This window comes from Crotalus tigris, unplaced genomic scaffold, assembly GCF_016545835.1.
Source record: "Crotalus tigris isolate CLP2741 ecotype Arizona unplaced genomic scaffold, ASM1654583v1 scf7180000017690.20705106771:4171800, whole genome shotgun sequence".
Lineage (NCBI taxonomy): Eukaryota > Metazoa > Chordata > Lepidosauria > Squamata > Viperidae > Crotalus > Crotalus tigris.
In genome coordinates, this window is record NW_024096569.1 from 780,041 (window position 1) to 1,059,163 (window position 279,123).

Here is a 279,123-nt window from a genome sequence, read left to right on the forward strand (position 1 = left end):
TCCCCCGACAGGAGTTTCTGGAACCCAGTTAGGCCTGGACCCTACTGCTCTGTGGCTGTGGCTCTCAAAGGGGCTTGGACTACAAAACCCATGCTCCCCGGCTGAAGGCGTGCATTAGGGTGCTGGGAGTCGGGGGGACCACCCCCCCGTGCCCTCCAATGGGATCAGCAGCCTGAGTAGCATCCTGGCTGGGAGAAGCCAAAGCTTTTGGAGGCCAGGAGGGGAGTGGGGAGGCTAATAATAATAATAAAGATGGAAGGGACCTTGGAGGTCATCTAGTCCGACCCCCTGCTCAGGCAGGAAACCCTACACCATTTCGGACAAATGGCTGTCCAGTCTCTTCTTAAAAACTTCCAGTGTTGGAGAAGGGAGGGAGGGAGGAAGGAAGGATGGAAGGAAGGAAAAAAGAATAACAGAATAACAGACTCGGAAGGCACCTTGGAGGTCATCTAGTCCAACCTCCTGCTCAGGCAGGAAACCCTATACCATTTCAGACAAAATCGCTTTTGGGGGGGGCAAATATTGCCCCCCAAGTCATACTTGTTACCCTCAAGATGGGCAGGGGTCTCTCCCTTGCCCCATGCCCCTCCTCTTTTCCCCCCTCCCCCCCAAAAAATCGAGCTTCATTTAGGCCATGTTCTCCCAGCCCTGCTCGCCTCGCAGGGTTGTTGTGGGGAAAATAGCAGGAGTGAGGAAGATGACTCAATCATTTTATTTGATTGATTGTTGTCCCCAGGGAGTGTGGGGGCGTTACTTTTTATTTTTATTTATTTTTTACTGTTTGTCTATTGGGCTTTTTACTTTTGGCAAACCCCCCCATATTCAGAGAGCACGGGGGCTTCCCTAAAAATTCTCTAAATAAATATTTATTTATATTCTCTAAATAAATACTTATTTATTTATCGTATGGCACACTGGCGTTGTGTTTCAGTAAAAAAAAGGAACACGGGCAACAATGCAGAAGGCAGAAAGCCAAATCTGAAGTCTTAAATCTAAGCTGCAAACACGTATATTTTTTATTTCATTTTGTTACGGCCAAATCCTGGTAGTTTTTCACCTAACATGACCCCGGGACACTGCAACCATCATAAATACAAGTCAGTTGCCAATCATCCAAATTTTGATCTCACTATGGGGGTGCTGCAATGGTCATAAGTGTGAAAAATAGTAGTAAGTCCCTTTTTTCAACGCCGTTGTAACTTCGAACAGTCCTTAAACAAACTTGTAAGTTGAGGGCTACCTATAATAACAATAAATCTAAATAAATAAAAAATTAGATATGCTCGCCCCTCTGAGTTACTTTATAAAAATGCAATAAATGAAATTGTCTTTGGCACCAGGAACATGTTGCTTCTATACCAAGACACTCCGTGGTGCCACAGTTCAGGCCGTGTCTTCATTCTCACCCTGTTGCCCCTCTAAATAATGGAGCATGTCTAAAGTGCAGGCGGAAAACCAGGACCAGCCTAGAGTGTGCAGAGTATCTGGACAGCAGAGGGCAGAATGTGCCAGCCAGCCCCGTACAAAGTACAAGCCACCAGTCATGTTCTGCCAACACACTTTGTGCGTGTGTGCCCTTCAGTATACGTTGTGTGTGTGGCCAGCAGAATTGGGATAATTGAATAAACCACAGTTTGCCATGCAAACTAGAATTGAGAAGAGAAGAGAATAATGATTAGAATAGAATAACAAATAGAGTAGAATAGAATAGAATAATGATAAGAATAGAATAGAAATAGAATGATTAGAATAGAATAATAAATAGAACAGAAATAGAATAATAACAGAATAGAATAGAATAATGACAATAGAACAGAATAGAGTAGAATAGAATAGAATAGTAATGATAAGAATAGAATAGAAATAAAATAGAATAATGATTGGAATAGAATAGAAAAATAGAACAGAAATATAATAATAAGAGAATAGAATAGAAGAATGAGAATGAGAATAGAATAGAATAATGATTAGAATAGAATAGAAAAATAGAACAGAAATATAATAATGATAATAGAATAGAAGAATGAGAATAGAATAGAATAGAATAGAGTAGAATAATGATTAGAATAGAATAGAAAAATAGAACAGAAATATAATAATGATAAGAGAATAGAATAAAAGAATGAGAATAGAATAGAATAATGATTAGAATAGAATAGAAAAATAGAACAGAAATATAATAATGATAATAGAATAGAAGAATGAGAATAGAATAGAATAATGATTAGAATAGAATAGAAAAATAGAACAGAAATAGAATAATGATAAGAGAATAGAATAGAAGAATGAGAATGAGAATAGAAATAAAATAGAATAATGATTAGAATAGAATAGAAAAATAGAACAGAAATAGAATAATTAGAATAGAATAGAATAGAATAGAATAGAATAGAATAGAATAGAATAGAATAGAATAGAAGAATGAGAATAAAATAGAATAATGATTAGAATAGAATAGAAGAATAGAACAGAAATAGAATAATGAGAATAGAATAGAATAGAAATTCTTTATTGGCCAAGTGTAATTTGTCTCCAGTGCAGAAGCTCTCAGCTCTGGCTGAGGAATTCTGGGAGTTGAAGTCCACAAGTTATCAAAGGGCCAAGTTTGAAGACCCCTGCTCTAAGTCGCTGGTTCTCAAGGGCAGCCACTTAAAGATGAATGGACCTCAATTTCAACTGCCCAGCCAGCACTGAATTATGGGAGTTGAAATCCACCCGTCTTCAAGTGGCCATGGCTGAGACACACGGCTGCTACACATCCTATTCACCTGGTGGGAGGGGTCTTTAGGGATCCACCTGGAGGGGGGGTTCTTTCACTTTTAATTTACCCATAAGTTCTCTCCTCTTTCAGTCTGCAACTCCCATTAGAGCAGCGGTTCTCAACCTGTGGGTCGGGACCCCATTTGGGGTCGAATGACCATTTCACGGGGGTCGCCAAACCATGCTGTCCGCCATTTTTTTTCCCTTTTCCCTAGCTGTCCTACTCCCTCTTATTGGTGGCCACACCCACTTGGGGGTCACCACAACATGGGGAAATGTATTATGGGGTCACGGCATTAGAAAGGTTGAGAACCACTGCATTAAAGCATGCTGGACGTCTCCACCTGAACCTCAGCCGGGAAGGGACTTTGTGGGGATTTAAGTAAAGAGAATATTGGCAGCTCAAGGTGGAGTTGAGTTGAACTGTGGGGTCCTGGGTGGTCCCTGAGCCGGATGGTTTCCTTGCAGATGTTTCTTGACCCAACTAGGGAACATCATCAGTGCTAGAAGGGAGTGGAGCTGGCGAGGAGGGAGGAGGACCATGGAGTCCTTTGGTGCTCTCTGAGCTTGGCAGTTTTCTTGTAGACATTTCCTGACCAAGCTAGGTAACAACATCAGGACTAGAAAGGAGTGGGGTTTGTGGAGAAGAGAAAGGAGGAGGGAGGGAGGGAGGGAGGGAGGAGGGAGGAGATTAACCAGTGGAACAGCTTGCCACCAGAAATCGTGGGCGCTCCATCACTGGAAGTTTTTAAGAAGAGGCTAGGCAGTCGCTTGTCTGAGATGGTACAGGGGGATGGACTAGAAGAACTCCAAGGTCCCTTCCAGCTTCTATTCTATTCTATTCTATTCTATTCTATTCTATTCTATTCTATTCTATTCTATTCTATTCTATTCTATTTTCATCCATTCTCTATTCTATTCTATTATTTCTTTATTCCTATTCTATTCTATTCTATTCTATATTCTATTCTATATTCTACTCTATATTCTATATTCTATTCCCGTGGTGGCGAACCTATGGCAGGGGTGCCAGAGGGGTCACTCAGAGCCCTTTCTGTGGGCACCCGCACCGTCGCCCCAGTTCTAGGCCTTCAGCTGGTTTTATGAAACCTTTTCGCTTTAGGCCTCCGCCACCATGTACAAAAAAAAAAAAAAGCTTCAATCAGTCAATTTCAACTTCTCGCGGGGGAAAAAAAAGATCTTGCAAAGTTGGAATTGATTAGTTGAACTTTTTAGTCCCACCCAGTCTGCCGTTACCACCGCAGCCACGCCCACCCAATGGGCCACACCCACCCAATGGGCCACACCCACCCGGCACCCGCCGATGCATGTGGGTTTTGGGTTGCAGTTTGGGCACTCGGTCTCTAAAAGGTTTGCCATCGCTGGTATAGGGTTTCCTGCCTGAGCAGGGGGTTGGATTAGATGACCTCCAAGGTCCCTTCCAACTTTATTTTATTGTTGTTGTTGTTATTATTATGAAATGGTGTAGGGTTTCCTGCCTGAGCAGGGGGTTGGACTAGATGACCTCCAAGGTCCCTTCCAACTTTATTTTATTATTGTTGTTGTTATTATTATGAAATGGTGTAGGGTTTCCTGCCTGAGCAGGGGGTTGGACTAGATGACCTCCAAGGTCCCTTCCAACTTTATTTTATTATTATTACTGTTGTTGTTGTTATTATTATTATGAAATGGTGTAGGGTTTCCTGCCTGAGCAGGGGGTTGGACTAGATGACCTCCAAGGTCCCTTCCAACTTTATTTTATTATTATTACTGTTGTTGTTATTATTATTATTATGAAATGGTGTAGGGTTTCCTGCCTGAGCAGGGGGTTGGACTAGATGACCTCCAAGGTCCCTTCCAACTTTATTTTATTATTATTACTGTTGTTGTTGTTATTATTATTATGAAATGGTGTAGGGTTTCCTGCCTGAGTAGGGGGTTGGACTAGATGACCTCCAAGGTCCCTTCCAACTTTATTTTATTATTATTACTGTTGTTGTTATTATTATTATTATTATGAAATGGTGTAGGGTTTCCTGCCTGAGCAGGGGGTTGGACTAGATGACCTCCAAGGTCCCTTCCAACTTTATTTTATTATTGTTGTTGTTATTATTATGAAATGGTGTAGGGTTTCCTGCCTGAGCAGGGGGTTGGACTAGATGACCTCCAAGGTCCCTTCCAACTTTATTTTATTATTATTACTGTTGTTGTTGTTATTATTATTATGAAATGGTGTAGGGTTTCCTGCCTGAGTAGGGGGTTGGACTAGATGACCTCCAAGGTCCCTTTCAACTTTTTTATGATGATAATGATGATGATGATGATGATGATGATGAAATGGTGTAGGATTTCCTGTCTGAGCAGGAGTTGGACTAGATGATCTCCAAGGTCCCTTTCAACATTATTATAATTATCATTATTATTAAGTTGAATGTATGAATGGGACACGCAACACAAGCAACTTTATATATATATATAAAATCTTGTATTAATTTTCCAATTTTACATTTGAGTATTTAAAAAGCAGCGTGGTGACCAGGTTAGTCAATAGTTCAAGAACAAAATCCTTAGTGCAAATCTCAGGTTACAACATCAGATATTTCTTCTCTTTTTCCCTTCACATTCACTATCTGGTATTCAAGCGAGTATATTTCTAATTACATCCACTCCATAAAAATGCCATTATTGCATTTACTGATAGATTTTTGGCTTATACCTGTCTTAATTGCATTCAATCTTCACAAACGATCCCTATCCTGTTATTAATTTTACATCATTTTTAGCTTCTCATCCATATTCCAATTTAACCTTTAATGTCCATACTTTTCAGACTCCGGGTCACCCAGATTTTTCCCTTATCTCACTTCATAACAAACTATAATATCCAAAACACACATTTTATCTATTGGAACACGATCTTGTTCTACTTGCTAAGAGTTATCTATTTCCCACCATTTTAAATCATCGACTTAATAATACAATATCAGCTACACAAGCCACTTTGGACTCCCAGCGTCCAGAGGCAAGGAAATGGCGTGTCCCCAACTGACCAAGCTGCTTTTCTAATTTTTTTCCCTACTCAGGGAACACCACACCCTCCTGGGTTAATGGTTATCCAGACAAACAAGCTGGCTGGACTTTTACCTGGCCAAAATCACCCCAAAGGAGATTACGATACACAGTGGGGGAGGAAGCAAATAAATAAATTAAAAAATAAATACATTTTAAACCTTCATTTCCCCCCCCCCCTCTTTTAATGCTCTCCTCCTAACCCTGTTACATTAGCCTTAATTTATGTTGGCTCTGCTGGGGAGAAAAATCAGGTTGTATTTAGAAGTGCAAATATCTTGGTTTACAGCAGGCCTGGGAGAGGAAGACTCATGGACTGCAACTCCCAGAATTCCCCAGCCAGCCCCATGCTGGCTGGGGCATTCTGGGAGCTGAAGTCTACAAGTCTTCAAAGCTGTCAAGCTTTGCAATCAGCTACATGTCTGAAAAAGAATGAAGAATGAAGGCAGGCATCTGGCTCAGAGACGGTCGAAGTTCATTTTCCACTCCAGCTAGTCCTCATTTAGTGACCGATGTTAGAACAGCCCTGAAACAAGCAACTGACGGCCGTTTTTCACCCTTACAACTGTCACAGCGTCCCTGTGCTCACCTGGTCAACTACTCAGACATTTGGCATTTATAAAGTTGGAAGGGACCTTGGAGGTCATCTAGTCCAACCCCCTGCTCAGGCAGGAAACCCTATACCATTTCATATTTATGACAGTAGCAGCGTTCCTGGGGGTCACATGACCCCCCCTTTGGTGACCTCCTGACAAGCAAGGGGAAGCTGGATTCACTTAACGACCATGCTCCTAACTTAACAACTGCAGTGTTTCACTTAACAAGACAGGTCATAAAGCAGGGCCAAAACTCTCTTTGCAACTGTCTTGTTTAGCAACCTACGGCTCACCTGTAGGTCACAAGCCGAGGTCAGCCCTAAAGCCGTCCAACGCACGAAGGCTCTATTTTGTCAGCAATTCGCAGGCATTTTGGCTGGGGTCTCATCCAGCCCGAAACTTGCAAAAGTTGAGAAAAAAGAGAATTTCACGCCAGGGCGACTGGGGGAGTTCCACGCGAGGCCGAATCAAGCCCAGTTTTGGCGGGGTGGCGCATTCCGACGACCCCAGGTCCCGAAACGGGACGGATCCGAGGAAGCGTGTTCGTGTGAACGCAGCACATTCGAAGCGCTTCACGGGACCCGGAGGCGCCGCCCCGCTTCAACCGGGGTCTCTACTCGGAAGTAAGCCCCGCCCCCGTCCACGCCCGCTCTTCCCCCGCCCCTTCGCAGGCCACCCCCGACCCAACTTTTTTGAGGGGAAAAGCGGCACGGCGAGGCCATCCGATCGAGCCCAGCTCCGGCCCACGGGGGGGGGGAGGGGGCGTGGCCGTGCCAATGCACGTAAATCGATGCAAACGCGAGGAAAGACACGCGAATGCACGCGTACGCAGGCAAACACGAGGAAATGCACGCGAAGAGGAAAGAGGATTTGTAGATCCGGATTTCTGGGCTGGGGGTACTCGGCTGCTTTCTCGCAGGCTTTGGGGCGCTGAGGGTCGCGGACGCCCCACCCGCGGGAAAAAACTCTGGGGTAGTGGGGATGGGGGTGCCTAGCTGGGTCATGGAACGTCTGAGAGGGAACCACCAGGTTCAGACAACACCAGGGACCCCAAAGCCTTCTTCCTCCTCCTCCTCCTCCCCCCAAACCTCCCTCCCTTTTAGCACTGATGATGTTCCCTAGGTGGGCCCCGAAAAGTCTGCCAGAAGACCCCCCCCCATGCCAAGCTCAGAGAGCACCCAGGACCCCACAAGTCCTCCTCCTCTTCCTCTTCCTCTTCCTGCCCCCTCCTCCTGCAAACCCCCGCCCCTTCCACCATTCATGATGTTCCCTAGTCAGGTGCTGAAACGTCTGCCTGAAGACCCCCGCTCAAAGCTCAGAAAGCACGGAAGACCCCCACAGTCCTCCTCCCCCTCTTCCCCCCCCAAACCTCCCTCCCTTCTAGCCGTGATGATGTTCCCTAGTCAGGTGCTGAAACGTCGACCTGAAGACCCCCCCACCCCCAAGCTCAGAGAGCCCCCAGTCCCCAGAGTCCACCTGCTCCCTCTCCCACTACTCCTCCTCCTCTCTCCTCCCCCTCTCTGAAGACCCCCCCCCCAAAGCTCAGAGAGCAGCCAGGACACCACAGCCCCCCCCCATCTCCTCCTCCTCCACAACCCCCTTCTGGCACTGATGATGTGCCCTAGTTGGGTCATGAAACGTCTGCAAGAAACCCACCCATCTCAGAGAGCACCCAGGACCCCCCAATTCTCCTCCTCCCCCTCCCCTTCGTCCTCCTCCTCCTCTCCACACATCCCACTCCTGTCAAACGTTGATGATGTTCCCTAGTTGGGTCATGAAACGTCTGCAAGGGAAAAAAAACCCAGCTCAGAGAGCACCCAGGACCTCACAGTCCTCCTCTTTCTCCTCCTCCTCCTCCTCCTCTTGCACATCCCACTCCCGTCAAACATTGATGATGTTCCCTAGTTGGGTCATGAAACGTCTGCAAGGAAAAACTCCCAGCTCAGAGAGCACCCAGGACCCCACAGTCCTCCTCCTCCCCCTCCCCTCCCCCTCCCCCTCCTCTCCGCACATCCCACTCCCGTCTAGAACTGATGATGTTCCCTAGTTGGGTCATGAAACGTCTGCAAGAACAACCCCCCCCCGCAGCTCAGAGAGCACCAAGGACCCCCCACAGTCGTCGTCATCGTCGTCCTCCTCCTCCTCGCAAACCCCCCTCCCTTCCATCATTCATGATGTTCCCTAGTCGGCTCCCGAAACGTCTGCCTGAAGACCCCCCCCCCGTCTAAAGCTCAGAAAGCAGCGAAGCCCCTACAGTCCTCCTGCCAACCTCCCTCCCGCCAACCCGGATGACGTTCCCTAGTCGGGCCCCGAGACGTCTGCCAGAAGAAAGACCCCCCCACCCCCACCCCAAAGCTCAGAGAGCCCCCCTTCCCCTCCCCTCTCTTCCCCCCTCCCTCCCTCCCGCCGTCCGGGCTCCGCTCGGGCAGGCAGCCCCACCTGCAGCTGCCCCCCCCACGTGGGGGGCGCCCCACACCTGGTCGGGGCGGGGCGGGCGGGCGGCCAATGGGGCGGCGCGGGGGGCGTGTCCGGGCGGGGCATAAAAGGCCAGGTAGCGGCCGGTGGTGGTGGGCGGCGGCGGCAGGCGATTGGCGGGCGCGCGCGTGGGCGAGGGGCCGGCGGGAGCGGCCGTTGCTGATTGGGCGGGGGCGGCGCGAGGAGCGAGGGTGTGTCCCCGGGCACGAGGCGCGGGTTCGGCGGCCGGAGCAGCGGCGGCGGCGGCGGAGGCACCAACGGGCGGCGGCGGCAGCAGCACCGGCGCGGGGATGCTGAGCGAGGCGGAGAGCGGCGGGGCCCTTCCCGCCACCGGCGAGATTCCCGCGGGGGAGCCCGCGGCCGGCGTGGCCAAAGCGGCGGCGCCCACCGGGGGCGTCCCGGCTCGGAGCCAGGCGGCCAAGCGCGTCCTAGGTGAGGGGGCGGGGCCGCGGGAGGAGCCGTTGCCGGGGGGGGGGAGAGAAGGAAGGACGCGGGGCGGGGCGGGCGGAGACCCTCGCGTGGGCGGCCGCCCGGCGTCGCCCGGACTACAGGTCCCATCGTCCGGAGTGACGGCAGGCGAGCTGGCTGGCCGTCCGCTGCGGCTGGGCGTGATGGGTTTTTCCCGGGTGGGGGAGGACTACAGGTCCCATCGTCCGGAGGGACGGCAGGCCAACTTTCTGGCCACCGCTGCGGCTGGGCACGATGGGCTTTTCCCGGGTGGGGGAGGACTACAGGTCCCATCGTCCGGAGGGACGGCAGGCGAGCTGGCTGGCCACCGCTGCGGCTGGGCACGATGGGCTTTTCCCGGGTGGGGGAGGACTACAGGTCCCATCGTCCGGAGGGACGGCAGGCCAGCTTTCCTGGCCACCACTGCGGCTGGGCACGATGGGCTTTTCCCGGGTGGGGGAGGACTACAGGTCCCATCGTCCGGAAGGACGGCAGGCCAGCTTTTCCGGCCACCGTTGCGGCTGGGCGTGATGGGTTTTTCCCGGGTGGGGGAGGACTACAGGTCCCATCGTCCCGCGGGACGGCAGGCCAGCTTTTCTGGCCACCGCTGCGGCTGGGCGTGATGGGTTTTTCCCGGATGGGAGAGGACTACAGGTCCCATCGTCCGGAGTGGCGGCAGGCGAGCTGGCTGGCCGTCCGCTGCGGCTGGGCGTGATGGGTTTTTCCCGGCGCTTGTCCGGACTGGCGGGTATGGGCTGGCGCAGGAGTCCAGCTTTTCTGGCCACCGCTGCGGCTGGGCGTGATGGGTTTTTCCCGGATGGGAGAGGACTACAGGTCCCGTCGTCCGGAGGCGTGGGAGGTGAGCTTTCTGGCCACGCTGCGGCTGGGCATGATGGTTTTTTTCCCGGCGCTTGTCCGGACTGGCGGGTGGGAAGTGGGGGCGCCGCAGGAGTCCCATCATCCGGAGTCGCCGCAGGTGGGCTCTCTGGCGGCCGGCTGGGCATGATGGGTTTTCACGCCGCTTGTCCGGACTGGCGGGTGGTGGCGCAGGACTATAGGTCCCATCAGCCGGAGTCGTGGGAGGTGAACTTTCTGGCGGCCGGCTGGCCATGATGAGTTTTTCAGGGCGCTTTTCCCAACTGGACGGTTTGGACGGGGGGGGGGTCACAGGACTCCAGTTCCCATTTCCAGCCACGCGGAAGGTGGGCTTCGGAGCAGCCAGAGCACGCCTCTATCCTCGGGACTGCGCGGCTGGGCATGATGGGTCGCGGGGCAGCCGCGGGAGTTTTCTCAAACTGGAGGAGGAGGAGGAGGGGGGGCGGCGCGGCGCAGGACTACAGTTCCCATTTCCAGCCGCGCGGAGGGTGGACTTTCTCGAGAAACCGTGCTGACTTCGGGACTGCGCGGCTGGGCATGATGGGCGGCGGGGTAAGCCGCGGCGGCTGCTTTCCCGGACTGGCGAAGGGGAGGCGGGGAGGAACAGTCCGGGGAGGGGGGAGGGGGAGGGAGGCCGGGGGTCCCGCTGAAAACTGGAACTTGCGCTGCGCTTGGGGGGGGTCTTTCTTGCTCCGAATTGCACCGATTCGCTTGCTTTTTGGAGCAAGCCTTAGTCCCCCGAGCCCCCTCCCCTAATTCCCCAGCGTGGGGTCCGCAATGAGCGGGTGGCAGGTGCTCTCACGTGTCTGGGAGTTCCAGAGGCTGCTAAGACTCCCCCAGCTACCAAGAGGCCAGGATATCAACAGCCAGCCGGGTGTCCTTGACCAGGATGATGGGCTCCAGCTGGCCTTGGGGGGGGGGCAGGGGGAGGAAAATGGCTCCAAAACTAGCAGCTCTTTTTTTCGGGGGGGGGGGCACAGAAAGGTCCTTTGGCCAGTGTCACCAGTCTTCTCTCTTTCTTCCCTGATCCCCCCCCCCTCGGCTTCCAGCCACCCAGGTACAGGGCACTGTGAAGTGGTTCAACGTCCGCAATGGCTATGGATTTATAAACAGGTGAGTTTTCCCCCTCCTGGAAGGTGTAAAAAAAGCAAAAACCTTTTAACTGGGAGGGGTTTTATTTTATTTTATTTTATTTTATTTTATTATTTTATTTTATTTTATTATTTTATTATTTTATTTTATTTTATTATTTTATTTTATTTTATTTTATTTTATTTTATTTTATTTTATTTACAAAGCCTCCAGGTCAGGGGGTCTTCTAACTCAGCCACTCCCACCATTCTGGGAGTTGAAGTCCACCAGTCTTAAAAGTGGCCACGTTTGAAGACACCCCCCCCCACACACACCTGGTCTGGATGGACATTATCTTTGCTTGTCTTGCAATGGGGAGGGGAAGGTTTAAAGAAAAAAAAAACAACCACAAAATTCATCATGGTTTAATCATGGTTAATTAAGCCACTTGTTGGCCGTGTTCAGCTGTTAACTTTGGGGGTCCAATGAAGAACCCAACCAGGAGATTCTCTCCATTGGGGTGGTTCTTTGTAACAAGCTGGCCTTCCTTAGTGGGGGAGGGTGTGTGTGTGTGTGTGTGTGTGTGTGTGTGTGTGTGTGTTATAATTCAAGATGGGGCCCGATCCCCCCGGGGGTTTTGGCATTTCTACCCCTACTGTGGTCACGGCGTGGGTCAAGCCTAAATTAACTCCCAAAGGCGGCTTGTCTGAAGCCTAAATTAACTCCCAAAGGTGGCTTGTCTGGAGAAGCTCAGAGCTCCTACTTCGTGTCAACTTCCTTCTCCTGGGGAGAAAAGCAACTGAGTCAGGAGACCAAAGTTTACCTGGCAAAGGTGACGGCTGGTCAGATGACCTGCTATCGTTGTTGTCGTTTTTTCCCACCCCCAGTTTGTGTGGTTTGTGAAAGCTGGCTTGCTGGGCTGCCCTGCCAGAGAGACCAATGTTTGTCGGAGGTGGCCTTAAGCAAACAGCTAGCCGGGCCAAGTTGGAATAGCCGGCAGGCCTTATCTCTGGGGTCTGTCCTTGTACCAAGATGCCCCCTTGGGCTGCTCTGCTTATGCTTTAGGGAAGGGGCGAAGCGCCCCAGGCCCCTGTGCCCTGCTTTTGGGACCAGGCTGATGGGGCAAGGCTTCCAGCAAAGTCACAAAGTTCTCTTTCCCTGGGGTCCTTGGTGCTCTCTGAGCTTGCTGGTTTTCTGGCAGACGTTTTAGGACCCAGCTAGGGAACATCATCAGTGCTAGAAGGGGGTGGGTGGGTTTGCAAAATGGAAGGAGGAGGAGGAGGAGGAGGAGGAAGGCAAAGGGGAGGGGGAGGGGGACTGTGGGGTCCTTGGTGCTCTCTGAGCTTGCTGGTTTTCTGGCAGACGTTTTAGGACCCAGCTAGGGAACATCATCAGTGCTAGAAGGGGGTGGGTGGGTTTGCAGCATGGAGGGAGAAGGAGAAGGAGGTGGAGGAGGACTGTGGGGTCCTTGGTGCTCTCTGAGCTTGCTGGTTTTCTGGCAGACGTTTTAGGACCCAGCTAGGGAACATCATCAGTGCTAGAAGGGGGTGGGTGGGTTTGCAAAATGGAAGGAGGAGGAGGAGGAGGAGGAGGAGGAGGAGGAGGAGGAGGAGGAGGAGGAGGAGGAGGAGGAGGAGGAAGGCAAAGGGGAGGGGGAGGGGGACTGTGGGGTCCTTGGTGCTCTCTGAGCTTGCTGGTTTTCTGGCAGACGTTTTAGGACCCAGCTAGGGAACATCATCAGTGCTAGAAGGGGGTGGGTGGGTTTGCAGCATGGAGGGAGGAGGAGGAGGAGGAGGAGGAAGGCAAAGGGGAGGGGGAGGGGGACTGTAGGGTCCATGGTGCTCTCTGAGCTTGCTGCTTTTCTGGCAGACATTTTAGGACCCAGCTAGGGAACTTCATCAGTGCTAGAAGGGGGTGGGTGGGTTTGCAGAATGGAGGGAGAAGGAGAAGGAGGTGGAGGAGGACTGTGGGATCCTTGGTGCTCTCTGAACTTGGTGATTTTCTTGCAGACATTTCATGACCCAACTAAGTAACATCATCGGGGCCAGAAAGGAGTGGGTGGGGGGAGGAGAAAGGGGAGAAGGAGGAGGAGGAGGACTATGGAGTCCATGGTGCTCTCTGAACTGGATGGTTTTCTTGCAGACATTTCATAACCCAACTAGGTAACGTCACCAGCGCTAGAAGGGAAGAGGATGTGCTCTCTGTTTGTATACAGCCCCTTCTAGCACTGATGAGGTTACCTAGCTGGGTCATGAGACGTCTGCAAGAAAACCACCCAGCTCAGAGAGCGCTGAGGAGCCCCACAGTCCAATTCCTGAGCTACGAATATTCCGTGTATCTTTCTGTTGGCTTGCTTCTTTTATTTGGGCGGAGCCAGTACTCCTTCCTGGTAGAATTCCACTGGAAACGGAGGGACTTTTTTTCCCCCTCCTGTGGCTTGGAAGATTTAAAACTTTCACGCTGGGCCTCTCTGTGCAGAAGAGGCATCAAGTTGCAAAAAAAAAAAAAAAACAACAACCCGAAAACAAATTTATAATCAATTTGGGGACAAAGGCTAATTGGATGCCGTCCCCTTTGAAGAGAGATAAACCAGGCTTATCGGTGACCTTCATTCCTTTAATTAGTCGGCATAAGCTTTGATCAAGCTGACATCTTTTGGATGTTGGTTTCTAGCTAGACCAGGTTCCCGGGTTTTCCAGTGCTTTGGCCAAGCATAAATGGAGTAGAATTTGGAGACGGGGCTGGTAGGTCTCCTTAAAGCTCCCAATTTCCCTCGTAATTTTAGTCCTGGTTCGATGCAAACAAAGCTCAGCCCGATTAAGGATTTCAAAGTTTCTATTTTTTCCCCTTTCTCTCTCTCTCTCCCCCCCTCCTTTGCAGGAATGATACCAAAGAGGATGTGTTTGTGCACCAGGTAAGAACTAAGCATCGTGTAATGTAATTTCCTTTTTAATTTCCTTTTTTTTCCCCCCATGTCACTGCTCCCTTTAAGCCTTCACCTTGGTCAAAGCGAGGAAATTTTGAGAAATGTTGGTGTTAAAATTGATCCTTGCTTAGATCAACAGTTAACCTTTCCTTTAGATTCGGGGATGTCCAAGGATGTCCAATTCTGGGAGTTGAAGCCCACAGATCTGAAAGTTGCCAAAGTTACCAACACAGATGCAAAATAATGCCCAGCATTAAAAACAGAGAAGAGCAACAAAGATGATTAGGGGACTGGAGGCTAAAACATACAAGGAACGGTTGCTAGAATTGGGTATGTCTAGTTTAACGAAGAGAAGGACAAGGGGGGACATGATAGCAGTATTCCAATATCTCAGGGGCTGCCATAAAGAAGAGGGAATTAAGCTATTTTCCAAAGCGCCTGAAGGCAGGACAAGAAACAACGGGTGGGAACCAATCAAGGAGAGAAGCAACCTAGAACTAAGGAGAAACCTCCTGACAGTGAGAACAATTAACCAGTGGAACCACCTGCCTCCAGAAGCAGTAAATGCTCCAACACTGGAAGTTTTTAAGAAGAGACTGGACAGCCATTTGTCTGAAATGGTGTAGGATTTCCTGCCCGAGCAGGGGCTTGGACTAGATGACCTCCAAGGTCCCTTCCAACTTTACTACTACTACTATTATAAAATTTATCCGTCAACTCGGTTTCGCTTTTCGGCTTACTGTTTTTTTCAGTTTAAAAAGCCCACCTTTCAGGGGCTCTCCTAATAATTCCTGCCAACCCAATAATTCCTCTCTCAGCCAGCAACAGCACCAATTCAGCACAATTTAGCGGTCCCCCCTGGGACTCGCTGATATCCTTATCTCCCTCCCTCGGATAGTAACGAACTCCCTCGTTTAATTGCACGTCTGTCCTTCGCCCGGCTTGCCAGTTCTTAATTGCCTGCCTTGCAAAAAAAAAAAAAAAAATGGGCGGTCTCCCATTTTTTGTGCAGTTGGCTAACTGACTTGTCCAAGTCTTAATTGTCAAAGCCCACAACCAGGGATACACGTCCCGATCCCGCTGGCCTTCTCACAACTTTTTAAAACTTCTCTGTTGTGCCCCAAAGTCCGGTACAGCTCGTTATTCAACTTTACTCTTAGTTAGGTTTAAATTATCTTGCATTTATTTTTCCAGATGCTTTAAACGATATATATATATATATATATATATATATATATATATATATATATATATATATATTTAGCCAGTCCTCAATTATCTTGTTTGTAACGATAATTTGCGTTAATTGATTTTGCAGCCTTAGCTTTGTAACCCGCCCAGGATCACTTGGTTTATTTAATTGGTTTTGTAAATGGTGATTTGCCTTGGCTGTTTTCCAGTTTTAGAATTTGTAGCATGCCCACAATCCCTTGGTTTATTTAATTGGTTTAGATAAACAGAACGGGTGCCAGGTTTTTGGCTTTTCGCTAGACATGTGCACACCTGCAGGCTTGGGAACTTAGCACCATGTACATCAGGGATGTCCAACCCTGGCCACTTTTAACCGCTGTGGATTTCAACTCCCAGAATCCAGCAGTCATCTCGCCAACCTTTCAATCTGAATTGACCTTGTCCTGGGTTATTTTATTTACTTACTGTTGCACTTTGCTGAAGTCCAGGTCTGTTATGTCCTACTGCGTTCCCCTCGTCTAATTAAGAAAGTTAAATTAATTAAAATTAATTAATTTAAATTTAATTAATTTAAAAATTATTTATTTAATTAATTAAATTAATTAAAAAAGATGTTGAGACTCTAGAAAGAGTACAGAGAAGAGCAACAAAGAGGATCAGGGGACTGGAGGCTAAAACATATAAGGAACGGTTGCTGGAATTGGGGATGTCTAGTTTAATGAAGCGAAGGACGAGGGGGGACATGATAGCAGTCTTCCAGTAACTCAGGGGCTGCCCCAAAGAAGAGGGAGTCAAGCTATTCTCCAAAGCGCCTGAAGGCAGGATAAGAAGCAATGGGTGGAAACTAATCAAGGAGAGAAGCAACCTAGAACTAAGGAAAAACTTCCTGACAGTGAGAACAATTAACCGGTGGAACAACCTGCCTCCAGAAGCAGTGAGTGCTCCAACACTGAAAGTTTTTAAGAAGAGGCTGGACAGCCATTTGTCTGAAATGGTATGGGGTTTCCTGCCTGAGCAGGGGGTTGGACTAGGTGACCTCCAAGGTCCCTTCCGAGTCTGTTATTCTTCCTTCCTTCCTTCCTTCCTTCCTTCCTTCCTTCCTTCCTTCCTTCCTTCCTTCCTTCCTTCCTCCCTCCCTCCCTCCCTCCCTTCTCCAACACTGGAAGTTTTAAAGAAGAGACTGGACAGCCATTTGTCTGAAATGGTGTAGGGTTTCCTGCCTGAGCAGGGGGTTGGACTAGATGACCTCCAAGGTCCCTTCCAACTTTACTACTACTACTACTACTACTACTACTATTATTGTTGTTGTTATTATTGTTATTATTATTAAGTTGCCCTCTCAAAACTGCTGAACTGGGGAATTCTGGGATTGTTTGCCAAGTGGCCAAGGTTGGACCCTTGGATGCCCGTACGCCAAAGGTCATTCTGCTTTTTCATGTGGTTTTTTTCCCCCCTAGACGGCGATCAAGAGAAACAATCCTCGCAAATTCCTGCGAAGTGTTGGAGATGGGGAAACGGTGGAGTTTGATGTGGTGGAAGGCGAGAAGGTGCGGGCCGTGCGGTGGGTGGGTGGCTTCACCGGCTACCGAGCAGAGTTGACGGGGTGGGGGGGGGTCTCCCAACTGACCCTCTCCTCTTTTTCTTTTTTTTTAAAAATCTTTCGCAGGGGGCCGAAGCAGCCAACGTCACCGGCCCCGGCGGGGTCCCCGTGAAAGGCAGCCGCTACGCCCCCAACCGCCGTCGCTTCCGCCGGTTTGTCCCCCGTCCCCGGCAGACCCAGATGCCCCCAGATGGTGCCCGGACCGAGGGGGGTGCCGAGACGGTCAGCGAGGGGGAGAGAGCGGACGAGGCGGTACAGCAGCGCCCACGCCGGAGGCGCCCCCCGCCTTTTTTCTTCCGCCGGAGATTTGTGAGGGGGCCCCGGCCTCAGGCCCAGCAGGCCCAGATGGTGGAAGTGAGTCTGGGGGCTACAGAGCCGGTCCCGGGGGGGGGGGTCAAAAAAGAGACCCTCTTTCGTCCTTTGGACTTTTTGTGCCACATCATTCCCTCCTCTCCCCTCTTCCAGTCCTGCTCTGGTAAGAATGAACCCAGTTGGACCCCCCCACACACAAACACACACACACCCAAAAAGGGGAAGGGGCTTTTGCAGCTCCAGCAAAAGCAAAGGCTGAGAGTCTATGCCAGCGTTTCCCAAACTTGACCATTTTAAGGCATGTGGACTTCAACTCCCAGAATTCCACAGCCAGCAATGCTGGCTGTGGAATTCTGGGAGTTGAAGTCCACATGCCTTAAAATTGTCCAGGTTGAGAAACACTGGTCTATGCCAAAGTCTCTTCCCCAGCCGGTGTCTTTGGTTTTGAGGGTGATCTGTGTGGGGGTTTCCCCTGGTTTTGGGGTGCAGTGGGAGGAGGGGTCTGGGTGGGGAAGGGTCTTTGCTGGCTTCTTGCACTGTTGATGGAAGAAACCTTTTGGGACGAGGGGCAGATTTGGCCCTGGAGAACGGGCCATCCTGCCCCTGTCGCCGTTTCATGGCTCCGTTGTTTCTCTTCCTGCTTGGCTGATGTGTCTTTTGGATGTTTTTTTGGGGGGGGGCTTTGATGAGATTTCCCCCCCCCCACTTCCCAGCCCTCCCAGAATTCCAGATGTGCCAGAGGCTGGACATCTCTCTCAGCTCGGACCCCATCTGGAACGGCGTAGGGTTGAGCAGGGGCTGGACTAGAAGACCTCCAAGGTCCCTTTTAGCTCTGTTCTGGTTACTTTATATATTTGTGTCTGAAATGGTACAGCGTTTCCTACTTGAGCAGGGGGTTCGACTAGAAGACCTCCCAGATCCCTCCCAGCTCTGTTTTTCTGTTGTTACGCTGTGTGGAACAGACTAGGGGCTCCCCCTTGAGCAGCGGGCTGGACTAGATGACCTCCGAGGTCCCTTCCTGCTCGGTTGTACTATGATTCTGTAAGGGGCTCCCGCTTGAGCAGGGGGCTGGACTAGATGACCTCCGAGGTCCCTTCCAGCTCTGTTATTCCATGATTCTGTAAGGGGCTCCCGCTTGAGCAGGGGGCTGGACTAGATGACCTCCGAGGTCCCTTCCAGCTCGGTTGTACTATGACTCTGTAAGGGTCTCCCGCTTGAGCAGGGGGCTGGACTAGATGACCTCCGAGGTCCCTTCCAGCTCTGTTATTCCATGATTCTGTAAGGGGCTCCCGCTTGAGCAGGGGGCTGGACTAGATGACCTCCAAGGTCCCTTCCAGCTCTGTTATTCCATGATTCTGTAAGGGTCTCCCGCTTGAGCAGGGGGCTGGACTAGATGACCTCCGAGGTCCCTTCCAGCTCTGTTATTCCATGATTCTGTAAGGGGCTCCCGCTTGAGCAGGGGGCTGGACTAGATGACCTCCAAGGTCCCTTCCAGCTCTGTTATTCCATGATTCTGTAAGGGGCTCCCGCTTGAGCAGGGGGCTGGACTTGATGACCTCCGAGGTCCCTTCCAGCTCTGTTATTCCATGATTCTGTAAGGGGCTCCCGCTTGAGCAGGGGGCTGGACTAGATGACCTCCCAGCCCTGTTCTTCTCCTCTTCTGATCCTGCTCTCCCTTCCCAGGGCTCTGACGGCGCAGATCCCAAAGATGCCACCCAGCCTGAAGGAGACCAGCCTCAGCAGATCCAGGCGGGCGAGAGAGCCGCGGCACCTCGGTTCCGCCCCAGATACCGCAGGCAAGACTTTGTCCACACACATACACACACACACACACAGGGAAACTAACCAGGATCCAAGCTTGCCTTCCCCTGGTTAAGATGGGGCTGTCTTGGCACGGCGCATTTGTCCTCACGGGTTTGGGGGGAAGAGGGCAGAATTGTGGGCCACAGGGCTGGTTTAGGAAAGAAAAAGTGGCTAGTTTGCCAGCCAGGCAGGTGGGTCAGTGGGACAAGCCAGGATTCCCAGCCCCAGGATTCCCAGCCCCAGGTTGGGCATGGTGCCACTCAAACAATGGGCACAAACGGAATTTGGGAGGTTTTTCTGCCCTTGTAACGCAGCAACATTCAGCAGAATAACTCCATCCTAAGTCAGCAATTTGCTAAATCTCAGCCTGGGCAGCTGGAAGGCGGATGGGCTTCAACCCCCAGAATTCCCCATCCAGCATTATCCGTTTCCCTTCTAATTGTCATGCCAGCTAGCTTACCTTTAACCTATTTATTAATGGTAGCTTGTCACGTTTTTCCCCCCCCCCCACTTTGCTGAAGTGAAGGTATATTGCGTCTGCCGCGTTCCCGCCATCTATTAAGAAAGTTACCCGGATCAAAACATGCGATAAAAGGAATCCCATTTGTTCTCGTCCTGGCCGTGCTGAATTTTGGTAAACTCTTGATGGCTGGGGACTTCTGGGAGTCGAAGTCCATCCGTCTTCTGGTGGCCCAGGTTAAGAGAGGCACTAGTAAGCTTTTAGATTAGGCCTGCCGCTCCAAAGTTTTGCAAACGGCAGTGCTTTCTTACCTCTCTCCAGCCACCATGTCTTTATTTAAGGTTATATTTAGTGGTCTGTCTTATGATTTATGATGGTATTTTATGATTGCGATTATGATTTATCGCTTGTTGCTTGTATGTACACTGAGAGCTTCCGCACCAGAGACCAATTACACTTGGCCAATAAAGAATTCCTATTCTATTTTCTATTTTCTATTTTCTATTTTCTATTTTCTATTCTCTATTCTCTATTCTCTATTCTATTCTATTCTATTCTATTCTATTCTATTCTATTCTATTCTATTCTATTCTATTCTATTCTATTCTAATCTAATTCTATTCTATTATCATTATTCTATTATCATTCTATTCTATTCTATTTCTATTTCTATTATTCTATTCTATTCTCTATTAATTTTCTATTCTAGTTTCTATTCTCTATTCTATTCTATTCTCTATTAATTTTCTATTCTAGTTTCTATTCTATTCTATTCTCCATTCTCTATTAATTTTCTATTCTATTTTCTATTCTATTATTTTCTATTCTCTATTCTATTCTATTTAATTTTCTATTCTAGTTTCTATTCTGTTCTCTATTCTATTCTCTATTAATTTTCTATTCTATATTCTATTCTATTCTCTATTAATTTTCTATTCTATTTTCTATTCTATTTTCTATTCTATTCTATTTTCTATTCTCTATTCTATTCTATTCTCTATTCCCTATTAATTTTCTATTCTATATTCTATTCTATTCTCTATTAATTTTTTATTCTATAGTCTATTCTATTCTATTCTATTCTATTCTATTCTCTATTTTCTATTAATTTTCTATTCTATTCTATTCTATTCTATTCTATTCTATTCTATTCTATTCTATTCTATTTTATTCTATTCTATTCTATTCTATTCTAGAGATTATGGAATTGCGATGGGCAATTCCTGGAGGGAATTTCCTATGCAGAAAGCTTATTCTGCTCTAGGGCACCCCCAGTTCTTTGCCTCCCCGTCTTTTCCTCCACGGGGGAAGAAGGCTGCCAGTTAATTCACACCCACCCCCCCTCTCTGTGTCCTGCCCAGACCTTTTCGCCCCCGTCCTCCGCAGCAGCCCACCCCGGAGGGAGGAGACGGCGAGACAAAAGCCGCCCAGGCCCCAGCGGACGGGATCCGTCCGGAGCCTCAACGGCAACGTAACCGGCCTTACTTCCAGCGTCGACGCCAGCAGCCATCTGTGGCTCGCCAGACGGCCACTGAGGTGAGGGGCAGGGACGTTGGGGAGGGGGGTGACGGGTGGGGTGCAGGAGGACGAGGCCTTGCCCCAAAGGCCTCAGAGACCCGGCCCAGCCGACTTCTGATTTTGACACCCTTGTTCTGAGTTCAAGTGAGGACCGCAAGGCCGAGTTAAAATTTTGCCGTCTTTGCGATGGTCTTTTTATTTTATTTTTTCCAGAACGGCTCTGGACCCCACAAATTTTGGGGGGATGGGTTCTCCTAAGGGATCCCTGATTTCCATTCTGGAGAATCCACAGGCACCCCCCCAGGCAGGCAGGACGGAGGCAAAGCCTTTTTGAAAGTCTGGCCTCCCACCCCAAATTTTGCTTTTTCTCTTTAACGGATTTAAATTCTCTTCGCTTCTGGTGATGCTTCAGGTCGTCCTTGCTTAACGACAAGGCTAATTGGGACCAGCAACTGTCATTAAACAATAGTGTAAATCAGTGGTTCTCAACCTTTTTAATGCCGCGACCCCCAACCGGTCAAGTCGAGGACTACTCAACCGGTCGTAAGTCGAGGACTACTCAACTGGTGCAGCACCGTTTGCAGAATGGGACTTTTGGCAGGCTCAGCAGGACAGAGACAGCCTGGACAATTCCTATTGGCTTTCGAAAGCCAATAGAATAAAAGGGAGGAGCACAGCTAAGGAAAAGGGGGGAAAAAATGGCGGACTGCGTTGTTTGGCGACCCCCGTGAAATGGCCGTTCCACCCCAAATGGGGTCCCGACCCACAGGTGGAGAACCACTGGTGTAAATGGAGAAAAAAAAACAAACACCCAGGCTATTTAGGGATGGCAGTTCCAGCAAACCTTCAAATGTTAATTTTGGAATTGAGGAATTCCTGGCCGTCTGCTTCCCTTGGTGTTTGCGATCCGCAGATCTCCTTCGACTCATTTACCCTTCTCCTTTTCTTCTCAGCTTTTCTTCTTCTGGAACTTGCAAACTTTGGATCGCTGCATAAACGTCCCCCCCAGTCGCCTTCGCTCGCATCAGCCAGGAAGGAGGAGGGATGGGGGGGGGAATCTCCCTGGCCCTGCGGGGGCCAGAAACTGACCGATCGTGTTCAGTGCAGGTTTTATGGACCCAATCGTCTTCTGTGCAGGGTCTCTCCGCGCCTCCCCTTCCCACAAAATCCAAGCCCTGTCCTCTTTTGCTCTAGGCAACTGCCAATGCAAAGGAGCCGCCGGCCCCCAGCTCCGCAGCGGCCGGGGGGGACACCCCAGCTGCCAGCACTCCTGTGATGGCTCAAGACACTGTGGTCGAAGCCAGCAAGCCTGCTTCCCCAGCCCAGGAAGGGGGTGCTCAGCCCCTGCTGGAAATCCAGCAACAGCTTGTGGATGTAAGCAACAGGATGGGGGGGCCTTGAATCCCGGGTTAACCCCCCCCCCTCTGCTCTCAAGGAGAGTCCCCATCTCCAGCTTCTCCCCACGGCCTGCAAAAGGGCCCTGCAAGGCCTCAACAGGCCACCAGGGGTCGCCCTTGAGCCACATCTGGGCCAGCAGGGCAATTTTTTTCCCCCATTTGGGTCGGAATCTGAACCCACGGCTTTGCCTTGGCAGATTTCAACACCCGAGCCAGGGGGAGAGCTCGCCCCCGCTTTACTGGCATGAAGAGCCTGCACACACCGAGGGGATGCCGAGAGCTGTGATCTGGTAAGGGGCTTCCATTGGTCTGAAACGGGGTAGGGTTTCCTGCCTGAGCAGGCGAGGGGGGGGGTTGGACTGGATGACCTCCCAGGTCCCTTCCGACTTTGTTGTGGTGCTTATTTTTTACGGCTTGTTGGTTGGGTTGATGGGTAAGGGGCTTTCATTTGTCTGACGTGGGATAGGGTTTCCTGCCTGAGCGGGAGGGGGGGGGTTGGACTGGATGACCTCCCAGGTCCCTTCCCACTTTATTGTGGTTGTTGTTTTTTATGGCTTGTTGGTTGGGTTGATGGGTAAGGGGCTTTCATTTGTCTAACGTGGGATAGGGTTTCCTGCCTGAGCGGGAGGGGGGGTTGGACTGGATGACCTCCCAGGTCCCTTCCCACTTTATTGGTGGTGGTGTTGTTGTTGTTTACAGCTTGTTTGGGTGGTGGCTTCCTTAAACTCCAGTTTATTTGTCACGCCGGGCTGGGTGAAAAGAGAGGGAGGGATTTGCCATCAAATCTCTGCTTAGTCGGGACCCTCCGAGCAGCAGGAATTTTAACTTTTTAGAACCCATCTTTTTGTTTTGACAAATTGTTTTGATAAATTGAGGAGGGTGTGTGTGGGTGTGTGTGTCTGAAAGCTGCCAGACATCAGGAATGCAAAGGAGAAGGGGGTTAAATTGATAAGACGTGTGTTCTGAATAATAGATTTTGTGAGGAATGGTGATAGAGCAATCGGGAGTATTTGAAATCCTGGGAATGATAAATACCAAACATTAAACTTAAATATTAGTGGAAATTTAAAAATGGAAAAAGGGAGTCCAGCTATTCTCCAAAGCACCTGAAGGCAGGACAAGAAGCAACGGGTGGAAACTAATCAAGGAGAGAAGCAACCTAGAACTAAGGAGAAACTTCCTGACAGTTAGAACAATTCATCAGTGGAACCACCTGCCTCCAGAAGCGGTGAATGCTTCAACACTGGAAGTTTTTAAGAAGAGACTGGACAGCCATTTGTCCGAAATGATACTATAGGATTTCCTGCCTGAGCAGGGGGTTGGACTAGATGACCTCCAAAGTCCCTTCCAACTTTATTATTATTATTATTATTAGTAGTAGTAGTAGTAGTATCATAATCATCATCATTAGGTCATTGATTGTCTAAAAGATTATGTATGTTAAAATAATTAGTATACACATACATACATACATACATACAAACTAAAAACTATTGATATATATAAGAAAACGATGTTTTGTGTGATTGACAGATTAAGAATTGTGTTAATTTACATCTGGACAGTATTAAGGTAAAGAGAGGAAATGTTTATGGTAGTAATTTGAAATCAGCACTAGTGATATCTGTATGTAATAATAATAATAATAATAATAATAATAAAGTTGGAAGGGACCTTGGAGGTCATCTAGTCCTGCTCAGGCAGGAAACCCTATATACCATTTCAGGCAGATAATCATAATGATAAAGTTGGAAGGGACCTTGGAGGTCATCTAGTCCAACCCCTTGCTCAGGCAGGAAACCCCATACCATTTCGGACAAACTGAATTATTATAACTCAGCCGCCACGTTGCTTTTCTAATACGTGAATGTTGTATTAGAAAAATCAATAAAATTTGTAGGGAAAAAAAAGGAATGCAAAGGAAGGGGGTTAAATGTTTTTTTTAAAAAACAGAGCCGATTTCTTTCTCCTGATGCTTCCTTGGCTGGGCGTTTCTCAAATGCACCAAGATTATTTTTGGGGTGTGTGTGTGTGTGTGGAAAACAATAATAAACCTGGTTTTTTTTTCAGCTTCCTACAAACCTCCTCCATCGTTGTCTGATTTTTACCTTTCCTTCCTTTGGCAGGTATCCAGAATGTGCCTCCAAACCCAAGTTACCTCATCCTGCACTTGAAGAGACCCCAGACTTCACCAATTAAACCCTCTTTGCTGCTGTTCAAGCCCTAAAATGTTAAAAAAAGAAAGAAAGAAAGAAAAAAGGATAAACCTGACCGGGGTGGGGGGAAAAAACTTTGCTTTAAAAAAAAAACAACACTTCAGAGGGGTTTGTCTGTTTCCTCCCCACAGTTTTGCCAGTTTAAAAGGGAAAAAAAAAGAGAGAAAATGAAAAACTGGCTGTTAAATCTTGAGTTAATTTTTTTTTCTCCTCCCCCCACCCCACATTGTTTGAAGAACACCCCCCCCGTGTGAACCGTTGTGTGCAGTTTGGGCGTCAGTAAAAAGACAAAAAAAAAAAAAAAAACTTTGCACAGAGCTTGCGTACGTCCCCCGTTTTTCTGTCGGCCATTAAAAAGGTCTTTTTAAACTTGGAGGCAGGGTTTCTTCCGTCGCCATCTTTGCTCTGAAAAGCTGTCCCCAAAATCTTCCTGGTGACGGTCACGGGGAGGGGTGTGCGGGCAAGACTCGGTTTGGCAAGACTTAAAACCAAGGGAAACGGCGGGGGGGCGTCGTGCGGTTGAAGCTTTGGACTAGAAACTTGGGAGGCTCTGAGTTCCAGTCCTGCCTTACCCACAGATGCTCCAACACTGGAAGTTTTTAAGAAGAGACTGGACAGCCATTTGTCTGAAATGGGATAGGGTTTTCTGCCTGAGCAGGGGGTTGGACTAGATGACCTCTGAGGTCCCTTCCAAGTCTGTTATTCTGTTATTCTGTTATTCTTTTCCTTCCTTCCTTCCTTCCTTCCTTCCTCCCTCCCTCCCTGCTCCAACACTGGAAGATTTTAAGAAGAGACTGGACAGCCATTTGTTTGAAATGGTATAGGGTTTCCTGCCTGAACGGGGTTGGACTAGATGACCTCCAAGGTCCCTTCCAACTTTATTATTATTATTATTATTATGGATCATCGCACAGTCAGCCAGATGTTCAGACTGGATTTGGCATTTTGTCTACCTATCGAGTCCTTACCCAGGACCTGGGATAGGCAGATGTGGATGTTTGATGGTATTACAGGTATCGTCGCAGGATGGAAGCAGTTCCTAGTAAGGCCGCCTTTTGCAATTGACTAATAGCGAATTTGTCAATGCCAATGGTGTTCAAGTGGTGCTCCAGTTGTTTTGGGATTGCACCCAAGGAGCCTATGACTATTGGTACTACCCTTGCTTGCTTTTGCCACAGTCTTTCTATTTCTATTTGTAGGTCTTTGTATTTTGTTATCTTCTCCAGTTCTTTCTCTTCTATTCTGCTATCTCCAGGCACTGCCACGTCCACTATCCAGACTTTTTTGTCTTTCTTATCGACAATTGTTAAGTCTGGGGTGTTATGTTGCAGGTGCTTGTCTGTTTGAATTCTGAAGTCCCAGAGCAGTTTAATTTTATCATTTTCTATGACTTTCTCTATTTTATGATCCCACCAGTTTTTGCTTACAGGCAAATGATATTTTTTGCAGATCTTCCAATGCACCATTGTTGCTACTTTGTCATGCCGCTGCTTGTAATCAGTCTGTGCAATCTTCTTGCAACAGCTTACCAAGTGGTCCACTGTTTCTTCAGCTTCTTTGCATAGGCGGCACTTACTATCTGTTGCTGTCTTCTCAATTTTGACTTTGTATGCATTTGTCCTTAAGGCTTGGTCTTGTGCAGCCAGAATTAGTCCCTCGGTCTCTTTCTTCAATTTTCCTGCTCTTAGCCATTGCCAGGTCTTCTTGTTGTTGTTGTTATTATTATTATTATTATTACTACTACTACTACTACTACTATTATTTTCTCTCCGCCCTGGGAAGGAGACAAGGAGAGGAGGCAGAGGGCAAACCATTCTGGCAGAGAGTTGTCAGGGCGCTTTCTTGAAAATTAGACTTGAGAAGAACGAAAGAGTTGGAAGGGACCTTGTAGGTCATCTAGACCAACCCCACCCGCCCTGGCCCAGAAGAGAAACAAACACGGAAGGGAAAACAAACTTCGCACAGAAGGGAAACACACTTTTACCGGGTGGAGCACGAAAAGGGTTGTGAGTTGGTTTTCTGGGTTCCAGTTGTGGTGTTAAGGAAAGGAAGTCGACAATCTTGGCCACCTTTTTGCCTTGAAGGAATTGCAGCCAATGCTTGACGGGCAGGCCGAGGGTGAAGAAGGATGCCAGGGCTTTGTAGTCCCTTCTGGAAAGACAGATGTGGCCGGCAAAAGTGGCCCTGTTTGAAAGGGGCTGCTGAGTGGTTAGAGCAGGGGTCTTCAAACTTGGCAACTTTTAAGACTTGCGGACTTCAACTCCCAGAATTCCTCAGGGCTGGCTGAGGAATTCTGGGAGTTGAAGTCCGCAAGTCTTAAAAGTTGCCAAGTTTGAAGACCCTTGGGTCAGAGCAGTGATTCTCCACCTGTGGGTCGGGACCCCATTTGGGGTCGAACGACCATTTCACGGGGGTCGCCAAACAAGGCTGTCTGCCATTTTTCCCCCTTTTCCTTAGCTGTGCTCCTCCCTTTTATTCTATTGGCTTTTGAAAGCCAATAGAATAGACTCTCTTGAATAGAGTCTCATTCTATTGGCTTTCAAAAGCCAATAGGAATTGTCCAGGCGGTCTCTGCCCTGCTGAGCCCGCCAAAAGTCCCCTTCTGCAAACGGTGCTGCACCAGTGGAGTAGTCCTCGACTTACAACCGGTTGAGTAGTCCTCGACTTACGACCGGTTGGGGGGGTCGCGGCATTAAAAAGGTTGAAAACCACTGGGTTAAAGCTTTGCTCCACCATTCCTGAGCCTGACAATGAGGACAATTAGCCAGTGGAACGATGTGCCACCAGAACTTGCAGGTGCTCCACCACTAGAAGACATTGGACAGCTATTTGTCTGGTATGGTCCGGGGTCTCCTGCTTGAGCAGGGGGCTGGATTAGATGACCTCTGTTAGGAAGGGACTCTGTTTAAGTTGGGGGTGTCTGCAGCCTTGCCCCGCCTCAAGGGTCGAGCCTCGCTGGCTTTCCCAAATTTGCCTCCTTTTCCAGTGCCCAAGAGTGGGAGCATCTGCCTGCCCAGGAAATGCCATGTTGACACAGGTAGCAGTATAGGGTTTCCTGCCTCAGCAGGGGGTTGGACTAATGACCTCCAAGGACCCTTCCCTCTTTATTTTTATTACTATTATTAGTGCTTGGCGCTGGTCTGCCCAGGAGAAGCTGTGCCCCTGGGTGGGACTGTTTGCCTCCCACCCCAAATGTCAGACAGGTAGTTCCTACCCACATTTCCTGCAGCACAATACAAAAAAGATGCTAAGAGTCTTGAAAGTGTGCAGAGAAGAGCAACAAAGAGGATCAGGGGGCTGGAGGCTAAAACATATAAGGAACGGTTGCGGGAATTGGGGATGTCTAGTTTAATCAAAGGAAGGAATAGGGGAGACATGGTAGCAATCTTCCAATATTTGAGGGGCTGCTCCAAAGAAGGGGGGGTGTCCACCTATTATCCAGGCAGGAGAAGAAGCAACGGATGGAAACTCATCAAGGAGAGAAGCAACCTGGAATTAAAGGAGAAACTTCCTGACAGTGAGAACAATTAACCAGTGGAACCACCTGCCTCCAAAAACTGTGACTGCTCCAATATTGGAAGTTTTTAAGAAGAGACTGGACAGCCATTTGTCTGAAATGGTATAGGGTTTCCTGCCTGAGCAAGGGGTTGGACTAGATGACCTCCAAGGTCCGTTCCAGCTTCTATTCTATTCCATTCCATTTCATTCTTCATATTTCTATTCTATTCTAATTTCTATTTTATTCTATTCTTCATATTTCTATTCTATATTCTATTGTATTCTATTCATATTTCTATTCTATTCTATTCATATTTCTATCCTATCCTATTCTATCCCATTCCATTCTTCATATTTCTTTTCTATTCTATTCTTCTTATTTCTATTCTATTCATATTTCTATTCTATTCTATTCTATTCTACTCTATTCTTCATATTTCTATTCTATTCTTCATATTTCTATTCTATTCATATTTCTGTTCTATTCTACTCTATTCTATTCTACTCTATTCTTCATATTTCTATTCTATTCTTTATATTTCTATTCTATTCATATTTCTATTCTATTCTACTCTATTCTATTCTACTCTATTCTTCATATTTCTATTCTATTCTTCATATTTCTATTCTATTCATATTTCTATTCTATTCATATTTCTATTCTATTCTACTCTATTCTTCATATTTCTATTCTATTCTTCATATTTCTATTCTATTCATATTTCTATTGTATTCTATTCTATTCTATTCTTCATATTTCTATTCTATTCGTATTTCTATCCTATCCTATCCTATTCTAAATCTCCAAGGTCCCTTCCTTAGAATTTATGTTCTAAGAGCCAATGTGGGAGGGGGGGAGAAAATCTGAGTCCTTGGCCGGGAGGAGAAAGACCAGGCTGCAAGACACACACACACACACACACACACACACACACACACACACACACACACACACACACACACACACATCACAATGGGCCAAGTCTTTGCAGCCCATCAAATGTTGCTGGCTGGGGAGCTGATTCAGCTACTTCGCCTAAAGATGCCAGAAATATGTCTCTTTTTTTTTTTTTCTTTCTCCCCCCTTCCCTGTTCTGGGAAAATGGAAGCCATGGGGGTGGGGGAGGATGTGGGGGGATTGGGATAAAAAGCCACATTCTCCCTGTCAGAGAGGTCAGACGTTTCTCAAAAAGGAAGCCTTGTGAATATCAGCCAAAAGGAAGTTCCAGGATTGTTCCAATGCTCTTCAGGAATAACTCTTTGCACGGACCAAAGACGCATTTGGGAGAAAAAATTCTCCTGGTTGGTCTTAAAAGAGATTAACCGAGATTTGGCGTGGCATCTTAACATTCCCAAGGCCTTCACTGTCTCGCCTTTTTAGGAAAGAGCCGAGCATCCAAATAGGGTTTAGCCATCTATTCTTAATATACAAATATCCTTTTTTTCTTCTTCTAGAAATACAAAATTAAACATGCACACACGCGCACGCAAAAGCCCACCGGCCCTGTTAAGACATTTTTCTCTCTTGACACAAAGCCCCCAAAGTAACTCCGTTGGGCAATTATGCAAATTTGGAGGGGAAAAAAATCCTTTTTTAAAAGAATGTTTAGAGTCTCGCATCTTTTCATTTTTCCCTTCTGACTTTCCCCGCACCGGGTGGTCAAATTTTCCAAAAAGTGACGCAGTCTGTCCGGCTTCTGTTTCTAAAATTCCACGATCTCATAGGGAAATAAAAAATAAAATAAAATAAAAATAAATAAAATAAAATAATAAAATATAAAATAAAATAAAATAAAATAATAAAATAAAATAATAAAACGAAATAATAAAATAAAATAAAATAATGTAAAATAAATAAAATAAAAATAAATGAAATAATAAAATAAAATAATAAAATGAAATAAAATAATATACTGTAAAATAAAATAAAAATAAAATAAAAATAATAAAATAATAAAATGAAATAAATAATAAAATAAAATAATAAAATGAAATAAAATAATTAAATTAAATTAAATTAAATTAAAAATAACCAAATTCTAGGCACTCTGTGTAGATGCAAAAAGGTTCTTGAAAATTGCAGGGGTTTAAAAGTGCAGAGGAATCAAAGGAGGAATTGAAACCTAAGGCAATTTTAGAAAGTCTGAGACAATCACCGACCTTTGCTCCAAAATTAATTCCATTAATTAATGTTCCCATATTTGAAAAACTGGGAGTTCCTGAGCTGGGGATGGGGGAGAATTAAACCAGGTTCAAACCAGCTTAGACCTGAACAAACCCCACTCCTAATTAGCACTGATGGTGTTCCCTAGTTGGGTCATGAGACGTCTGCAAGGAAACACCCAATTTCAGAGAGCCCCAAGGACCTATAGTTCTCCTCCTCCTCCTCCTCCTCCTCCTCCTCCCTTCTAACACTGATGATGTTCCCTAGTTGGGTCACGAGACGTCTGCCAGAAAACCACCCAGCTCAGAGAGCACCAGGGACCCCCCCCCTCATTTCAACCCTGAGCTATAAATATTCTCCTTTATTGGTATGTGCTCAGCAAAATAAATCCTTTTTTGCAAAACCATCCTTTTTGCAATTTGCAGCTTTCTTTTTTTTTTAATCCTAACGGCTCCAGTATAAGGTTTTTTCCCCCCTTTTAATCTCAGGGCAAACATCTGTAGTGGTTTTGGGGCAGGGGGAGGGGGGCGCCAGTGGCCTCATAATCACGGGGAGGCTGAAGAAGGCCGGGTGGGGGGGGGTTGAGCTGTGCCCCCAAATCAGCCGCCCAGTTGGCACCAGGCACGGGCCGTGCGGTGTGAGGCTTTCATTGCAAGAGGTCCCTTCAGCTCTCTGGGAGTTAGTTGAAGCCCAAAAACTCTATCCAGGGAATTCTGGGAGTTAGTTGAAGCCTACAAACGCTGGTCAGGGAATTCTGGGAGTTAGTGGAAGCTGCAAGTGCTGGCTGCGGAATTCTGGGAGTTGAAGTCCAGCCTTCTTAAAGTTGCTGAGGCTGAAAACACTGGCTCATAGAAAGCGGCCTCCCTCTCAATCGTGCAGGCCTTGGCATGGGTCTTGTAGTCCTTTCTCCGTGCAGAACCAGAGAAGGCCTATATCAGTGGTTCTCAACCTTTTTAATGCCACGACCCCCCAACTGGTCGTAAGTCGAGGACTACTCAACCGGTCGTAAGTCGAGGACTGCTCAACCGGTCGTAAGTCGAGGACTACTCAACTGGTGCAGCACCGTTTGCAGAAGGGGACTTTTGGTGGGCTCAGCAGGGGGAAGACAGCCTGGACAATTCCTATTGGCTTTTGAAAGCCAATAGAATTAGACTCTATTCAAGAGAGTCTATTCTATTGGCTTTCAAAAGCCAATAGAATAAAAGGGAGTAGCACAGCTAAACAAAAGGGGGGGGAAATGGCGGACTGCGTTGTTTGGCGACCCCCGTGAAATGGTCGTTCGACCCCAAATGGGGTCCCGACCCCCAGGTTGAGAACCACTGGTCTAAAGTCATCCCAAGCTGTCACTCTTTCACCTCTCCAATCACCCTCTTCTTGTTTGGCCTCAGCCTTAATCACACATTCAGGGTTTGATGTCTAGACTGAGGTTGTCCTATCTTGGCCACTTTAAGACTTCTGGACTTCAACTCCCAGAATTCCTCTGCCGGCAACCTTTTACCAGAATTCAGTGCGGATAGGACAGACCGGACTACTCTATTTTTTTTGATCGGGTAACTTTCTTCATAGATGGTGGGAATGCGGTTGGCGTAATCTATCTTGACTTCAGCAAAAAAAAAAAATTTTTAAAAATGGCTGGGGAATTCTGGGAGTTGAAGTCCACAGGTCTTAAAGGGGCCACGTTTGGACACCCCTGGTCTGGAAGGTGTCCAACATTTACTGGAAAAAAACGGATGTTCTGGATCAGGGGAAAGAGTAAGCCTGCCTGTGGAACCTCCTGAAGGGTGAGCAAGGAACTCTGCCCATGCTCTGGGGTGCTCTTGGGCGACACACACTCAGGACTTAGCATGATCCCAAGTCAGCCAGGTACAAAAGAAGAAAAGTCTTTGGAAGATGGTTAGTTGGCAGCCAGGATGTCTCTCTCTTTCCTGGGGGGCGGGAGGGGGGGGACTGGTTCCTGCTTCCGAAAGTGCTCTGGGAAAATGGGGGGAAATCTAGGCCAATCAGGGCTACCCAGAGGGCATCTTTCCACCCCAAAGCCTTATTTACAGCGGTGACCGTGACCCCTGCGCTCCCGGACCGTCCGGTTTAAAAACAATCGATTGCTTTTCTCTTAAAAACGAACAATTAAAAAATAATAATAATAAACGCAACCGGACCCAAGAAACCGTTTGGCCGAGACCCTGAGATCTTCCAGCCAGGCCTCCCGGCCGTAAAGTGCTCAGCAAACCCTGCTCTTTCTGCCACCGTCCCTAATTCCATGCCTTGTGGTCTCCTTTCCCTCTCCGCAACTCCCATCCCGGCCACAACCCCCGTCTTCATTCGTGACCGTCCGGGCTCAGCTCGTCCAGCTCCGTGTAGGGCTTGATCTCCCGGTCCAGCAACGACGGGGTGCGTCGGAATGTGGCGGCGATGTCATCAAAGGTGCGCCCCCTAGTCTCGGGCACCTTGAGGTAGGTGAAGGCGGAGAAGATGAAGAGGAGGATGGCGAAGAGGAGGAAGACGTAAGGGCCGATCGCCTCCTGCCAGGGGTAAGAGAAGGACAGGGTTGGGAGGGACCTTGGAGGTCTTCTAGTCCAACCCCCCTGCATGATGGTCATAGAAAACGAAGGCCTAGAAGGGACCTTGGAGGTCTTCCAGTCCAACCCCCTGCCCAAGATCATAGAAACACAGGGCTAGAAGGGACTTTGGAGGTCTTCTAGTCTAACTTCCTGCCCAAAATCATAGAAAACATAGGGCTGGAATGCAATAGACTAGACTAGACTAGACTATACTAGAACAGAACAGAACAGAATAGAATTATAGGATAGGATAGGATAGGATAGGATAGGATAGGATAGGATAGGATAGGATAGGATAGAAGTAGGAATGGAAGAATAGAGTAGAGTAGAGTAGAGTAGAGTAGAGTAGAGTAGAGTAGAGTAGAGTAGAGTAGAAATAGAATAGAAATAGGAATGGAAGAATAGGATAGGATAGGATAGGATAGGATAGGATAGGATAGGATAGGATACAATAGAAATAGGAATGGAAGAATAGGATAGGATAGGATAGGATAGGATAGGATAGGATAGGATAGGATAGGATAGGATAGGATAGGATAGGATGAAATAGAAATAGAAATGGAAAAATAGAATAGAATAGAACAGAACAGAACAGAATAGAATAGAAATAAGGAATAGAATAGAATAGAATAAAAATAAGGAATAGAATAGAATAGAACAGAATAGAATAGAAATAAGGAATAGAATAGAATAAAAATAAGGAATAGAATAGAATAGAATAGAATAGAATAGAATAGAATAGAATAGAAATACAGAATAGGATAGGATAGGATAGGATAGGATAGGATAGGATAGGATAGGATGAAATAGAAATAGAAATGGAAAAATAGAATAGAATAGAACAGAACAGAATAGAATAGAAATAAGGAATAGAATAGAATAGAATAAAAATAAGGAATATTTATTTATTTATTTATGAGACTTATATACCGCTTTAAGTGCAAGCACTCTCTAAGCGGTGTACACCAGTAAGCAATGTATATATATATATATTTACATTGCCCCCAACAATCTGGGTCCTCATTTTACCTACCCCGGAAGGATGGAAGGCTGAGTCAACCTTGAGCCGGTGAGATTTGAACCGCTGACCTGCTGAACACAGTCAGCTAAAGTGGCCTGCAGTACTGCACTCTAACTGCTGCGCCACCTCAGATATAGAATAGAATAGAATAGAATAAAAATAAGGAATAGAATAGAATAGAATAGAATAGAATAGAATACAATACAATAGAATAGAATAGAAATAAGGAATAGAATAGAATAGAATAGAATAGAATAGAATAGAATAGAATAGAATAGAATAGAATAGAATAGAATAGAAATAAGGAATAGAATAGAATAAAAATAAGGAATAGAATAGAATAAAAATAAGGAATAGAATAGAATAGAATAAAAATAAGGAATAGAATAGAATAGAATAGAATAGAATAGAATAGAATAGAATAGAAGCTGGAAGGGACCTTGGAGGTCTTCTAGTCCAGCCCCCTATACCATCTCAGACCTAAGCTTAAGGGTTGACCTCCGAGATTTTCGTTTTCCTCCTCCCTCACCTCCCTCTCTCCTTTCGTGCTATGCCATTCGGATAATCGGCTGAAAGCTTTTTTACGCGCCCTCCTTCGACCCCAGAGATCAGGGACTAAAAACATGGCCTTACTGCGGCCTCAGACTCACCTGGATGGAGGGGAAACTCATGCCCACGATGAAGTTGCTAGTCCAGTTGGCAAAGCCGGCCACCGCCATGGCGGCCGGCCGGGGCCCCTGGCTGAACAGCTCGGCCACGATGAACCACGGGATGGGGCCCGGCCCGATCTCAAAGAAGGCCACGAAGGCAAAAATAGCCACCATGCTCAGGTAACCCATCCAGGCAACACTTTTCTGCCAAGAGAGGGAGACGAAATTTTTCTGAGCGGATTTTTCGGGCTGGCAAAAGTCCCGAACACGCCGGTCCTCAATTTACAACCGTTCGTTTAGTGACCGAGCTTACCAACGGCGCTGAAAAAAAAAGGGACCTGCGACCGTTTTTCACGCTCAACAACCGTCGCAGCGTCCCCGCGGTCAGGCGATCCAAATGCGGGCCGCTCGGCAAGCGACTCGTATTTACGACGGCCGTATTCACGCGATCCCCCTTTTGCGACCGTCCGACCAGCCACGTCCGCGGGGGGAGAACCCGGGTTCGCTTAACGACCGGGTGACTAGCGAAACGACGGCAGGGACTTCGTTCGGAAAGGTCGCACAACGGGGCAAAACCCACTTCACGACGTGTCTTGCTGAGTGACAGAAAAGTGGGGGTGGGTGGGGAGCGTCTTTTAAGGTCCCTGCGGTGAAAAAGGGTCCTTTCGGGGACCGGCTGGAGTGGATTTTTCCCGCCTCGCAAAAGGAAATGGGATCCCTGTTGGTTCGGATTAAGGGACGGTGGAACTCACCGCCACCAGATGTGGCTGATCGGTTTGGGAGTTGCTTTGCAGCGAATTCCAGCTCTCAAGTGGGACACCCTTGGTCCAGTTACTCACCAAGAGGAGGAGCGAAGTCATCATCAAAAGGGCACAGATGCCCATCCCGAATAAGCCCACCAGGTGTAGCGTCCGTCTTCCCGCCCGCTCGACCAGGAACACCTGGAAGGGAGCAAACAGGTGGGCGATCCTAAGAGCTGTTTTATTTCGGTTGCAAGTTATGGATAGCAAATTGAGTAGGGGGTTGGACTAGAAGACCTCCAAGTTCCCTTCTGACTCTGTTATTCTTTTATTCTGTTATTTTAATTTCTGGAGCAAATTATGGATAGCAGAGTTTATGACTGGTGGACTTGCAACTCCCAGAATCCTCCAGCCATATTCTCTTTTTTCCCCCACTTTGCTGAAGTCAAGTTATATTATGTTCACTTCCTACCCATCATCTATTAAGAAAGTCACCCTATCCCCCCCAAAAAATAAAACGCAATAAAGGAGCTTAACCACATTTGCTCTTATCCACCAGCCATGCTTAATCATCATCATCATCGTCTTAAGAACAATGATGAAGACGCACTGAAATTAGTATATCAGGAAGGCTTACTGATACTGGAGAGACCAAACTGGTCTACAAGAAAGACCAAATGAAGAACAGAATAGAGGCATGGGAAGACAAAGCACTACATGGCCAATACATTAAAAAAATAGCTGGGAAAGCAGATATTAACAAGACCTGGCAATGGCTAAGTGCAGGAAAATTGAAGAAAGAGACCGAGGGACTAATTCTGGCTGCACAAGACCAAGCCTTAAGGACAAATGCATATAAAGTCAAAATTGAGAAGACAGCAACAGACGGTAAGTGCCGCCTATGCAAAGAAGCTGAAGAAACAGTGGACCACTTGGTAAGCTGCTGCAAAAAGATCGCACAGACTGACTACAAGCAGCGGCGCGACAAAGTAGCAACAATGGTGCGTTGGAAGATCTGCAAGAAATATCATTTGCCTGCCAGCCAGAACTGGTGGGACCATAAAATAGAGAAAGTCATAAAAAATGATAAAATTAAACTGCTCTGGGACTTCAGAATTCAAACAGACAAGCACCTGCAACATAACACTCCAGACTTAACAATTGTCGATAAGAAAGACAAAAAAGTCTGGATAGTGGACGTGGCAGTGCCTGGAGATAGCAGAATAGATGAGAAAGAACTGGAGAAGATCACAAAATACAAAGACCTACAAATAGAAATAGAAAGACTGTGGCAAAAGCAAGCAAGGGTAGTACCAATAGTCATAGGCTCCTTGGGTGCAATCCCAAAACAACTGGAGCACCACTTGAACACCATTGGCATTGACAAATTCGCTATTAGTCAATTGCAAAAGGCGGCCTTACTAGGAACTGCTTCCATCCTGCGACAATACCTGTAATACCATCAAACACCCACATCTGCCTATCCCAGGAAGGACTCGATAGGTAGACAAAATGCCAAGTCCAGTCTGAACATCTGGCTGACTGTGCGATGATCCATAATAATAATAAAGTTGGAAGGGACCTTGAGGGTCATCTAATCCAACCCCCTGCTCAGGCAGGAAACCCTACAGCATTTCAGACAAACAGCTGTCCAGTCTCTTCTTAAAAACTTCCAGTGTTGGAGCCTTCACCGCTTCCGGGGGCAGGTAGTTCCACTGGCTAATGGTGGGGGAATTCTGGGATTTGAATTCCACCGCTCTTAACGTTATCTGGTTTGTAGACTCCTGTTCTTGGGGGGACCCCCCCCCGAGGGTCGGGGTGAGGCAGGAGCTCTTACCGAAATGATGGTGAAGATGGTGTTCACCACGCCCGTTCCGATGGTGGCGTAGATGGGCTGTTCCAAACCGGCTTTGGTCAAGATGTCAGTTGAGTAGTAGAAGACCTAAAGAGGAATGGCGAAAGTTCTTCCTGGTTCTTTGGGGGGGGGGTCCCCTGGCCCCGCTCCCCTTTTGCCCTCCCTCCCTTCCTCACCGCGTTGCCCCCACTCACCGCGTTGATGCCCGACAGCTGCTGGGACAGCTGGAGGACCACGGCGATCAAGAGCGGCTGGCGGTAAATGCGGGAACGGAACAGCTGGAGGATGGAGACCTTGTGTTCCATGTCCATCCGCCGCTTCTCCTCCTTCATCTCTGTCAACGCGGCACTGACGTCCTGACAGCCGGTTAGCCGCTTGAGACCTAGTGAGGGGGGACCCGTGGACGTGAGCAAGGGTGGTAAGGATAAATAGGGAACCCCAGAAACAGTTTTCCCAGTGGCAATGCAGGGCTGTGAAAGTTGGACCGTAAGAAAGGCTGAGCGCCAAAGAATGGAGGCCTTTGGACTCTGGTGCTGGAGAAGACTCCTGCGAGTCCCCTGGACTGCAAGGTGGTCCAACTGGTCAGTCCAAGAGGAGATCAACCCCGACTGCTCTTTAGAAGGCCAGATCCTGAAGTGGAAACTCAAGGACTTTGGCCACCTAATGAGAAGGAAAGACTCACTGGAGAAGAGCCTGATGCTGGGAAAGATGGAGGGCAAGAGAAGAAGGGGACGACAGAGAATGAGATGGCTGGATGGAGTCCCTGAAGCAGCAGGTGGGAGCTTAAATGGACTCCAGAAGATGGTGGAGGACAGGAAGACCTGGAGGAACGTTGTCCATGGGGTCGCGATGGGTTGGACATGACTTCACAACTAACTCTCTCTCTCTCTCTCTCCCCCTCCCTCTCTCTCTCCCCCTCCCTCTCTCTCTCTCTCTCTCTCTCTCTCTCTCTCTCTCTCTCTCTCTCTCTCTCTCTCTTTATCTATCTATGTGTCTATCTATCTATCTATCTATGGGTCGGACATGACTTCACAACTAACAACAACTCTCTCTCTCTCTCTCTCTCTCTCTCTAGCTAGCTAGCTGTTGAGGCCTTTGGACTATGGTGCTGGAGAAGACTCCTGCGAGTCCCCTGGATTGCAAGGCGATCCAACCGGTCGGTCCTAGAGGAGATCAACCCCAATTGCTCTTTAGAAGGCCAGATCCTGAAGTGGAAACTCAAGGACTTTGGCCACCTAATGAGAAGGAAGGACTCACTGGAGAAGAGCCTAATGCTGGGAAAGATGGAGGGCAAGAGAAGAAGGGGACGGCGGAGAATGAGGTGGCTGGATGGAGTCCCTGAAGCAGGAGGCGTGAGCTTCAATGGACTCCAGAAGATGGTGGAGGACAGGAAGGCCTGGAGGAATGTTGTCCATGGGTCGCGATGGGTCGGACACGACTTCACAACAACTCTCTCTCTCTCTCTCTCTCTCTCTCTCTCTCTCTCTCTCTCTCTCTCTCTATCTATCTATCTATCTATGGGTCGGACATGACTTCGCAACTAACAACAACACTCTCTCTCTCTCTCTCTCTGTATCTACCTACCTACCTACCTACCTACCTATCTGTTGAGGCCTTTGAACTCTGGTGCTGGAGAAGACTCCTGCGAGTCCCCTGGACTGCGAGGCAATCCAACTGGTCAGTCCTAGAGGCTCTGTAGAAGGCCAGATCCTGAAGTTGAAACTCAAATACTTTGGCCACCTAATGAGAAGTAAGGACTCACTGGAGAAGGGCCTAATGCTGGGAAAGATGGAGGGCAATAGAAGAAGGGGACGACAGAGAATGAGGTGGCTGGATGGAGTCCCTGAAGCAGGAGGCGTGAGCTTCAATGGACTCCAGAAGATGGTGGAGGACAGGAAGGCCTGGAGGAACGTGGTCCATGGGTCGCGATGGGTCGGACACGACTTTGCAATTAACAACAAAATCCCACCTGGCTGGCTGTCATCCCATAAGGACCAAAATGCTTCATTTGGTGAATTTTCATGATTGCTTCAGTGGCTAAAAGTTCTCTTTTATTAGGGGATAAGGGTGTTATTCCAAGCCAGAAAACTGAATAATTTATCCACTCACAGGAAAATCCCAAGTGTGCTCCAGTTATTATTAGTAATAATAATTGAACACCCCTTGCATTAAGAAAACTAGCCTGGCGGTTTATTCCCTGACAAGCTAACTTTTTAGAGGTAGGACGGTTTTTTTGAGTTTCAGAGAAATTGTTTTATGCTGAATTATAATCCATCCAATTTAAATATCCTGTCCTGTGAAACGCCAGCTAACAGTTTAATCCCAAATAAGTGAAATCCATCTTAAATTTTCCAGCTTGGGTGGGGTTTCAGAGAGTGTGAACATCCAAACAGGAAAAACAGCCCTTGGTCAACACAGTTTATTTCACTTTTCTTTCTAAAAACACCAAGTACCTACCGAATTTGGACTGCAGAGAAAAATAATCACACGCTATTACGGTAATCTGCAAGGAAGCCAAGGCTGAAACAGTGCTAAAATAAAATCAACATCCCCAAAAGCTGAAAAAAGGAAGAAATGAATCTATTTTTTTTTTCAGGCATTGTGGCAGGCAGATTGGAAAAGTATTAAGCTGGGCGATCACAATGGGATTGTGCGCCCACAACGCACAACTTCAAGAAAGAATCAAAAGTAAAACATGGCAAAGGATTAAAAACTTAACATTTCTGGATGCAAAACAGACAATTATATGATAAGGGAAGGAGTCAATAACATCCATCGGCACAAAACAATAAAATCCATCGGACATGATAGCAGCCTTCCAATCTCTCAGGGGCTGCCCCAAAGAAGAGGGAGTCAAGCTATTCTCCAAAGCCCCTGAAGGCAGGACAAGAAGCAACGGATGGAAACTCATCAAGGAGAGAAGCAACCTAGAACTAAGGAGAAACTTCCTGAGAGTTAGAACAATTAGCCAGTGGAACCACCTGCCTCCAGAAGCGGTGAATGCTCCAACACTGGAAGTTTTTAAGAAGAGACTGGATAGCCATTTGTCCGAAATGGTCTAGGGTTTCCTGCCTGAGCAGGGGGTTGGACTAGATGACCTTCAAGGTCCCTTCCAAGTCTGTTATTCTGTTATTCATTTTCCTTTTCCTTCCTTCCTTCCTTCCTTCCTTCCTTCCTTCCTTCCTTCCTTCCTTCCTTCCTTCCTTCCTTCCTTCTGTTCTTCCTTCTTCCCTCCCTCCCTCCCTCCCTCCCTTCTCCAACACTGGAAGTTTTTAAGAAGAGACTGGATAGCCACTTGTCCGAAATGGTGTAGGGTTTCCTGCCTGAGCAGGGGGTTGGACTAGATGACCTCCAAGGTCCCTTCCAACTTTTACTAAAAACCACAAAGGTTCAAGTGGAGAGGCTGGCTGGAGTCCCCTGAAGCAGGAGGCCAAAAAAAAGTTGTAAAACGGGGCAAAGCTCGCGTCGTCAGAACGGTCTCACTTTGCGACGGAGGTTTTGGCCTCGTCCGTGTGGAGGGCAATCGGTACTCACTCTCTTTGGCCTTGGATTCCTTGTTTCGGATGATGTACAGGTAGCGCGGGCTCTCCGGACAGAAAGGGAAGAGCAGCAGCTGCAGGATGGAGGGCACCACGGTGATGCCCATCAAGAGCGGCCAGTAGGTCTCATTGCCCAGTAGGGTGTCCAGGCCGCACACCTGTGGCGAGGGGGGGGAAGAGGCTGGTTCAAGACCGACGCGCAATCAACGGGAAGACGCCAGGCTAAATATCGGTGCCCAATGGAGAACATTTGTAGCTCACGGTTGGAAGGAGGGGTCCTTGGCGCTCTGGGTTGTTTCATGACCCAACTAGGTAACATCATCAGTACTAGAAGGGGGGAGGAGGAGGAGGAGGAGGAGGAGGAGGAGGAGGAGGAGGAGGAGGAGGAGGAGGAGGAGGAGGAGGACAACGACGATGACTGTGGGGCCCCTGGTGCTCTCTGAGCTGGGTGGTTTCCTTGCAGACATTTCATGACCCAACTAGGGAACAGCATCAGTGCTAGAAGGGAGGAGAAGGAGGAGGAGGAAGAGGAGAAGGAGGAAGAGGAGGAGGAGGAGGAGGAGGAGGAGGACAACAACAACAACAACGACTGTGGGGCCCTTGGTGCTCTCTGAGCTTGGTGGTTTTTTTACAGACGTTTCATGACCCAACTAGGGAACAGCATCAGTGCTAGAAGGGAGGAGGAGGAGCAGGAGCAGGAGGAGGAATGAGGGGTCCTTGGTGCTTCCTGAGCTTCAAGGCACTGCCTGGCTGAGGAATGCTGGGAGTTGAAGTCCACAAGTCATCAAAGGACCCAGTTGGAAGACCCCTGCCCTTATCACGCAAGGGGGAACCCCACATTTTTGTCCCAAGTCAGGGCAAGTCAAGGCCAGCTTCCCCCTCCCTCCCATCGGTGCCGAGCCCTCTCTGACCTGACCCCCTCCATGCAACCCAACCCCCCCCCCAAAAAATCTCAAACATAGGCTGCTTACCTGGGCAAATAGGATCCCGATGACAATGGCCAGCTGGTTCAGGGTCCCCAAAGCCCCCCGAAGCTTGGTGGGGGCGATCTCCCCCACATACATGGGAACAAGTCCAGAGGCAAATCCTGGCAACACAGAGAGGGAGAAAGTGTGTGTTTGTGTGTGTGTGTGTGTGTGTGTGTGACCGCTACATTGCGTCTACCCACAGGAGGAATCCACAGAAGGGCTTCCTCTCCGACAAAAAAAAAAAAAAAACGATCTTGAGAAACCATCACTGGCCCAGCATAGAGGCACGCTGCTCCTGAACATGGAGGTTCGACAGGAAGGACTTGCCAAATTGAGGGTCATCCTGGGTTGTCTCAACCCCCCCCCCAGCTCCTTTTGACCTTAGGGTATTTTTTTTCCCACTTTCTCATAGCGTAGATAAGTAGGCAAGTGGCTTGGCTGATTGGAAAGTTGGTTCGTTGGGATGATATTCACTCGTGCGTTCGCTCATTCATTTGTTTATTCGTTCGTTCATTCATTCGTTCCTTGACTGCACTCAGATGTCATTTTAATCAAGGCTGATTCGGTGCCACTGAAATAGTGAATTCTAGTCCTATTTAAAAGCCGGCTGGGTGACTTTGGGCCAGTCACCAGGAGACGGTGAGTTCTAGTCCCACCTTAAGCGTGAAAGCTGACTGGGTGACTTTAGCTCAATCACCAGGAGATGGGGAGTTCTAGTCCCATTTTAGCCATGATAGCCAACTTGGACCAATCGCCAGGAGACGGTGAGTTCTAGTCCCGTCTTAGGCACAAAAGCTGGGTGCCTTTGGGCCAATTGCCAGGAGATGGTGAGTTCTAGTCTCACCTTAGGCATGAAAGCCAGTTGGGTGCCTTTGGGCCAATCGCCAGGAGACGGGGAGTTCTAGTCCTGCCTTAGGCACGAAAGCCAACCGGGTGACTTTAGCCTAATCATCAGGAGACGGTGAGTTCTAGTCTCACCTTAAGCATGAAAGCTGCCTGGGTGACTTTAGCTCAATCACCAGGAGATGGGGAGTTCTAGTCCCATTTTAGCGCTGATAACCAACTTGGTGATTTTGGACTAAGCACCAGGAGGCGGTGAGTTCTAGTCCCACCTTAGGCACAAAAGCCAGCTGGGTGACTTGGGGCCAATCACCAGGAGACTGGGAGTTCTAGTCCCGCCTTAGGCATGAAAGAGGCTGGGTGACTTTGAGCCAATCAGCAGGCGACTGGGAGTTCTAGTCCCGCCTTAGGCACAAAAGCCAGCTGGGTGACTTGGGGCCAATCACCAGGAGACGGTGAGTTATAGTCCCGCCTTAGGCACGAAAGCCAACCGGGTGACTTTTGCCTAATCACCAGGAGATGGTGAGTTCTAGTCCCGCCTTAGGCATAAAAGCCATCTGGTGACTGAGCCAATCGCTAGGAGACGGTGAGTTCTAGTCCCCCCCCCCTAAAATCTCCTCCTGTGGGCTCCCTTTCGCCTGCAGGACCCACGGTCCGACGGGAGGAAAGGCCGCCTCCCCCTTCATCTTCCCCCCCCCCCCCGTGAGCCTGTCCCCCCCCTCCACCCCGTACCTGAGAAAGCCCCGATCACAAACCGGCCGAAGATCATCATCTCGTACGATTTGCCCAGCTTGGCCAGCCCCATCAAGCCACCGCCGAGGAAGGCCAGGCCATTGTTGACGATCATGGCTCTCTTCCTGGAAGGAGAAGAGAAGAGACCCCCCTGTATGGACAAAGAAGCTCTCTCGGGGTGGGGGGGGCACAGAGCCTCTAACGCAGTGGTTCTCAACCTTTTTAATGCCGCGACCCCCCCCAACCGGTCGTAAGTCGAGGACTACTCCACCGGTCGTAAGTCGAGGACTACCCAACTGGTGCAGCACCGTTTGCAGAATGGGACTTTTGGCGGGCTCAGCAGGGCAGAGACAGCCTGGACAATTCCTATGGGCTTTTGAAAGCCAATAGAATGAGACTCTATTCAAGAGAGTCTATTCTACTGGCTTTCAAAAGCCAATAGAATAAAAGGGATTAGCACAGCTAAGGAAAAGGGGGAAAAAATGGCGGACTGCGTTGTTTGGCGACCTCCGTGAAATGGTCGTTCGACCCCAAATGGGGTCCCGACCCCCAGGTTGAGAACCACTGCTCTAAAGGCCAGCCTGCACCCAACTGGGGTGGGGGTCCCTGCTCCCTTTCCAAAACAAACCCTGATCAGACCGTGTTGCGACCACCCATTTATCTGGGATTAAACCCAGCTCAGGTCTGGTTCCCCCCCCCCCCACAGCTGCAGAGCCGTAGGAAATATTTCCCGACAGGCAGTCCTCCACTTACAACGCTTCATTTAGTGACTGTTCGAGGTTGGAACCGCACGGAAAGAGATAACAGCTGTTTTTCACACTTTACGACTTCCTGGCAGTCCAAATTTGGACGCTCAGCAACTGACTCACGTTTACGACGGTCGCAACGTCCCGGGATCACGGGACCCTGTTTTTGTGACTTTCTGAAGAGCAAAGTCAAGCAGGGGGGAGACCAGGTTCGCTTAACGACCGTGAGACTCGCTTAACGACTGCCGCGATTTGCTTAACGACCGTAGCCAGAAAGGTCACCAAACGGGGTGAAAGTTACTTAACAGCTGCCTGGCTTGGCCACAGAAATTTTGGACTCACTGGTCGTCGTACGTTGAGGACCACCCGTCACGTGTGAAATGAGCCCCTTTCAAAGGAAGTTTTGCACAGGGCTGCAATTATAGATAGTCCTCAGCTTATGACCAGTCACACCCCCCCGAAGGTACTTACCACCCCCTTCTGAATTACCCTGTGGTCACAGGCCTGCATTTGGGGCATCCAGCGTGTAACCGTAAGTTGAGGACTACCAGCTTGTAGCCATAAACTGAGGACTAACAGCATGTAACTGTAAGTTGAGGACTACCAGCTTGTAGCCATAAACTGAGGACTACCAGCATGTAGTTGTAAATCAAGGACTATTTGTAAAGTTGCCAACTTCTGCCATCCGTGCAGGGCTCCGGTTGCTTAGGCCTGATCTCTTCCCCGTTGCAGTGCACTCTGCCCATGCTCAGAGGGAGGGAAGGAGGGAGGGGGGTCTCACCTGCCCAGCCATTCGGAGACCACGCCCACCAGGAAGGAGGTGAGCATCCCCCCCAAGGAGAAGATGGAGACCGAGAGGGACCACAGGATGTTGAGCACAGCCGGGTCGATGGAGGAGCCGTTGGCCACGCCCTGCCGGTGCATCCAGGTGGCGTTGTAGCTCTGCTCGATGATCTGGGATATAATAATAATAATAATAATAATAATAATAATAATAATAATAATAATAATAATAATAATATCCAGTCTGAACATCTGGCTGACTGTGCGATTAATAATAATAATAATAATAATAATAATAATAATAATAGACGTAGCAGTGCCTGGAGATAGCAGAATAGACGAGAAAGAACTGGAGAAGATAACAAAATACAAAGACCTACAAATAGAAATAGAAAGACTGTGGCAAAAGCAAGCAAGGGTGGTACCAATAGTCATAGGCTCCTTGGGTGCAATCCCAAAACAACTGGAGCACCACTTGAACACCATCATCGGCATTGACAAATTCACCATTAATCAATTGCAAAAGGCGGCCTTACTAGGAACTGCTTCCATCCTGCGACGATACCTGTAATACCATCAAACATCCACATCTGCCTATCCCAGGTCCTGGGTAAGGACTCGATAGGTAGACAAAATGCCAAATCCAGTCTGAACATCTGGCTGACTGTGTGATGATTCATAATAATAATAAAGTTGGATGGGACCTTGGAGGTCATCTAGTCCAACCCCCTGCTCAGGCAGGAAACCCTATACTACTTCAGATAAATGGCTGTCCAGTCTCTTCTTAAAAACTTCCAGTATTGAAGGAGGGAGGGAGGGAGGGAGGGAGGGAGGGAGGGAGGAAGGAAGGAAGGAAGGAAGGAAGGAAGGAAGGAAGGAAGGAAGGAAGGAAGGAAGGGAAGGAAAAAAAGAATAACAGAATAACAGACTCGAACGGACCTTGGAGGTCATCTAGTCCATGTATGTATAGACCTACACCCTTACATATAAGTAACATCTAAATATTAATCTCTGTCCATCTTGAAAGATTAGATTAGATTAGATTAGAGTAGAGTAGATTACCCTTATTGTCATTTTTTTTTCCTGTGTTCATAATGGCACACATTAAAAATGAAATTTAGTTGCTCGCTCTCAAAGCGTACACATACAAAACACACATTTAAACATACTTTATACAACATATATATAGACCTACACCCTTACATATAAGTAACATCTAAATATTAATCCCTGTCCATCTTGAATATATAGATTAGATTAGATTAGGATTAGGATTAGGATTAAATAACCTTTCTTGTCATTTTTTTTTCCTGTGGACACAACGGCACACATTAAAAATGAAATTTAGTTGCTCGCTCTCAAGGGTTACTTACATAATATACATTCTCCCCTGTGGAATTTACAGAATTTTACTTAACATAAATTTTGGGGACCCCCGTTGTGTTCATAAGCCGAGAACAACCTGTGCGGAAATAGAACGGAGTAGAAAATGGTAGAAAATTATTGAAATAAACACCCTCTTCAGCCCCTAACTAAGACATTTTTCCTGTTGCAAAGACTGCAACGGCTCTTTTTTGGTTTTTAGGAGATTTACAACTGCCACAAAACATGGCCTGTTGCGCCTTTGGGAACAAAATCACAACAATAAGGGTTTCCTGCAGCTTTCCGTTCCTTTCCAGGAGCAGCCAAGGAGCTCGAGTGTCTGATATTTCCTTTGTCACACACTGTGGGATTTGCACGGTTGCGTACAAGAGGGGAAGTTCTCCAGACAAAGAGTTTACGGAGGGAGGGGTCCTCGACTTATGACCACAACTGAGAACAGAACAGGAACAGAACAGAACAGAATAGAATAAAAAATATGGAATGGAATGGAATGGAATGGAATAGAATAGAATAGAGCTGGAAGGGACCTTGGAGGTCATCTAGTCCAGCCCCCTGCTCAAGCAGGAGAACCTATACCATCTCAGACAAGTGACTGTCTGGCCACTTCTTAAAAACCTCTGGCGATGGAGCGCCCACGATTTCTGAAGTCTTCCTGGAGAAGATTCAACTAAATCAAGTGTTTTCAACTATGGACCCTACTGACTTTGCCAACCCCCCTAGCCCCAGCCCCAGGACCCCCCCCCGGGGTACCTTTTGGGGTGCATTGATCACCCCGATGTTGTATCCGAATTGCAAGGATCCCAAGATGGCCGTGAGAACAGACAGGAGTAAAACGGGGGTCATTCCATTTCCAGCTGCCTCGCCGCCCTGGAAAACAGAATTCCCTGGTTAATTTCGCAGCACGGAGAAATGGGGGACCCCGGCACATTTGGGGCGAATTGTCCCCCCCCAAAAAAGCAATAAAATAATAAAATAATATAAAACATTCCCTTCAATAAAACGGGTGTTTTGTTTTTCTTCGTTTCGAACCTTATCCGGTTTAAAACAGGGGGACTTCAACTCCCAGAAGTCCCCAGGCACCAGTACCAGCTGGGGGATTCTGGGAGTTGAAGTCCAGCCATCATTAAATGGTTACGGCAGGGGGTCTTCAAACTTGGCCCTTTGATGACTTGTGGACTTCAACTCCCAGAATTCCTCAGCCAGTGTGAGGGAAATAGGATCCTTTTATCACTTGTGGACTTCAACTCCCAGAATTCCTCAGCCAATGTGCCTGGTTGAGGAATTCTGGGAGTTGAAGTCCACAAGTCATACAAGGGCCAAGTTTGAAGACCCCTGGGTTAGGGTGTGGATGGGTGGACTTCAACTCCCAGAATTCCTCAGGCAGCAACGCCAGCTGGGGAATTCTGGGAGTTGAAGTCCAGTTATCTTCAAATGGTGGGGGGGGCAGGATGGACTTCAACTCCCAGAATACTCTAGGCAGCACTGCTGACTGAGGGATTCTGGGAGTTGAAGTCCACCGATTTTAAAATAGCTTCAACTCTCAGAACTCCCTGGAATTTTCCCAGAATCCTCCAGCCAGCTGCTTATGACAGCCCCTGAAATCAAATCGCTTAGTGGTGGCCTTTTGGCACCACCGATTAACATGTTTTTCCAACTTGGCACTTTGAAGATGGGTGGATTACAAGGCCCAGAATTCCCCAGGCCTCAAATCTGGCTGGGGGCCTTCTGGGAGTTGAAGCCCACCCTTCTTAAAACGGCTCAGGTTTTGTACCTGCCGCTCCTACCCGTTGCTCCACCGGATTGCAAAACAAGAGGCGAAAGGGCAGGCCGATTCGGAAACATGCAGCCACAGGCCCATAATCCACAGCCCCTAAGGCAACGTCCCTCTGCGCAAGACAGGGCACGCACTCGGGCACAGAAGATGCCCTATTTTTCTTCCCAATCCTTCAACCCTCCCCGTTTTGGAATTCCTGGCGAATAAAACACCTTGGAGGGAGGCCAGATCCAGCCTTAAGGAGTCCAAAAAATCATCTATTTCCTGCTGCAATTATTTTTTTTTTCATTTTTTGCTACACCCTGCACAAACACACACACACACACACCCCAAAAAAGATCAATTCACAGGGCAGAAGCAACGCCAATTGTCCAAACAATGGAAGGAGGAGAATTATGAATAATTCTGTAATTAATTCTGTAATTGCTATCCTCCGGGAATCGGCCAGGAACCCAGCTTGCTCAGAATTTTGGGCAAAAAAGAAATCAATATTTTTATTTAAGTATTCGACTGGAACCACCCTGTGGCGGCCCTCGTGTGGCCCACACCTTGCGCGACAAGGAAGAGAGAGAAAGGACGGCAAACAGCACACAACCACACAGGAAGAAAGTTGGCAAGGAGGGGCTTGCACTGTCAGAAATGGAACGCTCTTGTGTTGTGTTTGTGTGTTGCAGTGGAAGCTCTAAAACAACTCAAGCAACAACCTGCCTCTACCGGTTAAATCCTGGAGAGATTTAGCCACGGAAATTTGGGGCTCATAAATTGAGGACTACCTGTAATAATAAGCGGTAGTGACAGATTTTATCTTCCTGGGCTCAAAGATCACCTCAGATGGGGACTGCAGCCAAGAAATTAAAAGACGCTTGCTCCTGGGGAGGAAAGCTATGGCAAATCTAGACAGCATACTAAAAAGCAGAGACATCACCCTGCCAACAAAAGTGCGTATAGTCCAGGCCATGGTTTTCCCAGTTGCAATGTATGGCTGTGAAAGTTGGACCATAAGAAAGGCTGAGCGCAAAGAATTGAGGCCTTTGAACTATGGTGCTGGAGAAGACTCCTGCGAGTCCCTTGGACTGCAAGGCGTTCAAACCGGTCAGTCCTAGAAGAGATCAACCCCGACTGCTCTTTAGAAGGCCAGATCCTGAAGTTGAAACTCAAATACTTTGGCCACCTAATGAGAAGGAAGGACTCACTGGAGAAGGGCCTAATGCTGGGAAAGATTGAGGGCAACAGAAGAAGGGGACGACAGAGAATGAGATGGCTGGATGGAGTCACTGAAGCAGTAGGTGTGAACTTAAATGGACTCCAGAAGATGGTAGAGGACAGGAAGACCTGGAGGAACGTTGTCCATGGGGTCGCGATGGGTCGGACACGACCTCGCAATTAACAACAACAAAAAATAATAAGCACCACTTCAACACCATTGACAGATTCACCATCAGTCAATTGCAAAAGGCAGCTTTGCTTGGAAGAGCTTAAATCTTCAGCCCCACCAAACATCCACATCTGCCTCTCCCAGGACCCCGGAAAGGGCTGGAGAGATGGATAAAAAGGCCAAATCCAGTCTGAACCTCTGGCCGATGGTGTGACCGACCATAATAATCCCAAAACATCTGGAGCATCCCTTGAACACTGTCGGCATTGACGAAATCCCCGTCGGTCAATTGCAAAAGGCAGCTTTGCTCAGAAGAGCTTAAATCCTACCAGAGAAAATCTTCAACCTCATCAAACATCCACATCTGCCGAACCAGTGGAACAACTTGCCTCCAGAAGTTGTGAATGCTCCAACACTGGAAGTTTTTAAGAAGAAATTGGACAACCAGGTATAGGGGGTTGGACTAGATGACCTCCAAGGTCCCTTCCAACTCTGTTATTCTATTCTATTCTATTCTATTCTATTCTATTCTATTCTATTCTATTCTGTAATTCTATTCTCTTCTTCTTTCTTCTGTAATTCTGTAATTCTATTTTATTCTATTCTGTTCCGTTCTGTTCTCTTCTGTAATTCTGTAATGCTGTAATTCTCTTCTCTTCTGTAATTCTGTAATTCTGTAATTAATTCTGTAATTCTATTCTATTCTTTCTATTCTATTCTATGATTCTATTCTATTCTGTAATTCTATTCTATTCTATTCTATTCTGTGATTCTATTCTATTCTGTAATTCTATTCTATCCTGTAATTCTGTTCTCTTCTCTTCTCCTTTCTTCTGTAATTCTGTAATTCTATTCTATTCTACTCTGTTCCGTTCTGTTCTCTTCTGTAATGCTCTAATTCTCTTCTCTTCTGTAATTCTGTAATTAATTCTGTAATTCTATTCTATTCTATTCTGTGATCTATTCTATTCTATTCTTTATCCATCTATAAAGTCCTGGGGAAGATGGACAAAAATGCCCAATCCACTGTACACATCTGGCTGATTGCAACGAACCACGTAATAAGGATGCAAAATCTGGATTAAAAACGTCGAATCCGGTCCAAACCTCTGGCTGACTCTTGTCCCCAACCCTAATCATCACGGATGGCACCAGCTTCAAGGCCAAAGTGCAATGGACACCCAGCCCCATGTTCTCCAGCCCTTTCCATAACCCTTCTCCCCAATGACCCCAGGTAACCTCGGCCCAGCGCTGGCTGTCGTCCTGAAAGCACACACTGGCTGCCAGTCCCTGGGGTCCCACTGATCCTTTATTTTATTTATTCTTATTTATTAAATATATTTGCTGCCCTGGTTTCAGAATGACTCTAGGCACCATGGAAACACATTCGCATCCCAAATCAGTCAATTATACAGGCAGTCCTCAACTTACGACCACATTTCCGTCGCTCAATGAGACAGCTGCTAAATGAACTTTGCCCCATTTTATGACCTATCTTGCCACAGCAGTGAATCCCTGCAGTTAGTAAGTCGGTAATACGGTCGTTAAGCGAATCAGGCTTTCCCCCCCCCCCATTGACTTTGCGTGTCAGAAGGTCACAAAAGGGGTTCACATGACCCCCCCCCGGGACGCTGCAACCGTCGTAAATACGAGCCAGTTGCTGAGTGTCCGAATTTGGCTCACGCGACCGTGGGGATGTTGCGACGGTCGTTAAATGTGAAAAACAGCCCCCGGTTCCCTTTTTTTTCAGCGCCGTCGTAACCGTCACTCAGTGAACTTTGTGGCAAGCCGGGGACTTAACCGGTAATGCAACTAAGCTCTACCCGCGATCGGAAAGAAATCATAAACTTTTATTCCCACCCAATCGTTCGCGTCAGAGACGCCAAAAATACACAATGGCCGATTTATGGCAGAAGGTCATAAATATGTGACGCCATTTGCAGAAGAGATGTTTGAATTTGAGAGGCGGGATTATTAAGGGATCTTACTGGGAGGGCTTTCCTTAAACTACAACATTCATTCATTCATTCATTCAAAAATTCATTTCTTTTACATTTCCTGTTTCTATTTATTTAAAAATTCGTTTATTTTACCTTTCCTGTTTCTGTTTGGTTTTTTATTCAAAAATTCATTTATTTTACATTTCCTGTTTCTGTCTGTCCATCTGTCTGTCTGTCTATCTATATCTCTCATTTATAAATTCATTCATAAATCCATTTATTTTACATTTCCTGTTTGTTTATTTAAAAATTTATTTATTTTACATTCTATCTATCTATCTATCTATCTATCTATCTGTCTGTCTATTTATAAATTCATTCATATTTATTTTACATTTCCTGTTTGTTTATTTAAAAATTCATTTCTTTTACATTTCATCTATCTATCTATCAATTCATTCATAAATTCATTTATTTTACATTTCCTGTTTGTTTTTTATTTAAAAATTCATTTCTTTTACATTTCCTGTATCTATTTATAAATTCATTCTTATTCATTTTACATTTCCTGTTTGTTTATTTAAAAATTCATTTCTTTTACATTTCCTCTATCTATCTATTTATCTATCTATCTATCTATCTATCTATCTATCCACTACCATCCATTTATAAACATTCATAAATTCATTTCTTTTACATTTCCTGTTTGTTTATTTAAAAATCCATTTCTTTTACATTTCATCTATCTATCTATCTATCTATCTATCTATCTATCATCCATCTATTTATAAATTCATTCATAAATTCATTTATTTTACATTTCCTGTTTGTTTATTTAAAAATTCATTTCTTTTACATTTCCTCTATCTATCTATCTATCTATCTATCTATCTATCTATCTATCTATCTATCTATCTATCTATCTATCTATCTATCCACTACCATCCATCTATCTATCTATTTATAAATTCATTCATACATTCATTTCTTTTACCTTTCCTGTTTCTGAAGCCGCCCCCTCTTCGCCCGAGACGGAGGGAGGGAGGGAGGAATCAAATTCTCACGCAAACTTTTCTTGCCTGATTTTTTTTGGGGGGGGGGGGAGACCCGTTTTGCAATCCGGGGTGCTGAAAAACTCCAGCCGCCAACCCGCAGGTTTCACACGACTAACTCGCGGGCCCTCTGTTTGCTTACGAGCAAAAGATGGATGGACTCGCATTGCCCCGTTGAATTGCTCCAGGAAAGCTTCCCACTCGCGGGCTGCGCTGCGCTCGGCTGGGTCCAGAGCCGCACCTGGAGAATCCAGGTGAGAGTGCCAACCTGCCCAGGTGAGGCAGGCGGGAGATTGGACGAGCTCGCCTTTATGACAAGGCCCCAGGGAAGGAACCTCGCGCGTCTGAACGTGCCCAGCGGCTCCCGGGCTCGCTTCCCTTGGGCTTCCCCCCTCGGACCGTTACGCCGCCGACTCCCTTCTCTACACGCATCCTAAGCGGCGTCTCTTTCCTTGCGTCCTCCTCCGCCCTCCAAGGTCATTCTGCACGTTCCACCAAAGCCCCCGCTTGCCCTTGGCTCTGCCCCCCCCAAAGGCCGGGACCCCCGACCCAACGCCGAGCCCGTTCACACGTGCACAACGCCCCGAGTCAGCCCGACTTGGCACCGTCGGCGCGCAAAACCCCCCACCCACCCACCCAGCCAGCCAGCCAACCGGGGAACAGAAGCAGGGTTTTTTTGTGGTGGGGGGGCACCACCCTCGAAAGGGGGGGGCTCCGAAGCAGTGGCACCTACCCTCCTCCTTCTGCCCAGCCCCATCCTCAGCAGCGGCCGGCCGGCGACAGTCGCCCACTCTTAGCAACTGGCGCTGGCAACTACACAAAAAGCGTTTGCGAGCGACACACCCCGTGTCCGCCCTTTCCCCTCCCTACTTTTCGTAGGGAAGGGTTGAGTTCACAGGGAGGAGCGCCGGCCAGGATAAGCGCGGAGTCGGCGGGGCAGGGGGGGATAAGGGAGAGGAAGCCGCCAGGAAGAGACACGCAATAGCAAAAGTATCTGCGGATTGTGGGTCATAGAATCATACAATAGAATAGAGCTGGAAGGGACCTTGGAGGTCTTCTAGTCCAGCCCACCCGCCCTGCTGCTCGACCAGGAGAACCTAGGCCGTCTCAGACCAGTGACTGTCCAGTCTCTTCTTAAAAACCTCCAGTGATGGAGCGCCCACGATTTCTGGTGGCAAGCAGTTCCACTGGTTCATTGTCCTTAAGTTTCTCCTTAATTCCAGGTGGCTTCTCTCTTTGGTCAGTTCCCAACCACTGTTTCCCGTCCTGCCCTCTGCTGCTTTGGAGAATAACGTGACTCCCCTCCTCTTTGGGGCAGCCCCCCAAATACTGGAATACCGCTATCATGTCTCCCGTTTTTTCTTTTCTTTAGACTGGCCAGACCCGAGTCCCGCAGCTGTTCTTCACATGTTTTAGTCTCCAGGCCTTGGATCATCTTAGTAAGTTGCTGTTCTCTGGATCACGTCCTTTAGGTCAGAAGCCCCACCCCCACTTTTTTTTATTTCCTCCTGGCCCCAGATTCTGGGTGAGACCTGGGAATAGAATAGAATAAGATATAAGAATAGAATAGAATAGAATAGAATAGAATAGAATAGAATAGAATAGAATAGAATAGAATAGAATAGAATAGAATAGAATAAGAAATAAGAATAGAATAGAATAGAATAGAATAGAATAGAATAGAATAGAATAGAATAGAATAGAATAAGAAATAAGAATAGAATAGAATAGAATAGAATAGAATAGAATAGAATAGAATAGAATAAGAAATAAGAATAGAATAGAATAGAATAGAATAGAATAAGAAATAAGAATAGAATAAGAAATAAGAATAGAATAGAATAGAATAGAATAGAATAGAATAGAATAGAATAGAATAATAATATAGAGTAGAATAGAATAGAGGAATATAGAAATAGAATAGGATAGGATAGGATAGGATAGGATAGACCAGTGGTTCTCAACCTTTTTAATGCCGCGACCCCCAATCGGTCGTAAGTCGAGGACTACTCAACCGGTCGTAAGTCGAGGACTACTCAACTGGTGCAGCACCGTTTGCAGAATGGGACTTTGGCGGGCTCAGCAGGGCAGAGACAGCCTGGACAATTCCTATTGGCTTTTGAAAGCCAATAGAATTAGACTCTATTCAAGAGAGTCTATTCTATTGGCTTTCAAAGCCAATAGAATAAAAGGGAGTAGCACAGCTAAGGAAAAGGGGGAAAAAATGGTGGACTGTGTTGTTTGGCGACCCCCGTGAAATGGTCGCTCGACCCCAAATGGGGTCCCGACCCACAGGTGGAGAACCACTGGAATAGAAGAATAGAATAGAATAGAATAAGAAATAAGAATAGAATAGAATAGAATAGAATAGAATAATATAGAGTAGAATAGAATAGAGGAATATAGAAATAGAATAGAATAACAATATAGAATAGAATATAGGCATATAGAATAGAACAGAACAGAATAGAATAGGAATAACAGAGCTGGAAGGGACCTTGGAGGTCATCTAGTCCAGCCCCCTGCTCAAGCAGGAAACCCTACACCATTTCCAGCCTCTTCTTAAAAACTTCCAGTGTTGGAGCATTCACAACTTCTGGAGGCAAGTTATTAACAGGCGGGGTTCGTTTCCATGGCATTTTCATTCATTTATTTATTTTTTAACTGTAATTGGAGAAACGAGCCCCTCAAAGCAAGACTCCCCACGGAAGGAACTGGACTGAAACAAACAGATATTTTGCACGAATGGGTGCGTGTGTCATACAGGAAGAACTGTGCTGCCAGCCTCCCACATTTGCACAAACGTAGTTTGTGCGTGCGTGCGTTTGTGAACGTGTGTGAGTGACGGGGGGGGGGGGAATGGGAGTATTCTGCTGTCAGCCTCGCTTATTGACCTCAACGTAGTTCGTGTGTTATATGTGCGTTTGTGTCTTTTTGTGCCGTCAGAGTCCCTCTGGTTTAGGGTTTCCTGGCTGAAAGTATTGTGTGTCCGTGTGTGTATGTTTGTCTCTTTTTGTGCGCCTCTGAAATATTTGAGCCTGTCTGCTTGAAACAGGAAATTCGCCTCTTTGCATAAATGTACTGCGTCCGTTCGTGTGTGTGTGTGTGTGTGTGTGTGTGTGTGTGTGTTTTTCTGGGTTTGTTGTGTGCGCGTGTGTCTTTTCCCGCTGCCCAACGTCTCCGCCTGCTTCGGCACTAAGCAAGGAAATTCGCTGGGGAAGACCTCTTTTTTTTTTTTTTTTCCCTCCGTCCCTGTTGCATTTCTGCCTGGGTCCAGGCTCCTGGGAGCAACTCAAGAGAGTTTAAATACGGGGGGGGAGAGATGGGGGGGAGAGAGACCCCGGAAATGGGGCGAGGGAGGGATGGCGTGCGCCCCCCTCCCCAGGAAACTTCGCAAGACTTCTCGCAATAGAAAAAGGGAGCTGGCCAGCAAAGCGCTGCAAACGGCCAATTTTGACTTTTTCCCCCTCCTTTTTAAAGACTTTCCTCGCAAGCCTCAGGCGTGGGAAGGCTTGAGTATTTGGGGGGGGGTCAGCGGGTGGGGGGGGGTGAGGAGGCGGAGTCTCCTTCCCAAATTCAGCGCTGCCCACCCCTCCACCCCCGCATTTTCCCGGACTTGCAGCCCCCAAGTCCTTATTAGGGAATAAACTCAAAAGCCAGGAAGCTTTACTCGGAAACAGCTATCTTAGGAATGAAGAGCTGTCCCTTTAAGGCATGGCCTTCTGGGTAATGTAGTTTTGAAGTGACCTGGTCTCACATCTGGGTTTCGGATTGGCCACTGGAGGGAGGGGCTTCGGATTAATTGCGGGAGTTCCTGGCTACGTGCCAGCCAGCGAGGGTCTTTGTGGATTCCAGCCACGAGGACTTTTTGTTCCGTTCGCACGGAAGAAACTCGGTTCTTTTCAACTACGTGTTGGGTCCAGATTGTGCAAGCAACGCCAGGAGAATCTCTTCAGTAGCTGTGAGTTGATGTTTAGAGAACGCCTGACGAATTGAACTAACCTGCGTGAAACTTTTCCGTGGAGTTTCTCTGCCTGTTATCAAGCGATAGCCAGCAACAACCCCCCCCCCTTGCTTGATACAGGATAGTAAAAAGAGATAAGGTCTGAATCCTATCTACCTGGCTAAAATAATAATAATAATAATTAATAATAATAAATAATAATAAATAATAATAATAATATCATTTGCCTGTAAGCAAAAACTAGTGGGATCATAAAATAGAGAAAGTCATAGAACAGTGGTTCTCAACCTTTCTAATGCCGCGACCCCATAATACAGTTCCCCATGTTGTGGTGACCCCCAACCACTTATACATCACCGGGTGCCAGGGGCATGGCCAAAGAAAAGGGGGAAAAAATGGTGGACAGCCTTGTTTGGCGACCCCCATGAAATGGTCGTCCCGACCCACAGGTTGAGAACCACTGTCATAGAAAATGATAAAATTAAACTGCTCTGGGACTTCAGAAGTCAAACAGACAAGCACTTGCAACATAACACCCCAGACTTAACAATTGTCGATAAGAAAGACAAAAAGTCTGGATAGTGGACGTGGCAGTGCCTGGAGATAGCAGAATAGAAGAGAAAGAACTGGAGAAGATAACAAAATACAAAGACCTACAAATAGAATTAGAAAGACTGTGGCAAAAGCAAGCAAGGGTAGTACCAATAGTCATAGGCTCCTTGGGTGAAATCCCAAAACAACTGGAGCACCACTTGAACACCATTGGCATTGACAATTTCGCTATTAGTCAATTGCAAAAGGCGGCCTTACTAGGAACTGCTTCCATCCTGCGACGATATCTGTAATACCATCAAACATCCACATCTGCCTATCCCAGGTCCTGGGTAAGGACTCGATAGGTAGACAAAATGCTAAATCCAGTCTGAACATCTGGCTGACTGTGCGACGATCCATAATAATAATAATAATAATAAAATTGGATGGGACCTTGGAGGTCATCTAGTCCAATCCCCTGCTCAAGCAGGAAACCCTACACCATTTCGGACAAACTGCTATCCAGTCTCTTCTTAAAAACTTCCAGTGATGGAGAAGGGAGGGAGGGAGGAAGGAGGAAGGAAGGAAGGAAAAAAAGAATAACAATAACAGAGGGAGGGACCTTGGAGGTCATCTAGTCCAATCCCCTGCTCAGGCAGGAAACCCTACACCATTTCAGACAAATGGCTGTCCAGTCTCTTCTTAAAAACTTCCAGTGATGGAGGAGGGAGGGAAGGAGGAAGGAAGGAAGGAAGGAAGGAAGGAAGGAAGGAAGGAAGGAAGGAAAAAAGAATAACATAGTAACAGATGGAAGGGACCCTGCAGGTCATCTAGTCCAACCCCCTGCTCAGGCTGGAAACCCTATACCAGAGGTAGGCAACCTTGGCTCCTTTGTGACTTGTGAACCTCAATTCATAAAAGCCAAGGTTGCCTACACCTGCCCTATAACATTTCAGACAAATGGCTGTCCAGTCTCTTCTTAAAAACCTCCAGTGTTGGAGCATTCACCGCTTCTGGAGGCAAGGAGTTCCACAGGTTAATTGTTCTAACTGTCAGAAATTTTCTCCTTAGTTCCAGGTTGCTTCTCTCTTTGATGAGTTTCCATCCGTTGCTTCTTGTCCTGCCTTCAGCTGCTTTGGAGAATAGCTTGACTCCCTCTTCTTTGGGGCAGCCCCTGAGATATTGGAACGCGGCTATCATGTCCCCCCTCATCCTTCTTTTCATTAAACTGGACATACCCAATTCCAGCAACCGTTCCTTATATGTTTTAGCCCCCAGTCCCCTAATCATCTTTGTTGCTCTTCTCTGTACTCTTTCTAGAATCTCAACCTCTTTTTTACATCGTGGTGTCCAAAACTGGATGCAGTATTCCAAGTGTGGCCTTACCAAGTCCTTGTAAAGTGGTATTAACCCTTCATGTGATCTTGATTCTGTCCCTCTGTTAATGCAGCCTAACACTGTGTTGGCTTTTTTGGCAGCTGCAGCACGCGGCCGGCTCCTATTGAAGTGACTGTCTACTAAGACTCCGAGATCCCTCTCACAGTTGCTACCATTGAGCAAGGTCCCACCTTGTAAAGAGACAATTTAAAAACGGAGAAAAGATGCAGATGCGTGTTCGAATCCTGTGGCCTGCCTAAAGAAAGGAAAAGACTCTTTTGCTAAGACACGGCGGATAAAGCCAGCTAGTCAGCTCACTCTGAATGTGAAAAGTTCAGAGCCCCTGCAGATGTTTCTTCCCGCAAGATAAAATAATAACCAGCCTACATTGATCCACAACCACCATTCAGCCCCCCTCTTGATTCTTGCTTAAAGGAACTAACGAAGCCAACCCCCCCCCTTTAGAATTGCAAACGCCCACAGTCCAAGTTGGGATCTTAATTTCGGGTGATCAAACCCTTAAAGAGATTCCAGAATCGGACGGCCAGCCTTGCAACTCTCATCAAAGGGAAGTCAGCAGCCAGTTTATCCTAGTGGTCTAGGCGCAGCGCCCTCTGGTGATCAATCTCCAAACAACAGGCCTGTGTTCCTGTGTACAGCGCACCCTAGTGGTTTATACGCAGCGCCCTCTGGTGGCCAATCTCCAAACAACAGGCCTGTGTTCAAGCTATCTGTGTACAGCGCACCTTAGTGGTCTAGGCGCAGTGCCCTCTGGTGGCCAATCAGCAAACAACAGGCCTGTGTTCAAGCTATCTGTACAGTGCACTCTAGTGGTCTAGGTGCAGCGCCCTCTGGTGGCCAATCTTCAAACAACAGGCCTGTGTTCAAGCTGTGTACAGCGCACCCTAGTGGTCTGGGCGCAGTGCCCTTTGGTGGCCAATCAGCAAACACCAGGCCTGTGTTCAAGCTATCTGTGTACAGCGCACTCTACAATATCTACACAGCATCTATGGATCCCCCAACACCCTTGAGCAGAAGGAGAGACGGGTCACCTTGGAGAGGAAATTTAGATTTGGCATCCAGGTGTGTGCACCAATTCTCTGACAAGCTGGGGAAGGAATATATATTATGGAAGCGATTTTTCGGGAATGCCATTCGCAACGAAGGGTTGGAGCCCGCCGAAGAGCTCGGGCTTATGATAGCATGGCTGGGACTAGAATCTGCAGAAGTAGTAAAGGACATCTACTCGTCCCACCTGGGTAACCCAGACACCGCCCTCAAGGAAGCGTGGGATATGCTGGATCGACACTATGGGGCACCTATGTTGATGGAGTCGTCCTTCTTGGATCCTATCTACGAATTCCCTGACATCCGTCTCAGAGAACCTCGCAAACTGCTATCATTCGAAAGCTACCGCGGAAGTTAGCTGAAGAATGGATCCACTTATCTCAAGATTACGAGACAAAGAATCAAGATGGGGTTCCCCCCTTTGCTGTCCTTGAAGAATTTGTGGCCCGCCAGGCCGAGCTGTACAATAACCCTGAATACATCAACATCAGAGAAGGAGAGTTCCCTGCAGCCAAAAAGGCCAGTCAGAACTCCGGCGCGAGCAAGGGTCTGTTCCAAAGTGCAAAGGGGAAAACCCTTGCATCCGTGCGGAAGACAGTGGCTGCTCCTTTGCCCACGAAGAATTCAGACGAGCGATTGTGGAAGAAAGCTCCAGCTAAACCTCTGCCAATAAAGGAAGGCCCAGTCTGTCCGTTCCACAAGTCCTCACATTCCCTGAACAAGTGCCGAGCGTTCGGAAAGAAGCCCCTGGACGAACGCAAGGCTTTGCTCAAGGAGTACAAGGTCTGCTACAAGTGCGGTGAGTCTACGCAACACGTGGCCAAAGCTTGCGCGGCTCAGGTGAAGTGTCCCCTATGCAAGAGCGACAAGCACCCGGGAGCCCTGCATCCAGACTCTGAGCAGCTACAACCAGCGACTTCTACTCCTCCTTCCAGCGAGGAGCCTCAGCGTGGCTCCAAAGGGCACCCAGAGTTGATCGCGATGGTCAATTGCACGTCAATATGTGATGACTCACCACCCCGTCGTTCATGCACCCACATACCAGTTAAACGCAGTCAGATCGCAACGCCGGACTGTCCCAGCGACTTCCAGCTACAACCAGCGACTTCTACTCCTCCTTCGACCGAGGAACCTCAGCGTGGCTCCAAAGGGCACCCAGAGTTGATTGCGAGAATCAATTGCCTGGTAGCATATGGTGCCTCAATACCTCCTCCTTCATTCAGCCCGACCTGCTTAGCTAAAGTCTACCCCGCCGGGCGCCCAGAAGAAGCCGTGAAGGTGTACGTATCGGTGGCTCCACTAAGCACTCATTCAATAGCCAGGTCAGCGGTCTTCGACCTCTTTGATGTCCCAAGTGAAGAGATGCCTTACACATTATTAACGTACACTGGGTCCCTGCGCACGGTGGGGAGGGTCATCGCTGGACTCTGCATCGAGTCATTGGATGGCAGTTCGCGGTTCCCACTGCCGCCATTGCTCGAATGGGACAACATACCAATTGATCACAGTCAGATTGGAACGCGAGAAACAGCAAGGGCCATACCTCACCTGAGGCACATGGCGGATCTCTTTCCTCCCCTGGATCCTGAAGCCGAAATCCTACTTCTGTTGGGACAAGACGCCCCTCTGCTCCTTGGTTGTGAGAGAAGGATCAGAGGCCCACCAGACACCCCAGTTGCCCTCAAGACGGAACTCGGATGGGTCCTCGTAGGAACGGTCAGTGTCCCATCGGCTGCAAGCTCCGACCAGGCGAACGTCCCAGCAACTTCCATTCTTCGTAATGGGAGAGCGTCCCCCTTGAAACCATGCCAAAGAACACTTTACGCTTTCGAACATTAAGCCTCAACTAAAAGAGCCCCAAACATCAAGCACCCTGTCATCCTTCCCGCTCGTCAACATGTCACGAGCCTGCTGGTCCAACACTACCACGAAACCGCCCACCATCAAGGTCGGCACTTCGCAGAAGGTACCATCAGAAGCTGCAGGACTCTGGATCGTGGGAGGCCAAAGGTGCGTCGCTACTGTCTTGTACAGGTGCCTGTGTTGTCGCAAACAACGGGGCGCGACACAACACCAGTTGATGGTTGACCTGCCACCCAAGTGCCTTAGTCCCAGACCGCTATTTACCAACATGGGCCTAGACGTCTTTGGCCCGTGGTCCGTGACTGTTCATCAGACCAGAGGTGGTCAAGTCAACAGCAAACGCTGGACCGTCCTCTTCACACGTCTTAGCATCTGATCCGTTCACATCGAAGTCATCAAATCCATGGACACTTCTTACTTCATCAATGCCCTAAGGAGGTTCCAAACCTACAGAGGTCCAGTTAAGGCTTTTAGATAAGTGGTTCTCCACCTGTGGGTCAGGACCCCATTTGGGGTCGAACGACCATTTCACGGGGGTCGCCAAACAACGCAGTCCCCACCATTTTTTCCCCCCTTTTCCTCAGCTGCGCTACTCCCTTTTATTCTATTGGCTTTTGAAAGCCAATAGAAGAGACTCTCTTGAATAGAGTCTAATTCTATTGGCTTTCCAAAGCCAATAGGAATTGTCCAGGCTGTCTCTGCCCTGCTGAGCCCGCCAAAAGTCCCATTCTGCAAACGGTGCTGCACCAGTTGAGTAGTCCTTGACTTACGACCAGTTGGGGGTCGCGGCATTAAAAAGGTTGAGAACCACTGTTTTAGATCTAGCCGCGGGACTAACTTTGTCGCAGCCTGCAAGGAACTACAAATTGACAAAGGCACTCGCCACGATTCACCAAATGACGAATACCTAAAGGCCCGAACTGTGTATGGACATTTAATCCTCCCCACGCATCCCACATGGGAGGAGCGTGGGAATGCATGATTGGCGTAGCCCGCAAAATCCTGGACTCCATATTGACAAAGACACCCACGCTGACGCAGGAGATCCTCACCATCCTCGTGGCAGAAGTGGCAGCTATCATCAACGCTCGACTTTTGATTCCAGTTTCCACGGATCCTGAAAATCCAGCTATCCTCATTGCGGCCGCCTTGCTGACCCAGAAGACAGGCAACTGGCCGGCACCACTAGGGAACTTTGTTCCCAAAGACACGTACAAACAACAATGGAGACAAATTCAACTGCTGGCCAACGCTTTCTGGAAGCGCTGGAAGCAAGAATACTTGTCTACCCTACAAGATCGCCGCAGATGGAAGATCTACCCTTGAAGGAGACGTTGTCTTGTTGAGAGACAAGGACGCCCACACCAGAACACTTGGCCTATAGGGCTTGTGCACCAAGTTCTACCCAGCTCCGATGGACTTCTTCGCCAAGTTGAAGTCCAGACCGCGAAGCCACTAGAGTCATGTCGTGACTCACAGACTCTCGTTTACACCAGGCCAATCACCGACCTGGTACTGCTGCGGAAGAAGACCGAACACGAAGATTGAACCTCGAGTTATGCATGTTTTGTATTTACCTCATAATCGCATTGTGTTGATGCTATGTTTTTGCTTATTTTAGTTAGTAGTTAGTTAATAGTGGAAATTTTATAAGTCCAGGCAGGGAGTGTGCTGGTCTGAGTAAATAGCTATCTTAGGAATTAAGAACTGTCCCCTTAAGGCTTCTGGGTAATGTAGTTTTAAGTTACCTGGACATATCTGTGTTTCTGATTGGCCACTGGGGGGGGGACTTCTGATTAGTTACGGGATTTCCTGGCTACGTGCCAGCCAGCAAGGTCTTTGTGAATTCCAGCCATGAGGATTTTTTGTTCCGTTCACATGGAAGAAACTCAACTCTTTTTATCTACGTGTTGGGTCCAGATTATGCAATCAACGCCAGAAGAATCTCTCCAGTAAATGATGTGAGTTGATGTTTAGAGAATGCCTGATGAATTAAAGTAATCTTCATAAAACCCTTTCCGTGGAGTTTATCTGCCTGTATCAAGCGATAGCCAGCAACAGCCTTGCTTGATACAGAGGCTCTGTTAATAATAATAATAATAATAATAATAATAATAATAATAATAATAATAATAATAGTGCAAAGAAGCTGAAGAAACAGTGGACCACTTGGTAAGCTGTTGCAAGAAGATTGCATAGACTGACTACAAGCAGCGGCATGACAAAGTAGCAACAATGGTGCATTGGAAGATCTGCAAGAAATATCATTTGCCTGCCAGCCAGAACTGGTGGGACCATAAAATAGAGAAAGTCATAGAAAATGATAAAATTAAACTGCTCTGGGACTTCAGAATTCAAACAGACAAGCACCTGCAACATAACACCCCAGACTTGACAATTGTCGATAAGAAAGACAAAAAAGTCTGGATAGTGGACGTGGCAGTGCCTGGAGACAGCAGAATAGAAGAGAAAGAACTGGAGAAGATAACAAAATACAAAGACCTACAAATAGAAATAGAAAGCCTGTGGCAAAAGCAAGCAAGGGTAGTACCAATAGTCATAGGCTCCTTGGGTGCAATCCCAAAACAACTGGAGCACCACTTGAACACCATCATCGGCATTGACAAATTCGCTATTAGTCAATTGCAAAAGGCAGCCTTGCTAGGAACTGCTTCCATCCTGCGACGATATCTGTAATACCCTCAAACATCCACATCTGCCTATCCCAGGTCCTGGGTAAGGACTCGATAGGGAGACAAAATGCCAAATCCAGTCTGAACATCTGGCTGACTGTGCGATGATCCATAATAATAATAATAATGATGATGATGATGATGATGTTGGAAGTGACCTTGGAGGTCATCTAGTCCAGGGCTTTTCACCCATTGCACCACTTTTAGGATATGGCAACATCCAAGGACTACCAGTCGCCTAGCAAGGTGTCAAAAACTTGATGACCAAAAAAAGGAAAAAAGTGATGAAGTACAGGTAGTCCCCGACTTACAACAGTGCGCTTAGTGACGGTTCGAAGTTACAATGGCACTGAAAAAAGTTCCCCCCAAGCCACAGCCGAGCAAGACACCTGCCTGCCCACCTGGCCATGCTCTTCCTCCTGTCCGAGGTTTTCATTGTTGTGAGCATTTCTGTTGAGGATTGGCAGCGGGGGGAGGGTGTGTCTGGTGTTTATCCCCTCCCCCGTCTGCTGGGTGGTTGCAGCAGGTTTTGCTCACTTCACATGACCCTGGGACACTGTGACCGTCATAAATATGAATCAGTTGCCAAGCATCTGAATGTAAATCACAAGACCCTGGAGAGGCTGCAACATTCCAGCTGATTGGCGCTTCTTCTGGGCTCAGCGGAACCGCCAGGATCAGTGCTGCTTTCCAGCTGATTGGTGCTTCTTCAGGGCTCAGCAGAAGCACCAGGATCAGCGCCGGGCTCCAGCTGGAGCCTGGCGCTGATCCTGGCGCCTCCGCTGAGCCCTGACAGCCCTGCAGCTCCAGTCGTCTCTCGCTCAGGCTTGTGCGGTGCTGCCACCAGTTCAGCTCATTCCCTTCCCTTGCTACCATTTTTCTAGGATGGTTGTGTACCACCTGCCAGGTGCCAATGGACCACAGGTGGTACCCGTAGCACTGGTTGAAAAGCCCTGATCTAGTCCAACCCCCTGCTCAGGCAGGAAACCCTGTACCATTTCAGACAAATGGCTGTCCAGTCTCTTCTTAAAAAGGAGGAGGAGGAATAACAGACTCGGAAGGGACCTTGGAGGTCATCTAGTCCAACCCCCAACTCAGGCAGGAAACCCTATGTACCATTTCAGACAAAGGGCTGTCCAGTCTCTTCTTCAAAACCTCCAGCGTTGCAGCATTGACAGCTTCTGGAGGCAAGGAGTTCCGCTGGTTAATTGCGCCAACTATCGTTACCTCGCGTGGCAATTCATTCCCCTTCAACCCAGGTTAACAGAAACACAATCACAACGTCACACAAGTTGACCGGACAAACGAAACCCCTTATGAGCCTGGTTCACACAACCTTCCGCTCTTCTCTGTCAAATTTCCCAGGTTTATTTTGCAAGTCCAGAAAATCTGGGGGAACTGCAGGTTGTCCTCAACGTACGACCGCCACAGAGCCCAACAATTCTGTTGTTCAGTGAGACATTTGTTGAGTGAGTTTGGCCCCAGTTTAAGACCTTCCTTGCCGCAGTGAATCCTCACAGTGGAATCGGATGGTCGCAAAACAGAGTTGTGTGACCCCCCTGGGGACAGTGTGACCGTCGTAAATACGAGTCAGTCGCCGAGCATCTGAATTTTGATCCCTTGACCGTGTGGAGGCTGCAACAGTGCAAAAATGTGTCCTAGGTCACTTTTTCCAGTGCCGTCGTACCTTGGAACGGTCACGAAATGAACTCTGTAAACTGAGGACTAGCTGCATGACTCTAATGCAGGAGCGGTGGTCAGCTAGGCCCAGCCGGCACAGGAATTCTGGGAGTTGAAGTCCACAAGTCCTAAAAGTTGGCGTGTTCTCTCGGGAACCACAGCTGTTCCTATTTCAGCAGTCTGGTTTGGGGTGCGGGCTGGGGAAGGCCCTCTGAGCATGCTCAGAGGGCGGTGCCTTTTCGTGACTCATTCTGCATTTTAGTCTATTTGAGGCAAGATCTCTAAGACGGCCTTTGCAGACCGGCCTGATCCCTCCCAAAGCGTGCCCAGGCAGAGATTAAAAAGTGTTTTTTACACACACCCCCCAAAGTATTCCAAATATGTTTGTTTCTCCTGGACAGCGATGACACATAAACACACACAGCTCCCACTGGGACCGCAAAGCAACCTCTCTCTCAAGGTCAGCCAAGGACACGGGAGGACTCTCTCGGTGTGTGTTTGTGTGTGTGCTCACGCGCGTGCGCTAGTGTGTATGCTAGGGACAACCCAGCTAAGTTGTGGGCAGATGCAGTTGTCGTGCTCAGATAAACACACACGCACACACACACACCCCCTCCGGAAAAAGAAATTTGAAACTCTGTCCCACCCAAATGGCAGTTCCTGGGAACCCGTGCTCCTTCCCAAGAAAAATAAACTGGCTTTTTGTTTGGTTTGTTTGATTTCTGGAAAAGAGATCCAGGTGGAGTTCGTTGGCCAGGATGGAGGAGATGTGGTGGTGGGCCAAGGGGCTGGGATGGGGGGTCTCTAGGAGCGCCCCTGTTCCTCCCCCCCCCCAGCCCTTTGTTCCAAAGCAGAAGCTTTTGCGGGCTCCCAAGAAAGGAAATAGACGGTGGGGAGGGAGGGAGGAAGGAAGGAAGGGAGGGAGGGAGGGAGGAAGGAAGGAAGGAAGGAAAAGAGACGGAGGGAGAAATGAAGGGAAGGGAAAATTGAAAAAAGAAAGAAAAAGTATGAGAAAAAGGGAGGGAGGGAGGGAGGAAGGAAGGAAGGAAAAGACGGAGGGAGGGAGAAATGAAGGGAAGGGAAGATTGAAAAAAGAAAAAGTATAAAAAGGGAGGGAGGGAGGAAGGAAGGAAAAGAGACGGAGGGAGGGAGAAATGAAGGGAAGGGAAGACTGAAAAAAGAAAGAAAAAGTATAAGAAAGAGGGAGGGAGGAATAAAGGAAGGAAAAGAGACGTAGGGAGGGAGAAATGAAGGGAAAGGAAGATTGAAAAAAGAAAGAAAAAGTAAGAAAAATGGAGGGAGGGAAGAAGAAAGGAAGGAAGGAAAAGAGATGGAGGGAGGGAGAAATGAAGGGAAGGGAAGATTGAAGAAAGATAGAAAAAGTATAAAAAGGGAGGGAGGGAGGCAAGAAAAGAGATGGAGGGAGGGAGAAATGGAAGATTGAAAAAAGAAAGAAAAAGTATAAGAAAAATGGAGGGAGGGAGGAAGGAAGGAAAAGAGACAGGGAGGGAGGGAGAAATGAAGGAAAGGAAAGAATGAAAAAAGAAAAAGTATAAGAAAAAGGGAGAGAGGGAGGGAGGAAGAAAGGAAAAGAGAGGGAGGCAGAAATGAAGGGAAGATTGAAAAGAAGAAAGAAAAAGGAGAAAAGGGGAGGGAGGGAGGAAGGAAGGGAAGAAAGAAAACATGAGTGGGAGAGGGAAGGAAGACCCACCCACCCACCCCAGTCAGGCAACCTCAGATTCCCTGGCCAGTGTTCCCAAGGGGGGGGAGGCCTGAAACCGCCAAGACCCATTTTTAGAAACCGACTTCAGTCCGACCTCAAGGAACGATCTCCGAAGGTGACATGAGCACGTGGCCCTGAGCACGGAGAGTCACATGGGGGGGACCCATTAAAATGCAAGACACTTTTACACACAACACACACACACACACACACACACACACACACACACACACACACACACACGGAAAAGCTGCCCATCAACCTTGCTTTCATTGGGGACCCCTCTGCACTGGCCACCAAATCTATTGCTTATTGTATGTATGTATGTATGTATGTGTGTGTGTATGTATGTATGTATTTAGGCCAAAGCAATTCAAAATTAAAAGAGTTCAAAAGGAAAATGCTGCTAAAAACTGGGAAATAAAAACAATCTTTTCCATTTTTACAGATTTCGTTCGACCTGCCGTGTTTATTTGATCATTGAGGATTTCAAATGTTTTTTTTTAAAAAAAATATTTTTATGCCACTTTAAAGACTCGTCGACTTCAACTCCCAGAATTCCTCAGTCAGCCCTGCTTCAAACTTGGCCACTTTAAAGACTCGTGGATTTCAACTCCCAGAATTCCTCAGTCAGCCCTGCTTCAAACTTGGCCACTTTAAAGACTCGTGGATTTCAACTCCCAGAATTCCTCAGCCAGCCCTGCTTCAAACTTGGCCACTTTAAACACTCGTGGACTTCAATTCCCAGAATTCCTCAGCCAGCCCTGCTTCAAACTTGGCCACTTTAAACACTCGTGGACTTCAATTCCCAGAATTCCTCAGCCAGCCCTGAGGGCTGGCTGAGGAATTCTGGGAGTTGAAGTCCACAAGTCAAAGGGGCGAAGTTTGAAGACCCCCTACTTTTACCTAATCAAAATTTAACAGTATTTCTGAAGGTTGATGCCTTTCAGCCGTGTGGACTACAACCCCCAGAATTCCCCAGCCAGCAAAGCCAGCCAATGGGGCAAAACTCACTTAGCGACCGAAATCTGGGCCTCCATTTTGGCTGTAAATCAAGAACTACCTTTACCAGCAAGCAAAGTTGAATATTTCAGGTTTTTTTTTTTTAAAGGATGGACACACAGAAAAAGAAGATATAAGGTGGATACCTGTCGGCTGGGGAATTCTGGGAGTTGAAGTCCAGACGACTTCAACTTCCCAAGGTCTAGCCACATTGATTGGCTAGCTATTTCAGAAGCCCTTGGCACTCATGGGGCAAAATCTCAGTATCACCACAACAAGGCAGTCCTCGGCTTACGGCCACAATGGAGCCCAACATTTACGTGGCAGAGTGAAACTTTGTTTTGTCCCGCTTTACGACTTTTCTTGCCACCGTTCTTAAGCGAATCATTGCAGGGTTAAAAGTGAGTAACCCGGCCGTTAAGTGGATCTGGCTTCCCCCCATTGACTTTGCTTGACAGAAGGTCGCAAAAGGGGATCTCGTGACCCCCCCGGGGACAGTGCGACCGTCATAAATGTGAGTCAGGTTCTCCTGCTTGAGCAGGGGGCTGGACTAGAAGACCTCTAAGGTCCCTTCCAGCTTTCTATTCTATTCTATTCTATTCTATTCTATTCTATTCTATTCTATTCTATTTCTATATTTATTTCTACTCTATTTCTTATTCTATTCTATTCTATTCTATTCTATTCTATTTCTATATTTATTTCTACTCTATTTCTTATTCTATTCTATTCTATTCTACTCTATTCTATTCTATTCCATTCTATATTTTGTTATTCTATTCTATTCTATTCTATTTTTTCTATTCTATTGTATTGTATTCCATCCTCTATTCTATTCTATTCTATTCTATTCTATTTTATTCTATTCTATTCTATTCTATTCTATATTTTCTATTCTATTCTATTCTATATTTTCTATTCTATTCTATTCTATATTTTGTATTGTATTGTATTGTATTGTATTCTATTCTGCGATGCCAAGTGTCCAGATACTGATCACGTGACCATAGGGGAGACGCTGCAAGTGTGAAAAACGGTCCAAAATCACCTTTTCCAGCCCGGTTGTAACTTTGAACGTCACTAAACGAACTTTCTGTAAGAAAACGCTCCTTTACACACCGCTCCGCCATTACCAACCAGCGACGCCACAACAAATCAAACCATAAATGGATAAAAATGCCCTCTTTAACGGAGGGCAGCGTCGTCCCCGAATTCCATGAGATCTAGAAACACGCTGGATCGGATTTATCGATTCCCAGATATAAAGCTACTTTACGAGATTTCTCCCGGACGCCGGACCTCCCTTCCCCCCCCCCCCCCCCGCCTCCGACCAGCCAGCCTGGTTCCTCCCCACCCGCTCGTCCACTGTCAATCAAATCACATCAAAACCGTGACAGCCCATAAAACCTCGGATTAGAACAGGAGCTACGAAACTCGCCGTGCCGGATTTCTTGGGGAAAACGTCTCGCTGCTCAGTTTTATTTTATTTTATTTTAGTTTTCAACTGTCGGGCGGGGGGGGGGTTCACGTGCCCAGAGCATGCACGCATGCATGCACACGACCGGTTCTGGAAGGCTGACCTGTGTGTTTAAGGTGTGTGTGGGGGGGATGGGAGTCCAGCAAAGCCCTTTGCACGTGCTCAGGGGCACAGAAAACACCCCGAGAGACCCTTGGCGGGCCCCGCCCCTTGCCCGCAGCGCAAGGAAGCCGGAAGCCATTTGCAACAGAGCGCCCGCGGGCGCCGAAGCTTTCCCGAGGAAAACTGGGGTGGGGGATCGATGCAAGAGGCTGGGGAGATTAGACGACCCCCCTCCCGGCCTGGCAGAGTCTTCCTCTCGCCCTCCCCCGCCACAAATCACCTTCACCGCCTCTTCCTCCTCCTCCTCCTCTTCCTCCCTTCGGATCTGCTGGAAGCCGGCTGGCATCTTCCCTGCAAGGGGGGGGGGTCTTTTGAGGCTGGGGTCGCGGCCGTCGAGGAGTTTAGTCCCAAGGCTGGCGGGGGAAGTCCCAAGGAGTCCGGGCGAGGGGGCTGCCCGCGAGGCCAGGAGGCGCTTGGAAAGCAGCGAGCGGGGGGTCCCGCGCCCGGCTGGCGAGTCCCGGGCTGCGGCCAGGGCAGGGCAGGGCACCCTGGTGCCCCCGCCCTCGCTCGCTCATTGGGCCCGCCCCCCCGGGGGGGAGGGGGCAGAGGTTGAACTTGAGGGGGGCGAGCTCAGAGGGAGGCGGGGTGGCCGAGAGACACCCCTCCCCCCAATTAGTCCCGCGCGGGTCTCCTTGCGCTGGCCAACGGAGCGATCCTAAGCAAGAATTAGGATAATAAGTACTGTTGCGTTGCTGTCGATTTCGCGACCCCACACCTCGTCCACCAGGGAGCGGGGTCGCTCGAGCATCCCCCCCCCCACATTCCTGAGCCTTATTTATTTATTTATTTATGAGACTTATATACCACTTTAAGTGCAAGCACTCTCTAAGCGGTGTACACAGTAAGCAATGTATAGATAGATAGATAGATAGATAGATAGATAGATAGATAGATAGATAGATAGATAGATAGATAGATAGATAGATAGATGGATAGATAGATAGGTAGGTAGGTAGGTAGGTAGGTAGGTAGGTAGGTAGGTAGGTAGATAGATAGATAGATAGATAGATAGATAGATAGATAGATAGATAGATAGATAGATAGATAGATAGATAGATAGATAGATAGATAGATAGATAGATATTTACATTGCCCCCAACAATCTGGGTCCTCATTTTACCTACCCCGGAAGGATGGAAGGCTGAGTCAACCTTGAGCCGGTGAGATTTGAACCGCTGACCTGCTGAACACAGTCAGCTAAACTGGCCTGCAGTACTGCACCCTAAATGCTGCGCCACCTCGGCTCCTTTTTCCCCCCTTCACAGCAACCCCGCCAGGTAGGCCAGGCTTCCATCCGTGGCTCGGACTGCCAATGAGGATCGAGTCTGTGGGGGGGGGTGCGGGGAGGGATAGTATGGGATACCGACTTCCAAGGTCTTTACCCACGGGACCCCTCCCCATGCTTGCTCTGCTCTATAGAAGCAGCGCCCCCCCCCTTTAATCGCCCCGTGAGAGAGAGAGAGAGAGAGAGAGAGAGAGAGATATGGACAGACGGACAGACAGAGATAGATATGGATACATGGATGGATAGAGATAGATAGATAGATAGATAGATAGATAGATAGATAGATAGATAGATAGATAGATAGACAGACAGACAGACAGACAGACAGACAGACAGACATAGATATTGATGGATGGATGGATAGAGATAGATAGACAGACAGACAGACAGACAGATATAGATATTGATACATGGATGGATGGAGAGATAGATAGATAGATAGATGATAGATAGACAGACAGACAGATAGACAGATAGACATAGATATTGATACATGGATGGATGAATGGATGGATGGACAGACAGACAGAGATAAATGATAGATGGAGACAGACAAACACATAAAATAAATCATGTACGAACAAGTAAATAATAAGCAATAACTAAACAACAAACGGAATAAACAGATTAAAGAATAAATGTAATGAATAAACTTGATAAAGAACAAATGAATGAAGAAGAAATAAATAAAAGAACTGAGTAAGTAAACAAATAAGTAGACAATGTCTACACAATCGAATAGTAAGTGAATAAACAAACTGCACAAATAAACAAAAAATAAAGAAAGAACGAATAAAAGAACAAGGAAGAAATAAATGACAAAGAACGGACAAAGGGACCATTAAGAAAAACAAAGAAGAGAACAACGAATAAGCAAACGATAAACAGACAAGCAACAAATGGGAGATATAATTGTGCTGGTTAAGGTAGCCTTGTTTGGGGGGGGGGGAAATCTATCTGGTTCTTAAGGAGACCAAACCAGGTAGGCTTTACTGGTTCCCCCCCCCCACTTCAAAAGTTAACCCTTCACCCCAAAAGCAGCTAGGAACAACCAGGCGGAAAAAAGCTCCATTTTAATTTAATTAATTTTAATTTAATTTTCTATCTCTCTCTCACCCCCTTCTCCCCCCTTGAAACCCAGCCTATCGACTCACGGGGGGGGGGTCCAGTTCAGACAACCCCCTCCCCCTAACCCGGGTCAAGAAAACACCCCCACCCTTCGCGCAACAGCTGAAGCCTGATGACTGAGCAGCCCAGGGCAAGGCAAGGCAAGCAGGTGGATGGTGGGAAGGCAGCCAGTCTGACTTTTTTGGGGTGGGGGGGGCTGTCAAGGCGTGCCAACCCACGCACTACGGTCACGGGATGGCACAGCTGCCCGCAGGCCATGGGGAGGGGGGACAGGGGGGGGTCCGTAACTTGAGCCCCAGGACAAAAAAAGAGGAAGGGAACAGGTCCCAGGTCTTGTGCTTGCTCCTTCTTCAGTGGCCTTTAGAGAAAGACCCCCCCCCCATGCATGTGCCCTTCGGATATGCCACCCCCCCCCCTCCCCAAGGACCCTCCGGCCACATGAGGGCGTCTAGGCCGGGTCCCAAAATAACCTGCAAGGACAGCCTGGCAGAATCAAGTGGAGCCGAGTGCGAGAGTCCTGGCTTAGCCTAAATTGAGTGTGGGGGGGGGGCAGAGGCTGAGCAGGTGCTAAAGGGGGCCAGGGGGGAGGGTTCGTCTGGAGGGGAAGAAAAAGCCCCCTCCCCAAATCCTTGCCCGCTCGGACTGTCCGTCTCCAAGCAGTTCTTGGCTTTGTCAGCGAATTTAAGAATTCCTTTTGCGCCCGTCATCTGAGAAACTGGAGAGATAAGTCTTGCTTTGGGCTTCAGAGGTCATCCAGTCCAACCCCCTCTTCCGATCGGTCACAAGCATCCGGGAGAGGTGAAAACGCAGGCCTTCGAGGGGCGAGCTCGCTTTTTAAGGAGTCAAACGGTCGGTCGGCCCGTTCGGACGCTTGGCGGCCGACTCATATTTACGATGGTGGCAGCATCCGGGGGGGGGGATCACGTGATCCCCCCTTTTGCGACCAAAGCCGGATTTGCTTAACGGCCGTGTGACTCATTTAACATCTGCAGCGATCCGTTTAACAACGGCGGCAAGAAAGGCCGTAACAAGGGAGCAAAGCTCCCTGTTAAGTTACTGTCTCGCTTAGCGACGGAAATTTTGCACATCAATTCGAAGACGGCCGGTATAGTTTTCTTCCTATCTGCGGCCTCAGTGGTCTCTTCTGCAGGCTAAACCCTTTCGGGTCTCCCAAACCTCCCCGGTGGGGCTGGGTCTCCCGACCATCTTGAAATCCCCTCTCTGACCTCCCAGTTCAGTCCTCGGCTTACGACGACAACCGGGACCAGAACTTTGTCGTTAAGTGAGGCCCGCCCGATTTTACCATCTTTTTTGGCCATCGCTGTTAAGCAAATCGCCACCGTCCTTAAGTGAAGCACGTGGTCGTTAAGCGAATCGGGCTGCCCCCCCCCTCCTTTGGAATTCGCCCGCCGGGACGGTCACGTGACCCCGGGACGCTGCAACCGTCGCAAACCCGCACGCCCAAATTTTGATCGCGTGACCCAGGCTGCGACGGTCGTAAGGGCGAGGACCGGCTGCTAAGTCGCTTCTCTCAGTGCTCTCGTCGCTCGGAACGGTCGCGGGAAGAACGGACGTAAGTTGGGGACTGCCTGGATTTATTTCTCTCTCCCCCTTTCGAAGCGGGGGGGCTGTGTAGAGGCGAGAGGGGAAGGGTCTCTTGCCCCCCCCCGGGGTTTTAGGCCGCTGTTCTTGCCCCCCCCCAAATAGCGCTGGCCTTCCCAGTGGCCTCTGCGTCTTGCGCTGGGCTCACGTTCTGCCTGGGCTGGCCGGGTCAGGACAGAGAGACCCTCTGCACGTGTCCAGAGGCCGTGCCAGACCCCCCCCCTCCTGGATCTGCTCTTTCGCTTGTTTTGGGGGGGGGGAGAACGTCATTTCGGCCTCTGCTTTAATCCCAGTGGGAGCCTTTGGCCTCTCCAGCTTCTCAGCTGTCGGTCATGTCCAGTGCCTGCTTTTGGGGGGGGGGTCATCTGCAGCTTTGGTCAGCCCCACCACCCCCAGCATCTTTGGCCATATGGATGGATGGATTGATCTCTCTCTCTCTCTATCCTTTCTCTCTCTTTCTATCTATCCTCTCCCCATCTTTCCTCTCTCTATTCCCCCCTCCTCCCTCTATCTTCCCCCCCTCTCTCTATATATATATATCCTCTCTCTCCATCCATCCATCATCTCTCTCTCTCTCTATCTCTTTTTCTCTCTCTACCCTCTCTCTTTCCCCTCTATCTATCTATGCTCTCTATCCTCTCTCTATCTTCTCTCTCTCTATCCCTGTCTATCATCTATCTTTATCATCTCTCTCTCTCTATCGTCTGTCTGTCTGTCTATCATCTATCTATCTCTATCTATCTATCTATCTATCTATCTATCTATCTCATATCTATCTATCTATCTATCTATCTATCCCTGTCTAACATCTCTCTATATCTCTATTTCTATCTATCTATCTATCTATCTATCTATCTATCTATCTATCTATCTATCTATCTATTCCTTTCTATCATCTCTCTATCTAATATCTATCTATCTAATATCTATCTATCTATCTATATCTATCTATCTATCTCATTATCTATCTATCTATCTATCTATTCCTATCATCTATCTAATATCTATCTATCTATCTTATCTATCTCATATTTATCTATCTCATTATCTATCTCATATCTATCTATCTCATATCTATCTCACTATCTATCTATTCCTGTCTATCATCTATCTATCTAATATCTATCTATCTATCTCATATCTATCTATCTCATATCTATCTATGTATCTATTCCTATCATCTATCTAATATCTATCTATCTATCTATCTCATATCTATCTATCTCATTATCTATCTATCTCATATCTATCTATCTCATTATCTATCTATCCATCTATCTCATATCTATCTATCTCATATCTATCTATCTCATTATCTATCTATCCATCTGTCTATCTATCTCATATCTATCTATCTCATATCTATCTATCTCATTATCTATCTATCTATCTATCTATCTATCTATCTATCTATCTCATATCTATCTCATATCTATCTATCTCATATCTATTTATCTATCTATCTCATATCTATCTCATATTTATCTATCTATGATCTATATTAGATTTTTCTCCCACCTTCATTACTTTATAAGTAACCCCAGCAAACATATCAAATGCTCCTTCTGCCTCCTACTTTCCCTACGACAGTCCTGTGAGGTGGGCCGGGCAGAGAGAGAGACAGAGGGACCGGCCCAAAGTCACCAAGCCGGCCTCTCCTGCCTAAGGCAGGACTAGAACTCACCATCACCTGACTGTCTAGCCTGGCGCCTTAACAGCTTCAGATGCCACATCTGGATAGATGGATGCCTGCAGAGCCTCCTGGCCAGGGGCAGTTTATCTGGGCAGTTCTTGGCTCAGGAGAGAGCAAAATGAATTCCCATCCTTTTCCTCCTGTGTCGGGGAGGACAAGCGTGGTTGGAAAGGCCACTTTTGGTTACCAAAAAGCTGCCAATCGGCAGGTGCACCACGTATGCACACTCCAGTATTCCCGGAACCCCGAGTGCGAGAATCTCCACCGTGCCAGCGCAGGAAAGCTGATCTTAAGCACGTGGGGCCGTTGGGAGCCCAGTGCCGTATTTTTAGATGGAGTCTTCTCCAGCAAATGTCAAGCCATTCAGCTGCTGGGTTAAAGGGGGCGGGGGCCGCGGGAATCCAGGCAGCCCCCCCACCCCACCCCCTTGGTTATTCACCTGAGGAGCAGCACGGCCAGGTGAGGGAGGGGCTCCACTCTCCCCCGCTGCGCCCCCCCCAAAATCTGGAAAGCACAGGAGGTCCTCGACGTACGACCACAACGGAGCCCGACATTTCCATTGCTAAGCGAGACGGCTGTTAGGTGGGTTTTGCCCCATTTTAGGACCATTCGTGCGGCCGTCGTTAAGAGAGCCACAGGGCTGTTAAGCGAATCTTGACCTCCATTGGCTTGTCAAAAGGTCGCAAAAGCAGGTCATCGACACCCCCCGGGAACGCTGCGACCGTCGTAAATATGAGTCAGTTGTCAAGCATTTGAATTTTGATCACGGGACTGGGGGGGATTAGCTGCAGTGTGAAAAAATAGTCATGTCCCTTTTTTCAGTGCTGTTGTAAATCGAAGACTCTATGCAGCCTCTAATCTCAGTATAGTAGTAGTAGTAGTAGTAGTAGTAGAAGTAGTAGTAGTAGTAGTAGTAATAAAAATAAAGTTGGAAGGGATCTTGGAGGTCATCTAGTCCAACCCCCTGCTGGCTGGGGAATTCTGGGAGTTGAAGTCCCCATGTCTTAAAATTGCCCAGTTTGAGAAATACTACCTTATAGTAAAAATATTGGATTTTCTGTCTAATGAAATACCAGTTTATTCCAGTAATTGGCTAGGTCCTCACAGGGATACTACAAAACCAGTGGATATTTGCAATCCAGCTATTAATTATTATTCTCATTAATGTTAGAAAAAAGTTCGGGAAAGTTTTGATAAGTACAAAAGCAAAGTTGCGGCAAGTCTGACACCTAGAGGCCAATGGGCAAAAGTGCAGGTCTAAATCCAGAGTTGGGTTAGCCAGAATCCATCCTGGGTTTTCTCAAAAGCTAGCTCACTCTTTTCTAGCTAGGACCTCTAAGCCAGTGGTTCTCAACCTTTCTAATGCCGCGACCCGATAATACAGTTCCCCATGTTGTGGTGACTCCCAACCACTTATACATCACCGGGTGCCAGGGGTGTGGCCAAAGAAAAGGGGGAAAAAATGGCGGACAGCCTTGTTTGGCGACCCCCGTGAAATGGTCGTTCGACCCCAAATGGGGTCCCGACCCACAGGTTGAGAACCACTGCTCTAAGCTCTTGTCATGAGTAGTTCAACAGGAAAACCTGGACTGGATTTTCCTGCAGGCCTGACACTGCCATCCCTTTACGGATTGGAAGCAGAAGCATATATTTATAAAAATAGAATAAATATAAACATAAGATAAATAAATATTTACCAAATATTAAGGTGTATGTTAAAAATCAATAATATGTTTGTGTGTGTGTGTGTGTGTGTGTGTGTGTGTGTATAGGTCTTTGGTTATTCGGGTTTTCTCCCGCAAAAACCTCAGAAAACATACGTATGTATGTATGTATGTATATATGTGTTTTCTGAGGTTTTCGTGGGTGTTTGTATGTAGGTCTTTGGTTATTTGGGTTTTCTCCCACGTAAAATTGGAAGTGTCTTGGCGACGTTTTGACAAAGTCCCATTCCTCATCTTCAGGCTGGTGTTTTCGGCTTTGTGCTTCTAGGAGCAATGTGTGGTCGTAGCTGTTTCTTCCTTTTAACTGCCAGTGGGGGTATGAACTGATTGGATGGGAGCTTGGCTATGTTCTGATTGGGTGGAGGTGTGTTCTGATTGGCTAGGAGCACAACCAAGCCCTTAGCCAATCAGAGCACACCTCCACCCAATCAGAACACAGCCAAGCTCCTATCCAATCAGTTCATACCCCCACTGGCAGTTAAAAGGAAGAAACAGCTACGATCACACATTGCTCCTAGAAGCACAAAGCCGAAAACACCAGCCTGAAGATGAGGAATGGGACTTCGTCGAAACGTCGCCAAGACACTTCCAATTTTACGTGGGAGAAAACCCGAATAACCAAAGACCTACATACAAACACCCGTGAAAACCTCAGAATATATATATATATATATATATATATATATATATATATATATATATATATATACACACACACACACACACACACACACACACACACACACACACGTAGTCCTTGACTTACAACCATATTGGATCCCTGTTGTGATGGTCATAAAGTGGGTCACCCAGGTGACAGACTCAATTTAAAAAAAATGTTTTATTGATTTTCTAATTTTACATTTAAGTATTTGAAAAGCCGCGTGGTGGCTGGGTTAATTGATAATACAATGACATACAAGTATCTTTAGTACAAGACTCAAGCTGCTATATTAGATTTTTCTTCTTTTTTCCCCTTAGTATTTACTGTCTTCTGTTCAAATGTACACTATTCTTATTAAATCAATTAAATAAAAATGACATTTTTACATCTATTAGTATTTTTTGCCTTACACATATTCTTATTATTTAAATATTCACTTTATAGACCATCAACGTTCTAATTAGTTTCCCCCCGTTTTTAATTCCCCATTAATATTGAACTTAACAATTAATATTTCTAGTTTCCAGGTTTTCAGTAACCAAAGTTCCCATTATCACAACACATCACCAAATCTAATATTCAGACTACACATCTTATCCATTTAAATGTATTCTATTTCTCACCATCTTGCATCAACTAATTAATAACACGATGTATGACAATCTTATTTTCTATTAATTTCCAAACGTCTTAAATTTAGTAACAGGCTCAATTTTTGGGGGGTGATTGTGGTTCAGTGGCCACAAGGAGAGTTCATCCAGGGGCATTTTGGCCAAACAAAGGAAATAAAAAGTGGTGTTGGACAAAAATAGAAAATCATAACGATGTAAACCAGGAGGTGCTGCATGCGGTCGTAAATACAGGACGGTCGCTGGGGGTCCAAAATGCAAGCAGGGTTGGGGCAGCTACTGGAATGCAGAAGTGAGTGGGAAGTACCTCCCAATCACCACTAGGTGGTGTGAATTGTTTGGTGGGGGGGAGGTCTGTGTATCTCTGAGCAGACACCAAGAGTTTGGTCGTAAGACGAGGACCGCCTATAAACTTTCTTTTAAAAAGGCTGACTTCGCCTCACAGGCTGTCCTCAACTTACGTCCCAAATTTGCATCACCCAGCGAGACAGTTGTTAAGTAACTTTCGCCCCGTTTTGTGACCCTTCTGGCACCGGTTAAATGAATCGCGGCGGTTGTTAATTGAGAAACGGTCGTTAAGGGAGTCTGGCTTCCCCATTGGTTGTCCGAAGGTCGTAAAAGGGGATCCCGTGACCCCCCTGGACGCTGCAACCCTCATAAATATGGGTCAGTTGCCGAGCGTCTGAATTTTGATCACGTGACCACGAGGATGCTGCCACGGTCGTTAAGTGTGAAAAGCGGTGATAAGTCACTTTTTTAGGTGCTGTTGTAACTTCGAACACTCACTAAACAAACTGTTGTTACCTGTCTCTAACTCTCCTGCGCTTTGTGTATTTCTCACATCTCGCCTGCAAGTCTCCCTGTCTCCACTAGGGGGCAGGAGCGAGCGACAGGCAAAGCCAAACTTTAGTCGCCACCTAGTGGCGATTGGGAAGTTTACAGCCCAGATCTGGTCACTGGATTGGTAGGACAACTATCTAACTCTCTTGGGGTTTTTGTGTATTTCTCACACAAATCTTCCCGTCTCCACTAGGGGGCAGGAAAGAGAGAGGGGGCCAAACCCAAACTATTGACACCACCTAGTGGCAATTGAGAGTTTTACAGCCAAGATTGGGTCATTCCAAATATCTAATTCTTTTAGGTTTTGTGTATTTCTCACACCCAGCCTGCAACTCTTCCCATCTCCACTAGGGGGCAGTAAAGAAAGGGGCAAACCCAAACTCTTCACGCCACCTATTGGCGATCTGGATTTTTGCAGCCAAGATCCGGTCATTCCAAATATGTAACTCTTTTGGGTTTTGTGTATCTCTCACACCCAGCCTGCAGCTCTCCCCATCTCCACTAGGGGGCAGTAAAGAGAGAGGGCCAAACCCAAACTCTTGCTGCCACCTAGTGGCGATCTGGATGTTTTCAGCCCAAATCTGATCACCCCCAGCTGCCTAACTCTCTTGCTCTTTGTGTCTCTCTCACACCCAAGGTGTGAGTATTTTTGTCCCGACTTTCTACTGACCATCAATCACGGGGAATTGGCTCACCGGGGTATGTCATCTTCTCGGTTTCACATTGGGAGGGAGCCTCGGGTGCCATAAAAGTGAGTTTTGATTAGGGCCAGGCTCTTGCGACAGCAGCGCCCGCCCGAAGGAGCGGGGATGAGGACAGCCTTGCCTCGATCTGCGACGACGACCCAAGCGACACTGGGTGGAGCAGGAAGACAGGCCCATATTTGGTCTTCCCCAAGGCTGGGCTCCGTGGAGAGGAGAGACAAAGCGAAACTGAGCGGAAACTGGGGAGGGTGACCTGGCTGAGTCTCTCTCTCTCCCCCCCCCCTCTGTCTGTCTCTCTCTCTCTTCTCTCTCTCCCCCATCTTTCTCTCTCCCCCGTCTCCTCTCTCTCCTCTTTCTCTGTCTCTCGTGTCTGTCTCCCTTTCTCTCTCCCCAGATCTTTTTCTCTCCCACTCTCTCCCTCCTCTTTTTCTGTCTCTTCTCTCTGTCTCTCCTCTCCTCCTCTCCTCCCTCTCTCTGCTCTCTCTCCTCTCTTTCTCTCCTCTCTCTCCTCTCCCTCTCTTCCTGTCTCTCCTCTCTTTCTGTCTCTCCTTTTTCTTTCTCTCCTCTCTCTCTCCTCTCCCTCTCTTCCCTCTCTGCTCTCTCTCTTCTCTCTTTCTGTCTCTATCTCTCTTCCCTCTCTCTGCTCTCTCCCCTCTCTTCCTGTCTCTCCTCTCTCTTTCTCTCTCCTTTCTTTCTCTACTCTCTCCTCTCCCTCTCTTCCCTCTCTGCTCTCTCTCCTCTCTTCCTGTCTCTCTCTCTTCCCTCTCTCTGCTCTCTCCCCTCTCTTCCTGTCTCTCCTCTCTTTCTCTTTCTCTCCTCTCCCCCCTCTCTCTGCTCTCTCTCTCCTCTCTTCCTGTCTGTCCTCCTTCTCTCTCCCTCCCTCCCTCTCTCTCTCTTTCTCTCTCTCTCTCCCCCCCCTCTTTCTCTGTCTCTCCTCTCTCACTCTGTCTCTCTCTCTCCCCCCTCTCTTTCTCTCTTTCTCTCTCTCTCTTTCTCTCTCTCTCTCCCCCCCCCCTCTTTCTCTGTCTCTCCTCTCTCACTCTGTCTCTGTCTTAAAGTGGCCAAGTTGGAAGACCCCTGTTTCAAGCGTTTCACGTTAATATCAAAATCGAGGGGTTCACGTGGTTTGCAAAACAGGGATCGTTGCAAAACTCAAGACCCACATCTCTCCCCTTGAAAATATGCAACCACAAAGAATCCCCCCCCAAAACCTCTTTTTTTCTAAGCAAAACAGCTGTGAAGTGGCTTTGTGCCTCCATTTTGTGACCTTTCTTGACACAGTTCTCACGTTATTAAGTCAGCAATACGGTCGTTAAGTGGAATCCGGCTTCCCCATTGAATTTGCTCGTCAGAAGGACGCCAAAGGGGATCACGTCACGTCCTGGGATGCGGCAACCGTCGTAAATACAAACCAGTTGGCTGAGCGTCCGAATTTCGATCACGTGATGCTGCAACGGTCGTTAAGTGTGAAAAACGGTCGCGAGTCCCTTTTTTCAATAACTTTGGTCACTAAAGAAGTATTGCGTGTCAAGGACTTAGCTGTACGGAGAATATTTGTGGTTTTCACGCTATACAGGGCAAAGTTTAGCCCTGTATTTGAAAGTAAAAAATCTTGTCCGAAATGGTGTAGGGTTTCCTGCCCGAGCAGGGGGTTGGACTAGATGACCTCCAAGGTCCCTTCCAACTTTACTACTATTATTACTATTATAAATAATAGCAGGGTTTTGGTTTGTTGTTGTTTTTTTTAAATGAGGACAATTCGTTTCTATGGATCTGGATAATAACCTTCCTGCTTGAGCTGTCTGGGAAAGCATTCCCGAGAAATGGACAGCCCAGCGGAATTGCATCTCAGCATGTGGGAAGCGCACCCGGCTTCTTCGGGGTTACAGAGTTCAGCTTTTGAAGAACAAATGAATCATTTGCTTCGGAGACTTTTTTTTTTTTTTTTTTTTGCAGAAGACCTGGGAAGAAGGTGTGACAACCTGTTTTTCCGCCAAAGGGCTTTCCGAGGGGATTAATCGAGGCTCATTGGCAGCTGTTTTTAAAGCCAAACGGATCCTCCATAATCCAGAGCAGTCTATATGTCAATTGGCACGGGGTCACCCTTGTTGCTAAAACAGACAGGTGTGATGGAGTTTCCTGCCTGAGCGGGGGGTTGGACTAGATGACCTCCCAGGTCCCTTCCAACTTTAATAATAATAATAATAATAATAATAATAATAATAATAATAATAATAATAATAATAATAATAATAATTTGAAATGGAATAGGGTTTCCTGCCTGAGCAGGGGGTTGGACTAGATGACCTCCAAGGCCCCTTCCAACTTTTTATTACTATTATTATTATTATTATTATTATTATTATTATTATTATTATTAATTTGAAATGGAATAGGGTTTCCTGCCTGAGCAAGGGGTTGGACTAGATGACCTCCAAGGTCCCTTCCAACTTTATTCTTATTATAATATTATTAATAATAATAATAATGATAATTTGAAATGGAATAGGGTTTCCTGCCTGAGCAGGGGGTTGGACTAGATGACCTCCAAGGTCCCTTCCAACTTTACTATTATTATTATTATCATCATCATCATTATCACCATCACCATTATTCTGAAATGGAATAGGGTTTCCTGCCTGAGCAGGGGGTTGGACTAGATGACCTCCAAGGTCCCTTCCAACTTTATGATTATTATAATATTAATAATAATAATAATAATAATTTGAAATGGAATAGGGTTTCCTGCCTGAGCAGGGGGTTGGACTAGATGACCTCCAAGGTCCCTTCCAACTTTATGATGATGATGATGATGATGATTATTATTAAGGGAGCTTTGTCCCATTTTACGACCTTTCTCGCCACAGGTGTGAAAAATGAATCATTGCAGTTGTTTAAGTAAGTCACACGGTCGTTAAGCAAATCTGGCTTTCCCAGCGACTTTGCTTGTCAAAAAGTCGCAAGAGGGAATCAGTCACGTGACCCCAGGAGACGGCAACCATCGTAAATATGAGCACTTATTTATTTATTTATTTTTAAAATTTATAGGCCGCCCAACCCCTAGGGACTCAGGGCGGCGTACAAAATTAAAACAATAAATATAACAATAAAAACAAGTGCATTCATACAGCATGTCCCAATCGTATCCCGCCCCCCCCCCGGGGACATCAGCCCCAGGCCTGCCAGAACAGGAGAGTTTTAATGGCTTTCTTAAAGGCCGGCAAGATGGGAGTAGTTCAGATCTCAGGGGGAAGTTGATTCCACCAGGTCGGAGCCACCACAGAAAAGGCCCTCCCCTGAGGGCCCGCCGGCTGACATTGTCTGGCCAACGGGACCTGAAGGAGGCCCAATCTATGGGACCTCACCGGTCTCTGGGAACTGTGCGGCACTATGCGGTCCTGTAAGTAACCTGGTCCTAAGCATCTGAATTTGGATCACCTGACCAGGGCTGCAAAGGTCATTAAGTGTGAAAAATGGTCCTAAGTTGCTTCTTTCACTGCTGTTGTGACTTTGACCGGTCACTAAACAAATGGTTGGAAGTCGACGATCGCCTGTAGTCCCCCCACCCGGAGAAGGGGTTCACTTCACTCTGTGCATGCTCAGAGTTGCCCTCACTTTGGGGGGTGGTCCTCCAGGGGAGTGTAGGACTGCAGGAGGTGACCTCTGAGTTTTCAGGGTTGCTCTACGCGTGCCTTATGGGCTTTGTGAATTGTGATTGGCTTTGTCGTTTTTCAGAGTGGTGGCTGCAGAAAGCTGGTGTGTGTGTGTGTGTTGTGAGAGACAGACAAACAGAGAGAGAGAAGAGAGAGAGAGGAAAGAGGAGAGACAAGAGATAGAGAGAGAAAAGAGAGAGAGGAGAGACAAGAGAGAGAGAAAAGAGAGAGAGAAAAGAGAGAGAAGAGAGAGAGAAAAGAGAGAGAGAGAAAAGAGAGAGAAAAGAGAGAGAGAAAAGAGAGACAAGAGATAAAGAGAGAAAAGAGAGAGAGGAGAGACAAGAGAGAGAGAAAAGAGAGAGAAGAGAGAGAGAAAAGAGAGAGAGAGAAAAGAGAGAGAAAAGAGAGAGAGAAAAGAGAGACAAGAGATAAAGAGAGAAAAGAGAGAGAGGAGAGAGGAGAGACAAGAGAGAGAGAAAAGAGAGAGAAGAGAGAGAGAAAAGAGAGAGAGAGAAAAGAGAGAGAAAAGAGAGAGAGAAAAGAGAGACAAGAGATAAAGAGAGAAAAGAGAGAGAGGAGAGAGGAGAGACAAGAGAGAGAGAAAAGAGAGAGAGAAAAGAGAGAGGAGAGAGAGGGATGAGAGAGAGAGAAAAGAGAGAGGAGAGAGAGAAAAGAGAGAGAGAGGAAAGACAAGAGATAGAGAGAGAAAAGAGAGAGAGAAAAGAGAGAGGAGAGACAAGAGAGAGAGAAAAGAGAGAAAAGAAAGAGGAGAGAGAGAAAAGAGAGAAAAGAGAGAGAGGAGAGAGAGAGAGGGACGAGAGAGAGAGAGAGAGAGAGAGAAAAGAGAGAGAAGAGAGGGCTGGCTGAGGAATTCTGGGAGTTGAAGTCCACAAGTCTTAAAGTGGCCAAGTTGGAATACCGCTGACTCAGAAGGTTGAAAGCCTTTGGGAAAGGACGACACCATCTCTGCCTGCCCAAATTTGCTTCACCATCAGATGGCAGCAAAGGGCCAATATTTCCCGTGTGGCTTTGCTGCCCTCTTGTGGAGGTCGCCATTTTTGCAGCCCAAAAATCTCGCAGCCCTAAGCTGAAATGTGATTGGTTCATTTGTGGTTTCAAGCGGTTGAACTGCGGATCAGCCAACCGCATCTTACTTTTGCCCTCCCGTCTACTCCCTGCCGGGCATCCCATCCCCATGCTGGCTAGGGAACCCTGGGAGTTGAAGTTTAGTTACCTAGCAAGCGCCTGGACTGGGAAAGGCCGTCCTGCGTGTTGTGAGAATCCAGGCAGTGTGGTTGGTTTACGGCAGTGTTTCCCAAACTTGACAATTTTAAGGCATGAGGACTTCAACTCCCAGAATTCCACAGCCAGCAACGCTGGCTGTGGAATTCTGGGAGTTGAAGTCCACATGCCTTAAAATTGTCAAGTTTGGGAAACACTGGTTTACGGTAAGAAAGGGGTGTACGGTGTGAGCCCCCTAAAATTAGCTCGTTCGGGGCAAAGCAGAGGGAGGTTAACCCTGGGATGGCCAGAGCGCCTTGTGGCTGGTTCAGAGACCAGGACCTTTGGCGATTCCCACGCTGGGCTACAGTTAGGAGCACCCAGTAAACCATGGTTGAGACTAACCAGGTTGATTATTTATTGATGATCTGCCATCAAGTCGTTTTTGACTCTAAGTAACTACACAGATTGACTTCTGCTACCAGAAGCTGTGCCTAATCTGTTATCCAGCCATTGTAACTGAGGAAGGAAGGAAGGAAGGAAGGAAGGAAGGAAGGAAGGAAGGAAGGAAGGGAAAGAAGATGAAGGAAGGAAGGAAGATAGGAAGGAAGGGGGAAGAGAGTAAGGGAAAGAAGACAAAAGAAGGAAGGAAGGAAGGAAGGAAGGAAGGAGGGAAGGGAAAGGGAAAGAAGATGAAGGAAGAAAGGAAGATAGGAAGGAAGGAAGGGGAAGAGAGTAAGGGAAAGAAGACAAAAGAAGGAAGGAAGGAAAGGAAGGAAGGAAGGAAGGGGGAAGAGAGGAAGGGAAAGAAGGGAAAGGAAAAGAAAGGAAAGAAAGAAAAGAGAAAGAAAAAGAAGGAAAGAAAGAAAAAGGGAAGGGGAAGGGAAAGAAGACAAAGGAGGGAAGGAAAGAAGGGAAAAAGGAAAGAAGGAAAAAAGAAAAGAAAAATGGGATAGAAGGGGAAAAAAGGAAAGAGGAAGGAAGGAAAGAAAGAAAAAGAAAGAAAAGAAAGGAGAGGCGGGGAAGGGAAGGAAGGGAAAGAAGGCAGAGGAAGGAAGGAAGGAAAGAAAGGAGAAAGAAAAAGAAGGAAAGAAAGAAAAAGGGAAGGGAAAGAAGACAAAGGAGGGAAGAAGGGAAAAAGGAAAAAAGGAAAAATGTGATAGAAGGGGAAAGAAGGAAAGAGGAAGGAAGGAAGGAAAGAAAAAGAAAGAAAGAAAAGAAGAAAGGAGAGGCGGGGAAGGGAAGGAAGGGAAAGAAGGCAGAGGAAGGAAGGAAAGAAAGAAAGGAGAAAGAAAAAGAAGGAAAGAAAGAAAAAGGGAAGGGAAAGAAGACAAAGGAGGGAAGAAGGGAAAAAGGAAAAAAGGAAAAATGTGATAGAAGGGGAAAGAAGGAAAGAGGAAGGAAGGAAGGAAAGAAAAAGAAAGAAAGAAAAGAAGAAAGGAGAGGCGGGGAAGGGAAGGAAGGGAAAGAAGGCAGAGGAAGGAAGGAAAGAAAGAAAGGAGAAAGAAAAAGAAGGAAAGAAAGAAAAAGGGAAGGGAAAGAAGACAAAGGAGGGAAGAAGGGAAAAAGGAAAAAAGGAAAAATGTGATAGAAGGGGAAAGAAGGAAAGAGGAAGGAAGGAAGGAAAGAAAAAGAAAGAAAGAAAAGAAGAAAGGAGAGGCGGGGAAGGGAAGGGAGGAAGGGACAGAAGGCGAAGGAGGGAAGGAAAAAGACAGAGAGGAAGGAAGGAAAGAAAAACGGGAAAGAAAAGAGACCAGGAAGGAAAGAGAAAAGAGGGAAGGAAAAAAAAAACCAAAAAAAGAGAAGAAAAAGGAAAGAAAGGAAACCAGAAACCCAAGCCAAGGAAAGAAGGAAGGAAGGAAGGCCGAAAAAAGAGGAAGCGAGGAAGGGAGAGCAGCGGCCGGCCCCTTCCAGGAAGCCGCCTGGCTGCTCCGGAGCCTCCCCCTCGGGCCCTGATGTCAGCCGCCCTCCCCCGACGCCCAGGGCATAAAGCCAGGTGCGCTCACCTGGCGCGCAGGTAAAGGCAGCAGCAGCAGCAGCAGCAGCAGCAGCAGCAGCGCCCTCCGTCCGTCCCTCCGCCATGGCCAACTCCGGCTTGCAGCTGCTGGGCTTCGTGCTGGCCCTGCTGGGCCTCATCGCCCACCTGACGGCCACCATCCTGCCCCAGTGGCGGGTCTCCTCCTTCGCCGACGGGAGCATCATCACGGCCCAGTCCTTCTACATGGGGCTGTGGATGGACTGCGTCTGGCAGAGCACCGGCCAGCTCCAGTGCAAGGTCTACGACTCCATGCTCTCCCTGGGCGGTGAGTGGGGACCGGGTCCCGCGGGGGGGGGGGCGCCCACGCGGGGAGAGGGGGGGGCGAGAGGGGAGCCACACCTGTCGGGCTACCTGTCGAGCTACCTGCCTGCCGGCCGCGCCTTCGCCGCTTCCCGCCGCCGCCCACGCGTGGGAGCCAGGAAAGGCTCGCCCGCGGGCGCCTGCCTCGCCTCTCCCCGCGGGGCCCGATCGCCCGACACGCGTGGGCCAGGGGAGGAAGAGAGACCCGCGAGGGGGGGAGGCGGAAGGGACCCCCCCCTTTTTTTACACCGGTGGGGGGAAAAAAACACGCGCGGCCAGGGCAAAAGAGAAGGAAGGAAGGAAGGAAAAGAGGGAGAGAGAGGGAGAGAGGAGGGAGGAAGAAAGAAAAGAAAAAGAGAAAGAAAGAAAGAAAGAAAGAAAGAAAGAAAGAAAGAAAGAAAGAAAGAAAGAAAGAAAGAAAGAAAGAAAGAAAGAAAGAAAGAAAGGCGAAAAGGAGCCCCCTTCTTTTTTTTACACCGGTGTGGGGAAAAACATGCGCGGCCAGGGCAAAAGAGACAGAGAAGGAAGGGAGGGAGGGAGGGAGGGAGGAAGAAAGAAAGAAAGAAAGAAAGAAAGAAAGAAAGAAAGAAAGAAAGAAAGAAAAAGAGGCGGAAAGGACCCCCCCTTGTTTTTTTACACCGGTGTGGGGGGGAAACACGCGGGAAAAGGGGGGCTTCGGATCGGGCTGCACGGCGCGGTCCAGGAGGGTCTGGGGGAGGAAATGGGGGGGTTGCGGGTCGTGGGGGACGGGGGGGGAGAGAGAGCGCTCTGTGCGTGCCCCGGAGCCCTTTGCCCTCCTTTTTCCAGCCTCCCCTTCAAAATGGCCCCCGTCCTCCCCTCCAGTGGAGGGCAGTTTCCTTTCTTCCCGAGTCACCCGTTTTGGCCAAGGTGGGCGGGCGGGCGAGAAGGATACACGCAACTTTTAAGCCAACCCTTGATTGTTCGGTCGTGCGAAGCGGGAGGAGACGGCGCCCCTCCGGGAAGCGAGCCCCCTTCCTTCTTGGACGCCCTCTTTTTAATCTCACCCCCCAAAAAATATTTCAACAGGATCCCCTTCTCTCCAAGCCGGCTAAAATCCTGGAGGCTTTTAAAAAAAAGCCTTAAACTAAGATTTGAGGTTTTTCCAGCTAGGCGCGGCTCCGGTGGGATTTCCAGGTGTTTTTTTTTTTTTTAAAACTAATTCCTGGTTTAAAACAGATTAGCTTTGCAAAAAAAAAAAAAAAGCAAAAAAAAAAGAGCAAAAACTTGGCCCTTCCTTTCCCAAACAGTCGCCCCCCCCCTCCGCCCTCGCCCCCAGCATCTCCCAACTTTTGGAACTTTTCCAGGCACCTGTTCCCGGATTATTCTGCTTTTTATCCAATTTTTTTTTTTCTGGAAAGAAAAAAAAAAGACAATTTTTTGGGTGGCTTTCTCTCTTTCTAATTTTCTTTTTCTCTTTCTAATTTTCTTTCTTTTTTCTTTCTTTCTTTCTTTCTCTCTTTCTTTCTCTCTTTCTTTCTCTCTTTCTTTCTCTCTCTCTTATATTTTCTTTCTTCTCTTTTCAAAAACTGCCTGGCTTTCTCTCTCTTTCTAATTTTCTTTCTTTCTCTCTCTTTCTCTCTCTTATATTTTCTTTCTTCTCTTTTCAAAAACTGCCTGGCTTTCTCTCTCTTTCTAATTTTCTCTCTCTCTCTCTCTCTTTCTCTCTAATTTTCTTTCTTTCTTTCTTTCTTTCTTTCTTTCTTTCTTTCTTTCTTTCTTTCTTTCTTTCTTTCTTTCTTTCTCTCTCTCTCTCTCTCTCTCTCTCTCTCTCTCTCCTTATATTTTCTTTCTCCTCTTTTCAAAAACTGCCTGGTCTGGTTAGGTCAGTTCCTTGGGCCTTCTCCCCTCCCTCCCCTTTTCCCTCCCCCCCCCCAGCCAGCCACACCTTCAAAGGCCGCTTGCTACAAAAGGTGCAGGATGACTTTCCCCCCTTCACCCCCCCAGAGATATTTGAAGGAGGTGGGGCAGAAAGGAAGGAGGGGGGAGAGAAAAGAGGAATTGCTTCCGCTCTCAAAAAAGGCTGTGAGGCTGGAATTTGCTTTTCCCAGGCCGGGCACCCTCCGTGTAACACACCTGGCTGGGGTAGATGGGGGGGAATCACAGGTGAGGCTGGTGAAAAACCCAGGTGACCCCGTTGCCAAATTCAAGCCGAGTCCAGGCAGCAAATTTGACCTGAAAGAAGCCTATTTGAGCTGTTGTTTTTTTTTTAACCTGGCCAACTTTACGGACAAGTGGACTTCCAACAGCTGGGCAATTCTGGGAGTTGAAGTCCCGCCCATCTTAAAATGGCCAAGTTTGAGAAACGCTGCTTGGTAGACCCAAACTGTTAAAAAAAAAAAAAAACAATAATAATACCAATTTATTCCAGTAACTGGCCAGGTTTTTCACGTGGCTACTACAAAGAGTTTGCCAAAATTGAGAATATTCTGTGTATAAAATGAATATAAACTGTTGGGATTCTGAATGGGTGAATCCTGCTAGGTTGAATTTTGTTTATGGATGTGCTTATTAAATTTATATGCTGCCCATCTTGCAATGGAGCGGCTCGGGGCGATATTAAAGTTGTTAAAATAATAAAAGTCTGGGAAATATGGACAGGGGTTCTGCCAAAGCTCAAATTGGTTCTCCCCTCAATTGGATGATTGGGTGATTTTTCTCCTGGATGAAAAATAGACCATCATCCTCAGCAACTCCCAGTCCAGACTCCTTTACAAGCATGGTTTTTCTCAATATGGTATCATGTAAAGTGCTATTGGGAGGATCCCGTCTGCCCGGCGCAGTTCTGTCCTCAGTCCAGCTCCGCCTTTTATGTGGGTGTTTCTTTGCCAAAGAATTTTAAGATTTTATTTGCACTTTGTTGTTTTTAACTTGAGAATGGAATGCAGTGGGACAGAATTGGGTGCCAACTCCAAAATCAGATTTATTTATATATTTTTTGCCCCTGCTCAGTTTGGCATTGTGCTGTAACTTTGTTGGCCTGTTAAAATAAAATAATAAAAGGAAAATAGAAATAAATATAACAAAATGAAATCAAAGTAAAAAGAATAAAGTAAAATAAAAGTAAAATAGAAGTAGAAAGAATAAAGTGAAATAAAAACAAAATTGAAATAAAAAGAATAAAGTGAAATAAAAACAAAATAGAAATAAAAAGAATAAAGCGAAATAAAAGTAAAATAGAAGTCAAAAGAATAAAATGAGATAAAAACAAAATAGAAATAAAAAGAATAAAATGAAATAAAAGTAAAATAGAAATAAAAAGAATAAAATGAAATAAAAGTAAAGTAAAAGTAAAAAACAATAAAATGAGAAAAAACAAAATAGAAATAAAAGAATAAAATGAAATAAAAGTAAAAAAGAAGTCAAAAGAATAAAATGAGATAAAAACAAAATAGAAATAAAAAGAATAAAATGAAACAAAAACAAAATAGAAATAAAAAGAATAAAATAAAATAAAAGTAAAAAATAAAATGAGATAAAAACAAAATAGAAATAAAAAGAATAAAATGAAATGAAATAAAATCTGTAAAACCATCAAACATCCACACCTGCCTCTCCCAGGTCCTTGGGAAGGACTTGATAGGTAGACAAAAATACCAAATCTAGTCTGAACACCTGGCTGACTACGACGAATCATAAAATGAAATAAAACTAATGAAATGAAAGAAAAACCATCAAATCCAATCAAAAGAGTCAAATCAAATAAAAATAGATGAATGAGTTAAAAATAATCAAATCCAATCAAAATAGTCAGATCAAATAAAATAACAGTCAAATCCAATCAAAATAGAAAAGCGAACTAAAAACAATCAAATCCAATCAAAATAGTCAAATCCAATAAAACTAGAAGAGTGAGTTAAAAATAATCAAATCCAATCAAAATAGTCAGATCAAATAAAATAACAGTCAAATCCAATCAATGTAGAAAAGTGAATTAAAAACGATCAAATCCAATCAAATTAGTCCAATCCAATAAAAAACAGAAGTGAGTTAAAAATAATCAAATCCGAATAGTCAGATCAAATAAAATAACAGTCAAATCCAATCAATATAGAAAAGTGAAGTAAAAACAATCAAATCCAATCAAAATAGTCAGATCAAATAAAATAACAGTCAAATCCAATCAAAGTAGAAAAGTCAATTAAAAACAATCAAACCCAATCAAAATAGTCCAATCCAATAAAAAAACAGAAGAGTGAGTTCAAAATAGTCAATCCCAATCAAAATGGTCAAATCCAATCCAATCAAAACAGTCATCTCCAATGAAAATACTCAAACCCAATCAAAAAATAGAAAAGTGAATCCAAAACCATCCCATCCCATCCAAACAGCCAAAATAAAATAAAGTAAAATAAAAGCAACTAAAAAATAATCAGTGAATTAAAACAGGAAACCAAAACAGGCAGACCGAAAACTGCTCTCTTTGCGGGGTGTGTGTGTGTGTGTGTTTTTTTTCTACGTTGTTTCCCCCTTGGCTTGGAAAAAAAGGGGCTTAGATTTTGCAGAACCGCTTCAATAGTTTTGCAAAGCAGGAGACAGACCTCAACGAGTTTCTGGTTTGCTTGCAAAGACAACGTCTGGCCCAGAATGAGGAAATTTGGACTGCAGATTTTCCAGAATGGAGCAATTGTTTGAATATGCATGTCGGGAACAGGGGAGGGGGTGTGAACCAGGTGTGTAAAGTCTCCGGGACTTCCCGATGAGCAGGAGAGGAAGTGGGGGTAGGTGGGGGAGAAATTGGGAAGAGCTGAGCCATTAGCTCCTGGGCATAGTGGGGTGCCAGGATGCCCGTCGCCCGCTTGGTTAACCCTAATTTTTTTCTCCAGCCTGAAATTTCTCATCTCTGTTTATAAAACCAAAGTGTGTACCTGATAGCTTATCGCTTTCATGACTTGAGGAAACAAACCAAGTTTACCTTCTGGGATAAGGGGAACTTTGGGGTCAGCTAGCCAGATTAGGGCAGGGACAGGGAAGGGGTGGGAAGCTGGGGAGTCACTGAGTTTGAGGAGGGGGCACAATCTTGGGCCCATTTCACAGAAGTGGTCCACTACGGCTGGAAATCTGGACTCTTGGCCAGGAGGGCGTTTTGGGAACCAGGCGCAGAGAACGTGTTGGTTACACTGGCAGGGACTCTTCCCCCAAACTCACAAAACTGGGTGTGTTGGAAAAATGGTGTTTTGGTGGTGGTGTTTTTTTTGGGGGGGGGGGCAAAAGGGTGGTGAAAAAGAAAAGAAGAACCAGTTTTTTTGAGCTGAAAAACGTGGATGAAACGAACATTGTTCTCTTTTGAGTTGCGTGTAAGAAGAAAGCGGAGGGATTGGGGGACCCCTCCTTAAAGCCAGCAATCCTAGTTCCACACAGCCCCTCCTTCGACCTTTACACACACACACACACACACACACACACACACACACACGCACACCTATACTCAGACACACACACATACACCAAGGCTGTCCTTTCTATTTTCTGCTCCTCCAACGGTTTCATCGAAACGAAACGACACGCTTGCTTCTCTTTTTTCAGGTAACCGTTGCTTGGCTCTGTGTGTGTGTGTGTGTGTGTGTGTGTGTGTGTGTGTGTGTGTGATGACCTTGTGCCAGAATGCAATTGCTGGCACACCTGCCCCAGGGGAGGGGTGATGTCACCTTGCCACCGGGCCCTCGTGGGGTTGAACCATCTTTGGAAGGAAGAAACTAGCAAAGGTCGTTTTGAAAACACTTGGGGGGGGGAGGAAAGGGGGGGGTGGAAAGGTCCCTGGATTGGGTTAGGGGTGAAAACCTCTGGCTTGGGGGGGTCGCCTTTCCTCCCCCCCTGCTCCACAAGGCCAGGTTTTCTGATGGATTATTGCCAGGAATTGCTACGTTCAGGACTTGGGGGGTGTGTGTGTTTAAAAACAGACAGGTGATAGGGAACAGATAAAAAACAAAAGGGTGGATAAATAGATGGGTAATAGATAGATTGGATGGATAGATAGATTTGGTAGATGATAGGAAGATAGAGATGATATTGATAGATGGAAGATGATAGACAAATGATTGATAGATGATAGTTGGTAGGTAGATACATATATAGATATATAAAATGGGTGGAAGATAAATGGATAGATACACAGATAGACAGACATAGATACATATAGATAGATGATAGGTCGATACATATATAGATACATAAAATGGGTGGAAGAGGGATGGATAGATAGATAGATAAACAGATAGATAGATAGAGGTAGATACATATATAGATACATAAAATGGGTGGAAGAGGGGATGGATAGATAGATAGATAGATAGATAGATAGATAGATAGATAGATAGATAGAGGTAGATACATATATAGATACATAAAATGGGTGGAAGAGGAATTGATAGATAGACAGGCAGACAGACAGACATAGATGATAGGTCGATACACATATAGATACATAAAATGGGTGGAAGAGGGATGGATAGATAGATAGATAAACAGATAGATAGATAGAGGTAGATACATATATAGATACATAAAATGGGTGGAAGAGGGGATGGATAGATAGATAGATAGATAGATAGATAGATAGATAGAGGTAGATACATATATAGATACATAAAATGGGTGGAAGAGGAATTGATAGATAGACAGGCAGACAGACAGACATAGATGATAGGTAGATACACAAATAGATACATAAAATGGGTGGAAGAGGGATGGATGGTGGATGGATGGATGGATAGATGATAGACAGACAGACATAGATGATAGGTAGATACATATATAAATACTGTACATAAAATGGGTAGAAGATGGATGGATGGATAGGTAGACAGAGATAGACAGACAGAGACAGACAGGATGGATTGATGGATTGATACAGTGAATGGATATGAAATGGATGGATGGATAGATAGATAGATAGATAGATAGATAGATAGATAGAATAACAGAGTTGGAAGGGACCCTTGAAGGTCTTCTAGTCCAACCCCCCCCCTCCTATGGCAGGAGATCCTATACCATTCCGGATTTCCTTTGGGCTTGGCGGGATGGAAGCATGTGACCATAGAAAGAACAACAGAACACAATAATAGAGTCGGAAGGGAACCCAGAGGTCCTCCAGTCCAACCTTAAACCCACCCAAGCAGGAGAGAGATGATAAACAGATGCCCTTGTCCCCCCCCCCAAAATAAGGCAAGACTTCAGTCTTAGATACGTATTTAAGGTTATGACATACAAACCCTTTGTCTATCATTATAGTTTACAACATCCTAAAACTTATTGGCCGGAGGGGCTTCAACTCTCATTGGGAGGGGGCTTTGTGCTACAACACCCCCCCCCCCATAATTATTATGGCTGATTTAACGAGGAAGGGATTAAATCCAGGGATTTTTTTTTAAAAAAAAAACCTGTTTTATTTCACTTGGACCGTTGATGAATTAATTCAAGGTTGTTTATAGGATCCCGCTTGGCTCCCGTTTCTTCTCTGACCTGCAATTTGGCCACACAACCCATGGAGGGGCTTCCCCACAAGGTTTGAGTGTGGGAGGGGGGGCACGCTTTGCCCCCCGTCCCTTTTTTTTGCACCCCACATCTGACGCATGTGCGGCCGCGAGTTCGAATCCTGGATGTTTTGTGTTCCTCGGATTGATTCTTACGCATTGGACAGAGAAATAAAAAAAAATTGCTTCCTGGGGAGATATTCCGAGGCCCCCCCCTACACACACACACACACACACACACACACACACACACACACACACACTGGGTTTTTCAAGGCTCCTTCCTGCTTCCCATGAAGTTGTTAAGGCAAGGTGTGGCTTTATAGTTGTGGCGTGTACTCCCGTAGACTTTGCCACCTGGATCCGTTGCGGAGAGAGCAAAGGTGAAACTAAATAATGACACCTTCGTCATCTTGCGTTTGTCTCTGGGTGTGTGTCTTTGTGTGTGAGTGTGTGAGTGAGCGACAACGCCATTATGCTGAGCAATGCCAGGCTGGCGACTCACAGCAGCGAGACGGGGAGGCTCCCCCCCCTTTTTAAAATTTTTTTAGGAAACAAGGATGGGTCAACCCATCCATCGTGGCCTATTTCTGGCTTAAGTGTGCGACCGAGCCAAGATTGTGGCGTGAGGCGAATCTCAAAGATGAATCCGGATTCTTCCAGAAAGATTGCAAAATGGTGCCGAGGGAGGGTGGGAGGCGGAACAAGTGAAAGGATCCGTGGCTGTGATTAGAAAGGAGAATGACAGAATAACAGGGTGGGAAGGGGACCTCGGAGGTCATCTAGTCCAACCCCCCTGCTCCGGCAGGAGACCCTATATCATTTCAGACAAATGGCTATCCAGTTTCTTCTTAAAAAGGAGAAGGAGGAAGAAGAGGAAGAGGAGAATAATAGAGCTGGAAGGGGACCTTGGAGGTGATCTAGTCCAACCTCCCTGCTCCAGCAGGAGACCCTATTCCATTTCAGACAAATGGCTATCCAGTTTCTTCTTAAAGAGGAGGAGAAGGAGGAGGAGGAAGAGGAGGATAATAGAGCTGGAAGGGAACCTTGGAGGTCATCTAGTCCAACCCCCTGCTCAAGCAAATGGTTTAAAAAAAAAACAAAAAACAACAGGCAAAATTGCACAAGGTTGCGTCTGTGCAAAGGAACGTAATTTACTTTGTCAGGGGAAGGATCAGATTGTTCTTAGGAAAGAGTACAAGACTTTCTTTGCTTTGGGAATTAACTTATTTGTTTTGGCTCGGCGGAGTCCAATACGGAAGGAGGCAGACGAACTGAAGCCCCCCCCCCTTTTTTTTTTTTTTTTAATCCGTGCCATTTTCCCAGCCACAATTTCTTTCTTTTTATTTTCATTTTACTTTGCTTTACGTTTCGGGCAGTCCTCGCCTCTCACGACCGCAACGCAGCACCCAGATTTCCGTTGCTAAGCGAGACATTGGCTAAGTCGAGTTTGTGCCCCGTTTTTAATGACCCTTTCTGGCCCCCGTTGTTAACTGAGTCACCCAGCTGTTAAGTGAATCCGGCTTCCCCTCGGACGGTCGCAAAAAGGGGATCGCCTGACCCGCAGCCGTCATAAACGTGAGTCAGTCGCCGGGCGTCCGAATTTTTGGGGACGCCGTAACGGTCGTTAAGTGTGAAAAACGGGCGTTTCAATTCTCTCTCTTCCCCCCCCCCAAGCCCCGTGCCGTTGGAACTTGGAATAGTGGCTAAACGAACGGTTGTAACGCGAGGACCGCCTGAACTTTTCACTTTAATGTTTAGTTTGGAGTTTATTTTTTGCCTGTTTACTTTTGACTTTGCTCCCATTTAGTTTGCTTTTTCAGTTTGCAGAGCTGCCCAACTCAAGCTGCTGACTCAGCCCGTCTGTCCGTTGGCCTTTCTCTACGGGATGTTTTTCCTACTTCCTGGTGTAACTTGATGCGGCTTTAAATTGGGAATAGTTTGGCCTGGTGGCTGCCACCCCATCTGGGATCAGCCAATAAACCGATTTATGCCAGGGTTTTGGCAGCCGATGGCTCTCCCTTTCAGCTGGGTCCCTAGTTTTTTCAGCTGGCCTCGGGACCCTCTCGGTGGTGGCCCCTCGAAGCATCTAAAAATGTCTAAGCTGATCCTGTAAAAATTGCCAGAAGAGCTAGGAAAGGATCAAAGAAGTCAACAACCAGCATCAGGAAGGGAGGGAGGAAAATGAGAAAGAAGGAAAAGAGTGAAATATAAAGAAAGATAGAGGAAGGAAGGGAAAAAAGATAAAGGAAGAAGGAAAGAAAAGGAAAAGGAAAAAAGAGAGAAGAGGAAAGAAAGAGAGAAAGAAATGAAAGAAATTATAAAGAAAGAAGGAAAAAGAAAGAAAGACAAAGGAAAGAAAAAGAGAAAGAAAGGCAAAGGAAAGAAAGAGAAAGACATGAAGGAAAGAAAGAGGAAAAAAAGAGAAAAAGTAGAAAAAGAAATATAAAGAGAGAAGAGAAAAAAGAAAGAAAAAAGAAGAAAGAGAAGAGGAAAGAAAGAGAAAGAAATGAAAGAAAAGAAAAAGGAAAAGAGAAGGGGAAAGAAAGAGAGAAAGAAACGAAAAAGAAATGGAAAGAAAAAAGAAAGGAGAAAAAGAAAGAAATATAAAGAGAATGACAAAAAAGGAAAAGGAAAGAAAGAAGGAAGGGAGGGAGGGAGGAAAGAAAGGGAAGAAGAAAGAAAAAATAGGAAAAGAAATATAAAGAAATAAAGAAGAGAAAAGAAAGAGGAGAGAAAGAGAGAAAGAATTGAAGGAAAGAAAAAAAGAGAGAAGAAGAGAGACTGAGAAGGAAGGAAAGAAAGAAAGGAAAAGGAAGAGAAAGAAAGAAATGAAGAAAAAAAGGAAGGAAGAAGAAAAAAGAAGAAAGAAATGAAGAAAAAGGAAGGAAGGAAGGAAGGAAGGAAGGAAGGAAGGAAGGAGTGGGATTCTTGGAGTTGACAAGGCAAGCCCAGGACATGTGTGTGTGGGGGTCCCTGGGGACATCCCTGAGCCCCAACCCAGGGGGGGCTTCCTTTGGGAGACCCCCCTGCCCTTTCAGAGGGGACGGAGGGGGCCATGTGAGGGCCAGGCAGGGGGCGAGCACCCTGGGTGCCGAGTGACGCAGCCTCCGGTGACGACAGCCCGGGCGGGTGGGCCAGCCTTTCTGCTGCTCCCAGGGCTGAGTCACGGCGGCCCCACCCCTCACTGAGGCCACCGGACCTGCTTTGCAAATCCTCTTTTTATGTTTTATTTTTAGTAGCCAGAGTTTTCGCCTCTTTTTTCCTTTTTTCCCCCTGTCTTCGCTTCTCGATTCGGCTTTTATATCCTCCTTCGCCACTCAGAGTACTTACGCAAAGTTCTCCTCCCTCCTAGAAAAACAACCCTGGCAGGTAGGACAGCGGATAAAAATTACACGGGAGGCACCGAGAACGCTGGGCAGCTGCGGTAATCCCCACAAGGAGGGGGTGTTTCATTTGACCTCCCCTCCCCTCCAGTAGCTCAATGCGGCCGACCCAGGGCTGCTTCCTCCCTTTCCCCCCAACAACAATCCTGCAAGGTAGACTGGGCTAGGCGAGGAATAGGCCCAAAGCCCCCTGGAGAGGCCTGGTGGCTGAGGGGGGGATTCTTGAACCCAAGTCCAGCCCCATAACCACTATACCAGCTGGCTGTTTTCCTTCCTTCCTTCCTTCCTTCCTTCCTTCCTTCCTTCCTTCCTTCCTTCCTTCCTTCCTTCTTCCCCATTCTTCTTTCCCTCCCTCTCTTTTTTCCTTCCTCTCTTCTTTCCTTCTTCCTTTCCTTCCGTCTACTTTTCCTCCCTTCTTTCTTTCCTCCCTCCCTCCCTCCCTTTCCTTCTTTCCCTTCTTCCTTCCTCCTTTCCTAGCCTCCCTCCCTCCTTCCCTCCCCTCTCCTGCATTCCTCCAACTCTTTTCCTTGCTTCCTCCCTCCCTCTTATTTCCTTCCTTCTTTCCTCTCCCTCTTCCTTCCTTCCTCCCTCTCCTTCTTTCCCTTCTTCCTTCCTTTCCCCATTCTTCTTTCCTCCCTCCCTTTCTTTCCTTCCTCTCTTCTTTCCCTCTTCCTCCCTTCTATTCTTCCTTTTTTCCTCCCTCTCTCCCTCTCCTTTCCCTGCCTCCCTCCCTTCCCAGCCTCCCTCCCATTCCCCCATCTCTTTTCCTTGCTTTATTGCTTCCTCCCTCCCTCCCTTATTGCCTTCCTTCTTTCCTCTCCCTTCCTTCCTTTCTTCCTTCCATCAAAAGAAGGGGAAAAACCTTTTCTATTTATTTATTTGGATTGATTCGCTGCCTGCCCGACTCTCAGCGTGGGCAATGCCCCCCAACCCCGTGGCTGTTGCCCCTTGGCGCTCTCTCTCTCTCTCTCTCTCTCTCTGTGTCACACACACACACACACACACACACACACACACACACACACACACACACACCCCGGCTTCCTTCCCTAAAATGTCGCATTTCCCGGGCCCGTTTTTTACGTCCCAGCCTGGATGCTCAGAAGCCTCTTAATGTTTGCCGAGAAAGCCCCCCACCCAAGCAAACACGCTGCCTTCCTCCACTTGGCTGTGCTAGGGGAGGGGTGGGGGGTCCCCCCCAAACCTCTGCCCTCCAATATGTGCCCCGCAGGGGTGCCCTGGGCTCCGACGGACAGGCGTCACGATCCTGTCTCTCTGGGTAAAAGAGTTGAGTGCAGAAGGGGAGGGGGGGACTGGCCGCCGTTATGGGGGTGCTGGGGGGGAAAGTACTGGATGTCGGGGTGGCTTTTGGAGGGCCAGGGATGGGTATTGGGGCGCTGAGGTGGATACTGGAGTACTGGGGCAGGTACTGGATGCAAGGAGGGGTGCTGGGGTGTGTATTGGGGCGCAGGGGTGGATGTTGGGGTACAGGAGTTCTCCATCTGCCTGGCAAGACTTGGGAGGGGGGCCCGGCTGTTAGGACAGGCCAGCTTACAAAAAGGGGGTGCTTGGGTATCCACAAAGCAGTGCCAGCGTTTCCCCGTTCTGGCAGTCAACCCCCCGCCCAGCTGCACCATCCTCAACCTTTTAAATTAATCAGAACAGAGCTGGAAGGGACCTCGAAGGTCATCTAGTCCAGCCCCCCCCCCAAATCCAGCTTCTGTGCCCCTCTGACCTCCTGCCTCGTCTGTCTGCAGCTTACTTACAAGCCACCCGGGCGCTGATGGTCATCTCCATCGTCCTGGGCGTGATGGGCATCGGCATTGCCACCATGGGCATGAAATGCACCCACTGCGGGGACGACAACAAGACCACCAAGGCCCGCATCGCCATGACCGGCGGCATCGTCTTCCTGGTGGCCGGTGAGTTCCCTCCCTCCTCCTCCCCTCCCAGCTTCCCAACCGTTTGGAATGGAATGGAATTAGGAATAGGATAAGATACAGAATAGAAGAGAAGAGAAGAGAAGAGAAGAGAAGAGAAGAGAAGAGAAGAGAATAAAACAGAACAGAACAGAATAAGGAACGGAATGGAATAGAATAGAAAATATAGAATAAAATAGAATAGAATAAGTAGAATAGAAAAGAAAATATAGAATAGAATAAATAGAATAGAATAGAATAAATAGAATGGAGTGGAATAGAATAGAATAAATAGAATGGAATGGAATGGAACGGGAATAGAATAGAACAGAATAGAATAGAATAAATAGAACAGAACAGAACAAAACAGAATAGTGGAATGGAATAGAATAGAATAAGGAATAGAATAAACAGAATAACGAATGGAATAGAATGGAATGGAATGGAATAGAATAGAATAAATAGAACAACAGAATATCATGGAATAAATAGAATAGAATAGAATAAACGGAATGGAACGGAACGGAACAGAACAGAATAAATAGAATAGAATAAATAGAATAGAACAGAACAGAACAAAATAGAATAGAATAGAATGGAATGGAATGAAATAGAATAGAATAAGGAATAGAATAAAACAGGACAGAACAGAATAAGGAATGGAATAGAATAGAATAAAATAAATAGAATAGAATAAATAGAATAGAATAAATAGAATAGAATAGAATAAATAGAATGGAATAGAATAGAATAGAATAGAATAGAATAGAATAGAATAGAATAGAATAGAATAGAATAGAATAGAATAGAATATTTGCCCCGCTTCCTAGGCTTACATCCCCTTGGGGAAGAAAAAACATCAAACCAAGATAACCGTTTTGTGATACTCTCCTTGTTTTCCCGATTTAGGTTTGTGTTCCCTGGTCGCCTGTTCCTGGAGTGCAAACCAGATTGTTCAAGATTTTTACAACGCCTACTCCCCCGTAAATAAAAAGTACGTTGTCCAGAGCAAACGGGGTGGCTGGGTCTGTCTTTGGCACCCTCAAATGTGGCGCATCTCGCTTGCCAAAAACGTCCGGACACAAACTCAGATTCGCTTCTTCTCCTGGCCCTGCCTCGCCCCCTTTCCCCTGGCCCCACCCCTTTGGAGCGTGTCCCTCTTGAGGAGGGGGGCCCCCACCGCCTCTGCACCCCACCTCTGGCATTTCCCCACTCCACCCCCCCGTGGCTGCTTCCGAGGCAGGAAGAAAACCTGGAGGGGAAAGAAAGTCGGAGCAAGGTGATGTCCGGAGAGCATCCAGTAACCGCACCGGGGAGAAGAATCCTTTACATCTAGAATTCCCACACCCGGCAAATCCTTTTCCCCCAGCTGCAGAGGCAGGGAAGTGGGGAGGGGGTCTAGGGGTGGGATGGGGACCTCCCTAAACACCCCCCCCCATTTTCTACCGTCTCACGGTGAGTGTCTTTCTGTGCCCCAGGTACGAAATTGGCCCTTCCATTTTCCTTGGCTGGGCTGGAGCCGCCTTGTCGCTGATTGGGGGCGGATTGCTCTCCTGCTCGTGTCCAGAGGGAGGCTCCGGGTACAAGAACCGCCAGTATCCGGCGCCGATGCCCATCGCCAAACCCCCCAGTAGCCGAGAATACGTCTAAGATGCCCGGCCAGCTGACGTCAAGACCCATGTGCCACTGAGCCTGGAACAGCCCGGATTTTGCCGCCCAAGTTGGGCATCGTAGACTTTTAAACCCCCTCGGAGGGAGGGGGTGTGCTCTCGTTTTACCCCGTTTTATTATTCCTCCTCTGCTCTTTGATTGTGTTTTTATTTTTATTTTTTATTTTTTTAAATAGCCATCCTTATTTTAATTAGAGATATTTTAATATTTTAACCGGCTGTCAGCCCCGAAGGGGAGGGGGAACGGACCTTGTTATTATCCGTGTCTGCCTTTCCCTGGGAAGGATCAGAGAGAGGGCGCGCTCCACTAATCCTTTGACCCTCCCGGCGGGGGATTATGGGGCTTAGAGTCTCGAGGTAAAGCGATCGAGGAAGCGCTAGCAAGATTTTCATTTTTTTCTAGGGAGAACCCACCTCTCCCCCTTAATAAACGGACCCAATTGGACAAGACCTACCCCCGCCCACCACCCCCTGGGTGCCCTTATGGAGGGTTGGATTGATCCTAAAGAAAGCCCCCCAACTATCTGGGGGTTTTCCTCCCCCCCCCCACAAATAACCACTGAGGAATTGGCATTTGGCATCTCTGCTGTCTGGCAGATGTTTACAAGACTGGGCGTTTTGGGGGGGGCAGGGAACTTTGACCCCCCACCACCACCTCGCCCAGGAAAAGGGGGTCTCCCTTCTCCGTGGGGCAGCCCAGCCGAAAACCCCTAAAACTAATTCTTGGCAGGCTGCTTGCAGACTTCAGAAATGGTTTGGCTTGTGTAAATATATGTACGCGCGCTGGGGAAGCCTTGGGTGAAGCGAGGATCCCTGATTCAAGTCCTTTTAATTCCTCCCCATAAAATGTTCCTGGCTTTTCTTGCAAAATCATATTTCGTGGAGGAGGAAAAAATTTACCTTGACTTACATTTGCTTGCTTGGATAGATTTTAACTTTTTTTGGGAGGGAGGGGCTGGGGAGGTCGAAGGAAGGGATGAATGCAAATTGGAATAGGAAAGGAGGGATCTTTAGATTAAAAAGCTAGCCTTATTTAAAGCACGAATCCCTTCGGGTGCTGTGTGCGTTTTGTGTATTTTTTTTTTTAAAAAAATTGTATTGCTGAGAATCTATATATTTTTTTTGTATGTAATAAATGAGAGTGTTTTGGACAAAAAAAAAAAGCTGCCCTGCTCTAGAGGTGATCGTGATGAAATTGTTCGGTCGACCCGGAAGCCGACTTGGATGTCCGTAATTGCCTGGAACGTGTTTTTTTTATTTTTTTCTTGATTGGGTAACTTTCTTAGTAGATGGTGGGAATGTAGCAGACATAATATACCTTGACATCAGCAAAGGGAAAAATTAACCCGTGACAAGCTAAATTGTGGGGTTCTCAGAGAGCATCAAGGACCCCACAATTCTCCTCTTCCTCCTCCTCCTCCTCCTCCCTTCTAGCAATGATGATGTTCCCTAGTTGGGTCATGAAACGTCTGCAAAGAAACCACCAAGCTCAGAGAGCACCGGGGACCCCACAGTCGTCTTCTTCTTCTTCTTCTTCTTCTTCTTCTTCTTCTTCTTCTTCTTCTTCTTCTTCTTCTTCTTCTTCTTCTTCTTCTTCTTCTTCTTCTTCTTCTTCTTCTTCTTCTTCTTCTTCTTCTTCTTCTTCTTCTTCTTCTTCTTCTTCTTATTCTTCTTCTTCTTCTTCTTCTTCTTCTTCTTCTTCTTCTTCTTCTTCTTCTTCTTCTTCTTCTTCTTCTTCTTCTTCCTCCTCTTCCTCCTCCTCCCTTCTAGCACTGATGATGTTCCCTAGTTGGGTCATGAAACATCTGCAAGGAAACCACCAAGCTTAGAGAACACCAAGGACTCCACAGTCGTCGTCGTCTTCTCCTTCTCCTCCTCCTCTTCTTCTTCTTCCTCCTCTTCCTCCTCCCTGTGTCACCCAGCCGGCTTTCATGCCTAAAGCAGGATTCGAACTCACCGTCTCCTGGTGATTGGCCCAAAGTCTCTCAGCTGGCTTTCATGCCTAAGGCAGTACTAGATAGATAGACAGACAGGCAGGTAGGTAGACAGACAGACAGATATAGATAAGAGATAGACAGACAGACAGATATAAGATAGAGATAAGATAGATAGACAGATATAAGATAGAGATAGATAAGATAGACAGATATAAGAGATAGAGATAGTTAAGATAGAGATAGATAGACAGACAGACAGATATAAGATAGATAGAGATAGATAAGATAGACAGACAGATATAAGATAGATAGATAGACAGACAGATATAAGAGATAGATAGATTAGATAGATAGATAGATAGACAGATATAAGATAGAGATAGATAGAGAGAGAGAGATAAGATAGAGATAGACAGATATAAGATAGATAGACAGAAGACAGATAAGATATAGACAGATATAGATAAGATATAGATAGACAGACAGACAGATATAAGATAGATAGATAAGATATAGATAGATATAAGATAGATATAGATAAGATAGAGACAGACATAAGATAGATAGATAGACAGACAGAAGACAGACAGACAAGATATAGACAGATATAGATAAGATATAGATAGACAGACATATGATAGATATAGATAAGATAGACAGAGACAGATAGATATAGATAGATGGATATAGATAGACGGACAGATATAGATAGATAAGATATAGATATAGACAGACAGACAGATATAGATATGCAGTATGACAGCTGCAGTGTCCCAGTTCACCTGATTGCTATTTTTCAACCTTCCCAGCCAGCTTCAGACAACAAAGTCAACGGGGGGGGGGGGAGCCAACAATGGCAGAAAGGTCACAAAGCCAGGCACGGCTGCCTTGACAACCAGCTCGCTGAGTCACAGACCTTCCATCCCAATCAAGGTCGTAACACGAGGACCCCCCCACACCCACCTACCACCCCCGCAAGCGAGAAACGGGAACATAAGCCTAAATTCCAAATGAGAAAGAGACATTGTTTTATTCTCCTGCTGTCCTTAAGGCTCTTAAGGAGGATTCGGGGGGGGGGGGCGAAGGAGGTTGAAAGGAGACCGGGATGAGTCGGGATCGGAAGGGAAGAGAGATAAAGAAGCCGCGTTTATTTAATCCACTTGGACCGATAAGGCGCAGGCCCGTTGCAAAATAGCAGAAGTCCCTGACCTTCAGACCACTGGATGCAAAAAAATAAATAAAAATAAGAAATCAAGGAGAGAAGCAACCTAGAACTAAGGTCGTTCAGCGACCGTTCAAAGTTACAAAGTGACCGACGACCGTTTTTCACACTTAAAACTCACTTTCACAAAAGTCTCACTTAGCATCCTAAATTAATCTAAGCTCAATTATGGCGGTACTGTGTCCCATCTATTTCTGGAACAACAGCGCCCTCTCTTGGCTCAAATGAGTAAGACTGGAGGGAAATTTGGGGGGGGGGGTATAGAAAGCTCGAGAGTCCAATTTGTTTGGCAGACTTTAAATACTTCCGAACAGATTCTTGGGGGAGAGAAAAGCCCCCCTGGATGCTTGCATAACCTCCTGGCCTCACCCACAAGGGCTCTTTTGCATCTTTTGACCTAGCCGGCCTTGAAGAAAAAAAAAGCTTAAGATTGGCGCTTGGAAAGGAGACCACGAGGAAATCCCAGAGAAATCCGAGCAGCGCCAGTCGCCACCTTCCGGGTCCCAAACCAGCATCTGAAGCCTGAGTTTGGCCGAGGGGAATGTGGCGGGTTTGAGCGACCCGTGTCGACAGCCTAAACTTCCATTCCTTCCCACCCGTTTCCACGTGGTTTTCCCACGGCGCTTCCAACACGTGGCGGAGCGATTCAAAAGAAACAAGAGGCTTTTAAGGGACACGCGAGCCGCTCCTACCTGCCGGCCAACTGAGACGAAGGTTTTCCCGTGGGAAAAGCCCACTGCGGAAAGAGAGGGGGGAGGAAAGGTCTTCCCCTCCTCTGACCCGGGAGTAGCACGTGAGAACGCTCCGCAATCGGAGCCGGAGCGCCGCGCCGGGTAGAGCGAGTCCCGTCCAGCCTCGGAGGGTGTGTGCTTGTGTGCTTGTTTGTGTGCTTGTGGGCGGGTGTGTTTGTGTGGGCGTGTGCTTGTGGGCTTGTGGGCTTGTGTTTGTGTGTATATTGGTTTGCTTGTGTGTTTGGGGTGTGTGTGTGTTTGTGTGCTTGTTTGTATATTTGTATGCTTGTGTGTTTGTGGCGTGCTTGGGTGCCTGTGTGCTTGGGTGTGTGCGTGTGCGTGCTTGGGTGTTCGTGTGCACGTGTTTGTGTTTGTGTGTGCTTGTGTGCCTGTGTGTATATTTCTGTGCTTGTGTGTTTGTGGTGTGCTTGAGTGTATGTTTGTCTGCGTGTGTGTTTGTGCGTGCCTGTGTGCGTGTGTGCTTGTGTGTATAGTTGTATGGTTGTATGTTTGTGGGGTGTGTGTGCTTGTGGTTTGCGTGTGTGTGTGTGTGTGTGTGTGTGTGTGTGTGTGTGTGTGGTGCGCGTGCAAAGGACCGGAGCGTGCAAAAGACCCTCCTCAGACGGGGGCGCCCGGCTCCGCGTCCCCCCAGGACAGCTCTCCCGGACGCGGAGTTTCTTCTTTCTGCCGGCAGGGGGCGCCCTGCGCCGGCATCTCTGCCCCGCTGCCTTCTCCGGGGTTGGCCGGCCAGGATGCGCCGCACCTCGGAACTCCACCCCGGGGCGGAGCGGGACCCGCGGCCGCCGCCGCTGCCTCCTCCGCGGCACCTCCTGCCTCAGCTCTGGCCCCGCCGGAGCAGCCGCCGCCGCTGCCGCCTGCGCCCCCCGGGAGACCCCCGCCCTCGCCCCGCCAGGATGACGGTCCCGCTGCGCTTGGAAGAGGGGCTGAAGGACTCGCCCCGCTTCAGGTGGGGAGACCGACGGGCGACGCCGGGACTGGCGGTGCCAGGCGGCGGCAGGCGGAGCGCTCGGGCGCGGGAGCACCTGGTGGTGCCCTCTCCGCCTGCCCCGCCAGGCCCCCTCCCTCCGGAGGCTGGGGAGGGGTCGGCGGTTTCTGGAGGTCGGAAAGAAGCGCGGGGGGGGGGTCGCGTTGGTTTGCCCGGGGCGGAGTTGGGAGGCAGCGTGGTGGGAGTAAAGGGGCAACGACCCCTTGTCTCCCCCTGCCCTCTTCCCATCTGCCCCCTCCCCTCCTCCGGTCTCCCCCTCCCCTCCCTCCATCGCCTCTCTGCCTCCTCCTATCTGCCCCTGCCTCTATTTCTCCCCCCTTCCCTATCTACCCCCCATTTCCTCCCCCCATCTCCCCCCTATTTCTCTCCATTCCCCCCCATCTCCCCCTTTCTCCCCCCTCCCCTATCTTCCCCCCATTTCCTCCCCCCATCTCCCCCTATTTCTCTCCATTCCCCCCATCTCCCCCTTTCTCCCCCCTCCCCTATTTCCCCCCCATTTCCTCCCCCCATCTCCCCCCTATTTCTCTCCATTCCCCCCATCTCCCCCTATTTCTCCCCCCTCTGCTATCTCCCCATTTCCTCCCCATCTCCCCCTATTTTTCCCCCCTCTGCTATCTCCCCATTTCCTCCCCATCTCCCCCCTATTTCTCTCCATTCACCCCCATCTCCCCCTATTTCTCCCCCCTCCCCTATCTATCCCCCATTTCCTCCTCATCTCCCCCTATTTCTCTCATTCCCCCCCATCTCCCCCTATTTTCTCCCCCCTCCCCTATCTACCCCCATTTCCTCCCCCCATCTCCCCTTATTTCTCTCCCCCCTCCCCATCCCCTCCCCCCCACTTTACTTGGTTCTGGCCCTTCCTGCCTCTATGACCCCTTTTAAAGGGCAGCCCCCCCCTTTCTCATGCCTATATCTTCCCTCTGCTGGGGGTCCCGTGGGCCCACTTTTCACAGCAAAATGGGGTGGTGGGTGTCAGCCCCCCCCCAAGGAGGCACACCTGAGTTTGGGGAGCCACATCCTGGTATTTTGCACTGCTTCCCATGTGTGTGGGGGGGGGGGAAGGGATCTGCTTCCTACTGGGGTGGGGGGGGTCCTCTGTTTTTACACACCCACACCCCACCCTCCTTCACATTTCACCCCCAGCTTGCAGCTGCAAAATATCTGCAACGGGGAGAGACAGGGGAGAAACTGGTGTTAATTGTGGTGGTGGGCAAAAGGACAAGTTGTCGGTACATCTGTAGCTTCTCCCTTGGTGGCTGTGTAGAAATTAGACAACACAACAGGTATCTGTAGCTTCTCTCTTGGTGGCTGTGTAGAAATTAGACAACACAACAGGTATCTGTAGCTTCTCTCTTGGTGGCTGTGTAGAAATTAGACAACACAACAGGTATTTTTTTCGTGTGTGTATTGCAGGAGAACTAATTCTTTTATTTTGCACCCTAACGGCAAGGAAGCCAACAGGCCCCAATGCAAACCTAGTTTAGCACGTATGTTTGTGTGCCGTGGCGTGTGGGTCCCCCAATCTCTTCTACCCCAGCTTCCCTGGGGTGACAAGATTGTGTGTCCTGCCTTCGCGCACAACATCCCCAGCCCTTAAAGAAGTAGAGATGGTTAAACGGATTGCTTTCTTGGAAGAAAAGGACACACACAATTTTGTTTCCACTTAGAAACGGGCGTCTGGATTTCACGCTTGCAATGGAAAAAATGAAAAAATTCGGTTGTGGCTTTTGCTGATTAGTTAGCTTCGCTTGTTGTTACTGAAAGGGACGCTGTATATTCTGCTGCAAAGGATAAGAGTAGGTAGCCACAACTGAGCCCAAAATTTTGGTCGCTAAGTGAGACATTGATATAAGTGAACTTCGCCCCGCTTTACTTTCCTTTTGTGGCTGCAGTTCTTAACTGAATCACTTTGGTGGATAAGTAAGTAATCTGGTTGTTAAGTCAGATTACTTACTTATCGCAAAAGGGGTGCACAAGACCCACTGCGACCGTCGTAAATACGAATCGGGCCCAGCGTCAAATGTTGGCGCTGCAACGGTCGTAAGGGCGGAAAACGCTCACCCCGTTTCTTTTTTTCTTTCTTTTCACCCCTTTTTTTTCTCCTGTTCCCTTTTCCCTGCCCCTGGCTCCCCATCCTTTTCATTTCCTTTGCATTTTATATTCCGATAAACGAATTTTTTAAAAAAATTCCTTTTAAAGCGGCCGCATCCTCAATCCCTAAGCAACCAAGCCGTCTCGGATGACCTTGTTGCGCAAACTCAGTTTAAGCAAGGTTAGCGCGAGATTCGGTCCGTGGTCCCAAGGCAGGTGGTTGGTTTGCACTGGAGGCACTACTAAACCACGGTTCGGCTGGCCTGTCAAACAAACAAGGATTCTGTCCATGGGCCGAAATGAAAGCAGCCGAGTCTGGAGGTATTTATGGCGGCCACGAGGCTGGAAAAAACGGACGGGGCTGCGGGTGGATGAGAAATGAGTTTGCTGTTACGGCCTCTTGCAGAGCCTGTGGCTTCCTGTCTCACACACACAAACACACACGTACACAAACACAAACAGACCCAGAGACACGGAAGCCTTGCCCCACCACCTGTGTTGCAATCCCCATCTCGTAGGTCAATTCTCACAAGGGAAGAATTGTAGAGGGGTGGGGGGCAAAAGATGGCAAGGGATCCCTGCAAGTCCTCGACTTACGACCGCAACTGAACCGGACATTTCCGTCGCTACGTGAGACTCGCTTCGGTGAATTCCCCCCCCCCTGTTTTTCCGGCCCAAGTTGTGAAGTGAAACCATCGCAGTTGTTAAGCGAGGCCCCCCGTCGTTAAGTGAGTCAGGATTGCCCTGTGGACTTTGCCCGTTGGGATGTCGCCAGAGGGGGTCGCGTGACTCCCCTTGCCCGGGGACGCTGCGACCGTCGTAAATACGAGTCGGCTGCCGAGCGGCTGAATTTTGATCGCGCGATGCGGCAACGGTCGTTAAGCAGGGGGTTGGACTCGATGACCTCCAAGGTCCCTTCCAACTTTATTATTATTATTATTATAAGTGAAAAGCGGTCCTAACTCCCTTTTCTCAGAGCTGTTGCCGCTTCGAAGGGTCGCTAAACGAACCGTCATAAGTGGAGGACTGTCTGGGTTTTACGTTAGGTAGGAGAACCTTTCCTGTTTTTCTTTGGAAATGCAGCTGCCATCTTGGAATTGTTTGTGAATCCCCAAATCTTGTTTAGGAAATCTATAAATTAAATCTAATTTCTTCCCTTTTTGTTTGGGGGGGATCCACTGGGGTTTCCCCCCCCTTCCATGCAAGCCCGTGGCTTGGGCCCTTCCCAGGGAGAGCAACTGGCTGTTTCCTAGCCATGATGGCTAGTTTGATTTGGCTTGTTCCGGGAAAAAGTCGCTCTCTTCCGCTCCTGAGCGACCGGGTCTTCGGTTGAGGCATGCTCTGGTGCCCATCATCCCCTGCCAGGAGGCGGGCAGGCTGTGTGGGCAGTGGATGATGGTGGAGGAAGCTGGGGGAGCTCTCCCCAGACGCCAAAGGCCAAACCAGCAACATATTTCCGTTCCGAAGCTTGCCAAAGTTGTGAGAAATTGTTTCCAGAAGTCCTTTTTTTGTGTGTGTGCCACGTTGTTCCTCCAGTGCGAGACTTTTTGGGGGTTTCCGTGTCCGGCCGAGCTAAGCGTGGCTGCACCCCTCTTGTATTGGGGTGCCCCCCCGTGCGTCAGTCTGCTTTTCCCCTTTTTTACCTTTTGCAAGGGGTTTTTTTTCTCTTCGCGTTTCCTGCCGTTCCGGTTCATTTGACTCCGGATGTGGCTTCACTTCTCTTTCTTGGTTCTGATTTTCAGAAGCGGCCTTCCCCGTGCATCGTGGGAGGGCGGGCAGCCATCTTGGCTGCCAAGGGCCAGGGGGCTGTGGGGCACGTCAGCCCCAGCCAGACAGGGGGCTGTGGACGATGGGATATAAATAGATCGCTCCCTCCTAGCACGGACGACGTTCCCTAGTTGGGTCATGAAACGTTTGCAAGAAAAGCACCCAGTTCAGAGAGCACCAAGGACCCCACAGTTCTTCTTCCTCCTCCTCCTCTTCCTCTTCCTCCTCCTCCTCCCTTTTGCACTGATGATGTTCCCTAGTTGGGTCACGAGAAGTTTGCATGAAAACCACCCAGTTTAGAGAGCACCAAGGACCCCACAGTTCCTCCTCCTCCTCCTCCTCCTCCTCCTCCTCCTCCTCCTCCTCCTCCTCCTCTTCCTCTTCTTCCTCTTCCTCCTCCTCCTCCTCCTCCTCCCCTTTCCAGACTGCAAACCCCTCTCCCTTCTAGCACTGATGACGTTATCTAGTTGGGTCATAAAATTTTTGCAAGAAAATTTTTGCAAGCTCACGAGCACTGAAGACCCCATAGCCTGCCTGCCTGCCTGCTTTCCTTCCTTCCTTCCTTCCTTCTTTCCTTCCTTCCTTCCTTCCTTCCTTCCTTCCTTCCTTCCCTCCCTCCCTCCCTCCCTCCCTCCCTCCCTTCCCCCTGCAGACCCTCCTTCCTTCTAGCACTGATGACGTTCCCTAGTTGGGTCATGCAACGTCTGCAAGGAAACCACCTCAGGGACCCCCACAGGATGGGATTCATAGTTCAAAGCCTACCAATGTCGGGAAGTGGGTCCTTGACAGGAGGGTTAGGACAGCCGCAGACACTGATGGATCTTCAACTACAAATCCCCTCCTCCACAGCCGCCTGGCTGGCCGAGGACAGCAGGCCGTGAAATCCAACCTGTTTAGAAGGGGCCAAGTTTGGTTCGTGCCGCGACTGCCTTTGGGGGGGGGGGTGCCTGCAGGATCACAGAATCCTAGGGCTGGGAAGGGACCTTGAAGGTCATCTAGTCAAGCCCCCTGCCCAAGACAGGAGACCTCATGGAGTTATACTTCGACGCCCCCTTTTTCTAATTTTGTCAAGAGCTGCTTTCAACGTTTTACGGGCCTCCCAGTTGTGAGTTGCGCTCTGGATCAAGAGGGTTTCTGGGCAACGGAGGGGAAATGGTTGACAACCTCTGAGGCAGGCAGGAAATTGTGAGATGACCGCAATGGAGCAGATGCCGTGTGTGTGCGTGTGTGTGTGTGGGTTGAAAACAAGTGCACAAACACAGCTTGCAAATGGGTGCCTCCCTCTGCAGCCTTCTTCTCCTGCTTCTCCCCTTCCCCAATGTGCTGCCCCTGAGGTGTGGGGCGCTGCAGCCACCTGTGCCGCAAGGGATTGCGGGAACGCACTTGCCGCAGGCCTAGTGGTTGCAGAGTTGCAAAAACTGCCCTCTGTGGAATGGAACGCATCCTTGGCCCATCGCCCTCTTTTATCCACGGGATAAAAAATTCTGCACCGTCGTAAAAAGGAGCGGGACTGGACAGCCACTTGTCTGAAAGGGTGTAGGTTCTCCTGCTTGAGCAAGGGGCTGGACTAGATGACCTCCACGGTCCCTTCCAGTTCTATTCTATTCTATTCTATTTTCTACATTTCCCAGAATGCTCTCCCAACTTAGCATACCTTCAGAGCATCCTATAGAATAACAGAGTTGGAAGGGGGCCTCCGAGGTCTTCTAGTCCAACCCCCTGCTCAGGCAGGAAACCCTATACCGTTTCAGACCATAATAATAATGTTGGAAGGGGCCTTGGAGGTCTTCTAGTCCAACCCCCTGCTCAGGCAGGACACCCTATACCGTTTCAGACCATAATAATAATAAAGTTGGAAGGGGCCTTGGAGGTCATCTAGTCCCACCCCCTGCTCAGGCAGGAAACCCTATACCGTTTCAGACCATAATAATAATAAAGTTGGAAGGGGCCTTGGAGGTCATCTAGTCCAACCCCCCTGCTCAGGCAGGAAACCCTATACCGTTTCAGACCATAATAATAATAAAGTCGGAAGGTGCCTTGGAGGTCATCTAGTCCAACCCCCTGCTCAGGCAGGAAACCCTATACCGTTTCAGACAAAATGGCTGTCCCATCTCTTCTTCCCAGCCCACCCCCTCATTTTAATTTCAGCCGTGGGCCTGGGCCTTTTGCAAAAGCCACCCACCCCTTCCACACCCTCTGTGGCTGCTTCTTCCTAACCCGGTGCTGCAAGAGTGAACGGAAATTGCAAGACACGTATTGTAGCACGACTCTGTGGCTACGGCCACTCAGCTTACCTTTGCAGTGGTTTCCGATCCGCCCTGGCTGACATATTTCCTCTCTTTCTCTCCCCCCCCCTCCCTTACCTCCCCCCCCCAAAACCCCACAGAGCTGCTGTTGAGACGGTGGAAATGGAAGTATCGGTTTTGGAGACCCATTTGGAAAAGGTGAGCGGGCCACAACGGTAGGCAGGTACGCGTGGATAAAGGTGTGACCGACCTGTCAGTTTAAGAGCCCACCTGAACTTTGCACCAAATATTTTGCAAACTGTTTATATCACATACACACACAGACACACACACACACAGACATACACACATACTGGGGGGGGGGGGCAGAAAAATCCAGAAGTTGCAGGAGGGTGATTGGAAGACCAGAGAGAGAACAGAACAAAATATTTGTTTTACAGCAGGGGTCTTCGAACGTGGCCACTTTAAGACTGGTGGACTTCAACTCCCAGAATTCAGTCTTAATGTGGCCACGTTTGAAGAGCCCTGAGGAATTCTGGGAGTTGAAGTCCACGAGTCTTAAAGTGGCCAAGTTTGAAGAGCCCTGAGGGATTCTGGGAGTTGAAGTCCACAAGTCTTAAAAGTGGCCAAGTTTGAAGAGCCCTAAGGGATTCTGGGGATTGAAGTCCACAAGTCTTAATGTGGCCATGTTTGAAGAGCCCCGAGGGATTCTGGGAGTTGAAGTCCACCAGTCTTAAAGTGGCCAAGTTTGAAGAGCCCTGAGGGATTCTGGGAGTTGAAGTCCACGAGTCTTAAAAGTGGCCAAGTTTGAAGAGCCCTAAGGGATTCTGGGGGTTGAAGTCCACAAGTCTTAATGTGGCCAAGTTTGAAGAGCCCTGAGGGATTCTGGGAGTTGAAGTCCACCAGTCTTAAAGTGGCCATGTTTGAAGAGCCCTGAGGGATTCTGGGGGTTGAAGTCCACCAGTCTTAAAGTGGCCATGTTTGAAGAGCCCTGGTTTAAAGGCCTTTTAAAATCCTGCAGCTTCTTCTTCTGAGTTGCACCATCTTACACCGCAGGAGAGCAATTTCCTGCCTACAGCAAAATCTGTCTTAGAATAATTCAGATCCTTTGTGATCTAGGTCCTTTTGGATCCAAAAGTGTGGTTTTTCAGCTCCCAGAATTCCCTAGCCGGCAAGGGTTTAGCGGAATTCATCATGGATAGGAGAAGAACCAATGTGGCTAGATTACTTTTATTGCGTTTTTTAAAAAAATTGGGTAACCTACTTAGTAGACGGTGGGAACGCGGTAGATGTAATAGATCTTGACTGCAGCAAAGTGAAAAAAGGTAGCCCATCACAAGCTAAAGGAATAAGTGAGTTGAAGGTGGGTGAGATGGCAATCTGGGCACCAGTTCTGCAGCCACAGCCAGAGTTTTGCCCCTGGGGGATCCAGGAGCTTTCTGGGAATTCTTCTGGCTGGATAAGAAGAAGAGAAAAGGAAGGAAGGAGAGTGGAGGAAAAGGAAGGGAAGTGGAAAAGAGCGAGAGAAAAAGAGGTAGAGAGGGAAGGAAGGAAGGAAGGAAGGAAGGAAGGAAGGAAGGAAGGAAAGGAAAAAAGGAAGGAAGGGAAATTGAGAGGCATAAAAAGAAAGAAAAAAGTTGAAAGGAAGGAAGGGAGGAAGAGAGGGAGGGAGGGAAGGAGGTGGAAGGAAAGAAGATAGACAAGAAGGGAAGGGAAGGAAGGAAGGGAAGGAAAAGAAGGAAGGAAAAGAAGGAAGGAAGGAAGGAAGGAAGGAAGGAAGGAAGGAAGGAAGGAAGGAAGGAAGGAAGGAAGGAAGGAAGGAAGGAAGGTAAACTACAGTCACATGCCCTGGGATGGTGCAAGCCTTGTTAATACATGCTAGTTGCCAAATGCCCAAATTTTGATCATGGCTCCATAGGAACATGCTTAGCGCAAGAACCTATTTTTTTCAGCACCGTCGTAACTTCAAACGGTGGCCAAACAAACGGTCGTAAGCTGAGGACCATTTTATTGCTACCGATCCTACCAACTCGGATGCCTACCTGCAGGCTGGTGCTGTGTTAAGTGGGTGGGCACTGCCCCACGCTGTGCCAGGGCTGGGGGGGGGGCTGGGATGCCCAGATGTCTGTTCCTGGGGTCCGTGTGTCCCAATCCCGACCCGTCTGTCCATCTTCTCCCCCCCCCCCCCCCGCAGTTGCTGAAGCTGGGCGGCGCCATGCTGGAATCCGGGCGCCAGTTCTGCAGCCACAGCAAGAGCTTCGCATCGGGGATCCAGGAGCTTTCCCAGAATTCCTCGGGGGACACGTTGATGAGCGTAAGTGGACTTGAGGGGGGAGGCTGGGGTGCGCCCCTAAATTGCGAGAGAACCGCGCTTCGTGGCACCCGCCTGGCATACTTTTACTATTCTGACTCTGATAGAAAACGCCTATCAAGTCAGATAGATAACTCAAAAGAAACGATCTTATAAGAAACAAAAAATATATTTTAATGAGAAAGATTACTTGCATTCATGCTGTGGTTGATCCTCCTGGAAAATACATCTTTTGTCCATTTCTTCAGACCATACCTTTAGGTAAAAGTATGATGCTCTTCCGTACCATCTTTATAACGGCTCGGGCTCATTGTGTGACCTTCCACGGCCCATGCTTCTTCCAGACAAAGACCTTCCCATGTGGCTTGTGTCCAGGAACTCTCCCAATGACCTTTTTAGACTCCTCCCACTGACCCATCAACATACCTAGCATTTAACCCAGTGGTTCTCAACCTGTGGGTCGGGACCCCATTTGGGGTCGAACGACCATTTCACGGGGGTCGCCAAACAACGCAGTCCGCCATTTTCTTTTCCCCTTTTCCTTAGCTGTGCTCCTCCTTTTTATTCTATTGGCTTTGGAAAGCCAATAGAAGAGACTCTCTTGAATAGAGTCTAATTCTATTGGCTTTCCAAAGCCAATAGGAATTGTCCAGGCTGTCTCTGCCCTGCTGAGCCCGCCATTCTGCAAACGGTGCTGTACCAGTTGAGTAGTCCTCAACTTACGACCGGTTGAGTAGTCCTCGACTTACGACCAGTTGGGGGGGTCACGGCATTAAAAAGGTTGAGAACCACTGATTTAACCCAATAACTGCCAGACACTCCAACACACTGATACCTGCTCTCTAGTTAGGGCTCCATATACGTTCCAGAATAACCGTGTCCCACCTTTGTATGTCTTTGTGCATTTTGTGTGGTTTGCGCATGCAATATATAATAATAATAATAATAATAATAATAATAATAATAATAATAATAATAATAATAATAATAATAATAAAGTTGGAAGGGACCTTGGAGGTCATCTAGTCCAACCCCCTGTGTGTGTGTGAGAGAGAGAGACCAAGCGACAGCCTTTCGACCCCCAGGCTGTGAGGTTAGCCGAGCTGCCTTCCTCGGAAGACTGGGCGAGGCAAAATTCCTCCTGCGTGAAGGAAGGGCCAGGTTCGACCTCTGAGCGTGTGCAAAGTGCCTTGCGCCCGACGTCAGTTCCCAAACGCCGGGTCCGGTGGCTTGACTGGCCGAGCACTCTTACCGTACGCCCTGTCGCCTGGGTGCAGTGGGAGTTGTAGTTCAATCCGGGAAAACTCCCAGTCGGATCGCAAATGGGCCGGTGTCGGTTTGATGCAAACCGAACGCCGGAAAGACAGCTAGGAAGAGGGATGGTTAGACAGGATATTCTACATTCCAAGGTTTTTCTGGTGATGTAATTTTCTTTTCTCCACCCAGGGATGCCTGGAAAAGTTTTCCCAAAGCTTGAACAGAATGATGGAACAGCAACAGGTGAGTGGATTGGTACTTCCTAACGCAAAGGGATGGGAGACCACTAGAAAATCCCAACCCTGTGAAGAAGATGGAGAACTCAGAAGAAGCCCCCCCCCCAAAAAACAATAACACATTTCCCCCCCAATATTAGAATAGAATAGAATAGAATAGAAATATGAAAATAGAATAGAATAAAATAGAATAGAATGGGATAGAAATATGAGAATAGAATAGAATAGAATAGAATAATAAAATACAGAATAGAATAGAATAATAAAATACAGAATAGAATGGAATAGAATAGAATAGAATAGAATAGAATAATAAAATTCAGAATAGAATAGAATAATAAAGTTCAGAATAGAATAGAATAGAATATGCAATAAAATAAAATGTTCAAGACAATAAAATAAAAACTTAATTCAATAAAGTAATGGTATAAATTAAAATCGACTTGCATGCAACTTGCTTCAAAGGGCTCCTTTTCACCCTAGGAACTCCTGGAGACCGCACAGCAGTCTCTCAAGCAACAGCTACAAACTCTGGTGAAGGAGTAAGTCTGTCTGATGGGAATCCGTTGTCTTAGCGGGTTGTGCAAAAGCAACCCGCAAATTATTGGCGGGGATTCATTCTGACTGCAGAGGACTTGAACTCGGGACGGCGAGTTCTAATCCTACCTTTGATAACGAAAATCAACTGGGTGACTTCGGGCTAGCTAGTCCCTCTCTCTCTCTCTCTCTCTCTCTCTCTCAGCCCAACCCACCTCACAGGACTGTTGTTCTGGGAAAAACAGTCTGAGGAAGGAGTGTTGTGCGTGTCCGCTGTCTTGAGTTACATAAAGCGAGATATAAATAAACACAATATATGTATACGTATATATGTAATATTTGTTTTCTGAGGTTTTCGCAGGTGTTTGTATGCAGGTCTTTGGTTATTTGGGTTTTCTCCCGCGTAAAATTGGAAGTGTCTTGGCGACGTTTCGACGGAGTCCCATTTGTCATCTTCAGGTTGGTGTTTTCGGAAGCACGAAGCCGAAAACACCAGCCTAAAGATGACGAATGGGACTTCGTCGAAACGTCGCCAAGACACTTCCAATTTTATGCGGGAGAAAACCCAAATAACCAAAGACCTACATATATGTAATATGTATATATGTATCCAATAACAGTGAGAATTTTGGCTCCCCTTCTTCTGCGAATACAGCTGACCCGGGTTACGGGCATCATGTGAATGCCGACTTTTCTCTTCCAGGGACATTAAGCACTTCAAAGAGACCCGGAAGGAATTCGAACGGGGCAGCGAAGGTCTGGCCAGTGCCTTGCACCATAACGCCGAGGTCCCCCGCCGGCGCCACCACGAGGCCGAAGACGCCGTGGTCACCCTCAAAGCAGCCCGGACCACCTTCCGCAACCGAGCCCTCGACTACGTACTGCAGGTAGGGGGGCGGTCCTGAAAGACCCCTGAGGCCAAGAGCCTCAAAATTCTGGGTCTGGGGGTGTCCGTTCGTGATCTTCTCTCCCCCCCCCCTCCCGTGACTCCAGACCCTTCCCCTGTTTTCCAGATCAACGTCATTCAGTCCAAGAAGAAATTCGAGATTCTCAAATTTGTGAGTAACTCCTTTTTCCCCCAATCCTGCGCCACCTCGGTCTTTAGGACTACAACCCCCATCAGCCCCAGCCTTGAGCCTTTTTGCTACGGGGTTTTGCCTACGACTAGCTTACATTGTGACGCATCCTTCACAAAGGCTGCCTATCTGTAAGATGCCGGAGTCGTCTCTGGTTCCCAATTCCGCACCGATTTGAATTGCTTTGTTAGTTTGGGCCCGGATTCGCACTCGGCGCACAGGGTGACGCATGGGGCAGCTTCGATGCACAGTTTTGCCCCAGGGAGGCTGGGCCATCCCTGGGGTGGGTGTGTAAACCCGTGCGGGTCAAACCTGCCCGCTTTAAGACCTGCGGACCTCAACTCCCAGGATTCTCCAGCCAATGCGGTGGGCTGGCTGGGGCATTCTGGGAGTTGAAGTCCGCAGGTCTTAAAAGGGGCCAAGTTGGAGAAATGCAGGTAGGGGCCGCCTGGAGTCGGCCTTTTCATGCCAGAAACATCTCTCTCTCTCTCTCTCTTTTTTTTTTTTTTTTCCTTCTGAATTTCAGCCCTAATTTGAGTTTTCAGCGCCCAGGTGGGGATCCGGCCCGTGGGAAAATCCCCCCAAAATAGTACCTCTGAGCCTATCTAAAGTTCCTTCCCCTCCCCAAGGCTGCGGACTCATGCCTATTTTATCTGCAACTCTCTCTGTTTGCAAAGAACCCTTTGAGGGTAGCCCAGATCTTATTGTAAGAGGTGGGCAGGGGTCTCCCTATTGATCCCTCCACTCGTTCCAGATCTTGTCCTTTATGGAGGCCCAGTCCGTCTTCCTGGAGCACGGATCCCAGGAGTCGAAACAGCTGGAAGAGTATCGGAAAGGCCTGGCTGTTCAGGTGAGGGGGGCACTATTGTGTTGTGTTGTGTTGTATTGTATTGTATTGTATTCCATTCCATTCCATTCCATTCCATTCTATTCTATAATTCAATTCTCTACTCTACTCCATTCTATTCTCTAATCTCTAATCTCTAATCTTTATTCTATTTTCTATTCTATTCTATTCTATTCTATTCCATTCCATTCCATTCCATTCCATATATTCTATTTCTATTTCTATTCTATTCTATCCTATCCTATCCTATTCTATTCTTTTCCTTTGCATTCCATTCCTATTTCTATTTCTATTCTATATTCTATTCTATCCTATTCTATTCTATTCTATATTCTATCCTATCCTATCCTATCCTATCCTATCCTATCCTATCCTATCCTATCCTATTCTATTCTTTTCCTTTGCATTCCATTCCATTCCTATTTCTATTCTATTCTATATTCTATTCTGTATTCTATTCTCTTCTTATTTTATTCTCTTCTTATTTTATTGTATTCTTATCCTATCCTATCCTATCCTATCCTATCCTATCCTATAATTCTATGCTATTCTGTTCTGCTCTAGTCTATTGAATTCTATTGCGTCGCATTCTTTATCTTAGTATAGTTTTCTTTTACTTTTTTATTTTTTTATTTAAGTTATTGTTTTCTTTTATTCTTATTTTATCTTTTGTTTTATTGCATCCTATTTATTTGATATTATTTTTGACTTTGTTGTCTATTTCATCGTATGTTTTACTTCTTTTCTAATATGATCTGGCGGCCTCTTTTAGTTTGTTTACCTTTTTATTTTGCGGCGTGTTTCACTTTAGTTTATTGCCCGCCGTAGTAGAACCGCAGTTTTTATTTTATTTCGCTTTACTCCCCGTTTTATTTTGCGTCTGGTTTATATTTCATTTTATTTTTCGTTTCTCACGATTATGAAGGTAGGCGTTTGCCCAAATGCAAACCGCGTTGTGTACGCAGGGAGATTGTCTGCCTCGTGTGCCAGAATGAAGGACGAAGAGGAAATGGATGGACGAGGGACGAAGGCCAGCCAGGAAAAAGGAGACTCCTGAATAAACAGGGACTCTGACTTATTTTCCAATGTGGCTCGTGCGATAGCATTAATGAACTGGTTCAAACACCAGACCAATTAAAAATTAGGTTCTCTGCCCTGTCCAGTGGCCTTGCAGAAATCGGGGTGATCTTTTGGGTTTTCTCCGTCCTTCCATTTGCCCTGAGGGGTCCATTTCTTTTACAGCTCCACGAGCTGGTCCTGGAATCCGCCCGGGAGAAGAGGGACATGGAGCAGAGACACGCCGTCATAAAACAGAAGGTGGGGGTCCACGGAGGTCCTCGTGACTGTCCAGAGGTGCTTTTTTTTTTTTTTTTCAGGAGGCAGCTGGACGTCCTTTGTTCCTCTTTGAAGAGGTTTCGCTTCCCATCCCGGAAGCTTCCTCAGGTTCTGACTGGACGGTGGGGAGTGGAAGGATTTCTACTCCTTGCAGACCGTTGGCCCTTTGCCTTCTTTTAGAGGGTCGTTGAGGCCACCTGGAGGTTTCCCTGTGTCCTCGGGGTCACCTGAGTGGTGCAAATGGGTGGGGAGCCTTCTTGGGACTTTGTTCAGAAGACTCAACACCGGGGGCTCTTCAGACTTGGCTCTTTGATGACTTGCGGACTTCAACTCCCAGAATTCCTCAGCCAGGAAGGAAGGAAGGAAGGAAGGAAGGAAGGAAGGAAGGAAGGAAGGAAGGAAGGAAGGAAGGAAGGAAGGAAGAAGAATAACAAAATAACAGACTCGGCAGGGACCTTGGAGGTCATCTAATCCAACCCCCTGCTCAGGCAGGAAACCCTAGACCATTTCAGACAAATGGCTGTCCAGTCTCTTCTTAAAAACTTCCAGTGTTAGAGCATAGTAGCAGTAGTAGTAGTAGTAGTAGTAGTAGTAGTAGTAGTAGTAGTAATATTAATAATAATAAAGTTGGAAGGGACTTTGGAGGTCATCTGGTCCAACCCCCTGCTCAGGCAGGAAACCCTGTAATACCATTTCAGACAAATGGCTGTCCAGACTCTTCTTAAAAACTTCCAGTGTTGGACATTCACCGCTTCTGGTGGCAGGTTGTTCCACTGGTTAATTGTTCTGACTGTCAGGAAATTTCTCCTTAGTTCCAGGTTGCTTCTCTCCTTGGTTAGTTCCCGTCCGTTGCTTCTATCGGCTTCAGAAGATCCTTTGCTCCCAGATTCACGTTGTCTTCTAACCTTGTCCAGGATTTGACCCAAGACGACGACGTCCCCGAAATCCAGGCCGAACCGGGCCAGGTGGTGATGGAAGGATACCTGTACAAACGGGCCAGCAATGCCTTCAAGACCTGGAGCAGGTGAGTCAGGCTCCCTTTCCTGGACCAGCACACCTGTCCCCCATCATCTCACAGACCTCTCCGTTGCTTTTGAGACTGGTGGACTTCAACTCCCAGAATCCCCCAGCCAGCAAAGGGTTTTCCGGAACTGGATTGGACAAGGAGAAACATCACTGGTTTTTTTTGTTTTTGATGGGGTAACTTTCTTAGCACAGGCAGTCCTTGACTTAACGACCGTCCCTTTAGTTATCCCAAAAGCGACTGAGGACCGTGTTTCACACTTAACGACCGTCGCGGTCACGCGATCAAAATTCAGACGCTCGGCAAACCGGATCGTATTTACGACGGTCGCCAGCATCTCCCGGGGGGGTCACGCGATCCCCCTTTCGCGAGCCTCTGACGAGCAAAGTCAAAGGGGGGGAGCTGGATTCGCTTAATGACCACGTGACTCGCTTAACGACCACACCGATTCGCTTAACATCCGTGGCGAGGGAGGCCGTAAAATGGGACAAAATTCACTTCTCGCTGAGCAAGTAAGTCAAGGACCACCTGTAGAGGGTGGGTAGGCCGTCGACGTATCTTGACTTCAGAAAAGTGAAAAAGCTAAATTAATCAGGCTAGACCAGTGGTTCTCAACCTTTTTAATGCCGCGACCCCCCCCAACCGGTCGTAAGTCGAGGACTACTCAACCAGTCGTAAGTCGAGGACTACTCAACTGGTGCAGCACCGTTTGCAGAATGGGACTTTTGGCGGGCTCAGCAGGGCAGAGACAGCCTGGACAATTCCTATTGGCTTTTGAAAGCCAATAGAATTAGACTCTATTCAAGAGAGTCTATTCTATTGGCTTTCAAAAGCCAATAGAATAAAAGGGAGTAGCACAGCTAAGGAAAAGGGGAAAAAAATGGCGGACTGCGTTGTTTGGCGACCCCCGTGAAATGGTCGTTCGACCCCAAATGGGGTCCCGACCCACAGGTGGAGAACCACTGGGCTAGACAGTGGGATAATTATATAATTATGGAAAACGGATCTGCTGGCTGGGGGATTCTGGGAGTTGAAGCCCACCCTCTTAAAAGTTCCCACGGTTGAGACGCAGACCCGCAGACCCAGTCAGGCAGCCCCAGGAGACTACAAGCCCTTGTTTAGTGACCGTTTCGAAGTTACGACGGCAGTGAAAAAAGCGACTTATGCGCCCCTTTTTCACACTTAACGACCGTCGCAGGATCCCCCCGCGCTCCCGTGATCAAAACCGGGTGCTTGGCAACTGACTCGTATTTATGACGGTGGCAGGAGTCACGTGATCCCCGGCAGCTTCTGACAAACGAAGCCGATGGGGGAGGGGGAGGCTGGATTCGCTTAGTGACGGCCTGATCAGGCGTGACTCACTTAACAACCTTGCCTTGCTTGGCAAGCGAAATGCGGGTCCTGATTCTGGTCGTCAAGCCGAGGACCCCCCAGTGCCTGTTTGCCTTGGAGGCTGAAGGGAGCCCGGCCCTGCAATTGTCCTCGGGGAGGTAGACTGCTCCGACACAGGGAGGCTCTGCAGGGTGACTCTGCTTTTGCTCTGTCTCTGCCCCTTCGGCCCTCGTCCATGCTGCTGCTCACCAGCTGCTCTTCCTCTCTGCAGACGCTGGTTCTCCATCCAGAACAGCCAGCTGGTTTATCAGAAAAAGGCCAAGGTGTGTGCGTGGGGGGGGCTGCACCTGGATGGGCTGGGGGGGCAGGTTTCATTGGGAGGGAGGGAGGGAGGGAGGGGAAGAGGGAGGAAAGAAGGAAATAGGGAGGGAGGGAGGGAAGGAAGGAAGGAAGGAAAAGAGGGATGGAGGAGGAGAAGAAGAGGGAGGGGGAAGGAAGGAGGAGAAGAAGAGGGAGGGAGGGAGGAAAAGGAAGGAAGAAAGGATAAGAGGGAGGGAGGGGGAAAGAAGGAGAAGAAGATGGAAAGAGGAAGGAAGGAAAGGAAGGAGGGAGGGAAGGAAGGAGGGGAGGGAGGGAGAAAGGAAGGAGGAGAAGAAGGAGAGCGGGAAGGAAGACAGGAGAAGAAGGGAGGGAAGGAAGGAAGGAAAGAAGGAGAAGAGGGAAGGAGGGAGGAAGGAGGGAGGAGGGAGGGAAGGAAGACAGGACAAAGAAGGAAGGGAAGAAGAGAGAGAGGGAAGGAGGAGAAGAGGGAGGGAGGAAGGAGAAGAAGGAAGGAAGGGAAAAAGGGAGGAACGAAGGAGGAGAAGAAGAGGAAGGGGGAAGGAAGGAAGGAAGGAGAAGAGGGAGGGAGGGGGAAAGAAGGAGAAGAAGAGGGAGGGAAGGAAGAAAGGGAAGAAGAAGGGAGGGAGAAAGGAAGGAGGAGAAGAAGGAGAGCGGGAAGGAAGACAGGAGAAGGAGGGAAGGAAGGAAGGAAAGAAGGAGAAGAGGGAGGGAGGAAAGGAGAAGGAGGGAGGGAAGGAAGAGAAGAAGAGAGAAGGAGGGAGAGAGGGGAGAAGGAGGGAAGGAAGGAAGGGAAAAAGGGAGGAAGGAAGGAGAAGAGGAAGGGAGGGAGGAAGAAGAAGAGGAAGAAAGGAGAAGAAGAGGAAAGAAGAGAGAAAGAAAGAAAGAAAGAAAGAAAGAAAGAATCACAATGAGGTGCAAAGGCCTCCGCAGGGTCTGGGGGGCGGGTGGGGGGCTCTGGCGCTGCCCTTCTTGGCAGGGGGGGGTCTGGGGACCTGCTGGACCACTCATGATGCCTTCCTCCTCCTCCTCCTCCTCCTCCCCCCCCCAATCTCCCCAGGACGGGCTGACGGTGGTCGTGGAGGACCTTCGCCTCTGCACGGTCAAGCCGTGTCCGGACCACGAGCGCCGCTTCTGTTTCGAGGTGGTCTCCCCCTCCAAGTGAGTCCCCCCCCTCTCCCTTCTCCTGGCTGTAGGGGTCAATTTTGGCCGTAAGGACGAGGACTGCCTGGGTCTCCGATGAGCCCGGGGTCGTTTATCCTCTCCTCCCGTCTCTCGCTTTAGGTCCTGCCTCCTCCAGGCCGACTCAGAGCGCCACCTGCAGGCCTGGATGTGTGCCGTCCAGAGCAGCATCGCCTCGGCTTACAACGAGGATTACCCAGAATCCCCCGGGCAGGTAAGACCTTGGCAGCCCCTGGCCCAAATCGCAACGAGGTCCTGGTCAGAGGCCCAGCTCTTGATGTCCGACAGGGCTCAGTCCTCGTTTTCACGACCTTTTGTTGAACGATGCTTTCAAGTTTACGACGGGAAAAAAAGGGACAGGTCCTCAAGTTACGACGGTCGCATCGCCCTGGGCTCGCGTGACCGCGGCCGGGGCACTGGGCAAGGGTCTCACACTACGACGGTTGCTGTGTCTCACAGTCGGTATTTCCAGCCGGCCTCCAAGCGGGAGAAGCTGGATTCACTTAACGACCGAAACGAGAAAGGTGGCAGACGTCAGAGGCGGTCGCGTGATGCCTCGCTTAACGCCCAGTCGTGAATTTTTCTGAATTGTAGTTGTAAGTCAGGGGCTGCTTGTATGAGAGCAGAAATCACGGCACAGGGACGGAACACGGGTAGTCCTCGACTTACGACAGTTCACTTAGTGACCGATCCAAGTTACAACGGCACTGAAAAAAGGGACTGAGGGCCATTTTTCACCCTTGTGACCCTTGCAGCATCCCCCCCAGGGTCACGTGATCGAAATTCAGTCGCTTGGCAACTGACTCATACTTACGACGGTCGCAGTGATCCCCTTTTGCGGCCTTCCGGCAAGCAAAGTCAATGGGGGAAGCCGGAATTAATTAGCAACTTGACACCTGCAAGTGATTCACTTAACAGCGGTGGCAAGAACGGTCGTAAAATGGGGCAAAACTCACTTAACAGCCAGCCATTTGTCTCCTAATTGTATAGGGTCTGCTGCTTGAACAGGGGGGGTTGGACTAGATGACCTCCAAGGTCCCTTCCAACTGGAGTATTCTGTTAATGAAGTGGAGAGCGCTCCATCCCTGGAGTTTTTTTAAGAAGAGGAAGGACAGGCACTTGTCTTGTGATTGTATAAGGTCTCCTGCTTGAGCGGGGGGGGGGAGGGTTGGACTAGATGACCTCCAAGGTCCCTTCCAACTCAAGTATTCTGTTAATTAATCAGTGAAACGAAGTGGAGAGCACTCCATCGCTGGAGTTTTTTAAGAAGAAACCGGCCAGCCATTTGTCTCCAAATTGTACGGTCTCCTGCTCCAGCGGGGGGGGGGGGGGTTGGACTAGATGACCTCCAAGATCCCTTCCAACTCAAGTATTCTGATTAATCAGTGAAACGAAGCGGTGAGCACGCCATCCCTGGAGGTGTTTGAGAAGAAACTGGCCAGCCATTTGTCTCCTAATTGTTATAGGGTCTCCTGCTCCAGCAGAGGAGGGGGGGTGGACTAGATGACCTCCAAAGTCCCTTGAAACTCTTAACTCTGATTGAATCGATTGCCTGTGCCTGCCGGCTTTTTTTTTTTTTTTTTTTTTTTTGCAGCCCCTGGAACGGAGCACGTCCCTGTCGGCCACATTGCAGTCCCCCTCCAGCCGCAAACTGCGGGGCGGGGTGGACAAGCAGGTGGTCGACCAGGTGCAGCGCCTGGAGGGCAACGCCCAGTGTTGCGACTGCCGAGAGCCGGCGCCCGAGTGGGCCAGCATCAACCTGGGCATCACCCTTTGCATCGAGTGCTCGGGCATCCACAGGTGAGACTCAACCCCCCTCCCCACCCCATTGCAACGGACAGAAAGAAATTGAGAGGGGGGGCTGCCTTCACTCCCCCACCCCGGGACCCCATTGATAGAGAGAGAGAGAGAGATAAGCCAGGGGTCTTCAGACTTGGCCACTTTTAAGACTGGTGGACTTCAACCCCCAGAATCCCTCAGGGCTCTTCAAATATGCTCACTTTAAGACTTGTGGACTTCCAGGATCCCTCAGGGCTCTTTGAACTTGGCCACTTTTAAGACTGGTGGATTTCAACTCCCAGAATCCCTTGGGGCTCTTCAAACATGGTCACCTTAAGACTGGTGGACTTCAACTCCCATAATCCCTCAGGGGTCTTCAGACTTGGCCACTTTAAAGACTGGTGGACTTCAACCCCCAGAATCCCTCAGGGTTCTTCGAACTTGGCCACTTTAAAGACTGGTGGACTTCAACTCCCAGAATCCCTCAGGGGTGTTCGGACTTGGCCACTTTAAAGACTGGTGGACTTCAACTCCCAGAATCCCTCAGGGCTCTTCGAACTTGGCCACTTTTAACTGGTGGACTTCAACTCCCAGAATCCCTCGGGGCTCTTCGAACTTGGCCACTTTTAAGACTGGTGGACTTCAACTCCCAGAATCCCTCGGGGCTCTTCAAACTTGGCCACTTTTAACTGGTGGACTTCAACTCCCAGAATCCCTCGGGGCTCTTCGAACTTGGCCACTTTTAAGACTGGTGGACTTCAACTCCCAGAATCCCTTGGGGCTCTTCAAACATGGTCACCTTAACACTGGTGGACTTCAACTCCCAGAATCCCTCGGGGCTCTTCGAACATGGTCACTTTTAAGACTGGTGGACTTCAACTCCCAGAATCCCTCGGGGCTCTTCAAACATGGTCACTTTAAAGACTGGTGGACTTCAACTCCCAGAATCCCTCAGGGCTCTTCAAACATGGCCACTTTAAGACTTGTGGACTTCAACTCCCAGAATCCCTCAGGGGTCTTCAGATTTGGCCACTTTAAAGACTGGTGGACTTCAACCCCCAGAATCCCTCAGGGCTCTTCGAACATGGTCACTTTTAAGACTGGTGGACCTCAACTCCCAGAATCCCTCAGGGCTCTTCGAACTTGGCCACTTTTAAGACTGGTGGACTTCAACTCCCAGAATCCCTCGGGGCTCTTCGAACTTGGCCTCCTTGGAAGGCAAAGACCCTGGGTATCTGTGGGTGGGGAGACGTGGCCTCCTCCTAGCAACGTAGATGCCGCCTTGGTGGGACCGGGCCGTGGCTGCTGATGGACCCCGGGAGAAAAAGCAGTTTCTTTTTCCCCCTTTGATCCATGGTGATTTCTCCCCCCCCCCCACTTTATCTGCTTTAGGAGTCTGGGGGTGCATTTCTCTAAGGTGAGGTCCCTGACGCTGGATGCCTGGGAACCGGAGCTGGTGAAGGTAACTGGGGGGGGGGGAGCAGAAGAAGCTGTCCTATAAGTCAAAATGCCCCCAAATTAGGAAATGTGGGTGGGGTCCGGGTGGAGGGGGGGCTAAGAGGGACCCCTTGATTTGGGGGATAGGCTGTTTTTCTGAAAAAAAGCATGCCGAGCTTAACAAGGCTTGTGCCTCGCTCTGGATGAGCAGCCCTCGGTGTTGCAAGTGTGCCGAGTTCGGATCCAGAGCGGGGAAGAGGGTCCGGATCCAGCAGGAGGCAGGCTCAAGCCCAGAGACAGCAAAATCTGGGACTGGGTTGGCCCGTAGGACCAACCTTTCCGGGAAGGAAGGGGAAAGGGGGAGAGGAAGGAAGGAAGGGAGGGAGAGAGGGAAGAAAGGAGAAGAAGGAAAAAGGGGAGGAGAGGGAGGGAAGGAGGAGAGGAAGAAAAGAAAGGGGAGAGGAAGGAAGATGGGAAAGGGACAAAGGAAGGAAGGAAGGAGACGGGAAGAGGGAGGGAGAGAGGAGAGGCTGAGGAATAAGGGAGGAAGGGAGGGAAGGAGGGAAGAAAACAAAGAAATAGGAGAGGGAGGGAAGGAGGGAGGAGAAAAGAAAGGGAGAGGAAGGAAGGAAGATGGGAAAGGGACGAAGGAAGGAAGGAAGGAGGGGGAGGGAGGAGAAAGGAAAGAAGGGAGGAGAACGGAAGGAAGAGGAAGAAAGGGAGTGAGGAAAAAGGAAGAAAAGAAAGGGAGAGAGGAAAGAAAGAAGAGAGAAGAGGAAGGAAGGAGACGGGGGAGGGAGGGAGAGAGAAGAGGCTGAGGAATAAGGGGAGGAGAGGAAGGGAGGGAAGAAAGAAGGGAGGAGAGGAAGGGAAGGAGGGAAGAGAGGAAGAAAAGAAAGGAAGGAAGGAAGATGGGAAAGGGACGAAGGAAGGAAGGAAGGAAGGAGGGGGAGGGAGGAGAAAGGAAAGAAGGGAGGAGAACGGAAGGAAGAGGAAGAAAGGGAGTGAGGAAAAAGGAAGAAAAGAAAGGGAGAGAGGAAAGAAAGAAGAGAGAAGAGGAAGGAAGGAGACAAAGGAGAAAGGAAGGAAAGAAGATGAGAAAGGGACAAAGGAAAGAAGGAGAGGGGAGGTAGGGGAGGTTGAGGAATAAGGGGAGGAGAGGAAGAGAAGAAAGGGAGAGAGGAAGGAAACAACAGAAGAGGAAGGAAGGAGACAAACGAGAAAATAAGTAAATAAGGAAAAAGAAGGAAGGAAGGGGAAGACGGGTTTGTGGAGAGGAGAAAGGAAGAAGGAAGGAAAGAAGGGAGGGAAGAAGGAAGGAAGAAAGGAAGGAAGGAAGGAAAGGAGGGAGGGAGGAAGGAAAGGAGGAAGGAAGGAAGGAAGGAAGGAAGGAAGGAAGGAAGGAAGGAAGGAAGGACTGTGGGGTCCTTGGTGCTCTCTGAGCTTGGAAGTTTTCTTGCAAACGTTTCATGACCCGATTAGGTAACAACATCAGGACTAGGGGTTTGTGGAGAGGAGGAAGGAAGGAAGGAAGGAAGGAAGGAAGGAAGGAAGGAAGGAAGGAAGGAAGGAAGGAAGGAAGGAAGGAAGGAAGGAAGGAAGAAAGGAAGGAAGGAGAGGAGAGGAGAGGAAGCTTCCAGTGTTTTGGGCATACCGAACAGCGGCCGGACACCTTAGCCTCCTCTTCTCCAGCCCTACTCCTCCCCTACCACTTGGAGTTAGGACCCTGTAGTGTAGGCCAGACGCTGAGATGAAGCCCCCCCTCCTTCGCCCCCCCCCCTTGTCCCTCACAGCTGATGTCCGTGCTGGGCAACCGAGTCATCAACCAGATCTACGAGGCCCGGGTGGAGGAAATGAACATGAAGCGCCCCCAGCCAGGAAGTTCCAGGTAAGAAGCCCCCTCCCCCTCTATCAACCCCCCCCTGCCCCCCCCCCGGATTGTCAATGAAGTCACCGGGGTCATCCGGGCCTTTTTTTTCCCCCTTTGCGGTGTCTCCACACCTGCCCTCCAGGGGCGCCCATGAAGGGCTGCAGTTACATGTCTTGGCCTCTAGATGGCCTCGCGGGACACCTGCAGGGCCACCTGTGGTTCCGCTCTAATCCTACAGGGGGCTTGTGCAAATTCGGAGAAGCTTGTGCCCTAAACCTCACACAGACAAACACACACACACACACACACAAAACCTTCAAAGGTTCTGAGTGCGAGAGTACGACAGATCATAATTCTCCCCCCCCCTCCTGAAGTGCAAAAACCTCTCTGTCCAGATCCGAAAAGGAGGCCTGGATCCGGGCCAAATACGTGGAGAGGAAGTTTATCACCAAGTTCCCCAACACTGGGGGGGCCCTGAGTCGCAGCAGAGAGCCCCCCCGAGGGCCGGAGAGATCCCCGAGGCCCTTTCCCAAGCCTAAGCCGCCGGGCCACATCCGCCGGAACACAGGTAAGACGGGGGTGGGGTGGGTGAGGGGGCTGGACTAGAAGACCTCCAGGGTCCCTTCCAGCTCCTATTCTATTCTATTCTATTCCATTCCATTCTATTCTATTATATATTTTATTATTCTATTCTATTCTGTTCTATTCTATTCTATTCTATTATATATTTTATTATTCTATTCTATTATATATTTTATTATTCTATTCTGTTCTATTCTGTATTCTATTCTATTCTATATTTTATTCTATTCTATTCTGTTCTATTCTATTGTATTCTGTATTCTATTCTATTCTATTATATATTTTATTATTCTATATTGTTCTATTCTATTCTGTATTCTATTCTATTCTATTATATATTTTATTATTCTATTCTATTCTATTCTGTATTTTATTCTATTCTATTATATATTTTATTATTCTATATTGTTCTATTCTATTCTGTATTCTATTCTATTCTATTCTATATTTTATTATTCTATTCTATTCTATATTTTATTATTCTATTCTATATTTTATTATTCTATTCTATTCCATTCCATTCCATTCCATTCTATTCTATTATATATTTTATTATTCTATTCTATTCTGTTCTATTCTATTCTATTCTATTATATATTTTATTATTCTATTCTATTATATATTTTATTATTCTATTCTGTTCTATTCTGTATTCTATTCTATTCTATATTTTATTCTATTCTATTCTGTTCTATTCTATTCTATTCTGTATTTTATTCTATTCTATTCTATATTTTATTATTCTATATTGTTCTATTCTATTCTGTATTCTATTCTATTCTATTCTATATTTTATTATTCTGTTCTATTCTATTCTACTACATATTTTATTATTCTATTCTATTCTATATTTTATTATTCTATTCTATATTTTATTATTCTATTCTGTTCTATTCTATACTATTCTGTATTCTATTCTATTCTATTCTATTCCTCCACTCTCCTTCCATCCCTTTCTCTTCTTCCTACCTACCCTCCCTCTCTCACCTCTCTCTTTTCTTTCTTTCTTCCTTGCTTCCTTCCCTCTCCTTTCCTTCTTTTTTCTTTTTCATTTCCCTTCCCTTTGCTCCCCTCTCTTACCGTCCCTTTCTCTTCTTCCTATCTACCCGCCCTCTCCTCTTCCTTCCTTCCTTCCTTCCTTCCTTCTCTCCCTCCCTTTTTTCCTTTTTCATTTCCCTTCCCTCTCCTCTCCTTCCTTCCCTTTCCATTCTTCCTACCTACCCTTCCTCTCTCCCTCTCTCCTTTCTTTCTTCCTTCCTTTCTTTCTTTCTTCCTTCCCTCCCTCCCTCCCTGTTTTCCTTTTTCGTTTCATTTCTCTTCCCTTCACTCCACTCTCCTTCCTTCCCTTTCTCTTCTTCCTACCTACCCTCCCTCTCTTCTTTCTTCCTTTCTTCCTTCCCTCTCTCCTTCCCTTCCCTCCCTTCCTTCTTTTTTTCTCTTTTTCATTTCCCTTCTCTTTGCTCCACTCTCCTTCCTTCCCTTTCTCTTCTATCTACCCTCCCTCCCTCCCTTCTTTCCTCCCTTCCCTTCTTCCACTCCCCTCTCCCTCCTTCAAAATCCAGGCCTAGGTCAAAACATGGCTCTCCCCACTTCCCTCCCCCCCTCCTGGCCCTGGGGGGGGGGACGATGAGAGCTGGTGTGTAAGGCTTTTAGTCAGAGATTGCTGTCCTCCTTTAGTGACCGCCCCCTTTATCGACCCTTCCCAGCGACGAAAAAGCCACTTTAACCCCAATTCTTGCCTTCCTGACGTTACGGGTCTGTACAGCCCAAAGGAAAGTCAGATTATAAGCACAGATAGGGTTTGACTTAGGGACCCGTCTCGCTTAACGACTATGTTGCCGGTCCCGATGACGGTCGCTAAACGAGGACCCCCTAAAGGCCTTGCTCTTTTGTCATACCGTTCCTGCTTCCTCTCCTAGGAGCCCGCGAGGGCATCTCCCCGAGTCGGGCTACCCCAGCGTCGGAGGACCTGCGCAATTTGCACCCGGGCGCCTTGCTCTACCGCGCGGCCGCCGCGCCCCCCAGTTTGCCCACCATGGCGGACGCTCTGGCTCACGGGGCGGACGTAAACTGGGTGAACACGGCCCAGGAAAGCCGGACCCCGTTGCTCCAGGCCGTCGCTGCTGTGAGTCTGCCCGTCCAGGGTGGGGAGGGCTGACGGGTTCGGCTTGACAGCCGCGCCCCAAGCATTGACAGGCAGGGAAGTCCTCAACTTACGACGGTTTCATTTAGCGACCATCCAAGGTTACAACGGCTCTGGGGAAAAAAGCAATTTGTGCCCATTTTTCACACTTACGACCGTCGCATCCTCCAAAATTTGGACGCTTGCCCCTTGACTCACACTTATGACGGTCGCAGTGTTCCAGGGTCAAGGGGGAACTCCATCATGGTCGTAAGTTGAGGACTGCCTGTGATTTGATCACTGGAAAAATGAGAAAGAAATCTAAGCACAGGCTGGGAAAAAAACAGACAAAAAAATGTGGGCTGGCCGGCGAAAAACGGGCCTGTCGGCAAGGCGCTTTTGTGGCCTCTGAGCATGTGCAGTGATATCGTCTCATTGGGGTGTCGTAACAAGGGTGGGAAGGAGGGGCTTGTTGAGTGATGTCACTATGGGGAGGGGCTTGTCCCAGACTGTCCTGCCTCTCCTTTGCTGTTGGGACCACAAGTTTTTGTGTGTTTTTATCCAGAATTCATTGCTGGCGTGTGAATTTTTGCTTCAAAATGGAGCCAACGTCAACCAGGCGGACTCCAAAGGGCAAGGACCACTGCACCACGCCACCATCTTAGGCCACACCGGGTAGGACTCTCCTCTTTGTCTGGTTGATTCTCCTGCTTCAGCAGGGGGGCTGGACTAGAAGACCTCCAAGGTCCCTTTCAGCTTCTATTCTATTCTATTCTACTCTACTCTGTTCTATTCTATTCTATTCTGTTCTATTCTTATTTCTATTCTATTCTAATTTTATTTCTATTCTATTCTAATTTTATTATTCTATTCTAATTTTATTATTCTATTCTATTATTACGTTCTTTCATTATTCTGTTCTATTCTATTCTGCATTCTGTTCTGTTCTTTTCTGTTCAGTTCTGTTCTGTTCTAATTCTGTTCTATTACGTTCTTTCAGTATTCTATTCTATTCTATTCTCTCTGATTGATTGATTCATTGATTGATTCATTGATTGGTTAATTGAAATGGTATAGGGTCTCCTGCTTGAGCATGGGGCTGGACTAGAAGACCTCCAAGGTCCCTTCCAGCTTCTATTCTATTCTATTCTATTCTATTCTATTCTATTCTATTCTATTCTATTCTATTCTATTCTATTCTATATTTTCTTTATTCTATTCTATTCTATATTTTCTTTATTCTATTCTATTCTATTCTATTTCTTATTTCTATTCTATGCTATTCTATTCTATTCTATTCTATTTGATTGATTGATTGACATTGATTAATTGAAATATGCTTGAGCAGGGGGCTGGACTAGAAGACCTCCAAGGTCCCTTCCAGCTTCTATTCTATTCTATTCTATTCTATATTTTCTTTATTCTATTCTATTCCTATTCTATTCTATTCTATTCTATTCTATTTCTTATTTCTTATTTCTTATTTCTATTCTATTCTATTCTTTGATTGATTGATTGACTGATTGATTAATTGAAATGGTCTCCTGCTTGAGCAGGGGGCTGGATTAGAAGACCCCCCCCCCAAGGTCCTTTCCAGCTTCTATTCTATTCTAAATTCTCTCCTACTTTTCCTACTGTTTGGTTTTGTATTGTGTTTGTATTTTATACCCTAATCAAATAAAAAAAAAGGAGCGATGACTCCCCCCCCAGCCCAATCCCCCCCTCAAACATCTGTGGCAAGACGTTGCTGAGCAACTGCCTCGCTTAGCGGCGGAAATTTGGAACTCAACCAATTGTGTCCGTAATTTTATTTTCGCCCCAAATAGCCAAAGCGATCTGTCGATTCTCCAGGAACCTCTTATTGAAACCTCCGTACCCCCTTTTTTCCTCTTCCCCCCCCCCCAGGCTGGCCTGCCTGTTTCTCAAACGCGGTGCCAACATGAACGCCGTGGACGGGGAGGGCAAGGACCCGCTGGGCATCGCCATCGATTCGGCTAATGCGGACATCGTGACCTTGTAAGAGGACGGGGTGCCAGGGCGGGGGGGGACCAATCTCGGCGCAGGAGGAAGGGGGGGGGACTTATTGGGAGGGGGTGTCTTGACCTTCGGGCTTTTCTGAAATCATCTGCATGCCGGAGAAAGAGAGGCAGTCCGTTGGGGTGCCGAAGGTGGATTTATTGCACTGGAATGGGTCACCCGGTGGCCATCCAGACCCTCCCTCTTATTTCAGTGGGGAGGTGCCGTGACCAATTTTAAGACCTGACGTGTTTCTCCTCTGAGCATGTCAAGGTAACCGGGACTGAACCCAGCCTGGAAGCTTCCCACTCTGGTCTCACATGGCATGGGTCACCCAGTGGCCATCCAGACCCTCCCTCTTATTTCAGTGGGGAGGTTCCGTGACCAATTTTAAGATCTGATATGTTTGCCGTGGTGTAGGTTCCTCCCGCTTGCCCTCTGAGCATGTCAAGGTAACCAGGACTGAACCCAGCCTGGAAGTTTCCCACTCTAATTCTCACATGGAATGGGTCACCCAGTGGGCATCCAGACCCTCCCTCTTATTTCAGTGGGGAGGTTCCGTGACCAATTTTAAGACCTGACGTGTTTCTCCTCTGAGCATGTCAAGGTAACCGGGACTGAACCCAGCCTGGAAGCTTCCCACTCTGGTCTCACATGGCATGGGTCACCCAGTGGCCATCCAGACCCTCCCTCTTATTTCAGTGGGGAGGTTCCGTGACCAATTTTAAGACCCGACGTGTTTCTCCTTTGAGCATGTCAAGGTAACCGGGACTGAACCCAGCCTGGAAGCTTCCCACTCTAATTCTCACATGGAATGGGTCACCCAGTGGCCATCCAGACCCTCCCTCTTATTTCAGTGGGGAGGTTCCGTGACCAATTTTAAGACCTGACGTGTTTTTCCTCTGAGCATGTCAAGGTAACCAGGACTGAACCCAGCCTGGAACCTTCCCACTCTAATTCTCACATGGCATGGGTCACCCAGTGGCCATCCAGACCCTCCCTCTTATTCCAGTGTGTGTGGGGGGTCCATGACCAATTCTAAGACCTGACGTGTTTGCCATGGTTTCTGTCCCTCCCGCTTGCCCTCTGAGCATGTCAAGGTAACCAGGACTGAAAACAGCCTGGAAGCTTCCCACTCGGGTCTTACCTGGCACCGGTGGGAGCTTCTGAACCATCTCCTAGGGTAGCCCCGTAAAGGATGCATTACAGCAGTCTAGTCTCGGTTAGAGTAATGCTGTCTCCCTAAAGTTGGGATGCAGGTCCCCAAATTGGCCGAATGGTGGAGACTAGGTTGGGCGGGGTAGTTTGGGTGGGAGGGAGGGCGCCTTGTTTGGGAGGGCTAGGGATAACCAGGATAACACTCGGGGACTTAGTAAGAACCCATCATGGCTTCTCATTCCTTTCTCTGAAGGCTGCGACTGGCCCAGATGCGGGAAGCTGAGCTGGCCTTAGGCCAGTCAGGTAAGTCATGCCCTCTGTATGAAGGAATGGAGGGAGGAGATGGAAGAGGGAGACACACTCAGTTTTAACCTGGACGATCTTTTGCGAAATGTGAATTTTCAGGTGAAAATTGAGCTGGGGCAGGACTAGAACTCACCATCTCCTGGTGATAGGCCCAAAGTCACCTAAATGGTTTTTACGCCTATAGTGGGACTAGAACTCACCGTCTTCTGGTGATTGGTCCAAAGTCAGCCAGCTGGCTTTCACGTTTAAGGAGGAACTAGAACTCACCATCGCCTGGTGATTGGCCCACCCAACCGGCTTTCATGCCTAAGGCAGGACTAGAACTCACCGTCTCCTGGAGATTGGTCCAAAGTCACCCAGCTGACTTTCATGTTTAAGGCGGGACTAGAACTCAACATCTCCTGGTGATTGGTCCAAAGTCACCCAATTGGCTTTCATGTTTAAGGCGGGACTAGAACTCACCGTCTCCTGGTGATTGGTCCAAAGTCAGCCGGCTTTCATGCCTAAGGCGGGACTAGAACTCACCGTCTCCTGGTGATTGGTCCAAAGTCACCCAGCTGACTTTCATGTTTAAGGCGGGACTAGAACTCAACATCTCCTGGTGATTGGTCCAAAGTCACCAAATTGGCTTTCATGTTTAAGGCGGGACTAGAACTCACCGTCTCCTGGTAATTGGCCCAAAGTCACCTAGCCAGCTTTCACGTTTAAGGCAGAACTAGAACTCACCGTCTCCTGGTGATTGGTCCAAAGTCACCCAGACGACTTTCATGTTTAAGGCAGAACTAGAACTCACCGTCTCCTGGTGATTGGTCCAAAGTCAGCCGGCTTTCATGCCTAAGGCGGGACTAGAACTCACCGTCTCCTGGTGATAGGCCCAAAGTCACCTAAATGGTTTTTACGCCTATAGTGGGACTAGAACTCACCATCTCCTGGTGATTGGTCCAAAGTCAGCCAGCCGGCTTTCATGTTTAAGGCGGGACTAGAACTCACCGTCTCCTCGTGATTGGTCCAAAGTCAGCCAGCTTTCATGCCTAAGGCGGGACTAGAACTCACCGTCTCCTGGTGATTGGTCCAAAGTCAGCCAGCCGGCTTTCACGTTTAAGGCGGGACTAGAACTCACCGTCTCCTCGTGATTGGTCCAAAGTCAGCCAGCTTTCTTGCCTAAGGCGGGACTAGAACTCACCGTCTCCTGGTGATTGGCCCAAAGTCACCTAGCCAGCTTTCACGTTTAAGGCAGAACTAGAACTCACCGTCTCCTGGTGATTGGTCCAAAGTCACCCAGACGACTTTCATGTTTAAGGCAGAACTAGAACTCACCGTCTCCTGGTGATTGGTCCAAAGTCAGCCAGCCGGCTTTCACGTTTAAGGCGGGACTAGAACTCACCGTCTCCTGGTGATTGGTCCAAAGTCAGCCAGCCGGCTTTCACGTTTAAGGCGGGACTAGAACTCACCGTCTCCTGGTGATTGGCCCAAAGTCACCTAGCCAGCTTTCACGTTTAAGGCAGAACTAGAACTCACCGTCTCCTGGTGATTGGTCCAAAGTCACCCAGACGACTTTCATGTTTAAGGCAGAACTAGAACTCACCGTCTCCTGGTGATTGGTCCAAAGTCAGCCGGCTTTCATGCCTAAGGCGGGACTAGAACTCACCGTCTCCTGGAGATTGGCCCAAATACACCCAGCCAGCTTTCACATTTAAGGTGGAACTAGAACTCACCGTCTCCTGGTGATTGGTCCAAAGTCACCCAGCTGACTTTCATGTTTAAGGCGGGACTAAAACTCAACATCTCCTGGTGATTGGTCCAAAGTCACCCAATTGGCTTTCATGTTTAAGGCGGGACTAGAACTCACCGTCTCCTGGTGATTGGTCCAAAGTCACCCAATTGGCTTTCATGTTTAAGGCGGGACTAGAACTCACCGTCTCCTGGTGATTGGTCCAAAGTCACCCAGCCGACTTTCATGTTTAAGGCGGGACTAGAACTCACCGTCTCCTGGTGATTAGCAACCAAAACTGGATGCGATATCCCCCGTGTGGCCTTACCAAGGCATAATAATCAGCTCGTTCTTTTGATTCCAGGGGATGAAACGTACCTGGACATTTTCCAAGATTTCTCGTTCATGGCGTCCAACGATCCTGAGAAGCTGTCCAGGAGGGCCTATGACTTGAGACTCACCACTTTGTGAAGCCCTGGAGAAGCTTCCTCAAGACGGGAAACCCACCAGGAACGTGGTCATTTCCAGCGTCCACGACCGACGGGGTGGCTGGGCTGTCCAAAAAATCAAATTAAGTTGCAAATGGACTCCCGAGGTCCAAGGGGCTGGTTTTAAGCATGGGGTCCCCCAAACTTACTTCTCGAAGCTGCTTTTGGGGTGAACTTGGCCAGAAAACAGCCAGGACAGCGAAGATCGGCGCATGGACACTCTTTTCATTTTGAACCCTTCTGTTTTTCCTTTCTGATCTTCCCTTTTTTTTGTTTTTTGTTTTAATTTATTGCTTTTGAACGGTCTATCATTGCGGAACGATGCTAAAGGGACAGATACGGAATCAATTTGCACCCCAAATCTAATTTTCTTTTTTCTTTTCTGAGTCTGGAAACCGCGACGTCTCGGCCTGGACAGGTGAAAAACGGGGTGTTTTTGGAGCTGGGAAAGCTGCGAGTTTTATTTGGGAATAAACGTGGTTTTCCAGAGGACCAGAATGATGGTTTATTTGTCGCGCGCTGGATTCTTAGGCCGGAGATCTCAAAAAGTGGGCTTTCTGCATGCCGTTGTCTGTTTTAGAAATTTGTCATTCGGGTCTGAATCGCATGCTTTTTCGCATTTTGTTTACCAGCTAAACTTTTGAAAGAGTTAATTCCTCGTTTAGTAGATCCAGGGGACGCCCTGAACAATAGTTTACCTGGAACTCAGCAAAGGCTTTAACGGAGTGACAGACTTGCTCATAAAATGGTAAATTATGGGCCAGCTGATAATCGACAAACAAAGATATTCCTTTAATTACCCTGGCTGGGTAATTCTGGGAGTTGAAGTCCACATATCGTAAAATTCCCACACCTAAGGTCCCTTCCAACTCTTGCCATTCTATGATTCTGTAAGGGTCTCCTGCTTGGGCAGGGGGCTCGACTAGATGACCTCCAAAGTCCCATCTCCGTTTTTCTGTAATTCTGTTAAGGCTCTCCTCTTTGAGCAGGGGGTTGGGCTAGATGACCTCCGAGGTCCTCTCCAACTCTTTCCTTCTATGATTCTGTAAGGGTCTCCTACCTGAGCAGGGGGTTGGGCTAGATGACCTCCAAGGTCCCTTCCCACTCTGTCATTCTGCAAAGACTCCTGTAAGCTGAGCTTATTATACGCTACGGCTCTTGTTTGTTTTGGAAAGTTGTCCTAGGCGTCTAAATCGCCTACTTGTTCACCGTTTACTTTCTCTAAACTTTTGAAAGAGTTAATTCCCCGTTTAGTAGATCCAGGGAACGCCCTGACGTAGTTTATCTGGTTCTTAGCAATGGGTTTAACCGAGTTATATAAACAGAGGCATCGAATCAAAATCACGCAAAGTATTAGTACCTCTGTGGAAAGCCTGAGTAAGGCCACACCTGGAATGTTGCCTGCAGTTTTGTTCACCACATTACAAAAAAAAAAAAAAAGATGTTGAGACTTTGGAAAAAGAGCAGAGAAGAACAACAAAGAGGATCAGGGGACTGGAGGCTAAAACATATAAGGAACGGTTGCTGGAATTGGATATGTCTAGTTTAATGAAGAGAAGGACGAGGGGGGACATGATAGCCGTGTTCCAGTGTCTCAGGGGCTGCCCCAAAGAAGAGGGAGTCAAGCTATTCTCCAAAGCACCTGAAGGCAAGATAAGAAGCAACGGATGGAAACTAATCAGGGAGAGAAGCAGCCTGGAACTACGGAGGAATTTCCTGATAATGAGAACACTTAACCAGTGGAACCACCTGCCTCCAGAAGTGGGTGTTTCTTCACTGGAGGTTTTTAAGAAGAGACTGGACAGCCACAGCGGCGGGGGGGGGGTTGGACTAGAAGACCTCCAAGGTCCCTTCCAGCTCTATTCTGATTCATTGATTGAGTGTCTTGTAATAAACTTCTTCATAAAACGATAGAATATGGGCTAGATGAGATACCACAGCTGGATCCAGTTAGTGGAATGAATAGAATAGAATAGAATAATAAAATACAGAATAGAGTAGAATTAGAATAGAAATAAGGAATAGAATAGAAATAAGGAATAGAATAGAAATAAGGAATAGAATAGGAATAAAGAATAAAATAGAATAGAATAATAAAATATAGAATAGAAAAATAGAATAGAATAATAAAATACAGAATAGACTAGAATAGGAGAAAATGAATTAGAATAGAATAGAATAATAAAATAAGAATAGAATAGAATTAGAATGGAAATAAGGAATAGAATAGAAATAAAGAATAGAATAGGAATAAAGAATAGAATAGAATAGAATAGAATAATAAAATACAGAATAGACTAGAATAGAAATAAGGAATAGAATAAAAATAAAGAATAGAATAGAATAATAAGATATATAATAGAAGAACAGAATAGAATAATAAAATACAGAATAGACTAGAATAATAAAATACAGAGCACAATAGAATAGGAGAACATGAATAGAATAGAATAATAAAATACAGAATAGAATAGAATAGAAATAAGGAATAGAATAGAAATAAGGAATAGAATAGGAATAAAGAATAAAATAGAATAGAATAATAAAATATAGAATAGAAAAATAGAATAGAATAATAAAATACAGAATAGACTAGAATAGGAGAAAATGAATTAGAATAGAATAGAATAATAAAATAAGAATAGAATAGAATTAGAATGGAAATAAGGAATAGAATAGAAATAAAGAATAGAATAGGAATAAAGAATAGAATAGAATAGAATAGAATAATAAAATACAGAATAGACTAGAATAGAAATAAGGAATAGAATAAAAATAAAGAATAGAATAGAATAATAAGATATATAATAGAAGAACAGAATAGAATAATAAAATACAGAATAGACTAGAATAATAAAATACAGAGCACAATAGAATAGGAGAACATGAATAGAATAGAATAATAAAATACAGAATAGAATAGAATAGAAATAAGGAATAGAATAGAAACAAGGAATAGAATAGGAATAAAGAATAGATAGAATAGAATAGAATAGAATAATAAAATACAGAATAGAATAGAATAGAATAGAATAGAAGCCACTAAGCAAATGGCCATTAAGTCGAGGACTACCTGTAACACAGGGGTACGGCCTCCTCGAAAGAGCCCTGTTTGCTTTGTGCCATGGAACCCAAGCCCTCTGCACATGTTCAACCCAACTGCCGCCTTCACTGTCACACATCCGGTCCAGGATTATCCTCAGAATATTTTATTTCAACCTTGGAACTGACCAAATGGACTTCGCTCGAAGGCACAAACTGTGATTCGAAGTTTGGGAAAGGGGGGGTCAGCGACAAATGGGTGCCAGCCGGCCCCTCCCTGTGCCCTCTGTTAATCCTGGGGGGGTCAGCCCCTCCTTCCCTCCCTCCCTCCCTCCCTCCTTGGGGGCAGAGCCAGTTTGCGGCTCTGCAGTTGTTTTGCAGGAGCGCCAACGCTGCCCTTTGGTGGGTGCTCATTGCCCCCCTCCCGGCTCCTGGCAGAGAAAGCCTCACCTGGTTAAAGGTGCCTCTCTACCTTCAGCTGCTGCAGGTAAAGAATTTGGGTGGGTGGGTGGGGTTAGGGAATGAGAAAGGGGGGGAATTTGCCCCACACCTTGATTCCCCCCGAGATTTTATATAGTATACCTTCCCCTATTTCTCTCACTCCATATACAGGTCTCATCCTATTGTCTAGGATTCTCACACCTTCATTTGGGGGGGGGCACAGGTAACCTGCGACCCCCCCCCACCCAGAGGGGCTGAATTGCCCTGCCCCATAACTCCGCAACCGGCCGGAGGGAATTGGGGTCAGTCTGCTCCTAAGCCTTGACCGGGTACCAATTTCCTCCCCCCCCCCATAAAGGGTGTCCCTCCAGAATGTGGGCGGGGGGCTTTTCTTGGGTCTCCATTTGCCCCCCCCCAAGTCCTTCTCCCCTGGGGGGAGGGTCCCTGTCTGCATTTTTTCCCCTCCTCTTTGCAAGCCCCCCCACCTTCTCACCTGCAATTCCAGGTTAAAAAAAAGCACCAATCCCAATCGTGGGCAAAGCCAGTATAATTTTAACGTGAAAATCGCCCTTTGCAACAAACACATCCTGGCTTACGGAAAAAAAAGCCGGTTTCCCAGGCAGATGGGGTTACAGCTCAGCGCCCCCCCCACTTCCCCTGCTGACACACACACACACACCCCACACACACACTGACTCAACCGGTTCCAGGTTCTCTTCCCTTTCCCTCTCTTCGGCTTAGTAAATTAAACCAGGTTTATTGCAAACTCCATGAAGGGGATCTGACTGGATCTGCTTTTCGGCGAGGGGGAAAGGAACGGAGAGGTGGGGGGGGGCTAAAGCACGAACAGTCCTCAAGCTTACGACCGCAAACCCGAGGCCAAAGTTTCCGTTGCTAAGCGAGACACTTGTTGAAACGACTTTTGCCCCGTTTTACGACCTTTCTGGCCAACCGTCCTTAAGTGAATTGCTGCGGTTGGTAAGTTGACTACACGGTCGTTAAGTGGGTCACGGGACCCCGGGGATGGCTACTATGGTCGTTAAGTGTGAAAAACAGTGGTAAGTCACTTTTTTCAGTGTTGTGGTAAGTTCGAGCGGTCACTAAATGAACTGTTGTAAGTCGAGGACTAATTAATAATAACAATAACAACAATAATAATAACAACAACAACAACAATAATAATACCTGTATATAATGTAATGTACACTAACTACATCATACAAAAATCCCTCTTCCTCGTTTTTTTACTTTGGACAACTCAGCAACTCACAATCTTCTGCTACACAATACCACATAAAACACAGCTGTGCTCAGCATAACTCGACACACATGGCTTCCCCACGGTTGACGGAAGGCCGCGCCTGGCCCCTGCAGGCCAGGATTAGTATTGCACTGGTCCAGATTTTGTCCGTTTGCAAACTATGGACGAATCAGCATAGAGCTGGAAGGGGGCCTGGGAGGTCATCTAGTCCAACCTCCTACTCAGGCAAGGAGAACCTATATTCTTTCAGACAAGTGACAAGGGGGTCTGGGAGGTCATCTAGTCCAATCTCCCGCTCGGATAAGGAGAACCTATATTCTTTCAGTCTCTTCTTAAAAACCTACAGTGATGGATCACCCACACCTTCTGGTGGCAAGCAGTTCCCCTGGCTCATCGTCCTGCCTCTTAGGAAGGTTCTCCTTAGTTTCAGGTTGCTTCTCGCATTGATTAGACGCTTCACCTTCCTCCCCAGGACCAAGTGTGGGGCCAGCAGACCTCCTCTTGAAGCCCCCCACCCAGCAGCTGGAGAAGATGCTGCCCCTGGAAGACCCCCCGGATGGAGGTTGGGGCTGGATGGTCGTCCTCGCAGGGTTCCTTGCTAACTCGCTGACCTTCGGCGTCTTGCGCTCCTTGGGCGCCCTCTCGGAAGGCCTGGTGGGGGCTTTCGAGGCCACCACGGCCCAGGTGTCCTGGGTGACGGGCATCACCTTGGCCACCAAGCAGTTTGCAAGTAAGTTTGCCCCGCGGGGCCAACGCCGAGTAGGCCCTGCTTCGCTCCGCCGTTTCCGCTTTTCGCACCCGGAACTCCACTTTTCTGTCCTCGCCTTTGCGGCCGAGCTGATCTAAGGTGGATTTGCCACTTTCCCAATGAGCAAAGTCAGTAAGGGAAGCCAGCTGTGCTTAACGACCGCATGACTCGCTTAACGGCGGAGGCCAAAGGTGGTAAAATCAGTTGCGACGCGTTTTAACAACCGGCGGTTCTTTTCCGCGCTGCGAAAGGGGGGCGCTTTCCAACACACACACATACACACACACCCCGACTCGCTGTTTCTTCCTGGCAGGTCCCCTGGGCACGGCGGCAAGCACCCGCTACGGCGCCCGTCCGGTCGTCATGCTGGGGGGGTTCCTCTCTTCGCTGGGCCTCTTGGCGGCCGCGTTCAGCACCACCTTGCTCCAGTTGTATCTCAGCCTGGGATTCCTGACAGGTGAGTCGGGCAGACCCCGCACCCAGGCCTGGTTAAAATGGCTCAAGATGGCTGCCAGGGCCTAGTTGAAGCTCCGCCCCCTTTTTATGTGTGATGCTTCCAGGTGTGTCATGGCCCTCTGGGGCAGCCATCTTGACTTTTTTGACCTCCCCCCTGCCTGGGCCTTTTCTATCCAGAGCTCGTTTTGTCCAGGGGTTCAAAAATGCGAGGAGACGGGAGAGCGTCAGTTGTAGTCACACCTTAGGAATAAAAGTTGGCTTTGGGCCCATCGCCAGGAGACGGGGAGTTCTAGTTTCACCTGAGGCATGAAAAGCAGCCAGGTTAGTTGGAGTCAGTCGCCCAAAGATGGGGAGTTCTAGTCCCGCCTTAGCCATGAAAGTCGGCTGGGTGACTTTGGGCCAATCACCGGGAGACGGTGAGTTCTAGTCCCGCCTTAGCCATGAAAGCCTGCTGGGTGACTTTGGGCCAATCGCCAGGAGACAGTGAGTTCTAGTCCCGCCTTAGCCATGAAAGCCAGTTGGGTGACTTTGGGCCAATCGCCAGGAGATGGTGAGTTCTAGTCCCGCCTTAGACATGAAAGCCAGCTGGGTGACTTTGGGCCAATCGCCAGGAGACAGGGAGTTCTAGTCCCGCCTTAGGCACGAAAGGTGGCTGGGTGACTTTGGGCCAATCGCCAGGAGACGGCGAGTTCTAGTCCCGCCTTAGACACGAAAGCCGGCTGGGTGACTTTGGGCCAATCGCCAGGCGACGGTGAGTTCTAGTCCCGCCTTAGACATGAAAGCCAGCTGGGTGACTTTGGGCCAATCACCTTACAGGGTTGTTGTGAGTAAAATAGGAGGATACATTCGGGATACGTTTCAGTTATTTGAGAAAAGATAAGGTGGGGTATAAATGAATCGAGACCGATATAATAAATATCTCTTTTTCTTTTTCTCCCTTCCATCTGCCTGCAGGTTTGGGCTGGGCCCTGGCCTTTGCCCCCACCATGGGCACCCTCGCCCGCTATTTCTCCAGCCACCGTTCGCTGGCCGTGGGCCTGGCCTTGACCGGCAATGGTCTGGCCTCTTTCGCCTTCTCTCCTCTCCTGCGCCTGGTGGCCGACCACCTCGCCTGGCGAGGCACCTTGCTGGCCGCCTCGGCCTTGACCCTCCACCTGGTGCCCGGCGGGGCCCTCCTCCGACCCCTGGCCCTGCGGGGAGACCCCCCCAAGCTGACCGCCCTCTTTGATCTGGGCCTATTCGCCCAGCGAGGCTTCGGGGCCTTCGCCCTGGGCACTGCCCTGCTGGCCGCCGGGTACTTCGTCCCCTACGTCCACCTGGACGCCTACGGCCAGGCGCTAGGCATGGGAGCGTACAAAGCGGCCTTCATGGTCTCGCTGGCCGGCTTAGCCGACGCCCTGGCCCGGCTGCTGGCCGGCTGCGTGGCTGACCGGCATCTCCTGCCCCCCGTCTACCTGCTGGTGGCCTTCAACACCTTGGTGGGGGTCAGCCTGCTCTTCTTCCCAGCCTCGTCCGCCTCCGGTGCCAGCCTGCTCGCCCTGGCTTTGCTCTACGGCGCCAGCGCGGGAAGCTTCGCCACGCTGGCCTTCGGGGTCTTGCCTGAGCTGGTGGGCGTCGGCCGAGTGGTGAACGCCACGGGGCTGTGCATGATGTCCATGAGCGTCGGGGGCCTGCTGGGACCCCCCCTCTCGGGTAAGGAGAAGAGGGGTGATCGTTGGGGGGGGGGCGGGCTCAGTCCAGGTGTAGCTCTATTATAATATCATCGTACTAAAGTTGGAAGGGACCTGGGAGGTCATCTAGTCCAACCCCCTGCTCAGGGAGGAAACCCTAGACTATTTCAGACAAGTGGCTGTCCAGTCTCTTCTTAAAAACTTCCAGTGTTGGAGAAGGGAAGGAAGGAAGGAAGGAAGGAAGGAAGGAAGGAAGGAAGGAAGGAAGGAAGGAAGGAAGGAAGGAAAAGAATAACAGAATAACAGACTCGGAAGGTACCTTGGAGGTCATCTAGTCGAACCCCCTGCTCAGGCAGGAAACCCTAGACTATTTCACACAAAGGGCTGTCCAGTCTCTTCTTAAAAACTTCCAGTGTTGGAGAAGGGAGGGAGGGAGGGAGAGAGGGAAGGAAAGAAGGAAGGAAGGAAGGAAGGAAGGAAGGAAGGAAGGAAGGAAGGAAGGAAGGAAGGAAGGAAGGAAGGAAAAAAAGAATAACAGAATAATAGACTTGGAAGGTACCTTGGAGGTCATCTAGTCCAACCCCCTGCTCGGGCAGAAAACCTTATGCTATTTCAGACAAATGGCTGTCCAGTGTTTTCTTAAAAACTTCCAGTGTTGGAGAAGGGAGGGAGGGAGGGAGGGAGGGAGGGAGGGAGGGAGGGAAGGAAGGAAGGAAGGAAGGAAGGAAGGAAGGAAGGAAGGAAGGAAGGAAGGAAGGGGAAAAAAAGAATAACAGACTCGGAAGGGACCTTGGAGGTCATCTAGTCCAACCCCTTGCTCAGGCAGGAAACCCTATAGTACCACTTCAGACAAAGGGCAGTTCAAAAGATTGATTAAACAACAATGATGGATTCAGCGTTGTTTAATCAATATTTCTCAGACATGGCCCCTTTAAGGCGGGTGGACTTCAACTCCCAGAATCCCCCAGCCAGCACATCAATTGCCCATTTAATTGTCGTACCATCTAACCCCCACCCCCATCTAACTGGGTTTATTAATTTAGCTGTCAGGGGTTAGTTCTTTTTTTCAATTTGCTGAACTCAAGGTATATTACATCTATTCTACCGCATTCCTCAATCAAAAAAAAAGTGACATTTGTCCCTGTCCTATCCATGCTGAATTCCGATAAAACTTTGCTGGCTGGGGGATTCTGGGAGTTGAAGTCCACCCATCTTAAAGGATGCTGGCTGGGGAATTCTGGGAGTTGAAGTCCATGCATCTTAATTCATGCCGGCTGGGGAATTCTGGGAGTTGAAGTCCACCCATCTTAATTCATGCTGTCTGGGGAATCCTGGGAGTTGAAGTCCCCCTGTCCTGAACTGGCCATGTTTGTGAAACATGACTAAACCCCACCTGCCTTCTGGGAATCTCGCCAACAGGTGAACCCGGGCCACTATTTTCAGTCAGAGGGTTTCTCTGACAAACCATGATTAAGCCAACAATGCTGGCTTATGCCTCCTTGTCTCTTCTTTTCTTCCCAGGCTTCCTGCGGGACCAAACTGGAGACTTCGCTGCCTCGTTCCTGGTTGGGGGGGGCTTTGTCCTTTGTGCCAGTCTGGTCTTCCTTGCCCTTCCCTCCCCCTCGTCCGGATGCTGCAGCCCCCAGCGGGGCGAGATGCCCGCTGCTGTGGAGCATCGGAAACCTCCCCACCCCATGACGGCCAGGAGACCTTTGGAAATATGAAAGACATCCCACATTCCTCCCTCCAGGGTCTTCCCGCCATGCCTATCACAGCCAAGCTGACCAGGATGATGGGCGTGTGAATCCAATCTACTAAAGCGGTCCCAGCTTCTGCAACCAGGTGCAGTCCGACCAGAGCGCAATTTAATCGGACTCCCCACTGGGGTGCAACAGGGAGAGGACCCTCCCCCCTAATTGAGGGGAGGGGGCATCCAATGCATCGAACCCATCGTCCACTGCCTTGGCAGGAAAGGCCGTAAAACGGGGCAAAATTCACTTAACCGCACTGTCTCACAACAAAAATGTTGGGCCCAGTTGTGGTATAGAATAGAATAGAATAGAATAGAATAGAATAGAATAGAATAGAATAGAATAGAATAGAGTAGAATATAGAATACAGAATATAGTAGAGTAGGGTAGGGTAGGGTAGGGTAGAGTAGGGTAGAGTAGAAATAACACAGAATAAATAGAATAAAATAATAGAATAGAATAGAACAGAATAATAGAATAGAATAAGAAATAATAATATAGAATAGAATAGAATAAATAGAATAAAGTAGAGTAGAGTAGAGTAGAAATAACATACAGAATAGAATAGAATAGAATAGAATAGAATAGAATAGAATAGAATATAGAATATAGAACAGAACAGAATAGAAAATGTGGAATGGAATAGAATAGAATAGAATTAGAATTAGAATAGAATAGAATAAAGAATAGAATAGAAATAAGGGAACAGAATCGAACGGTCACTAAACAAACAGTTGTAAGGAGAGGACGGCTTGAACCCCTAGCAAGAGCGCTACGTTGATTAGCCCATTTCAAAGGTCAGGAAAACGCGCTGAATTTAGAGAATTCCGTATCCAGCCGAAGGTCACAAAAAAAAAGAGCGGAGAAACTTGCAGGACTTTGCAACTGGCAAAGTCAAGAGATTTCCGAGGAATTTAACGTCAGGACTTTCTACTGGCAGTGAAAATGCAGATTTTCAGCACACGGTTCTTCCAATAAAACAGAGGTTGAGCTTCACTTAACAACAGTTTGTTTAGTGACCGGAGTTAAAACAGTCCCTAGAAACAGCCAACTGCCCCTTGGCTGCTAAAGGGAACAAGCGTTTCTCTTCTGGTGTTGGGGTGTGTTTGGGTGGCACAGCACCCCCCAAAAAAGCTTACCAGGCGTGCAATTTAGCCGATTCGAAAATTCGAACCCAGAACTCGGGTTTTCCCGGGATCGAAGATGTGGTGTGATTCCTTAATAAAATATCTCTCTTGCCTGTCCAATTTTACATTCTAATTTGAACCATAACCCTAAAAATAACCATCCATGCAAACCAATTTCACACTGATTCCGCTGGTGATTTTATTCCGAGAGTTTTTATAAAACCACATTTAATTAAATTAATTAAAAAAAAGAGAGAGACTTGCCAACGTTCTCTTCAAAGGGGACGTTTATGCTAAATTCACACCGACATAAGCTGTGTTTCTCCACCTGGGCAAGTTTAAGATGATGTGGACTTCAACTCCCAGAATCCCCCAGCCAGCATAACTATGCTGGCTGGGGAATTCTGGGACTTGAAGTCCACATCATCTTAAACTCGCCCAGGTGGAGAACAACTGGACTAAACGGTTCATTTTCTTTCTAGCTTCACCCCTCCCAGATCGGACTACATCGCACATTGCCCCCAGCCGGTGTAGCCTAGATGCGCGGGCTGAGGATTATGGGCTAGGCAATCAAATACACCCAGATGGCAACAGCTGGCGCCTGCAGCCCCGTCTTTCTTTTTTTTTCTATGCCAGTGGTTCTCAACCTGTGGGTCGGGACCCCATTTGGGGTCGAACGACCATTTCACGGGGGTCGCCCAACAACGCAGTCCGCCATTTTTCCCCCCCTTTTCCTTAGCTGTGCTCCTCCCTTTTATTCTATCAGCTTTTGAAAGCCAATAGAAAAGACTCTCTTGAATAGAGTCTCATTCTATTGGCTTTCAAAAGCCAATAGGAATTGTCCAGGCTGTCTCTGCCCTGCTGAGCCCGCCAAAAGCCCCATTCTGCAAACGGTGCTGCACCAGTTGAGTAATCCTTGACTTACGACCGGTGGAGTAGTCCTCGACCGGTCGGGGGGTCGCGGCACTCAAAAGGTTGAGAACCACTGGGCTAAGCCTTGGCGCAGAATTTCAGTGCCACGATCCCCCGTTGAGGGTGGGGAGATGGGTGGGGGGCATCCCAGGGTCCCCTGCAAGGTGCACAAGAGAAGGGGTGCGTTTTGCACACGTCCACAACTTGAGGGGGAGCCCCACGCCATCCCCCCCAAGAGGTTCCCCCAAATGCACGCCCCCCCCTCTCCCCACTGCAGAGACCCCATCAATCTGGCAGGAAGGAAGAAGCAGCCGGGAGGGCAGCTAGCGAAAGCGCGCAAGGGGTAGCTGCAGGAAGGTCCAACGAGTCAACAACACACCCCGTGCGGATGCCGTCTTGACGGTTTGGATTCCCCGCCGACTTCCTCAGCTGAGGCTCTCTGCTCTCAAGGAGACTATCCACGAACGGACAGGGGGAGGGGTTTCCGCGAAGGGGATTTCTGCGAGCGAATGTGTGCAAAAGGGTTTGCGCCAAGGAATTTCTGTGAGGGAATTTGAATCTGCGCCAAGGGATTTCTGCGAGCGAATTCCTGCCGGGGGAATTTGAATTGGCGCAACGGAATTTCTGCAGCAAGGCAACGTGCGCAGGGGGGGGGGTCCTGCAAGCGAATTGGTGCGACGGAATTTCTGCAAGGGGGATTTGCGCAGGGGAATTTGAATTTGTGCAAAGGAATTTCTGCAAGTAAATTTCTGTAAAAGAATTTCTGCAAGGGAATTTGAATTTGTGCAAAGGAATTTTTGCAAATTTCTGCAAGGGAATTTGAATTTGTGCAAAGGAATTTTTGCAAATTTCTGCAAGGGAATTTGAATTTGTGCAAAGGAATTTTTGCAAATTTCTGCAAGGGAATTTGAATTTGTGCAAAAGAATTTTTGCAAATTTCTGCAAGGGAATTTGAATTGTGCAAATGAATTATTGCAAATTTCTGCAAGGGAATTTGAATTTGTGCAAAGGAATTTCTGCAAGGGAATTTGAATTTGTGCAAAGGAATTTCTGCAAATTTATGCAAGGGAATTTGAATTTGTGCAAAGGAATTTCTGCAAGGGAATTTGCGCAGGGGGATTCCTGCAAGAAAATTTCTGTAAAAGAATTTCTGCAAGCGAATTTGCGCAGGGGAATTTGAATTTGTGCAAAGGAATTTTTGCAAATTTCTGCAAGGGAATTTGAAGTTGTGCAGAGAGGCTATTTGGGGAGGGGAAGGGAGGATGAAGGGGAAACCCGGTGGGGTAGTGTGTACCCAAACCATGTATGTCCCCCATTGCGGAAAGTGACAGCAACCAAGGTGGCTGAGGCAGGTTTTGGCTGAGAGATTTGGCCATCCCGGCTGGAGTTTAACCTCTCCAATCCCGGGAACTGTGTCCACAGTTGACAAGGCAGTTGGAGGGGGGTGTGTGTCTTGCTCTGGTTGGACCCCAACCCTCAAAGCCCCCTCCTCCGTGCAGCCCCACCCCAACACAATCAAGGGGAGATCCCATTGAATCAGGATCGTCTGATCTTAAAGTTGGAAGCAAGGTAAGGGGCATCTCATCCCAGGGCTGTGGAGCAGGGGCTAGGGAGTCCATCAGGATTGGCACTATGAGCCTGCACCCACAAGGTTGCCCGCTTAAACTAGAGGGCACTGCTTCAGTGTCCTGGATTCGACTTTCCTAAAAACCCGCTCTTTGGCAGAGGTTTAAGGCCGGGCTCTTCAAACGTGGCCCCTTTTAAGACTTGCGGACGTCAACTCCCAGAATTCTGTGTGTTTCGCAGTCCCCGGCGAGGGAATTCTGGGAGTTGAAGTCCACAAGTCTCCAAGGGCTGGTTTAAGGCACTGGCAAATCAACTCCGTAGTAAGACCTGGCCTCGTGTAGCTGCAGCGAGTAACACCCCACACTCCCTCCGCATTCTCGCACGCACATTTACACATTCGACGGCACGCATCCGATCGGGTCCTGCAGAGTCCAAAGTTCCCTGCTCTTGGATCCACGTCCACCTTTGGACTCCTGCAGCCGCTCAGCTCTTCACGGGGGTCTGCTCGGCCAACGGCCCCCCAGGGCACGAGAGGCACTTTTCTGGAGTGGGGGCCTCCGAGGTCAAGTGGCTGCCGTCCCCGGCCTCTTTGCCAAGATGGGCCTCCTGCCAAGTCGGCTGAGATAGACAAGTGGAGAAATTGGGCACGGTCATCAGGACGAGGCTACCGGCCAACAGGAAGCAGCCGGCGGCGAGGAAAGAGGCCGCGTAGTTGCCGGTCAGGTCTCTCAGCCAACCTGGAAGAAGACGGCAAAAGAGTGAACTGGTGCCAGGAGGTCTCTCAGGACGGACGGTGTCAATCACCCGTAGCAGTGGATCAAGCCAAACCTGGACCTCGCCACACCTGGAATCCTGCATCCAGTTTTGGTCACCAGGTTACCAAAACAAACAAACAAAAAAAGAGTTTGGGACTTTGGGAAAAGTGCAAAGAAGAGCAACGAAGACGATGAAAGGCGTGGAGGCTAAAACGCACAAAGGACGGTCGCAGGATTTGGGTACCGTATTCTCCGGCGTATAAGGCGACTGGGCGTATAAGACGACCCCCGACTTCGGCGCCGATTTCCATGCCTAAAAAGTCATCTTATACGCCGGAAACTACCGTTATTTCCGGCGTATAAGGCGACTCGGCGTATAAGACGACCCCTGACTTCGGCGCCGATTTCCACGCCTTAGAAAGTCGTCTTACACGCCAGAAAAAAACGGTATGTCTATTCCAGTGATGGTGAACCTTTTAGAGACCGAGTGCCCAAACTGCAACTCAAAACCCACTGATGCATCGTCGGGGGGGCCGGGTGGGTGTGGCCCAGTGGGTGGGCGTGGCTGCGGTGGTCACGGCAGACTGGGTGGGACTAAAAAGTTCAATCCATCAATTCCAACTTTGCGAGATCTTTTTTTTTTCCCGCGAGAAGTTGTAATTGATTGATTGAACCTTTTTTGGGGGGGACACGGCGGCAGAGGCCTAAAGCGAAAAGGTTTTATAAAACCCAGCTGAAGGCCCAGGACTGGGGCGACGGCACGCGGGCTCTGAGTGCCACCTCTGGCACCCATGCCATAGGTTCGCCACCACTGGTCTAGTTAAATGAAAAGAGGGACACTAGGGCGACATGATAGCAGCCTTCCGGTATTTGGGGGGGGGCTGCCCCAAAGAGGAGGGGGGGGTCCACCTATTCTCCAAAGCACCTGAAGGCAGGACAAGAAGTAACGGATGGAAACTCATCAAGGCGAGAAGCAACTTGGAATGAAGGAAAAATCCACTTCGAACTAAGGAGGAATTTCCTGACAGTGAGAACAATTAGCCAGTGGAACGGCTTGCCACAATAACTTGTGGATGCTCCATCGCTGGAGGTCTTTAAGAAGAGACTGGGCAGCCACTTGTCTGAGATGTTATAGAGCAGTGGTTCTCCACCTGTGGGTCGGGACCCCATTTGGGGTCGAACGACCATTTCACGGGGGTCGCCAAACAACGCAGTCCGCCATTTTCCCCCCCTTTTCCTTAGCTGTGCTCCTCCCTTTTATTCTATTGGCTTTTGAAAGCCAATAGAAGAGACTCTCTTGAATAGAGTCTAATTCTATTGGCTTTCCAAAGCCAATAGGAATTGTCCAGGCTGTCTCTGCCCTGCTGAGCCCGCCAAACGTCCCATTCTGCAAACGGTGCTGCACCAGTTGAGTAGTCCTCGAGTTACGAGCGGTTGAGTAGTCCTCGACTTACGACCAGTTGGGGGTCACGGCATTAAAAAGGTTGAGAACCACTGTTATAGAGTCTCCTGCTTGAGTGGGGGGCTGGACTAGATGACCTCCAAGGTCCCTTCCGAGTCTGTTATTCTGTTATTCTTCCTTCCTTCTTTCCTTCTTCCCTCCCTCCCTCCCTCCCTTCTCGCTTCTATTCTGATGGATTGAAACAAACCATGATGTGACATGGGATCTGACATTGGGGATAAGGACCTACCATCTCCATATCCCACAGGCCCACACCACATCCAATAAAACACATCCAGCGCTGTCGGAAAACATCACGATTCCGGATCCACCTCAACGGGACAAAACCTGCGTTCTCCTTTGACCTGGATACCTGCAAGGCCCGCGGAAACCAGACAAACAAGTTCGGAAGAGCGGTTACGATTGTGTTACTCCAGGGCTCCCCAACCTGTATCGGGCCGTGGCCCAGTATCGGGCCCAGTATCGGGCCGTGGCCTGTTGGCCACCGGGCTGTGGGACAGGCTAGTCAGTGCACGCAAGTAATAATAATAATAATAAAGTTGGAAGGGTCCTTGGAGGTCATCTAGTCCAACCCCCTGCTCAGGCAGGAAACCCTACACCATTTCGGACAAATGGCTGTCCAGCCTCTTCTTAAAAACTTCCAGTGTTGGAGCGTTCACCACTTCTGGAGGCAGGTAGTTCCACTGGTTAATTTGTCAGGAAGTTTCTCCTTAGTTCTAGGTTGCTTCTCTCCTTAATGAGTTTCCACCCGTTGCTTCTTGTCCTGCCTTCAGGCGCTTTGGAAAATAGCTTGACTCCCTCTTCTTTGGGGCAGCCCCTGAGATATTGGAACACTGCTATCATGCACGCACACATCCCCATTTGCGCTGGCTAGCACCACCACAGCCACAGGATGCGAAAACGGGATTCTGCCATGCACAAAAAACGGGACACTGCACCTCAGGGTGTGGAAACGGGATTCTGCCATATTGCGGGACACCAAAAATGGGACACCGCACCTCAGGGTGTGCCTTGGGGCGCAAAAACGGGACAACGTCCCATGGGGCGTGAAAACGGGACAGCAGGCCTCAGGGTGCGTAAACAGGGCGTCGCGCACCACCAGAACGGGGCAGGGCTAGTGAGTATCACGTTTGCGTCGCGCGCGTGCTGCCCCCTCCGTTTCCCTCCAGTCCATCAACCGAGCAAGGTTGGTGACCTCCGTGTTACTTACCTGACAGGGGGGACCCCAAAAGCCCCCCGACGCTTTCTATCATCTGGAGCAGCCCCATGGCGCTGAAGATGTTCTCGATGCCCACGATCTCCGGAATGATGGAGAAGACCACGGGCGTCAGGGCTCCGGAGAAGAATCCGTAGCCGAGGCTGATGGCCACCAGGAGCGGGTAGGTGCGGCCCCAGGCGATGAGCAGCAAGGAGACGCCCGTCAAGAAGGTCCAGACCACCAGCAGGTGGATCAACCGTGATGACCTGTAGCTGCCCATCCACCCGGAAAAGAGGCGACCGCAAAGGTCCGCCACGGCCGCCACGGACATCAAAAAGGCGGCCTGGTACTCGTCAAAGTCCAGTTCTCGTGCCCGGGCCACCAGGTGGACGTAGGGGATAAAATAGCCTGTGTTGACCAACGTGATAGCCACCACGTACCGCATGAACGAGCAGTGGGAAAGGAGGTGCAGGCCGAAGAGATCGGAGAGGGTCTTCCAGCACGGTCCCGTCAGCTTTTCGCCGGACAGGTCCTGCTTCAGGGTCAGGGGCCGGATGAGGGCGCCGCAGGCCACGAGGTTGAAGGACATGCCAGCCACGATCATGAGGGCCCCCCTCCAGGCGTAGGTGTCCACCAGGAATTGGAAGAGCGGCGAGAAGGCGAAGGAGGAGATGCAAACGCCGGTGAGGGCCAAACTGGTGGCCAGGGTGCGGCGCCTCTTGAAGTAGCGAGCCACGGAGGCCACGGAAGGCGTGAAGACCAAGGCCCAGCCGAACCCTGCAACAAATCAGAGCCGGATTGCACTTTTGCGGAAAGTCAAGAGGTCTTCTACAGCGGAGCAGAATTCACCAGCCAGCCTGCTTTAAGAGGGGTGGACTTCCACTCCCAGAATCCCCCAGCCAGCCTCCTTTAAGGTGGGTGGACTTTGACTCCCAGAATCCCCCAGCCAGCCTCCTTTAAGATGGGTGGACTTCCATTCCCAGAATCCCCCAGCCAGCCTGCTTTAAGAGGGGTGGACTTCCACTCCCAGAATCCCCCAGCCAGCCTGCTTTAAGATAGGTGGACTTCCACTCCCAGAATCCCCCAGCCAGCCTACTTTAAGATGGGTGGACTTCATCTCCCAGAATTCCCCAGCCAGCCTGCTTTAAGAGGGGTGGACTTCCACGCCCAGAATCCCTCAGCCAGCCTGCTTTAAGGTGGATGGACTACACTTCCCAGAATCCCCCAGCCAGCCTGCTTTAAGATGGGTGGACTTCCACTCCCAGAATCCCCCAGCCAGCCTGCTTTAAGATGGGTGGATTTCCACTCCCAGAATCCCCCAGCCAGCCATGCCTGAGTTTGGTTTTTTTCTCCTAACCCCTAGACCGCAGAGATTGCAGAGGAAGGGATTCTAAGAGAGTAAGCAGGCCACCATTGGTGTATATATCAAAAGGAATGCCTTTGTGCCGGCCAATTCTGGGACTTGAAATCTACCCGTCTGAAAAGCTGCCAAAGTTAAGAAACAGGGATCTGCATTGAAAAAGGCCTCACTTAGAGACGGTATCTGTGCCAAAGAATTCGCGATTCTGACCGGCAGGAGAATGTCAGGGCAAAATTAGAGAACCGAAGACAGAGCGCGACGTGTCTTAATTTACGTACCTGAAAGAAGCCCAATGCTGAGATATAAGTGCACCAACTGGGTAGCAAACGATGCCAACAGGAGACCCAGGCCGGAGAGAAACCCCCCAACCATGATCACGGGCCGAGCCCCATAGTGGGAACTCAGGGCAGTTCCCACTGGACCTGAAAAATAAACCACCAATAAACCTGGTTAGTACGTTAACCGTTGCACAATTCACTACACCAGTGGTTCTCAACCTTTTTAAGGCCGTGACCCCCAACCGGTCATAAGTCGAGGACTACTCAACCGGTTGTAAGTCGGGGACTACTCAACTGGTGCAGCACCGTTTGCAGACTGGGGCTTTTGGCAGGCTCAGCAGGGCAGAGACAGCCTGGACAATTCCTATTGGCTTTGGAAAGCCAATAGAATGAGACTCTATTCAAGAGAGTCTCTTCTATTGGCTTTCAAAAGCCAATAGAATAAAAGGGAGGAGCACAGCTAAGGAAAAGGGGGGAAAAAATGGCGGACTGCGTTGTTTGGCGACCCCCGTGAAATGGTCATTCGACCCCAAATGGGGTCCCGACCCACAGGTTGAGAACCGCTGCACTACACCTTTGATGAGTGCAACTACAGGTCACCCTTGACTTACTCACTGTTCGTTTAGTAACCATTGTGAGTTACAACGACGTGGGAAAAAAATGACTTGCTGTTTGGCCATTTTTCACACTTACGACCTCGTGGTCCCATGATCAAAATTTGGACCCTTGGCAACCAGCTCCTATTTATGACGGTCGCAGTGTCCCCTGGAGGGGTCACGTGATTCCCCCTTTTGCGACCTTCCGACACCCAAAGTCAACGGGGGAACACCAGATCCGCTTAACAACCGCGTGTTTCACTTAACGACGGCAGTGATTCAGTGGCAAAAAAGGTCACAGAATCGAGTCACTTAACCATCCCCTTGCTTAGCGATGGAAATTCTGGTCCCGACTGAGGTCGTAAGTCGAGGTTTTCAGGCTGTTGGATATCCCTGCAGTTTCTCAAGTTTAGCTACTGGTGTGGACTTCAACTCCCAGAATTCCCCAGCGTAAGACTGAGAAATGGACAGAATTTTGGGAGTTGAAGTCCATCCACCTTAAATTCACTAAGAAATGCTGGCCTGGAGGCCAAGGGACTCCAAATCTGGCAACTTTAAGACTTGTGGACTTCAACTCCCAGAATTCCTCAGCTTGAGACTGAGAAACGCACAGAATTCTGGGAATTGAAGTCCATCCATCTTAAATTCACTGAGAAATGCTGGCCTGGAGGCCAAGGGACTCCAAATCTGGCAACTGTAAGACTTGTGGACTTCAACTCCCAGAATTCCCCAGCCTGGGACTAAAAAACGCACAGAATTCTGGGAGTTGAAGTCCACAAGTCTTAAAGTTGCCAAATCTGGAGACCTCTCCCGGTGAATAAATGCCATTTGTGTCCTGACCCCCACCCCAGTAAGCCCCCTTCCTGCCCCCCCCTACTACTCACTAGCAAACTGCTGCACCGCGATCCCGATGGAAGTGATCCAGGAGATCCGTCCGGACAATTCCTGGAAATGAGCCACAAACTTGACGAAGAAAACGCCGAAGGATCGCAGAACGCCGAAGACCAAGGCGGACTGGAGGAAGGCAGCCAGGACCACCACCCAGCCCCAGCCCCCATCAGGGGGGGCCGGGACAACGGCCCTCCGGACCAGCATGGATCCTTGGGGGGGGGGCAAGAAGAAATGGGGGGAAATGATGGAAAATCAAATTGGCATCCCAAAATAGGGGATCATGTAAATCTGGATTCCTTCCTTTCTTTCTTTCCTTCTTTTCTTTCTCCATCACTCCGTTTTTCTTCCTCCCTCCCTCTTCCTTTCTCCCTTCTTCCTTCCTCTCCTTTTCCCACTTTCTTTTTCTTTCTTTCTTTCTTTCATTTCTTCTCTCCTTCCTTCTTTCTTTCCTCCATTACTCCTTTTTTCTTCCTTCTTCCCTCTTCCTTCCTCCTTCTTTCCTCTCCCTCTCCCACCCTCCTTCCCTCCTTCTTCTTTACTCTCTTTCCCCTCCCTCTTTCCCTCCCTCCCTTTCTCTTTCCTTTTCTCTTTCTCCTCCCTTTCTCTCATTCTTTCTCTTTCTCTTTCCTTCTCTTTTTCTTTCTCTCTCCCTGCCTTCCATTCTTTCTCTTTTCCTTTCTTTCTCTCCCCTCCCTTTCTCTCTCTCTCTTTCTTCCTGTCTCTCTCTCCTTCCTTCCTTCCTTCCTCCATCACTCCTTTTTCTTGCTTCCTCCCTTCCTCCTCCCTCTCTCTTTCTTTCTTTCTTTCTTCCTGTCTCTTTCTCCTTCCTTCCTTCCTTCCTCCCTCTTCCTTCCTCCATTCCTTCTCCTCTTTCTTTCTTTCTTTCTTTCTTTCTTTCTTTCTTCTCTCTCCTTATTTCCTTCCTTCCTTCTTTCCCCTTTTTGGTGGTGTTCTGTGGTTCACACCTGGCACTTTTACTTTCCTGCAGAATGGGTCAGAAAAGTCAAAATGGCGGCCACGTTTTTTTTCTCCAAGTAGCTCAAAAGACAGGCAAAGCATCGATCCCATTCTCGTGGCTGCCATTTTGACTTTTCTGACCCTACCCTGCTGCCAGTCCTGCTTTGTGGCGGATTCCTGGTGGGACTGGAATCCAGGCAACAGTTTCCTGCAGGGATCAAAGTGAGAACGTGGGAAGGCCAGCGAAAGCTGGCAGAAATATCCTAATCCTGTTTAGGGACCCTCTTCTGTCAGATTTTTACGATTTGGGAGGGGGGGCGCTTGGCATTCACCTTGATTTTGGGGATCCCCCCCAGGGAGAGAATAAAAATGGGTTGGGGGGGGGAGCTGGGGCATTCTACGGCTGCCTAGCAACAGGCAAGAGGGCCTCTGAGGATGTGCAAAGTTCTCTTCCCTCCCTGCCCCCCCCCAGGGAGGATCCGGGAAGCCACGACCTGTATTTTACAAGGAGGTTAATGGGGGGGGGGAATATAAGCGGGGAGGGGGGGTCACTCCTTTCAAGCTGGACACGGATGCAGAGAGGAACGTAAGGAAGGTCTTCTGGGACTGGGGAGGGGGGGTCCTAAGACCCCCCTCCCTCCCTGAGCATCCTCAAAGGCAAAGCCCATGTTCTCCCCCCCCCCAAATGGACCATATTCCCCCCCCCGCCCAAGCCCAGCAGGTGCAGCATCCGATGGGCCCTCGCCCCCTCCCCAGCCCTTTCCTTACCGGGGGGGTGGGTGTGCGGGGGGGGAAGACTCCAACCTGGCGCCCCCCTGGCAGCAACCGCGGGCGAGGAAGCGGCTTCCCCGTTGCAGGAGTCCGAGGAGGCGGGGCCTGGGCGGAAAGCCACGCCCCCTCCGTCTGGTTCATCGCGTTCCAAGCATCCCTTCCTTCTTCTGCGGGCGGGGGGGGGGCGGGAGGGAGGGGGGTGGCGGTGGAGTCAGCGCAGGCGCACTGAGGACGTGCCAGGACGCGGGGACGGGGGTCCGCGGGGGGGATGGGAAACTAGGGGAAATGCCACAGGGGGCTTTCCTAAGTCCCTCCCCTTTCCCCTCCCACCTTCCTCCTATTTCCCCTCCCTCCCTCCCTCCTTTCCTTCCTTCCTTCCTTCCTTCCTTCCTTCCTTCCTTCCTTCCTTTCTTGCCCCCTCCTTCTCTCCCATCCTCTTTCCTTCCTTCCTTCCTTCCTTCCCTCCTTCCTTCCCCTCCCTCCTTCCCTTTCTTCCTTCCCTCCCTCCCTCCTTCCCCTCTCTCTCTCTCTCTCTCCCTCCTTTCCTTCCTTCCTTCCTTCCTTCCTTCCTTCCTTCCTTCCTTCCCCCCTCCTTCTCTCCCATCCTCCTTCCTTTCTTCCTGGCCTCCCTCCCTCCTTCCTTCCCTCCCTCCCTTCTTTCCTTTTTCCAATATCCATAAAGCACTTGCTCAGGCAATTGGCTACAAAATAATGATTACATAATAAGACAGCAAGTATCAATATAAATTGGTTAATATATATATAGATTTTCACGGGTATAGGTATGCAGGTCTTGGTGTATTTGGGTCTTTTCCCATGTAAGATTGAGAGTATCTTGGCGACGTTTCGACGAGGTCCCACTCGTCATCTTCAGGCTGGGGTCTTCGGCTTCGTGCTTCTGCGGGCAAAGTGCATGAAGCCGAAGACCCCAGCCTGAAGATGACGAGTGGGACCTCGTCGAAACGTCACCAAGATACTCTCAATCTTACATGGGAAAAGACCCGAATACACCAAGACCTGCATATCTATCTATCTATCTATCTATCTATCTATCTATCTATCTATCTATCTATCTATCTATCTATCTATCTATCTATCTAGTATATCTATATCTATCTATCTATCTCTATCTAGTATATCTATCTATCTAGTATATCTATTTATATCTAGTATATCTCTATCTATCTATCTATCTCTATCTCTATCTAGTATATCTATCTATCTAGTATATCTATTTATATCTAGTATATATCTCTCTATCTATCTAGTATATCTATCTGTCTATCTATCTATCTATCTATCTATCTATCTATCTATCTCTATATCTCTATATCTATCTATCTAGTATATCTATGTATCTCTGTCTAGTATATATCTATCTATCTAGTCTATCTATCTATTCAATATCTATCTATCTATCTATCTATCTAATCTATCTATCTCTATATCTATCATCTATCTATCTGTCTAATCTAATCTAATCTAATCTAATCTAATATATTCTATCATCTATTTTCAACCCTTCCCCTGTCACCTAATTAAACCTGGACAGTTTTACCACCACATAATAAAACAAAATAAACACAGGCATAAAAACACAGATTAAAAACAGCGTCAAGAACAAAGTTAAAACTCAGGCAAGTGAAATTCAAAATTAGCCATTCCAAAGGCTGGAAGGAAAGCCCTGTTTGTTTGCTTTTTCAAAAAAGGCACCAGCTTTTTTCCCCTGGGACATTAAAACCTGCTTGGACTTTAACCTGCCCTCCCGGCCTGCTTTTGGGCGTCTGTCCAGCTTCCCACCATCACACAAACTATACTTGGGACATGTGTGTGACCCAGTAAGACGCAAAGCAGTTGTGGTTGCCCTTTGCTCCAGAATGCATTTACTTATTTACATAGATTTTAAAACTCTAACTTCCACCCAAATCAGGAATGTCTGGCAGGAGACAGACTTAACAAGTCAATAAATCACCAGCTTGGTGCTTTTTTGATACTATCAATTGGGGGGGGAGGGAGGAAAAAGAATGATAGCTGAGGAATTCTGGGAGTTGAAGTCCACAAATCATAAAAGGGCCCTAGTTCCCTCACGCTGGCTGAGGAATTCTGGGAGTTGAAATCTACAAATTATAAAAGGGTCCTAGTTCCCTCACGCTGGCTGAGGAATTCTGGGAGTTGAAGTCCACAAGTCATAAAAGGGCCCTAGTTCCCTCACGCTGGCTGAGGAATTCTGGGAGTTGAAGTCCACAAGTCATCAAAGGGTCCTAGTTTCCTCACGCTGGCTGAGGAATTCTGGGAGTTGAAGTCCACAAGTCATCAAAGGGTCCTAGTTCCCTCACGCTGGCTGAGGAATTCTGGGAGTTGAAGTCCACAAGTCATCGAAGGGCCAAGTTTGAAGACTCCTGCCCTACACCAGACAAGTGGCTGTCCAGTCTCTTCTTAAAAGCCTCCAATGATGAGGCACCCACAACCTCTGGTGGCAAGCTGTTCCACTGATTAATTGTCCTCACTGTCAAGAAGTGTTTCCTTCCTGTCTTGTAAACCAACTTCTGACTTTTCCTGATCTCCTGGGTTTCAAAATAAGCCACGTTCCTTGTTCCTGTCTCAACCCCTTTCCCTAGCCTACTCCAGTCCCACGTGGTCTCCGTGTCCTCTACCTCTGTCACCCACGATTGTGGCTTGGGCAGCTTGACCATAGAAATCCGTAGATTTTCAGCGGGACGTTCCAGGCGGCTGGGCCCTGCGCCACGTCGTTGATGAAGAAATTCAGGGTCCCGTCCTCCTTCCGCACGACGCCCACCGTGTCCCCTGCCTGGGGAGGGGAGGGGGAGAGGGGAACAGCCTGAGAGAGGGCAGGTGCCAGGGATGAACAACCAGATCCAGGGGTACTTTGGCACCTGGCAGGTGGTACGCAAGCTAGATAAGTCTACCTGGGGGGATGACCTGAATTTGCCGTGTAAGAAAAGCAATAATAGCTAGCTAGATGATGCTTTTTGCAGGAATAATCATATATTTGAAGGGACCAGTACTATAGTAATGGGAGCTGGGAGGGACCTTGGAGGTCTTCTAGTCCAGCCCCAGAATAGAATAAAAGAGTACAGAATAGAATAGAATAGAATAGAATAGAATAGAATAGAATAGAATAGAATAGAATAGAGAATGGAATGGAATGGAATGGAATGGAATGGAATAGAATAGAATAGAATAGAATAGAATAGAATAGAATAGAATAGAATAGAATAGAATAGAATAGAATAGAATAGAATAATAATGATAGAATAGAATAGAATAGAATAGAATAGAATAAATAATAATGATAGAATAGAATAGAATACAACAGAATAGACTAGACTAGACTAGAATAGAATAGACTAGACTAGAATAGAATAGAGAATGGAATGGAATAGAATAGAATAGAATAGAATAGAATAGCATAGAATAGAATAGAATAGAATAGAATAGAATAGAATAATAATGATAGAATAGAATAAATAATAATGATAGAATAGAATAGAATACAATAGACTAGACTAGACTAGAATAGACTAGACTAGACTAGACTAGACTAGAATAGAGAATGGAATGGAATGGAATAGAATAGAATAGAATAGAATAGAATAATAATGATAGAATAGAATAGAATAAATAATAATGATAGAATAGAATAGAATAATAATGATAGAATAGAATAGAATACAACAGAATACAACAGAATAGAATAGAATAGAATAGAATAGAATAGAATAGAATAGAATAGAATAGAATAGAAGCTGGAAGGGACCTTGGAGATCTTCTAGTCTAGCCCCTTGCTCAAGCAGGAGAACCTATACCATCTCAGACAAGTCACTGTCTAGCCTCTTCTTAAAAAACCTCCAGTGATGGAACACCGATGATTTCTGGTGGCAAGCTGTTCCACTGGTTAATTGTCCTCCCTGTCAGGAAGTTTCTCCTTAATTCCAGGTTGCTTCTCTCTTTGATCAGTTTCCAACCGTTGTTTCTCGTCCTGCCCTCTGGTGCTTTGGAGAACAACGTGACCCCCTCTTCCTTGTGGCAGCCCCCCCTCCAAATACTGGAAAATATAGGAAAGCTTTTCAGCCCCAAAGTCAGGCGAGCTGGCCGGGTTAACCACAAAGGCTCACACATAATCTAGAAATAAACCTATAGTTTCGTTTTCTCACGCTGAGGCATCAAAGTTCCAAGGAAGCAGGAACTGTGGGTTAAGCAAAGGTGCACGCCTTTGTTCATCGGAAAACCACCTTAAAGGGCAAAGGTCATGTCAAAAAGGGAGGGGGGAGACTGAGTAAGGGGAGGACCACAAAGATAGGGAAATTCCAGCCAATGGAGGAATGGTTACAAAAGCTGACGGGATCAGCAAAAATTGGAAACCGCTTCTGGACTTTGTGCTTGAGGTGGGGAGAAAAAAAACACAATATCACGATTTTGGATTTGACCGATTCGACCGATATAGAAACGGTTAGTGCCTCCTCCAACTGCTACAGAAATGTAAACAAAAGTTGAGATTTGATTTTAAAGTCTGATTTGATTGCAACAGAGAAAGTCGGAAGTCAGGGCCTTTTGTTCGTTTCCCCCCCTCCCCCGCCGTCTTTCTTCACTCTTTTTGTTTTGCTTTATTTTCCCTTTTTCTACCGCTGTCCCCTACTATTTGTTTTTGCACGTTCACATTGTACATTATAAAGGAGTCAAACTAAATAAAATCCTGAAATCCCCCCCCCAAAAAAATGGGGCAAGGAGGCGTTCCAGAAAGATTGTGAACTGCGGGATCCTTATCAAATGAGATGAGACGGGAGGGACTTGCGCTTTGGGCTGAGGGAATAATAATAATAATAATAATAATAATAATAATAATAATAATAATAATAATAATAATAATAATAATAATGCCAAATCCAGTCTGAACATCTGGCTGACTGTGCGATGAATAACAACAACAACGATGATGATGATGATGATGTCAAATTCAGTCTGAACATCTGGCTGACTATGCGATGAATAATAATAATAATAATAATGCCAAATACAGTCTGAACATCTGGCTACTGTGCGATGAATAATAATAATAATAGTGCCAAATCCAGTCTGAACATCAGGCTGACTGTTCGATGAATAACAACAACAACAACAACAATAATGATGATGATGATGATGATGATGCCAAATCCATTCTGAACATCTGGCTGACTGTGCGATGAATAATAACAACAACAATGATGATGATGATGTCAAATCCAGTCTGAACATCTGGCTGACGGTGCGATGAATAATAATAATAATAATAATAATAGTAGTAATAATAACATTAAAAATAAAGTTGGAAGGGACCTTGGAGGTCATCTAGTCCAACCCCCTGCTCAGGCAGGAAACCCTATACCCTTTCAGACAAAGGGCTGTCCAGTCTCTTCTTAAAAACTTCCAGGGTTGGAGCATCCACCGCTTCTGGAGGCAGGTTGTTCCACTGGTTAAGTGTTCTAACTGTCAGGAAGTTTCTCCTTAGTTCTAGGTTGCTTCTCTCCTTGATTAGTTTCTCCATCCATCGCTTCTTATCCTGCCTTCAGGCGCTTTGGAGAATAGCTTGACTCCCTCTTCTTTGGGGCAGCCCCTGAGATACTGGAACTCTGCTATCCTATCCCCCCTCGTCCTTCTCTTCATTAAACTAGACATATACCCAATTCCAGCAACCGTTCCTTGTATGTTTTAGCCTCCAGTCCCTGTTGAAACCTATGGGGACAGTTCAGAAATAAACCTCCGTTTGGTTATCAAGGACAGACATTTGCAGACACAGAACTTCAAACGTTCTTGGGTGCGCCTAGTGGTGTGCAGCCCAGCGTTATCGTGAAGAACACCACAACGGAAGTCAGCAGGCCCCATAACACTTGTTATGGGTGGCTTGTCTGAGTTTGTATAATGTTTGGCAGTTGACATCTGAATTGATGGCCGAACCACCCTCCATGAACTTCAGAAGCAGTTACTCCTTCGCCATCTTCATACTTGGTGGGATTTTCTAAGGCACGGCTTCCGGTGTGGTGTTGGTTCACGATAATGCTTGCCCTCACATCGCTAGACGCACCCAGGAACTTTTGAAGCAGTTCCTTAACAATAACAACAACAATAATAATAACAACAAAAATAGAGCTGGAAGGGACTGTGCAGGTCTTCTAGGGACTAGATGACCTCCAAGGTCCCTTCCAACTTTGTTATTGTTGTTGTTGTTGTTGTTAATAGTAGAGGACTAGCCAAAACAGGATTCAAAACGTCATGCCTCGTCTTGGCCACCAGATGGCGCGCCGTGGCCGAAGCAGCTTCCCGCTGCTGGGAGACCAATTTTAATCGTGTTTTTTTTTTTTCCCCTTTTCTCTCCCTATAGGACTACAACTCCCATCTCTATCTAGACTGGTGAGGTGAAGGATGATGGGGAAGCCATCCCGGTCATTTGGAAGACCCCAGGCCCGCTCTGCATGGGGGAGGGATCCCCCATGTTAGGAGGGATCTGTAGGTTGGAGGATCAGAAAAGTCAAAATAGAAGATTTAGTCACCTTCCAGATAATCCTCGCCTTAACAGGTGGTTCCACTGGTTAATTGTTCTCACTGTCAGGAAATTTCCCTCTCCTTAGTTCTAAGTTGCTTCTCTCCTTGATGAGTTTCCCTCCGTCGCTTCTTGTCCTGCCTTCAGGCGCTTTGGAGAATAGCTTGACTCCCTCTTCTTTGGGGCAGCCCCTGAGATACTGGAACATGGCTATCATGCCCCCCCCTCGTCCTTCTCTTCATTAAACTACTAGACATCCCCAATTCCACCAGCCGTTCCTTGTATGTTTTAGCCTCCAGTCCCCTAATCACCTTTGTTGCTCTTCTCTGCACTCTTTCCAGAGTCTCAACATCTTTTTTACATCGTAGTGACCAAAACTGGATGCCGTATTCCAAGTGTGGCCTTACCAAGGCCTTGTAAAGTGGTATTAACCCTTCACGTGGGCTTGATTCTATCCCTCTGTTAATGCAGCCCAGCACTGTGTTGGCCTTTTTTGGCAGCTGCAGCACACGGCTGGCTCCTATTTAAATGATTTTTTCCACTAGGACAGTGTTTCCCAAACTTGACAATTTTAAGGCATGAGGACTTCAACTCCCAGAATTCCACAGCCAGCAACACTGGCTGTGGAATTCTGGGAGTTGAAGTCCTCATGCCTTAAAATTGTCAAGTTTGGGAAACACTGCACTAGGACTCTGAGCTCCCTCTCACAGTTGCTGCTATTGAGCAAGATACCCCCTATACTATCCCTGTGCATTTGGCTTTTCTTGCCTAAATGTAGAACCTTGCTTTTTTCACCACTGAATTTCATTTTGTTAGATAGGGCCCTGGGTTCGAGTCTGTCCAGATATTTTACATAGACCCCTCCCCTTCATTTTGCAAAGCAAAAAGGGTCTTTCGGCCGTGCTGGAGATTTGAGGAGGGGGTCCTGCGCAGGAGAAGGGAAGGGACTTTTCAGGTCACGCTGGCATGGGGGGGGGCTGGGAGGGGACCGGGACGGGTGTGTTGCAGGATGCAGCTGTCCGAGGGACCCGAGCTAGGTAGGAAGGCCGACCGGGGTGGGCCCGGCATCCTTGCTTCCGAAGAGAATGCCCGGAAGTTTCTCCGCTTCTGGGGAACAGCTGGCCCTGGGTGTGCCCTGCGGTGGTGACACAACTTCACAGGCCCTGGGTGGGAAGAGGGGGGGGGCAGGCACGAAGCTTGGATGCTGGGGCAGGGGTGTCTCAAAAATGCACACTTGAAGAGGGGTGGACTTCAACTCCCAGAATCCCCCAGCCAGGCATGCTTTAAGAGGGGTGGACTTCAACTCCCAGAATTCCCCAGCCAACCATGCTGTTGTAACTTTGACCCATCACTAAACGAGTGGCTGTAAACATCCATGCATGCTTGAACCGTACAGATAAATTATATATACAATAAGTGTGTGTGTGTGTGTGTGTGTGTGTGTGTGTGTGTGTGTGTGCGCATATATGTATGTATGTATGTCTTTGATTATTCGGGTTTTCTCCTGCATAAAATTGGAAGCGTCTTGGCGACGTTTCGACGAAGTCTCATTCATCATCTTCAGGCTGGTGTTTTCGGCTTCGTGCTTCTAGGAGCTTTGTGTTAGGAGCTTCGTGCTTCTAGATTGCTCCTAGAACAGTGGTTCTCAACCTTTCTAATGCCGCGACCCCATAATACAGTACCCCATGTTGTGGTGACCCCCAACCACTTATACATCACCGGGTGCCAGGGGCATGGCCAAAAAGAGGGCAAAAAAGTGGCGGACAGCCTTGTTTGGCGACCCCCATGAAATGGTCGTTCGACCCCAAATGGGGTCCCGACCCACAGGTTGAGAACCACTGTCCTAGAAGCACGAAGCCGAAAACACACCAGCCTGAAGATGACGAATGAGACTTTGTTGAAACGTCGCCAAGACACTTCCAATTTGACACGGGAGAAAACCTGAATAACCAAAGATCTATCTATATATATATGTTTTCTGAGGTTTTCACGGGTGTTTGTATGTAGGTCTTTGGTTATTCGGGTTTTCTCCCATGTCAAATTGGAAGTGTCTTGGCGACGTTTCGACGAAGTCTCATTCATCATCTTCAGGCTGGTGTTTTCGGCTTCGTGCTTCTAGGAGCTTTGTGTTAGGAGCTTCGTGCTTCTAGATTGCTCCTTGAAGCACGAAGCCGAAAACACCAGCCTGAAGATGACGAATGAGACTTTGTCGAAACGTCGCCAAGACATTTCCAATTTGATGCGGGAGAAAACCCGAATAACCAAAGGCCTATACATATAAAGTGATTTATATCTTAAGGGGGTCTTCACCTTGTAGCTGGGTGGGGGGGCTTTTTAATTATGCCTAAATAAAGAGATATAAATCTACCTTTCCGGCTCGGATCCTTTTTGGGGGGGCAAAGCTCCCCTGCTTTGAAGGAACGACCCTCCCAACTTTATGGCTAACCTCCTTGCTATTGGGGTTGGGGGGTGGGTCCCCAAAATGTGTGCAAAGTCTGAATTTTCCTAAGTCAGGAAAAGCACAGACATCTCTTCAAAGCAAAGTTGGCTTTATTAAGGCGAGCCGAGGTGATGGGATCCAGCCTTTTCAAATTGAATAATTTGGGGGGAGGTCTTTCTTCATGGGCCTCTCCCCCTCCCCACCAGTCAAATAAGGACACAGCCTTTTGTGGGAGGGGGGGCTTCACTTTTCTGACATTCAAATCCTCCTGTCTATCAACCGGCCCGTTAATAAAAGGTTGGCCTGCAACCTGGGGGTGTTTTGCCAAAAATCCCATTTTTGCAAAATAATAATAATAATAATAATAAAATCAGAGCCCCCCCCCCAACAATTTCCCATTCTATAGGTAGTCCTCGACATACGATGTAAGAGAGAGAGAGAGAGAGAGAGAGAGAGAGAGTGAGTAGAATTTCTCTGGCTAAGCAAGGGGGTTATTAAGGGGGGGGTTTGTCGTGCCCGATTTTACGACCTTTTTTTGTTTTGGCCGTTAAACGAATCACTTGAGTTTTTCAAGGGAATCGCCTGGTCGTTAAGCGGATCCAGCTTCCTCCGTTGTCTTTGCTGGTCGCAAGCCGGCTGGGAAGGCCGCAAACAGGAGCCCGTTTGATCCCAGGATGCTGCTTGCCCAAGGGTCTGAATTTTGACCGAGCAAGAGCAAGGGATGCTTGCAACGGTCGTACGTGTGAGGACCGGTTCGTTTTTTTCCACAGCTATTGCAACTTTGAACGGTCGCTAAATGAACGGCTGTACGTCGAGGAGTATCTAGATAACTGCAGGTTATTCAGTCCATCCATCCTTCCATCCATCAATCGGAATAGAGCTGGAAGGGACCTTGGAGGTCATCTAGTCCAACCCCCTGCTCAAGCAGGAGAGCCCATACCATTTCAATCAATCAATCGATCAATCGATCGATCGATCGATCAATCTGAATAGAGCTGGAAGGGACCTTGGAGGTCATCTAGTCCAACCCCCTGCTCAAGCAGGAGAGCCTATACCATTTCAATCAATCAATCGATCAATCTGAATAGAGCTGGAAGGGACCTTGGAGGTCATCTAGTCCAACCCCCTGCTCAAGCAGGAGAGCCTATACCATTTCAATCCATCAATCAATCGATCGATCGATCGATCGATCAATCTGAATAGAGCTGGAAGGGACCTTGGAGGTCATCTAGTCCAACCCCCTGCTCAATCAGGAGAGCCTATACCATTTCAATCCATCAATCCATCAATCGGAATAGAGCTGGAAGGGACCTTGAAGGTCATCTAGTCCAACCCCGCCCTGTTGTCTGTTTCTGAAAGGCTGCCCCCACCTCAAATCTGCCAAAAAAAGAGCTCAGTAGGTCTTTTAAACAAGCAAACCTTGCTGCAAACAGACACACACACACACACTCCACAAATTCCTGAAACCCAACCCATAAAAAGCTGCACATATATTATATAAATCTGAGATTTTAGCTCTCCCTGCAGGATTGGGCACCATTCAAAGCCCCCGCCCCTATTTTCCAAAGGTGGAAGGAAGGATGGTGGGAGGGGTGAGGAGGTAATTCTTGGTCGGCCTCCCCCCCCCAAGGGTGCGATTCCCATCATCCCCCAACCAGCAATGGGATGATGGGAATTGTAGTCCCAGCTGGAAAGAATAAGATTAAGGGAAGGTGCTAAATGGGGGGGGAGGCCTGGGTAACGGCAACAGGGGTCTTTTCGACCCCTCCCCTCTCCTTCCCCACTTGCTGGTAGTCCTCGACTTACGACGCCAATTGGGACCAGATTTCCCATCACCGTACGAGTCACACCTGATTTTGTGATCTTTTTTGGGGGGGGCAATTGTGGCGGTCGCTAAGCGGATCACACCCGATTTTGTGACCTTTTTCATTGTGACGGTTGAGCAATCCGCTTCGGCGATTAGGTGAGCCCTACGGTCACTAAGTGGATCCAGATCCCTCTACTGACTTTGCTCGCCGGGAGGCCGCAGAAGGGGGTCACGTGACCCTCCCACTCCACCAGGAGAACCTGCCACCGTCATAAATACGAGCCGGTTGCTAATCGCCTTAACATTGATCCCGTGACCGCAAGGACGCTTGCAATGGTCGTAAGTGCGAAACGGGGTCGTAAGTCCCCTTTTTTCGGTGCCCGAAAATTGAAGATTGAAAAGGTGAGTTGGGGGGGGGGATGTTTCACAGAGCAACTTCTCCGCGGAGCGTCAGATCCTTTTGGCCGTCGTAGTTCGGGACATAGCGGACTGCCGGCCTCAGCAGGCGCTGGCGTAGGGGCCGTCCAGCACCTGGTAGCGGATCTTGGTGTTGGTGATGGCGCCGTGTTTCTGGCGCAGGTGCAGGCGCAGCTGGCTCTTGTGGCGGAAGCGCAGGCTGCATGTCTCGCACTGCGGAGAAGGAAGGAGGCCGCGGTTAGCGAGGAGGGGCGACGTGGAGCAGGTCTGATGGGCTCCGGGGGGGGGGGGGAGTCTCTGGGCCTGGGGCTCTCTGCTGGCAGACGTTTTGTGACCCAGCTGGGGAATGTCATCAGTGCTAGGAGGGGGGAGGAAGAAAAGGAGGAGGAGGAGGAAGAACAGGAAGAAGAGAAGGAGGAGGAGGAGGAGAAGGAGGAGGAGGAGGAGGAGGAGGAGAAGAGGAAGAAGAAGGAGAAGGAGAAGGAGGAAAAGGAGGAGGAGGGGGGGGAGGAGGAGGAGGAGGAGAGGTGGAGGAGGAGGAGAAGAAGAAGAGGAGGAGGAGGAGGAGGAGGAGAGGAGGTGGAGGAGGAGAAGGAGGTGGAGGAAGAAGAACAAGAGGAGGAAGAGAAGGAGGAGAAGAGGAGGAGGAGGAGAGAAGGAGGAGGTACAGGAGGTGGTGGAGGTGGAGGAGGAGGAGAAGAAGAAGGGGAGGAGGAAGAGGAGGAGGAAGAGGAGGAGGACAACCCCGGGGTCCTTGGTGCTCTCTGAGCTGGGTTTCCTTGCAGACGTTTCCTGAACCATCTAGGCAATAGCATCAGTGATAGAAGGGAGTGGGGTATTCCTAGAGGAGGAGGAGGAGGAGGACTGTGGGGCCCATGGTGCTCTCTGAGCTGGGTGGTTTCCTTGCAGACGTTTCATGACCCAACTAGGGAACGTCATCAGCGCTAGAAGGGAGGGTGGGTTGTGGAGAGTGGTGGGGGAGGAGGAGGAGGAGGACTGGGGAACTCTGGGAATTGAAGCCCACCCCTTAAATGGCCCTGGTTGAGAAACACTGCTCTAAAACAACACTCGACCGTCACTCCCTCATCTCACAGCCCTGACGATGTTACCCAGTCTGGCCTCGAGACGTCTCCCAGAAGCAAGCCAAACTGCAAGACACCCCCCCCCCCACAAAACCCTCAAATTCAAACTACGAGCTCCCTCCCTCCCCTCCCCCATTGACTCTCCCCCTCCGTACAGTTCCCTTTAAGCCCCGCCCCCTTAGAAGAGCCCGCCCTCCCTTCAACCCCACCGAGAATCCAGATGCCCTGGCCTTGCCCCGGTTCCCCTCCGGGCTCTTCCAGAAGACCTGTTTACCCCCCTCCCCCCAAGTTCTCAATGGGGCAGCTGCCCCCCCCCCGGGGGAAAGACCCTCACCTGGTAAGGTTTCTCCCCGGTGTGGATGCGGAGGTGGCTTTTGAGGGTCTGCAGGTGCCGGAATCGAGTCCCGCAGGTGCCACACGGGTAGGGCTTTTCTCCTGTGTGGATCAAGACGTGGGCCCGGAGATGTGCCACCTGCGAGGGGAGGGGGGGAACATCCAGTGAAGCCACCTCTTTTTTGGGGGGGGGGCAGTGGGTTTGAGCCCACCCTACACCCTTCCACGGGTTCCATCTGTACCCCCGGGGGCGACGCTGGTAATATAGGTGATCGTTTCATCCCGTCGAGCCTCCCCAGTCAGAGGCAGTCTACCTCCCAAGAGCCCACGGCAGACAGGTGGACCCCCACCCGGAAAAGCAGGATGCTGGCTACATGGGAGACGGGGGGGGGGGGACGCTTGTCTTTGACCCACAGAGCGGTCTCCGCTAGTGTTTTGGTCTAGATTATTTGGTTTCATTTCAAATTTTTAAATCAAATAAATTCTTTCAACTTGCTGAGCAATCCTGAGCAGGGGGTTGGACTAGATGACCTCCAAGGTCCCTTCCAACTTTATTATTATTATGGATCATCGCACAGTCAGCCAGATGTTCAGACTGGATTTGGCATTTTGTCTACCTATCGAGTCCTTACCCAGGACCTGGGATAGGCAGATGTGGATGTTTGATGGTATTACAGATATCGTCGCAGGATGGAAGCAGTTCCTAATAAGGCCGCCTTTTGAAATTGACTAATAGCGAATTTGTCAATGCCAATGGTGTTCAAGTGGTGCTCCAGTTGTTTTGGGATTGCACCCAAGGCGCCTATGACTATTGGTACTACCCTTGCTTGCTTTTGCCACAGTCTTTCTATTTCTATTTGTAGGTCTTTGTATTTTGTGATCGTCTCCAGTTCTTTCTCATCTATTCTGCTGTCTCCAGGCACTGCCACGTCCACTATCCAGACTTTTTTGTCTTTCTTATCGACAATTGTCAAGTCTGGGGTGTTATGTTGCAGGTGCTTGTCTGTTTGAATTCTGAAGTCCCAGAGCAGTTTAACTTTATCATTTTGTATGACTTTCTCTATTTTATGATCCCACCAGTTTTTGCTTACAGGCAAGTGATATTTTTTGCAGATCTTCCAATGCACCATTGTTGCTACTTTGTCATGCCGCTGCTTGTAGTCAGCCTGTGCAATCTTATTGCAACAGCTTACCAGGTGGTCCACTGTTTCTTCAGCTTCTTTGCATAGGCGGCACTTACTGTCTGATTATTATTATTATTATTATTATTATTATAAATTACTGACATGAGTGGGTACATCTCGAGAGAGAGAAAAAACACCTCCAAATCATGGGTAGTAATAATAATAATATTAATAATAGTAATAGTAATAATAGTAATAATAGTGGTAGTAGTAATAACAAAACAACGACAACGACAACAACAACAACGACAACGACAACAACGACAACAACAATAATAATAATAATAGTGTTGGAAGGGACCTTGGAGGTCTTGCAGTCCAACCCGCTGCTCAGGTTGATGGTGGTGGCCGCCATTTTGACTTTTTTGACCCACTTATCGGGTGTGACCCCCAGGGCATTCCCTGGCGTCTCCTTACCTGCACAAAACAAGACCCGCACATCTCACACTTGTAGGGTTTCTCTCCGGAGTGAATGCGCAAGTGCGTCTTGAGGTTAGCCGGCCGGTTAAACTGGGCCCCGCAGACGCCGCAATGGTAGGGCTTCTCTCCTGTTGGCCGGAAGACAGAAGGGGGGAGGGTTTCGGAGCATCGAACCGGACGATTGGTCCTTTGCTCTGTTCCTCGGGTGGGTTGTAGATCGCTGGACTTCAACTCTCTGCTGGCGGGGGAATTCTGGGAATTGAAGTCCGCCCGGCTTAGGAGGATCCCTGCCCACCTGCATGCAAGGACCGATGGCTGGCCAGGCTCCCCTTGCCACGGAAAGTGGAACTGCAGCAGTGGCACTTGTAGGGCTTCTCCTGGGCACCCGGGGCTGGGCTGCCCCCTTCCTCTTCCGCCTCTTCCTGGAGGTATTGCAGGTCACAGGCCTGGCAGCTGGAGGATCCACAGCCTGGGAACAAGGAAAGAAATGGACTTTGCTAGCTCTCTCTGTCTCTCTCTCTCTCTCTCTCTCTCTCTCTCTCTCTCTCCATCCATCTTCCACCCATTTTATGTAAGTATGTATGTATGTTATGTATGTATGTATCTCTCTCTCTCTCTTCATCTATGTATCTCTCTATATATATTATATCTGTCTGTCTGTCTGTATCTATCCATTCATCCATCTTCCACCCATTTTATGTACGTATGTATGTATGTATGTATCTATCTATCTACCTACCTACCTATTTATCTATCTATCCATCATCTCTCTCTACCTATGTATCTCTCTTTCTATATCTATCTATCTATCTATCTATCTATCTATCTATCTATCTATCTACGTATCTATCATCTATCTATCTATCTCTCTTCATCCATATATCTCTCTCTATATCAGTGGTTCTCCACCTGTGGGTCGGGACCCCATTTGGGGTCGAACGACCATTTCAGGGGTGTCGCCAAACAACGCAGTCCGCCATTTTTCCCCCTTTTTCCTTAGCTGTGCTCCTCCCTTTTATTCTATTGGCTTTTGAAAGCCAATAGAACAGACTCTCTTGAATAGAGTCTAATTCTATTGGCTTTCAAAAGCCAATAGGAATTGTCCAGGCTATCTCTGCCCTGCTGAGCCCGCCAAAAGTCCTAGTCTGCAAACGGTGCTGCACCAGTTGAGTAGTCCTCGACTTACGACCGGTTGAGTAGTCCTCGACTTATGACCGGTTGGGGGTCGCGGCATTAAAAAGGTTGAGAACCACTGCTCTATATATTATATCTGTATGTCTGTCCGTATCTATCCATTCATCCATCTTCCACCCATTTTATGTATCTATCTATCTATCTATCTATCTATCTATCTATCTATCTATCTATCTATCTATCTATCTATCTATCTATCTATCTATCTACCTACCTACCTACCTATCTTTCTACCTACCTACCTACCTACCTGCCTGCCTGCCTATCTATCTATCTATCTATCTATCTATCTATCTATCTATCTATCTATCTATCTATCTATCTACCTACCTACCTACCTACCTACCTACCTACCTATCCATCCATCCATCCATCATCTCTCTTTACCTATCTATCTCTCTACCTCTTTCTCTACCTCTCTCTCTCTCTCTCTAATCTATCTATCTATCTTTCTACCTCCCTCCCTTCATCTTTTTCTGGGTAGTTGAAAGATTTTGGACAGCGGCCAAACACCTTGGGGGCGGAGACACACGCACTCTGCGCATGCCTCCCAAACCCTTACTTCTGTTACAGGCTGGCTGTGGCCAGGCACAGAGGCCGTTAGTTCTCAACTGACAACCCTTTATCTAACAACCGGTCCGAGTTGCAACGGCACGGAGTGACTTACGACCATCCTCACACTTGCGACCGCAGCCGTCACGTGATTTAAAATGGCGGTGGGGGTCACTCACTTTTCCCCTTTCTGCCGACTCACCAGGGCCGTCTCCCCTTGGCGTGGGAAGCTCCTTGGGGGGCTGCGGAGAGCGCGAGGGGGGCGCCAGGTTGCAGATGGAGCACGGGGGGTCTGCAGGGGGCCTCCTGGGAGGGGGGGAAAGGAGGGGGGGGGGTCAGCCAAGCCTGGACCCTTTGATTGGGCCTCTCTGGGCCCCCAAGTATCCAAAGCCTGGGGGAGGCGGTGCAAAAGAGGACCCAGAACGGGGGAAAGAAAGAAGTGGCGCTCTGCACATGCACAGGGGGCTACCCTTCCAGCACAACTCGCCCGCTCCGATCTGGCCGGGCCCAGAAGCTGGGGAACCACATTTCCCAGAATCCTCCAGCGGGAGGTGGCAGCTGTGACCCAATGCAGGAGTGCAGAATTGGGGGAAGCCCTGTGTACGTGCTCAGAGGCCCTCTCGCCGCGAGGTCGGGCACTCTGACCTGGGGGACGGGCCCGCCTGGCCAGACACGCTGGCCCCCTGCTGGCGCAACAAGGAACTGAGGACGATGAAGCGGTACTTCTTCCAGTTGCAAGCTTTGGGGTCCGGAATCGGGGTGCAGCTGCTCGACTCGGCCGGGGAGGCCGGGTGGCCCGCCGGGAACAGATCCCCGGCGCCTGGTGACCCGACGGATCCCGATTCCTCCTCGGTGGGGCGGAAGGATGCTGGCTGCGGGGCCCTTTCGGTGGTGGCTCCTCGGGTAAAGTGGGGTGCGATGGAGCCCCGTTGCGGTGGGGGGTCGTCTTCCAGTGGCCGGCACCTTTGGCGGTCCAGAGGGGGGAGGAGAAAGGTCACCCGGTCGTACCTGCAGGGATCACACGGGGAAGAGTCGGGGGGAGGGGCTCAGAGATAATAATAATAATAATAATAATAATAATAATAATAATAATAATAATAATAAAGTTGGAAGGACCTTGGAGGTCATCTAGTCCAACCCCCTGCTCAGGCAGGAAACCCTACACCATTTCAGACTAATCATCATCATCATCATCATCATAAGTTGGAAAGGACCTTGGAGGTCATTTAGTCCAACCCCCTGCTCAGGCAGGAAACCCTACACCATTTCAGACTAATCATCATCATCATCATCATCATAAGTTGGAAGGGACCTTGGAGGTCATCTAGTCCAACCCCCTGCTCAGACAGGAAACCCTACACCATTTCAGACTAATCATCATCATCATCATCATCATCATAAGTTGGAAGGGACCTTGGAGGTTATCTAGTCCAACCCCCTGCTCAGACAGGAAACCCTACACCATTTCAGACTAATCATCATCATCATCATCATCATAAGTTGGAAGGGACCTTGGAGGTCATCTAGTCCAACCCCCTCTCAGGCAGGAAGTCTGTACCCTGTCCAGCGTTGGAGAAGGGAGGGAGGGAAGGAAGGAGGGAGGGAGGGAGGAAGGAAGGATGGAAGGAAGGAAAAGAATAACAGAATAACCGACTCGGAAGGGACCTTGGAGGTCATCTAGTCCAACCTCCTGCTCAGGCAGGAAACCCTATACCATTTCAGACAAATGCCTGTCCAGTCTCTTCTTAAAAACTTCCAGTGTTGGAGAAGGGAGGGATGGAGGGAGGAAGGAAGGATGGAAGGAAGGAAAAGAATAACAGAATAACCGACTTGGAAGGGACCTTGGAGGTCATCTAGTCCAACCCCCTGCTCAGGCAGGAAACCCTATAATACCATTTCAGACAAAGGGCTGCCCAGTGTCTTCTTCAAAACCTCCAGTGTTCTCTTCCTGGTTTTCCTCCCCTCCCCCAGTATAAGAGAAGCACCTTCCTCCCCTGCTCCTTCTTGACCTCCCTGGCAGCCCCCCCTCCCACACAATCCCCGCCCCTCCCCCCCCCCCCCCCCCCGTACCTGGCTTGGAGGAAGCGGTGACAGCTCTGGACTACATGTTCCATCTGCAAATAGGAGGCGGCTACCAGCACCGCGGGGGCCGTGGCCGGGCTGAGCAGAAGGCGGGAGGTGTACATAAAATCCAGGAGGGTCTGGAAGCCCACCGGCTCAATGGAGCTGGGCAAGGTCAGGACACTGACTTCGTGGCCCCCGTGGCCCAGGAAGACGGAATAAAAAAAGCCACTGTCGGAAAGAGAGGACAAGAGAAGGAGTCAAGACAGAGACCATCCGGCTGTGCCCATCTCTGAGGGCTGGGCGGTTCAAAGAGGGCGGACTACAAAGCCCAGCGACCTCACCCTTGCTTGGGGTGGGACCTTTCCTGTTGCTAGAATTGCCTACTACACAAGCTCAGTCCCCGGACCTGTTTTGTTACTTGCAGTGCTTTAAGACTGGGGGACTTCAACTCCCAGAATTCCCCAGCCAGTTTAAGACTGGTGGACTTCAAGTCCCATAATTCCCCAGCCTCTTTAAGACTGGTGGATCTCATCTCCCATAATTCCCCGGCCACTTAAATACTGGTGGACTTCAATAATAATAGATTTGGAAGGTACCTTGGAGGTCATCTAGTCCAACCCCCTGCTCAGGCAGGAAACCATATATCATTTCATAATAATAATAATAATAATAATAAAGTTGGAAGGGACTTTGGAGGTCATCTAGTCCAACCCCCTGCTCAGGCAGGAAACCTTACACCATTTTAGAATAATAATAATAATAACAACAACAACAACAACAACAATAACAACAACAACAATAATAATAATGTTGGAAGGTACCTTGGAGGTCATCTAGTCCAACCCCCTGCTCAGGCAGAAAACCCTATATCATTTCATAATAATAATAATAATAATAATAATAATAATAATAATAATGATGATGATGATGTGATAATAATAATAATAATAAAGTTGGAAAGGATCGGAGGTCATCTAGTCCAGCCCCCTGCTCAGGCAGGAAACCCTACACCATTTCAGAATAATAATAATGATGATGATGATGATGATGATGATGATAATAAAAGTTGGAAGGGACCTCGGAGGTCATCTAGTCCAGCCCCCTGCTCAGGCAGGAAACCCTACACCATTTCAGAATAATAATAATAATGATGATGATGATGATGATAATAAAAGTTGGAAGGGACCTCGGAGGTCATCTAGTCCAGCCCCCTGCTCAGGCAGGAAACCCGACTCCATTTCAGACAAAGGGCAGTCCAGTCTCTCTTTAAAGATCTTCTTAAAGACCACACCTTCTCCGGACACGCAGGCCAACCTTGCTCGTGCCCGCCCACCTGTCGGGGACCCTCACCTGCAAGCGGTCAGCACAGCCTTATGGGCTTGCAAGGGGTGGCCGCCCACCCTCAAGGTGACGTCCGTCAGGATCTGCCGCTTGCGCAGCTCGTTCAGGTTGGTCAGGACGTCGCTGGAGTGGCGGGTGAATTCGCGCACGTAGCTCGTGGGGCTGGGCCCAGCCATGATCCCTGCAGGGCGGGAAGAGAGAAGGGGGTACTACACTCAGATCATGGTTTGCAACCTTGTTCGCCGGAAGATGGATGGACGTCAACTCCCAGAATTCCCCCCGACAGCTTTTTTTTTTTCCCACTTTGCTGAACCCCAAAAAACGAGATAATCTAGCCATGTTTCTTCTTGTCATATTAGTGCTGAATTCCGGTAAATCTTTGCTGGCTGGGGAATTCTGGGAAGTGGGGCCTGCCCATCTTCAAGGGGCTAAGAGAGAGAAATGCTGCCAGTCAATCAATCCAGTCCACCAATCAGAATAGAGCCGGAAGGGGACCTTGGAGATCTTCTAGTCCAACCCCCTGCTCAAGCAGGAGACCCTAACCGTAAACTTTCAGACAAATGGCTGTCCGCTCTTTTCTTAAAAACCTCAAGATTAGATGGCTAGACAGATAGATAGATAGATGAGATAATGAGATAGATAGATAGATAGATAGATAGATAGATAGATAGATAGGGAGGGATAGATAGATAGATAGATAGATAGATAGATAGATAGATAGATAGATAGATAGATAGAAGATAAGAGATAGAATATAGATGATATAGATAGATGGATACATGATAGAAGATAGATGATAGAGATAGATAGATAGATGATAGATAGACAGATAGATCGATAGATAGACAGACAGATAGATAATAGAGGTAGACATAGACAGATAGATAGATAGATAGATAGAGATAGACAGACAGACAGACAGACAAATAGATAGATAATAGAGATAGACATAGACAGACAGACAGATATATAGAGATAGAGATAGATAGATAGATAGATAGATAGATAGACAGACAGACAGACAGACAGAGATAGATAGATTCACAGACAGGCAGACAGACAGATAGATAATAGAGATAGACATAGGAAGATAGAGATAGACAGACAGACAGACATAGATAGATAGACAGACAGACAGATAATATAGACATAGGGAGATAGAGATAGATAGACAGACAGATAGATGATAGAGATAGACATAGGGAGATAGATAGATAGATAGATAGATAGATAGATAGATAGATAGATAGATAGATAGAGACAGACAGACAGACAGACAGACAGTCATATAGAGCGAGCTACCTGGCCAGAGAAAGAAAGAAAGAAAGAAAGAAAGAAAGAAAGAAAGAAAGAAAGAAAGAGGGAGGAAAGGAAGGAAGGAAGGAGAATGTGTGTGTGTATATGAGAGAGAATCAGAGGGCTGCAAGGGAACTCTAAAGATCCTCTAGTCCAACCCCCTGCTCAAGGAGGAGACCCTGGCCTATAGCATTCCAGACAAATGGCTGTCCAGCCTCCTCTTAAAAACCTCCAGTGATGGAGCACCCACAACTTCTGGTGTCAAGCAGTTCCCCTGGCTAATCGTTCTAGAAATTTCTCCTTAGTTCCACGTTGGTTTGTTCTTTGGGGATCGCCACTCTCTGGATCCCCCTTGAGCTGGGCCCGCACGGATCTTAAGCCTCCATAGGTTCCTCCCAGCCAGTGGAACAAGCCAACCCCACCCCACGGGTAGACCATGGCTTAAGCTACCAAACCAGGTTGGGTACCAAGCCGACAGGGAACTGGCCCGCTGCACCTTCTTCTCCAGACCCCCAATACTCACCCCTGTCCTGCAGGGATGGCGGGCCTCTGACCCTGCCAGCAGGTATGGGGGGGGCTGTGAGTTGGGGGGGAGCAGAGATCCAGCTGAACCCCCCCAGTCCCTTCTTGAGCGCAGCCGCCTGAGAACCAGCCTCAAAGCCCGCCGGCTCCAGCGGGGTCTTTTATAACATTGGGGGGGGGATTGAAATAGGAAGGAAACTGACCGGGCGATGCTCAGCATCACCAGGAAGAAAGGGGACGGGGGGGGGGCAGAAGAGTGACAAAGAGGAAGGGGTTTATTTATAGACCTTTCAGGAAGAAGGACCCGGAAGGAGCTTAGAGATCAGGAAGCTTTGGCTGTGCACCATGGGTGGGGGGGTCTCTGCCCCCCCGACATCCCCCCCACCCCTCCATTCTTCTCTGCCATTTGCTGGAATATTGTTCTATGCCTGGTTTCCTTGCATTGTGGGGACACAAAATGCCAGTGGGGAAAGCAGGCGGGTGGGTGGGGTGCAAAGCTGTGTGTGTGTGTGTGTGTGTGTGTGTGTGTACGCGAGTGAGATGTGTAGGGGAGGAAGCACCTGCTTGAATGAGAGCATTTCCTATTGGCCAGCTTCCTGGTTTGTTTTGGGCCGATCCCAAAGACCAGGTTTAAGGAGGGCAGGAAAGATGGCGGCCACCACCGGATCCCCGTTATCCGTTACTAATTTGGGCCCGGAATAATGAAATCATTGGGAAAATGGGGTGGGGGGTGTCTCTGGACATTGTCCACCTTTTCTGGTGGCCGACTATTCGGTTTTTCTCAACGTTGCCAAGTTTCAAGGTGGGTGGACTACAACTCCCAGGATTCCCCAGGCAGCCTGTTTTAAGATGGGGGGGGGGACTTTCACTCCCAGAATTCTCCAGCGAGAGTGCTTTCAAATGGGTGGACTTCAACTCCCAGAATTCCCCAGCCAGCGATGCTTCAAGGTGGATGGACTTCAACCCCCAGAATTCCCCAGCCAGTGATACTTCAAGATGGACTACAACTCCCAGAATCCCCTAGGCAACCATAGTTTAAGAAGATAGACTTCAACTCCCAGAATTCCCCAGCCAGCATCCTTTAAGATGGATGGACTTCAACCTCCAGAATTCCCCAGCCAGCATCCTTTAAGATGGATGGACTTCAACCTCCAGAATTCCCCAGCCAGCATCCTTTAAGATGGGTGGACTTCAACTCCCAGAATTCCCCAGCCAGCATCCTTTAAGATGAATGGACTTCAACACCCAGAATTCCCCAGCCAGCATCCTTTAAGATGAATGGACCAACACCCAGAATTCCCCAGCCGGCATGGGTGGACTTCAACTCCCAGAATCCCCTAGGCAACCATACTTTAAGAAGATGGACTTCAACTCCCAGAATTCCCCAGCCAGCATGTTTTAAAGGAACAGGAGTTCCTTTTTAAAAGCTGATTAGGTTTCTGCACCCCACACAAAGTGGGGACGTCCTGCATGCCTTCTCTGAGCTTGGTGCCCCATTTGATCAACGTGGACTCCAAATCATAGAACATTAAGAAAATTAAGAATTAAAAATGAAAAGTAAGAATTAAAAATAAATTGAAAAAGTTAGGATTTAAGTCTTAAAAAGGGCCCCTATTTCTTGTCAGTTTTTACCAGCTTATTTCTCATTTTTGCTCAAACAGTGAGTTCTAGAATAGAATAGAATAGAATAGAATAGAAGCTGGAAGGGACCTTGGAGGTCCTCTAGTCCAGCCCCCTGCTCAAGCAGGAGACCCTATAGTACCATTTCAGAGAAGTGACTATCCAGTCTCTTTTTAAAAACCTCCAGGGATTGCTTGGGGCTTCATGTGTGTACCCAGCCTGTATGAATTGCAAACGACCGTTTAATGCATTGTGTGAAGCCAACCAATGGTGGCTTGTTCCATAAACCCCAGTTAAGCGATCCTGGCTTACCCTCCCCAGGGAAGCACTGTTACCTTGTGAGTTTGCTGTCAACTCGCACAACCCCAGTGTGATTTTTCACACGGTTAGGACTCAAACATCTAAGAGCAGAGCCTCACCCTGCAGGCGTTGGGAATTTTGCCCGGAACAAGCTAGATTTTTCCGGGAAGGAACAAACAAGCATCGACAAGCCAGGTGTCGATTCAGCTTTCAACATCGGTGCCAGGAAAGAAAACACTCGAAAAGAGAAGAGCAAAAGCTGAAACTGTCCTTAAACTTATTCTTATTTTCTTAAAATAAACGACAAATCCAGGCTCTGCCTGGCAATTTTAACCAACACTGGTGGTTAGTGGTTGCAGGATTCTTTTTATGAGGGGCTATGCGGTTCCAAAAAGCTGCACACCCAGCAAAAAAAGGGCAGCAGGAAACTTAACCAGTTGGAAGGCTGCCCGCTAGCGGTTTTAAGGAAGGCGAGTGGCTTTGAAGGCGTCCCAGGGCTGGGAGGCAGACGGCACCGTGATTTTAACTACGATTTGAGTCTCTTTTTTCTTCCAACGACAGAGAAAACAACCCTAGTGCGATGAGTTGGCAGTTGTGCGGTTGTGGGCCCAAGCGGGCAGCCGATTACAGAATGGCAGAATCGGAAGGGACCTTGGAGGTCTTCTAGTCCAACCCCTATACAAGAAACCAACCTCGGCCACTTTTAAGACTTGTGGACTTCAACTCCCAGAATTCCCCCAGTGGACTTCAATTCCCAGAATTCCCCCAGTCCACAAGCAGGGCTTTCTTCAAATTTGGCCCTTTGTGGACTTCAACTCCCAGAATTCCTCAGCCAGCGTGAGGGAACTAGGACCCTTTGATGACTTGTGGACTTCAACTCCCAGAATTCCTCAGTCAGCATGAGGGAACTGGGATCCTTTGATGACTTGTGGACTTCAACTCCCAGAATTCCTCAGCCAGCGTGAGGGAAGTAGGGCCCTTTGATGACTTGCAGACTTCAACTCCCAGAATTCTTCAGCCGGCGTGCCTGGCTGAGGAATTCTGGGAGTTGAAGTCCACCAGTCATCAAAGGGCAGTTTGAAGAGCCCTGCTCTAACCACTGCACTGCACTGCCAATCTCCCGGACAGGAGCTGGCGCCACGTCTTAGGCGGGCGAGTGTCTGCGCAAAAAGCCGAGCTGCTGCCAGGAGCGATTAAAAACAGCCGAGTTAAGCGATAAGGCTGGCAATGCGCCATGCGCAGCGTTCCACGCGTCCCGCCACAGGCACAGCAGAGCATACACAGACGTCCAGGGCCCTTTCAATCTCCCAGTGGTCTTCTGGAACTCTGCACACGCCCCGATTCCAAAACAAAGGCCCCGAATCTTAGAATGACAGAATTGGAAAGGGACCTTGGAGGTCTTCTAGTCCAGCCCTCTGCTCGAGCGAGAGACCCCATATACAGGCAGCGCTCAAGTTACGACAGGTTCAAAGTTACGATGTGACTTACGGCCGTTTTGCACCCTCGTGACTTTTCCTGCATCTCCCCGGTCACGGGTTCGAAATTCAGAGGCTTGGCAACTGACTCGTACTTGTGACGGTGGCCATGTACTGGGGGGGGTCACGTGATCCCGTTCTGCGACCTAAGGACGAGCAAAGCCAGATTCATTTGACGACTGTGTCACTTAATGACTGCCACGAGGTCGTAAAATGGGGCAAAACTCGCCAACATGTTTCCCTGAGCAACAGAACGGCCCCCCCTCCCGCTTGCAAAATGGCCCCCCCTCCCAGGGATTTGGAGAAGCCCAAATTCCAGACACACAAATGACACACAGACACACACTCAGAGACGCACACACACACACACCCCAGCAAGCAGGGGCTTGTCGGGTGATGAAAACAGGCGGCTGGCACACCCTGCCCTCTCAGCCGGGCGAGTCTGCCTGGTGCCCCCTCAGGGAATGGGGGGGCTCTCCCAGCCCCTCCCTCGGCCCCCCCTTCTCACCCCCATCCAGATGGGCGGGACTACATTTCCCAGGAGGCTTAGCCAGCCCAGGCAAAGGGTGAGGCTGCTGGGGGTTGGGATCCAATGAGACCCTCCCCACTATGCCCATGGAGGCAAGGGAGCATGGGCACTGGAGTCTCACCTGGTGCCTCCCCTGAAGGAGATTGTAGCCCCCCCCCGTCTCTGCCCATGGAGGCTGGGGAGCATGGGCACGGGAGTGCCACCTGGTGCCTCCCCTGCAGGAGATTGCAGCCCTCCCGTCTCTGCCCATGCAGGCTGGGGAGCATGGGCACTGGAGTGCCACCTGGTGCCTCCCCTGCAGGAGATTGTAGTGCCTCCGTCTCTGCCCATGCAGGCTGGGGAGCATGGGCACTGGAGTGCCACCTGGTGCCTTCCCTGCAGGAGATTGTAGCGCCCTCCATCTCTGCCCATGCAGGCTGAGGAGCATTGGCACTGGAGTCCCACCAGGTGCCTTTCCTGCAGGAGATTGCAGCCCCCCCCTGCCCATGCAGGCTGGGGAGATGGGCACTGGAGTCCCAGCTGGTGCCTCCCTTGCAGGAGATTGCAGCCCCACCATCTCTGCCCATGCAGGCTGGGGAGCATGGGCACTGGAGTCCCACTGGCGCTCCAGTCCGATGGGACCTTCCCTTCTCCGCCCATAAAAGAAGCCCCCCCCAATCCAAGGCGGGAAGGGGGGGTCCCCGAGAAGCGGCTTCTTCCCCCAACCTGGCATCCTCCCCCACCACCACCACCACGCAGGCTGTGGAGCACGGGCCCTGGAGTCCCACCTGCGCAGACCGGCAGGTGGGACGAGGCGTCGGCCACCCCCCCCCCTCCCGCCCCGGATCCCAAGAGGCCGAGCTCCCCCCCACCCCCTGCCCATCCACGCCCGCCTCCCACCGGAAGTGGCAGGAATTCCCAGGCTCCACGTGACGCTTGGAATGCGGTGACGTCACCGGGGGGGGGTCCATGCAAAAAAGAAAAAAGAAAAGAAAACAAAAAGAAAAGAAAAAAAAGAAAAAAAAAGTTTCTTTGCCGCGTCCGGATCGGAGAAAGTTGCGGGAGAAAGTTTGGGAGAAAGTAAGTTTTCTCGGCGCGGGCGGGGCACGCGCCGCGATCAGGTGAGGAGGGGGCAGAGAGGGGGGGGGCTCCAGCCTGGCCCATTCAGGGGAGGGTCTTAGGCTAAATTGGGGAGGGGGGCTGCTCCTCTTAGGGGGTCCTCCGCCTTGCTGTAGCTGAGCCCCCCCCTCCGTCTTAAGCCCCCCACCCCCAGCCTGTCCTGAGCCCCCCCCCACTCCCCTGGCACCGGGGGAGCACCGACCACCCCCGAGCACGTGCAGAGTGCTCGACCTCCTCCCCCTCCCACCCCCCCAGTTCCCCACTCTGGGGAAGGCTGCAGCTTGACCCAGCTATGTCGCACTCCAGAGCCCATGCGGCGCCGCCTGGCAGCCCGCCACGCTGGGCGGGCGACAGGTTGGGGAAGGAGCCGGGGAAGTGTTGGGCGGGGGGGGGGAGGCCGAGTGACGTCACGCGCAGGCCGCGGTTAATTGCAACGTGGTTGACTGCTTTAAGAAACTTTAAGCCGGGTGGACTTCAACTCCCAGAATTCCCCAGCCAGCTGTGCTGGCTGGGGAATTCTGGGAGTTGTAGTCCACCCCAAACTCGGATTTACCAAATTAATTCCTTTGCCAGGAAATTTGACGCCCCAAACAGGACCAAACGCTTCCTCCACTGAGTTACAAGGTGGTTCATCTAATGTAGAGGGAACCCTCCCCCCCCCCCAAGCTCGTATGGACTAAACCACGATTTCTGGCTTCTTTGGCTCCTTAAACGCCGGGAATTGTACTTTTGTCAAATCACAGTTCCGGAAAGCGGAGCCTGCAACGTGTGAATCGGTTTTGTGGACTATTTTGATTTGGGGTTGAAGGAAAGGGGGTGCAGGAAAGGGGAGGGGGTTACCCCAGGGGTGCAAAGCCTGTGCGCGAACAGGCGGGATGAGGGGGTTAACCGTGTCTGCAGCTTACTCCCCTGTAACGGATTCCCACGTGGCCTCGTGGCTTCCTGAATTTCTAGGGCAGTGGTGTGTGATGTTTCAATGGGAGGAATTAAGGAGAAAAAGAGGGTTTTCTGTAAGGCAGTCAACTTGGTTGGAACCATGGTTTGTTTCGTTCCTGTAAAAGCTTAGTGTGTTAGTGCTACCGGATCCTTGCAACTTTTTAGTACTGTCCTAATCGTGGTTTGAAAATGGCTTGCCATGAGGTAAAACATGAGCATATGGTTTGTTTACAATTTTATGGCTTACTCTAATACCTTTCTTTCTTTCTTTCTTTCTTTCTTTCTTTCTTTCTTTCTTTCTTTCTTTCTTTCTTTCTTTCTTTCTTTCTTTCTTTCTTTCTTTCTTTCTATATATCTGTACCTCTCTTGCTTCTCTCTCTCCCCAAGTATCTATCCATCTATCCATCCCTCTATCATCTCTATTTCTGTCTGTCCATTTATCATCTATATTTATATCTGTATCTTTTTCTGCCTATCTCTCTCTCATCTGTCTCACCAGCTATCTATCTGTCCATCTGTCTATCATCTCTCTCTATTTCTTTGTCTATCTATTTATCTATCTATTTCTATATCTATCTATCTATCTATCTATCTATCTATCTATCTATCTATCTATCTATTTCTATTTATCTATTTCTACCTTTATTTCTATAATCTATCTATATCTATCTATCTATTTCCATCTATTTCTAGTTGTCTGTCTGTCTGTCTGTCTATCTATTTATCTATTTCTATCTATATCTGTCTATATCTATTTCTGTCTATTTCAATCTATATCTCTTTCTATATATTTCTTTATCTATTTCTATATCTATATCTATATCCATCTATTTCTATCTATATCTATCTATCCATCTATTTCTATCTATCTATTTCTATCTATCTATATCTCTATCCATATATTTCTATCTATTTCAATCTATATCTGTTTCTATATATTTCTATATCTATATCATCTATATCCATCTATTTCTATCTATATCTATCTATCTATCCATCTATTTCTATCTATCTATTTCTATCTATCTATATCTCTATCCATATATTTCTATCTGTTTCAATCTATATCTGTTTCTATATATTTTTATATCTATATCTATATCTATATCATCTATATCCATCTATTTCTATCTATATCTATCTATCCATCTATTTCTATCTATCTATTTCTATCTATCTATCTATATCTCTATCCATCTATTTCTATCTATTTCAATCTATATCTGTTTCTATATATTTCTATATCTATTTCTATATCTATATCATCTACATCCATCTATTTCTATCTATATCTATCTATCTATCCATCCATTTCTATCTATCTATTTCTATCTATCTATTTCTATCTATCTATTTCTATCTATCTATATCTATCCATCTATTTCTATCTATCTATCTATTTCTATTTCTAGTTGTCTATCTCTATTCAATTCCAATTTTGACTCCACATTTTTGCTCTGCCTCCTCTCCCCATCCCCCCCACCCAGCTTCCTTCAGCATGTCCGGCCCCACCTGGCTGCCCCCGAAGCAAGTGGCGGTCCTGGGCCAGCCGGATGTCACCGTATCCTCCCCGGCCGTCTGCAGAGTCCAGAAGAGTTTTGCTTCCGTCCCAGCAGCTCCCAACCCCGCCCACCGAACTCCGGAGACCAATGGGGCAATGGGCTCAGCGGGGGGCCTTTCCCGGGACCAGCCCCCTCCGCCAGGTAATCGTGGAACCCATATTTGGGGAAGGGTCTTCTGCACAAACAAGGGGACCCTCTAGGCACAGCCTGGGCCCCTTGAAGACGGAGGGACTACAACTCCCAGAATTCCTGGAGTTGAAGCCCCACCCCTCTTCGCGTTGAGGAGGGTGGGCAACGCCGCCAGCGGGGGAATTCTGGGAGTTGAAGTCCATCCGGCTTCCAGGGGGCCCAGGTTGGGATCATTGGCTGCTTTTTGCCCCCCTCTCCACTGACTTGCATTCCCAAATGCTCCTCACCACCCCTGCGAGGTAGGCCCCGGATTCTCTTTTATTGGAGAGAGGCTGGGTTGGAAGCAACAGAACCCCCCCCCCAAATAGCCAAGAATGGATCTTCCCCCCCCCCCCCCATTGAACTGCCAGCTTGTAGCTGCGGGAAATGCCCGTCAAAGGAGGCAAAACTTTTCAGCCATCCAAGGCAGGAATTGGACAGACGGATGGATGGACTCTCTTGGGCCTAAAGGACATCCCTGAGTTATGGGAATCATGTCTGTCATGCAACCGGTCGTAAGTTGAGGACTTCCTGTATTCTAAGAGGGGAAAAGGTCCTCTGACTACATTTCCCAGCAGACTTTGCTCCTGGGCAGGCAGGCAGGCCTGGGAGTTATAGTTGACGACCCCTAGAGGAGCCAGCTTCCTCTCCTCTGCCCGGTCCTGAGTTTGAATCTCTGTCCTGCTTCTTCCTCTGCTCCAGGTCCCGCCTCGCTTCCCCAGGACTCTTCTGCAGACTCCCCCTACTCCTCCGTAAGCGAGAGAGGGTCCCGGGGATCCTGGGATAGCGCTACACCTCCCAGCTACACCCTGCAGGTAAGGAGAGCCCGCCTGGCTGGGGGAGGAAGGCCAGTGGAGGTACGGGCAACGGAGGCTGAATGGCTGTTTCTCCCCCACCTGCAGCTCCCAGCAGCCTTGCCGGCACCTAGTGGAACGCTGGGAGTCGTAGTTCGACCAACCAGAACTACGACTCCCAGGATTGCACGAGGCGCCACATTGATTTCAGAGAGGGACCGCTAGCTCTTTGCATTTCCATTAAGTACCGGCATCCTTCTGCGAAAGCCCGGCAGGCCGAGATTCAACAGGCGCAGTCCTTGGGGTGGGGGTGAGGGCAGAGGGTGGCAAAGGTGGGGAGTCACCCCATTACAGAAGCCCAGATCAGTTGGGCACGGATCGGATGGCTTCCTCGATTGGGGAGACACCCCCCTCCCCCCAAAAATAGATTCCCTTTTCCCTCCAGCAGGGAGAGTGTCCGGAGCAGACGCGGGGCCTTCACCCCACCAACATCGATGTCCAGATAGATTCGCTCACCAGCATGTTGGCCGACATGGAGAGCAGCCAGCAGCGTCGGGGCGAACGGGCGGTGAGGAAGCTGGCGGGGGGGGGGGGATTGGAGGATAAAACGGGGTGCCTGTGTGTGTGTGTGTGTGTGTGTGTGTGTGTGTGCGTGTGCCAAATTCTCTACCCAGACGCTGACTGTGTTACCCTTTTTTTTTTTGCAGAACGCGGAATCTGTGCCGTATCCAGCTCTGCAACCGGGCGCCCCTAAGCCCAGCCCGTCCTCGGCTGCCTACAAGCCCACCCTCTCGGGCGGCTTCATGCCCCTTAAGCCCGATGCCAAGACCCTGCCCTATGGAGGCCCACCGGCCTCGGGGTCCCCTTACCCAGCTGTCCCGGTGCTGCCCTGCCAGTACGGCTCAGCCGGCTTGGGGGAGGCCTACGGATACCACCGTGCCCCCAAGCCGTACCCCCAGCCGATGCCCGCCTCATATGCCACGGCGTCCTCCTCAGCCGGGCCCCCCTTCAGCATCCAGGTGAAGGTGGCCAAGCCGGTGGTGGGCTACAACCAGCCCAGGCGCCGGGCGGAGCCGGCCTACGGACCCCCGTCCCCCAAGCTGGGATACGGGGGGAAGCCTCCCACGCAGTACGCCTCGGAACCGGGCTCCCGTGCCCGTCCCCACGACGCCGAGGCTTGGTATCCGGAGCCTCCCTCCTATGGCCAGCGGCCGGGTGAGGGGGAATTCTACGCCGGCCCTGCAGGACAGGGCAGGCTGGAGGTGCCGGGGGGACAGTTCCAGTCTGGATTGGTGAAAGCCGGCAAGGAGGAGTTGACGGCACCCCTGGTTCCTGCCAGCAGTGGGGGGCTGAGGTTTCCCCATCAGGTAACTGTGGGTGCTGGGGATGATGGGGATGTGGAAGGCAGGGTGGGGGTCTTTCTGGGGAAGGGGCCTCCATCCTGTAACGGCACGCAATCCAGATTCCCAGGAGGGAGGGAGGGAGGGGTTGAATTCTAAGAGGAGTTCAGCGAGTTGGTGTGTGAGAATGAGGGTGAAGACAGATCCTCCTCAACAGTTCCCGGAATGTGTGTTTTCGACGGCAAGTACAAAACGATCAAAACTCAGCCCCAAATTTCCGGCTCCAAGCAAGACGGTTGTTACGTGAATCTCTGCAGTGGGTTAAGTTAATGACGGGGTCGCTAAATGAATCCGGCTTACCACACACACACACTGGCTTTGCTCGTTAGAAAGTCGCAAAAGGGGAAATCGCCTGACCCTCGGATCGCCGTGACCGTCGTAAATAGGAGTCGGTTGCCCAGTGTCTGAATTTTGATCACGTAACCACGGGGAGGGGGGATGCTGCGATGGTTGTAAGTGTGAAAAACGGTCCTAAGTCGCTTTTTTTCAGTGGTGGTGTAACTTTGAACGGTCACTAAATGAATTGTTGTAAGTTGAGGACTCGCTATCCAACAGGCCTTGTTGCTTAAATTCTCGAGGAATTGAGAATAGAATAGAATAGAATAGAATAGAATAATAATATAGAATAGAAATTAGAATAGAATAGAATAATAAAATACATAACAAAATAGAATAAAATATAGAATAGAATAGAATAATAAAATACCGAATAAAATAGAAGAAAATAATAAAATACATAAGATTAGAATAAAATACATAATAGAATAGAATAGAATAGAATAGAATAGAATAGAATACATAATAGAATAATAGAATAGAATAAAATACAGAATAGAATAATAAAATACAGAATAGAATAGAATAATAAAATACAGAATAGAATAGAATAATAAAATATAGAATAGAATAAAATAGAATAATAAAATATAGAATAGAATAATAAAATACAGAATAGAATGGAATAGAATAATAAAATAAGTAGCAGAATAGAATAAAATACAGAATAGAATAGAATAATAAAATACAGAATAGAAAGAATAATAAAATATAGAATAGAATAAAATAGAATAATAAAATATAGAATAGAATAATAAAATACAGAATAGAATGGAATAGAATAATAAAATAAGTAGCAGAATAGAATAAAATACAGAATAAAATCGAATAATAAAATACAGAATAGAAGAATAGAATAGAATCGAATAATAAAATAAGTAGCAGAATAGAATAAAATATAGAATAGAATCGAATAATAAAATACAGAATAGAATAGAATCGAATAATAAAATACAGAAGAGAAGAATAGAATCGAATAATAAAATACAGAATAAAATAGCATATAATAATAAAATATATAACAGATGAGAATAAAATACAGAATATAATAGAATAAAATACATAATAGAATAATAAAATGGAATAGAATAGAATAATAAAATATAGAATAGAATAATAAAATACAGAATAGAATAGAACAGAATAATAAAATACAAACTAGACTAGACTAATATCGTTGGAAGGGACCTTAGAGGTCATCTAGTCCAACCCCCTGCTCAGGCAGGAAACCCTATTCCATTTGTAGGCAGAGGACCAGATTGTCTTCTTCTGATGCTCAGGAGCCTTCCCCGCACCCCCATTTTTTTTTTCATGTTCAACCCCGGCGTGGGTGTGTGTGTGTCTGTGTTCACCAGCTGTCCCGCTTAGGGACCGTCCTTCTCCAGTCTCCCCTTCCTTTCCCCGCAGCCCCCCTCGCGCCGCCCGGAAGAGGAGCTGGATCGGCTGACCAAGAAACTGATTTACGACTTGAAGCACCCTCCAACAGCTGAATACTTCGGTGGGTTTCCGGACCTTAAGATTTTGGGGCGTTGTTTTTTTTTTGTTTGTTTGTAACGGAGCCTCCCCACGCAAGAGCAGTCTATCTTGAAAATGCTGCTGCTGGGCGGAATAGCAATGCAGAAGCTCCCCTGGGCTTGTTTTAAGATTCAACCCGGCCTTTTCGTCTCAAAATTGGGGACGGGGGTGGGATGGGGGAGTTAGGGGGGGCCCTGGGTCTTGCTAAGCCTGGAATTTGGGGGACGGTTCTTGTTTTTTTTTTTTTTTTTTTTGATTTTTTTTTTTTTTTAAAAATCGAGCAATCGGTAGCTTTCGAACCCTGGACCCTTTGCAGGCCGCTGCGCTCAGTGTGGGGAGAACGTGGTGGGCGACGGGACGGGCTGCGTGGCCATGGACCAGGTCTTCCACGTCGAGTGCTTCACCTGTGCGACTTGCCACTGCTGCCTGCGGGGGCAGCCGTTCTACGCCATCGACCGCCGGTCGTACTGTGAATCCTGCTATATTGTGAGTAAGGGGTTCGAAAGAGGCTCCGGGGGGCGCCCCACATTTTGGTTCTGTCACTCTGCCTTTTCAAACGTCGCGCCCTCGAAGATGGGTGGACTTCAACTCCCAGAATTCCCCAGTCAGCCAGGGGGATTCTGGGAGCTGAAATCCAGCCATCTTCAAGGCCCTAAGTTTGAAAAACATTGCTGTCTGGAGTCCACCTCTGGTGTCGTAACCTGAGAATGCAGCTTCATGTTCCCGGGATGGTCGGAGTGCATTGTGTCCCAAAATGGCAAGGGGATTTAGATGACTCAAGCAAGCGAGCCAAGCCGGGGAGGCCAAAAGGACTGCAGAATTCTGCAATCTGGGCTAATTTTGAAAAATATTGCTCTAACTCAGTGGTTCTCCACCTGTGGGTTGGGACCCCATTTGGGGTCGAGCGACCATTTCACGGGGGTCGCCAAACAACGCAGTCCGCCATTTTTTCCCCTTTTCCTTAGCTGTGCTACTCCCTTTTATTCTATTGGCTTTTGAAAGCCAATAGAATAGACTCTCTTGAATAGAGTCTAATTCTATTGGCTTTCAAAAGCCAATAGGAATTGTCCAGGCTGTCTCTGCCCTGCTGAGCCCGCCAAAAGTCCCATTCTGCAAACGGTGCTGCACCAGTTGAGTAGTCCTCGACTTACGAACGGTTGGGGGGTCCCAGCATTAAAAAGATTGAGAACCACTGCTCTAACTTTTGGGACGTGGACGCCCTCTGGTGTCATAATCTGAGAATGCAGCTGCATGTTCCCAGGAGGGCCAAATCATCTCGTGTCTCAAAAAGACAGGGGAATATAGATGACTCAAGCAAGCGAGCCCAGTCGCAGGGGCCTAAAGGATTGCAGAATTCTGCCATCTGCCGATCAAGCCTCGAAGACTTGAACCAGTGATAAAAAAAAATTGGCAAGAGAGAGGAGAGGATTCATTTTAATATATATATATATTTCTCTGACGCCCGCTCTCTGGCCAGGTGACTCTGGAGAAATGTTCCATGTGCTCCAAGCCCATCATGGACCGGATCCTGCGGGCGATGGGTAAAGCTTACCACCCTCAGTGCTTCATCTGTGTGGTCTGCCACCGCTGCCTGGACGGGATCCCTTTCACCGTGGATGCCACCAGCCAGATCCACTGCATTGAAGATTTCCATCGGTGAGACTGGGGGGGGGGGGCTGGATTCCTGTTCGACCTTCTTTCGGAGTTCCAAAAGAAAATAATAATAGCAATAATAATGGTAATAATAATAGTAGTAATAGTAATAATAATAATAAATTATTATTAAGTTGGAAGGGACCTTGGGGGTCATCTAGTCCAACCCCCTGCTCAGGCAGGAAACCCTATACCATTTCTGACTACTACTACTACTACTACTACTAATAATAATAATAATAATAATTGTAACGATAACAACAAGTTGGAAGGGACCTTGGGGGTCATCTAGTCCAACCCCCTGCTCAGGCAGGAAACCCTATACCATTTCAGAATAATAAAAATAATAATTTAAAAAAACGTTGGAAGGGACCTTGGAGGTCATCTAATCTGACCTCCTGCTCAGGCAGGAAACCCTATACCATTTCTTCTACTACTACTACTACTACTACTACTAATAATAATAATAATAATAATAATAATTGTAACAATAACAACAATAAAGTTGGAAGGGACCTTGGAGGTCATTTAGTCCAACCCCCTGCTCAGGCAGGAAACCCGGTCTATACCATTTCAGATCCATACTACAAGTCCCATCCTCCGTACTACAGGTAGTCCTCAATGATCGCGCTTGAGCCCAAAATTTCTGTTGCCAGATGAAAAATTTGCCGAGTTTCGTCCCAATTGCAGACCTTTTTTTTTCCCCGCCACCGTTCTTAAGTGAATCACTGTAGTGAGTAATGCCGTCGTTAAACGAATCCAGCTTCTTTCGTGGACTTTGCTGGTCAGAAAATCACCAAAGGGGGATCCCGTGACCCTTAGAGGCTGCGACCGTCGTAAATAGGAGTCGGTGGCCCAGCCTCTGAATTTTGATCACGTGACCATGGGGGGGGGAACACTGCGACGGTCGTTAAGTGAAAAACGGTCATCAGTCCCTTTTTACAGGGCCGCGGTAACTTTGAATGGTCAATAAGTGGACCGTCGTGAGTTGAGGACTGCCTATACCGCTGTACGGAGTCTGTACTACAAGTCCCATCCTCCCCTACCAGCAAGGCAGGAGAGGCGGGGATCCCGAGGCCCCCCAAATCTCGGAGAGGGCAAGACCAACATCATGTTTCTTCCTGATTCCCACCCCCCCCCCCTTAGAAAATTTAGCCCCTGATGTTCTGTGTGCGGAGATGCCATTATGGCCGTACTACAAGACCCATCCTCCCCAGCCAGCAAAGGCAGAAGAGGCGGGGATCCCGAGGCCCCCAAAATCTGGGGAAAAGGGGCAGGGCCAACATCATCCTGATTCCTGCTCCCCCCCCCGGGAAATTTACTCCCCCAACGTTTTTTGCGTGTGCTGTACTACAAGTCCCATCCCCCCCAGCCAGCAAAGGCGGGACAGGCGGGGATCCCGAGGCCCCAAAAATCTGGGGAGAAAGGGCAGGGCCAACTTTTCATGTCTCTTCCTGATTCCCGCCCCCCCCCCCTTAGGAAATTTGCCCCCCGCTGTTCCGTGTGCGCGGAGGCCATCATGCCCGAACCGGGCCAGGAGGAGACAGTGCGAATTGTGGCCCTGGACCGCAGCTTCCATATCGGATGCTACAAGTGCGAGGTGAGCAACGGCGGAGGGGGACGGGGAAAGGGGGCTGCCCTCGGTTCCAGGGAGGGGCGCCCGCCAGCAGGGGCAGAGGGGAGGGCACGGGGGGAGCTAGACGGGTGGGGGTTGCAGTGCTGGAGGCGGTGGAGAAAAGATTGGTTGAGGGTCTGCTGCTGAAGCAGAGGGTTGGACTAGATGACCTCTGAGGTTGTTTGAAGCCTAGGATTCTATGATTAATCTATCCTATCTATCTATCTATCTATCTATCTATCTATCTATCTATCTATCTATCTATCACCTATCTATCTATCTTATCTCTATTACGTATCTATTTATCTATTTTATCTCTATCACCTATCTATCTATCTCTATCACCTATCTATCTACCTACCTACCTACCTACCTATCTATCTATCTATCTATCTATCTATCTATCTATCTATCTATCTATCTTATCTCTATCACCTATCTGTCTGTCTGTCTGTCTATCTATTTCTATCACCTATCTATCTATCCATCTTATCTCTTTATCATCTACCTACCTGCATACCTATCTATATTATCTCTTTATCATGTATGATATCTATCTCTTATCTCTTTAGCATCTATCTATATACCTACCTACCTACCCACCTATCTCTATTATCTCTTTATCATGTATGCTACCTACCTACCTACCTATCTACCTATCTATCTATCTATCTATCTTTTATCTATCAATCATCTATCTATATCAGTGGTGGTGAACCTGTGGCACGGGTGCCAGAGGCGGCACTCAGAGCCCTCTCTCTGGGCACGCGCACCGTCGCCCCAGTCCTAGGCCTTCAGCTGGGTTTTATGAAACCTTTTCGCTTTAGGCCTCTGCCGCCGTGTACAAAAAAAAAAAAAAAGTTCAATCAGTCAATTTCAACTTCTCGCGGGGGGAAAAAAAGATCTTGCAAAGTTGGAATTGATTGATTGAACTTTTTAGTCCCACCCAGTCTGCCGTTATCACCGCAGCCACGCCCACCCAATGGGCCACACCCACCAATGGGCCACACCCACCCGGCACCCGCCGATGCATGTGGGTTTTGGGTTGCGGTTTGGGCACTCGGTCTCTAAAAGGTTCGCCATCACTGATCTATAGCTATTATCTCTTTATCATGTATCTTATCTATCTATCTATCTATCTATCTATCTATCTATCTATCTATATCTATCTATATCTATATCTCCCTATCTATCTATCTATCTGTCATGGTTCCGACTAATGAAACACTTCAAAGAACTTCCAGGCATGTTTATCCTAAAGCCTTTATTACCAGTGTTACAAATTGACGGCACATCATGGAGGTTTATGCCAGAATCTGAATTCCTCTTGCTGGCATCTCACTTTTCTTGCTAAACCCCTCCCTTATCTTCCAGTCACAAGTCACATCTTCCAATTAGCCCAGAGGGCAGAGATTCACTTCGGTTCCTTTTCCTGGGCTTATGTTATTTCCCCTCCCTTTCCTCTGTCATCTGAATTAACTCTTAAAATACCAGACAGTTCTGCATATTTTGTCAAAGCAAGAAGATTCAGTATTAGCAGCGTTGACACTATCTATCTGTCTATCATCTTATCTATCTATCTATCATCTTATCTATCTATCATCTATCTGTCTATCATCTATCTATCTATCATCTATCTGTCTATCATCTATCTATCATCTGTCTTCTATCATGTAGCTATCTATCTATCTATCATCTATCTATCTATATTCTATCTCTATCATCTATTTATCTATATCTATCTCTATCATCTATATTCTATCTTCCATCTATTATCTATCTATCCATCTCTATCATCTATCTATCTATCATTTTTCTATCATCTATATATCTATCAATCTATCATCTATCTATCTGTCATCTATCTATCTATCATCTATCTATCATCTATCTCTATCATCTATATTCTATCATCTATCTTCCATCTATGTATCTATCTATCTATCCATCTCTATCATCTATCTATCTATCATGTATCTATCATCTATATCTATATCTATCAATCTATCATCTATCTATCTATCATCTATCTATCTATCGTCTATCTATCATCTATCATCTATCATCTATCTATCTATCATCTGTCTATCATCTATCTATCTATCATCTTATCTATCTATCTATCTATCTACCATCTATCTATCTATCTATCTATCTATCTATCTATCTATCTATCTATCTATCTATCTATCTCTTTAGATGTCTAAGAAAAGATTGGACAGCCCTTTGTCTGAAATGGCACAAACAGATCTGCCGGACAAGGGGCTGGACTAGAAGACCTCTGTGGTCCCATCCAGCCCAAGAATTCTGTGACTTTGAGAGGGCGGGACCCCTCGGGGGGGGGGAAGCACCCCTAATGGTTGCATCCGGTTTTCCTTTCCCTCTCTTCCTCCCCCCCCCCCCCCGCAGGAGTGTGATATCCTCCTCTCCTCCGAAGGGGAGGGGCGCGGCTGCTATCCGCTGGACGGCCATATCCTCTGCAAGAACTGCAGCGCCCGGCGGATTCAAGACCTCTCCTCCGATATCACCACCGACTGCTGATGGGGGTGGTGGTCCCCAGCCTCTTCCCCCCGGGTGGGTGGGGGGCTTCGCGGGCTGCTCGGCTTTGTGGCCCCCTTTCTGGGGTGCAAAGAGCTCGCTGCTCTTTTTTGCAGCGTTGGTCAATTCTGGGCACCTTGAAGATGGGCGGAGTTCAACTCCCAGAATTCCCCAGCCAGCCAAGCTGGCTGGGGAATTCTGGGAGTTGAACTCCGCCCATCTTCAAGGCGCCCAGAATTGACCGGCCCTGATCTGCGTGGCCTTTCTCTGTCATTTTAGCCCAGTGGTTCTCAACCTTTTGAATGCCGCGACCCCCAACCGGTCGTAAGTCGAGGACTACTCAACCGGTCGTAAGTCGAGGACTACTCAACGGGTGCAGCACCGTTTGCAGAAGGGGACTTTTGGCGGGCTCAGCAGGGCAGAGACAGCCTGGACAATTCCTATGGGCTTTGGAAAGCCAATAGAATTAGACTCTATTCAAGAGAGTCTCTTCTATTGGCTTTCAAAAGCCAATAGAATAAAAGGGAGGAGCACAGCGAAGGAAAAGGGGGGGGGGAAATGGCGGACTGTGTTGTTTGGCGACCCCCGTGAAATGGTCGTTCGACCCCAAATGGGGTCCCGACTCACAGGTGGAGAACCCCTGTTTTAGCAACTTCTCAAATTGGGAAGGGGGTTTAGAAAGGTATCTTAGCCCCTCGGCTCGGCAAGGACCCCCCCAACTGAGATTTCCGTCCATCCTCCACTTTGTGGCGGATTACGACGCCCATCATCCTGACCGGGCCGAGTTGGAACCTCCTCTTTGTCCCAAATGTATTTGAATGGAGTCCCGCACCCATAAGGCTTGAAAACTCCCCTACCCATAAGCTGGTCTTATCTGAATAAATTGGGGCTGGGGGCTATTTCCTCTCTATTCCCCCCCCCACACTCCTCCTACGAGCACAAATCTTCCCCTGTTGAACTTTTGCCTGTCTCCCCCTTTTACGAAGCAAAAGATTTTTTTTAAATGTTCTCTTTTTTTAAAAAAAAATAGACTTCGACTTTCTTCTTCTCCAGCCTGCCTTGTTTTTATTATTATTTTTAATCAATGATAATGTTGGGCCGCGGGTGTTTTTTGAAAATGGAATTAAAGAGGTGCCCCTTTGCATTCTCTGTTTGCTGTCTCATTTATATTATATTATATATATTTTATTATATTATATTTGGGGGGGGATTGAGTTTGGCTGGGTTTCTCTATGGCACTTTTAAGACGTCTGGGACTTCGACTCCCAGAATTCCACAGCCATCATGGCTGGCTGGGGAATTCTGGGAGTCGAAGTCCAAGCGTGACGGTGGAGAAATTCTGGGAGTTGAAGTCCAGGCATGACGGCTGAGGAATTCTGGGAATTGAAGTCCAGGCATGACGGCTGAGGAATTCTGGGAGTTGAAATCCAGGCGTGACAGCTGAGGAATTCTGGGAATCAAAGTCCAGGTGTGATGCCTGAGGAATTCTGGGAGTCGAAGTCCAGGCGTGATGGCTGAGGAATTCTGGGAGTCGAAGTCCAGGCATGACGGCTGAGGAATTCTGGGAGTTGAAGTCCAAGCGTGACAGCTGAGGAATTCTGGGAGTTGAAGTCCAAGCCTGACAACTGAGGAATTCTGGGAGTTGAAGTCCAGGCATGACAGCTGAGGAATTCTGGGAGTTGAAGTCCAAGTGTGACGGCTGAGGAATTCTGGGAATTGAAGTCCAAGCGTGACGGCTAAGGAATTCTGGGAGTTGAAATCCAGGCACGATGCCTGAGGAATTCTGGGAATCAAAGTCCAGGCGTGACGGCTGAGGAATTCTGGGAGTTGAAATCCAGGTACGATGCCTGAGGAATTCTGGGAATCAACGTCCAGGTGTGATGGTTGAGGACTTCTGGGAGTTGATCCAGGCATGCTACCTGGGGAATTTTGGAATTAAAGTCCACAAATGCTAGCTGGGAATTCTGGGACTTGAAATCCAGTCCTGCTGGCTGAGGAATTCTGGGAGTCGAAGTCTGTGAATCCTGGCTGAGGAATCCTGGGAGTTGAAGTCCAGAGATCTTAAAAGTTGCTAAGGCTGAGAAATCCTGGTTTTCTGATCTTGGCAGTGGTGCCCTTCCTCCTCCTCCTCCTCCTCCTCCTCCCCCCCCCCCCGAGTCGGCCTGGGGCGCACTCACGAGCCCTGCCCGCCCTGAGCGAGCCTTTGCAAGGCTTCTTGGCTGAACTCCATGCAGTGCCAGTCAAAGGACTGGGTGGTGTCCTCGGCTCCGAGCCGCAGGTACAAATTCTTCGCCCGCTGGTTCCCTTCCATGGTGCTAAATTTCATCCCGGTGCAGCCGGCGGCGAGCGCAATCTGCCAGGCGGGAAAAAAAAACAGGCTATAAGCGTCTAGATTCGTATCCGGCACCCCGCTTCCCACGGTGCATCCGTGCACTAAGGAAACTGGCTCCTCCCACCCTCTTCCCCGGCTGGTAGACTGCCACTGAAGCTACAGGCTTGGCCATCCTCATCTGACCCGACAGGACAGGTCGTCCTCGACTTACGACGAATCCCTCAGTGACCAGGTCATCCTCACTTACAGCCCCAGCGGAGCCCAACATTTCTGTCGCTAAGTGGGACGGTGGCGAAGCGAGTTTTTGCCCCGTTTTACGACCTTCCCTGCCACCGTTGTTAAGTGAATCACTTCAGTCGTTAAGTGAGTCACATGGTTGTGAAGTGAACCCGGCTTCCCCCCCCCCCGTTGACTCTGCTCGTCCGAAGTTCGCAAAAGGGGATCAGGTGACAGGGCGACCGTCATAAATGCGAGTCGGTGGCTGAGCGTCTGGATTTTGATCATGGGGAGGCTGCAACCGTCGTAAGTGTGGGGAAACGGTTACTTTTTTCAGTGGTGGTATAACTTTGAATGGTCACTAAATGAAGCATCGTAAGTCGAGGACTGCTTGTAGCTGCCTTTCCGGAGAAAGAGACGACAATTCCTCATTTGGGGAAGTCCGGAAAAGACACAATGCCAGCATTCGGAACTTACTTCGGCAAGTTTGATCAGCATCTGCTTTCCGATTCCTTTATCTGGGAGAAGAAACCACAGGGAAGTCAGTGTGTTGCACCCATCATTCAATGCCAATTAGATTTAATAATAATAATAATGATAATGATGATAATGATAATGATAATATAATAATAATGATAATGATAATAATTCCCCAGCCAGCATGTTTTAAGATGGGGGACTCCAACTCCCAGAATCCCCCAGCCAGCATGTTTTAAGATGGGGGACTTCAACTCCCAGAATCCCCCAGCCAGCCTGTTTTAAGATGGGGGACTTCAACTCCCAGAATCCCCCAGCCAGCATGTTTTAAGCTGGGGGACTTTAACTCCCAGAATCCCCCAGCCAGCATGTTTTAAGCTGGGGGACTTCAACTCCCAGAATCCCCCAGCCAGCATGTTTTAAAATGGGGGACTTCAAAACTCCCAGAATCCCCCAGCCAGCATGTTTTAAAATGGGGGACTTCAACTCCCAGAATCCCCCAGCCAGCATGTTTTAAAATGGGGGACTTCAAAACTCCCAGAATCCCCCAACCAGCATGTTTTAAGATGGGGGACTTCAACTCCCAGAATCCCCCAGCCAGCATGTTTTAAGATGGATGGACTTCCACTCCCAGAATCCCCCAGCCAGCCATGCTTTAAGATGGGCAAGTTCAACCCGATATTTTTACCTACCGCGAAATTCCGGCACCACGTATAGATTTTCCAAATATATCTTCTTTCCGTGGTTGACGCAATAGGCCTTATAGTACAAGGCGTAGCCAATCGGACGCCCTGCGTGGGCGGCAAAAGCGATGATTGACGCATTTATCATGTGGCACATTTACCTCACATTTCGATAAAAACACAAAAGAGTTCAAATACAAAATGTGAAATATTTTGGGAGTCAAATAATGCAACTGGCTCACAGCAGAAGCCGACATTCTGCATTCACTTGGGTGTGTGTTTGTGTGTGTGTGTATGTGTTTGTGTCTGTAAAAACAGGTACAAGTGGTCCTCGACTTACGACAGTTGAGCCCGAAAATTCTGTTGCTAAGCAAGACAGTTGTTAAGTGAGTTTTATCCCATTTTACGGCTATTCTTGGCATGGTTGTTAAGTGAATCACTGCAGTCATTGAGTTCGAAACACAGTTGTTAAGTGAATCTGGCTTCCCCCATTGACTTTGCTTTTTCAGAGGGTCGCAAAAGGGGATCACGTGACCCCAGGACACCGTCATAAATACGAGCCAAGTGTCTGAGCTTTGATCACGTGACCACGGGGATGCTGCCACAGTCGTAAGTGTGAAAAACGGTCATAAGTCACACTTATGCTGTTGTAACTTCGAAACGGTCACTAAATGAACTGTTGTAAGTCGAGGATTAACGAAGAGTGCAAAAACTTTGAACACAAGTGACCCGCGGTGTGTAATCTCACTCCATTTTGGTAGCTGTTCTTGGGTCACACAATATTTCATTTTACCTCACAATAAATGCATGTAATGAAGATGAGCTTAAGATGGGACTTCCGTTTTTTTTTTTTGTTTTTGCGCTGTAGCGCATGGCCGCGGGATTACGGAGCTCCGCGCCCAACGGCTGATTTCGTCCTGCTGGGGGACCCTAAATGGGGCTAAAGTCGCCCAGGAGAGGCGGTAAATAATGAGGGGTGCCCCAATGATCACGGAACGACGACGGTCCTTCCGTTCGATCTGGGGGGAAGTCCTCTAACCCAGTGGTTCTCAACCTTTTTAATGCCGCGACCCCCAACCGGTCGTAAGTCGAGGACTACTCAACTGGTGCAGCACCGTTTGTAGAATGGGACTTTTGGCGGGCTCAGCAGGGCAAAGACAGCCTGGACAATTCCTATTGGCTTTGGAAAGCCAATAGAATTAGACTCTATTCAAAAGAGTCTAATTCTATTGGCTTTCAAAAGCCAATAGAATAAAAGGGAGTAGCACAGCTAAGGAAAAGGGGAAAAAAAATGGCGGACTGCGTTGTTTGGCGACCCCCGTGAAATGGTCGTTCGACCCCAAATGGGGTCCTGACCCACAGGTTGAGAACCGCTGCTCTAACCTGACAATTATATTTTTTTAAGGTTGAAGAATACTATTGGGAGAACGGAAGATCAAAGAAATATACTAATTAATATACTAATTATGGAAGTACAAAAATTAATTATTATTGATTGTTAATTAACTACCATTGTTTTTTTTTAAATTTATGAACCAAGACAACACGCTGTAAAGTAGGCACTAGGGATTGTTATTGTAAAAAATCAATAAAACATTTCTAAAGAAAAAAGAAGAAGAAGAAGAGCTTAAGATGGATGCATTGACGCGTTTTCAGTCTTCAAAGTTTTACAAGTCTTGGGCGGGCAGATATTAGTGGGGGGTGGGGAAAAATACAGCCTGGCTTTTACCTTGCTTAGAGGGGTCTTCCGGGGGCAATTCAGCCATTAGACACTTGAAGAAGGGATCTGGGCCAAAGCCGTCTGCTTTCAGATCTGGGAGAGGGAGGATGAGGAGAAAGGAGGAAGGAAGGAAGGAAGAACGAAAGAAGGAAGGAAGGAAAAAAGGAAGGAAGAAGGAGGAGGTGATGGAAGAAGAGATGGAGAAGGAGAATTAGGGGAAGGACAAGGAAGGAAGGAAGAACGAAAGAAAGAAGGAAGGAAGGAAGGAAGGAAGGAAGGAAGGAAGGAAGGAGGAAGAAAGGAGGAGAAGGTGATGGAAGAAGAGAGGAAGAAGGAGAATTAGGGGAAGGACAAGGAAGGAAGGAAGGAAAAAAGGGAGGAGGTGATGGAAGAAGAGATGGAGAAGGAGAATTAGGGGAAGGACAAGGAAGGAAGGAAGAACGAAAGAAAGAAGGAAGGAAGGAAGGAAGGAAGGAAGGAAGGAAGGAAGGAGGAAGAAAGGAGGAGAAGGTGATGGAAGAAGAGAGGAAGAAGGAGAATTAGGGGAAGGACAAGGAAGGAAGGAAGGAAAAAAGGGAGGAGGTGATGGAAGAAGAGATGGAGAAGGAGAATTAGGGGAAGGACAAGGAAGGAAGGAAGAACAAAAGAAGGAAGAACGAAAGAAAGAAGGAAGGAAGGAAGGAAAAAAGGAAGGAAGAAGGAGGAGGATGGAAGAAGAGGGAGAAGGAGAATTAGGGGAAGGACAAGGAAGGAAGGAAGAACAAAAGAAAAGGAAGGAAGGAAAGAAAAAAGGAAGAAAGGAGGAGGAGGTGATGGAAGAAGAGATGGAGAAGGAGAATTAGGGGAAGGACAAGGAAGGAAGGAAGAACAAAAGAAGGAAGAACGAAAGAAAGAAGGAAGGAAGGAAGGAAAAAAGGAAGGAAGAAGGAGGAGGATGGAAGAAGAGGGAGAAGGAGAATTAGGGGAAGGACAAGGAAGGAAGGAAGAACGAAAGAAAGAAGGAAGAAAGGAAGGAAGGAAGGAAAAAAGGAAGGAGGAAGTGATGGAAAAAGAAGGAGAATTAGGGGAAGGACAAGGAAGGAAGGAAGAACGAAAGAAAAGGAAGGAAGGAAAGAAAAAAGGAAGAAAGGAGGAGGAGGTGATGGAAGAAGAGAGGGAGAAGGAGAATTAGGGGAAGGACAAGGAAGAAAGGATGAAGAGGAAGAATGGAGGAAAAAAGGTGGAGGAAGAAAATTTGGAGGCAGAGGGAAAGAAATGAGGAGGAAGTGTAAGAAGAAGAGACGGAGAAGGAGAATTTGGAGGAAAAACGGAGGAGGAAGAAGAAGGAAGGAAGGAAGCAGAAGGAAGAATGGAGGAAGAAAAGCGGAGTAACCGCATGAGGAAGAATAGGAGGAAGAGAGGTGTAAGGACAAGAAGAGATGGATAAAGAGGAGGAGGAGGACGAGGAAGAAAGGAGAAGAATGAAGGAAGAAAAGTGGTGGAAGAAGAAATGGAGAAGGAGAATTAGGAGGGGGAGGACAAGGAAGAAAGGAGGGGGAAGAGGAAGAGGAGAAAGAAAGGGGAAAAAAAAAAATTAGGAGGAGGAGGGATAGAGAAGTAAAAAGATGAGGACAATTAGGCGGAAAAGGAGAAGGGATGGAGGAGGGGGAAGGGAAAGAAGGAAGAAAGAAAGGAGGAAAATTCGGAGGAGGAGCAAGAGAAGGAGGAGGAAGAAGAAGAAAGGAGGAGAGATGGAGGAAGAGGAGGAGGAAGAAGAAGAACAGAAACAAACCCTGATTCAGAATTCCGCCTTCGTTGCTCAAAGAAAGCCACCCCAATCCGGGCTGTCCTCCGCCAGCTCCTTCGTTCCCCTCGGCTGGACACGGGTGCCCCCAGTGGCCAAGGGACGCCCCCTGGGCGCTCTGCCCGCATTCCAGCCGGGCAGCGTCCGCCCTGCCCTCCACCCACTGCCCAAATTCCAGAAAAGTTGCCCGCCAGCCTCCAGCCTCACCCGCCTGGCGTTCCCGGGAAGGGGGGGGAGGGCACCTGGCATTTCAACACACCCCCCCCCCAAAAAAAGTCTCCAATTCCTTACCTTCGGCGCTGATTGTGACCTCCTGCAATAAGTTGTGATAGTCAGCAATGTCCTGGGGGGACGGGGGGGGGGAGAGTAAATAGAGAGGCCGTTATGGGGGGACGGGGATACCGTACCCCCAAATCCCAACCTTGTCCAGATCCACAAATGCAGCAGAGAGGTGAGAGGGGGGGAAGATACAATAAGGAGGTCCTCAAGTTACGACTTGGTTTAGTGGCCGTTGGGAAGGCACAAGGGCCCCGGGGGGGGGGAAGTGACTTTGGGCCGGTTTTCACATCTGCAGCATCCCCCCCACACACACACCCCGGTCAGGACTCGGATTTATGACGGTCGCAGTGTCCCAGGGGGGCTTCCTTCCTACTCCTTCCTTCTTCCCTTCCTTCCTTCCTACCCTTTCCTTCCTTTCTTCCTTGCTTCTTCCTTCTTTCCTTCCTTCTCCTTTATTCTTCCTTCCTTCTTACTTCCTACTCCTTCCTTCTTCCCTTCCTTTTCTTTCCTTCCTACTCCTTTATTCTTCCTTCCTTCCTTCTTACTTCCAACTCCTTCCTTCTTCCTTTCCCTTCCTTTTTCCTTCCTAGTCCTTGCTTCTTTCCTTCCGTCCTTTCTTCTTCCTTCTTCCCCTCCTTCCTACCGATCTATTCCTTCCTTCCTACTCCTTCTTCTCTTCCTTTCCTTCCTACCCTTTCCTTCCTTGCTTCTTCCTTCTTTCTTTCCTACTCATTTCTTTCCATCCTACTCCTTTATTCTTCCTTCCTTCATTCTTACTTCCTACTCATTCCTTCTTCCTTTCCTTTCCTTCCTTCCTTTTTCCTTCCTAGTCCTTCCTTCTTTCCTTCCTTCCTTCCTACCTACTTTCCTTCCTTCCTACCTACCTTCTTTCCTTCCTACCTACTCTTTCCTTCCTTCCTACTCCTTTCTTCTGCCTTCCTTCTTCCTTCCTAGTCCTTTCTTCTTTCTTTCTTCCTTCCTTCCTCCCTCCCTCCCTCCCTTTCCTTCATTTTTCCTTCCTAGTCCTTCTTCCTTTCCTTCCTTCCTACCCTTTCCTTCCTTCCTTCCTACCTACTCTTTCCTTCCTTCCTACTCCTTTCTTCCTTCCTTCCTTCCTTCCTTCCTTCCTTCCTTCCTTCCTTCCTTCCTTCCTTCCTCCCTCCCTCCCTCCCTTTCTCCCTCCCTCCCTTTCCTTCATTTTTCCTTTCTTGTCCTTCCTTCTTCCTTTCCTTCCTTCCATCCTACCTACTCTTTCCTTCCTTCCTACTCCTTTCTTCTTCCTTCCTTCCTCCCTCCCTCCCTTCCTTTCCTTCATTTTTCCTTCCTAGTCCTTCCTTCTTCCTTTCCTCCCTCCCTCCCTCCCTCCCTCCCTTCTTTCCTTCCTTCCTGATTCAGCCCTTTCTCACCTTGATGAAGCTCATGAGCAGGTCACAGTCGCTGCTGCAGGCCGGCCGGATGAGACACGCCATCGTTCAGGCCAGGGTGTAGCTCCGAAGTCACACACCCCCCCCCCGGGAAACCAGAGGGCCACTTTTATCTCCTCCTGCCCTGCCCTGCCCTGCCCTGTGGGCGGCTGCAGAGGGCCGGGCAGGGCCGGGTGCCAATCACGCGGAGAAGTGGGGGGGGGGCATCGCCCTTTCCCCCCTGCAGGTGCGGCCGGGACGCTTCACGGATTTTTATTAGCTTTTGATCCTGCCTGGAGCACTTTATGACCCACGCGTTATATACGTGTCGGTGAAAACTTCAGAATTAATCGTAAAAGGGATAAAAAGGACTGAGCAGGCAGGGAGTCCTCGCCTTACGACGACCATTCAGCCCCGAACCTCTGTGCCAGTTGTGCCTGCAGGGGGAAAAACAAACGACAATAAAGGTTATCTAATCTAATGCAAGCGAGGAATTTGTTAAGCGGGGGTGTTTGGGTCCCGTTTTGCGACTTTTCTCGCCACCGCGCTTTAAAGAGAACCCCTGCGGTTGTTAAGGGAGTAACACGGTCGTTAAGCGAATCCGGCTTTCCCCCCTCCCCTGTGGATTTCGCTGGTCGAAGCTTGTCGCGAAAAGGGGAAAATCACGTGACTGTCATAAACGCTGCGACCGTCATAAGTCCGTTGCCGAGCGTCTGAATTTTGATCCCGTGACCCGCGCAGGGAGCCTGCGATGGTCGTTAACGGCAAAAAAAATAAATAAAGGGTACCGGGTCGCTTTTTTCCAGCGCCGTTGTAACTTTGAACAGTCACTAAATGGACCGTTGTAAAGCGAGGACTGCTTGGAGTAGCCACCTAGTCGTCTGTTAGCCCGGTTTTACACCTGGCCGTGCACAGAGGGCAATGTCTGAAAGATAGCAACTTGGACCCCTGCAGGCCTTGACGTGTGTGTGTGTGTGTGTGTGTGTGTGTGTGTGTTGTAAATTCACAAGCTAGTAGCCTCTGAGCATGGATAGAGTGCCTGCATCGGGGTCTTCTCCTAAGTTGGCTGGGCTGAGGCCCCTTTGGAAGCAAATGACAAGGTGGAATGGGTTGGTGAGACGCAGTTTCTTTTAGTGCAGTGTTTCTCAACCTTGACCATTTTAAGGCATGTGGACTTCAACTCCCAGAATTCCACAGCCAGCATTGCTGGCTGTGGAATTCTGGGAGTTGGAGTCCACATGCCTTAAAATGGTCAAGGTTGAGAAACACTGTTTTTGTGGGTTAAGATGCTGGCCTGGAAACAGGGAGACTAGCAGTTCTAGTTCTGCCTTAAGCATGAAACTAGCTGGGTGACTTAGGGCCAATTACTAGGAGATGGAGAGTTCTAGTCCTCTCTAAGGCCTGAAAGCAGATGGGTGATTTGGGGCCAATCCCAGGCGATGGGGAGTTCTAGTCCCGCCTTAGGCATGACAGATGTGTGGCTGACTTGGGCCAATCACCAGGTGGCGGGGAATTCTAGTCCCACCTTAGGCATGAAAGATGCCTGGGTGACTTGGGCCAATCACCAGGAGGCAATGAGTTCTAGTCCCGCCTTAGGCATGACAGATGTCTGGCTGACTTGGGCCAATCACCAGGAGACAGTGAGATCTAGTCCCGCCTTAGCCATGAAAGATGCCTGGGTGACTTGGACCAATCACCAGGCGGCAGGGAATTCTAGTCCCGCCTTAGGCATGACAGATGTCTGGCTGACTTGGGCCAATCCCCAGGCGGCAGGGAATTCTAGTCCCGCCTTAGGCATGACAGATGTCTGGCTGGCTTGGGCCAATCACAGGAGCCAGGGAGTTCTAGTTCCGCCTTAGGCATGACAGATGTCTGGCTGACTTGGGCCAATCCCCAGGAGGCAGGGAGTTCTAGTCCCGCCTTAGGCATGACAGATGTCTGGCTGACTTGGGCCAATCGCACTCTCTCAGGCCAACCCACCTCACAGGATTGTTGTCACTGTGGGGGACAAAAGACGAAGGATATTCCGAAAGTTTGCCAGCTGGGGAATTCTGGGAGTTGAAGTCCATACGTCTTCAACCCCACCACGGTTGAGAAACGCCGGGCTTAAATTCACCCAGGGCTCCGGGTGTGAACTCTGCCACACAAACGTTTCAGAAATGGAAATCTGATCTACAGGTTGCACCCAGCGACCTGGCGCACCTGTGGGAATGTGCCGGAGTTTATCCCTCGTTTCCCCTTGGCCGAGTTCTTCCAGCCCACTCATTAACCTGGGTTTACAACCCCTAATGGCCACTCATCAATCGCCCCTCGCGATTATTAAATGCAATTTATGCTTCCGGCAAACTTTATTGCCATATAGATTGGAGGCTGGATTTGGGCCAAATGTACACCTTCCAGAGATCTGGGATCCCTGATTTCCCAACGGATCGGATTAAAGAGGATCCACCTTCGGACTCCCGGCCGCGGGATCAAGGTGTCATGGAAAAAAGGAGATGCTTGACCCACAAAAAAAAAAAAAAGAGCAATTTTGCAATGAGCCGAAGGAACTTGGCGCTTGCTGCTGGGGGGAGCGTTGGACCCCCAAAAGGTATCCTATCCTATTCTATTCCCTTATGTATTTTATTATTCTACTCTATTATGTATTTTACTCTATTCTGTTATGTATTTTATTATTCTATTCTATTCCTAATTCTATTCTATTCCCTATTATATATGCTATGCTATAGAATTCCCTATTATATATTCTATAAGAATAGAATAAAGAAACAGAATAAGAACTAGAATAGAATATGAAAAGACAATAGAATAGAATAGAATAGAATAGAATAGAATAGAATAGAATAGAATAGAATAGAAATAAGGAATAGAATAGAATAGAATAGAATAGAATAGAATAGAATAGAATAGAATAGAATAGAATAGAATAGAATAGAATAGAATAGAATAGAAATAAGGAATAGAATAGAATGGAATAGAAATAAGGAATAGAATAGAATAGAATAGAATAGAATAGAATAGAATAGAATAGAATAGAATAGAATAGAACTGGAAGGGACCTTGGAGGTCTTCTAGTCCAACCCCCTGCTCAAGCAGGAGAACCTATACCATCTCAGACAAGTGACTATCCAATCTCGTCTTAAAAACCTCCAGTGATAGAGCGCCCACGATTTCTGGTGGCAAGCAGTTCCACTGGTTAATTGTCCTCCCTTTTCAGGAAGTTTCTCCTTAATTCCAGGTTGCTTCTCTCTCTGGTCAGTTTCCAACCGTTGTTTCTCGTCCTGTCCTCTGATGCTCTGGAGAATAACGTGACCCTCCTCTTCCTTGTGGCAGCCCCTCAGATATTGGAACGCTGCTATCCTGTCACCCCTATTTCTTCTTTTCTTTAGATTAGCCAGACCCAAGTCCCGCAGCCGTTCTTCGTACATTTTAGTCTCCAGGCCTTGGATCCTCTTAGTTGCTCTTCTCTGCACTTTTCCCAAACTCTCAACCTCTTTTTTTGTGATGTGGTGACCAAAATTGGCTGCAGTATCCCAGGTGTGGCCTTACTAGGGCTTTACAAAGCGGTATTAATACCTCGCGTGATTTTGATTTTCTGCCTCTGTTTATGCAGCCCAGGATCGTGTTGGCTTTTTGGGCTGTTGCCGTACACGGCTGGCTCAGGGTCAAGCGATCGTCCACCAGGACTCTCAAGGTCCCTCTCAAAACCAAATCAAAATTTGGGAAGCAGCAACGATTGCAGCCTCCCAGGATCACGTGATCAACATTTGTGATCTTCCCAGCCAGCAAAGTCGATTGGGGGAGGGTTTAGATTTGCTTAACGACTGCATGATTCATTTAACAACCCTGGGGACAAAATCTGGTGGGATTAACGCATCAACCGCCTTGCATAAGAATGGATCCCAATTGTGGTTGTTAAGGAATACCTCAGCCTAGACCAGTGGTTCTCAACCTGGGGGTCGGGACCCTATTTGGGGTCGAACGACCATTTCACGGGGGTCGCCAAACAAGGCTGTCCGCCATTTTTTCCCCCTTTTCTTTGGCCACGCCCCTGGCACCCGATGATATATAAGTGGTTGGGGGTCACCACAACATAGGGAACTGTATTATGGGGTCGCGGCATTAGAAACGTTGAGAACCACTGGTCTAGACTAACAAAGAGAAGGACCAGGGGGACGTGATAGCAGTCTTCCATTATTTGGGAGGCTGCCACCCCAAAGAGGGGGGTCCCCCTATTCCCTAAAGCCACCAGAAGGCAGGACAAGAAGCGACGGATGGAAACTGATCAAGGAGAGAAGCAACCTGGAACTAAGAAGGAATTTTGGGACCGTTAGAACAATTAACCCGTGGAACAGCTTGCTACCAGAAGTTGCGGGTGCTCCATCACTGGAGGTTTTTAAGAAGAGACTGGACAACCATTTGCCTGAAATGGTACAGGGTCTCCTGCCTTGAGCAGGGGGCTGGACTAGAAGACCTCCAGGGTCCCTTCCAGCTCTATTCTGATTGATTGGTATGGGATCTCCTGCCTGAGCAGGGGGTTGGACTAGATGACCTCCAAGGTCCCTTCCAGCTCTATTCTGATTGATTGGTATGGGGTCTCCTGCCTGAGCAGGGGGTTGGACTAGATGACCTCCAAGGTACCTTCCAGCTCTATTCTGATTGATTGGTATGGGGTCTCCTGCCTGAGCAGGGGGTTGGACTAGATGACCTCCAAGGTCCCTTCCAGCTCTATTCTGATTGATTGGTATGGGGTCTCCTGCCTGAGCAGGGGGTTGGACTAGATGACCTCCAAGGTCCCTTCCAGCTCTATTCTGATTGATTGATTGGTATGGGGTCTCCTGCCTGAGCAGGGGGTTGGACTAGATGACCTCCAAGGTCCCTTCCAGCTCTATTCTGATTGACTGACTGATTGATACGGGGTCTCCTGCCTGAGCAGGGGGTCGGACTAGATGACCTCCAAGGTCCCTTCCAGGCTCTGGAACTCCATTATCCCCATTTTCCTTCCTGCATTCCAGAGGCAGGCTGGGGCAGCTCTGCTCTGCTTCCAAAGTTGACTTCCTACCCAACCGGTTCAAGCCAGCCCAGACAGCCTCCCCCTCACCCCCCCTCCCCTTAATCAACTGGATGAAAAAAGAGAGGAAAGGACCGATTGGGAGGGGGGGGGGAAGGAGGTGATGCCTGCGCGCGCGCGTCCCCGCGAGACCGCCTCTCCCTGGATCCGTGGGATCTCCCCCTTTGGCCCCTTGAAGGCGGGTGGACTTCAACTCCCAGGATCCTCCACCCTTGGCTTCGCCCGCCGAGGCATGCTGGGAGCCGAAGTCCACACAAACCAAATCTGTGAAAACCCTAGCGCCCAGGGGTAGGCAACCTCGGCTCTTTTATGACTCGTGGACTTCAACTCCCAGAATTCCTGAGCCAGCATAGCTGGCTCAGGAATTCTGGGAGTTGAAGTCCACGAGTCATAAAAGAGCCGAGGTTGCCTACCCCTGACACCTAGTTCATCTCCCACCCACCCACCCCCAAACCCATTCCCCCCTTTTTATCTCCCTCTTTTCGCGGAAGCCCCCGCCTCCTCCAGGTCCCTCTTGCGCGATAGACTGCTCCTGCCCTGGAAGGCTCGCTTTTTGCAAACTACCCATCCAACTTGCACACAGTTGCAAAGATCCTTTGACGGACGGGGGGGAGGGGCGTTCCTCAGAGTCTAGAGAAAGAAGGGGGGGGGGGTGCGCGGCTTTCCCCTCTTGGGGGGACGATGGGACTTGTAGTCCTGACCCCAGCGGGCCGCTTCCAAGTCCTCGACTGAGGAACGCGGGGGGGGGGCGCCTTTTTCTGCAGAGGCGATGCTTGAAGTTTGGGGGAGGGGGAAGAGAAGACATTGCAGGCGGCAGTGGCACAGGTAAAGCTCCGCCTCTCTTTCTCTCTTGCTCTCTCCGCTGATGCCCGCTGCAAAGATGGCCCCGGCGGCTTCCCCTCGCGAGAACGCGCCTCCTTTCCACCCCCCCCACCCCCAGTCCGCGGGTTCGAGCCGGGGAATCCCCACCGCGTGCTTTCCTGCAGCCGGGGGAGCGTTTCCCTGGCTCCGTTCATTTGGCGGGCGGAGCGCGGCGGGGAGTGGATCGAGGCTGGGCGCCGAGTCGGTAAATCACGGGAGGACGGGGGGGGGGGGGCGAGAAGGTCCGTATTCTGGGGAGGGGGGCTGCAAAGCCCAGCCGGGCTTTGCAGCTTCGGCTGCTGCTGACTCAACTCGGGGCTTCCGCTCGGGCTGAAGCCGAAAGCGAGCGAGCGCCGGGGGGCGGGGGTGAGAATGGAACGTTGGAGCCCGCCGCGTTCGGAGTTGGAACGTTGCGCTGGTCCATGGAACGTTGGCTTACTTTCTCTTTTGCTTACTTTTTTTTTGTTTGTTTCCCACGCTGCCCCGGCCTCGTTCGTCCCGGGCGTGCAGACACCCCCCCCCGTAAAAACAAAAAAAAAGGTGCAGTCCCACCACCTGGATCCAAAGCGGGGAGGGGGGGCAGAAAGTGCAAGGAGGGGGGAATAAATAAGGGGGAGGATGCAAGGGGGGGTAAATTAGAGGGAGGGCAGAAAATCTCAGCCTGGCTGCAAAGCTGTCCCCCCCTCCCCAGCCCTCCTGAAGCCACGGACGCCCCTTTGCCCCATGGCTGGGGGCGGTGGGGATGGGGGGGGGAGAAAGATGTGTGGGGGGGAAGATGTGTGTGAAGAGAAGACGTTAACGCCGCTCGGTTGGATCTTTCCTGCTTCCCCCCCCCTTTTCCGGCAAGATATTTAATCTTTGCTAATAAGACCCCCTCCTCAATAATTGCACTTGTTGGAATTGTAGAGTTTGAAAGGTGGGTGGGGGGATAAATAAGAGGGAGAGTTGAAAGGGGGCAGAGAATGCGAGGTGGGGGGGATAAATAAGGGGGAGGGTAGAAAGGGGGGGGAGACAATGCAAGGAGGGGGGGTAAATAAGGTTTAGAGTTGGAGGGGGGGAGAATGCAAGGGGGGGTCGCGATGGGTCGGACACGACTTCGCAACTAACAACAACAACAAAGAAAGGGGGTGGGAAGGAGGGCAAAAAATCAGCCTGGTTGGAAGAGTTGCCCCCCCCAGCCCTCCCCTTTGCCCCATGGCTGGGGGGGCGGTGGGGGGGAAAGATCTGGGGGGGGTGAAGAGAAGACGTTAATGCTGCTCGGTTGGATCTTTCCTGCTTCCTCCGCCACTTCTCCGGGAAGATACTGAATCTTTGCTAATAAGACCCCCTCCCCAATAGTTGCACTTGTTGGAATTGTAGAGAGTTTGAAAGGTGGGGGGGGGAGAATGCAAGGAGGAGGGGGGATAAATAAGAGAGAGGGATGAAAGGGGGAAGGTGCAAGGAGGGGATAAATGAGGAGGGGAGAAGATGCAAGGGGGGGGGAGATAAATTAAGAGGGAGGGGCCGCTGGAGGATGGCAGCGAAGGGTCTCTGCCTAGCCCCTTTTTAGAGAGTTTAAAAGTGCTTCCTGGATTTTGCGAGTGGGGAGGGGGAGATCGTGCGATGGATGTTAGTCGTGCGGTTAAACCGGAGCAGACACTTCTGGTTTTAAAACCGAAGCAGAACCGGTGCAAGCCCAGCGCTGGCTTAAATCTTCTCTTTTTCTCTCGCTTCCCCTCCCCCCCCGTCGCCGGAAACATCCTCTGAATGGTACAGTCCGCTCCGTTGTTGGCTGCGGTGGGAAGGAACCAAAAGAAGGGAGCGGAGGGGGGGGGAAACTTGGGCATCCTAAGACGAGGGTATGCGTGATTTTTTTTTTTTTTTTGTGCGCGTACAAAGCGAGACACATCGTGTTTAAGATGAAAAAAACAAACAAACTTCTGAACGAATTAAGCCCGGGGGAGGGCTTTAATCATTTCCCTTCCCCTCTTTACGCAATGGTATAGCCTCGCTGCCCTTCTCCTCCTCGCCTTTCTGCAGAAAGGATGCCAAAGAAAGACGATTAACCTTTTTTTGATTCTTGCGAAATTTGCTAATCAAGCCGGCGCCAGAACGATGGCTTGTTTCCGGGAGGCTTGTTGGGGGGGGGGGGACTCATTTCCATTTCGTAAAAGAAAAGAAAAAAAATGCATTGCCTGTTTTGCAAAATTAGTTGGGGGTTTCAAAGGGGTGCATTTTCTGCAAAGATAGTAAAATACGATTGGGGAAGAGGTCCCCTGTGCTGGCTGAGCTTTGGTGGTTTTCTTGCAGACGTCTCGTAACCAAACTAAGTAATGCCATCAGTGCAAAATGGGATTCAATGGAATAATAATAATAATAACAATAATAATAATAACAACAACAACAACAGCAGAATAGAAGAGAAAGAGCTGGAGAAGATAATAAAATACAAAGACCTACAAATAGAAATAGAAAGACTGTGGCAAAAGCAAGCAAGGGTAGTACCAATAGTCATAAGCGCCTTGAGTGCAATCCCAAAACAACTGGAGCACCACTTGAACACCATCATCAGCATTGACAAATTCGCTATTAGTCAATTGCAAAAGGCAGCCTTACTAGGAACTGTTTCCATCCTGCGACGATATCTGTAATACCCTCAAACATCCACATCTGCCTATCCCAGGTCCTGGGTAAGGACTCGATAGGGAGACAAAATGCCAAATCCAGTCTGAACATCTGGCTGACTGTGCGATGATCCAAAATAATAATAATAATAATAATAAAGTTGGAAGGGACCTTGGAGGTCATCTAGCCCAACCCCCTGCTCAGGCAGGAAACCCTATACCCTTTCAGACAAATGGCTGTCCAGTCTCTTCTTAAAAACTTCCTGTGTTGGAGCATTCACCGCTTTTGGAGGCAGGTGGTTCCACTGGTTAATTGTTCTCACTGTCAGGAAGTTTCTCCTTAGTTCTAGGTTGCTTCTCTCCTTGATTTGTTTCCATCCGTTGTTTCTTGTCCTGCCTTCAGGCGCTGCGGGGCCAGCTTCAAAGAAAATGTCCTATATAGGGGGTATTATTGGATGCAGCAAAATTGGGAATATGCAGAGTCTGAAGCCTCTTAAAGTCTAAAACAGTCTTTGTCACAAGCTTGGCCCCTTTAAGACAAGTGGACTTCAACTCCCAGAAGTCCCCAGCCATCACAGCTCTTGGGGGATTCTGGGCGTTGAAGTCCACCTGTCTTAAAGGGGCCAAATCTGGGAAACATTTGCCCTAAACCAGGGGTCTTCAAACTTGGTTCTTTTATAACTTGCGGACTTCAATTCCCAGAATTCTGCAGCCAGGCACATTGGCTGAGGAATTCTGGGAGTTGAAATCCACAAGTCATCAAAGGGCCAAGTTTGAAGACCCCAGCTTGTGGATTTCAACTCCCAGAGTTCCTCAGCCAAATACAAGTGCGTGGCTGAGGAATTCTGGGAGTTGAAGTCCACAATTCATAAAAGAGCCAAGTTGGAAGACTCCCTGCCCTAAAAACCATGCTGAAAAGCAAGAAAGGAAATTAAAGGCAGTGTAAAAAAATAACAATAAAATAAAGCAAAATAGTTAATTTAATACATACCAATAGGACGTGCCAGGTATCCAGGCAGGATGTGTTTTAAAAACCCGATAAAACGCCAATTTTGGATGTCTTTTTCCGTTTTTGTTTTTTTAAACACCGCCTGCAGTCCAAAGATTAATTCGGATGGCTGAATGCCAAATCACCTCAATGCATTTTTTTTCCTATCTTGATTTTTGCCCTAATTTTTATTTGACTTGCTCTCGACTTAATTTGCTGCCAATTTCCTGGTGCACTCAAACTTTTCATCCGTTTTTCAAGATAGCCAAATTTTCACTTCCTGTCTCAAACTGGGCGGAATCGTCAACGTTTTTCTATAAAATTAACTTTTTGAATCTTTTTTCTTTTTTTAAGGTTGTTTTTTAAAAAAATGCAAGGAACTGCTTCTTAGGCTTTTTTGGGACTTGTTTATCATTTGCAATGCAGCCAAAGTTTTTTGTTGTTTTGGTTTCTCCCCCCCCCCCCCCCGTTGACTTTGCTTTTCAGAAAAATCGCAAAAAGGGGGAATCACGTGACAACCTCCCCCGGGACACGGCGATAAGTATGAGCCGAGTGCCCGAATTTGGGCCACGTGAAAATGGTCGTAATGCTGTAACTTCGGTCGCTTAAATCAGGGCTTTTCAACCAGTAGTACGGGTACCCCCTGTGGTCCATTGGCACCTGGCAGGTGGTACGTGACCATCCTAGAAAAATGGTAGCAAGGGAGGGGAATGAGCTGAACTGGGGGCAGCACCGCACAAGCCTGAGTGAGAGACGGCTGGAGCTGCAGGGCTGTCAGGGCTCAGCGGAAGCGCCAGGATCAGTGCCAGGCTCCAGCTGGAGCTCAGCGCTGATCCTGGCGCTTCTGCTGAGCCCAGAAGAAGCACCAATCAGCTGGAAAGCAGCACTGATCCTGGTGCTTCTGCTGAGCCCAGAAGAAGCACCAATCAGCTGGAAAGCAGCATTGATCCTGGTGCTTCTGCTGAGCCCTGAAGAAGCACCAATCAGTTGAAAAGCAGCATTGATCCTGGTGCTTCCGCTGAGCCCTGAAGAAGCACCAATCAGTCGGAAAGCAGCATTGATCCTGGTGCTTCTGCTGATGCCTGAAGAAGCACCAATTAGCTGGAAGGCAGGACTGATCCTGGCGCTTCTGCTGAGCCCTGAAGAAGCACCAATTAGCTGGAAGGCAGGACTGATCCTGGCGCTTCTGCTGAGCCCTGAAGAAGCACCAATCAGCTGGAAAGCAGCATTGATCCTGGTGCTTCTGCTGATGCCTGAAGAAGCACCAATTAGCTGGAAGGCAGGACTGATCCTGGCGCTTCTGCTGAGCCCTGAAGAAGCACCAATCAGCTGGAAAGCAGCACTGATCCTGGCGCTTCTGCTGATGCCTGAAGAAGCACCAATTAGCTGGAAGGCAGGACTGATCCTGGTGCTTCTGCTGAGCCCTGAAGAAGCACCAATCAGCTGGAAAGCAGCATTGATCCTGGGGCTTCTGCTGAGCCCTGAAGAAGCACCAATCAGCTGGAAGGCAGGACTGATCCTGGTGCTTCTGCTGAGCCCTGAAGAAGCACCAATCAGCTGGAAAGCAGCACTGATCCTGGTGCTTCTGCTGATGCCTGAAGAAGCACCAATTAGCTGGAAGGCAGGACTGATCCTGGCGCTTCTGCTGAGCCCTGAAGAAGCACCAATCAGCTGGAAAGCAGCACTGATCCTGGCGCTTCTGCTGAGCCCTGAAGAAGCACCAATCAGTCGGAAAGCAGCATTGATCCTGGCGCTTCTGCTGAGCCCTGAAGAAGCACCAATCAGCTGGAAAGCAGCATTGATCCTGGCGCTTCTGCTGAGCCCAGAAGCAGCACCGATCAGCTGGAATTTTGCAGCCTCTCCAGGGTCTTGTGATTTACATTCAGATGCTTGGCAACCGATTCATATTTATGACGGTCACAGTGTCCCAGGGTCATGTGAAGGGACCAAAACCTGCTGCAACCACCCAGCAGACGGGGGGGGGAATAAAAACCAAACACCCCCCCCACCCCTGCTGCCAATCCTCCACAGAAATGCTCACAACAATGAAAACCTCGGACAGGAGGAAGAGCGCGGCCAGGTGGGCAGGCGGGTGTCTTGCTCGGCTGTGGCTTGGGGGGAACTTTTTTCAGTGCCATTGTAACTTCGAACGGTCACTAAACGCACTGTTGTAAGTCGAGGACTACCTGTACATCAGTTTTTTCCCTTTTTTGGGAGGGGGTCATCAAGTTTTGGACACCTTGCTAGGCGACTGGTGGTCCTCAGATGTTAACATATCCTAAAAATGGTACAATGGGTGGAAAGGTTGAAAAGCCCTGGATTAAATGAAGCTGCATTCTCTTTGCATTCTGGGTGTATCAGCGTTGATCTCCGGCACATATTTATTTTAGATTAATAATTCCGGTTGCATCATACAATCCGCCCATCATTTTCCGCACATCTTTCATTATTTTTTTGGGGGGGGAGCCAGTTGCGTTGTTTGATTTGTTGTTACTCGTCAGGATGAAAGAGAGGAATGGAAAAACCTCAAAGGAGGGGGGGAAATTTCCAAGAGAAAGTGGATTTATAGGTGCGGATTTGCACTATAACCTAACTAACCAAGTTTTAGCTTGGCGTCCTCTCTAAACAGACCATCCTGGTTTATGGCAATCCAACAGAGCAGCCTTTCCTAAATGCCGTAAGACGGAATGGAGGTCTTTTCTGAGGGGTTTTTAGTATAAAGATAGTCCTCCATTTACAACCCTTCCTTTAGTGGTCGTCCAAAGTTGCAACAGGACGGAGCAAAAGGACTTAACGGCCGTTTTTCACACTTAATGACCGTCGCAGCTCGCGTGCGTGTATCAAAATTTGGACTGCTCGGCAACGGATTCGTATTTATGACGGTCACAGCATCCCAGGATCATGTGATTTCCCTTTTGCGACCTTCAGCCAAGCCAAATGGGGAAGCAAGTTTCACTTAACGACCGGGTTACTAAGCGAAGAACGGCAGTGATTCGTTTAATGGCCGTGGCAAGAAGGGTTGTAAGGTGGAACAAAATCCACTTACCGACTGCCTCACTTAAGAATGGAAATTTTGGGCTCAGCTGTGGACGTAAGTCGGGGACTATCTCAGATAGTCCTCGACTTACGACAATCTGTTTAGTGACCCTTCATAGTTTACAACGGCACTGGAAAAAGGGACTTGCGGCCGTTTTTCATACGACCGTCGCAGCGTCTCCCCCCCCCTGTGGTCACATGATCAAAATTCAGATGCTTGGCAGCTGACTCGCATTTACGACGGCTGCAGCGTTCCGGGGGGGGGGGTCACCTGAACTTCTTTTTGCGACTCGTATTTACGATGGTTGCAGCGTCCCCGGGGTCACGTGATTCCGGACAAATAATAATAATAAAGTTGGAAGGGACCTTGGAGGTCATCTAGTCCAACCCCCTGCTCGGGCAGGAAACCCTATGTACCATTTTGGACCTTTTGTGACCTATTGTTCACTTAACAACCAGGTTACTATCTCAGCAACTGCTGTGATTCCCTTAGCAACCGAGGGAGGAAAGGCTGTAAAACGGGGTAAAAGTCACGTAACAATTGTCTCACTTAGCAATGGAATATGAGGTCGTAAGTTGAAGTAAGATGGAAGTTTTTAAAAAAATATTTGTTAGTGGCTTTGCAACAGGTTTCATACATGATAAAAAAATACTAAATCAATCGGGCTCCCAAAACTTTAATATTAATAATAAAATAAACTTGGAAGGGATCTTGGAGGTCATCTAGTCCAACCCCCTCCTCAGGCAGGAAACCCTATCCTGTTTCGGACAAATGGCTGCTGTCCAGTCTCTTCTTAAAAACTTCCAGTGTTGGAGAAGGGAGGGAGGGAGGAAAGAAGGAAGGAAGGATAACAGAATAACAGATGGAAGGGACCTTGGAGGTCATCTAGTCCAACCCCCTGCTCAGGCAGGAAACCCTATACCATTTCAGACAAATGGCTGTCCAGCATTCACCGCTTTTGGAGGCAGGTGGTTCCACTGGTTAACTGTTTTGTGGCAGTTCCCAGAACTCTTTGGGCTCCCTTCCGCCATCTTGCAAAGCAGGGAATCCTGGGGTTCGTAGTCTTGCCACAGCTGCCCCCTCCCCCCCACTCTCCCAGGAAGGAAACACACCAGATCGAAATATACTCTAACCTTAACTGGCCGCTTTGGATGGGGTAAAAGAGATGGAAATGGCTTCAATCTTTTCTTTTTCCTGTCCTGCCTCAGTTTCCCCGTTGTAAAGGAAAACCAACATGGACCAAGCTGTGGAGGAAGACCCCGATCCGCCCCTGAGCCCGCCTCTCAGCCAAGAGACCTTTAAGCAGATGTGGTGCAAAGTGGTCCACCCGTTTTGGGTGAGTGTGACGTTCATCCTCAGCCACTTTGGTGGACTTCAATTCCCAGAATTCCCGGTTCTGGGGAATTCTGGGAGTTGAAGTCCACCCCAAGTTTGAAAAACACGGATTGATCCCATCCCTTGGTTCTCCGGAGTTGACTCCACAAGCCAGCCCAAACGCTAACTCCACTGGGTTACAAGGTGGCTTGTCTAGCCCCCCCCCCGAACTTGTGTCAACTAAGCCATGATTTGGGGCTTCTTGAGCGCTGAAATGCCAGGAACTGTGGCCAGCTTGTCAAATCCGCAGTTGGGGAAACCGTAGCCTAAAACCGACAGGTGAAATTCATTTTATCACATCTGGGAGGGGGGCCATCCCCATCAGGCTAATTATAATATATTTATATGTTTTTAGGAATTGAACGCGGACTCCACCCAGCAAACCACCATCCCCTACCTGGTGGAAGGGGGCAGCTCCACGGATCAAACCAACTTTGGCTTGTCGGCTCCGCCAGTCTCGGACGGCTCTCCGTTGGGTGCTCTGGCTGAAGGCTATCCAGGGGGAGAAGGTTATCCCACCCTGGCCTTAAGTGACTTCTTGGAGAACTCCCAGTTCGTGCCCCTAGCCCCCCAAGATTATGGGGCTGGGGAGAGCTGCCCGATCCCCCCCACGGAAGATTATCCGGGAGAATTCGGCTTCAATCTGGAGTTTGAGCAGTCGGGCACCGCCAAGTCGGTCACTTACACCGTACGAAGTGGGACCAGGTTATAAGTTCAATTGGGGGGCAGGGGTCTTTCCTTTCCTGCCCTCCCCCCCAAAAACGGGGGGGGGGGTTTTCCTCTCGTCTCGATTGATCAAAAAAGTCAAAACGGCGGCCGCCGTCGTATGTCGATCCACTCCCTGCCCCTTATGGACGGGTGAGGTCAACGGAACCTAGATTCCGCCTTTCCTGCCTTGCAATCCCTGTTTGCCACCGATCCTGGTTTGCTTAAAAAAAAAAAAAAAGAGCACAGGGTGGGCTCTCCGGGGTGTGTGTGTGGGGGGGGGGCTGTCTTCAGATCTGATTTTTGTGGCTTTTAAAAAAAAAACAAATTGGGGGGGGTTTGGAAGCACCTCTCTTCTTCGGAAGCAGGGTTCCGAGTGCGAAATCTGCCCCCCCCCTCCCCGCCGGGCACCACTGTGGTGCTGCAGGTGGATATGCAGGGCTGGCATGCAAAGGTAGTCCCCGACTTACGACGGGTCACTTCGAGTTCCAGTAACTGCTGCCTGTCCTCCCCCCGCCCCCTCAGATGCAACTGACAGGCATCCATAATAATAATAATAATAAGAACAACAACAACAACAATAATAATAATAGAGTTGGAAGGGACCTTGAAGGTCATCTATCCAACCCCCTGCTCAGGCAGGAAACCCTATACCATTTCAGACTGATGATGATGATAATAATCAGATAAAAGTTGGAAGGGACCTTGGAGGTCATCTAGTCCAACCCCCTGCTCAGGCAGGAAACCCTACACCATTTCGGACAAATGGCTGCCCAATCTCTTCAAAATCTCCGTGTTTAAAACTTCTGGAGGCGGGTTGTTCCACTGGTTAATTGTTCTAACTGATTAATTGTTCTAATTGATTAACTGCCGTGTCCCACAATGACACAACCCCAACGTCAAACAACATTTTTGTTCAAAATGACCCTTCGCTTCCAATTCCCAGCACAAAAAAAAAAAAACCCATGCTCATCAAGGAGAGTAATGGATTTGCTTAATGACCAGGTCAGTTGCTTAGCAACGGCTGCAAAATGGGTTCCTACAGTCCTGATTATCGATGTCCCGACTTAACGACTGTCGGGGTCAAGGACGGTTGTACGTCAAGGACTGATTTGAGATTGGGAGGATAAGAATCTGGAGCACTGGGGCCCTCACCTTTCAACCTCTTGTGAGCCAGACACCCATTTCACGTAGTCCTCGCTTTATGACCATTTGTTTCAAAGTTACAACGGGGCTGAAAACAGGCCGTTAGGACCGTTTTTCACCCTTAGCGACCGTTACAGCCTCCCCACAATCACGCGGTCAAAATTCAGACCCTTGGCAAACTGACTCGTACCTATGACGGTCGCAGGATCCAGGGTGTGTGTGTTTGTGTCACACGGTCTCCTTTTGCGACCTGAAAAGCCAAGTCAAGGGGAAAAGCCGGATTCGCTTAACGACCGGGTTACTCACTTGCGTCTGCAGCGACTCGTTTAACAACTGTAGCGAGGAAGGTCGTAAAGCGGGGCCCCCCTTGACCTCGCCGCTCTCTTGCTTAGTAGCGAAAATGGGTGCGATCGCGGCCGTATGTTTGAGGACTGCCTGCACTAATGTCGAAACCGCAGGGGTATGGCGAGAAAGGCCGTAAAACGGGGCGAAAGCCAACCACTGTCCTGCTTAACGGCTGAAATGTACAGCTGCGTCGTAAGTCGAGGACTAGCTGACTTGTCTTATCCGCTGCCCCAAGGAAGCCCCCTCCCCTTTTTCCTTTCTGAGGCTGTGGGGTGGGAGCTGCTTGTCAGAAGACTAAAGACCCCCACCCATAAATCATAGATTTAAAAAAAAATCTGATTTTGCTTTAAGTTAGTCCACACTTTCCAGCTTCTGGGGGCCCACCCCCAGGAGACCCCCCCCCAATCACGAATATAGGTAGCCCTCAACTCACAATTCATTTAGTGACCGAAGTTACAACGGCATTGAAAAAAGTCACTTACTGACCGTTTTTCACACTTAACGGCCGTCGCGGCAAACCCCCAGGATCACGTAGTGATCAAAATTCAGACTCTCGGGAAAACTCACTCGCCTTTACGACGGCCGCAGGGTCCCCGGGGAGGGGGGGAGCTCACGTGATTCCCCTTTTGGGGAAGCCACGTTCATTTAACGACCGCGTGGCTCACTGAACAACTGCCCTGATTCGCTTAACGACCAGCCAAAATAAAACTCGTACGATGGGGCCAAAATTCGCCACAAAGGTCTCCCTGAGCAATGTGGCTTCGTTCTGGCCGTAAGCCGAGGACCACCGGTATGCCCTGAATTGGATTTTAGGCTCCTGTGGACCCCCCCCCCCCCAAAAAAAACCGTGTCGGCGATGGGGTGCGTGAAAACGTCCTTGGGTGAATTTTGCAGTGACCGTCGGCAGCACTGAGAAGCTGGGACAATGTCTTTCTCCCCTTCTTCCCCCCCCCCAGTCTGTACCCCATAGTATTGCAGCTTTGGGGGGGCACCCTGCATGCCTGAACCCCCCAATTTTAACTTACCGCATAGCTGGCGCCCCAATTTTTGTCGCTGTGTCTTCAGCGTGTTGATCTTTCCTGATTCCTGGATGGGGATGATCACCCCCCCCACTTTTCCATTTCCGACCTGCCCACCCAATGCCTGGCCTTTGAAGAAGGGGGGTGGGCTATGAATAGGAGGGGGGGTCTCAACGGAGACCCCCCCTCTTCCTCCCTCTGCTCCGTGCGCACAACTGTTGACCATCCTGGACGTGTCAGGGCATGTTTCTCTGCTGAGTTTCGGCAAAGGACTGTCTCAGATTCCTTTTGGGGGGGATGTTGAAGACCCCCACCCCATTTCCGGCATGTGGGCGAGAGACCCCCCCCTTCCCACGCCCAGCAGCCCCCAATTCCCTTCTTTTGCAGTGAAGGCAGAAGAGGCCAACTGCCAGCCGTTGAGTGGGAGATTTGGATAAGGGGCTTGCTTGAAATTGGGGGTGGGGGGTGAAATGGAAATTGTGGTTCCCCCCCCCCTCGGTCCAACAACAATTGGTTGCAATTCAGAGCAGGCATTCTTTGGGGAGGGGGAGTGAGTTAATATAGGGCAGGGGTCTTCCAACCTGGCCCTTTGATGATGTGGACTTCAACTCCCAGAATTCCTCAGTGTGTGTGTGTGTGTGTGTGTGTGTGTGTGTACTGGTATACTATATGCATATATATAGGTTTTCAAGCAAAGATTGGGTAGACAGTTGTCCAGAATGTCACAGGGTCTTTTGTTGTAGCACAGGGTTGGACTAGAAGACCTCTAGGGTCCCCTTCCATCCCTCTGGTTTTCTTTCTTTCTTTCTTTCTTTCTTTCTTTCTTTCTTTCTTTCTTTCTTTCTTTCTTACTTTTTCTGTTTTTTTTTCTTTGTTTTTTTTATTCTCATTTTCTTTTTCCTTTCTCGCTTTCCCTATTCCGTCCTTCCTTTTTCTTCCTTTTTCTGTTTTTCTTCATTCTCTCTCTCTCACTTTACCCCTCCCTCCCTCCCTTCCTTCTTAATATAGGGCAGGAGTCTTCAGACTTGGCCCTTTTGCGACTTGTAGACTTCCTCGGCCAGGAATTCTGGGAGTTGAAGTCCACAAGTCATAAAGGGGGTCCTAGTTCCCTCACGCTGGCTGAGGAATTCTGGGAGTTGAAATCCAAAAGTCATAAAGGGCCCTAGTTCCCTCACGCTGGCTGAGGAATTCTGGGAGTTGAAGTTCACAGGTCATCAAAGGGTCCTAGTTCCCTCACGCTGGCTGAGGAATTCTGGGAGTTGAAGTTCACAGGTCATCAAAGGGTCCTAGTTCCCTCACGCTGGCTGAGGAATTCTGGGAATTGAAATCCAGAAGTCATAAAAAGGTCCTAGTTCCCTCATGCTGGCTGAGGAATTCTGGGAGTTGAGGTCCACAAGTCATCAAAGGGCCAAGTTTGAAGACCCCTGCTTGTGGACTTCAACTCCCAGAATTCCTCAGCCAGGCACACTGGCTGAGGAATTCTAGGAGTGGACGTCCACAAGTCCTCAAAGGGCCAAGTTTGAAGACCCCTGATAAAGGGGGTTCAAAGATCCAAGGAAGGCCCCTTGGGAGGGATGCAGGGAGGTCTATAAATGTAATATATTAATTAATTTAATTTAATAAATACGGACAGGCCTCGACTTGACAGCCACGATTGAGCCCAAAATCTCGGTTGCTAAGTGGGACATTTGTTAAGGGACGCTTGTCCCACTTTACGACCTGCCTTGCCACAGTTGGTAAGTGAATCACTGCAGGCGTTACGTTAGGCCGTTAAGCGAATCCGGCTTTTCCCCCACTGACTTTGCTTGTCGGAAGGTCGCAAAAGGGGATCACGTGACGGCCCTCGGGAGGCCGCGACCGTCATAAATACGAGTCAGATGCTAAGCGTCTGAAGGTTGATCACATGACCCTGGGATGCCGCAACTATCATAAATACGAGTCAGTTTCCAACTGTCTGAAATTTGGATCAGGTAACCAGCAGTTGTATGTGTGACAAACTGGTCGTAAATCATTTTTTTCAATGCCGTTGCAGCGTCGAACGGTCCCTAAACCAGCCGTTGTGAGTCCGGGGCTCCGTATTATTGAGTTCCGGGAATTCTTTTTCACTTTTTCTCTCCTTCCCGCTAATCCCAAATTTCTCTGCTCCAGTTCTCTCCGCAGCTCAACAAACTGTTTTGCCAAATGAGCAAAACTTGCAAAGTGCTGATTCGGATGTCCGGGGCGCCTCCGCCAGGCTCCGTGGTCCGCGCCATGGCCGTCTACAAGAGATCCGAACACATGTCTGAGGTGGTCAGGCGCTGCCCCCATCATGAGCGGCACCCGGAGCACAACGACGGTGAGCGAACGGCCTGGGGGGAAAGGGGGAAGGGGTCCTCTGAGACATGTAGGGTGGGAGCGGGCAGGCTGTGATGCACGTCACTCAAAACCTGGGGAGAGATTGCACTCTGCGCATGCTCGAAGACCTGCCCGTCTGCATGCAGGGGTGCAGAGTGCCCCCAGACCCAATTAACACCCGAGTTCCCTGTTTCATGATCTTGTTCTCTAGTCCAGGGGTCCCCAACCCCCAGTCTGTGGACTGGTACTGGGCCGCGGCATGCCAGCAACTGGTCCGCACAAACAAGCAAAGCCCCATTCATGGGATGCAGGCAGCACACAAAACCACGCACACTCCGGTCTGCGGGAAAAAACCTCTCTCCACGGACCAAAGTTTGGGGCCCTCTGTGTCTAGTCCTCAGCTTAACGACCACTGTTCAGAGTTAACCACAGTGGTTTGACTTAACGACGGCCGCCATGCACTTAACAATCGGGGGAAAAAGTGGTAAAACGGTGCAAAACTCACTGAATGCAGGCCTCACTTAGCCGCAGAGATTTTGGCCTCCATCGTGGCGGTTCGTCCAGGACTAGCGGTAGATGAGTTGATTTTTTTTCGAGGGAGGGGTCTCGTTATGTAGGGAAGGGGGGAACCTCCCTCCTCCCAACAGGAAACTCCTGTGGCTGAAACCTAACAGGGAATCTAAACTCTCCCATTTTCTCCCCGCCCCACCCCAATTTCTGATTTTTGCACAGGCATGATCCCCCCGGATCATCTCATCCGGGTCGAAGGAAACCCCCTGGCCCATTATCACACAGATCCGGGCACCAAACGGCACAGCGTCTGGGTTCTTTATCAGAAGCCTCAGGTGATTTGGGGGGGGGACGGTGGGCAAGGGTGAAGAGGTGATTTGGGGTCCATGCCAGCCCTCCCCGTCTTCTCTTTCTTCGTCCGATTGTCTGCTACCTTCGTTTTCAGCCTGCCAGGCAGCTGGGACGGGGGGTCCCCATGGATCAAAAGGAAGCATCAACAGAGCAGACCTTCCCCCCAAACGTTTGCCATCCCCTTCCCCCAAATTAGAACAGGTGTGTATGTTCAGATGCTGCACGTGGCTTAGTATATTTTTTCGCCCCTACAGGTGGGGATGGCATGCACCATCGTCCTATACAATTACATGTGTAACAGTTCGTGCATGGGCGGTATGAACCGGCGCCCCATCCTGACCGTCCTGACTTTGGAGACCGAACAGTGAGTGATCCTCTTCTTCTCCTCATCCTCTTCCTGCCCATCTCGGTTGGGTTTCAGATGGGGAAATCGTGTTTAGAACTCAGAACCTGCCCGTCGAACAATGGACGGGATGAAATTTGGGCAACCAGCTATCCTGTTTGTTTTAAACCACGATCCAGGGCCCGATTCTGGGCAGCTTGGGCCCCCGACTCGTAGAATCCTAGCTCCAGAGGGGACAGGGGAGGTCATCTAGTCCAACCCCCCCCCCCCGTCCGGTGTAGGAATTCCCAGGCTAACATTTCAGGTGTTAAGTGGTGACGGTTGTAAAATAGGTCACGCCGTGACTCCACCCAATTTCATGAGTTTTTTTTTTTTTTTGCACGGCGGTTGTTAAAGGGAACACTGCGTTGATTAAGCGAACACCCCCCCCCCAGGAAGTAAATATAAGTTTCCAGAAACAACATTGCAAATTGTACTCCTGTGATTGTGAGATGTTGCAAACAATCATGAACGAAGGCCCCAAATGTTGCAGCTATGAATCCAGGTCGTAAGTCCGCTTTGGACCGTCACCAAGCGACCGTGCGTAACGCGAGGACTTGCTGTGCATTAGAAACTCAGTTGTGTATTCCAGTCAGTAGAAATATCTCTGAAAGGATCATGGGTTGTGTAGTATGGGCTAGAATTTGAACCCGCTGCTTATCGGGAGGCTGTTGTGGAAACGACGATATAACATGGATGAAGCGTTTCTCTCCTGGTAGGGGGGAGGTCCTGGGACGTCGATGTTTTGAGGTGCGGGTGTGCGCCTGCCCAGGACGAGACCGACGATCGGAGGAGCTCAGCTTCCAGCAGAAAGGAAAATCCCTGGAAAATACGAAAAAAGGTAAATTTGAAGGATGGAGGAGGAGGAGGGGGAGGACTGGCAGATAGTGGGGGCGGAGTCAAAGGAGGGATTAGCCCAGAATCCCTATGTAGACACGAACAGTGCAACCTCCTTTGAATTCTGCAGACCCTTATCTAACTCTTAGCAGGCGTCAACCATTAATTGAGAAGATTCCTGTGCATGGGCTTTCAGCAATAAAGCTGTTTAACTGAGAAGATTCCCCCATACAGGCTTTCAGCAATAAAGCAATTTAGTTAGGACATTCCTGCGCACAGGCTTTCAGCAATAAAGCGGTTTAATAGAGAAGATTCCCGCGCATGGGCTTTCAGCAATAAAGCAGTTTGATCGAGAAGATTCCCACGCATGGGCTTTCAGCAATAAAGCGGTTTAATGGAGAAGATTCCCACGCATAGGCTTTCAGCAATAAAGCAGTTTAGTTAGAACATTCCTGCACACAGGCTTTCAGCAATAGAGCAGTTTAGTTAGAACATTCCTGCGCACAGGCTTTCAGCAATAAAGCGGTTTAATGGAGAAGATTCCCGCGCACGGGCTTTCAGCAATAAAGCAATTTAGTTAGAACATTCCTGCACACAGGCTTTCAACAATAGAGCAGTTTAGTTAGAACATTCCTGCACACAGGCTTTCAGCAATAAAGCAGTTTAATGGAGAAGATTCCCACGCATAGGCTTTCAGCAATAAAGCGGTTTAATGGAGAAGATTCCCACGCACGGGCTTTCAGCAATAAAGCCGGCTGGGGAATGATCCAAGGAAATAAGTACACTGGCTCATGGGGAAGAATCTCTTTCTGCAGGCCACTGTTAATCTGAGGAACTCCCCGCCACGGGATGTGGCAAAGGTGTTCAGTTTTGATTTATTAAATTTATAGCTCTCTTCCCCCCCCCTTTAATTATCCGTAAGTTGTTTGATCGCGAAAAACGAGAGGCGTCTCCTTTCCTTGCGCGAAAGAGGGTGGGGCTTCAGCTGTGGGGTTTTTCTCTCCCCCCCCCTTCATCCTTGCCTCTCGCTTCTCCAGCTCCTTTGCAAGGCCCGCATCCGTGCGCCAGCAGTGGCAGGCCAGTGCAAGTCGCGCCAGAGGAAGAGGCGCCTGAATGTGAATCGGGGGGTACATCTGAACCCAAGGTTTACACGCTCGTTGTGAGTAGTGCCTTGGGCCTGCCTTGGCGGTTTGGGGAGAGGGTCGAAGGGGTGACCCCTGGGCCTCCGAGAGGCGGACGTTCCAGCTTTGGGAGGGGCTGAATGAGTCAGGGGCCACAGGAGCAGCTGGAACCCCACGCCGACATCTGGAAGGGTCCATTTTGTTTGCAGATTCGCAACCCCAGACATTATGCGATACTAAAAGAGCTTTTAGAAGGCTTGGAGTGTAAAGAAGCCTGCCAGAAGAACGGGGAGGGCTGCAAGTCCGGGAAAAGGTGGGTGACGGACACCCCCACCCCCCACCCCAAATAAGTAACATTTGTTGCCTCCCGGGTGAATCCCATCTTTGCGGCTTGGCTGGCTGACCCGAGCTGTTCTTTTTCTCTCCCCCAGCGTCCTGAAGAGCCGGAAACGAGCCAAGTTGACTTCGCCCCCTCCAAAGAAATTCCGGGTGAAGGATGAGAGCCAGGACTCCAATTAGGGAGGGGGGTGTGACATAATACCCCCCCCCTCCCAAATTATTTTTATTTTATTTTTTTGGTCTTGTTTATGCTTCCTTTTTCGTTCTCCGAATCCTTTTGATTTCCAAGGTTGCTCTGTTTCCCAATCCAGCATCTTGCAGAGCCCCCGGGTTTTTTGGGGGGGTCCCATCCACCCCCCCCAAACCGGTTACCATTTGTTCCCCAATCTTAACTGGGAACCCCCTCCCCACTCCCAGCCTTCCTCCCCCTTCTCCAGCCCTTATGCCCCCCCCCCAACCTGGCCTTTCTCTAGAGAGGGTATGGGAGAGATTTGGGGGGGGTCCCCATATTGCAGCCCCCCCCAAAAGGGATGGTCAGCTTGCTTCATTTTTCCATCCCCTAAAAATTCGGCTGTTTTTAAATCCCTTTGCGATTTGGGCGTCCAAACACCCCCTCCTCCTCCAGGTTTTATGCCCCCCCCAACTGCTGGGGGGAGTTCCTAAAGGGCCAGCTTTGGGGAGAGGGGTGTCAAGGCTGGTTCCTCACCCCCCCTCCTCAAATTGCCCTCTCTCTCTCTCTCCCTTTCTCCACCAGCCAGGATTGGCTAGTTAGTTTTGCAAGCTTGGCAGGTTTTTGAACGTGGGACTTCCACTCCCAGAATTCCACAGCCGGCCCTTTGAAGAGGGGCAGGCTGGGAGTTGGAAGCTGGGGGAATTCTGGGAGTTGCAGTCCTGATCCTTGCCAAGCTTGCCAAACGAACTAGCGAGGTCCGGCCGTTTTAAACATATATATATTACATTATCCTTGAACACAGTATTAGTATTTTTTTTTTTTTGTAGATGAGTTTTTCTATTTTCTGATGTATTTTTTTTTAATTACCCCCCTTCGCTTTGCACTTCCTTTGCACATTCCTTGGAAGTTTAGTTTTGTTTTTTTTATATTGGATCCTTTCCCTTGTTTTGTCACCCAACATTTTCTAGGGAATAAAGGCATTTGTACTGTTTTTCTTTAAATTTGAAGAGAAGTGGTCATTTGGTCCGTGTGAACGTTGTTACTTCTAAACCGGGGCTGGGGGGGGGGGTAATGGAAAGGAAAAAAATGGAATTATCCAGCAATGTCCGGCTGGACCGGACACATCGGTTCTTTTTGGCAAAATTCCCCAAATTCTGTCTTTTCATCCACACCCCCTGCTCCCCTTCTAGGACCTTTGGGGTGGGGAAAAGTGGGGTGACTGAGCTGGGTGGGTTTCTTGTAGACGTCTCATGACCCGGCTAGGTAAAGTCATCAGTGCTGGAAGAGAGGGGAATTAGCTGTGTTTATATGTGAGAGGTGAGGGAACTGTGACTCTTTGATGACGTGCGGCCTTCAACTCCCAGAATTCCTCAGCCAGCGTGAGGGAACTAGGACCCTCTGATGACGTGTGGACTTCAACTCCCAGAATTCCTCAGCCAACGTGAGGGAACTAGGATCTTTTGATGACATGTGGACTTCAATTCCCAGAATTCCTCAGCCAGCGTGAGGGAACTAGGACCCTTTGATGACTCGTGGACTTCAACTCCCAGAATTCCTCAGCCAGCGTGAGGGAACTGTGGCCCTTTGATGACGTGTGGACTTCAACTCCCAGAATTCCTCAGCCAGCATGAGGGAACTATGACCCTTTGATGACGTGTGGACTTCAACTCCCAGAATTCCTCAGCCAGCGTGAGGGAACTAGGACCCTTTGATGACTTTTGGACTTCAACTCCCAGAATTCCTCAGCCAGCGTGAGGGAACTATGACCCTTTGATGACTCGTGGACTTCAACTCCCAGAATTCCTCAGCCAGCATGAGGGAACTATGACCCTTTGATGACGTGTGGACTTCAACTCCCAGAATTCCTCAGCCAGCGTGAGGGAACTAGGACCCTTTGATGACGTGTGGACTTTAACTCCCAGAATTCCTCAGCCAGCGTGAGGGAACTATGACCCTTTGATGACTCGTGGACTTCAACTCCCAGAATTCCTCAGCCAGCGTGAGGGAACTAGGACCCTTTGATGACTGGTGGACTTCAACTCCCAGAATTCCTCAGCCAGGCACTTCCTGGCTGAGGAGTTCTGGGAGTTGAAGTCCACAAATCATGAAAGAGCCAAGTTTGAAGACCCCTGATTTAATTAAGCCTTTCTCTTCAGGTTATGGTCTTGAAATATATATTGCTGCTTTTGATCAAAGAGCAATTTTTTCCCCCAGCCCAACTCTGGCGGCCCTGTAAAGGAAGATAGGTAAGATGGTCCCTAAATAGCCCCCCCCCCCGACTTAGCAGAGTATTCCAAGCTGAATTATGGGTAAAAAGACTCTTTGGAAACAGGTGATCCTCAATTTACGACTGTAATTGGCACCGGCACCTCTGCCACTAAACAATGCAGCTGTTAAGGGAATTGCACCTGCTGTTTACGACCCTTTTTGCGCGGTCGTTAAGCGAGTCCAGCTTGCCCCACTGAGTTTGCTTGCTGCAACTGGCATAAGGACACGCCTGTTTCCAAACAGCTGACTGCTGATCACGTGACCGCAGGGAAGGTATAATGATTGCAAGCCGGTTTTTTTCCAGTGCCGTCGTAACTTGGAACGGCCATTAAAGAAAACGGTCATAAGGCGAGGACCAGCTGTAAAACGTCTCCCTTTGGCTCGTTCGATCCAGCCAACGCAACCGGTGTTAGAACTTCCATGGACCACCAGATGGCACTGTTGCATCCAGTTTATGATTCCACAGCTGCTTTCTTTGGGATTCAAACTCTCTGGCAGGATTTGAACTCCTGGGCTGAGTCTGAATTGCCTCCCGATGGCCAGGAGGGTTAAAAAATGCCCTGGAGGATTCAGACTGGTCTGCGAGGGGAGAAGAGAACGGGGGAAACGCACAAAGTCCACCCGTCTTAAAGCAGGCTGGCTGGGGAATTCTGGGAAGTGTAGTGCACCCCTCTTAAAGCAGGCTGGCTGGGGGATTCTGGGAAGTGTAGTGCACCCCTCTTAAAGCAGGCTGGCTGGGGGATTCTGGGAGTGGAAGTCCACTCCTCTTAAATCAGGCTGGCTGGGGGATTCTGGGAGTGGAAGTCCGCCCCTCTTAAAGCAGGCCGGCTGGGGGATTCTGGGAAGTGTAGTCCACCCACCTTAAAGCAGGCTGGCTGGGGGATTCTGGAAGTCCACCCACCTTAAAGCAAACTGGCTGGGGAATTCTGGGAGTGGAAGCCCACCCCTCTTAAAGCAAGCTGGCTGGGGGGTTCTGGGAGTGGAAGTTCATTTCTCTTAAAAGAAGCCCTGGGAACTGAACACACACAGACACACACACACACAAACAAACAAACCCTGAATCCATGAAGCAGGATTTCCAGGCCACCATCAGCCAGGTGCAGACAAATCCCCCAAAATGCCAGATGTTTGTCTGAGCCTGCCTGCCATGGGACCCCCCCCCCCAACTCTTAGCCTTCTCCCTTGCTGGGGGGGGGGCTCTACCTGTTTTATTCCTACCTGGCTCCAGAAGAGGGCAGCCTTGCTTGGGAGGAAGATGGAAATCCAGGCCCCTTCCCTTGAAAAGCAAAATAAAAGAGTCCTCTGGAAAGGGGGTGCAGGATGCCAAACCCCCCCCCCTTACGCTCCCCCTCTCCTGGGCCTTCCCTGCCAACAAAACGGGGAGCGGGACCGTCTCCCCCCACCCCACCGCAAAGAGACGGGCTGAGCCACGTCTTGCCATTTTAAGTGTGGCTGCAAAGTTGTGGCTTTTTTTCAGAGGGGGGGGGGACACACAGTTGTGGGTCCAGAGGAAGGGGGGGCAGTGTCTTCCTCTCCCCTCCTCCCCTTCTCTCACATCAGGCACTGCCAACGTTTTCCAGCAAAGGGGCCAAAAGCATCCCGGAAACTTTGAGGGGGAAGCCAGCCCGATTTCCAAGGACTGCCGGCTGGCTGGCATAGGTGGCATTTTTCCAGAGCATGGCAGCGTTTTAGGAGGGGGAGGGGGCATTCAGAAGCCCTGGGGATCCTCCCCACCCACCCCCCCCCCGCCTGTGGCCAGGCCAGAATCTGGAGGATGAAAGCCCGGAGAGCAGAGAAGCTAGAGGAACAGGATTGGAAGGGGGACCCTAGAGGTCTTGTAGTCCAGCCCTCTGTTCACGGAGGGGAGATGATGCTATTTTTGGACAAATGGCTGTCCAAATTTTGCTTGAAAACTTAAAAAGGATGATAGATAGATAGATAGATAGATAGATAGATAGATAGATAGATAGATAGATAGATAGATAGATAGATAGACAGGCAGATAGATAGATAATAGAGATAGATATAGACAGACAGACATATATAGAGAGATAGATAGATAGATAGATAGATAGATAGATAGATAGATAGATAGATAGATAGATAGATAGATAGATAGATAGATAGGCAGGCAGATAGATAGATAATAGAGATAGACATAGACAGACAGACATATATTAGAGATAGAGATAGATAGATAGATAGATAGATAGATAGATAGATAGATAGATAGATAGATAGATAGATAGATAGATAGACAGGCAGATAGATAGATAATAGAGATAGATATAGACAGACAGACATATATAGAGAGATAGATAGATAGATAGATAGATAGATAGATAGATAGATAGATAGATAGATAGATAGATAGATAGATAGATAGATAGGCAGGCAGATAGATAGATAATAGAGATAGACATAGACAGACAGACATATATAGAGATATAGATAGATAGATAGATAGATAGATAGATAGATAGATAGATAGATAGGCAGGCAGATAGATAGATAATAGAGATAGACATAGACAGACAGACATATATTAGAGATAGATAGATAGATAGATAGATAGATAGATAGATAGATAGATAGATAGATAGATAGATAGATAGATAGATAGATAGATAGATAGATAGATAGATAGATAGGCAGGCAGATAGATAGATAATAGAGATAGACCTAGACAGACAGACATATATAGAGATAGAGATAGATAGATAGATAGATAGATAGATAGATAGATAGATAGATAGATAGATAGATAGATAGATAGATAGATAGATAGGCAGGCAGATAGATAGATAATAGAGATAGACATAGACAGACAGACATATATTAGAGATAGAGATAGATAGATAGATAGATAGATAGATAGATAGATAGATAGATAGATAGATAGATAGACAGGCAGATAGATAGATAATAGAGATAGACATAGACAGACAGACATATATTAGAGATAGAGATAGATAGATAGATAGATAGATAGATAGATAGATAGATAGATAGATAGATAGATAGACAGGCAGATAGATAGATAATAGAGATAGACATAGACAGACAGACATATATAGAGATAGAGATAGATAGATAGATAGGCAGGCAGGCAGGCAGATAGATAGATAGATAATAGAGATAGACATAGACAGACATATATTAGAGATAGAGATAGATAGATAGATAGATAGATAGATAGATAGATAGATGATGAAAGAAAGAAAGAAGGAAGGAAGGAAGAATAGAAAGAAAGAAAAGAAAAGGAAAGAAAGAAAAGGGAAAGCAAGGGGGGAAAGAAGAGAGAATGAATAAAAACAAAGAAAAAACAAAAAAGAAAGACAAAGAAAGAGGGACAAAGGGAGGGGGAAGCGAGAGGTAAAAGAGAGTATGAAGACAAAACAAAAAGGAAGGAAGGAATAGGCAAAGCGAGAGAGGAAAAAGAAAAGGAGGAGGAAGAAAAAACAAGAAAAAAACAAAAAGAAAGAAAGAAAAAAGAAAGAACCAGAGGGATGGAAGGGGACCCTAGAGGTCTTCTAGTCCAACCCTGTGCTCCAACAAAAGACCCTGTAACATTCTGGACAACTGGCTGTCCAATCTTTGCTTGAAAACCTATGTATATACCAGTTGAACAATGGGTTGAACCCTATTCTAGAACAGGGGTCTTCCAACTCGGCCCTTGGATGACATGTGGACTTCAATTCCCAGAATTCCTCAGTCAGCGTGCTTGGCTGAGGAATTCTGGGAGTTGGAGTCCACCAGTCATGAAAGGGCCGAGTTGGAAGAGCCCTGTTCTAGAAGCCTCTTTTGCATTCTCCAGAGCCAAAGACGAGGAAGCTTGAGTCACACTGTCCCCTCCCTGCGTTCTCCTCACCAAACTTCCCCTAAAGTGAAAGGGCTGCTGGGCCTCTTCCTGCTTGTGCAAGAGGGAGCCTGAGCATGCACAGATTTCTCTCCTTCTGAGTCTGCTCAAATTTGAGACTCAATTACGGTGGTAAGTCGGGGCCTACCTAAAATACAGGGTGCCCTGACTTTCTTTCTTTCTTTCTTTTTTTCCTTCTTTCTTTCTTTCCTTCCTTCCTTCCTTTTTCTCTTTCTTTCTTTCTTTCTTTCTTTCTTTCTTTTTCTTTCTTTCTTTCTTTCTTTCTTTCTTTCTCTTTCTTTCTCTCTCTCTCTTTCTTTTCCTTCTTTCTTTCCTTCCTTCCTTCCTTCCTTTCTTTCTCTTTCTTTCTTTCTCTCTCTCTCTCTCTTTCTTTCTTTCTTTCTTTCTCTTTCTCTTTTTCTTTCTTTTTCTTTCTTTCTTTCTCTCTCTCTTTCTTTCTATTTCTCTCTCTTTCTCTTTCTTTCTTTCTTTCTTTCTTTCTTTCTCCTTCCTTCCTTCCTTCCTTCCTTCCTATCTTTCTCTTTCTTTCTCTCTCTCTCTCTCTCTCTATCTTTCTCTTTCTTTCTTTCTTTCTTTCTTTCTTTCTACTAAATTTCATTCTTGATGTGTGCCATTGTGCCCACAGTAAAAAAATAACAATAAAGGTTATCTATCTTATCTTATATCTTATATCATATATCTTATGTCTTATTTTTCTTTCTTTCCTTTCATTCTCTCTCTCTTTCTTTTTCTTTCCTTCCTTCCTTCCTTGTTTTTCCTTTCAACTAAATTTCATTTTTGATGTGTGCCGTTGTGCCCACAGTAAAAAAATGACAATAAAGGTTATCATCTTCTCTTCTCTTCTTTTCATCTCATCTCATCTCATCTTCTTTCTTTCTTCATTTCTTTCTTTTCTTTTTTTCTCTCTTGCTCCCTGTCTATTTTCTTTCTTTCTTTCTCCCACCCTCCCTCTTCCTTCCTTCCTTCCTTCCTTCCTTCCTTCCTTCCTTCCTTCCTTCCTTCCTTCCTTCCTTCTTTCACTCCTTCCTTCTCTTTTTTTGCTCTCTTTGTCTTTATTTCTCTCTGTCTCTTTCTCCTTTCTTTATTTTCTTTTCTTTCTGCCTCCCTCCGCCTTCCTTCCTTCTCCTTTTCTTTCTTTCTTTCTTTCTTTTTTTCTTTCTTTCTTTCACCTTCCCTAACCTAGTCTTCCCTCAAGGTGTTCCTGGTGGTCTCCCATCCGTCACCTGGCCAACTTAACATGAAAGGAGGTTAGCCTGTACAGGGGAGGCACTTTTCCCAGTGGCCCATCCGCCGTTTCCTTCAGCCCCCCCTCCCCATTGCAAGGTTCCAGGTGCAGCCCAGACTTGCAACAGAACCCCCCCCCCAAACACACCCCGGGGGCTTTCCAGGTGAGGGGATCCTGTTTCACCTGCTCACTCCGGGCCGAGCCCAGCACACCTTAAGGAAGGCAGGAAAAACTAGGGGGAATCCCCAGAAAATATTTGCAATATATGCAAAAATATATCCCATGCGCAACGGGGAAGGCAGCGTGGGAAGTGTTTGATCGACATATATTTTATTCCGGTCTCCCTTTTCCTGTAAACGTTGTCAGAAACCAGAATGGGCTGAGAATCCGCATCTCTGCGAGATAATTGACAGTCGAGCTGAAACTCCAAGTCAAAACAGCAAACGGGATAAAATAATAATAATAATAATAATAATAATAATAATAATAATAATAAGAAGAAGAAGAAGAAGAAGAAGAAGAAGAGGAAGAGGAAGAAGAAAGGGAAGGGAAGGGAAGGGAAGGAAGGAAGGAAGGAAGGAAGGAAGGAAGGAAGGAAGGAAGGAAGGAAGGAAGGAAGGAAGGAAGGAAGGAAAAAAAGAATAATAGAATAACAGATGGAAGGGACCTTGGAGGTCATCTAGTCCACCCCCTGCTCAGGCAGGTAACCATAGACCATTTCAGACAAATGGCTGTCCAGTCTCTTCTTAAAAACTTCCAGTGTTGGAGCATTCACAGCTTCTGGAGGCAGGTGGTTCCACTGGTTAATTGCTCTCAATGCCAGGAAGTTTCTCCTTAGTTCCAGGTTGCTTCTCTCCTTGATAAGTTTCCATCTGTTGCTGTCCTGTCTTCAGGGGCTTTGGAGAATAGCTTGACTCCCTCTTCTTTGGGGCAGCCTCTGAGATACTGGAACGCTGCTATCATGTCCCCCCTTGTCCTTCTCTTCGTTAGACTAGACATCCCCAATTCCAGCAACCGTTCCTTATATGTTTTACTCAATCTTTTACTCAAACTTCCTCAAACCCCCAAATGGGTTAATAATAATAATAATAATAAAAATAACAATAGTAATAAACCTATTTGGGGGTTTGAGGTAGTTTGAGTAAAAGATTTGCTATTTTGACTTGATTCCTCAGACAAGGTTACCCAGACCTAATCAACATATCAAAGGAGAAGGTCTGTAAAACACAACATGAGTTAATTCAAATGGAAAAAAAAAATTAAACCTCCTAGATGACATGTGCAGAGAGTCCTCTGTTGACCACCACAAAGTTTCTTATTGAAGCTTAATTAACTCTCAATGTTTCAGTCACTGCTTAGTCCTAATTCTCTGCAACTTAATATAATAATAATAATAATAATAATAGTAATAGTAATAGATATAGCAGAAGATAGAAGAGAAAGAACTGGAGAAGATCACAAAATACAAAGACCTACAAATAGAAATAGAAAGACTGTGGCAAAAGCAAGCAAGGGTAGTACCAATAGTCATAGGCGCCTTGGGTGCAATCCCAAAACAACTGGAGCAGCACTTGAACACCATCATCGGCATTGACAAATTCACTATTAGTCAATTGCAAAAGGCAGCCTTACTAGGAACTGCTTCCATCCTGCCACGATACCTGTAATACCATCAAACACCCACATCTGCCTATCCCAGGTCCTGGGTAAGGACTTGATAGGTAGACAAAATGCCAAATCCAGTCTGAACATCTGGCTGACTGTGCGATGATCGATAATAATAATAATGAAGTTGGAAGGGACCTTGGAGGTCATCTAGTCCAACCCCCTGCTCAGGCAGGAAACCCTATCCCATTTCAGACAAACGATTGTCCAGTCTCTTCTTAAAAACTTCCAGTGTTGGAGCATTCACCACTTCTGGAGGCAGGTGGTTCCACTGGTTAATTTACCTTCATCATCCCGATATTTTTAGGTTGCGACTTTGAACGGTCTCTGTTGTAAATGCGAGGACTACTTGTACCCACACACCCACGCACACCCATGCCCCTCAAGGGTCACCCCAGAATCAGGCACATACACACCTCCCTATCCAGGAGGAAAAACTGCCTTATAAAAACATTCTCGCTGTACCCCTTTTTCTTTGCAGCTGCCCCCAAGGCAGATCTCCATCCCTCATCGCTGTCTAGATTTTTAATTTATTCTTGGCTGCGGCAGGAACCCCCAAATTATTCTTCTAGCAACAGGGAGGGGGAGGAAGAGGAGAGGAGGAGGAAAGGCGAGACCTCCCCCCATCACCTTCCATCTCTCTCCAATTGGGGGGGTGTCTCCCCCTCCCCACTGACAGAGGATCTGAGGCCCATCCAGTTTGGATGCTTTGCTGGCTACAACCCTCTGCTGAGTGGGGGGGGGAACGTTCTCAGCAGCCAAAGAGGGGGTTGAATTGGGGAGGGGGGCACCTAGGCTGGGTCTCGGGCAGGTGGCTCTGCAGAGATGGGGCCACCCAAGGTCATGCAGCAGTGCCTCCCCCTTGCTGCTCCTCCTGCAGGCTGGCGTCTGGCCACACCGCAGCTGAGCCGAGCTTGGACAAGACCCAGCTGGCTGGCAACAGAGGTGGTGTGTGTGTGTGTGTGTGTGTGTGTGTGTGTGTGTGTGTGTGTGTGTGTGGTGCCTGGAGCCTGTATCCCGTTTGCAAACGCCCACATGTGGCACCACCCGGGCAGTGAAACCGTGCAGCATTGCAGCGTGGTTGTTTAAGGCTCCAGTCCTGGGGGACCCCTTTGCCTTACAATGGGCACCCCAATTTCTACACTAAGGGGGGGGCAGCCCTTCTCTGCCAAGGCTTAGCAGCCCCCAACTTGTTCGGTGGCGTAATGGCTTCCTCACCTTCTCCTCTTCAAACTCGTCAATCTTTTTTTTTTTTTGCAACTTGGAAAAAGGGAAAGCAAGGCGCCAGTACGGCAGTCCCCGATTTACAACCGTTTCATTTAGCGACGGGTCAAAGGGACAACGGCATTGGGGGAAAAAAAGAAAAGGCGACTTAGGATTGGTTTTTCACCCTTACGACCGTTGCGGTCGCGGGATCGAAATTCAGACGCTCGGCCACCGACTCGCACTTACGACGGTCGCGGTGTCTGGGGATCACGCGTCCCCCTTTTGCAACCGTCGGACGAGCAAAGTCGATGGAGAAGTTGGACTAACTCAAGAACCGTGTGGCTAACTTTTTGCAATGGTAGACTTTGCCTTGACTTTGCCGGTCAGACGGTCACTAAAGGGGACAATCGCCTGACACACACACACACACACAGAGGGACGCTGCGACCGTCAGAAATACGAGTCAGTTGCCAAGTGTCCGAATTTCGATCACGGTGACCACGGGGATGCTGTCGTTAAGTCTGGGAAACGGGCCTCTCTTTCTTCTTTCAGGTCACTAAACGGACTGTCGTAAGTCAGGACAACCTGCAAAGTGAATCTTCCCCAGGGCGAGCAAGCGCTGAGCTGCACAGCCCCGGAGCCCCGCAGTTGACCCACTTCTTCCTCAAATCCGATTACAAATCCTGGATAAATCTGGCGCTCGCAGGCGGCTTAAATCTGGCAGAAAGGCTAAGAAGAAAACGGCCTTTTTTTTTTAGAATTTAGCAAAAAGGGTCTCTAAATCTCGCGGCGCTGCGTTTTTTTTGCACCCAGAGATCTCTAGGGAATTCTAGCGCCCGTGGGTCTCTTTTTCCAGAGCTCCCCAAGATATGGATGGATATCTATATATCTATATCTATATCTATATCTACCTATCTATCTCTATTTCTCTATGTCTATCTCTATTTATCTGTCTGTCTATCTATCTATCTATCTATCTATCTATCTATCTATCTATCTATCTATCTATCTATGTCTATCTCTGTTTATCTATCTATCTGTCTGTCTGTCTATTTATCTATCTCTATCTATCTATATCTATTTATCTATCTATGTATCTGTTTATCTCTTTCTCTCTATTTCTGTTTATCTATCTATCTATCTCTATCTATATTATCTATCTATCTATCTCTCTATTTATCTTTTTATCTATCTATCTATCTCTATTTATCTATCTCTATTTATGTTTATCTATCTATCTATCTATCTATCTATCTATCTATCTATGTATCTCTATGTGTTTATCTATCTATCTATTTATCTGTCTATCTATCTATCTATCTATCTATGTCTATGTCTATCTCTGTTTATCTATCTATCTATCTATCTGTCTGTCTGTCTGTCTATTTATCTATCTCTATTTATCTATTTATCTATATCTATTTATCTATCTATGTCTATCTGTTTATCTCTTTCTTTCTCTGTCTATTTCTGTTTATCATCTATCTATCTATCTATCTATCTATCTATCTATCTATCTATCTATCTCTATATCTATCTGTATCTATTTATCTATCTAACTCCCTATTTCTATCTATCTATCTATCTATCTATCTATCTATCTATCTATCTATGTCTATCTCTGTTTATCTATCTATCTGTCTGTCTGTCTATTTATCTATCTCTATCTATCTATTTATCTATATCTATTTATCTATCTATGTATCTGTTTATCTCTTTCTCTCTATTTCTGTTTATCTATCTATCTATCTCTATCTATATTATCTATCTATCTATCTATCTCTCTATTTATCTTTTTATCTATCTATCTATCTCTATTTATCTATCTCTATTTATGTTTATCTATCTATCTATCTATGTATCTCTATGTGTTTATCTATCTATCTATTTATCTGTCTATCTATCTATCTATCTATGTCTATGTCTATCTCTGTTTATCTATCTATCTATCTGTCTGTCTGTCTGTCTATTTATCTATCTCTATTTATCTATTTATCTATATCTATTTATCTATCTATGTCTATCTGTTTATCTCTTTCTTTCTCTGTCTATTTCTGTTTATCTATCTATCTATCTATCTATCTATCTATCTATCTATCTATCTATCTATCTATCTATCTATCTCTATATCTATCTGTATCTATTTATCTATCTAACTCCCTATTTCTATCTATCTATCTATCTATCTATCTATCTATCTATCTATCTATCTATCTATCTATCTATCTATCTATCTACCTACCTACCTACCTACCTACCTACCTACCTACCTACCTACCTACCTACCTACCTATCTATCTATCTAACCCTCTCTCTCTCTCTCTCTCTCTCTCGGGAGGGGGGTTGCTGTACTTCCCAGCAAAGCCACAGTTTCTCCCCTCCTCCCCCCTCCTCCCCCCCGACCCTTCCACCATCCCTGAATCTTTCCCTTCTTTGCAATGAATGGAGGGCTCCTTCGTCACCACGGCAACCCTCTTCCTGCAGAGAAGCGCGCTCCCCGTCGCCGTGGCAACTGTCCCACTTTTGGGATGCGCCAGCTCCTGCCCGCAGATCGGGCGGCGGGGGGGGGGGTGTTTGCGATTTCGGCAGTGAGCTGATGCTGCAGAAAATGGCCTGTGGGGGGGGGAGAAACTCGGCATCCCCCCCTCCTCTCCCCCCCCCCCCAGGATTTGCCACCTCTCAAAGCTTGCAAATCCCTTGGGGGAGGCAGGGAGGAACACAGCATCCGTGCCCCCCTGCCTTAAGACGGGTTTGGCACCCCTCTTGAGAAGAAGAAGAAAAAAAAGGGTATTTATTTGCCAATTTGGCAGCCACGCTGCAGTTCAGCTCCTCGCTAGAGCAGGGAGAGCGGCTAAAAATAAAACTCGCACTTCCTCCCCCCCCCCCGCAGAAACATGGGTCCGTTTGGTCGCCCGTGGAGTCCTGAAGCTGAATTTGCAGACGTTTGGGGGGACAAATATCTGTGAGGGGTGGTCCTTAGTGGTCTCTGATCCGGGTTGCTTTCTTGTAGACATCTCGTGAGCCAACTAGGGAACGTCATCAGTGCTGGAAGGGAGGAGGAGGAGGAGGAGGACGACTGTGGGTCGTTGGTATTCTCTGAGCTGGGTGGTTTTCTTGCAGACATTTCATGACCCAACTAGGGAACGTCATCAATGCTAGGAGGAGGAGGGATTTGCGGAGAGGTGGAGGAGGAGGAGGAAGAGGACTGTGGAGTCTTTGGTGTTCTCTCAGCTGGGTGGTTTTCTTGCAGACGTCTCATGAACCAACTAGGAAACAGCATCAGTGTTAGGAGGGAGGGAGTTTGTGGAGAGGAGGAGGAGGAGGGGGAGGAGGAGGACGACGACTGTGGGGTCCTTGGTGCTTTCTGAGTTTGAAGGTTTTCTTGCAGACGTCTCATGACCCAGCTAGGGAACAGTATGAGTAGAAAGGGGAGGTTGCAGGGGGGAGGAGGAGGAGGAGGAGGAGGAGGATTATGGGTCCTTGGTGCTCTCTGACTTGGTTGTTTTGTTGCAGTTGTTTTGTGACTCAACTAGGTAACATCATCAGCACTAGACGGTGCAAACTCCTCTCCTTTCTAGCCCTGATGATGTTACGTAATCGGGTCACGAAACGTCTGCAGGAAAACCACCAAGATCAGAGAGCATCAAGGACCTCTTGTTCCTTTTCCTTCTCCTCCTCGCAAACTTCCTTCTAGCACTGATGATGTTGCCTAGTTGGGTCATGAAACGTCTGCAAAAAAACCCCACCAAGCTGAGAGAGCTTAGGGCAGTGATGGCGAACGTTTGAGAGACCGAGTGCCCAAACCGCAACCCAAAACCCACTTATGCATCATCGGGTACCGGGTGGGTGTGGCCCATTGGGTGGGCGTGGCTGCGGCGGTAACGGCAGACTGGGTGGGACTAAAAAGTTCAATCAATCAATTCCAACTTTGCCAGATCTTTCTTTACCTGCAAGAAGTTGAAATTGACTGACTGATTGAACCCTTTTTTTTTTGCACATGGCGGCAGAGGCCTAAAGCGAAAAGGTTTTATAAAACCCAGCTGAAGGCCTAGGACTGGGGCGACGGTGCGCGTGCCCACAGAGAGGGCTCTGAGTGCCACCTCTGGCACCCGTGCCATAGGTTCGCCACCACTGGCTTAGGGCTACAAATATTCTCCTTTACTGCCACAAATGTCTGTCTGTGGATGAGGGAAGATCTGGCAAAGGACCCCCTTATCCATGCGCTCCCGATTGCTTGCATCCCGTCGGCTCTTTTGAGCTGTTGCACAGCATGGTTTACAATCAATTATTGAGAGAGAACATGATCACCGCCTAATTAATCACACCTGGCTCCTAATTAAATGACATTTTGCTCCTTGCAGGCTGGAATCCTAATGGAGCCTGTTGCAAAATCCAAGGAAGAAAGGGAGACGAAGGGGGGGGGGGGACGTAAAAATATTTCGGGGGCTCCCTTAGGTGCAAAGGGTGCCCTGCAGAGGAAAAAAAACTTCAGAGATTTTCGGGGAGGGTCCCTGCCTCCCCAGCAAGGGCCAAGGTTGAAGACCCCTGCAGTAAAAGAAAGGGATTAAAAGAGAGTAAACAAACCACAATGACTCTACCTGCGTTAGTGCCAGGGAATTCTGGGAGTTGAAATCCACGTATCTTAATCGGCATTCTGGGAGCGGAAGAGATCTAAGATGGCTTCAGCTACAATGTCTACATCAGTGGTTCTCAACCTTTTTAATGCCGCGACCCCAACCGGTCGTAAGTCGAGGACTACTCAACCGGTCGTAAGTCGAGGACTACTCAACTGCTGCAGCACCGTTTGCAGAATGGGACTTTTGGTGGGCTCAGCAGGGCAGAGACAGCCTGGACAATTCCTATTGGCTTTTGAAAGCCAATAGAATTAGACTCTATTCAAGAGAGTCTATTCTATTGGCTTTCAAAAGCCAAGAGAATAAAAGGGAGTAGCACAGCTAAGGAAAAGGGGGGAAAAATGGCGGACTGCGTTGTTTGGTGACTCCCGTGAAATGGTCGTTCGACCCCAAATGGGGTCCCGACCCACAGGTTGAGAACCACTGGTCTACATGCTTCCATAAAACCAAGATTATTAATACACATCCTGCTTTGCATTTCCTTAAAGCTGAAATTCCACACTTGTGTTCCTCTACGCCCGTTTTGCTATTTAAAAAAAAACAAAACACATTAGGACGTTGATTTGTTTTTTTAAAGTTTTATTTCTCTTCTTTCACAGTAAATCTGATACAGGCAATTAAATAATTCTGCAAATAAAATCCAAGACCAAAAAAGAAAAAAAACAAGAAAGTTAAAAAGCAGAGGAGTTTTTAAAGTTATGAGTGCCATTCATACATACATATTCTTCAAAGGTGCATCTTTAAACCAGAAAGGGAGGACATTTTAATATTACCACGACGATAAAACGCAAAGAAAGTTTTTAAAAAAACCCTCCTTTTTGTTTAAAATACTTATTTTTTTCTTTTTTCTTTTGCCAAACGAATAGAGAGAGAACAGATGTTGCAGGAGAGTTTCTAGAGAAAGCAAAAAATCTCCAACCGTTAACTAACATTGGGTAAAAGATCGTCATTAGTTCAGTCAAGAATTTCTTCCCCCATGGTTATGGTGGAAACTGGAATTTGATTTATAGTAGTGCAAGGTGCTGCTATTACAACAGATTTAAACAACTATACACTAATGAATAGAGACAGTTTGTGTCGATCCTAGGACAGGAAAAAAAGAACGGGAAAGCGGAAATGCAGGGTTAGAAATTAAAACCAACAAACTGCATTCACAGATGCCATGGCAGTTTAATTTTGCAAGGAGACCGCACACCAGGGCTGTCGTACAACAGCCGCCATGCCCGTAAGCCGCTGCATTTGTGCAATTGCACTCCTAGCCCAGTTTAGGAGTTTTGAGGCCAAGCCAGCTTCCTAGACGTTTTTCTTCTTGAGGACTAGCCTCATGCAAAATCAGCATAATTTTGCACCTGCACCCAGTATAGTGTTTCTCAACTTTGGCACCTTGACGATGAGTGGATTACAGCTCCCAGAACTTCTCATCAAATTATGTAAATTTTGATCCATCTGATATGACATCTACTGCATTTCCACTGTAGATGGTGGGAATGCGGTAGATGTAATATAACTTTTTTAATAGATGGTGAGAATGTGGTAGATGTCATAACTTTTTTGATAGATGGTGGGGATGTGGTAGATGTAATATAACTATTTAAATAGGTGGTGGAAATGTGGTAGATGTAATATAACTTTTTAAATAGATGGTAGGAATGCGGTAGATGTAATATAACTTTTTTGATAGATGGTGGGAATGTGGTAGATGTCATAACTTTTTTGATAGATGGTGGGGATGTGGTAGATGTCATATAACTATTTAAATAGGTGGTGGGAATGCGGTAGATGTAATATAACTTTTTTGATAGATGGTGGGAATGCGGTAGATGTAATATAACTTTTTACAAAAGATGGTGGGAATGCAGTAGATGTCATATAACTCTTAATAGATGGTGGGAATACGGTAGATGCAATATAACCTTTTACATAGATGGTGGGAATGCGGTAGATGTAATATAACTTTTTTGATAGATGGTGGGAATGTGGTAGATGTAATATAACTTTTTTAAAAAGATGGGAATGCAGTAGATGTCATATAACTTTTTTAATAGATTGTGGGAATGCGGTAGATATAACTTTTTTGATAGATGGTGGGAATGCGGTAGATATAATATAACTTTTTACAAAAGATGGTGGGAATGCAGTAGATGTCATATAACTCTTAATAGATGGTGGGAATACGGTAGATGCAATATAACCTTTTACATAGATGGTGGGCATGCGGTAGATGTCCTATAACTTTTTAAAAAGATGGTGGAAATGTGGTAGATGTTATATAACTTTTTTAATAGAAGGTGGGAATGCAGTAGATGTAATATAACTTTTTAAATAGTGGGAATGTGGTAGATGTCATAGCCTTTTTAAAAGATGGTGGGAATGCGGCAGATGTCATAACTGGGTTGATAGAGGGTGGGAATGCGGTGGATGTCATACAACTTTTTAAATAGATGGCGGGAATGCGGCAGACGTAACATACCTTTGACTTCAGCATAAAATGGAAAAAATAACCCCATGACAGCACAATTCTGAGGAATTCTGGGAACTGAAGTCCACCCATCCTCAAGGTGCCTTGGTTGAGAAGCACCAGGGCTATGTAAACTGGGCAGGGTCTACCGAAGAAGTGAGCCCTCCTGCAATCAATGGGCCCCCCCCCCACTCACACACCAACCCCCAGCTGCCTTCCCTGTCGCGACGGCCACAAGCTTTGGGGGCGCAAGGCATTCCCGGTGGCAGACAAAACTAGCTATCCTGGCTACCGTCTTCCAGCCCCGATCCATGCATATTATAGCAGGGAAATACCTAGATTCCGCGGTACCTTAATTTTTAATATATACTTTTATATATATATATATATAAAAATATCTATATACATTTATTATTATATTAGGAAACTTCTCCAGGGGAAACAGGGAGCGCCGCCAGGACGAGGGCCCAAAAGGGTGAGCCTCTCCTTGCCGGACACCGTTGGGATGTTAGACTCAATCAAGGGGTCACCGAGTATTGGGTGGGTGAGGGGCTCTATGAGAAGATAAGGTGGGAGCAAACCCTTCGTTGTTGGGTCAACACGAGAGGTGGGATTGTCTAACAGCAAAGGTTAGTGAGACAGAGGTGAACAGCAGCGGCCAAAGGGGAGCCCCTAAATCCATCACCCTCCCCCCAATTTCCGTCAGCTTCGGACCTGTTAGTCGTTGTAAGCTCTGTGTTGGGATTGCCAAGAGTCACCGGGAAGGAGCTGGTTTTGGGGGGGTCGAGGAGATGGAGGAGAGGAGGAGGAGGGGGGGGGAAGGGGGTCAGCTTCATTTTTTGTTGACCCGGATTTTGAAAGCCACGCGTCCGGCAAACTTGTCTCGTTCGTCGGTCTTAATGTTGGCGGCGTTAATCTTACACTCCACGTTGTGCTCGTGGTTAAAAGTGAGGTTGAGGAACTTGACCGCCACCACGGGCTGGGTGTAGTTGACCTGGAATTGAAAAATAATTTTTTTTTAAAAAAGGGGGGGGGGAATCTCACCCCCAACTCCCAAGACCCACAAAAGAGAGAAAAAGTTAGGAAAAAAGATTAGGAAGCGTGTAGCCCAGGGGTTCTCAACCTTGGCAACTTTAAGACTTGTGGACTTCAACTCCCAGAATTCCTCAGCCAGCTGAGGAATTCTGGGAGTTGAAGTGCACAAGTCTTAAAGTTACCAAGGTTGAGAACCCCTGGTGTAGCCTATTTATCAAAACAGAGGGTGGGGAGGATAGGATAGCAGTCAGAGAAAAAGTTAGGCCACGCACTTCCCCGTCTTTTTTTCCTATTTGTCAAAACAGAGGAGGGGGGGGACAGGAGAGCAGTATTCCAGTATTTGGGGGGCTGCCAAAGAGGAGTGGGGGGGGGGTCCACCTATTCTCCAAAGCGCCTGAAGGCAGGAAAAGAAGCAACGGATGGAAACTCCTCAAAGAGAGAAGCAACCTGGAACTAACCTGGAACTAAGGAGAATTTTCCCGATTTGTCTGAAATGGTACCATAGGGATTCCTGCCTGAGCAGGGGGTTGGACTAGATGACCTCCAAGGTCCCTTCCAACTTTATTATTATTACTATGGATCATCGCACAGTCAGCCAGATGTTCAGACTGGATTTGGCATTTTGTCTACCTATCGAGTCCTTACCCAGGACCTGGGATAGGCAGATGTGGATGTTTGATGGTATTACAGGTATCGTCGCAGGATGGAAGCAGTTCCTAATAAGGCCGCCTTTTGCAATTGACTAATAGCGAATTTGTCAATGCCAATGGTGTTCAAGTGGTGCTCCAGTTGTTTTGGGATTGCACCCAAGGAGCCTATGACTATTGGTACTACCCTTGCTTGCTTTTGCCACAGTCTTTCTATTTCTATTTGTAGGTCTTTGTATTTTGTGATCTTCTCCAGTTCTTTCTCGTCTATTCTGCTATCTCCAGGCACTGCTACGTCCGCTATCCAGACTTTTTTGTCTTTCTTATCGACAATTGTCAAGTCTGGGGTGTTGTGTGGCAGGTGTTTGTCTGTTTGAATTCTGAAGTCCCAGAGCAGTTTAATTTTATCATTTTCTATGACTTTCTCTATTTTATGATCCCACCAGTTTTTGCTTACAGGCAAATGATATTATTATTATTATTATTATTATTATTATTATTATTATTATTATTATTATTAAAAGCGGCAGCAAAGACTGAACTGGGTCAAAAAAACATATAAATAAATGAAACTTGCGATTTATAAAACTCCTCTGTCCAAAATACCCCAAGGGTCCAAAACGTGGGAATTTTTTCCCAGCCTGCCCTTGGCCAGGTTGGGTTGAGAAAAAAAAAAAAAGAAGAAGAAGAGGACGGGAAAATAAAATGTGTGATATAAAACGCCTCGGTGCGCAGCAAACATCCCCTGGACCAAAATCTGGGAATTTCCCATCATGCACCTGGCCGGGTAAGGCGCACAGCATCCATACTCACGTGAATTTTCTTCCCATAATACGGGAAGTACATTAGATCGATGTTGCCCTCGGCGGGAAACATGGCTATCTCTCCCAGCTTCTGCATCTCCTCCTCTTTCTGGGAAGGTGAAAAATAGGGGAGGGGGTGTCAAAAGGATAGCCTGTGTTTGGCCCCCTCCCCAACCAAAATAAACACCGTTGCGCCTTCAATCATTTCTATTTATTGTGCGTTAATAAACGATCCTGACAAGCCACGATTGGGCTTAGCTGCGCCATCTCTCCCACTCTTCCTGCGTGCGTCTTTTAAACGCTGAAACTAAATTCTTCCACCGTGCCCTCCCCCCCTCAAATGAAGCCCCCTCCCCTCCCTCCTGGACTCTTACAAAGCTCTCGTCTTCGTGGATGGTTTCCTTCTTCTGACGGTGGAAAAACGGAGGAGAAGGAAGGACAGGCGAACATGCAAACCAACAGGCAGGAAGGGACGGGCGAGAACGTCGGACGGACGGATGGATTAGTAAACGAAATGAACAGGTTAGTAAAGAAAGAGGAATGAAATGAGGTTGGGGGGGGGAAATCGCTCCCTGCAAAGTTGGCGGGGTGGTGGATGGAAAGGTTTGCAAAGTTGAGCCGAAGGTCCAGAGATTCTACATTTTTGGGGAGAGGTGCGGAAGTGGCTCATGCAGGCGTTGGAAGCCGTGGAAAATTCGTGGCTGGGCGTTGGGGGGCAAGCAGAATTCCTGTTCTCCCCCACCTCCCGAAGGAAGCAGGCACGGAAGCTGGAGGCTCTGCTACAGGAGACAGCCAAAGTGTCAATTTGTGCAGCTTTCGCCCCTATTTTATTTTTTTAAGGGGGGGGGGCAAACGCCACTTTCCCCAAAATCCTTGGAATCGGGAGATTTTTTTTCCCGCACAAAATAAGGCCCCGGATGCAGGTCCTCCTCAACATACGACCGTGATGGAGGCCGGAAATTTCCGCTGCTAAACGAGACAGTTTTGGGGTGAACGTTGCCCCGCTGGACGACGTTTCTGGCCTCCGCCGTTGAGTCGCCTCAACTGTTGACTTTGCTTGTAAGGAGGACGCGAAAGGCGGATGACGTGGCCCCGGGAGACGGCGACCGTCATAAATACGAGTCGGTTGCTGCAACGGTCGTAAGTGTGAGAAACGGTCCTTTTTCCAGGGCTGTTGTAACTTTGAACGGTCAGTAAATGGGCTGTGGTAAGTGGAGGGCTAACCAAATTTTCCATTCTTGAGATAGCCAAAATATAGTAGAATTGGACCTTTTGTGTTGTTTTCTTGCAGACGTTTCATAACCCAACGAGGTAACGTCTTCAGGGCTAGAAAGGAGTGGGGTTTGTGGAGAGAGGAGGAGGAGGAGGAGGTGGAGGAGGAGGAGGAGAAGGAGGAAGATTGTGGGATCGTCCGTGCTGAGTTTGGTTGTTTTCTTGCAGACGTTTCATGACCCAACTAGGTAACATCATCCGGGCTAGAAAGGAGTGGGGTTTGTGGAGAGGAGGAGGAGGAGGAGGAAGAGGAAGAGGAGGAGGAAGAGGAAGAGGAAGAGGAAGGAGGAGGAGGAGGAGGAGGAGGAGGAGGAGGAAGATTGTGGGATCGTCCGTGCTGAGTTTGGTTGTTTTCTTGCAGACGTTTCATGACCCAAGTAGGTAACATCATCCGGGCTAGAAAGGAGTGGGGTTTGTGGAGAGGAGGAGGAGGAGGAGGAAGAGGAAGAGGAGGAGGAAGAGGAAGAGGAAGAGGAGGAGGAGGAAGATTGTGGGATCGTCCGTGCTGAGTTTGGTTGTTTTCTTGCAGACGTTTCATGACCCAACTAGGTAACATCATCCGGGCTAGAAAGGAGTGGGGTTTGTGGAGAGGAGGAGGAGGAGGAGGAGGAGGAGGAGGAGGAGGAGGAGGAGGAGGAGGAGAGCTGTGGGGTCCCTGGTGCTCTCTGAGCTGGGTGGTTTCCTTGCAGACGTCTCACGACCCATCTAGGTAACATCATCAGTGGCGTATTCTCCTGTATCAGAGCCTGCTCTATGGCTGCCTCCTGAAGCAAGGTGGAGTCTATCCTACTATCGCCCTAAAAGCAACTTTGAGCAACTACGTAGCGGGTTTTTAAGGAGCCCCAAACCGGCCCGTCTTATCCTCAAGGAGAGGAACCCTTACCTCCTGCGTGGATCTCGGTATCTGTCAGCAGAGAACATTGGATTTCCGATAGAACCGAAGAGGTGTGCAGAGTGAGTAGATAAAATGTGTGAACACCAAGAGCAAAGAAACAAGAGATGGAGAAGAAGACAGAGAAAGTGGGGAGGGGGAGAGATGGAGGGGAGGGGGTCTCTTTACCTTGGCCGTGCAGGAGATGTTCATGGGCTGGTTGGCGCCTGCGTAGAATTTGATGACCTACGAAAGGAAGGAGAACTTTTTCAAACTCGGCCAGCGGAAGATGGGGGGGGGCACTTCAACTCCCAGAATCCCCCAGGCAACCGATCAAGTTTTCCATTTAACTCTTGTGCCATCTAGCTCACCTTTAACTCCTTCATTAATTTATTTTTATTTATTTCCCCCCCCCACACACTTTGCTGAAATCAAGTTATAGTACATCGACCGCCTTCCCACCATCTACTAAGAGAGTTGTTCAATTAAAAAAAAAAGGGAGGGGAGATATTTGTTCTTGTCCTATCCGTGCTTAACTCTGGTAAAACCTTGCTGGCTGGGGAATTATGGGAGTTGAAGTCCACCCATCATCCAGTGGGCACAAACACTGGTTTAGGACCTCTGATTGGTTCTCGGTGGTCCACAAGCTGGGGCCTTCAAACTTGGCCCTTTGTTGACTTGTGGACTTCAATTCCCAGAATTCCTCAGCCAGCGTGAGGGAACTATGACCCTTTTGTGACTCGTGGACTTCAACTCCCAGAATTCCTCAGCCAGCGTGAGGGAACTGTGACCCTTTTATGACTCATGGACTTCAACTCCCAGAATTCCTTAGCCAGCGTGAGGGAACTAGGACCCTTTGGTGACTCGTGGACTTCAATTCCCAGAATTCCTCAGCCAGCGTGAGGGAACTAGGACCCTTTGGTGACTTGTGGACTTCAACTCCCAGAATTCCTCAGCCAGCGTGAGGGAACTGGGACCCTTTGGTGACTTGTGGACTTCAATTCCCAGAATTCCTCAGCCAGCGTGAGGGAACTAGGACCCTTTGGTGACTTGTGGACTTCAATTCCCAGAATTCCTCAGCCAGCGTGCGGGAACTAGGACCCTTTGGTGACTTGTGGACTTCAACTCTCAGAATTCCTCAGCCAGCGTGAGGGAACTAGGACCCTTTGGTGACTTGTGGACTTCAACTCCCAGAATTCCTCAGCCAGCGTGCCTGGCTGAGGAATTCTGGGAGTTGAAGTCCACAAGTCATCAAAAGGCCGAGTTTGAAGACCCCTGGTCCAGAACATGAGTGGGCAATGTGCCGCTCTAATTCTCGTCACCCCAAATGACTGGCAGGAGAAAAGGTGTTACAATTAGTCCTCGACTTACAACAGTTCATTTAGCGACCAATCAAAGCCACAACACCACTGAGAAAAGGGACTTACGACCAATTTTCACACCTGTGACTATCACAGCCTTCCCCAAGGTGACAGGATCAAAATTCAGGCGCGTGGAAACTGGTTCCTATTTATGACGGTTACGGTTTCCCGGGGTTGAGGGATCCCCTTTTGCGACCTTCTGATTCACTTAATAACTGCAACGATTCGCTTAACAACGGTGGCCAAAACGGTCGTCCAATGGGGCATAATTCCCTTAACAAAGCTCTCACTTAGCAAACTAAATTGGTTGGCTTTATGATGGTGGTCGTTAAGTGGAGGACTAACTTCATTGGCCAGGAAGCCACAAGCAATTTTAAAAAGCCCCTTTGCTACACCCCCCAGCCCCAATTGCTTCTTCTTCGTCTCCTCTGCCCCCTAACCGCCCCTCCCCTCTGGGGAGACCCTCACCCCCCCCCAATGTTCCACCAACCCACCCGGTTCATTTTGACCAGGATGCAAGGCCGTCCCTCCTGGTAGCCGTAAGTCGAGTCGTTGAGTCCCGAACAGTCCCTCAAGAATGTGCGGTTGAACTGGCAGGCCCTCTTGGGGTAGTTCAAGACCCCGTTGTCGGGCTGTTCGTTGTAACGGCCCGGCTGGCAGAATTCGTTCATGGCCGCTTGCCGAGAGTCGTTGTAGGCTGGTGGAGAGAAAGGAGCAGAGATTGGGTGAGAAAGAGGAAGGAAGGAAGGAAGGAAGGAAGGAAGAGAGAGAGAGAGAGAGAAGAAAGAGACAGAGAGAAATAAAGACAAAGAGAAATACACAAAGAGCAAGACAGCAAAAAAGAAAAAGTAAGGCAGGAAGGAGGGAGGGAAGAAAGAAAGAAAGAAAGAAAGAAAGAAAGAAAGAAAGAAAGAAAGAAAGAAAGAGAAAGAAAGAAAAAAGAAAGAAAAGAAAGAAGAAACAAAAAGAAATAAAGACAAAAAAATAGTCAGAGAGCAAGACAGCAAAAAAGAAAAAGGGAGGAAGGAGGGAAGGAAGGAAGGAAGGAAGAAAGAAAGAAAGAAAGAAAGAAAGAAAGAAAGAAAGAAAGAAAGAAAGAGACAGAGAGAAATAAAGACAAAGAGAAATAGTCAGAGAGCAAGAAGCAAAAAAGAAAAAGGGAGGAAGGAGGGAAGAAAAAGAAAGGAAGAAATAAAGAAAAAGAAAGGAAGAAAGAAAGAAAGGAGAAAGAGACAGAGAGAAATAAAGACAAAGAGAAATAGAGAGCAAGAAACAAAAAAGAAAAAGGAAGGAAGGAGGGAAGAAGGAAGAAAGGAAAGGAAGGAAGGAAAGAAAGAAAGAAGGAAGGAAGGAAGGGAGGGAGGGAAGGAGAAAGAGACACAGAGAAATAAAGACAAATAGATAGAGAGCAAGGGAGCAGAAAAGAAAGGAAGGAAGGAAAGAGGAAGGGGGAGGGAGGGAGAAAGAAAAAAGAAAAGAAAGGAGAAAGAGACAGAGAGAAAGAAAGAGAAATAGACAGAGAGCAAGAGAGCAAAAAAAGAACACAAGGAAGGAAGGAAGGAGGGAGGGAAGGAAGGAAGGAGACAGAGAGAGAGAGAGGAGAGAAAGAGAAAGAAAGAGTGGGAGAGAAATTTGAGTAAAAGATTTTCTCATGTTTGCTATTTTGACTTGGAGTTTCAGCTCGACTGTCAATTATCTCGCGGATTCTCAGCCCATTCTGGTTTCTGACGTTTACGGGAAAAGGGAGACCGGAATAAAATATATGTCGATCTAACACTTCCCACGCTGCCTCCTTCCCCGTTGCCACACGGGATATATTTTTGCATATATTGCAAATATTTTCTGGGGATTCCCCCTAGTTTTTCCTGCCTTCCTTAAGGTGTGCTGGGCTCGCAGGTGGAACAGGATCCCCTCACCTGGAAAGCCCCCGGGGTGTGTTTGGGGGGGGGGGTTCTGTTGCAAGTCTGGGCTGCACCTGGAACCTTGCAATGGGGAGGGGGGGGCTGAAGGAAACAGCGGATGGGCCACTGGGAAAGCTGCCTCCCCTGTGCAGGCTAACCTCCTTTCATGTTAAGCTGGCCAGGTGACGGATGGGAGACCACCAGGAACACCTTGAGGGAAGACTAGGTTAGGGAAGGAGAAAGAAAGAAAGAAAGAAAGAAAGAAAGAAAGAAAGAAAGAAAGAAAGAAAGAAAGAAAGAAAGAAAGAAAGGAAAAGGGAGGCAGAAAGAAAGAAAAGAAAGAAAAAGAGACAGAGAGAAATAAAGACAAAGAGAAATAGACAGAGAGTAAGAGAGCAAAAAAAGAGAAGGAAGGAAGGAAGGAAGAGGAAGGAAGGAAAAAGGAGGGAGGCAGAAAAAGAAAGAAAGAAAACAAACTACCACTCGGAAGGAAGGAAGGAAGGAAGGAAGGAAGGAAGGAAGGAAGGAAGGAAGGGAGGAAGGAAGGGAGGGAGGCAGAAAGAAAGAAAGAAAGAAAGAAAGAAAGAAAGAAAGAAAGAAAGGGAAAAGGAAGGAAGGAAGGAAGGAAAAGGGAGGCAGAAAGAAAAGAAAGAAAAATAGACAGGAAGAAATAAAGACAAAGAGAAATAGACAGAGAGTAAGAGAGCAAAAAAAGAGAAGGAAGGAAGGAAGGAGGGAAGGAAGGAAGGAAGAGGAAGGAAGGAAAAAGGAGGGAGGCAGAAAAAGAAAGAAAGAAAGAAAACAAACTACCACTCGGAAGGAAGGAAGGAAGGAAGGAAGGAAGGAAGGAAGGAAGGAAGGGAGGGAGGGAGGGAGGCAGAAAGAAAGAAAGAAAGAAAGAAAGAAAGGGAAAAGGAAGGAAGGAAGGAAGGAAAAGGGAGGCAGAAAGAAAAGAAAGAAAAATAGACAGGAAGAAATAAAGACAAAGAGAAATAGACAGAGAGTAAGAGAGCAAAAAAAGAGAAGGAAGGAAGGAAGGAAGAGGAAGGAAGGAAAAAGGAGGGAGGCAGAAAAAGAAAGAAAGAAAACAAACTACCACTCGGAAGGAAGGAAGGAAGGAAGGAAGGAAGGAAGGAAGGAAGGGAGGAAGGAAGGGAGGGAGGCAGAAAGAAAGAAAGAAAGAAAGAAAGAAAGAAAGAAAGAAAGAAAGAAAGAAAGAAAGAAAGAAAGAAACTATCACAAGGAAGGAAGGAAGAGGGAGGATGGGAGGAAGAAAGAAAGAAAGAAAGAAAGAAAGAAAGAAAGAAAGAAAGAAAGAAAGAAAGAAAGAAAACTATCACAAGGAAGGAAGGAAGGAAGGAAGGAAGGAAGGAAGGAAGGAAGGAAGGAAGGAAGGAAAGCTTGGCTCCTTTCCATCGCTTACCTTCCAAAAAAGTATTGAGCATTTTCACATAATTATCCCAAGATTCTGTTTTGGTTAGATTATAGGTGATCTCCAGAGTGTCTGTCCTGGGACGGATCATCATGCCTGACATTAAAGACAGGGGGGAAAAAAATAATAAAATAAAAATTTAAAAAATAAAACATTAAATAATTAAAAGTCAAAAAGATAAAATAATTTTTAAAAAATCAAAGATGAAACAAATAGGACATAGAATATAAAAAGAAGTCAAATGGGGGGAAAGGTAAAATATAATACAAAATGTAATGTAAAATCAAAATCAAAAATAAGACCCCAGGAAAGATATAAAAGATAATGCCGAATATGATAAAAAAAAAAAGAGAACGAAAAACGAAATGTGAGATAAAAGAAAATGCCAAACGTAAAAAAAAATAAAGTTAAAACAAATAAAATAAAAGACAAAACGGAAGATTAAAAAAAGAAAGGTAAAAGGTAAGGTGAAATAAAATAAAAAAAACATACACAAGTATCAAATAAATGTCAGATAAAATAGAAAACAAGTTAAAATAACATAATGAAAATAAACACAAACAGCAGACTGAGTTGAGGGCCAGCCCCACCCCAACCCCGGCATAGCCTCCTTCCATCCCATAATTCTATTTTCCCCTCCCCATTTCAGTGGGGCAGCCCAGGGAGTGGGGGGGGGGCCTCAGGGTTGCCTGGAGCCCACCCACCCACATTGCTGGGTCTCCTTTGTGCTTTCCCAAAAGTTGGTGAAAGAGACAAAACATTATTTTGCATTTATTTCTTACTAAATCCCTGTTCTGCCTGACTCTTCCGCCCAGCCCATTGGCTGGTTGCAAGCCAGAATTAAACCATGGTTCAGGGGGTTTGGGAAGGGCACATTCCTGGCTGTCTCCCCCCACCCACCCCGCCCCAAAGCCTCATAGAACCAGGGAACTGGAAGGGAACCCTGGAGGTCTTCTAGTCCAGCCCCCTACCTAAGACAGGTCCCTTCAGCATGTCCGAGAAGGTCCCGTCTCCGCTACCCATGCCACAGCGCCTTCCTCAAACGTAACCCATAAGCCTCAGCCTGGGATATCTCCGGGGCTTATCCCCCCAGCCTCGGTCTTGCGAAGAGGCTTTTACGGAGCGCCAAACCTCTCACCGGGGTTTCCACAAGGCCGGGCGGAAGGGAGTTGACGGGAAACGGGGCCGTTCCTCCCACCTGGGCGGAGGGATGGAGGAGAGACTCACCTGGGATGGAGAGGCGGTCCTGGTACTTAGGCAGGAAGGGGTCTACGGTCTGCAACAGGACCCACATGGTGAGGCAGAAGAGGGCCGTCAGAAAGGCGTAGAAGACAAAGTAGAAGAGCAGGATAAGAGCTGTGGGGGGGGGAGACAAGGGGGGGACGTGGGGGGGGGGACAGGAGGCCAGGTTAGTGACGGTTTGAGGACCCCCCCCCTCCTCTGTGTTATTGTTTTTATTTGCACAGATTTGAGCATTGAATTAGCCAGTTTTTCTCCACCACCTCGGCAAACTGGAAGATGGGTGGACTTCTTTCTTTCTTTCTTTCTTTCTTTCTTTCTCCTCACCCAATCTTTCTTTCTTTCCCTTTCTTTCTTCCCTTTCCTCCCTTTCTTTTCTCCTTCCTTTTTCTCTCTCTTTCTCTTTCTCTCTCCTTCCTTCTTTTTCTTTCTTCCTTCTTTCTTTTTTTCTTTCTTTCTCTTTTTTCTTTCTTTCTCTTCCTTCCTTCCTTCCTTCTTTCTTTCTTTCTTTCTCCTTCTCACCCAATCTTTCTTTCTTCCCTTTCCTCCCTTTCTTTTCTCCTTCCTTTTTCTCTCTCTTTCTCTTTCTCTCTCCTTCCTTCTTTTTCTTTCTTCCTTCTTTCTTTTTTTCTTTCTTTCTCTTTTTTCTTTCTTTCTCTTCCTTCCTTCCTTCCTTCTTTCTTTCTTTCTTTCTTTCTCCTTCTCACCCAATCTTTCTTTCTTCCCTTTCTTTCTTCCCTTTCCTCCCTTTCTTTTCTCCTTCCTTTTTCTCTTTCTCTTTCTCTTTTTCTCCTTCCTTCTTTTTCTTCCTTCCTTCCTTCTTTCTTTTTTTCTTTCTCCTCCTTCTTTCTTTATTTCTTCTTTTTCTTCCTTCCTTCCTCTTCCTTCCTTCTTTCCTTTTTTTTCTTTCTTCCTCTTTCTTTCTCTCTTTCTTTCTTTTTTTCTTACTCTTTCTTTTTCTTCCTTCCTTCCCCTTTCTTTCTTTCTTTCTTTCTTTGTTCCTTCCTTTCTTTCTCTTTCTTTTTTCTTTCTTTCTTTCTCTTTTTCCCTCCTTCCTTCCTCCTTCTCACCAAATCTTTCTTTCTTTCTTCCCTTTCCTCCCTTTCTTTTCTCCTTCCTTTTCTCTTTCTCTTTCTCTCTTTCACTCTTTCTCTTTTTTCTTTCTCCCTCCTTCCTTCCTCCTTCTCACCCAATCTTTCTTTCTTTCTTTCTTCCCTTTCCTCCTTCCTTTTCTCTTTCTCTCTCTTTCTTTCTTTCTCAGCAACTTGAAGATGGGTGGACTTCAACTCCCAGAATTCATTCATTCATTCATTCTTTCCTTCCTTTCCTTTCTTCCTTCCTTCTTCCCTTTTCTTTCTTTCTCTTTCTTTTTTCTTTCTTTCTTAGCAACTTGAAGATGGGTGGACTTCCTTCCAGAATTTTATTTTCTTTTATTCTGTTCTTTTCTCTTATTCCTTTCTTTCTTTCTTTCTTTCTTTCTTTCTTTCTTTCTTTCTTTCTTTCTTTCTTTCTTTCTTTCTCCTCCTCTCTTTCTCTCCTGCTGGTCGAGGAATTCTGGGAGTTTGCAATCCACCCATCTTCCAAATAGCTACGGTTGAGAGAAGCTGGTCTCCTGGAAACCAGGATCAATTCTTCTCTATCAAATTTACTATTTACTTCCAACTTTACTACTACTACTACTACTACTACTACTACTACTACTACTATTATTATTATTATTATTATTATTAATCTGCTACTTGGATTGATTTCTCGGTGGGTTATAATATCCACAGAAGAGGACCCCTCCCCCTGGGATGCCCAACCTTGCAGAGAGTTCCCCCCCCCCGCCTCCTCTACCTGCTTCTGCCCCGTGGCTGCCCCCCCCCCCGGTTGCCCTTGCTCAACCCCGGGCAAGGTGCCAGTTTAATTAGATGAGTGCAGACAGGGCAACACAAGAACCTCTCCAGGCGTCACCCTGTCAAGCTTAGCCTGAGGTCTCTGGCAGCCTCTCCGACGGGGGGGGGGGGGGGGGGGGGGGAAATTAAAAAGATCAAGCAGAAGGTTGCCCCCCCCACAGCTTATTTGAGGGACCTCTGCGGTGGGGGTCCAGATTGGCACTGTGGGTAGAGAGGGAGAGAGAGAGAGAAAGAAAGAGCTGAGAGGCAGAAAGAAAGAAAAAAGAAAGGGGTGACAGGCAGTAATGTGAAAGAGAGAGAGAGGCAGAGAGAGAAAAAAGAAAGATAAATCAGAGACCGAAAGAGAGAAGGAGAAAGAGGTGACAGGCAGAAAGAAAGCGAGAGAAAGTGACAGGAAGGAAGGAAGAAAGGAAGGAAGGAAGGAAGGAGAGAGAGAAAGAGAAAAAGAAAGAGAAAAGTGAGAAGCAGAGAGAGAAAAAAGAAAGAGAGAGAGAAAGATAAATCAGAGACCAAAAGAGAGGAGAAATAGGTGACAGGCAGAAAGAAAGGAAGAGAAAGTGACAGAAGAAGGAAGGAAGGAAGGAAGGGAAGGAAGGAAGGAAGGAAAGAGGAAGAGAAAGAGAAAAAGAAAGAAAAGTGAGAGGCAGAGAGAGAAAAAAAAGAGAGAGGAAGATAAATCAGAGACAGAAAGAGGTTAAAGACAGGCAGAAAGAAAACGAGAGAAAGTGACAGAAGGAAGAAAGAAAGGAAGGAAGGAAAGAAAGAGGCAGAGAGAGAAAGTGAGAAAGAGAGAACGAGAAAGAAAGAAAAATGAGAGGCAAAGAGAGAAAAAGAGAAACAGAGAAATCAGAGACAGACAGAAAGAGAGAAGAAAGAGATGACAGGCTGAAAGAAAGCTAGAGAAAGTGACAGAAGAAAGAAAGAAAAAGGAAAGAAAGAGGCAGAGAGAGAATGAGAGAGAAAAATGAGAGGCAGAGAAAGAGAAAAATCAGAGACAGACAGAAAGAGAGAAAGTGATGACAGGCAGAAAGAAAGCGAGAGAAGGAAGGAAGGGAGAGAGAGAGAAAGATAAGAGGCAAAAAGAGAAAAGAGAGAGAAACAGAAAGAAAAAAGAGAAAAAAGGGGAAAAGAAAGAAAAAGAATTCTAGAGCTTTTCCAGCAAAGAAGGATCCACATCTCATCTCTAGGTCCTTCTTCTGCTCCCTGCTCCCTCCCCAGGTGCATAAGCTCTGCAATTCCCAGAATTCCCCAGCCAGCCCCTCGGTTGGGAATTCTGGATGCGGCACCCCCAGAGGCCCCCCCCCAAAACAGGGCACCTTGTCCTGGAGAGCCCCTCAGAATCTGAGCTTCAGCCAAGGCAGAACCGTGTCTGTCCCTTGGCCAGAAGGAGACCCTAGACCAGGGGTGGGCAACCTTGGCGCTTTTATGCCTCATGGACTTCAACTCCCAGAATTCCTGAAGTCCACCAGTCATGAAGGGGGCCATAGTTCCCCCATGCTGGCTCAGGAATTCTGGGAGTTGAAGTCCACGAGTCATGAAGGGGGCCATAGTTTCCCCCATGCTGGCTCAGGAATTCTGGGAGTTGAAGTCCACGAGTCTTAAAGGGGGCCATAATTCCCTCAAACTGGCTGAGGAATTCTGGGAGTTGAAGTCCACGAGTCATGAAGGGGCCATAATTCCCTCATGCTGACTGAGGAATTCTGGGAGTTGAAATCCACGAGTCATAAAAGAGCCAAGGTTGCCTAGCCTAGCTAACTGACCGTGGGGGGATACCGCAGCAGTTGTAAATGTGAAAAATGGTCTTAAGCCACTTTTCGCAGACCCATTGTTAACGCCAGACGGTCACTAAATGAACCGCTGTAAATAGGGGACTGCCTGTATAAAGGGAACTACTGATCACATACAAGAGTATCCGTAATAACGTCCCAAAGTCCTCATTCTCACACTTTGCTCCAAAGAGTAAGGATTCCCTTCGCCCTCCTTCCAAGTCATGAGACTATTATTATTATTATTAAAGTTGGAAGGTACCTTAGAGGTCATCTAGTCCAACTCCCTACTCAGGCAGGAAACCCTATACCATTTCAGACTACTACGTAGTAGTAGTAGTAATTATTATTATTATTATTATTATTATTATTATTATTATTATTATTATTACGTAGTAGTAGTAGTAGTAGTAATAATAATAATAATAAAAAGTTGAAAGGTACCTTAGAGGTCATCTAGTCCAACCCCCTGCTCAGGCAGGAAACCCTATACCATTTCATACTAATAGTAGCAGTAGTAGTAGTAGTAGTAGTAGTAGTAGTAGTAATAAAGTTGGAAGGGACCTTGGAGATCATCTACTCCAACCCCCTGCTCAGGCAGGAAACCCTATACCATTTCAGACTAATAACAATAATAATGATGATGATGTCGGAAGGGACCTTGGAGGTCATCTAGTCCAAACCCCCTGCTCAAGCAGGAAACTCTATACCATTTCAGACAGTCTCTTCTTAAACCATCCGCAGGTATCCCTCGACCACAATTGAGCCCAAATTTATGTTGCTAAGTGAGTTTTACCCCGTTTTACAACCTTTCCCGCCACGGTGAATTACTGCGAGCGTTAAGTGAGTCACTCGGTTGTTAAGTGAATCCAGCTTCCCCCCCAATGGACGTTGCTTGCCCGAAGTCAGAAATACCACTCAGCTGCAGGAATCCATTTAACGACGGTGGGAAGAAAAGTTGTAAGGGGGGGGGGGAAATCGCTTAACCAATGTCTCGCTTAGCAACGTAAATTTTTGGGGGCTCTGTTGCGGTCGAAAGTTGAGGACTTCCTGTATTTCCTTCCCAAAATTTAGATTTTTCTTTTAAAACTTTTTTTTTTTTGCATTTGGCCCCAAAATTCATTGTTCCCCCCCCCCCGGCCGTTCAGGTTTTTTCCCCCATTTTTCCTTCTGCTGCTAATGCGATAGATAGAATCAAAGGCCGTTTGCCAGGGGCTTGATTTAAATTTTAATCAAACTCTTGACCTGCGGAAAGTGAATCCTGAAGACCCCCCCCCAAAAAAAGGCAAAGAAAAGAGAGCAGAAAGCCCTTTTGGAAAATGTAGGTTAAGTCAGAGCAGAATTTTAAAACTGCGCTCTGTTAAGTCGGCACCATCCATCTCCAGGCTATAAGAGATTCAAAATGGAGAAGGGAGGGGAAAAAAATACTCTTAAAAAGAGTCGCCAGGTTTGGAAATGTCCGCTCATTCGAGGCTTTGGACAGATTGTCCACAGAGGCTCTCTTTAAAAATGGGCCTGGTAAATCCTCTGAAAACTGCAAGTCTTATTTGGGAGTTGGGTCTCTTCAGTTTTAAATCTTTCTTACTAGCTTAAAGGAAGTTTCGTTCTTTCCTTCCTTTCTTTCCTTCCTTTCTTCCTTCTCCTTCCCTCTTTCCTTTCTTTCTATCTTCTCTCTTCTTTTTGTTCTTTCCTTCCTTCCTTTCTTTCTTTTCCTTCCTTCCTTTTTCCCTTCCCTCTTTCCTTTCCTTTCTTTCTTTCCCTTCCTTCCTTTCTCTCCTTTTTCTTTCTTTCTTTCCTTTCTTCCTTTGTTCCTTCCTTTTTCTTTCCTCCTTTTTTCTTCTTTCTTTCCTTCCTTCCTTTCCTTCCTTCCCTCCTTCCTTTCCCTTCCTTCTTTCCTTTCTTTCCTTCTTTCTTCTCTTTCCTTTCTATCTTCTCTCTTCTTTTCTTTCTTTCCTTCCTTCCTTTCTTTCCTTCCTTTCCCTTCCCTCTTTCCTTTCTTCCTTTCCTTTCTTTCCCTTCCTTCCTTCCCTTTCCCTCTTCCCTTTCTCTCTTCTTTTTCTTTCTTTCTTTCCTTCCTTTCCTTTCTTCCTTCATTCCTTCCTTCCTTTTTCTTTCCCTTCCTTTTTTCTTTCTTTCCTTCTTTCCTTCCCTTCCTTCCTTCCCTCCTTCCTTTCCCTTCCTTCTTTTCTTTCTTTCCCTTCCTTCCTTCCTTCCTTCCTTCCTTCCTTCCTTCCTTCCTATTAACACAAGGTTTACACCTGGATGGTCTTATTACCCACAATCTTCTCCCTTCCCACCTTACTCGCTAATCCCAAAAGGGAGGACAAACACGGAAGTGTCTAATGCAGGAAGCGACGCCCCAAATCTGTGTCAGAAAACCTGTCCGTTGTCATCCCATGCCCTGAACTGGGACATCACTCCCATTTGACAGAAGGGAAGACTGAGGCTATGAGGAAGCAGCCGGTCCCAGCTCCACCCGCCGAAAGAATCCACGGCTTAACCCCAAGCTACTTAACTAGGGTTTCTGTGAAGCCCAAGTTGCAAAACCAGAAATTGAAATCTGGGACAGCCAAACCAGCAAGCCGCCCACGAAAAGAGTGTTGATACCAGTTGCAAAAACAACGATACACGGGATGATATGTATCCCGGTTGCATCACCTCTCGCCCTAATCCACGCTAATCAGCCGGCAAATCAGAACAAGGGAATAAACCTGGGATAATCCCAGTGGCCGGCTTCTTCCGGCGAACTCTAACCTCGTGGGGTTAAATAATACCCAGTCCGCTGACCCACCTTTCCACCAACGTGGAAACCTGGCTCGCTTCTGAAGACCGAGCAAAGGGCAATTTGCACAGAGGTTCCCTAAAAGCTGGAGAAGACGCCGAGCCTGCTTCAAGCCCTGTTCTTCTCTCCCACTTCTCCCCCTCCCCCCAATCCTCACCCCAAACCTAGCCAGGATGTCATGCAACACCCTGCGTGCTCGGCACCCTCCCCTCCCCCGGGAGAAACCAGGTTTAGTTTCTCCGGCCCTGGTTTCCCGCAGAAGCGGTGGGCGCTCCCATCGCTGGGGGCTTTTAAGAAGAGGCTGGACAGTCACTTGTCTGAGACGGTATAGATAGGTTCTCCTGCTCGAGCGGAGGGTGGGGGGTGGGCTGGACTAGATGACCTCCGAGGTCCCTTCCAGCTCTTGTTATTCCGGAACGGCTGGCTTCCAGACATTGTGGGTGCTCCACCGGTGGAGGTTTTTTAAGGAGAGGTTGGTTAAGAAGAGATGGGACAGACATTTGGTCGAAATGGTGTAGGCAGGCTCTCCCGCTTGAGCAGGGGGCTGGACTAGATGACCTCTGAGGTCCCTTCCAGCTCTTGTTATTCCGGAACGGCTGGCTTCCAGAAGTTGTGGGTGCTCCACCGGTGGAGGTTTTTTTTAAGGAGAGGTTGGTTAAGAAGAAATGGGACAGACATTTGGCCGAAATGGCGTAGGGTCTCCCGTTTGAGCAGGGGGCTGGACTAGATGACCTCTTGTTGTCCCCGGAACGGCTTGCTTCCAGAAGTCGTGGCTGCTCCACTGGTGGAGGTTTTTTTTAAGGAGAGGTTGGTTAAGAAGAGATGGGACGGACATTTGGCCGAAATGGTGTAGGCAGGGTCTCCCGTTTGAGCAGGGGGGATGGACTAGTTGACCTCCACGGCCCCTTCCCGCTCTTGTTATTCTGGCATCCTACTCCTTGCCGGTTTGATTTTGCTTGCTCGCTTGCGTCACTCGTTTGGGTGGCTGACCACAGACATCGAAAAAATAATTAAGTAAATCCCCCTTTTTTTTCAGTCCTCCTCCTCCCCCCTCCTCGTCTTCCTCTTCCTCCTCCTCTTCCTCCTCCTTCTCCTCCTCCCCTCCTCTTCCTCCTTAGCAGGTCCCTCTGCCAGCTGCAGAAAATTGGGCCAAGACTGCACCAGTTTCCCTCCCACCCTTCCAACAAGCACGAATTCCCCGTCTCTCTCTCTGCAGAAGCAAAGCATAAAGAATTATTCCCCCCCCCACAACTTCGCCAAATGGATAAAAACCCAAATTTCTTCCTTTCTATTCTTCCTCCCTTCCCCATCCACCAGGTAGCAAGCTCTCTGCACACAAGTCTTTTGCCCCCTTGCAAAAGTGAGGCTCCCCCCCCCCCGCCCCAAAAGCCAGAATTTGGCTTGGCCCGACCCCAGCCCAGGGCCTGGCTGCCTTCGGATATATATATGCCTTTTGCTCAAAACAAGCCACCTTCCAACTTGGAATCCTTTCTTTTGTTGGTATCTTTCATTTATGCCATTTATTGCCAATGTACGTTTATCTGCAATGGCTTTTTGGCAAAAGAGACGTTTTGCAATAGTTTGGGCCCATGTAGTAGCTTCATTTGCAATATTGATTTGAAAATATAAATGGGTGTCTCTTATCTGAGTGCAGAGATCAGTTTATTTGCAATATTTATGGCAAATATGAATTGATATCCTATTGATGGCCCATGTGTTCATTTCCTTATTTATGGAAAGTATAAATTGCAATATTTATGGCGGATTTAATCGGTGGATCTGTAATATTTATGGCCAAATATTAGTTTATTTGTAATATTTTGTTTGTAATAGTTATTGCAGATGTAACTTTATCTGCAATAGTTTTGGCAAATATAAGTTGATGTCTTTGATTTGCAATATTTATGGCCAATGTAAGTTTATTTGTAATATTTAGTGAAGATATAAATTGGTGTCTTTTGTTTGTAATATTTATTGCAGATGTAACTTTATCTACAATAGTTTTGGCAAATATAAATTGATGTCTTTGTTTTGCAACATTTATTATGGCCAATATTAGTTTGTTTATTTATTGAAGATATAAATTGGTGTCTTTGTAATATTTATTGCAGGTATAAGTTTATCTGCAATAGTTTTGGCAAATATAAGTTGATGTCTTTGATTTGCAACATTTATTATGGCCAATATAACTTTGTTTACAATATTTAGTGAAAATATAAATTGGTCTCTTTTATTTGCAATATTTATTGCAGATATAAATCGATCTGCAATAAATATTTGCAGATCTCTTTTCTCTGCAATATTTGCAAACTGATCCCCTTTGTGCAAGAGCTGGGCGGCGGGAGGAGGTGAGCATAAAAATAACACCACGTGAGATTATGCCCACGTGAGGACACTCACCCAGAGTCACCCAGGGTCAAAGGTCAAGTGGAACGCAACCCTTTTTAACACCAGCTGCATCCCCAAAACAAAAGTTCCTAGTTCGGGTCTTACTGGCAAAGCCAGACCTTCTGTTCAGCTGTCTGCAAAGCAAACACTAAGCTAGAGATGATTTGGGGGGTGGGAGGGCTGGATGGCAGAGAGAGAGGAGGGGGGGGGGGAATCTGAGAAAAGCAGACCCAGTTTTCAAGGGGATTGCAAGCTTTGAAACTGAGAGCCCCTGTGCCACCGACGGTTGGAAAGAATAATGCAGTATTTATTTTTTTATTTTTATTTTTTTAGCCCTGGTCAAGAAAGACTGCAAGAATCTTTGCAAAGGAAGAGCTGGCTGTATGGAGTTGGAAGGGAGGGGAGGAGGAAAGAGGCCAGGTTGGTGGAGAAGACACACACATACACATACACACACACACACACACACACAGAGAGAGAGAGAGAGAGAGAGAGAGAGAGAGAGAGAGAGAGAGAAGGAAAGATGGAAAAGAGGCAGAAAGAAAAAAGGAAAGAAGAGAAGGAAGGAAGGAGAGGCAGAAAGAAAAAAGGAAAGAAGGAAGAGAAAGGGAAGGAAGCAAGGAAAGAAAGAAAGAAGAGGCAGAAAGAAAAAGGAAAGAAGGAAGAGAAAGAGGGAAGGAAGGAAGGACGGAAGAAGAGGCAGAAAGAAAAAAGGAAAGAAGGAAGAGGAAGGAAGGAAGGAGAAACAGAAAGAGAGAAAAGGAAGGACAAGAAAGATAACGAAGAAAAGATGGAAGAAGAGGCAGAAAGAAAAAAGAAGGAAGGAAGGAGAGACAGAGAGAAAAGGAAGGAAGGACAAGAAAGATAAAGAAGGAAAGATGGAAGGCAGAAAGAAAAAAGGAAGGAAAACAGAAGGAAAGGAGGAGGCAGAAAGGAGAAAAAAGAAAAGGGAAAGAGAGGCAGAAAGAAAAAAGGAAGGAAGGGAAAGAGAGAGAAAGAAGGAAGAAAGAAGAGGCAGAAAGAAAAATGGAAGGAAGAGGAAGGAAGGAAGGAAAGAAGAAAGAAGAGGCAGAGAAAAATGGAAGGAAGAGGAAGGAAGGAAGGAAAGAAGAAAGAAAGAAAGAAAGAAAGAAACATTTTTGAGGCCAATTCAGGAGGGCTTGCTCCCTGCCTAGAAACCCTGCTCCCTCCCCCCTTCACCCCCCCTCATTTCTTTCCATCTCACCCTTGCAAGATAAGCCCCCCCCCCTTTTGTAGAAACCCAGCTGGAATTGTTCGATAAAGCCAACTCATCCCAGTCTAATTCCCAATTTATTGCCCGGATCAAGGCCCACGGCTTGCCATGGAATTAATCTCATGGCAAGGCCGGAAGCATCAGGAGTTTTTATTTTAAATTTTTTTTTAAAATTTTTTAATTTTGGTTACCATATAGACCAACCCTGCCCCCCCTCCTAGGAGGGTCCTGGGGAAACAGAAGACCCTCGCAAAATGAAGAAAGAAAAAAAAAAGGAGGTGGCTGTGCAGATCTTCTCCAGAAAGAAGGGAAGTGTGTGTGGGGTGGGGGGGAAGGCATGCATTAGCAGTTTTGCACCAGAGGGATATTTCGGGAATAAGGGAGGTGTCTTCCCTCTTTCTCCCTCCCTGCCCCCCCCCCGGATTAAAATGGAGATGGCAACCCACATTCCACCCTGTGCCAATCCCAGGCTTTTTAGTTTGAATAATGCCAATATTCAAAGCGGGCATCCATCGGGTTTGATGTCTTATATAGGAGAGTCCAGGGAGAAGAGACCTCAAACGCCCCCTCCCCTCCAGCGCCGCCCCCTCCCCTCCAGCACTGCAACTGCTGGACAGATTGGGCAGTAATGGGGGAGGGGGTCGGGTAGCCAAGCCCCCCCCCCTCCCTCCTTAGCAGAAGAAAAACCCTGACCTATTTTTTTTTCTCATAGGCCCTGGATTGCCTCTGGCACCCTTCACTGCATATTGGGGAGGGGGGGGGTCGAGAGAAAGGAGATGTTCTCCCCCAAACCGGGGGCTTAGGAAAAAAAAACGCAGCCCCCCCCCTTTCTTTGTGCCCCCATCTCATCCAGGGAAACGGCAAGCCCCCCCTCCTCAAATACTGGAGACCATAAACCTCAGCATCCTGCCCACTCCCCACTTCAATATTTACCCCATCTTTCTCATTAACCCCCCCCTTTAAAAAAAAACAACCTCCCTGACCAACTCCCCCCCCCGTTCTAAATACGTCTTCAACACAATCGCACAGACTCACAAATGAGGAAGGGGGGGTTAATTTTCTCCAACCCGTCTGCCTTTGGATCCGATTATTCCCTGCCCACCCACCCCCAAACGTGTTTTTTTAAAAAAAGAGAGACGCCCCCCCATTTAAAGAGGGGGGGCCACGTCCAGGCATGCAAACACCTTGTACCCTGCAGCGCAATTGTTTTTGTGCAATCGCGCCGAAGCCCTGCCGTTTTTTTTTTTTATCAAGGAGAGATAGGCAAAAGCCCTTTGAAGCCCCCCCCGCCACCGCCCCCCACCCGCCATTAAGTCGTCTTCAGGAACATCGCAAAGGTCACATTCCCCCTACACACACACGCACACACAGAGACACACACTCCGCCCCAGCCCCGACAGCGCAACCCCGCATTTCCCAACCCGCGTCCGGAGAAGCCCGGTCGGCAGGTAAAGAGGCCAGGACAGGTGGGACGGGGGCTGGGGTGGGGGTGGAAGGGGGGGTGGCGAGACCTCCTCCCCCCCGCTTTGGCCTTTGTGGGCATAACTGGGGGGGCTTGGGTTCTCTCCTGCCCCCCCTCCCCCGTTGAAATGAGGGGAGGGGGGGAAGGAAAGAGGGGGGGAATCGGAAGGCAGGGGGAACGAAAAGCCCCTCCCTCCCCCGCCCGGGAGAATCGAGGACGCCCCCTCCCCTCGTTTGAGACCCCCCCCGGAAAGGGAGCTTCCTTTAAGACCCCCCTCCCCGTCCAAATAAGGGGGGAAGATGGGGGAATCGGAAGGCGGGGGGGGGGGAAACGAAAAGCCCCCCCACCCCACCCGGGAGGATCGAGGACGCCCCCTCCCCTCGTTTGAGACCCCCCGGAAAGGGAGCTTCCTTTAAGACCCCCCTCCCCGTCCAAATGAGGGGGGGAGGAAAGAGGGGGGAATAGGAAGGCAGGGGGGGAAACGAAAAGCCCCCCCTTCCCCACCCGGGAGGATCGAGGACGCCCCTCCCCTCGTTTGAGACCCCCCCCGGAAAGGGAGCTTCCTTTAAGACCCCCCTCCCCGTCCAAATGAGGAGGGGGGGAGGAAAGCGGGGGGAATCGGAAGGCGGGGGGGGGAACGAAAAGCCCCCCTTCCCCCACCCGGGGGGATCGAGGACGCCCCCTCCCCTCGTTTGAGACCCCCCCGGAAAGGGAGCTTCCTTTAAGACCCCCACCCCCTCTCCTCCCCGTCGCTCCCATCGCCATTAAACGGAGCCTTCTGCTTCCATTCCTTGCCAAGCTCTGGAGAGCCCCCCCCCGGGGGGGGCAAGGAAGGGCTCTTTCGCGCAACCCCCCCCCAGCTTTCCTAGCCCCCCCCTCCTCCATTGTACGACGGGGTGGGCGTGCAGGCGCCCCTTGGAAAAGGGGAGCCCCCCCTGCACCCCAATAGAAAGCCCCGGAGCGAGTTTTTCCCACCCGGAGGGGGATGGGTGGGGTGGGGGGCACAAGCCCTGGGTCTTCCTGACGCCCCCCGCCCGCCCGCCCGCCGCCGCCGCCAAGCCTCACCCCAGCTGCTGCCGGTGCGCCCCATAAATTGGTGGGTGCGGGGGTTCCAGACGAACTCCTTCCACTCGTGCATCACCTGCCCGCAGCTCTTCTTCTCCTTCTCGACGGCCATGGCCAGGCCAGGTGGGGCTGGGGGCTGGCGGGCTGGCTGGCTGGGTGGGGGGCGGCCTCAAGCGCAGGGCCCCCTCCCGAGGCAGGCAAAGCGAGCAGGTGAGGCTGCAGCCGACGCCACCGCCGCCGGAGCAAGGTGAGCGAGCCGAGATGCTCCCGAAGGCAAAGAGGACGCCGGGCCGAGCCGCCGCCGCTTTATGCCTCCTCGGGCCCCGCCCCCTCCTCGCCCCTATGCAAATCAGGCGCCTCGAAAACCTGCCAGCCAGCCGGCCCGCCCCGCCCCCGCCCGCCTGGACTTCCCAGCCGGTGGCTGGCAGGGTGCCTGGAGGTGGGAGGGGGCGTAGAGGGGGTCTCTGGGTTTATGGATAGGATAGGATAAAGAATAAAGAATATAGACTAGACTAGAATAGAATAGAATAGAAATAAGGAATAGAATGGAATGGAATGGAATGGAATAGAATAGAATAATAAAATATAGAATAGAAGGGAAATAAGGAATAGAAAATAATAGAATAGAATAGAAATAAGGAATAGAATGGAATAGAATGGAATGGAAGGGAAGGGAATGGAATGGAATGGAATAGAATAGAATAATAAAATATAGAATAGAAGGGAAATAAGGAATAGAAAAGAAAAGAATAGAATAGAATAGAATAGAATAGAAATAAGGAATAGAATAGAATAGAATAGAATAGAATAGAATAGAATAGAAATAAGGAATAGAATAGAATAGAATAGAATAGAATAGAATAGAAATAAGGAATAGAATAATAAAATATAGAATAAAATAGAAATAAGGAATAGAATAGAATAGAATAGAATAGAAATAAGGAATAGAATAATAAAATATAGAATAAAATAGAAATAAGGAATAGAATAGAATAGAAATAAGAGAATAGAATAGAAATAAAGAATAGAATAGAATAGAAATAAAGAATAGAATAGAATAGAATAGAATAGAATAGAATAGAATAGAATAGAATAGAATAAAAATAAGGAATAGAATAGAATAGAATAGAAATAAGGAATAGAATAGAATAGAATAGAAATAAGGAATAGAATACAATAGAATAGAATAGAATAGAAATAAGGAATAGAATAGAATAAAAATAAGGAATAGAATAGAATAGAATAATAAAATATAGAATAGAATAGAAATAAGGAATAGAATAGAAATAAGGAATAGAATAGAAATAGAAATAGACAGGAAATAGAGCAGAAATAGAATAGAATAGACTTAGTAAGAAGTAGAATATGAAGGAAGAAAAATGTAAATAAGAAACAATGGGGCAATAAGGACAAATATTCTAAAGAAGAATAAGGGGGGAAATGTAAATAATGGAAGATTACTGTTATGTAATCGCTGTTTAAAAAAAGGGAGAGGAGTACATACTGTGTGTATGTGTGTTATGTTTTGCTTTGTTTTGTTTTGTTTTGTGGGTTAAAAATAAAATAAAATAAAGAATAGAATAGAAATAGAGCTGGAAGGGACCTTGGAGGTCTTCTAGTCCAACCCCCTGCTCAGGCAGGAAACCTGATATACATTTCAGACATGTGAGGTCCAGCAGCCTTTGTCCTGTGGGGAGGGGGGGAGATGGAGGCATACATTGGCTCCCTCTCGGCCGGCCTGGGCCTGGGCCAAGGCAGCCGGGGCCGTTCCCTCGCTGTTTCCAGGATGGTTTCGCGGGCCACATGAAACCACTTTGCGGGCCGCCTCCAGCCCCTGGGCCTTGTGTCTGACATGTCTGAGCTAGAAGACGTTTTTTCTCCAACGAACAGAGGACCTTCTCCCACAGGGCTTCTCAGCCTCAGGCGGACTTCAAATCCCAGCTGGCTGGGGGATTCTGGGAGTTGAAGTCCACCTGTCAAGGCTAAGAAACCCAGAGCCACTCAAAGGGCTGGGGAAGGGTGCAGATTGCACGGATGTCAACCAAGCCTGATCCTTGGAGAAAAGCCAGGCCAGCAGATCTTCCGCAGGGCCCTCTTATCAGTGGTGTCCTCCCCCCCCCCTTCAGATGCCCAGCAAGGTGCCCCCTACTCTGTCCTTGAATGTGAATAGTACAAAGGGAAACAAAAGAAAGGAGGGAACATTTTAATAGATAGGTGTAGAAAGGATTTTTTGATAAGAGGAAAATTATCTCGGTCAGCTGCAGAGAGAGAGAGAGAGGAAATTCACGCCCCTGGGAACTAGTCCAGCCAGCTTCCCGCACTGGGATGGCAAATTTCTCCTTATCTAAAAGGCTAAAGAGAGAGAGAGAGAGAGAGAGAGAGAGAGAGAAGGAAAGTGGAAGGAAGGAAGGGAGAGAGAGAGAAAGAAAGAAAGAAAGAAAGAAAAAGAAAGAAAGAGGAAGAAAGAAAGAAAGAAAGAAAGAAAGAAAGAGAAAGAAAGGAAGGAAGGAACAAAGAAAGAGAGAGAAAGAAAGAAAGAAAGAAAGAGGAAGGAAGGAAGAAAGAAAAAGAAAGAGAGAGAGAGAGAAAGAAAGAGAGAAAGAAAGTGGAAGAAAGAAAAAGAAAGAAGGAAGGAAGGAAGAGGAAGGAAGGAAGAAAAAGAAGAAAGAAAGAAAGAAAGAAAGAAAGAAAGAAAGAAAGAAAGAAAGAAAGAAAGAAGGAAGAGAAAGAGAAAGAAAAAAGAGAAAGAAAGAAGGAAAGAAGGAAGAAAGAAAAAAGAAGGAAGGGAGGGAAGAGGAAGGAAGGAAGAAAAAGAAGAAAAAAGGAAGAAGGAAGGAAGGAAGAGAAAGAAAGAAAGAAAGAAAGAAAGAAGAAAGAAAAAGAAAGAAAGGAAGGAAGGAAGAGGAAGGAAGAAAAAGAAGAAAAAAGGAAGAGAAAGAAAGGAAGGAAGAAAGAAAAAAAGAAGGAAGGAAGAAAGAAAAAAGGAAGGAAGAGGAAGAAAGGAAGAAAAAGAAAGAAGGAAGGAAAAAGAAAAAAAGAAGAAAAAAAGGAAGGAAGGCTGTGAACTTTTTTTCTCAGTGGTCATATTTGCATTTATTTTATTTATTTATTTATTTTACCAGAAAGCTCTTTCCATTTCCCAATGTGCCCATCCAATAAGTAACCCACCTGGACTCTGCTTAGCTTCTGAACCTAACTGTGGCCTATCTCGAACCAAAGCATCTCTTACTTAGGCTGGGATGGCCAATGCTCCTGGTCTAGCCTTTAAAGATGGGGGAGGGGTTGGCAGCAAAATCACCCTCAAATTGATTGCTTTATTATTTGATTTCTGCCTGCCTTCCTATGTGCACGCCTCCTTTCCCTCTTCCCTCCCCTTGAGTGAACTGAACAGCTGGCCCGGCCCCACAGCTGCCTTCTTAATTTTATTTCTGCATTTTGGGGTGGGGTGGGTGTGTTTGCAATATATTTATTTATTTATTTCCCCCTTTATCTGACTTGGTTTGGCGTGAGAACAAGGCCTCCGCGCTCTCCTCCCAGCAATCCTGCGAGGTAGGCCAGGCGGGCTGAGAGACTGGATGGATTTGAACTCGGGTCCCTCATGACCCTCCAGCGGAAAAACACCCTCCTTGGTCAACTTTGTCCCCCGTATTTTTGGGGTGCTTCCCCCAATCCCTCCCCCCTGCAATGGGCAAGTTTTGAACGACCCCCTCCTGCTTCACGCATCCCCCTCCCAAGCCAGACCCTTTTCTGGGGGGGGGGGGGCAAAATATTTGAAATTATCTCCCCTCCCATTATCCTCTCCCTTAGGACTTTGAAAGGGGAGACGCCCTTCAGGGATCTTCCACCCGCTTTGAAGCCCCCACCCATTAAAATAGCCCCCCTCCTCGCCAATTTGCAATTCCTAAACTAAATCTCCTTGAAAAGGGATCTTTGAGGTCTTATCTGGGTCTCTGGATGGAGCTATTTCCCTATCAGTTTTTTTTTTTGCAAAACCTGTTTTGCCTGGGGGAGACCCTGGCCTGACCCCTTAGCATAGTGTCTTTCAACCTGGACAGCTTGAAGACGAGTGGACCTCAACTCCCAGAATCCCCCAGCCAGCAGATCAGCTTCCCCGTTTAATTGTCCAGACATCTAGCCCACATTTAATTGGTTGTCCTGGGTTATTTTGTCACTTTTGCTGAAGTCAAGATATGTTACGTCTACCGCATTCCCACCGTCCACTAAGAAAGTTACCTTGTCAAAAGGTGAAATAAAGATTGTCTAGCCATATTTGTCCTTCTCCTATTTTAAATCCTGTGTGTTGTGGTGTGAGGTCCGATCAAAGCTTTGTAGAGTGTCTTTCAACCTCAGGAGCTTAATAATAATGATGATGATAATAATGATAATGATGATAATCATAATAATAGTAGTAGTAATAATAATAGTAATAATAATAATAAAGTTGGAAGGGACCTTGGAGGTCATCTAGTCCAACCCCCTGCTCAGGCAGGAAACCCTATACCATTTCGGACAAATGGATGTCCAGTCTCTTCTTAAAAACTACCAGTGTTGGAGGGAGGGAGGGAGGGAGGGAGGGAGGGAGGAAGGAAGGAAGGAAGGATAAGATTCGGAAGGGACATTGGAGGTCATCTAGTCCAACCCCCTGATCAGGCAGGAAACCCTATACCATTTCGGACAAATGGCCGTCCAGACTCTTCTTAAAAACTTCCAGTGTTGGAGTATTCACCGCTTCTGGTGGCAGGTTGTTCCACTGGTTAATTGTTCTATCTTGAAGACAGATAGACTTCAACTCCCAGAATTCCGCAGTGAACAGATCAGTTTCCCATTTAATTGTCATGTCATCTAGCCCACTTTTAACTCGTTTATTAATTTAGCCCACTTTTAATTTGTTTATTCATTTAGCTTGTTGTTATTTTTTTTCAATTTGCCGAAAGTCAAGATATATTACGTCTACCACATTCCCGCCGTCTATTAAGAAAGTTACCCAATTAAAACAAAATGTGATAACTGTAGGCCGGCCACATTTGTTCTTATCTCATTTTAAATCTAATATGTTGGGCTGTGAGATGAGATCAAAGTTTGACCTAGTGTCTTTCAACCTGGAGAGCTTGAAGACGGATGGACTTCAACTCCCAGAATCCCCCAGCCAGCAGATCAGTTTCCCATTTAATTGTCAAAACACATCTAGCCCACATTTAACGTGTTGCTTTAAGTTGTCCTGGGTTATTTTTTTTTTTCACTTTTGCTGAAGTCAAGATATATTACGTCTACTGTGTTCCCACCGTCTATAAAAAAAAAGTCCTTCAGTTTTGTGTGGAATTCTGGGAGTTGAAGTCCACCCATCTTAACACTGTCAGCCAGTTAAATGTGGGTTAGATGGCGCAGCAATTAAACAGGAAGCTGATCTGCTGGCTGGTGGAATTCTGGGAGTTGAAGTCCATTCATCTTCAAGTGGTCCAGGTTGATTTCTATGGCTGGAGGAGCTTTTAAATTCCACTCACTCCCACCCACCTAGCCAAGGTTTTTTTGGGGGGGGGGGTCTCTGGGTGGATGGCAAGAAGATTTGGAGAAGATCCTGAAAAAAACAACAAAAGGAAGTGGATCCTGAGTCCTCATCGTACAACTAACTTGCCTTCCTCTGCTGTGGATCCAGCTGCATGGAGGTCAGTTGCAGCAGATTCCCAGCTTGCAAGGCGATGAGCAAATGCTCTTAAAATATCCTCTTTTGCTGACCAACTAATCCGGATCAATCCGAGAGGATCTCATCCCCCGCGTTTCATCTGTGTTTTGATTAGATCCAGCATCCTCTCCTTCCCGCACTGGGGTGACTTTCAAGATGGAAGGATTTCCAGGGTCTGGATTAGGATTTGAACCCAGGTCTCCCATACCGGGCCAGTTGAAGTGGGAAGGTGTGTCCAGAAGCGGTGAAGGCTCCAACACTGGAAGTTTTTAAGAAGAGACTGGACAGCCCTTTGTCCAAAATGGTGTAGGGTTTCCTGCCTGAGCAGGGGGTTGGACTAGATGACCTCCAGGGTCCCTTCTGAGTCTGTTATTCTGTTATCCTTCCTTCCTTCCTTCTTCCCTCCCTCCCTCCGTCCCTCCCTTCTCCAACACCGGAAGTTTTTAAGAAGAGACTGGACAGCCATTTGTCCGAAATGGTGTAGGGTTTCCTGCCTGAGCAGGGGGTTGGACTAGATGACCTTCAGGGTCCCTTCCAACTCTATTATCCTGTTATTCCTCCTCCTCCTCCTCCTCCTCCTCCTCCTCCTCCTTTTTAAGAAGAGACTGGACAGTCATTTGTCTGAAATAGTATAGGGTTTCCTGCCTGAATACAGGGTTGGACTAGATGACCTCCAAAGTCCCTTCCAACATTATTATTATTATTATTATTATTATTATTATTATTATTATTATTATTATTATTATTATTATTATTACTATTACTATTATTATCAACCTTTGAGGTTCATTCAAAGTTTCCTCAGAACAAAATTTTAACCGTTTTATTTATTTCATGAATGTGCTTCCTGTCTCCCTATAAGCAGTCCTCTACTTACGACCGTTCGTTCAGTGACGGTTTGAAGTGACCACAGCACTGGAAAAAGCGACTTTAGGACAGCTTTTCACCCTTAACGACCGCGGCAGCCTCCCCACAGTCACGGGATCAAAATTCCGGACGCTCGGCCACCGACCCGTATTTATGACGGTCGCCGTGTGCCCCCCCCGGGGTCAACCAACTTCGCAACTGCAGTGATTCGCTTAGCAACGGTGGAAAGGGAGGTGGCAAAATGGGGCCACCCTCGCTTCACCCACAGCCTTGCTCAGCGGCGGCAGCGTTGGGCTTCATTGTGGTCGTATGTTGAGGACTACCTGCAGATGTCTGGGGCCCAGCCTCATTTTGGCTTTCCTTGCCCTCCTGCCCCAGTTCGTACTACTTCTTCATTCCTCCGACAGAAACTCAACAGGGGAAAAAAAAACCACGCCTGTGGTTGTTATTGTTAATTAAGTGTTGAGACACAACGATACTGCATTTATTTTCCCCCGAGGCCGAGTCAGCAACACAAAGACGGGGCCGGGAGGTGACCTGGCGGTTTGGACACCCCAATATCCGCACTCCCTTTTTGCATCCTCTCTCTCTCTCTTTCTTTCTCTCTCTCTCTCTGGTATCTCAGTCACGGGCGGGACAGGAAGGAGCCCGGGTCAGTCAACAGGACCCCACCCCTTGCACCCGGGTCACGGGGGCACCCCTTCCAAAATGTGGGTCACAGTTTCCTGCCCTGATGGTGCAAACAGAGAGATGAAAGACTGGCTTGCCTTGCACCAGGGGTAGACCAACCTGGGAACGTGAGGACCGGTGGATTTCCACTCCCAGAATCCCCCAGCCAGCCTGCTTTAAGAGGGGTGGACTTCCACTCCCAGAATCCCCCAGCCAGCCTGCTTTAAGAGGGGTGGACTTCCACTCCCAGAATGCCCCAGGCTGCATGCTTTAAGATGGGTGGACTTCCACTCCCAGAATGCCCCAGCCAGCCTGCTTTAAGAGGGGTGGACTTCCACTCCCAGAATCCCCCAGCCAGCCTGCTTTAAGAGGGGTGGACTTCCACTCCCAGAATCCCCCAGCCAGCCTGCTTTAAGAGGGGTGGACTTCCACTCCCAGAATCCCCCAGCCAACCTGCTTTAAGAGGGGTGGACTTCCACTCCCAGAATCCCCCATCCAGCCTGCTTTAAGAGGGGTGGACTTCCACTCCCAGAATCCCCCAGCCAACCTGCTTTAAGAGGGGTGGACTTCCACTCCCAGAATCCCCCAGCCAGTCCCACATTAGCGCTTTTAAGATGGGTGGACTTCCAGAATCCTCCAGCCAGCCATCTTGACTGGAGAATTCTGGGAGCTGCGGTCCCCAAATCTTAAAAGCTGCCCAGGTTGAAAAACGCTGTTCTAGGACAGGGGTCTCCAACCTTGGCGATTGTTAAGACAGGTGGACTTCAACCCCCAGAACCCCCCAACCAGCCATCTTGACTGGGGAATTCTGGGAGCTGAAGTCTACGGGACTTAAAGGTTGGACCCCCCTGCCTTGCCCAGAACACGGGAACCCTCCTCCTGCTGCTTTTCTCTGTTTTTTTGGTCGGGTTGGGGACCTCAAAGAGATCAGGGGGGGCATGAAAAGCCAGAGCCCTCCGTCGTTAACTGAAGCAGGCAGTCCTTAAGCAAACCCCCCTTGACTTGACTGTGAAGGAAAAGCCGAGGAATTAATTGGAAAGAGGGCAACCCAAACGGCGGGCAGCAGGGCGAACAGAGCAGCCAATTCTGCGCCTTCTGGATAGGTGAGACTACAACTCCCACAATGCCTTGCGGGCAGGGCCACAGACGGGGGAATTCTGGGAAAGGAAGTCCAGCCCTGGGCTGCAGGGACCCCGTTCAGCTCAAGGGAGCTGCTTTCAAACTGGCACCGGAGGAGGGGTGTGTGTGGGGAAGTGCCAAGAGTTGCAGAATTTTGGGGGGGCATGCCCCCCCCCAAAATTTGGAGGTGATCAGTAAAGACTCACCCCCCCCCAATTTTTTTGCGAAGGAGCCAAAATCCCTGACCCACATTCTCCGCCCTCATTGCTGTCACCCGAGTTTCTTTCCTCTTCTCTTCCTGGAATCTGGGTTAAGTGCCAGGCAGATGACGCGACGCAGGCCTCGCTGGGGCGGGAAAGCAAGGAATCGCCTCCGGAAGGCATTTGAACCCGGGATCCTGGTTTCCACCCTGTCCTCTTTCGGGAATGGAGGTTAATCCCTTCGGTTCTCGGCAGGCGAAAAATAAAT

At 48.1% G+C, this 279,123-nt stretch overlaps 12 protein-coding genes across 23 annotated transcripts; 7 read left to right on the top strand and 5 right to left on the bottom strand.

Moving 5' to 3' along the window:
- Positions 1 to 9,011: 9,011 nt before the first annotated feature.
- YBX2 (Y-box binding protein 2) lies at positions 9,012 to 24,876 on the top strand. The gene is made up of 10 exons (XM_039337911.1): positions 9,012 to 9,332; positions 11,273 to 11,336; positions 14,175 to 14,208; positions 16,869 to 16,958; positions 17,078 to 17,365; positions 19,007 to 19,119; positions 20,948 to 21,122; positions 22,299 to 22,478; positions 22,699 to 22,791; positions 24,628 to 24,876. The coding sequence occupies exons 1-9, from the start codon at positions 9,191 to 9,193 to the stop codon at positions 22,747 to 22,749; spliced, it is 1,137 nt and encodes a 378-aa protein (XP_039193845.1). The 5' UTR covers positions 9,012 to 9,190; the 3' UTR covers positions 22,750 to 22,791; positions 24,628 to 24,876.
- Positions 24,877 to 31,617: 6,741 nt separating this feature from the next.
- Positions 31,618 to 70,316, bottom strand: SLC2A4 (solute carrier family 2 member 4). Of its 2 annotated transcripts, none has more exons than XM_039337905.1 (11): positions 70,099 to 70,316; positions 46,945 to 47,061; positions 44,810 to 44,982; positions 43,283 to 43,407; positions 41,714 to 41,829; positions 40,738 to 40,900; positions 37,398 to 37,585; positions 37,186 to 37,290; positions 35,448 to 35,549; positions 34,609 to 34,812; positions 31,618 to 32,898 (listed from the first exon to the last, which is right to left on the bottom strand). In XM_039337905.1, the coding sequence occupies exons 1-11, from the start codon at positions 70,162 to 70,164 to the stop codon at positions 32,695 to 32,697; spliced, it is 1,563 nt and encodes a 520-aa protein (XP_039193839.1). In that variant the 5' UTR covers positions 70,165 to 70,316; the 3' UTR covers positions 31,618 to 32,694. The 2 variants fall into 2 exon arrangements, with proteins under 2 accessions (XP_039193839.1, XP_039193840.1); XM_039337906.1 differs by lacking the exon at positions 70,099 to 70,316 and adding an exon at positions 53,069 to 53,189 and having other exon boundaries at positions 32,695 to 32,898.
- LOC120305702 lies at positions 55,967 to 61,691 on the top strand. The gene is made up of 2 exons (XM_039337912.1): positions 55,967 to 56,296; positions 58,312 to 61,691. Exon 2 carries the CDS (start codon positions 60,260 to 60,262, stop codon positions 61,115 to 61,117), a length of 858 nt encoding a protein of 285 aa, XP_039193846.1. The 5' UTR covers positions 55,967 to 56,296; positions 58,312 to 60,259; the 3' UTR covers positions 61,118 to 61,691.
- Positions 70,317 to 87,031: 16,715 nt separating the features above from the next.
- CLDN7 (claudin 7) lies at positions 87,032 to 102,987 on the top strand. The gene is made up of 4 exons (XM_039337916.1): positions 87,032 to 87,324; positions 99,993 to 100,157; positions 101,064 to 101,148; positions 101,633 to 102,987. Exons 1-4 carry the CDS (start codon positions 87,102 to 87,104, stop codon positions 101,802 to 101,804), a joined length of 645 nt encoding a protein of 214 aa, XP_039193850.1. The 5' UTR covers positions 87,032 to 87,101; the 3' UTR covers positions 101,805 to 102,987.
- A 3,341-nt stretch (positions 102,988 to 106,328) lies between these two features.
- Positions 106,329 to 138,261, top strand: ACAP1 (ArfGAP with coiled-coil, ankyrin repeat and PH domains 1). Of its 2 annotated transcripts, XM_039337917.1 has the most exons (22): positions 106,330 to 106,681; positions 112,965 to 113,022; positions 115,019 to 115,138; positions 116,582 to 116,635; positions 117,112 to 117,170; positions 117,869 to 118,052; positions 118,179 to 118,223; positions 118,996 to 119,091; positions 120,331 to 120,405; positions 121,338 to 121,447; positions 123,051 to 123,102; positions 124,179 to 124,279; positions 124,403 to 124,514; positions 125,895 to 126,100; positions 127,472 to 127,541; positions 129,310 to 129,404; positions 129,782 to 129,954; positions 131,888 to 132,093; positions 132,656 to 132,765; positions 133,996 to 134,106; positions 135,518 to 135,567; positions 137,646 to 138,261. In XM_039337917.1, exons 1-22 carry the CDS (start codon positions 106,467 to 106,469, stop codon positions 137,750 to 137,752), a joined length of 2,409 nt encoding a protein of 802 aa, XP_039193851.1. In that variant the 5' UTR covers positions 106,330 to 106,466; the 3' UTR covers positions 137,753 to 138,261. The 2 variants fall into 2 exon arrangements, with proteins under 2 accessions (XP_039193852.1, XP_039193851.1); XM_039337918.1 differs by lacking the exon at positions 118,179 to 118,223 and having other exon boundaries at positions 106,329 to 106,681.
- A 2,904-nt stretch (positions 138,262 to 141,165) lies between these two features.
- Positions 141,166 to 147,488, top strand: SLC16A11 (solute carrier family 16 member 11). The gene is made up of 5 exons (XM_039337837.1): positions 141,166 to 141,298; positions 142,986 to 143,243; positions 143,575 to 143,718; positions 144,672 to 145,409; positions 146,909 to 147,488. Exons 2-5 carry the CDS (start codon positions 143,045 to 143,047, stop codon positions 147,109 to 147,111), a joined length of 1,284 nt encoding a protein of 427 aa, XP_039193771.1. The 5' UTR covers positions 141,166 to 141,298; positions 142,986 to 143,044; the 3' UTR covers positions 147,112 to 147,488.
- Positions 147,489 to 149,134: 1,646 nt separating this feature from the next.
- On the bottom strand, positions 149,135 to 159,108 carry SLC16A13 (solute carrier family 16 member 13). Its single transcript, XM_039337919.1, has 5 exons — positions 159,009 to 159,108; positions 157,277 to 157,492; positions 155,797 to 155,940; positions 154,171 to 154,935; positions 149,135 to 151,480 (listed from the first exon to the last, which is right to left on the bottom strand). Exons 2-5 carry the CDS (start codon positions 157,485 to 157,487, stop codon positions 151,227 to 151,229), a joined length of 1,374 nt encoding a protein of 457 aa, XP_039193853.1. The 5' UTR covers positions 157,488 to 157,492; positions 159,009 to 159,108; the 3' UTR covers positions 149,135 to 151,226.
- Positions 159,109 to 169,200: 10,092 nt separating this feature from the next.
- Positions 169,201 to 184,926, bottom strand: LOC120305708 (B-cell CLL/lymphoma 6 member B protein-like). 4 transcript variants are annotated; one of them, XM_039337924.1, is made up of 10 exons: positions 184,893 to 184,926; positions 183,610 to 183,742; positions 178,393 to 178,564; positions 177,049 to 177,270; positions 175,624 to 175,986; positions 175,181 to 175,284; positions 173,528 to 173,701; positions 173,230 to 173,360; positions 171,630 to 171,767; positions 169,201 to 170,426 (listed from the first exon to the last, which is right to left on the bottom strand). In XM_039337924.1, exons 3-10 carry the CDS (start codon positions 178,557 to 178,559, stop codon positions 170,295 to 170,297), a joined length of 1,431 nt encoding a protein of 476 aa, XP_039193858.1. In that variant the 5' UTR covers positions 178,560 to 178,564; positions 183,610 to 183,742; positions 184,893 to 184,926; the 3' UTR covers positions 169,201 to 170,294. The 4 variants fall into 4 exon arrangements, with proteins under 4 accessions (XP_039193858.1, XP_039193856.1, XP_039193857.1 ...); XM_039337922.1 differs by lacking the exon at positions 184,893 to 184,926 and adding an exon at positions 184,247 to 184,851; XM_039337923.1 differs by lacking the exons at positions 177,049 to 177,270; positions 184,893 to 184,926 and adding an exon at positions 184,247 to 184,852.
- A 101-nt stretch (positions 184,927 to 185,027) lies between these two features.
- Positions 185,028 to 197,881, top strand: TRIP6 (thyroid hormone receptor interactor 6). 3 transcript variants are annotated; one of them, XM_039337926.1, is made up of 10 exons: positions 185,028 to 185,184; positions 187,647 to 187,862; positions 188,592 to 188,704; positions 189,111 to 189,251; positions 189,391 to 190,050; positions 191,827 to 191,917; positions 192,251 to 192,420; positions 193,412 to 193,590; positions 195,067 to 195,187; positions 197,612 to 197,881. In XM_039337926.1, exons 2-10 carry the CDS (start codon positions 187,658 to 187,660, stop codon positions 197,741 to 197,743), a joined length of 1,812 nt encoding a protein of 603 aa, XP_039193860.1. In that variant the 5' UTR covers positions 185,028 to 185,184; positions 187,647 to 187,657; the 3' UTR covers positions 197,744 to 197,881. The 3 variants fall into 3 exon arrangements, with proteins under 3 accessions (XP_039193860.1, XP_039193862.1, XP_039193861.1); XM_039337928.1 differs by having other exon boundaries at positions 185,029 to 185,184; positions 189,132 to 189,251; XM_039337927.1 differs by having other exon boundaries at positions 185,031 to 185,184; positions 189,129 to 189,251; positions 197,612 to 197,749.
- A 1,638-nt stretch (positions 197,882 to 199,519) lies between these two features.
- On the bottom strand, positions 199,520 to 206,940 carry LOC120305713 (thialysine N-epsilon-acetyltransferase-like). The gene is made up of 6 exons (XM_039337937.1): positions 206,637 to 206,940; positions 205,243 to 205,294; positions 203,178 to 203,261; positions 201,458 to 201,556; positions 200,766 to 200,806; positions 199,520 to 200,093 (listed from the first exon to the last, which is right to left on the bottom strand). Exons 1-6 carry the CDS (start codon positions 206,697 to 206,699, stop codon positions 199,914 to 199,916), a joined length of 519 nt encoding a protein of 172 aa, XP_039193871.1. The 5' UTR covers positions 206,700 to 206,940; the 3' UTR covers positions 199,520 to 199,913.
- Positions 206,941 to 212,637: 5,697 nt separating this feature from the next.
- TP53 (tumor protein p53) lies at positions 212,638 to 230,829 on the top strand. 3 transcript variants are annotated; one of them, XM_039337929.1, is made up of 10 exons: positions 212,638 to 212,770; positions 220,402 to 220,529; positions 220,923 to 221,255; positions 225,931 to 226,117; positions 226,849 to 226,961; positions 227,232 to 227,341; positions 228,079 to 228,200; positions 229,234 to 229,355; positions 229,527 to 229,630; positions 229,749 to 230,829. In XM_039337929.1, exons 2-10 carry the CDS (start codon positions 220,428 to 220,430, stop codon positions 229,834 to 229,836), a joined length of 1,281 nt encoding a protein of 426 aa, XP_039193863.1. In that variant the 5' UTR covers positions 212,638 to 212,770; positions 220,402 to 220,427; the 3' UTR covers positions 229,837 to 230,829. The 3 variants fall into 3 exon arrangements, with proteins under 3 accessions (XP_039193863.1, XP_039193864.1, XP_039193866.1); XM_039337930.1 differs by lacking the exon at positions 229,527 to 229,630; XM_039337932.1 differs by lacking the exon at positions 229,749 to 230,829 and having other exon boundaries at positions 228,079 to 228,199; positions 229,232 to 229,355.
- Positions 230,830 to 245,268: 14,439 nt separating this feature from the next.
- On the bottom strand, positions 245,269 to 270,602 carry ATP1B2 (ATPase Na+/K+ transporting subunit beta 2). 3 transcript variants are annotated; one of them, XM_039337934.1, is made up of 9 exons: positions 270,321 to 270,602; positions 257,714 to 257,842; positions 256,478 to 256,582; positions 253,648 to 253,850; positions 251,982 to 252,038; positions 251,805 to 251,825; positions 250,024 to 250,056; positions 249,660 to 249,758; positions 245,269 to 248,158 (listed from the first exon to the last, which is right to left on the bottom strand). In XM_039337934.1, the coding sequence occupies exons 1-9, from the start codon at positions 270,430 to 270,432 to the stop codon at positions 247,997 to 247,999; spliced, it is 921 nt and encodes a 306-aa protein (XP_039193868.1). In that variant the 5' UTR covers positions 270,433 to 270,602; the 3' UTR covers positions 245,269 to 247,996. The 3 variants fall into 3 exon arrangements, with proteins under 3 accessions (XP_039193868.1, XP_039193869.1, XP_039193870.1); XM_039337935.1 differs by lacking the exon at positions 250,024 to 250,056; XM_039337936.1 differs by lacking the exons at positions 250,024 to 250,056; positions 251,805 to 251,825 and having other exon boundaries at positions 270,321 to 270,600.
- Between the last annotated feature and the right edge of the window lie 8,521 nt (positions 270,603 to 279,123).

Bases quoted from the DNA above. Each gene is read 5' to 3' on its own strand.
- YBX2 (XM_039337911.1), top strand. From the start codon at position 9,191: ATGCTGAGCGAGGCGGAGAGCGGCGGGGCCCTTCCCGCCACCGGCGAG. The intron at 14,209-16,868 runs GTAAGAACTAAG...TTTCCCCCCTAG, and splicing joins AGGATGTGTTTGTGCACCAG to ACGGCGATCAAGAGAAACAA. The intron at 16,959-17,077 runs GTGCGGGCCGTG...AATCTTTCGCAG, and splicing joins ATGTGGTGGAAGGCGAGAAG to GGGGCCGAAGCAGCCAACGT.
- LOC120305702 (XM_039337912.1), top strand. From the start codon at position 60,260: ATGGTCAATTGCACGTCAATATGTGATGACTCACCACCCCGTCGTTCA.
- SLC2A4 (XM_039337905.1), bottom strand. From the start codon at position 70,164: ATGCCAGCCGGCTTCCAGCAGATCCGAAGGGAGGAAGAGGAGGAGGAG. The intron at 37,291-37,397 runs GTGAGTGGGGGC...ATTCCTCTTTAG, and splicing joins AGCTGTCGGGCATCAACGCG to GTCTTCTACTACTCAACTGA. The intron at 32,899-34,608 runs GTGAGTCTGAGG...TACCCCTGGCAG, and splicing joins TGAGTTTCCCCTCCATCCAG to GAGGCGATCGGCCCTTACGT.
- CLDN7 (XM_039337916.1), top strand. From the start codon at position 87,102: ATGGCCAACTCCGGCTTGCAGCTGCTGGGCTTCGTGCTGGCCCTGCTG. The intron at 87,325-99,992 runs GTGAGTGGGGAC...GTCTGTCTGCAG, and splicing joins CTCCATGCTCTCCCTGGGCG to CTTACTTACAAGCCACCCGG. The intron at 100,158-101,063 runs GTGAGTTCCCTC...TTCCCGATTTAG, and splicing joins CATCGTCTTCCTGGTGGCCG to GTTTGTGTTCCCTGGTCGCC.
- ACAP1 (XM_039337917.1), top strand. From the start codon at position 106,467: ATGCGCCGCACCTCGGAACTCCACCCCGGGGCGGAGCGGGACCCGCGG. The intron at 115,139-116,581 runs GTAAGTGGACTT...TTCTCCACCCAG, and splicing joins CGGGGGACACGTTGATGAGC to GGATGCCTGGAAAAGTTTTC. The intron at 129,405-129,781 runs GTAAGAAGCCCC...CTCTCTGTCCAG, and splicing joins CCCCAGCCAGGAAGTTCCAG to ATCCGAAAAGGAGGCCTGGA.
- SLC16A11 (XM_039337837.1), top strand. From the start codon at position 143,045: ATGCTGCCCCTGGAAGACCCCCCGGATGGAGGTTGGGGCTGGATGGTC. The intron at 143,244-143,574 runs GTAAGTTTGCCC...TCTTCCTGGCAG, and splicing joins GGCCACCAAGCAGTTTGCAA to GTCCCCTGGGCACGGCGGCA. The intron at 143,719-144,671 runs GTGAGTCGGGCA...ATCTGCCTGCAG, and splicing joins CAGCCTGGGATTCCTGACAG to GTTTGGGCTGGGCCCTGGCC.
- SLC16A13 (XM_039337919.1), bottom strand. From the start codon at position 157,487: ATGCTGGTCCGGAGGGCCGTTGTCCCGGCCCCCCCTGATGGGGGCTGG. The intron at 154,936-155,796 runs GTACGTAAATTA...GATTTGTTGCAG, and splicing joins CAGCATTGGGCTTCTTTCAG to GGTTCGGCTGGGCCTTGGTC. The intron at 151,481-154,170 runs GTAAGTAACACG...GTCTTCTTCCAG, and splicing joins TTTGGGGTCCCCCCTGTCAG to GTTGGCTGAGAGACCTGACC.
- LOC120305708 (XM_039337922.1), bottom strand. From the start codon at position 184,837: ATGCCAGGTTGGGGGAAGAAGCCGCTTCTCGGGGACCCCCCCTTCCCG. The intron at 175,987-177,048 runs GTACGGGGGGGG...TGATCCCTGCAG, and splicing joins CACCGCTTCCTCCAAGCCAG to GTACGACCGGGTGACCTTTC. The intron at 170,427-171,629 runs GTGAGGGTCTTT...CCTTCTCCGCAG, and splicing joins CCGGGGAGAAACCTTACCAG to TGCGAGACATGCAGCCTGCG.
- TRIP6 (XM_039337926.1), top strand. From the start codon at position 187,658: ATGTCCGGCCCCACCTGGCTGCCCCCGAAGCAAGTGGCGGTCCTGGGC. The intron at 188,705-189,110 runs GTAAGGAGAGCC...CCCCAAAAATAG, and splicing joins CTCCCAGCTACACCCTGCAG to ATTCCCTTTTCCCTCCAGCA. The intron at 193,591-195,066 runs GTGAGACTGGGG...CCCCCCCCTTAG, and splicing joins TGCATTGAAGATTTCCATCG to GAAATTTGCCCCCCGCTGTT.
- LOC120305713 (XM_039337937.1), bottom strand. From the start codon at position 206,699: ATGGCGTGTCTCATCCGGCCGGCCTGCAGCAGCGACTGTGACCTGCTC. The intron at 203,262-205,242 runs GTAAGGAATTGG...TCCCTCTCCCAG, and splicing joins GGTCACAATCAGCGCCGAAG to ATCTGAAAGCAGACGGCTTT. The intron at 200,094-200,765 runs GTAAGTTCCGAA...CCCGCCTGGCAG, and splicing joins TGCTGATCAAACTTGCCGAA to ATTGCGCTCGCCGCCGGCTG.
- TP53 (XM_039337929.1), top strand. From the start codon at position 220,428: ATGGACCAAGCTGTGGAGGAAGACCCCGATCCGCCCCTGAGCCCGCCT. The intron at 228,201-229,233 runs GTAAATTTGAAG...TCGCTTCTCCAG, and splicing joins CCTGGAAAATACGAAAAAAG to CTCCTTTGCAAGGCCCGCAT. The intron at 229,356-229,526 runs GTGAGTAGTGCC...TTTTGTTTGCAG, and splicing joins CCAAGGTTTACACGCTCGTT to ATTCGCAACCCCAGACATTA.
- ATP1B2 (XM_039337934.1), bottom strand. From the start codon at position 270,432: ATGGCCGTCGAGAAGGAGAAGAAGAGCTGCGGGCAGGTGATGCACGAG. The intron at 257,843-270,320 runs GTGAGGCTTGGC...CCCCCCCCACAG, and splicing joins GCGCACCGGCAGCAGCTGGG to CTCTTATCCTGCTCTTCTAC. The intron at 248,159-249,659 runs GTGAGTATGGAT...TTTCAATTCCAG, and splicing joins ATTATGGGAAGAAAATTCAC to GTCAACTACACCCAGCCCGT.